Source organism: Manis javanica, chromosome 12 (assembly GCF_040802235.1).
Source record: "Manis javanica isolate MJ-LG chromosome 12, MJ_LKY, whole genome shotgun sequence".
NCBI lineage: Eukaryota > Metazoa > Chordata > Mammalia > Pholidota > Manidae > Manis > Manis javanica.
In genome coordinates this window covers 32,059,164-32,310,394 of record NC_133167.1, presented here as the reverse complement: position 1 = coordinate 32,310,394, position 251,231 = coordinate 32,059,164, and the positions used below count along the sequence as shown (strand labels likewise).

The 251,231-nt window shown below is 40.1% G+C and overlaps 3 protein-coding genes and 2 long non-coding RNA genes across 12 annotated transcripts; 3 read left to right on the top strand and 2 right to left on the bottom strand.

Annotated features, from left to right (window-relative positions):
• Positions 1–8,253: 8,253 nt before the first annotated feature.
• On the bottom strand, positions 8,254–90,224 carry ALS2 (alsin Rho guanine nucleotide exchange factor ALS2). 4 transcript variants are annotated; one of them, XM_037009179.2, is made up of 36 exons: positions 89,751–90,223; positions 87,442–87,574; positions 82,195–82,290; positions 67,014–67,094; positions 65,629–65,783; positions 61,944–62,881; positions 58,556–58,913; positions 55,217–55,385; positions 54,205–54,301; positions 51,209–51,286; positions 47,006–47,188; positions 45,200–45,371; positions 43,147–43,327; positions 40,789–40,854; positions 36,022–36,184; positions 33,662–33,793; positions 33,152–33,280; positions 32,703–32,773; positions 32,230–32,296; positions 31,155–31,357; positions 30,976–31,041; positions 29,833–29,931; positions 29,069–29,233; positions 27,852–27,963; positions 27,567–27,644; positions 22,767–22,900; positions 21,696–21,863; positions 18,197–18,314; positions 17,263–17,420; positions 14,473–14,595; positions 13,793–13,969; positions 12,900–12,945; positions 12,627–12,688; positions 11,936–12,085; positions 11,597–11,693; positions 8,254–9,581 (listed from the first exon to the last, which is right to left on the bottom strand). In XM_037009179.2, the coding sequence occupies exons 4-36, from the start codon at positions 67,031–67,033 to the stop codon at positions 9,543–9,545; spliced, it is 4,974 nt and encodes a 1,657-aa protein (XP_036865074.2). In that variant the 5' UTR covers positions 67,034–67,094; positions 82,195–82,290; positions 87,442–87,574; positions 89,751–90,223; the 3' UTR covers positions 8,254–9,542. The 4 variants fall into 4 exon arrangements, with proteins under 4 accessions (XP_036865074.2, XP_036865076.2, XP_036865073.2 ...); XM_037009181.2 differs by lacking the exon at positions 87,442–87,574 and having other exon boundaries at positions 21,696–21,860; positions 89,751–90,224; XM_037009178.2 differs by lacking the exon at positions 87,442–87,574.
• Positions 24,352–27,560, top strand: LOC108394291 (putative protein SSX6). Its single transcript, XM_017655734.3, has one exon. It carries the CDS (start codon positions 24,701–24,703, stop codon positions 25,289–25,291), a length of 591 nt encoding a protein of 196 aa, XP_017511223.1. The 5' UTR covers positions 24,352–24,700; the 3' UTR covers positions 25,292–27,560.
• A 29,936-nt stretch (positions 90,225–120,160) lies between the features above and the next one.
• Positions 120,161–193,514, top strand: CDK15 (cyclin dependent kinase 15). 5 transcript variants are annotated; one of them, XM_073218335.1, is made up of 14 exons: positions 120,161–120,407; positions 121,118–121,267; positions 121,470–121,564; positions 125,588–125,667; positions 135,332–135,426; positions 136,136–136,198; positions 143,513–143,636; positions 145,253–145,373; positions 156,388–156,481; positions 160,552–160,615; positions 174,189–174,237; positions 178,486–178,625; positions 188,565–188,707; positions 191,080–191,213. In XM_073218335.1, the coding sequence occupies exons 1-13, from the start codon at positions 120,285–120,287 to the stop codon at positions 188,672–188,674; spliced, it is 1,308 nt and encodes a 435-aa protein (XP_073074436.1). In that variant the 5' UTR covers positions 120,161–120,284; the 3' UTR covers positions 188,675–188,707; positions 191,080–191,213. The 5 variants fall into 5 exon arrangements, with proteins under 5 accessions (XP_073074436.1, XP_073074435.1, XP_073074434.1 ...); XM_073218334.1 differs by having other exon boundaries at positions 121,467–121,564; XM_073218333.1 differs by lacking the exon at positions 188,565–188,707 and having other exon boundaries at positions 191,080–193,514.
• On the bottom strand, positions 156,390–214,277 carry LOC140844992 (uncharacterized). The gene is made up of 3 exons (XR_012123609.1): positions 213,803–214,277; positions 163,231–163,306; positions 156,390–156,474 (listed from the first exon to the last, which is right to left on the bottom strand). It is a non-coding gene; the product is annotated as an uncharacterized lncRNA (long non-coding RNA).
• A 34,627-nt stretch (positions 214,278–248,904) lies between these two features.
• LOC140844754 (uncharacterized) lies at positions 248,905–251,142 on the top strand. The gene is made up of 3 exons (XR_012123244.1): positions 248,905–249,151; positions 249,491–249,578; positions 250,972–251,142. It is a non-coding gene; the product is annotated as an uncharacterized lncRNA (long non-coding RNA).
• The last annotated feature ends 89 nt before the right edge of the window (positions 251,143–251,231 follow it).

Below are 251,231 nucleotides of genomic sequence, written 5' to 3'. Positions count from 1 at the left end.
CTATCCGTGCAGAGATGGGGCACTAGAGACTGTAGATCCAGAGATGAATTCATCTTGAGGGAGCTTTACAGATAGACTATGATTTCTATAGTATTATTAAAAGAGGTTCTAATTAATCTATAGCCAACTGCAGAGCTACACAGAGAAGTAATTAATAGATTCTAAATGGATCATTTTGACTAAAGTTTCTCAGCCAGAAAGCATAAGCAGTAAATTTCATCCCCATAACTTAGGTGAATTCTAAAAACTGTGCTTCCCTAGTCATCCTCAGGTTCCTATGAGGAATTTGCTGGGGACTGAATTGTGTCCCTCCCAAATTGCAATGTTGAAGCCCTAACCTACAAAGTGATGGAGTCTGGAGATGGGACTTTTGGATGATAATTAGGTTTATATGGGCTCATGAGTGTGAAGCCCTCATGATGGTATTATCCCCCTTATAAGAGACACCAGGGCTTGCTCTCTCAGTCTGTCTGCCGTGAGAGGCACAATGAGGCTATTCAAGCCAGGAAGAGACCTCCCCAGAACCCAGCCATACCGGTATCCTGATCTCACTTCCAGCCTCCAGAACAATGACAAATGTCTGTTGTTTAAGCCACCCAATCCCTGGTATTACCCCAAGCTAAGGCAAAATCTGTAGAAGGAAGCCTCATAAAATGTGTTTCCCTCCTTCAGGGTAGTTAAGAAAACTGTTGCAACTTATTGTCCTCACAGCACTTATGGTGGCTTCACAATTCTCTGCATTAAACCTGCTCATTGACCGACTCAATGTGGGTCACGTCTACAGAGGGTCTGGAAAGTAGCCACCTTACTCATCCTGTTCACTGCTGATGCCTCTGCACCTATAACAGCAAGCAATCAGTATTCCAGTTGTTTTTGGGAAGGAGAAAAATGTGAGGCCAAGAGAAGGACGTAAAAGGCTGATACTTCCCCAAGGAGATAAAGAGCAGCTGGGACACCAGTCCTGAGGTGGGAGGCAGCCAGACTTGAGGCCTGTGCCCCTCTCTTCCTCTTCAGCCTGGGTGCATTGACTTCAACCTCTTTCCCTCCCAAACTTTGAAATTAGGCTGCCTGAGATCTTAAAGATAATTAAATGCAACCTTCATTTTACAGATAAGGAGTCTGACATTCAGTGATATTCAGTATAGTAAAATCAAGGGTTCCTCTTTTGTTGCCATAATTAGTACTGAAAGATGCTAGTATCTGGCAAAAGACTATGGTCTCTTCCTTGTCTTCCTTTTCATGACTTAGGGAGCAACTTTGTCAGTTGAAACTTACCTAATTTCTGATGTGTTGAGAACAAGAATTCTTGATTGAGGCTGCAAGTAACTAAATACCCAACCATATGCAATTCTGGACTCATTAAGTAACATAAGAAGGACAGCCAGTTCTTATCATTAACTTGGAAGTTCATTAGTGTTACTGACTCCTAAGGAATATGTCCTAAACACTAAAAATTATTTTCATGAACTTTTAAAAATGTAGTCATTACTATTAAATGTCATAACCCCTACCATATTATGTTCATTTTTCAAAATAATGTTTTCTATTAGACAAAGCCTAAAAAAGCACTTGAAAACTTACTGAGAAATTGCCCATACAAAAATGGCTGGCTTTCTCTGGGTCAAAATACTGTTGATTAGGACTAGGACATAAGCTTAGTTTTACTGAGTCTCCATGACAACTCATTAGTCCATTCCTAAGAAATACTTTCCTGGGAGGATTCCGGGAAAAAAGACGGCAGTGTAAGAAGGCAAGGCAAAAACCTCCTTCCCAAATCACATAGAACACAAAAACACAGCAAATTCAATTAAACCTGAAAACAACTTGAAGACTGCAGAACTGACTACATCTGGGGAAGAAGAGAAAACCCTATGAAAAGATAAAGTGGCAAAGCCAGGATCTGGTGGGACCCAAACCACCCCTCCACCCCAGCCCACAGGAGGAAGAGGAACAGAGTGGGGAGGAAATAGAAGCCCAGGACCCTGAACACCTTGCCTTGGAGATCTGCACCAGGAACGTGAGCCCACATTGCAGGATGCTGTGGTGATTGGTGGGGCTGAACAGACCGGCAGAACACTCAGGGAGGCTGAGAACAGGCACACTCTACGAATCCCCCACCAGCAAGAAAGAAAGCAGAGCAGGCAGTTTGAAAGACTTCGCAGAAGAGAGAGGGGTGCCAGAGGGGCAGTAGTGCACAGTACTCTCTGTTTAGGAGCAAGGTCAGGTGGACAAGACCTCCCCAACCTGCCCTCACCCCAGCAGGTTGGGAGAATTCTAGAGCTTCAGACGTTTCATCCCCCAAGCTGGCAACACAGCCGGGAGGGGAGGCTTCTCCCTGCAGGGCACAGCCTGCCTGCCGGCCAGCAGTAAAACAAAACTTTACTCATGGGTATGCAGAGGGAGACCCTCCCAGCTTTCTCAGCCACATTTTGGGGCAGCCACAGAACTGTGTGCAGGGGCCATCCCTAGGAGCTTTTTCGTCCTGGCAGGCACAAGTCCCTCTCCTGCAGCCCTTCCCCACCCCCCTATTGCTGTAGGCTGGGCAGAAGGCGGCTGAGCCCATTGCAGCTCCAGCAGCACAGCACAGCTCCTCCCTCTGCACACAGCCCACTTGACCTGGCAGTGGAGGCAGGCATTGCACCGGGAAGGCAGAGCTTCGTGGCCCTATTTTGGCTCAGCTGCATACTTACTGCAGAAGCCAACTCCAAATGCTCCTTCCTCCCTTAAAAAAGATTGAAATTGTATCAAGCAGCTTCTCAGACCACAATGCTATCAAACTAGAAATAAATTACACAAAGAAAATAAAAAAGCCTACAAACACATGGAGGCTTAACAACATGATTCTAAATAATCAATGGATCAATGACCAAATTAAAACAGAGATCAAGCAATATATGGAGACAAATGAAAACAACAACTCAACAGCCCAAAATTTGTGGGATGCAGCAAAGGCAGTTCTAAGAGGAAAATACATAGCAATACAGGCCTACTTTAAGAATAAAGAACAGTCCCAAATAAATAGTCTAAACTCACAATTTAACAAACTAGAAAAAGAAGAATGAATTAAATACAAGGGCAGTAGGAGGCATATAACAAAGATCAGAGCATAAGTAAATAAAATTGAGAAGAATAAAACAGTAGAAAGAATCATTGAAACCAGAACCTGGTTGAGAAAATAAACAAAATAGATAAGACCCTAGCCAGATTTACCAAGAAAAAGAGAATGTAGACACATAAACATAATCAGAAACAAAAAAGGAATAATCAGAATGGACATGACATAAATACAAAGAATTATTAGAGAATACTTTGAAACATTATATGCCAATAAATTCAATAACCTAGAATGGACAACTTTCTAGAAAAATAAAACCTTCCAAGACTGACCCAGGAAGAAACAGAAAATCTGAATAGACCAATTACCAGCAATAAAATTGAATTGGTAATCAAAAAACTACCTAAGAACAAGATACCTCAGGGGTCCAGAGGCTTCATGGCTGAATTTTATCAAACATTTAAAAAAGAGCTAATACCCATCCTCCTTAAAGTATTCTAAAAAGTAGGAGGGAATACTTCCAAACTCATTCTATGAGGCCAGCATCACTCTAATACCAAAACCAGGCAGACACCACAAAAAAACAAAATTACAGACCAACATCCCTGATGAACATAGACACAAAAATCCTCAACAAAATTATTAGCAAACTGAATTAAAAAATACAACAAAAACATCATCCATCATGACCAAGTGGGATTTATTCCAGGGATGCAAGGATGGTACAATATTTGAAAAATCCATCAACATCATACACTACATCAACAAAAAGAAAAGGACAAAACCCACATGAGCATTTTAATAGATGCTGAAAAAGCAGTTGATAACATTTAACCTCCATTCATGATAAAAGCTCTTTAACAAAATGGGTATAGAGGGGAAGTACTGCAACATAATAAGGGCCATATATGACAGAACTACAGCCAACATCATACTTAACAGCAAAAAGCTGAAATCTTTTCCTTTAAGATTGGTAACAAGACAAGGATGCCCACTCTCACCACTTTAATCAACACAGTACTGGGAAGTCCTAGCCATGGCAATCAGACAACACAAAGAAATAAAAGGCATCCAAATTGGTAAGGACATTAAAATGTCTCTGTTTGCAGATGACATATACATAGAAAACCCTAAAGACTCTACCAAGAAACTGTTAGAATAACTGACTTCAGCAAGGTTGAAGGATACAAAATTAATACACAGAAATTTGTTGCATTTCTATATACTAACAATGAATTAGCAGAAGGAGAAATCAGGAAACAACTCCAGTTATAACTGCACTAAAAAGAATAAAATATCTAGGAATAAACCTAACCAAGGAGGTGAATGACCTTGACTGAAACTACAAGACACTCATGAAATTAAAGAAGACACCAATAAATGGAAAGCTCTCCGATGCTCATGGATAGGAAGAATTCATATTGTCAAAAAGGCCATCCTGCCTAAAGCAATTTACAGATTCAATGCAACTTCCATGAAAATACCAACAGCATTATCAATAGTCCTAAAATTCATATGGAACCACAGAAGACCCCGAATAGTCAAAGCAACCCTGAAAAAGAAGAGAAAAGCTGGGGAGATTACGATCCCTGACTTCAAGCTCTACTACAAAGCCACAGTAATCAAAACAATTTGGTACTGGCTGGAGAACAAACCCATAAATCAATGGAACAGAATAGAGAGCCAGATATAAACGCACACATATATGGTTAATTAATATATGATAAAGGAGCCATGAATATACAACGTGTAAAAGGTTCTTCAACCACTGGTGTTGAAAAACTACATGTAAGAGAGTGAAACTGGATTACTGTCTGACTCCGTACACAAAAGTAAACTCAAAATGAAACCAAGACCTGAATGTAAGTTATGAAGACATAAAACTCCTAGAAGAGAACATAGGCAAAAGTCCCTTGAATATAAACATGAGCAACTTTTTCCTGAACATCTCTCTTTGGGCATGGAAACAAAATAAAAAATGAACAAGCGGGAATACATCAAACTAAAAAGCTTCTATACAGCAAAAGATACCATCAAAACAAAAAGGTATCCTACAGTGTGGGAGAATATATTTGTCAATGATTTATTTGTTAATATCCAAAATATAAAGAACTCATATGCCTCAACACCCAAAAAACAAGTAACATAATTAAAAATGGGTAGGGAACCTGGACAGTTTTCCAAAGAAGAAATACAAATGGCCAACAAGCACATGAAAAGATGCTCTACATCATCAATCATCAAGGAAACACAAATCAAAACACTGAGGTATCACCTCACACCAGGTAGGAAGGCCACTGTTCAAAAGACAAGAAATAACAAATGCTGGTGAGGATGCAGAGAAATGGGGACACTCATACATTGTTGGTGGGAATGTAAATTGATACCATCATTGTGGAAAGCATATGAAGGTTCCTCAAAATACTAAAATCAGAAATACCATTTGACCAAGTAATTCCACTCCTGGGTATTTACCCAAAGAAAACAAAATCCCTGATTTGAAAAGTCATATGCACCTCTACGTTTATCGCTGCACTATTTGCAATAGCCAAGATATGGAAGCAACCTTAGTGTCCATCAATTGATGAATGGATAAAGAATACACACAATGGAATATTATTTAGCCCTAAAAAGAAAAGAAATCCTGCCATTTGCAACAACTTCGATGGATCTAGAGAGTATTATAATCAGTGAAATATCAGGTGGAGAAAGGCAAATACCAAATGATTTCACTCATTTGTAGAGTATAAAAATAAAGCAAAGCAGAAGGAACTCAGACACCGAGGAAGGACTAACAGTTACCAAAGGGGACAGGTTGGGGAGGATAGGTGGAGAGAAGGGAATTAAGGGGCTATAATTCACAATCACAATATAGGTAGGACACTGGGACAGTAGTACAGCATGGAGAATACAATTTATGACTTTATTATAACATCTTACTACACTGATAGACAGTGACCACAATGAAGGGGGTGAGGTCTTGATAACTGGGGTGAATGGTAGGCCACTGTATTGTGTATGTGAAACCATCATGATTGTATACCAACAATACTTTAATAGAAAAAGTTTCCCAAAGCAAAATCTGCTCTTTCAAAAATCACAAAGCTCTCTATTTTGGATTACAATGAAACTAAACCATTTGAATTAGAGTACCCAACTTACCTTTAGCTTTTAACAACTGAACAGAAGGGCAGACATTCATAGACCTCTTCTGGCATATGAGGATCATTTGGCAGGGTCTCTTACCTGCAAGACTGCAAACATGCAATGTTGCTCTCATCCAGAGAAAAGCTTTAGCAGAAAAACACTAGTGGGCTATCAGCAGCCAAAGTCACCTCACTGTTCTAGATGAAATCTCTGCATATCCTCTTTGATTTAATCCACAGAAGCCTAACCCTGCCTAACCACTGAATTTTGTTCCTAAACCTCCCGTGACAAATCTTCTTAAGTATTCCTTACACAGGACAGTCTAATTTCTATCATTTTCAACTTCACTTTGGTATTTTTTCTCAAATTGTGAGAACACAGTTAACTCCAAAAAGACTAATATTTTTTGTTGACTATTTCAGGATAACAGACAGCGTACAACAGATAATAGCATCTTTATTTTAATAAAAGGAAAAACTGTAGAGACACCCAAGAGTAAGCTGACTTACTAATTATGGGTTTCCTCACATTATGTGAGAAAACAATGGAAGACTCTTCAGCCAATAATGAGGCCTAGAACAAAAACAGTTCCTTCTGGAAGGCCCCATACCAAGGGACCGTTCTGAACTTAACATTCCCAGTCTCTATCTCAGATTGCAGCTACTTCTTGAGAATTTTATTTTGCAGGGAGGGGGTCACTAGGAAGAATATTCGGAAGATGTCTAAGAATGAAAGAAAGGGTACTGCTGACAGCAATGCTAAGAATCAAAATCAAAAGGCAACTGTTAAGAGGTTTATCAACCATTTCATCCTAAATTTAACATGTGGCTTCCCTTTGCTCTCCACTGTAGGTGAAAACACAAGCTGGAAATGTGGTACATTTGTGACTGTTTTGAGCATAGTGTATCTATCTAAAGTGCTTAATTTTATTAAAAGTTTTCATTTTCAACTCACATATTACTTTATAAACTTTTAAGTATAACCCAGCTATGAAATGACATCTCTGGCTGCCATAGTCAGAAAGAGCACTGGAATTGGAGTAGGGATGTTCCAGCTTGGAGTCTTGGCTCTGAGAGTGAGCAAATCAGTTATTCCTTGTCTGCAACATTGATGGGGTTAATACCAGCTCAGAGGGCTGCTGTGAGCATTCATGATGCATGTGAAAGATCCTTGTAAGCTGCTGCTTGAGTGTTAGGTGTTCCTATTTATAGACATTGTCCTGGAGATTGTTTTTGCCCACCAAAAGAACTGAAAATTCTATTTAATTTAATATGCTATCTATAGAGTATAAACATAGTATGAAGAGTCTGAAGTAATGGGAGAATTCCATTCAAAACTCCAAAAAGATGAGTTATAACGTTTTCTTAGAATTGAGATGGCCTACCATCATTTGAGAATTTTGTGGTGGGTCTCAAGGTTTTTTTGTCCATTTCCACAATTATTCATGTTTCTCCCTTGTAAGGGGTCAAAGACATTCAGCAAAATTTGCCTTTCTGGCCAAATGTGAAATTTGTGTATGTTTATTCCAAAATCAAAATCCCTAATAGAAATGCAAAGTGTTTAACATTAACAAATCTCTAAGGGTTGGTCCCTTTCCAGTAATGGGCAGGCACATTCTGGTTGAAAGCAGCAGTGAAATGGAAAATCTTCTAGAGCAGACATCATGACCAGCAGATGATTAACTAATGCCTAATATTTCCAACTAGAATTTTAAGTCTTCATTCTTCCCCTCCCTGAAACTGTTTAGGAGAAAAAAAAAATAACCAGTAACTATCAAAATATACCTCTTATTCAAAGGAATAATAGGTTTCTTTTAAGACCTTTGTCCTTGGGTTATTAGGACCAGAAGGTTAATTTGTTCTTTGTCAGTAGAGGTCAGCTATCATCCTAAATTTGTTTATTTTAAAGAAAGAGATAGCTAAAATTCCAAAGGGACCTTAAGGCCAATGCAGAGGCATAGATTTCAGTGTGGGCAAACAAAATACTGAGCCTGGGTTTTAAATTTTTAGGTTGCTCTGTGTCATTTCTTTTGCAATCACAAAACCACCTCATAAAGATGAATGTCTTTTATTATGAAAGTTGCTGTTAAGACTACAGCCAACATTCCGAACAAGTATTTTAATAAACACTTGTCTTGACTATAAAGTAGAGCAGAAACCATGATCCTTTTCAAAACCGATTAATATCTGTTGATGCTAACATAAATCAGGAGGACACTCTTTATGGTCACAATGGTGTGCAGGAGACGAGATGAAGAGGAGCACCTATGTTATTCAAACAGCTACTAGTGTTACTTGTACAGTGTAAACCAACCACTTACAACAGGACATTTTAAAAAAAAAGGCAAAAAGCAAAACACTAAAGTGTTGAGGTGTCACAATATTTTTGAGATGGGAAAAGCCAAGGCCTGTTTCCTTTTTCTTCCCCTGTCAGTTCAGTGCAAGGTACAGGGAAGAACCACAACACTAGGTCAAGGATGGATGTAGTTCTTGCTTCCTTATTTCCCAGTCTTTAGTTCTGCTTCAAAACACAGCTGCATGCAAAAGCTCTCCAGGTTCTCCTTCACAGGCCGTGGAATACAGCATGTGCACGTGGATGGCTGAGGTCCCACAGTAGCTCAGAGTCAGTGTTTAATTCCAGTGTATTCACTCTGCAGCACTGTAGGGAATCTAAGAATAAAATCAGGAGGCAGAAGACTCCTGTTTGGATGTGTTCCATGTTTGGGGTCAGGGTATAAGAGTCACTGCATAGAACCTCTCCCATCATGAACACCCTGGTGGAAAAGCCTAGAAAAAGTTAAAACTGCAGTTTAAATTTCCTTTTCCCCCTCTCTTGGCAAAGAAGCATGATGCACACATGATTACAAGGAATTTAGGAAGGCATAGTGTGGCAATTGTAGTTTCAAGTACAATCTGCTTCTTGCAAAGGGGTCTGGGGTAACTGCAGGCAAAAACAGAAACTCAAAAATATTCATCAACTTCTTTAATATAAGAAGCTATATATACTGAGAATTTTTCTTACAACTTCATGTGACTGGCCATACTCTTTACTGTAGAAGGATATTAACTTTTTTCAAACAGTAGATATATGATATTTTGGGAAGTTAATATAAGCCAGGGACAGGTCTAATCTGATTTCTACCTCCTTTTCTATCCTTTCTTTAAACTCTATAGTGTTGTTTTCTGGGCTCAGGGCCATGATCACTCATAAGGCTCAGATATAACCACCAAAATAATACTACATCCTAATTTCAACACCATTCTTTTTTGCCACTACAAGAAGACGCCAGATGGTGCTAAAACTCTTCATAATTAATCCAGTTGTCAAGCTGTTGCGCAGCCTAGTTAAGCTTCTCACGCTGAATCTGGTAGTAACATGCCTGAAAAAAATTTCAAAGGTATTAAAAATTTATTTTGAAAGAAATTACATAAACACAACAATGCACATGGGACTAAAGAAAGGAAATCCCTTATTAATACTGATAGCCCAACAAAACGAGTTTCTCTCATTTTTCCCTGTTTTTTTCCAGTCCCCCTAAGCAATGTCTACTTTGCCTGCCTAGTTGTAATTAGCAGAGCCAAATGTCACACATTTTCCTCTAATTCTAAAACAAACTTTTTACAAGTTGTATAATATTCTTTATTATGTAGATACACTTTAATTTGATAACACACTGTTGACTGGACATTTAGAATATGCTGATCAGTATAAGGTACACAAACCACTGTAATCAGAATCACCAGGTATACTTGATAAATGTTAAGGTTTATCAAGGTTAAGATTAAGCATCATTCAGACCTCATAAGTCAGAATTTCCAGGAACGCATTTTTATGAAGCACACTCCCAGGTGATTCTCAAATATCCAGGTCTGGGAGTTACTCACACTACAAGAACACCTCAGCCAAGTAATTTATGTTCTCCATTCTTTAATTCCTTGGGATAAACCTCTAGGAGTAAGAATACTCAAACTCCATACACATTTTTTATGTTTATATCAATCTCAATAACAACTGTTTTTCAAATGGTTGACTGTTATTTAATCTGTTTTCAACAATGTGGGAGTAATTCTGATTTCACTGTAACCCCACCAGCACTGGGTATAATTTTAAAAGACTTGCTAACGTAGCAGGCACAAAATGGCACCTTGTTTACATCTGCAGTCCTATAATTTTCCAAGAGGTTGAGCACTTTCCCGCATATAAATGTATTAAATCAGTTTCTTTAAAAAGTGTCCAAACAAGTATCCAATAGTAGTATCTTTGGTGATATGTTTTCAGAGATGCTCTTCATATAACATAAATACTAATAATGTATGTCACTGGTGACCAATATTTTTCCAGTTCTCCTCCACCCTTTTCAGTTTATTTAATAGAAATGTTAATGGTATTTAAGTTGAAAAGTCTAAACAATTAACCCAAGCCAGAAACCTGACATTAAATCTTAGGTTTTTTTTCTCATTTTAATTTGCCTATCTTCCTTCTCTTCCTTTTCCTATTATTTAAATTCCAAAGTATCTGTAATTTGCTACATGAGTGACTCCATCTCCCTCCAAAAGTGCTAATAAGCTATCCCAATATTTTACTATTTGTTAAATAATTCCTTTCTGTTCATTTTTGTGTTTGATGTTTCCATTTTCATATGTGAAATTTTTAATACTGCCTATATTGACGGTACCCCTCTTGTGTAGGTATTTTTCTATTTCCATGACAATAATATATTACCTTAATTATTATAATTTTATAATATTTTACTAAGTGGCAGAGTAGGTCTATTCCCCCTCTCTTCAGAAGTGTTTTTTCCATTTTTTATTTGTTGTTCTTCCAATACGCTTATGAATTCTATCAAATTTCAAAAAGAAAAAAAAAATCAAAGTGGGGAAGTGAAATGACTTCTAATACTCACTAGAGAGTACCCAGGTCAGAGAACCTCACTGTAACCTGTTGGTTTCAGCAAATACCTGGGGAAGAAAGATTCAGCTCACACTTTTCATGTGTATACTGCCTTCTGTGTTTTATCTTAGTTCCATTAAATAGTCCTACTGTTGAATACTTGTTTGGACACTAAGAATCCTTTCTGTTTCTTTTCTAGAGTCGTGTTTATATAGAGGGTCTACGTTTATAAACATTTATAATGATTTGAAAGGTCAATTTGTAGGGAAGATTGGGTAATGAATAATTTCCCATTTAATATGGGAATAATGAAATGAAGAATGACTGGTTCTACTTTTCTTTAATATATTATCATATTTTAAAATACTAACAGTATTTGTGCTCTAAAGGCACTAAATGTTTGCATTAAACTTTTATATAAAGTGGTTAATGACAGATTTATAATGTGGTAAATGAAGGGCAGAGCTCGAGATTAAAAAAATACTAAATAATACCTCTACTTACCTTCAAGGTGGTGAACATTATACCTTGTTCCCCATGCTGAAGATATGGATCCATTAGATCCTCAATGAGGTGCACCTCAGAGCCTAAATTCCTAATCCTGCCCCAACGAGAAAAAGCTATTGAGTTATTTCTGCTTAAATGTACATCCTCCTTCTCATCTATTTGAGAGGAAATAAAAGAATAGCTCATCAGAAAGGTAATATCATAGTGGAACAGGTTAACAGAAATGGACTTTTTTCTAGTGGAAGAGCATATTCCTATCATCAGTTCAGAAAAAGCAAGAGACAGATTTGTCAAAATAATGAGTCATCAATGTTAAAGTCAGAAAAGACTGGTCACCTGGCCCGTAGCACCACATATAAGAAAACAGGAAACAGGTCATCCATGGACCACAAGAAGTCTTCCTGAAGTGATGCCAGGACACTCTGAGAGATCTCCTCAAAGGTCTGCTGGATGACTTTAAGTTTGTCTGATGGGGTAAATGTTGTGCTGTTGAAAAAAAAAAAGGCAAAAAGATATCCTATAATCTTCCTAGCGCCACTTTATGTTAATTGTTTGACAGGATATCCTCCTGGGACCCATGTGCTTTAAGCTGGACAAGTCAGGCACAATGAGTTGCCAGAATCCTATGGTTTTTTGAGAAAAGAAGCTTCCAACTATCTATGGTTCACATGGAAGAATTCACTAATTCACTAAATCATAGATCATCTCCTTTTACCCACATGGTACCTTATTTCCCTAATATATGCTCTTCTCTAAGAAGTATGGTTTATTTTCATTTGGCTGAAGATGTGATTATATAAATGCATTTCTGTGTAGGCTCTCTACCACTTCTGAAGTCCAAGGGCCTTGTAAAGTGAAAGGTAACCCAAATGTCTCAGAAGAGCCTTTCTGACCTCCAATCTGAGTCTGACAACATCTAGGAGTAGAGGGAGCACCTAGAGCTTAGGTAAAGATAATATTTCATTAATATCGTAACAGAGTAACCACTATTTTGATTTATGTGGTTTTTCAACAATTGAGAAATTACCTGATCTGCTGTAGACATTCTATGGCTGAGGAAAAACAAGCATCTTTTGTGGTTGGCAAAACCTGCAAAAAGAGCATCTGTGAAGGCCAAACAAGAAACCTACCTTTTGCAGTAACAATAAAAATAAATTCTACTGATCGCTCAGTGCAGGTCTTTGGTGTGCAGTATCAAGATAGCAAAAAATTTTCATTTTATTTCAGTAGACTAGTACTCAAGCATGAATTATTTACCAAAGAAAAACATATTTTCTGAGGAAATTAAAATCATCTATACCTTTTTACTCTCTCCAAGAATTGCCAAGGTCACTGGCCAAAATTTCCTACAATGGAAGCCATACATTGTTAATACAAGTTGTTACTTATGGTAGCTTAATTCTCATAAAAACAGTTGATGGCTAAATTGCCTGCCCGTCCCCATTTAAAATAACTATTCCACAGATAGGTTAAGTTTTAATAAACTTTCCAGAAGTAATTAAAGAGCTTCCATCATGTCCCTAAGAGATTTGTCATTCTATACTCCATTAACCCTACATATTATATACAGTGCCAAATATTGGCCAAAATATTGCCTTCACTCAGTTTTATCTCCCTTTTACTATTAAATTTATTCCACTGAAGATATTTACTTTCCAAGTAAGGCTTATTCACCTTTTTTTTGATAGCATAAATACATAATTATTGGCTGTGGAGTGATCAGCTTTATCTAACACTACACAGAAAGTATTACCACTTGGTATTCCCCTAGAATAACAAGAAACAATGCTGTATACAAAAAAGAGCACTTTAAAAGCTGTTAAATTAGAAATCCAATGGGGAGGGAGGTAAGAGATGAAAGAAAGGAAGAATGCCAAAGACCGAATATAATTAAATTTTTTTGAAAATGTGAATATATGTATTTTGCTTTAAAGAGCTACAAAAATATTAGGAAAACTCAAATTTCATGCACACACACACACACACAAAATAAAACACATACTCAGAAGAATAATCAACTTCATGCTCATCTCCAAAAATTCTCAGAAGATTAAATATCAATATTCTAAGATATGTAAGTGAATAAACTGCAAATCATGTATATAATTAGATATCAAAGTACTCAATTCCAGATAATACTGTTTACATTTTAAATTATAACCATTTGACTCTTCTCATAACTGCTGCAGTTACCTCTGCACCCCAAGGAAGCCCAGAAGAGCAGTATCAGGCTGCTTATTGAGTCGCAGGACACACTCCCAGTAAATGTCTTCCTCACGATCATTTTCCAGGGCATAGAGCATAAACAGTGGTGGGTAGAGCCGAGGTAGTAGCATAGGAAGCAGTAACCCAGAACTTGTTACCACATAACTATAAAACATTAGAGAGGGAGAAGCATTAATACTCAAATTGAATGCAGAATCAAAGTGTTTCCCCTTCTAGAAGCTGAAAGCAAAGATGGGCAATTTTGAATAAGAAAGCAATTGTAATATGACTCAGCTTTCATATATGGAGCTAACTTACCACCTCAGAGTTTTGTCTTAGACCAACTATGGGTTCTTTTCATTAACTCAAAATCTTACTAAAAACCCACTTGGTTTCCATTTGGAGAGTCATTTCTCTGTGCTGATTTTCTAGGTTGCCAGGTGTTAGAAGCTCAGCAGCCTCTATGCCCAGTCATCTGTAGGTGTCCTTTTGTGGGGTGTAGCCAATAGAACTTGAGAGCTAACAGGAACCTAGCCCAACCACATCACTTTGGAAATAAGGAAACTGAGGTACAGAGAAACTTTTCCTTGGCATTCTTTGAATAGGTTCATATGGTCCCTGCCTCCTTTCTTCACTTTCTTTCACTTTCTCCACCCCACTCCACTTACCCTGGCTCTGGTGATTCGGATCTGGAATCTGACTTCCCAGTGCAAAAGGATTTCCTTTCAGTTGGCAGAGGAGCAGAGAGAGGAATTGTGCTGCCCTCTTCAGGGAGCTCAGGAAATAAGAATCTAAGGAATAATAAAAAAATACACAGTATACTCCAGAGAGGCTAAAAAAGATAAACACATTTCCATTATTTAATCTATTTAAGGACCTGTGAAATCAGACTTTATATCAACTAAATATTTTAGTTCCTGAGATTCTTAACTGGTGCTTCTCACAGGATAAAATTAAGAGGGCAGCTGATGAGTACCACCAGTAGAAAATCTTCCTGTGTTATTAGACCAACTATGGATTTTTTGCTGTTCGGTTATTAAACAAAGAAGAATTCTGATCTACATGATACATGTTTTTCTTACTGGCAAAATCTCATCTGAAGTCAATTTGTATTGACTCTTTAAGCAGAGACCACTATTCTTAGAGTATAAACAGGTATCAGTGGAAACTACTTAAATGTCCAACTTCTAGAAAAAATGAAAACCCAATTAATGTAAAAATTTTTAATGTTTTTTAAAAAAGTCAAGCTGCTGAAAATTTCCAAATGATAAAGTTGCTAAGTTGTTGAAAGGCTTTTGTCTAGTTTTAAGTTGCCTTGATTTTATCTTTGACTTCTTAGATGCAAATGGTGGGCTCTACCATAAACAAGTTTCTTTATTTTTACAGACTTAAACCTCAACCCTTTAAGGAAGTTTGCAATCTTCCCTATTTTTATAGACCTTGCCCTTGCCCCTGCCTCTGCCCCTAATTTTACAGTTGGGAAACTAAAAACAGTCAGGAAACTTACCTTCATTATACCCATCTAGCTAATGTCAGAGCTGAAACACTCCCAGCCCAGTGGTCTTATAGATCACACTGCCCCCTCAAAACCTGCAATATTTCCAGATGTATTTATCAGTTTTGAGGCTAATAATATAAGGAGGTCTTCTGGGACAAATCATAAACATTTGTATAAACGAGACAGAGCAGGAAAATGGGACAAGGATCATGCCATTATAAAATCTACTTGCCGTGTGGAAAAGGACCAGCTTATTCTTTAACCTCATCTACATGCTTTCTTCCTCTTCTCCCAGCCCTTTAATCAATTAAGTAACTTTGGAACCAAAGTTACTAGTGTAAATGAACCCATGTGGATAAAGAATGCCGAGACCCAGACCAACACAGCCACCTAAACAACCCTGTTCTTAAGGCAAAACTTCAAAGGATTATTTGTATACATAACCTGTATACCTCATGTCTTATGTCGACCCCTACCCAAAAGGCCCAACAAAACCCCAAACCCTAAACCCTTAAGTATGCCTCCTCTTCGAGGTCATCTGCACTCCCATCTGACTGTGTACCGTCTTATACCAAATAAACTTTCTTGCTGCATAAGCTGACTGCACTTGTCTCTGAACTCTTCCCCATGATAAAGACCAGACCTCCACCTCTGGTCACTTTGCTATTTCATTCAGCTTTCTAGTCTTAACACAATCCTTTTCCCTCTCCCTGTTTTATTTCAGACTAGTAGAGAAGTGGAGGTTCTCAGAACATTAACTCACTCCATCCAGTGCTCTGTGCTTCCCCCAAATCCTGAGGTGGTAGGGGCTTAGTCTCCATGCCATGCAGATTCAAGCAGACACTGGATACCAGGTGACCCTGACTTTAGGAGTTAGCAAGGGCTTTGCCCCACGCCAAGCAGTTCAATGAACTACCCTTTCCTCTCTGTTTTTCCTTGCTCTCTGCTGCCTACGTGCCTGCTGACATTTGCTTCTACTCTTGCTTTAATGAATTCCTTCCTTACTTAACACTCATCCAACTGGTCAAGAACTCTTTCTCGATCAGAGTCAAGAATCCTCCCCTGTCCAGGTGGAGGTTTCACCTAGTACACAGAGTGATCTCCACAGATGCAGCTGCCTGACAGCATAATTATCTCTAGTATTTACTTGTTGCCTTAAAAGCTCAGTAAAATATCTTGAATTTTACAAGTTCCAGATTTGCTTGGTGCCTGAAATTCTCTTTCCAAAGATACTTCTTGGTTGCTTTCTCACCTTCTTTAGTCTCAGCTCAGACTTTACCTTATTATTCGGCTTCTTTGAAATTCTGTTTAAAATAGCAACCTCTTACCTCCAGCCCCATTCTTTCCCGTCACATTTATCATCATCTGACACACTATTTATTTTGTTTACTCTGCCCCCAGTAGAATGTATCCACATGAAAGTACACAGGCTTTTTTTTTTCCACGGATAAATTCCTCTGGGCCTAGAATGTGGCTAACACATGGAAGCACTCAATGAATGAACACATATACTGTCAAAGGACATGACCTGCACATTCATGGACAAAATGATGAAAGAACTTCTCTGTGGTTAGGTTTGAAAGACATGATTTTGCTTAGAGATTAAATCCAATTAAGACTACTATAATTCAGAACAGAATTAGAGTTTTAAAAAAACCCACAAATTTATTTTAGCTTTCTATTCTACTTAAAAAGTAAGAAAAGACATAAAGGAAACAAGTAATGGCTAAGGTTTATCTCTTTTAAGATTAAACCATAAACATGAGTAAAAACATGTTTTCATTATCTAATCTATTTAAGAATCTGTGGCATGAAACTATTTTCTTGATGAATAATTTCTGTGATAAAGAGAAACATTAATGATTCCTCATAAAGCTAATCTTAAGATTCAAGGGAAAGGTACCGAGGCATTAATATAAACTAGTAATCCACTGTAGGCTTCAACAAAAAGATCTCTTACCTCACCAGCTGGAAAATACGCTTAAGGTAGGACTTAATCTCCTTCACAGCCTCCTGCAATAACCGGCGGTTGGCTCCCACACCCACATATGTCATTCTATACACTGCAACCAGTGTCTCCACGAGCCTGCCCAAGGGGTGCAGGGGAGTGTCACAAGCCTGAGCAGGAAGGTATTCAACAAAGTTAGTCAATGTGCACTAAGAGCAGAAACAAACAGTTTCAAAAATGAGAAACAATTTTCAAAATGTTAGGAGTCAACTTTTAGACTAGGAAAATTCAAATACTTTAACTTTTCTCCAAGTGTTGAGTCTACCCAAATTACACAGGGGAGGGGTTGGTTCCCAATCTTAAAGAATCCTTTTACCATTTGGGGAAAATAGCTTTGGATATACCGACATAAAATAGGAAGGTTGTAACATACTTTAAACTTCACAAAAAAAATATAAAATGTTACCTTGGGGAAAAATAAATAATGACAGTTGATTATGCTCTGAAACAGTCCCTCCTCAGTTCCCTTGATTTCTCTTAATTTCTTCCTGCACCCCCATATCAATGCACATCATACTTTAAATTGTAGCTGATCTTACAGGGTTTGAGAGGGAAGTAAAGAGGACCTGGTCATGGGGTGAGGGCCACATGCTTTATTTATACAAGCTCTAGTTTGCTAATGTTATCAACAAAAAGCTATTTTAAACTCTGACCCTAGTTCTCAAAAACTCCCTTGAACACTTTACAAAACTGAAAAAGTTCAATCATCATAACAGGGCAGTCTTCATTTGGAAATGTGCTTTTAGTAGGCAGAGAACTAATAAAAGAAATACTCAGAAAACAAAAACAGGATAGGGTAACAATAAGCTGTGAGCAGATTTGAAGGATATACTGCGGTAGTTCAGTCATTAATTACAAGACCAGTGTAATTTTGACTCCTGTTTACCTTTATTAAATATTTCTTGATGTCATCATATTTCTCCACAGAGAAGGCACCAACATGCTGAGGAATAAATTCCAAACTCTCTAGTGTCTGAGTCTGTGAACGACTCAGTGTCTCTGGACTATAAAAGGGAAAAGAAAGCCTATTATGTATTTCACATCAAGAAAGAAAGATAATTGTAATGTACACATGAAACAGTCACTGTCTGAGGGTGAAATGGTATATCCAGCACAGTGTTTGGCCCAAATTGACTCCTGATTGGTAAATGACCTGCTGTTGGGTTTTACATAACAGTCATTCATAACTGCATTTAATGTTACTTCATGTCAACTACAATCAATTAATGCAGAGTATGCTTCTGCGGTGTTGGAAGATATGTAATGTTAGCTTCAAGAGAAAACTGGTAACAGACTTGTTAGTGACAAGAGAAAAATGGAATAGAAGGGAAAGGGAGCACTAAGAAGAAAGGACAACAAATGAAAGGGCAAAGGAAGAAATGAAAATGAGCTCAAGAAGTAAGGCGATAATGAGGACTCCACTATAGGTGGTGAGGTAAGCACAGAATGGGTAAAGGGAAGCTTTGAATGAAGAGGCTAAGATAAAACACATACTTAGTAATCAATTGAATTTTTGGTAAGGGCATTCTATTATTATATGACAACCAATTAGAAAATAGAAATGGTGCACAATCATTATTACTATCATACTATTTTAGATAAACAAGATCTTTGTGGCAACAACATGGTTTTATATAAAAGTTCATTCATTCTCATTCCTTGAGAACAACCCCGTAACCAAGGGAAACTAGAAAGCTGAAGTCTCAGCATCTACGCTGATGGGCTCTTATCAGTGAAGGCTGACTATCTGCATCACACGTAAGGCCAGTCCACAGCTCTAATCAATTCTGGGAATTTCCATTTCTTCTAACAGAAAAAGTAGAAGGTAAAAACCATAAACTTCATGAATGAAACACTATAATCAATCCCTATTTATCCCAAATACAGAAATAAACAAATCTCCCCACCAAAGCCCTATTCTGCAGAGATTTGTTAAATTCTTTAGGTCCAAAAACTAGGCACTATTTGTGGGAGTTACTGGCCACATGTAAGAATAAGGAAATATGAAGAAAGGCAGATAGAGAAAAGAAAAGCAGGAGAAAAGGAAAGGAGAGGAAAAAACAGAAGCTGAAAAAAAAATGGAGAAGTCCATCTGTAGATTTTCTTTCAGTGCCTCAGACCTGCTGCTTCGCTTTCTTCTGGCCTCCTCAGGATACAGATGACAAATAGCAGACATCCGAATCACTGGTTCCCTCATGTAATGCAGCATTTTTCTGCACTGGCTTTCAATATTTTCTCTTTCAATTTAAAACTGACATGCATGTCTGTTTTTTCTTCCAGGATGTGGTTTGCTCAGCTTCTTGCATCTGTAGCTTTATGTCTTTTGCCAAACTTGGGATATTTTCAATAATTATTCAAATATTTTTTCAGCTCTACAATTTTTCTCCTCTCTTTCTGAGATTCCAAAGACACAAATATTAGACTCTCCTGGTCCTTTTTTTCTTTTCCATGTTTTTTTCTCATTGTTATTCAATTTGGATAATTTCTACTCACCAATTTTCAAGTTCACTGACTCTTTGGCTCTCATCTCTATTCTGCTACTGAGCCTACCCAGTGATTTTATTTTGGTTATTTCATTTTTCAGTTCTAAATTTTGATTTGATTATTTTTTATATAGTTTTGATTTTAATATTTGTATCAAGGGTGCTTCTATTGACTGTTTTTCAGTCAAATAAGTTTAGATTTTTGTGCTTCTCTGATTGCCAAGAAACCTTGGTTTATATCATGGACATTTTTCAGGATTATGACACACTGGGTCTTGTTTATATCTTGTGGACAATGTTGACACACATAACAGTGTAAACACAGTAGGCTTAAACTATTTCTTTAGAAGAACCTGCTTGTGAATTTGGCCCTTGGCTGGGACCTGGAAACTAAGCTTCTAAAAAGTTGTCTATACTGATATGAAATATTACCTAACTGGTAAAGGTACTTTGCTGCCCAGAGACCATCCTAATAATGTGATTTATGGTGAACATCTGCTTTTCTTCTGAGACTCTGGAATTTTGGTAGATGCGAAGCACATATGACCAGTGCCTATATGACCAGTCCCAAGTAAAAACCCGAGGCACTGAATTTCTACTGGGTTTCCCAGGCAGAAACACCGTACATGTGTGACTACATTTTACTGCTGGGGGCAGAGTGGGCACTGTGACCCATCACAGAAGGGAAAGAACATGGGAAGTTTGCACCTGGATTCCTCCAGACTCTACCTATGTCTTCTTCCTTTATGAAATGGCTGTGGATCCTTACTGTGTGGCTAGAATAACTCACCTGTGAGTACGACTACATATTTGAGTCTTGTAAGCAGCTCTAGTGAGTCACTGCACATGTAAGTGATCTCAAGAACCTCTGAAACAGCTGATAGTTTTGTTTCAGCCTTCTGTGGGCTGTGGTCCTCATGCCAGTTTACTTTCTCAAAGGTTTTACAGTTCTACTGGGGTCAGTCTGTGAGTGTACAACTCACTGGTCAGTCTGGGCCCTGGTGGAAGTCCATCTGTTAGATCAGTTCTCAAAGTGTTTGAATGCTAATTAGGACCAAATCCATACTTGCGCAGGTCTAGGGTGAGCCCAGGAGCTCACAGACAACTCTAAAAGGTTGCTTCCCAGAGCTCCACTCTCTCCATTACCTCCCCAGAATTGTCGGATCCCTGCTGAGGTCCCCTAGTCAGACACTGCCCACTTCCATGAATGTGCCACATCTATGGCCATGTGGTGGGAGGATAGAGAAAGAGGCCAAAAAAGCACTGGGGTTTGGCTGTGACTCTTGGACCTGAGGATCCACCGAAAGGGGAAGAAGGTTTCACTCCCTCAGGAGTTTTGGCACTTGCAAACTTCCCGTTCCAGGCTGCTCTAACCAGTGCCATCGCCTTCCTGGCCACAGAAGTGCTGGGAGGCTGGAGCATGAAAAAAATGGGGAGAAAAGAGAGACAGAAAGCCCAGCATATTCCCTCCATTCTATCTGAACTTTAGGAGTCTCTTTTCCACACCTGGAGCCAGAAGCAGAGGGTGTTTTCTGAGACTGTCCACACGACAGCGCTTACTTCAATGTTTCAGGTTACAACTTCAGGCTGAAAGATACTGAAGTTAAAAACACCAGTAAACTTTTAACTGGTTTGGCGACACTCTGAATTCAATTGTTCTTCTGCAATACACTAGCTGATATTTATTTTTCAGTTGTTAAGTATTCTGAGTTTTGTAGCTGAGTTTGGTAGGACATAAAAGGACGTGTGTTTTATCCATCTTACCTAGAAACAGAAGTATATCACTGACTTTTAAATTATATTTTTATATTGTGGTAAATGTGTCAAGCCTTGACTACTTAATGCTTTTAAGTTTCATCTTCTTACCACACTCTGCCCTATGCTGGACAGGGATGTACTCACCTGTCTCTGTGTTGGCGCCGATTGGTGGTCAGGGCCACAGCAATATTGTCCCATGCTTTCCAAACTTCTCCTTGACCTGGGTTCTCACAGCCCAGCTGGTGCCAGCATTCATCAAACACTGCTTTCCACTTCTCATCAGCTGGCACAGTCAGGCTTCCTAGTTTCCTGCTAACAAAGTCACAGAAAGCTTTTATTAATCACATCTTTTATGCAAAAATCCTGAAGAATAGGAACTTTCTTAAATATAACTGGGAATGCTTCTCTGACAGAACTGCCTAGATGGACAGTGGTTCTATTTTAAAAACACAGGATGAGAATTTTAAAGGGATGGCTTTTAGCTACTTAATGTTTATCAGATGCTGAAGTGCATGAATTTTTAAGTATGAAGCACATTAGGACTGACTCTTTTGTTTTCTGCATTTCCACAGAATTGATTTTGTATAATTGGTTCCAATTAAAACAAAGACTCTTTCTATGCTTTACACATCTGATAATGAGAATTGTAAAATGAACTACATATTGGGCTCTAAAAATTCTCTAACAATAAACATGGTACAGAAAATATATCAAACTCCAATCAGACAAAGAATCTGAGATGCCACCAAAATGCAAAAACAAAGGTAAAGCTGGAAACAGTAAGGGAAACTAGATACATGTAAAAAAAAACCACTTAGACATTTAAATTTTGCCTTTTTTTCCATATATGTAGAATTTATTATTCCACTTGGTATATATACAGGTTTAGTCTTGTCAAAATCAAGTTGTATAGGGCTTCCATTTAAGAATGCTCTCTTTCAATCAATTTGGATACCTGAACCATTAACAGTAAGATTATTCCCATACACAGAACTTTTATATTAAACACCTATGCTCTAAGGCTACAATCTAAATCAAGACTACCGATTTTGCTATCTATAGTAGTGTCAGCTGGAAAGTCAAGGAGAGTTTTACACAAAGGTTAAAAAAAGACTTTGAAAAGTTGTTCTGCATTTAAAAGATTAACCAGTTTGATAAAAGCAAGACAACCCAAAACATTCAATAATTAATCCAGAATTAACCCTAGTTACTCACAAAACTTTGGGTCTGTCTTTATCACTTTCATACAGACTAGGCTTGAAGTAGGTTCCAGTGATTTTTATACCAGATCCCCATTCTCCACTAAAATAACCTTCAATGTAATCTCCATTTGGCATAGTCAGTATTCCCTAGGCAAAGTTAGAGAAAATTTAGAATTTAGAAGTATTTCCCACTAAAAAAATCAGGAGGAAAAAACACTAAATGGTTAACATTTTTCTTTTTAACTTACTCTTTACTGTCCCCCAATTTTTAAGAAAAAAAAGTATGTGTCTGTGCATGTGCAAAAAGAGTATATGAAAATAATGCATGGATAGGAGAAAAAAAATCATGGGAAAAATTGGTTAAATATTTCGAGCTGAATGAAATGAACACAAGTTATTCAAATTTATGGTCTGCTGCTAAAGCATTACCTAGAAGCGTATTTATAGTTATAAGTGCCTATATTAGAAAATAAGAAAGATAATCAGATCAGTAACTTAAAATTCCACTTTACAAATTAGAAAAAAGCAACCAAACAAGAACAAAAGAGATAATAAACATCAGAGCAGAAATCAGTGAGAGTAAGAAAAATAAAAATAAATGAAATGACAAGTTTTTCTTTAAAAAGATACACAAAACTGACAAATATTTAACTAGGAGAAATATTTAACAAGGAGAAAAAGAGAGGATATGCAACTACAAAATCAAGAATAAAACAGCATGTATTACACCAACTTTACATAAATTAAAAAGGTTAAGGGAATACTAAGAGAAATTTATGCCAACAAATTAGGTAACTAGATAACACAGAAAAATTCCCAGAAGAAACCAAATTACCAAAACTGACTCAAGAAGAAATGGAAAATCTGAACAGACCAATTAGAAGTAAGCAAACTGAATAACAAATGAGCCATATAATCATCTCAACAGACATGTTATCATGTTATTCAAAACCCATTCATGGTCAAAAATTCAACAAACTAGGAATGGAAAAGAATCATCTATATCTGATTATAAAAATGTTTAGCTAACTTAATGGGGAATGATTTAGTATAAAAATTATATATCTGATTAACTATAAAAAACATTTAATCATACTTAATGGTGAATGATTTAATGCTTTTCCCCCTAAAATAGGGAACAAGGCAAGGATGTCCACTCTTACCACTTCTATTCAACATTCTACTGGAGAGGCTAGCCAGTGCATTCAGACAAGAAATAAAAGCCTTCCAGACTGCAAAGGAAGAAGTAAAACTGTCTTTATTTGTAGACAATATGATCCTGTATGCAAGAAATACACACATACACACACACACACAAATAACAAAACAAAAAAACCCCTATAGAACAAATAAATAAGTTCAGCAAGGCTTCAGGATATAGAAATACAAAAATCAACTGTATTTTTTATGTAATAAAAATGAACAATCCAGGCTCCACCGCACCCCCAGCCCTCCACACCCATACCCCCACACCCCCTACACCTCCACCACCCCTACCTCTGCCCATCTCGCCTTCCTGCCTCCCCCTGCCAACCTTCCCTCCACACCTTCTCTCACTCCCCTCCTTCCATATCCACCCTGCCCTCCCCCAACCCCAACTACTAGTAAAACTGCACTCATTTCACTGCTTCCCCAGTAAGGATCTTTATATTTTTACTTCAGGATCAGCCAAATTCCACACAAACTACAAGCAACAGAAACCGGACCCCTCTCAAAGGCTTAAGGCTTCTTTGCTCATGTCCGCAGAAAACCTGTCGTTCTTCATACCTCCCCCAGAGACCTCCAGCCCTCTGTTGTCATCTGACTTCCCCCCATGTCCTCACTCAGACAGGTAAGCCCAGGATGGAGAAAAGTAGAACCTAATTCCAGGGCTTCAGGGATATTTCCAAATACTTCTCTAAGGAAGATGGGCAAAGCTGATATTAGGAGAAAATCACTTATTTATATATGAAGAGAAACTATGATGCCATGATTGGTCGAGGTCTCAGGGCCCCCCGCCACCTTTCATGTGTCCTAAAAACGAGAACCACAGAACCCTGTGGGTATGATTCTGATAAAGATCAGGCCTCGCAGAATGAAGATGAACCTCCTGAGGGGGCTTCCAATGTGCAAGTGATACAGAATCTGAAGGTGACGCCCAAGGAGCCAGCAGAGGAGAATCATGACTGGAATCCTATACCAGTGACTTCTGGCTCAGAGCAGGATGAGAAGCAGCTGTGCCTTCTGGAAGCCGCAAGTAACTCTGGTCAACAGAGTATGAAGACATCAAGTAAGAGGAAGCTTTTTGGGAACCCTTCTCTGGCTCCCCTGGCTATGTTCAAGTGTGTGGTCCAGGTGGGGGGATGGATCTTGGACAGGCCTGGGTCCAGGCTGGCTGAGGAGCTCACCAGAGTCACATACTTGAGTTGTCATCAGTATAAAAGCCACAGCACTATAGGATCCAAGAACCAGAAGGCTAATATCTGGGCCCACTGGCTGCGGGAAAGGAAGACCCTCATAGTGTATGAAGAGATCAGTGAGCCCGAGGAAGACTACTAACTCTCCTCAGGGATGTGAAAAGTGCCCAGGGTAAGAAGTAGAACCTGGTGGCTCTTCATGGATGAGCATGGCTGTGAACTCCTGCCCATCAGGTGTATAGCAAGTGAAAGAAAGAGTTAACAACAATGAAAAGTTAAGTACAATTTTTCTTAGTATGTGCCTTTCTGTTAATTATCAGAGTTTTGTTGATAAGTGAGATTTATACCTAATGCATATTTCTGTGTATCCACGTACCTGCCTTAGAAGACAAGTACTGTCAGGTATTCTGTGCAGAGAACAGCCCTGCCCTCCACCTCAGATGTGACTACTGAGGGAAGTCTGCTTTCAGCTGTTTTTCTCTGCATGTACACACACATACACGGTACCATTATGAGCATCTCCTGCCTACTTTTTTGCACTACATGTCCTGGAAAAGGCCTCCTCATCTTGTTTTCTATTCAGCAGGTGCTCCATGCTACAAAGCCCCATAATTTGTTTACTATGTATCAGTCACTGACATTTAATAAACAATGTTAATAAGCAAAAAAAAAAAAAATCCAAAAATTCAGAAAACAAATCTTTACAATAACATCAAAAAAATACTTAGAAATAAAGTCAACCAAAGATATATTAGAGATGCACATTGAAAGCTACAAAACATGGTTGACAGAAATTAAAGATGACCTAAATAAATGGAGACATTCCATGTTCATGGATTGAAAGATTCAGTCTTATTAAGATGCCAGTTTTTCCCCAAACTGTTCTACAGATTCAATACAATCACTATCAAAATCTCAGCAGGCTCTATGGCAGATTTTGATAAGCTACTCCTAAAATTTATATGGAAAGGCAAAGGATCCAGAATAGCCAAAATGATTAAGACTTATAGTTACTGATCACAACTCACTAGAAATCTACAGCAATCAACACAGTATGGTATTGGCATAGGGAGAGACATATTGAACAATGGAATATAATTCAGAGTCCAAAAAATAAACACACCTTATGGTTTATTTTTATTAATTTCAAAACAGGTGTTAAAGAAAATTCAATGGGAAAAGGTGCTGGGCAGTTGGATACCCATATGCAAAAAGATCAGTTTAGACATTTAACCCAGACCATACACAAAAGTTACCTCAGAATGAATCATATGCCAAAATATAATAGCTAAAACTATAAATCTTTTAGAAGAAAATCTTAGTAACCTTGAATTAGGCAAAAATTTCTAGATAAGACATCAAAAGCATGATTCATAAAATTGTTTTGATAAATTGGACTTCATTAAAATTAAAAACTTCTGTGCTTTAAAAGGTACTATAAGGAAAATAAAAAGACAAGCCACATAATGAAAAAAAAATTTGTGAATCCTGTATCTGATACAGGACTTGTTTCTGGAATATATAAAGAACCCCTACAATTCAGTAAGACTAGAAACAAGCAAATTTTTAAAATGTCAAAATATTTGAATAGACATTTCACCAAAGAAGATATATAAATTGTTAATAAGCACATGACAATATGCTCTGTTATTAGTCATTAGGGAAATGTAAGTTAAAAAAACTTCACACCCACAAGAATGGCAAAGAGAAAAACAGAATAAAAATTGCTGCCTAAAGTGTAAAGAAGTTAGAATCTTCATATGGTGATGATGAGAATGTAAAATAACACAGCCACTTGGGAAAACAGTTTGGTAGTTTCATAATAATGTTAAGCATCAATTTACCATACAACCCAGCATTGCACTCCTAGGTATCTACCCACGAGAAATGAAAACATATGTTTATACAAGAAGTTGTATTCAAAATTTTATAGCAGCATTATGCATAATAGTCTAAAGTTGGAAATCATTCAATGCCCATCAACTGGTGAAGGGATAACAAAATGTGGTTTTGGACCACTATTTAGCAATAAAAAGGAATGACACAATATGCTCAAAACATTATGCTAAGTGTAAAAAGCCACACAGAAGAGACTACATATTGTAGAATTCCATTTATATGAACGAACCTGAAAAAGGCAATCTACAGGATAATTATATGCATTAGGGGTTGTCTGGGGAATGGGGAATGGAAAGTGACTGCAAATGGGTAGGAAATGGTGCTAGAAATCTTTTTTGGATGATGGAAATGACAGAAAATTGGACTGTGGTGATGGTTGCACAACTGTGTATTTACTAAAAATTACTGAAAAGTACAATTAGAACAGGTGAATTTTATGGTATAGCTTTTTTAAAGGTCAATAAAAAAATCCATAAAAGATTATACTAGAGAGAGAAAGAAGAAAGTCAGTTTCCAACCTTTCCACTAAGAGTCCAGTCATCTGAAAATTCTCCCTCATAGATAGTATCATCTTCAGAAAGTAAAACCCCATTTCCCTAGGTGAAGAAACGAAACAAAAATCACAACACATAAAATGCAGAGTAACTTAACAGTACAGGCAGCCATATCCCCAAAGCTTTATATAACTTAAAAGACAAGAAAAACAAGACTAAGGTAGAACATTAACAAAATGACTATAAAGATAAAGACATTAAGAGTTTTAAAAAGTCAATAGTTAACTACATGCAAGTTATTTCACTCACCATCATTTTATTAAGGTGAAAGTTGCCTTCATAGTATAATCCAAACTGGGTAACTACCACACCATTCCCTTGACACACATCATCTTGCCACATTCCCATATACTTTTCCCCCCTGCATAGAAATGGAAAAGAAATGAAAAACCAATGATAATAAGGATGAGGCATAGAAAAAATAGTTATCACATGGGAGATACCAAGCATACCCTTAGTTTCATTTTTTTTAAGTGGTTAACTGTCTCCTCAAACATGGGATAATGTGATAGCAATAGACATCTTACTCAGAGTAATGCGCTCTCAAGAATGTAATATTGTAGTCTACCTGACATAGATACATATATTTTGTGCATATAAATAGATCTGTATTTATACTGTGTAAGTTCATATCCATGTATTTCCTTGATAACTTTACGTCACTGAAAAAGAGAATGCCAAGAATTCAACTCTGAATAATTTCATTCAAAATGCAATAGGCAGACTCAAACCTGTGTACAATTTATTCTTAAGCAAAAGTTTGCTAACTAAAAAAAAAAAAAGGGAAAGAGAAAGAAATGGGGTTTATCATAAAAGGCTTACTCTTCACCTACTTGAACTCAGAGAAATCTTACTAATCTCCACTAAAAAGAAAAAATGAGTACAAACTGCTTGTTGAATAATCATGGAATTTAGTAATAACAGCAGATTTTTAAAAATCCCACATTTAGACAGAAACACGAGGTGGAAAAGAGTATATATTAAGTCCAAAAGTAAATCAGGCCAAACCAAACAAATATGGAGGCAAAAGAACTACATTCTTTCCCAAGGTTTAGTTGACTAAATTTAACTAAGTTTGATTCCTGGGTTATTGACATGGTAACAAATCCCTAACCAACAGGAAGGCCTATACAGATAGGTGTTTAGATACTATCCTATGGTATTTACATACCCCCAGAGACTTTCCATAGACTTTTACTCCTATTATCTGTTGACTGTATTAAGGGTTTTCTTTATACAGTGTTAATTTTTAATGATCCTGATCTTTCAAAGAAGTAACCTATTGTTTGGTTCATAAGCAAAAGGATAAAATGATGCCTGACAAAGGCTTTGTCTTATTAAAAGTTTTCTCAATCCTGTCAAATTAAGACACTCAACCTTCATAAATTCATCACTGTTTTTGGAGAAGTACAGATAACCTTACCCTCTCACACTAAACTGAGATTAGGAGCAGAAGAATACTGTACCTAGTGATATCATCAAAGACACCATATCCTGCTTTCTTATCCATTACCCACTGGCCAATGAACATACTGGGAGAAGAGGAAGTCAGCTTTCCACTTCGCAGGAGACCATGACCATGACGCATGTTATCTTGAAAACAGCCTTCAAACACTTCGCCAGATGCGTAACTGTAGTTAGAAAGAATGGAGAAAGATCACAAGCACACTGGATTCTGATGCTCATTCTTCCAAAGTTTAGGAAATTCAAAATTATAATCAAGTCTCAACAGGTAGCTATATTTATTTGTTTATATGATTGTTTTTCACCAATAAAAAAAATCTGATTTCTGAATGACTGGGGATAAGAAGCTAAAGATTTTATGGGTGGTATTCTGTGTTAACATGGGAAAAATGTATTTAGTCTCTTAAGGGAAAATGAAATAATGAGTTATCTTGGAAAGAATGACAGGTTTTGCCCATATTAGAGTCACGTAATGTAAGATAAATTTACAGGCAAGACATTTAGGGGGCTCTATGAGAAAGTTATGATTTATGAGGTTTGTGTAGTTTTGTACAATATATAAGATTTTATGGCTTAAGAACAAATAAATATTTTCCTCTTGTGAGAGACATGAGGTTGATCTTTAGAACACTTTAGACCATTTCAGTCATAAGAAAAGTAAATAAACTTTACTCCTTGGGAACTCTGACTATTCATACCAAATTCAGGTTTACATGAATTCTTTGAAAAAACACCACCAGTCCAACAACCTTTCCAATGTTACTACCTATAGATTCCTTGACCACACATTCTTCCTTCTTTCCAATGGCCCACATAATGGTCTTCTTTGTTCAATGTTTTGTTTGGGATTCTGTATTCTCCATACCTGCAAAGGAGAATAAAAACATAAGAAGATCCATCTATGACATATTTACCTTTATATGTGTCATTTGCAAACATTTTAACAAGGAGAACCCAAAAAAAGATTGATCTCCAGGAAGAAAGGCTTAAATGGGGTCTTGGTTTAAGCTGTATCCACTACTTAAGCTTTTGGCAAGTCTTAGAAGAGTGGGACCTCAACTCCCCTACACAGAGAGATTAGGTGTTTTATCCCAAGTCTACTGAGAAACAGAAAACTGTGTCCTAGGCCCATCTCTGTTCCAATCAGCAGCACCATCTTCAGTAAGGCCACATACTATACAATAAGGGGGTGTAAGTCCACATACTATAAAATCAGATTATCTAAAGTCTCTTCTCACTCTAAAATTCTATTGAAAGGAGATTAAAAATATCATAAAAATCACACACAGAAAAAAATCACCTACCTAATTTATGTAACAGACTTTTTTATATAGTCAAATAAGTTACTTCTCTAACATGATACAAAATGCTTCACTGCTATAAATTTACTATGTAAATAATTATACAGGGTTAGGAAAGAAGCCATGACAAGCTTATACAAAAATAATGACATTTGAATGCCATTAGAATAATATGTCACTTAGAAGACCTTCCTTTTAGCATATCACAGAAATTAAAGATGACTTAAAACTACTGACAGGAAAATTTCTGCATCCTTTGCGTAAAGAGCACCACTATTGCAACAGTCTCACCACCAACATTACCAAAGTTTTCAGTCTTCACAACGGAGAAATGTATAGAAAACAGTCCCATCTGAATATATGGAAGGCTGTATAACTTGACATCACAAGGCTATCTAGGTTAAATGATTCTTTCTAGGTATCAAGACTGCATTCTAGATTCCTAGCTCTCTTCATGCTCACACATCTGCCTAATAAGCCCTAACACATTATATGCCTTTCTAAAATACAGAACAAAAATCTATTTGCTTTTGAAAGAACTGAACACAAAATAATATAATTTGTGATCAAAGTTGAATTCACTCTCATGTTCTACATAATTTTCTTACCCATCTTCCAAGCCATTCCTGAACATGCCAGAATACATCTTTCCATCTGGCCACTTTAAAACCCCTCTGGAATACATAAGCAAAGGATAATATACATGAATTAATGTTTCAGATAATCAACACCTATTCACTAACTGACTACCATCCCCTCCCCAGGCATACATCTTTAGCATTTTCACCTGCCATGAGGTTTCCCTGAAAGCCAGCGTCCATCATAGGTTGCATCCTTTAGGCGAGGATCCTTGTAGAAAGTGTATTTGGCACTGCGTGAAATGGGAGGTTCCTGTCTCTGAATACTGCTGCCACTTCCATAAGGTGGAAGATCAGACATCCCCCTCAAAGCCTGGTCCACAGCTTGGCTTATAGCCCGTAGCCACTTAGTCTAAAAGCAAAAAGTAAATGTCAATAAGCTTAAACCTAAGTGTCCATCAGTAGATGAATGGATAAAGAAGATGTGGTACATACACAGAATGGAATATTATTCAGACATAAAAAAAGAGAAATCCTGCCATTTGCAACAACCTGGGTGGATCCAGAGGGTATTATGCTCAATGAAATAAGCCAGGCAGACAAAGACAAATACCATGATTTCACTTACTTGTGGAATATAGAAACAAAGCAAAACAGAATGAACAAAACAGCAGCAGACTCACAGACACTGAAAAGAGACTAGAGGTTATCATGGGGGAGGGGTTGGGTTTGGTAGATGGAGAGGGTGAGAGGGATAAAGGGGCACAAAAATTCTCAATCATAATATAATTTGGTCATGGGGATGGTAGTACAGCATGGAGAATACAGTCAATGACATCTTTCTATGTTGACAGATAGTAAATGCACTAGAGGGAGTTAAGATTTAATGATATGGTAACTGTTGAACCATTGTGTTGTGTATATGAAACCAATAGATTGTATAACAACAATAAACCAATAAAAGACAAAAATAAGCTTAAGGCAACAACTCATCAAGCACTCATTAAATCATGCTAGCTTTCTTTGGTGTGAATAATTTCTCTGGTTCCTGATGCTTTTTATTAAGTAATGCTGATTGGCTCTTGGAATTCACTGCCATATGTTTAAAATTAAATCACATGAAAAGAGAACTAAAAAATCTATAGTCTTGGTCTAATGAAATTTTATCAGACATACTTATGGGTCATTAGCCAATCAGTAGCAATTTTTATCTCTTCTTTATTGCTGTAAGAGGCAGAAATTAGCAAGGCCAGACATTGGAAGAAAATACCACAATGGACTAACCTTTTCCTGGGGTGTTGATGAAATGAGCGTGAATTGCTCCTCAGGTGTAGTTATCTTTAAGCCATTCCTAAAATGTTCATAAGGATAAACACCAAGAGGTGTGACAACCTGTCATTACACTTTCAATCCTTAAATATAAAAAGCAACTTGTTTTTCTAAGAGGAGTGGAAGTCAGTTAAATGTAAATGCAGCCATACCTTGGGTTTGGCTCCCAAAGTGGCAGAAAGAAAGGACACAGAGTTCCTTTGCTCTGTGTTGAACAGTGAGGATGTGAGCAGTGGAGAAGCCCTCCCACCCCTTACCACGATCTTCACATGGTCTTCACAAGCAGGTCATTTTATTACCTACGTGTTGAGAGGGTGAGCCTCACTGTGCAGAACGGGGTGGCCTCCTGAGCTTTTGTCATGTCCAAGGAAACAACTTGGGTAACATAGGGAGACAATGAGAGTAGGGGGGAAAGAGGGCACACTTACACACCACCAACTTCTTCAGAAAGTGGCTCTGCCCATAACGTTGCCAAAGGGAAAACGTGGTGTGTGGAGAACTGAAACACAGAACATGAAAAAGGCACGCTGGAGATAGCTCATGTGGGCCCTGCAGTCCCTGTTGCACAACCCCTTCCAAACGGTTAAGTGCATGTGGGTGCCACCATCTCAGCCACATAGTCCCCGTAACATAGCTAAGCCAATGGCTCTCATCATCTCTACTGCAAGGACTCCTTTATGTGGCCGATTCTCATTTTCAAGGTGGAAACTTAAAAAGCTCCCCCAAATCTGACCCAAACCACGATGTAAGCTAAAGATTCTTTTACTCAATAGTTTCAGCAAAACCACAGTAATTTTTGACAAAAGATGATAATATCACTAATTAAATTAGTACTCTTCCTTTCAGGGCCTCTTTTAAGGTTAGGAATCTGGCCTACCTGGGCATGGACTAGGGCATCATTAAAGAGAATGAACCAGTTCACAGAAAATCTCCCCGCATGCTGTAAACATAGGGCTCGGTTACTGCTCTCACACAGCAGTCGACGTTCTGGCTTCCTCAAGGAATCCTGGAATTTATAACACAAAAATCAATCTAAATTATTTTAATATGCAAAGAGAAAATGAAAAGGTACATATCACATTTAGGGCACCGGTTAGTTTTAGCTTAGTTTGGTGTTAATAGATGGGATCCAAAAATTTCATAAACTCATCACTCTCAAAGATTAAAAAGAAGATAAGGAACAAACAAAAGTGAGACAAGTGTTTAGACAGGATTCCTAGAAATGAGAGTTGCTGTTTAGAGCATCCATTGCTATGGTCCTTAGACCATCCTTAGAATGGGATTATTAAAACATTATCATCATAAACAAGTAGAATGGAGAAAACGGTAACAGTTGTTATGAATATGCCTGCTATCTGCTGGAGTAATGACAATCGGCATGGTTTACCGTCATTTTTCCAGGAAAGGTCTTCCAGAAGCCCAGTGTGTACTCTGCTTCCTTCCTTTTCCTGCCGAGATGGAGAGCAAGAGACTCATAACAAGAACTGGAATCCTGCAGTTTCTGGTATTCTGGAGATGTCTGGAGGCCAATAATTCAGGAGGAAAAAAAAAGAATATCAAACAATTATCTAGAATCTGTAGCCTCAGTGTAGCTTAGATACTCAGTATTAAGTTTAGGAAGGAAATCCAACCTAAGAACAGACATGGTACACTAAGCGGAGCTGAGTAAAAAGATGACAGGTTCCAGAAAGTTCTACTACATACAGGTACATATAAAATAAAGGAACCACTCAAAAGGAGAGAGAAATAAACACTGGCAATTATCAGTGAAGGAGAGCAGCAGAAAACTCAGGAGAGGGCAGAAATTCTCAAATATTTTGGTCTTAGGATCCCTCTGTTTTGCTTATGTGGATATATCTATTGATATCTGCCATATTAGAAAATAAAGTTGAGATATTTAAAAATCTTTAATAATCACTTCAAATACATTAATATTTTAAGTAAAGAATAACTATATTTTCCCATACAAAAAAATGTTTAGTGAGAAATGTATTGTTTTTTTCAAATCTTGCTTATTATTTGGCTTAAAAGATGACAGCTGGATTTTCACTTCTGTTACTGTATTTAATCACCAACAATATGTTGTTTGGTCAAAATATATGAAGAAAATCTTGCTTTATAAAACTATATAGTTGGAAAAGAGAAGAGAATTTTAATAGCCAATTCACATAATTATAGATATTCTTTGAAACTAAACCAAAACTTGTTAAGTGGTAGTTTAATCTTAAAGGGTAGCTGAAGTGTGAAATCTGAAACTACATGAATTGAACTTTTTGTATGCTGTTCAGTCCACTGGTCTATCTTATACTTCCATAGATATTTTACCTACGCATGATTTTATAACACATGGATCAGACATTTGGAAAATATTGGCTGAGTTATGCAGACCTTCCAAATGTTGATACTTTACATACATTTATCAAAAATCACATTATCAAAAATCACACATTAATATTATCACCAATCTCAGCTGAAAAAGTTTTAGTATTGGGAAACAGCCAAGCTCATAATGACAGATATGTTTCCCCTGTTTTAATTTTTGCTTAAAAGTTCAGATTTAATCACTGGCAATAAATGACTGTCAATTCTTGAAGTGACAGGCTCATTTACTCATTTTTGAGAAAATATCTGCTGAATACTATATCTAAATAACCATAGTTTATCTGACAACTGTTCTTTTAAGTTAAAAAAAAAAGCAGCTTTCAATTGAAACAATCTCAGTCTTATGCTTTTCCTTTAAGAACATCCATACCTGGAATGCAGCAGTGCTGCTTAATGCATGCTCTTCCCAATTTATCACGTCAGTATTACAAAGATATATACCTCCTTGTGTGGTGATGGATGTAATGTGACTTACCATGGTGATCATTTCACAAATACATACATACATTGAATAGTTAGTTATGTTGTATACCTGAAACCAATATGTGTCAATTCTATCTTTAAAAATGAAAGATAAATACTAAAAATGGCTGAGGTTAAATAAAATTCTTAATTTTTACTGCTTCATCAAGAATATTCATAAGCAAAACTGATGTTTGTGTTTGTTTTTAAATTGCAAATGCGTGGCGGCCAAGAACACGGTGACTATGACTAGTTTGTTGTCACTGCCTTGCTTCATGCTAAGGAGCCAGCAATTTTACCCATCTTTGCTTCTGCACTGTTAGTGCAAATGATGCACAGTAGAAAAACAAATGTCTTACTAGTACTGTCCTGAAAATAGTTTGATCTTCTCTGTGAGGTCTATGAGAAAATTGTGTGAGAGGTCTTGGAACCTCTATGGACCAATCTTTGAGAACTAACCACAGAACTGGGTTTAATTGCTGTGCCATGTGGAGAGTGAGTGAAAAGTAAAGGATCACCCCTCATACTGATGAGTAATTGCTTTACATTCCACAATTCTTAGAGTTACTCAAATTCATTTTTAGCATTCATTTGAGAAATATTTAGTGATGGCTACTACCTACAGAAAATTCTACTGAGTGCAGGAATAAAAAATAAGTAGGGCACAATCTTTGTCTTCTGGGAGCCTATAACTAGGCAGAGAAGATAGAAAAAATAAAACATATCAGAAAAATGTAGTGGTTTTCTTAATAGGTTACCTATCAAAAGAGACAATATAGTAAAGTGGTTAAAAGAATAGACTCCGGAGCAAAAATGCTTGGATATGAATTCTAGCTTGACCAGTTCTCAGCTGTGCCTCAATTCTCTCCTCTATGTCCAAAAGGGATATATATGGGAGCTTACCACTTCAAAACAAGTAGCAAGCTTTAGCAAAACTTTTGCATAATTATGAAGTCGTCTGACTGGCAAAAAAAACAAAGAATTCAGTATTTCCATTAACTGGGTGTTATCATCATTCACTTCTGATAAATCTTGCAACAGTTCCTGGTTTTTATTTAGGAAATCACTAGAGGAAGAGAAAAAAGAAATCCAGTTAATCATTTTGGTATTGACAAAGTACATGATATTGAATAGAAATATTTCACTAGATACTGCCTTTTTCAGAAAGCTCATTTTAGGTAATATAAAAGTAGTAGAAGATGAATACAATCCCCATTCACCAGACATAATTAAAAGAATTTCCCTGCCTAAAAATGGGGCTTCTGAGTCTAAAAAGCAGCAAATAGGAGCAATAGTAACTATATAATATAGATGGTTAATCACAGACTTATGCCTGAAGTTCTAGGAAATGAATCATGCATCCCACAATTTCAGGGAATAACGGGAGACCAGCTGACATCATTACCTATTAATTTTCAAGCCAAGGGTAATGGCAATAAATGGCAAGACTAACTGCTCTAATAAGTTGTGCTGCACACAAATATTGGAGGAGAAACAAAGCTCTTTGCTCCAACAGGATTGGTATGGAATATTAAAATACTCCTAATTTCATCTTTTTTTCCTTCAATTGTTGATCACCAATTAAGAGTTTATTACCTGAGAGTAATACAATGCTATAGGTGCCAGACTATAATTAACAGGAAATAGTAAAGCAAATTATATGTGAAGATTTCAACGATGAGATGTTCGAAAGCATTTCAAACTGACACTAACATGCAGTTTTTATATCATTTTATATAAATGCATTAATTTTATTGCAAATTTTAATGGGGATCAGTAAACCAATGAGATTATGTTCACCAGACCAAAATACTTAAAAGATCTGTAAAGAAGTGAGTTAGTGAGACAGAATGATAATTATTGTCACTTACTGAGCAATAATTTTGAGCCAACTATTACCCAAAGTGCTTTACAAGCATTATACTACAATTCTTAGCTACAAGGCCTCCAATAAGATAATGTCACACAAGATTATAAAGCATGAATGAACAATTTATAATCCCTTAGAAAAGTATGGAATAGATGTTTAACTCATAAAGTATGAAATACTATCTTGGAATGGAAAAAGATGTAATAACTTTCAGAAACCCAGAAGTTTAATGGCACCCACTGGATTTTTTGTAATACAATTAAGAGATCTTAGATTGCCCTGGGAAACACGGCCCAGATTTTTATTTATATTTGGCTTCTGTGGACGTTCCTACTTGCTGCTCCATGTTCTGCTGCTGAGATCAGCTGAGGACATTCATTTAATCCTACCGAAGTGTTCTGCTTTGACCTGCTCCTGAATTAAGTAGTACATGGTGAATACATACTCTCTCTGACCACATTTCTTCTGGATGCTCAGTACTAGACCATAAATATTACAACTTGTGTGAACCCTATTACTTTTCAGGACTCACTCAGATGTCCTTACTTACAGACTTTCCCAAAAGAGCCCTCTATGCTTTCAGGAAACCTGAACCAGAAACTCTGTTTTGCTTATTTTCTCTTGGGAGTTTTTAATCTAATAGTGGGGATACTGTGTTTCCTCACATGGCTAGGTTTGCATAGGTAGAAACAACCCAGGTGTTCATCAACAGATGAATGGATAAACAAGATGTGGTACATACATACAATGGAATAGTATTCAGCCATACAATGGAATGAAATTTTGATATATGCTTGAAAACATATGTTTAGGAAAATTAGCTAGACACAGAAGGGCAAATATTGTATGATACCACTTACATGAGATACCGAGAATAGGCAAATTCATAGAGACAGGAAGTAGAATAGAGGTCACCAGGGGCTGGGTGGAGGGAGGAAGGGGAAGTTATTGCTTAATGGGTACAGAGTTTTTCCCTGGGGATGACAAAAAATAGTTTTGTGTACAGATAGTGGTGATAGTTTACACAATATGAGAATGTACTTAATGCCACAGAAGTGTACACTTAGGAATGGTTAAAATGGTACGTATATTATGTACATTATACCAGAATATTACCCGCCCCACCACCAGGAAAAAGTCCCGTATCATGATCAAACCACCAGGCTAGCTTGAGGTAAGCAGCTAAGTGATAAATCAGCTCAGTGAGCTTCAGCATTGTCATCCAAGATCCACTAAATGCCACTAACTACGCTCTAGAGGCTCTCAAACTGTTCTCTTTTAAAATGAATACTTTAAGACAATTTTAAATATTGACTTTATAAACAGAAGTTGAAAACAGATGCTATTACTGCCTTAAACCATGTAAAATCCTGGGGTTCATGAACCACTGCTTGGGAAATGCTGCCCAAATCCAGACTTAGTATATGCTTCCACAGCTCAGAAGCACCCAGTGTTCATTAAAGGTTTTCTGTCCAGTCCCTACTAAGAGCTTTCACTAATGTCATCTGCTTTAGCTGCTCTAACAAGGAGTCAGGTCAATCGCTGAGTACCGTGAACACAACTCTGAAATACAGAGGCAGGTTAGCAGTTAAGCATAATAAGATGCCAGGATCATTAACTGCCATGGTTCTTCAAGAAGCCCAGAAGCCCCCTCATTTAAATAGCCTCAAATCTTCACCTATTTCTGCATCCCCCTCTAATTAAACTTACTTTTCTGCAAGTATTACTATTTGCTAAAATTACTATTCCATTTTCTTTCTGCTTCATTTAATTACTGATTTAGCTTTCAGTCATTTTTTTCTATTTTCTTTGGCCAAGATTAAGCATTTCACAAACATTGGAGGTTAAATAAGTTTTTTTACTCATTATAATATACAGATATATAATAAATGTAAAATCAGAAATTATAACAAATTTAAACTTGTCATTAAAAATCAAAAGTTCTCAGATTGAAGAAATAAAGCAATAAATCCATTTCTTACAAGAAATATATAAAAACAGTACAATGCAGAAAGGTTGAAAGTAAAAGAATAGAAAGTGGTGTCACTATATTAATATTAAGCAAAATAGCAAGATCAAGAATCTTTAAATTACTACATGCATGAGATAAAAATATAACTCTTTAACCTGTCATTAAAAATGAAAACCAAACCCCTATATACTGGAAATGAATAAATATATGATATTAAAGAAGAAATCAAGATGGAAATCAGAAAAATATTTAGAACTGAGTGGTTATAAAAACAAAATGCATCAAAAAATTTAAGGTGTAGCTAAAGCAACACTTGTGGAGAAATTATAGCCTTAGATGAGTACATCAGAAAAATTAAAAGATTGAAAAATTAGTGAATTAAATGCTAAAGTCATAAAGTTGGAAGACATTAAGAGGTGAACACACAGAAAGTAGAAAGAAAAAGCAGAAAATAATTAAATAGAAAACCAAGAAAGGAAAAGATTAACTATAGCTTGATCTGTGTAAAGAGTAATAGAAAAGGGCAAACCACTGACAGGACTGACCAAGATAAAAAGATAAAAGGCTCAAATAAATAATAATTGGAATGAAAAAGTATGGTAGAACTCCAGTTACTATAGAGGTAAAAACATTTTAAGACAATGGTAGGAAGATTATGCTAATTTGAAAAACAAGGATGCAGTGAACGATTTCTGAGAAAAAATGCATAATTAAAGCAATAAGAAGAAATGAAGACCTGAACAGACCTATTCATTAAAGAAATGAAATTGGTAGTTAAAAAACTCCCTACAGGAAATATCCCCATGAAGGTCACACATTTTTTTAGATGAATTCTACCAAATCTTCAGTTTCCTCTCATGCCAACTATTCTATAAAACAGAAAGAGAAAGCTTCCCAACTTATTTTATAATTGTTAATGCAATCCTCTTATCAAAACCTGGCAAGTTCAAAAGAGAAGGAAAACCTCACTCACATAGATGCAAAAATCTTTAATATTAGCAAATTGAATCCAGCAACGTATTAAAAACTAATTATATAAAGACCACTGAATTTGCCTTGGCAACTAAAGAATATTAACACTTAAAAAAAATTAATTGCTCTTTTACTTTTAGGAATAGAAGAGAGCTTTTAACCCTACAAGTGATTTAAGTGAAAAACCTAAGGCAATCACCTTTAATGGTGAACTATTAAAACTATTCCTTTAAAATTAGAAATGAGATAAGGATATTGTTACTCTTTCTATCAGGATGTAAGAACAAAAGCAAACATAGCAAACGTTAACGCCTGTTAAATCTGGGTAGTGAGTACATGTTTGAGATTTTTACTATTAAAATGTAACTGAATTTTTAAACCTGCCTTTGTTGCTGGACAATACTTTTTGAGAAACCACACAATTTAGGATGATTAGCCTCAGGTTAAGGGGCTCTTATATTTATTACTTATCCAGAAGCTAAATGCAAAAAACTTTGTATTTGTATAACTTTTCTCTGTACCGTCACATATATTATTTGTTCCTCACAACCAGGGAGAGAACATTCCTGTTTATCAGACAGAAAATATTAGGCACAGTTTGGTGAAGAGAACTGTCCAGACTCTTAGGGATAGTAAGTGGTAGCTCTAAGAAGGACCCACATCTTGTGGCTTTTTCAATTCTATACTACTTCCAATAAATACTTGTCTTTTTTTAAATGTTAGTGAAAGTCTACATTTTGATTTGTTTGGCAAAATGACCCAGACAGAGCTTTTCTTGGACATTCAAAAATAAAGAACATTATAAAACATGATCTTTGGTTGTTAGAATGTAATTGGAAGGTATGTATTTGCTTACATGGCAGGCTTAGCAAGAAGCTGGAATCCTCCCATAACCAGGAAATTTGTAATAGATGTGCAATACCTTCAGCAAAAAAGAAAACACATGTACATTAGTGTCAAAATGTAAATTTGTTCTTCAGTTTTGGAATAAGCATCTGGAACAGGTACATCTAGATATCTCACCAATGAGTTTCAGAACTTTCATGATGTCAACATTCATAAACTGTAAAGGACTGAAGAGAAGGGCAAGTCACATGATAATTCACAATAATCGGGGGAAAAAAGCCATTTGAGTTAGATATTACTATACATTTTAGTTGTTACTATAACAGGACATTTTACAAACACCTTAAGTTAAACAGAAGATGCTAGAATTTACTTGGTAGATTTTTTACTTTGGTAACTTAACAAACTTGAAAAAATATCATTAAAATTTTGAATGTTTAATTAAAATTAAGTTTTCAGAAATAAACAACAGAGAAGAAAATATATATGTTACAAGAGCTTGAGTGAAAATGAAGCAGCTGGTGTTAGAAAATGTTCGCTAAGTATTTACCTACTGCTAGAGATTAAGTCTTGCTATACTGGTTTGAGATGTGTACATTTCTTCCACACTCCTGGGCTGGCAAATAGAATAATCAGTTGACTTTGGAAGAGAAGGCAAATTCTATTAAAAACAGTCCAAAGTATTGTACACTTAAAAATGGCCCTGCTGAAAGAACAAAGAAAAAAACTGAAGGAACAAAACAGCAGCAGACTCACAGAACCCAAGAATGGACTAACAGTTACTAAAGGGAAAGGGACTGCAGAGGATGGGTGGTAAGGGAGGGGATAAGGGGGAAAAAAAAGAGGGGGGACATTACTATTAGCAGACATAATGTGGGCGGGGGCATGGGGAGGGCTGTCCAACACAGAGAAGACAAGTAGTGATTCTATAGCATCTTACTATGCTGATGGACAATGACTATAGCAGGGTATGTGGGGGGGACTTGGTGATGGGGGCAATCTAGTAAACATAATGTTTCTCATGTAATCGTAGATTAATTACAAAGAAAAAAGGTCCTAATGATAAATTTTATGTGCATTTTACCACACTTAAAAAGTTTTTAAAAGGTTTATAAATCTAGACTTTTTCCTTGTCTCATCTATACAAATAAACTATTATGTTAAAAAAATAGCCCAAGGTCTCAAGACATAAGCATTTCCAAGCATAAGTTCTGAAGTATCAGGGAAGAGAAAGAAGTGAGACAGATTACAAGATGAATACAAGACAAAAAAGAAAAACTATACTAGTAAAAGCTAAAACCTTCACACAAAATCAGGGTTAAGAAAGTAAACTGGTATCAAATTATGTTATTTTTCATGTCTGAAAGATGATGAGTTTCTCTAATCGGGGTATTTTATCTCAGGCAATAGCTTTAAATATATTGTCTTGCTTAGAATTAAAACCACATACATCTATTTGCACATGCATGCATAAGTCTGAAATGAAATACACCAAGATTATTAACAATGACTATACAGTGGAATTATAGGCAACTTTAAATATCCTTTTTATTAATTTTATTTGTATAGTTTTCAATAATAAATTGAAAAATGACCCAAACCAAACACCAGCAGAATATGAGCTCCTTGAAGCAGGTGCTTTTCATTGGCTCCTGCTGTGGCTGCTGCCCTCTTGCAGCTCTGCACAGTGCCCGGCACTGAGTAAGTACTCAATATTTGTTGGATGGATGAGGTATGAATAAATAATGAAACCTACCCTTCAGATCAAGAGCATAACCTAATATACACTAAAGTAACAAATGATGACTTATGTCATAATGTCAAAGTACAAATTAAGAAAAAGTGAGAAACATTTTCAAATAGATTTGAGATATTTCACTTAAAAGAGTGAAATATTAAGGAAGTAGCTTCTTTACTTTAAAAATAGTTTGGTCTTTAAGCCCTCCATTTACACACAGTAAAAAGCAGACACTAGAACAGATCCATATTTACAATCAGCAGTTGGTCTCAAATTGGTTCAGTTACTTATTTCCTCAAATTTCAGTATAATTTAGTTAAGTAAGTAAAACTTCTCTAAAGAACCATTTATTACAGCACATTTTATGTGAAGTAAATACACTATCAATCATTCTGCTAGAATATAAAAGGAAATATGAGAATTCGATGTTTTTAAACCTTTTTTTTCCCATAGAGAAAACCAAAATTTGAGCAATGCGGAACTATAGTTGGCATAAGTTTAAAATACTGCTTTGCAATTTCTATTACCTTCTATCACTCTCCCTAACCTAGTCTCCTTTGATTAAGGAGCTGTTCTCCTTGGCAGAATAACCCTGCTGAGATTGAGTACGACATGGTACTGGATACTTGCTCTGTATAACTATCCAAGAAGAGACTTGCATGCTTCAAAATGACCAAACTCCTGGCTTCCTTTATCCCTTGAAGGAAGGTGCTCAGCGAGGCTCCATGCTGACCAATTAGGTAACACAGTTTGCTGAATCGGCTTGCCACCTCCTGCAACAGCTGGACTGTACTTGCAGTGCCCAAATTTTCTGTAACAAAATGAGGATGATGACAACATAACCTAAAGACTCATTATGTGAATACTTTTTTATGACCAAGATGATAAACTCCTTTTCTAAAAATACTTCCTGTACTGAAATATACTCTCATCTACAGAACACAAATAATTGCAGTGTTAAAGAAAGCAACTTCAGAGATCACAGAATCCAGTCACTTAAGGAACTTGTTAAAAACACATTCACAGGGACCCTAGGGACTCTGACTCAGTTGGCCAGGGTTAAGATCCAAGGATCAATGTATTAAAAAGATAACCTTTCCAGGTAATTCTGAAGACCAGGCAAATTTGAGAACCACTGAGCTAATACAACTCTCCTCTCATTTTTGAAGATAAGTAATTTGAAGCCAAGAGAAGGAAGTGAATGAGCCAATTTCACACAACTGGTTAGTGACAGCCAGCAATTAAACTTACTTCTATAGTTACATCTTAGTTAACAGTTTCAACTTTTTATACCGACTTCTGCTGTACTTGCTGCCTAGACAAGCCCAAACCTTCATTCAGTGCAGAGAAGGCAATCCAACAAGCAGATTGACTAGGTCACTCTGAACTTTACAGAGGGTGTAACGAAATTTAGCTTTTTCCCAGTCCAAAGTTCCTAACTTCTACGACTTCTCTCCAAGCAGTGAGGCTCATGAGCAGATAAGGTAAGACCAACACAGAAATCAGGAATAAGGACAAAGAAAGAGCATATTTCCCTCTCCTTTAAAGCTTCAATCCAGGAAGCTTCCAGCTGGGATTATTTTTTTTCCCTTGCCAAAGTCCTGGGGGTATTGGGCCCCCCTCCTGGAGGGGAATTTATACAATAGGTACTCTACAACATTTAAAAAAGCAGAACATATTGAAAACAAAAACAAAACAAATTCAGATAGTCCACAACTTACAAATGGACTGTGTTCAGAAAAGACTATAAATTGTTTTAAAAAATACATGTTTTCCCATTAAAAATGATGGGCTGACCCACACAAGCCAATGTCACCTTAATGTGGACAAACTGATGTATTAAGAAGGCAGAATTTATATAGTAGGGTATTGGTCCAAATTCTAGGTCCTAGCAGGGGGCCAAGGAATGTAGGACAGAGAAAGAGAAAGAAAAACCTCTCCTTCATTTTCTGAGTGCAAGGCCAAAACTAGAAAAATATTTGAAATTGGGGAAGTTTATCTTCAATAGCCCCCATCTATCTCTATTTTGCATGCCTTCCTAGCTTCCTAGAGACTCCAGGGTAACTAGTGAATCTGGACAGTAGCACCCCTTTTAGGACCATTATAATCCATTTTCCTTGTATTACCTCCTCACCTTCAATCCCTCTTTACAGCTAATCATGCCTAAGAAAAGCAATCAGATTTAATCAATTCATGGTAATGTGGGATAAGACCCTTGACTCTCTTAGTTTTCCACATTTTAAGAGACTACTTGTAAATCCGATGAATCTCTATTTGATATACTTCTACATACCACAATAAAGACAATAAAACTTCAAGAAATATAATGTACGATATCTTAGAATTAGTGGGGCCAGAAGTATTATTTGTAAGTCTAGCTCCTAGGATCAACTCTCTCAAAGTTGCTTCTCTTTCCCTGCCACAAATATTGTGAAAGTTCCATGTTCTACTTCCACAAGTAAAAGAAGCTCTGGGAGTGGTATGACGGGGCAAGAGCAGCTGCGCTGCTGACAAAGTGGAAACAGTTGGTAAGTGCTGACTGCCTGTGTACAAAAAGAGGGCAAGAGAAAGAAAGGAGTAAAGCACTAGCACAAAAAGGGTTTTTTGTGATATAGGAAAAATAGATAAAATGAGAGTCTTGATAACAGGGGGGTGGCATGTGGTTGTGGGGTGTTCTACTTACCCAAACTGAGAAGAGGCCTGAGAATCTGAGATTTGATATCACTTAGTTTTGAATAGAACCGCCTTTCTGTAGTAGCCAATTCATGGAGACTGGCAATATACCCCATAATGTTTTTGTCCACCAAGGCTAGATAGTTGTCTTTTCCTGCTGTCACTCTGCTTACATATCCAAGCTGAAACAGAAGAAAAAAGATAGAAATATAATTTACTAGCAGCAATTTGGACAATGAAGCTGGCTTGTATCAGCTGGTGAGAGCCAACTGGTAAATACTCAGGAATTTTACAAGTTAGTTATTAAACCACTGGTAGCAAAAAATTAGCAATGGTGAAATTACCAAAAAAACTGACAAACTACAGATCAGGGCTTAGTTTTCTTTGCTTTTTATTAGAGCTGCTTTACTAGTACATCATTGTTATATATGTATATCTGGCTCTAAACATAACTATATACATCTACACTCTTATTTATTGCCATAATACCTTCTATCTCATATTACATGTATGTAGAACCACAGATACCCTAAATAATCAATGATCCAAATGATACAGATACATGTCTCAGGACCCCTTTTTGCATGAAACAGGATAAATGAAAGAAGAGGATCTCTGTGCTGTATATCAAAATGTCAAGGGTCTAGGTTTTATTTCTTATAACATAAAAGGATTTTCTTTAAAAAGGACTTTGATTAGTTATCCATGACACCACCACACAGAAACTTCACTCTCTTTATTCACATATTCCTTTTAAACCAGGCAACCAAGCTGCAGACCCTGTGGACTATTAATATCCATGGTAACTAAAGACACACATACTAGAGCCTCATCCTTTTTAACAGCTTCACCATTTATCTGGACTGTGAAATCTTTTACGGGTAATGTGGAGCCAGGGCCAACAACTACAAAGAGTGAATTAGTATGTCTGGAATAACAGGCCACATGCAGGTCAGGAAGCAAACCCTGGCCAGTGTTGCCTCTAGCAAGGAAGATCTTGTCCCTATACATTCATAACTACATATTCAGCCAGAAAAACAACACAAAGGATAAAAAACAGCCCATGGAGTATATTATTCAATAAGAATAAGATATCTAAAAATGTATTAGCTTTGAGGGTTAATTTCCTTGCAGCATACCACTTTGAGGATATAAGTTACTTTAGTGGGGTGGGGGGGGAGCAGAAACAGGCCAAGGGTTGAAGTTTATGAGAAAGAGATAGGAGGTAGGAATGCAAAGAAATCCATATTAACAAATGAAAAAGGGAATAAACAGTAGTAAATAAAATGAAAGCTAAGAGAAGAGGAGTAGCAATGGGAAATATGGTACCACAGACCTGTCAGATCTATCAATAGCCTAGCTTGAGTCTGTAATTTTTCCTCTCTTTTTACAGTTAAAAACTCACCTATTCTATTTCTATTCCAATTCACCTCTGAGGGCTCCAAGAATCAGAAAACTTCATTCTAAAATGTGCTTTTTAATATTCCTACATGAGGGTATTAATTCAAAAAATGCTTATGAAGTATTTACTATGAGGATACAGCAGTAAATGAGAGACTAAAATCCCTACTCTTTGTAATCTTATAGTTAGAGAGGACAGACAATACACATAAGTAAATTATATACTGTATTAGATGGTGGTATGCACTGTGGAAAGAAATAAGCAGGAAAAGGAGAGAAGTGAAGGGTGATGGGAAGAGTTTGCATTGTTTCATACAGTAGTCAGAGATACTTAATAATAGGCATACATACAAATAACAACAGAAACGTGTGCTGTGTTACAGAATGTGGGCCTTAGGGTCTAATTCCTGTTCACCTTACTGCAGGAGAGAAGTACTGGAGTCTTAGTACCACTGTGATTCTCTGCAAGGCTGTCACCTTCTGTGGGGTCCTGTTGGCCACTGTAATATAACCCAGGTTGGAAGTCTTCTGTATCCACTAAAAACAGGGAATAATCCTGGCCTGCGGCTATACTCCAGACTCCATTTTCACTCTTTACCTGCAATGACAGCAAAATATTATCTGTCCAAGATGAAAGAATCAGATAGTAATTCAGATCTACTGGAAATGAAATGCTTAGTTACTTAAACAGGTGTGGTGCAAGGTCAGTTATATTTCAGAGAGCAAAACTTGGCCAAAAACATACCTAATCAATGGGGAACAGATGCAGGAGTGAAAAGGAATCCCTTGTTCAGTTTTTAAATTTAGAACTGGATTTTTTTTTCTTTTTAATTTTTTATTAAGGTATGATTGACATACACTCTTATGAAGGTTTCACATGAAAAAACAATGTGGTTACTACATTTACCCATATTATCAAGTCCCCACCCATACCCCAATGCAGGCACTGTCCATCAGTGCAGCAAGTTGCCAGAGATCCACTACGTCCCTTCTCTGTGATACACTGTTCTCCCCGTGATCCCCCACACCATGTGTACTAAACATAATACCCCTCAGTCCCCTTCTCCCTCCCTCCCCACCCACCCTCCCAAACCCTTCCCCTTTAGTAACCACTAGTTCATTCTTGGAGTCTCTGAGTCTGCTGCTGTTTTGTTACTTCAGTTTTGCTTCACTGTTATACTCCACATGAGGGATATTATTTGGCATTTGTCTTTCTCTGCCTGGCTTATTTCACTGAGCATAATGTCCTCCAGCTCCATCCATGTTGTTGCAAATGGTAGGATTTGTTTCTTTCTTATGGCTGAATAGTATTCCATTGTATATATGTACCACATCTTCTTTATCCATTCATCTACAGATGGACACTTAGTCGCTTCCATATCTTGACTATTGTAAAAAGTGCTGCGATAAACATAGGGGTCTTTTTTGACATATTCAAAAAGCATATGTCTTTTTGAATCTGAGAGGTTGTTTTCTTTGGGTATGTTCCAAGGAGTGGGATTCCAGGGTCAAATGGTATTTCTATTTTTAGTTTTTTGAGGAACCTCCATATTGCTTTTCACAATGGTTGAACTAGATTACATTCCCATCAGCAGTGTAGGAAGGTACCCCTTTCTCCGCATCCTTGCCAGTTCTTAGTCTTTTCGATGCTGGCCATCCTTACTGGTGTGAGGTGATATCTCATTGTGGTTTTAATTTGCATTTCCCTGATGATTAGTGATGTGGAGCATCTTTTCATCTGTCTGTTGGCCATCTGAATTTCTTCTTTGGAGAACTGTCTCTTCATATCCTCTGCCCATTTGTTAATCGGGTTATTTGCTTTTTGGGAGCTGAGGTGTGTAAGTTCTTTATATATTTTGGATGTTAACCCCTTGTCGGATATGTCATTTACAAATATATTCTCCCATACTGTAGGATGCCTTTTTGTTTTGTTGATGATGTCCTTTGCCATACATAAACTTTTTAGTTTGATGTAATCCCATGAGTTCATTTTTGCTTTTGTTTCCCTTTCTCAAGGAGATGGGTTCAGGAAGAAGTTCCTCATGCTTATATTCAGGAAATGTTTGCCTATGTTGTCTTCTAAGCGTTTTATGGTTTCATGACTTACATTCAAGTCTTTAATCCATTTCGAGTTTACTTTTGTGTATGGGGATAGACAATAATCCAGTTTCATTCTCTTGCATGTAGCTGTCCAGTTTTGTCAACACCAGCTGTTGAAGAGGCTGTCATTTCCCCATTGTATGCCCATGGTTCCTGTATCATATATTAATTCACCATATATGGTTGGGTTTATATCAGGACTCTCTAGTCTGTTCCATTGGTCTATGGGTCTTAGAACTGGATTGTTTTCATAGAAACCTACACAACTGGAATTTAAAAAAGAATTACTGTATATCTGATTTTCTCATTGTTTTTGAAGTTCTCACAGGACTTAGCCTATACTACAGTCAAGAGGTGCAGAGTCTTCTAGAGCCCTATTCTGACAGCTAGGACATACTTCGGTCCATTCACATTCAGCTGTGTGCTTAAAAATCAATATTAAAAAGAGAATTTAACAAGGCTAAATTCCATTGTAAACCCTTGGGTGCTACAGTTTAGTTTTCCCACTTGAAACTCACTATCTCTCTGATGTGACTTCACTGTGTCAACTCCCAGGATGCTGAAACAGGCAGGACCCTTTAGAAACCCATCTACATGGGTCACCTAGATCAGTGGTTCTCAACGAGTAGTCTCTGCAGCAGTAGCAATCACCTAGGAACACGTCAGAAATGCAGACTCTTAGGCCACAGTGCTACTGGGTGGTGGGACCCAGCATCTGCTTGAACAAACTCTCCAGGTGATTCTGATGTTTGTAGAAGTTTGATCACCATGGCCTTTAACCAGTGGCTTTCAAACCTTAGGATTCCACATAGTGATTCAGGGACCACCATGGAAAGCCAGGTATCACCCCCTTCATGCTTCAACTAAAGCAGTTCCAAATTTAATAGTTTATGTATGGTCTTATGCTTAAGATTTCATCTGAAGAAAAGTGTTGCTGGACCCAACCTCTGTACCCCAATCCATCTTCAGCTGTGACTCTTAGACTGAGAGGCAAAAAAACCTCTGCTCTGTGAGGTATGTGTCTAGACAGGTTCCAAATCCTAGGTTATTTTGTGTCCAGCATAGACACTGTCTTCTGAAATTCGGGCTATTCAAACAACTGACTGCCTATTAATTTTACAAAGAATGAATTAAAATTTTGGCACAAGGAGAGTCTTCTTAGTCTCTAATTAAAACTAATTCAGATCCCACTCTGCACTGACATTGATGTTTAATTCACAGGTTAATGAAAATGACTTTGCTTTTCTCAGTCCCCTCTCCCCCCAGAAAAAATCTTGTTTCTTAAATTTTTATATATACAGTGAAAGAGTAATGAAACTAGAACCTTGTAACAAACTATTCTCTCTCATCTGACTCCAAATGTTAAGTAAATAGTTGATTTCTGGGGTCTCCATGCTATATTACAAAACTTTCCTTAGTATGAATAAATGTGTTTTTGGTTCAAATAAACAAAATACAACATAATTTACCAAATCTTTTTATGTGTAAAATATTAGAAACTGAATATTTACCACTGCTATGTTTTATACTAAATATATTTAAGATTGGAGCTAGAAGTAATAACTGTTCCCTAATGTTTTATTTCTCTCCTTCCCTACAGGGAAGGAAAGGCAGATGTAAAAGTCTTACATAGTGATAGATGCACAGGGCACAATGAATACACGAATTATTGGAATATGTATTAACTGTAGCTTACATTTGAATCATGTTCCTGAAATTGAGGGGACTATTCTTTTTTAGTCTCTATTACTGTCAGTGGGGCATACATGTCTTAGGATAGAGGAAATACCAGAATCAAACCACAAACATATGAGCTCCATATTCCATTTTGTTAGGTTATCACCACACAAACTCCCTTCCCCTCCCTGCCAAACAAATCTTGCATAAAGAGTCAATACTATTGATGAAAATTTAGTATTTCTGCAGGATACTGAGGCAGGAAAAAAGATGAGAAACACTCCTCCAGAATTTTATCAAAAGGACTGGAAGCTACCAATCTCTAAATAGTATTACATTACAAAACTAACTTACACAATAGTGAAGGAAAATGTCTATACTTTTAGCTTCACTATAGAAAATGAAAAGGTTTACAAAATACTTTTACTACTGTGACTATGGTTAAAAATATAATGCCACCAAATAATGTTATGCAAAAGTCAACCTTGAGTGAGAAGTCAAAGAGTAGGCATTACTTGGTAATATAAAGCTCAGAAGTCAACATTTGTCTTAAAAGAAATAACTTTTTCATTTTAACTTAAAAAAATAAGACAAATGAGCTATGAAAGTCAATGTACAGTGGAAACTAAGAAGAAAAATAAACTAACACATTTAAAAAAAGAACATTTAGCTTGAAAACAAGTGACTTCATGGTTTAAAAAAATCTTGTTCAAGTACATCAAAATAAATTCAGGTTACAATTATAGAATTATGTTTTAAAACATGAAATGGAGAAATAAAAAGTGTTATAACAGAATTATGAAATAAGTCGCTATAAAAGCTATCAAGTTTTCGAAAGTACCTTTGCAAGACGAGGAACCGTTGTTGGAACGTCGGAATGCCCAAGTTGACCAAAGGCATTGCTACCCCATGAGTAAACCTGTTAGAAAGCCACAGGAAAGCAGGTAGCAGTTGTGAATCTGATTTTGCATGTTAATTCTGAATCTTTATAGTAGCATATAAATTAGTCTTTCTGCTTTCAAATATAACAGATAATAAGAAAGTTCATTTTTGAACAAGACCAGACATAAAGGGCAGAGTACAATAGGATGCCACAGTCCAAGGGATAATAACTTTTTTCAGGTGCTTACTACCTGCCAGGCATTGTTCTTAAGACCTTTTTTGCATTAATTAGTATTTAATTCTCATGATAATCTTTTTTTTTAAACAGATAAGGAAATGGGCCCATAAAAGTCAGATTTTTAAGTGGCAGAGCCCAGACTTAATCCCGGGAATTATCCTATATTGCCACTTACAAAGAAAATAAGATAAAAATATAAACAAAGATAAATAAGGTAAATGCTATAAAGAAAAAGTAATCATGATTCTTTACTCTGTAGGTAGGAGTACAATGGCATGACTAGAAAGCTTTTCACATGTGAAAAGTCATTGTAGGAGAAACACAAGTATGCTCCACTGCAGACAAAAGAAACTAGATCACAATGACTGTTTAACAAAAATAGTTTTGTTTATTCTGATTTATAATTTGTAATTCACAGTCACTATACAAAACTGTGACAGTACAAAGAAATGAAAAGGAAATGAAAGCCACTGATGAATCAATCACTTAGAAACAACTATTTGTTTTGGGAACACACACACACACACACACACACACACACACACACACACACACACACACACACACAGACACACACACGCTTCCATAAATTTTAATGCCTACTGGATATAATGTATACACAAAATGTAAAGTGCAATATGGGACTATACTATCAATAATGTTTTGTGACCTAATGTTTTTACTTAACACTATATGCTAACATTTTCCTATGTCAGTTAAGTACAGAGCTACAACATCATTTATATAGAATACCACTGTGGGTATATTTGATCAATTACCTAGTGAAGTAGGTATATTTATTAATTATTTCTAATTTTTAACATACAAATTATATGAAAAATCTTGGAATATACATATTTGTGTATCTATTTCCTTAGGATAAATTCCTATGCAAAGAATTCTGGATCAATGAATATGCACATTCAGATTTTTGATACACACTGACAAACTGTCTTTCAGCAAGGTCCAATTAAATGCTATCCTAGCTAATTTGATGAGAAAAAATTTACTGTTGTTTTAATTTAAATTTGTTCACTAAGTGGTTGACCATCTTTTCATTGCTGGACTTTCTATTTCTTCTTTTATGAATGGAACATAAATGTTCTTTGACAATTTTTCTTTATGTATTAGGAAGTAACATTTTGTCATATATGTCACATGATTTTCCTAGTTATATATTTTATTTTGTTTATGGTGTTTTTACTACTTAGAACTTGTTGAATTACTATGTAGGCAAACATATAATCTTTACTTTCTAATTTCTGGTTTTGATGCAGTGTCCTTTTCTATTTCTAAGGTTACTGAAAACAATCATTTGCTTTGATATATGCAAGGTTTTGTTTTTTAATGTCTACATCTTTAATCCACCCAGAGTAGAATATGTACAATTATCTTGATTTTCTTCTGCAAATAAGATGCCAGTAGTTCCAACAGTATTTAATGAATACTCAATCTTCTTTCCCCAACTGATTAGAGATTACAATTTTATCATATATCAAACTCTCATACATACTTGAGTCTATTTCTATACTTTTGTATACTTCCGTTTCACTGATTTGTTTGTAGTTTTACAATATATTTTATAAGGCTAATTCTTACACTTCCTTTCCATTCTTTTTCAGCATTTATGTGACTCACTTCCTATACCTATTCTCCTAGAATAGCTCTGGGATCATTTTATCAAGTTGTAAATATTATATTGAACTATTCTGGAAATTGTATGATTTTACAGTAGACTGATTTAGTGTCCTGGGGAGAAATGGCATTTTTGCAACACTGACTTCATCTAAAAATAACATCTCTCTCCCTTCACATCTATTTTCTTTAATGACCTAACAGAAGACTTCTTGAGTTTGTGTCATATGTGCTCTACACATTTCCTATTAAGAATATTTCTATTTCCTTAATACTTTGTTACAATTGTAAACAGTCAATTTTTTCCTCTAAGTATGTTGTTTTATTTTTATATATATAACAGAACTAGCAATTTTTATGTTTATCTTGTAATTGATCACCTTCTTAATCTCTCATTTTTAAAGCTTTTGGATGATTTATCATGGTAATAACAATAAATTATGCTTTTCTTTTCTGGCATTTATATTTATTTATACAGGCTATGTTAGTTTTTTGGCCAGCCTAGTATCTGAAATTTAAAATAAAATAAAATATTTAAAGGGCTTAGAATCTTTTATTGACTTTTCCCCAAAATATACAATGACTGATAAAGAATCATTAAATGAATATATTTAAGAATAATTTAAAAGAACTACTTTCCTTAGGGTTTACATATATGGGCAGTTTTAGCGATTCTGGAGATCACTTTCAGATTCCACATTTTAAAAGAGAAATGCCTTTTGTTTTCTTAGTGTCTTACAGATTTTCTTCAACAAAGAAGAAAAAAAATCACCAATCCCTGGAAAATTTTTAGTTCTATTTTTTCATGACAGCACATTCTAGAAAGTTTCTTTATCAGGTATATGGATGTTTAATCCAAACTCTATTACACTTGGAACTTTAGGCAAGTTACCTATTTTCTGGAACCCTCCCTTTCTTTATCTGTAAAATGGAAATAATACAATGCAATGTGAAACATTGGAAAGATCAGATGAGATATGGTATTGTTGCTTGATGCAAAGAAGATACTCAACAAATGATGGTGCAATTTTGTCATGTTGGCCTTCCATGAAATTAAGATCTGTTTTTAATAAGCTTCCTACCTGGGATTTCGCAGTAAGTGCAAGAGAATGGTAACCACCTGCCTCCAGATGGATTACTTCTTTACCATCCAGACATTTTATGCACAATGGTTGAAGCCTTAAAGAAAAACATATATACACACACAAACTCAAAGTAAGAAATATTCCAGCAAGAATCATGGCCTTTCTCAAATTTAGAGTAAGTGCTTTCAAGTAAAAAACAGACATTTCAAAAGAAAACATTAAAATAAAAATACTGGATATATGTTCAGTCTACTCTAGATATTTTAAGTAATTTGGGATGGTTTTAATCTTTTTCTATCAATGACCGAGTAGTCACCATAATTCAGAATTTGTTGAACATCATAAAACTACTAACTGATTCACTATGGCAGAGAGTAAGTCTACTTATGCCACAATGAAATAGAACCAGAGGGAAGTTTCTTTTTTAAGAAAAAAGTCTTCTTTTTCTTTTTTAATCCTGTAGTTAGCAGAGTAGAGACATTTATATTAACTGCCTGTTTTAATCATTCCACTCACACATCTTCACAAATACCTAATTTGTTAATATCACAAGAGTTATTCATAAATGACAGCTTTTTCTTGATCTACATGGATAGACATGGTTTACTATCACAGTTATAGTTAATTTGGCATCATCAGAGAAACACCTTTCAAGAAAAAATTTTTGGTGCTTTTTTTTAGTTAAAAATTTGAACCATTCAAGTATTCCAATGAAATACAATCTTATTCCAAACATACTTTTCTGTATTCCAAGATGGATATACATCGATGAAGAGATGAAAAGGTACACCATGGATATTTAAGTCCTTTATTGTTAGGAACAAATTCAAAACTGAGATGATAGGTTTTTTGGTTTTTCTTTTAATCATGATGTTGACCGTGTACAATAATCTGGAGCTAGAAGGAAACCAGATTTCCTCTATGAGGAAGTCGGGATTTAGAGACCTGTACAGGACAGAGATTAAGTTGTTTAAGCCAATTCCTAGTAGTAAATACAGGCAGCACTTACCTAGGCAGAACATCCCCATGCCCCAGCTGTCCTTCCTTCCCTTTCCCCCAAGTCCACACCTCTGTTCTCAGAGAAGGCAGGAGAGCATCTGCTTCTCCACTGTACGTAGGAGTCAGAACCACTGTCCGTGTTTTCACCCGCGCAGCTTTTCTTAAGAGCCTGGGGGAAACTGAAAACAAACCAGAGACAGGGTAAGGGAGTAGATGGGTGGATTTTGAGAACTGCTGATTTTCAAAGAAATACACTAACATGGTATTTGTGAAGCATATTCTATAGATTCTCTGCAAAAATGAGGATTTAACACTTAAAGGAGTTTGGTAAATGTTGCCTACAATACTCTCCTTCCTGCCCTATAGAGATTCACACATAATTAGCATGCTAAAGGCCCTGACAAGTCCTGCAATTAAAGGCCTTACAAAATTTTTTAAAATCCAGCCCCACTTCCAAACATTTGGCCACAGAATCCTTTTCTGTGTAACATTTGTTATTCAGGATGTCTACGTGACATCTTGTGGAACTTACATTCTAAAGAATATACTTAACAAATACTACACTAAAGTTGACAAATACTTCTCCCTTTTAAGTTAAAAGCTAAGGTCTAAGTTCAAATATAAACATTATAATAGAAGATTTAGATATAAAATTTAGAAGTTTAAATGGCACAAAAAAGACTATGAATGGGAAGTACTAGAAAGCTTTTGTATTTTTCTGGCCTATTTCAAATTATTTCACAGAGAACTTAATCTTTTAAAAAAGAAAGCTAACATCTTTCAGTGTTCAAAATTGTAACAAAGGCACGTAACACTATGTAAATCTTGCACACCAATTTGATGAAAGGCTATGTTTAGAAGAAAACCACCAAATGTCACTAAGTGTAGACCTAGTCATTAACTTGTAGACCACAAAAATGTGATCATCACTGGCTAAAATCAATCTTTTCAGGTGGGTGTACCATCCATTTGTGCATACAGAGACTTAAGTAAATCTTCTTAAAATGTCCTCAAAGATATATGCCAGATAATTTAAAGAGAGGGAAAAAGAGTACATGTAAAATTTTTCTACAGATACTTTAGATTACTAAGTAAAATTTAACCTAGGGAAATTAGTCTGTTAATGGGAATGCAGATTTCATATGGCCTAATGACATGACAAAAATCAATATTCCACACTGTCGTTCAAGGAGATCTCAAATACATTTATACTGAAAATGCTAAAAGACATTTCAGAATAAGAAAATGTTGGCACAAGATTCTCCTTGCAGGCTTAACAGAATTTATGGGCTTTCTTTATATACACACAGACACACACTCTCAAATTAATGAGGACTAAGGGTTTTATTTGTATTGATGAAAATCTAGTGACAACGAGAATTAGAATCATGATAACAGAAGCACTCAGTGGAACAAGGGTGCAATAAGTAAATAGAACAAATGTAGGAAATGAGTAGAGTAAGACAGGTTAAGTTTTAGTACAGTCTAGGACTCCTATGGTAAACGATAGCCCATGGGTCAAACAGAGCTGACTGCCTATTTTTTTTTTTTTTGGTATCATTAATCTACAATTACATGAGGAACATTATGTTTACTAGGCTCCTCCCTTCACCAAGTCCCCCCCACAACCCCCATTATAGTCACTGTCCATCAGCATAGTAAGATGCTGTGGAATCACTACTTGTCTTCCCTGTGTTGCACAGCCCTCCCCGTGCCTCCCCCCACATTATACATGCTAATCATAATGCCCCCTTTCTTTCCCCCCCCTCTTATCCCTCCCTTCCTACCCATTCTTCCCAGTCCCTTTCCCTTTGGTAACTGTTAGTCCATTCTTGAGTTCTGTGATTCTGCTGTTGTTTTGTTCCTTCAGTTTTTTCTTTGTTCTTATACTCCACATATGAGTGAAATCATTTGCTACTTGTCTTTCTCCACCTGGCTTATTTCACTGAGCATAATACCCTCTAGCTCCATCCATGTGGTTGCAAATGGTAGGATTTGTTTTCTTCTTATGGCTGAATAATACTCCATTGTGTATATGTACCACATCTTGATCCATTCATCTACTGATGGACACTTAGGTTGCTCCCATTTCTTGGCTATTGTAAATAGTGCTGCGATAACCATAGGGGTGCATCTGTCTTTTTCAAACTGGGCTGCTATATTCTTACGGTAAATTCCTGGAAGTGGAATTCCTGGGTCAAATGGTATTTCTATTTTGAGCTTTTTGAGGAACCTCCGTACTGCTTTCCACAATGGTTGAACTAATTTACATTCCCACCAGCAGTGTAGGAGGGTTCCCCTTTCTCCACAACCTCGCCAACATTTGTTGTTGTTTGTCTTTTGGATGGTGGCGATCCTTACTGGTGTGAGGTGATATCTCATTGTGGTTTTAATTTGCATTTCTCTGATGACAAGCGATGTGGAGCATCTTTTCATGTGCCTGTTGGCCATCTGAATCTCTTCTTTGGAGAACTGTCTGTTCAGTTCCTCTGCCCATTTTTTAATTGGATTATTTCTGATCGCCTTTTTTTGTAAATAAAGTTTTATTGGAATATAGTCTTGCTCATTTATTTATGTATGGTCTATGGCTATAACATAGTAGTTTTATACAGTGACCATATGGCCTACAAATCATAAAATATTTCTTTACTCTTTACAGACAAAGTTTGCCAACTCTTGGTCTAATCCAATGCTTCTCAAGCTTTAATGTGCACACTGGTCATCTGGAGATGCTGTTGTGTAATATATAGTGCACATTCTAATTCACTAAGTTAGGAGTAGAGCCTGAGATCCTACAATTCTAACAGATTCCCAGGTGCTGCTGTTGCTGGTCTGCAGAACACATTTTGAGAATCAGAAGTCTACATGACAGATTCCTGAACTGGTAGAGATATGTAGGAGAACCAACTGCATACTTAATATTCTCGGAATTGTATTAGTAGTGGTCTCAGAGAATAGTTTTCTCTTATTGAAGTCTAAAATTATCTCCACTTTCAGGTAATGCACAGTAATTCCTCACTTATCCAATGGCCACATCTGCAACTTCACCAATCTGGAGTGCAGGCCCCAATGAGGAAATAAGGAGGCTATTGCTACATTCCAAAACAATAAAATATTAGATTCATAAGCAGAGGCAGACATCATGAAAAAGGTTTTAAAGTCCTTTCTATAAAGCAGAGAATATGCAACTTTCTTTTAAAACTACCTAAATGACCAAAATTAAATACATTTTGACATTTCAATCCGTCAGCTTTAGCAATTAGGAAAGCTAACTTATCATAATATAGCATGTGATGTGAAGAGTATCCTGGATTCATCAAAAGTCAATTCAAACCTGGCTATTCCTTACCTTGTGACAACAATCCAGGGAGGGAGAGTCTTCGGCTTCCTCCCTCTGATTCTTCTTCTCTGATATCCACAAGACTTGAACTTTTCTTTCCTTGCATTGATTCCTGTTTAACCTGTTCTTCTCTGCTGTCTTTCAGGCCTTCTGGGCCTACGGAACTGCTGCCTGCCTGAGTTCCAGGTTCACAAGGGGCTATACTATAAAAGTTCATTACTTTTTTAAGAGACAAGGCCCCAGCTTCATATGTCGCAGCCACTCTCACACCAACAGCAGATGCACAAGAGACCACTAGACTGTTTAGGGCTGAGGTGCTTGTGGTTGGTGGGCTGTGAAGATTCGGAATTGCTTCTTCTACGAGAGGCTAAAATATACACAAATAAAAAGGCATATAAAAATGTAATTCCTTATACAACAAGCAATCAATAAAAAGAAAGTTTAACATCCCCATTTGCAAATATAAGACTCTAAAACAAGGTCTCATCTCCAATTGAAAGGCATCCCCTCTTGATCACAGATTAAACACAAGATAAAAAAATGAGTGCTCAAAATATAGCTCCTTACCAAAAGCATTCCTTTCGTTTTAGTGTTATTTTTTACGGTGTTTAGAAATAAATCCCAGTTGCTTTTATAAAATTAAGCATAGCAGAAGGGGAGAGGGAAGAAAGGTATAGAAAATATAGCATTTAATATAAAGTACACTGTGAAAGCCCTGGACAGAGAAGGTTGAAATGAAGTTTTATTATTGATCACTTTTTAGGAAAATTTACACAGATTGTTACTAAAAAATATATTTAGAATTATACTTTTAAAAAGGGGCTTTTCCTAAAAGATTTTATAAATGGAAATTTAGGCACAGCACACACAGGCAGAAAATAAGTTGTATCTCTGACCCATCAGCCCCCAAAATTATGTTAAGTTTAAAATCCTTCTACTGTCTCATCAATGAGTTATTTTCTATGACCCAGGGGCTATGTAAACTGAAGGATCACCTTTGCTCTTGCTAACATAGAGAGTAAATGTGACAGGTTAATAATTAACATTTAGAGCTGATATTCTAGTGTTATTCATAGTTGTATTAGAATGTCAAATTAAAGTTTCTAATCTTAATGAAAAATCAGTTGAAACTCTGAGCTGTCAAGCATCTTTGTTTATTAAAAAAGAAAGTCATTAGAAGTACCTACTAAACATACAAAAAGCTTTTAGCTTTTCAACATAGATAATGATGAAAAATTTGCTTCATATGCTACCCAAAGGCTCCAAAGGGTATACGTACATTCTATAATTTGTCCTGAATTGAAAAACAAAACAAAATAATTTTTTCACGCTGGCTTCTGATTTTCTTACAGAGAATAATTCCTGTTGCCTAGCACAGTGCCTAAATTGTAGTAGGTACTCAGTACATTTTGTTGAATTAAATACTAAATTCAGAGGATCTATTCCTGTGAAAGTGAGTCTTTAATTAAAATATTCAACAAAATGAGCAAATACCCCATATAAAACCAACAATAAATACAAAGCCTATTAATTCCTTGGTGATAGGGTTCTTATGATAACCTGTTCAGAAGAACTAAGGTCACTATTTTCATCCTTTGTTTACATTTAGGGGTGACTATTTTAGGGGGTTCTTATTAATAGAGGTAAGTCATAAAACTTCATTTTATATGAACTTTAAGCTGTTGTCCTGACTTTTCTACATAATTATATTTAATGATACATGAAATAAAACAAATATATATAACATGCAATTATGATGAAAGACATAATTTTAGGAATCCCAGTGAACTGATAATAAAATTCAGTAGTAAAATACATGCTTCATTGCCAAATAGTTTTTTTTCACAAAAATAAAATACTTTTAGCTGTATCTAGCCAGGCGATAAAACACCTGTCCTAAACTACATAAATTCCTAATGAATTAGCTGTATGATTGAGACACTATTCATAAAAATTGAAATAAATTTAGTATGAACACATAAGTCAAAATCAGCATAAGTAGTAAAAAAAATTACATATTTAACAAAGCCCAAAAGGAAAATGTAATTTCAATGATGATAATTTAATAGCCAAGTAAACTGTATACAATAAACTTTTACTTCAAATTTAAAAATCAGAGGAATGATTTTTAAAATGTCAAGCTTTTTTATCAGCATGTTCAAGGCCAGGGATTTTCTTTTCTTTTTTTTCTGGCTACCTTTTCAGCATTTTTTTCAATTTTTTTTTATTAAGGTATCATTGATATACAATCTTATAAAGGTTTCACATGAGCAACATTGTGGTTTCTACATTTACCCATATTATCAAGTCCCCACCCACCCTATTGCAGTCATTGTCCATCAGCGTAGTAAGATGCTATAGTCACTACATAGCTTCTCTGTGAAGTCTAGGGATTTTCTACATACATTTCTCTTAAATTATTATTTTCATTTCATTTAGAATTTTATAATACCTTTCTCCAAGCAGCTTTTTCATAATTAAAAAAAAAATCAAAAGCCACAAGATTCAATGAGTAAACTGTGAAACAGAAATGTTTCTACAAACACCTCTAAGCCATGTTCTCATTCTCACAGTGTAACAATAAAGAATCAAAAGGCTATGTGGTTTCAAAAACTTAAGAAAACACCACAGGATAGTTACTCTATGATTAGATGTTTTTGTTTTGTTTCATTTTCTTATTTTAGAGTTTTGGTAAAAGCAAAACCAAAAGGCTTACCCTAGGAATGAAAAACAGATTATCCATTTAAAACAATTTCTTTTAAGCAGGGAGACTCAATCTTTACTGTATGCTACTGGTAAACAGTCATTTTTAAGTTTTCAAAGTGAGAATAGTTTTAATAAGATGAAGAAAATATTAATCCTATTCCCACAGTGAAGCCCAGTAGGGACCACAGGTACAGCTGAAAAAAATTCAAACAATATAAAATGCCAGGAATTTTTAAAAATCTGCCATTAATTGAGGGATCAACTGCACAGCAACCTTTCCTGATAAAGAAGGAAAGGACTTTTCACTATGTAATTTGAAGAGTGGAACAAATACAGGTCAGAGGAATCTTTGTGAATATACGATTACATTAAATTAACCTATTCAGGGGCCACCACAATTCAGTACCTTAGCCATGGGGGGAAAGGAACTAGGAAACAAAACAGGGGTTTTGCTACTTATAAAACAAGCCCAGCAATCATCTTTCAACCTCAGAAAGGGCCAGAATTTGAACCTAAAGAGTGATTTTGAATTTATCCAGGTTTTTCTTATCCAGGATTGCATTATAAGATGGATTTATAGTCAAACTCTAAAAATTAAAAATGCTACCAAACTTTAAGCATTTTAAAGGTTCTAAAATTCGTATAGCTCCAACTCCAGAATGACCTTTACATTGTAAAATTTAGCATGTACCTGTGATGGCACTGGCTTTTCACCATTCTCAGAGTTTTCTCTTATTGAATGCTCTGACAGTTTCTGCACATATTCATTTGCTGTCTGAGTGTCAGGGTATGATGGTATAATTCTGGCAGAAGAAATTTCAGTTGTTTCCGTAGTGTCTTCTTGGGAGAAAATGGCACCACCACTTGCGGTCTGAACATTTCCAACATTTAGTTCAGTAACAACAGGAAGTTCATGTTCTACAAAAGTGCTCTCAAATACTTCTCCCTGGCTGTCCAGGGTTTCAGCGGAGGGGCTGACGGCAGTGCTGGCCTGGTGTTCTCCCTGGGATTCTGACAGCGTCACGCCTAATGGGCAACAATGACTGTCTGATATAATCACATGGTCTTCTTTGTCAGTCATAGTAATTAAGAGCTGGCTGCACTGGTTGCATCTTTCTGGGACTGGCTTCAGATCCTGGGACGGAAGGCACTGTACAAGTGCTAAGCTGTGGAATGAACCACAGGCAACTTGTAGTACTACCCGCCCAGCAAGATGTTCCACTTTTTGTGGCTTTGTCACTGGGAAGGTGGTGGTAATGAGACCCAACTGACAACCGGTACCCCATGCCCAAATTTCTCTGCTTATTGACAATGCCAGAGTGTGCTCCTCACCACATGCCAACTGCAAAATCCTGACTGCTAACAAAGGACTGGTCTCAGAATCAGAAATGCTGACAGGATTTGGTTCTGGGACATACTGCTGGTTAGCTACTGCACACTGGCCAGCCGAGTTCTCCCCCCACATGTACACCATGCCACTGTCTGTTACTGCTCCACAGTGGAAACTCCCTGTTGCCACAGTAACAACATATTGCCCAGCCAGGGCATTTTCTAGAAGGGGACTACTTGGACAAATCTCTGCTTGTTCACTTTTCCAGGAAAGAGTCCCAAAACTGTAGACCTCACCATCTAAAGGTTTAAAAAAAAAAAAGAAAAAAGAGAGAAAAAAGAAAAAGAAGAGAGTTAGAGTAGTAACTAGGAATTTTATCAGTGAACTTTTAGTTCCTTTTACATTAAACAAAACAGGATTTTTTATATTTCAAAAGCACAGCTATATTTGGTTCAAATGTATATATTATTCCAAATGTACATATCTTTTAATAACATATCTTAACATCCTGAAATATAGTGAGAACTTCTACAAATTGCAGGAGGCTACTTTTAAAGGAAGCGTACTGCTCCTTTCAGCCTTATCCTAGAAATTCCCAGCATCGATTCACTACTGACAGCTATCATCGTAGGCTACTACAGAAGTAGAGTCCAAGTGTTCAAAGACAAAATAACATTCATGATAAGATAAAATAAGCAGAAGATAAAACAGACATGTTTGATAACATCTAAACATTCACTACTACTAAGTCAGACCAGCAGAAAATAATGCAATGGCATAAAAATATCAGAGATTCATTTTGGCCAGAACTAAGAAATTAGCTTCATTACTCCAGGTTGGGCAGAAATCATGGTGATAATGAGATGTGTCTGTCTTCATGTTGTTTATCATATTACGTGTAATTTTAAAACGTTGTGTGTAATATCTATTGTGTACTAAATAACCTTCCCAAGGTGCCATTTCTTTAAAAAGCAAATCATCACAATAAACAAATGAAACTATGACTTGGCTAGTTTTAGAATGAAGGCTGACTGGGTAGCTTTAGAATTAAAAAAAAAAAGGCACCAACCAGTATGTTGGTACATAAGTGATGATGACCTGCCTGTGTCCAGTATTGTGGGAGTTGGGGGCATGTGCATATGATCTATACTAGCTAAAAAACTCAAATGGAACAACGACTTGGCCATGGATTTTGAAAAATATTGAACTAAGCTCACTACCCTTACTTTTCCATATGACCAGAGATCATTCATTTTTTTAATTAATGAAGAAACAAGAACTACTTTTTTTCTCCACAAAGCAGCAATTGAATGATTATGACAAAATACATACTTTAACTTTGGCCTTTATACATGGCAGATATATTTACATACTCAAATTAACTCACTACAACATCTGTGTGAGAAAGAACACAAATAATGGCTAGAGGGAAGATGAGAGTTTTTATTAGGGTATTTCTAGTTTGGATAGAGTACTGAGAAAATAAGCTCACTGGTTAAGATCTTTTAAATTTTTCTTCTCAAGTGATACAGCAATAAACACTTGCCACAGCTCACCAACTCTTGCAAATTGATGTTATTCCACTTGAGAGATCAATATTGAGAAGAAATGGATATTTAGACACACCTGCCTTTTTAAAAACTGGAGTACCTCAAGAATAGTGAATCAATGAAAGCTCTTTGTTGAATTATGAGCTAATGGTCAAACTGAGTAGACAAAGAAGCTTGAAAATTTCTAGCATTCAATTAGTACTATTTTCTCACCTGGAGAAGATAGCATTTGAGATCATTATGCAATTTCAAACTACACACTTGTATACATTCTTTGTAACTTTTACAGTTAAAATCAGGTCTCTGCTTAAATATGAATAATGACAGGCTATTTATGTATTTTTTTAAAGTTTTCCCTTGGTTGTTCCAGACTTTTAGGTATGATTTTCGATATTTAATTAAAAGATACCATGTTCATGAGACACCTAACTGAAGGACTAATAAAAGAACAATAACAGAGTCCATTTATATATGCTTTAGAACTGTACATTGTGAAGTACAGGGTGGGTATTGATGATAATTCCCATTTTTGAAATAACACTTTTTCCAAGTTCTGGCTTAACACAATAATAAATTATAATAATAAAGAGGTTAGAAAGAAATCCATGTTTACACAATAAAGCCACCAAGGTCAGATTTAAGCTTTGTTTCCTAGACTATCTTTCTGTAGTGCCTGCAAGAAAATTACCAAAGCATTATTGAATATTTAATAAATGCTTACAGAGTAGAAATTTATAAATTAGTGGAGTTGATGGCAGTCCTGGCTTAACTCAAATTTACCATGATGGAGTTGGTAAACTGTCAGCAAAAAGAAAGGCAACTCTCTATAGATTATAGCTTATGGTTCATCTGTTACAGATTTATACATTTTTAATATATTCTCATGAGCTGCTATTTATGCCTGAGAAAAACTGTACTGAGTCAATATAGCCAAGTAGCTTAAAAGGCAGGCTATGAAATCACTCTCTGGATTCCAATCCTGACTCTAACACTCTGTGTGCTTGAGTAAATTACTTAACCTCCCTGACCTTCAGCTTCCTCATCTGTGAAGTTGGGATAAAGCAGTAGCAACCTCATAAGGTGGTTGTGAAGACTCAATGAGATAATACATATAAAGTACTCAGTGCAGTGCCTGGCACACACAATTGTTTAACAAGCATTAGCTATTATTGGCATTAGTATCCTGGTACATTTAATGAACAAAGGGACAGCAAGAGCCTCTGAATAGGTTATCTTTCAAAAAAAGTTATTCATGTACTTGTTACTACAAAACGTAAAACTTGTAACTATCCCTTTTTATTCTATGGATGGTATATCTTAAATTTAAGAACTAATCTGACTTCAATAAAGAAAGCGAGAACATAGTTTGCAAATGAAGAGTATAGGCTCCAGCAGAGTTCATTCTCCTGAGTATCCAGTAACTCTTACCTGCTCTTATACACACAGGCACTTGTTAGAGTTTCAGTTAGTATTTGTTAAGCCATTCTTTTCAATACCTTCAGTCAGAAGGACTCCATGTTTCACTCCAAGGGCTGCTTGAAGAACAGTCTTTCCTCCCCAGCCTGGCAATCTCTCTGGTGATACAGAACAGGATCCTGCCTGCCAGACATGGACCAGGCCTCTTTCTTTGGACCCTTCTGCCTCTGATGAGCTACAAACATCAAGAAAAATAGCTCAATTGTTCTTGCAATTCAGAATTGTCACCTCTTGTTCTGAATACTTCCATGATCTCTATACCTTTTACAGCATACGGGTGGCTAGGTCAGACAGCTTAACTAGCACTTGTTTTATGCTTTGGGGATGACACAGCAGCAGAGCTAAAACAACTACATAAAAGGCTTGAGGATAATCTAAACCCACAAATTACTTACTTCTACCTAAGAAGCATATAAAACCTGGGCTATTTTTTGAAGCTTTATGATTTAATAGCATAAAATTTCAAGACACTAACTTCTCAATACATTAACTCCTTGCTTAGATATTGAAGTTATAGCATGTCCCAAATTGGAGTCTTATTTTAAAATTTTATTTTTTAATGTGGTAAAAAGAAGTATTTGATGAAAAAGGAGGAACAGGGACTCATATTTCACTGTACACTGAGTTTAAGCTCTATAGTTGGTACTTAAACTTTTAAGAATCAAATTTCTAACCAGTACCAGTAAAATCCTTCATGCTTTACTCATGTTCTACCAAAGAATTCTATGCATCTGATGACTCTGGTTCAAAGAAAACAAAACACAGAGCTGTATAAAAATGACCATATCCTAACTGCTGCCTCTTTTTTAAAAAGGAGCATATTAAAATACTCTAGGTTTCCTTCATACAAAGTTTTCCTATGTATTGCCATTGTGTTGCGTTTTTTTCATATTCTTTCCTCTAAAACACTGCTGCCAATATTTTAATGAGGACAGAATCAATTTTTGGTTTTCTTTTAAGTTACAATAACTGGAATTTCTCCACTTTTGCTAACTAATATTTCTCTAACCTGTAGCTAACCATGGTGTTATGGAAAGGAAGCACAAATTAAATCCTCCTTTTAAAAAATATCATCCATGACTAGTTTTCTAAGGATAAATTATTATAATTAATAAGGCTACTGCTGAAAACCTGAAATTATTTGTGAGAAAAAATGGCTTCAAAAGCTTTAAAATGATGAAGATTTTTGTGCCTTTTTATAAACGTAAGAAAGGAACTAGCAACAAAGATTATCATTAATCAGCTTTACTTTAATAGCTTTCTCTCTTCACCAATCAACATAGATGTCACTATTCCTACTTAATAACCATCAACAAGAAAATTAAACTGAAGAGAAGAGCCACACTTATGTGGAATTGTTTGTTGTGTTTTCCTAGAACAGGGGAGAAGGAATAAATGGTTTTACCTTCTCTTCTTTGAGTCCATCGGTCAGTGGGAGCACTCCATCACCAAATCATTTCCTCTTTGCAAAAGGTTATATAAAGACCTAAATAGCAAAAAACAGGTAAGCAAACAGCAATTAAAGAATTCTTTGCTATTTTATCCCTCAGATTTAAAGAAAAAAAAAAAGACAACCCTCTAACAAGTGCACATTCACTGGGTAATAAATATGCTATGCAACTATTTAAACTATTTCATATTCTGTCTGCCAAAGCCAAGTATGTAGACTGAGCCTGCCCACTGAGCTTATAAAAATGCCTGTTTACTGTCAAATGTAATGTCAAAGGAAGAAAAGACTACCTATGACTAAGCTGTACTTTATCAGGCAACATTTTTTTTCTTTTTATTATAAAGGAGGAAGTACAATCTGAAAACTCAATGTGTTAACTATTTCATACATGTTGCAGTTATTTTATAAATTTATAAAATTCTTCTAGAAGCACATGAGCATTAAAATACCAATTAAGTCAGAAAGAATTTCTAAAATTTCCTCAGTTTTACCAGACTCGGGTAGTTCTAATTCAGATTTTTCAGAAATGCACACACACACAAAAATCACATCATTAACATATGATTAACATAAATTTCCATTTTTTGGAACTATCATTATTTCCCCCAAATCAACCTTAAATCTAAACCATAATCTAAAGGGTTGGGAGAAAAAAGTTTGAATTTTAAAATAAAATCCACCATTTATATATACATATAGTATAGAAGAGCTACATAAAAATCATGGTTGAAATATGACCCATCAGTTCAGAAACTCAATGTTTAATAAGTAAGAGAAAAATATAAACAGAGATCCTATATGCATTTCAACTATAAAATTCAATTTTTACAGGCACCTAAACTCATGAAGATGAAGGCAAAGAGGTTTTATTTGTGTGAACCATAATATATATATATACTGGGGCCAAATTTATTATTTTTTCTGCAGAAGGATACAGCATGGTCACCATGCTCTGAAAACAGACCATACCAGCAGGAGTGACATAAGATCCATCTGTTTACTCCAGGTTGCCCGTGAATTCTTACCGTTTCCCATCTGTGTATCTGGAGGAAATTACTCTCTACCTAATACTTATTTTAGAAAGATTTTGAATCATTCAAAGGTGGGTGAAAAGTATTATGTAAACAAGATATATCTGAATAGATTTAATAAATGCTATTAATTTAATAAATGATTATTAAGTGGTACTATGCTTTGTGTGTAACAGTAATTAACTTTTAGTAAAATTCATGTACAGTTCATGGTGTACAGAGAAATTCTGAAGCCAGATCTAACCTGTCCTTATTTATCAGAGATCAAGGAATAACTTGATTCAAGTTAAATAATACTTGGAAACCAGAGAATTCTTCTGGGAGAGTGTGGAAGGGCACTTCACTTCAGGCAACAGATTCACTGAAGGTAAGCTGAATTTTGTCCTACTGCCTGACAATCAAAAATGTGGAGAATCTTCTGGTAAATTAAACAATCCACCTTTCTTCTTTAATGTCATATTTATGAATACAGTTTTCTTAAAGTGAATTTCATCTTAAGCCATATGGGTTCTCACCACCATTCGTTTTTTTCAAACCTAAATGGAATCAAAACTCAACAAACTGAAAACAGAAACAAAAATAAATCTTGATATACTCTTTGCAACTTTTTTTTTTTTTACTAACTATATATGGTAGGCAAATAATGTTCCCCAAAGACACCCATGTCCTAAAGCCCAGAACCTGTGAATATGCTGGGTGCCAAGGCAAAAGGGGATTAAGGTTGCTAATCAGCTGAATTTAAAATAGGAAGATTATCCTGGTTATCCAGGTGGACTCAACATAAGCACAAGTCCTTAGAGGTGGAAGAGGGAAGAAGAAGTCAAAGAAAGAAATGTGATGAAGGCAGGGTCTGAGAGATGCTATATTGCTGGCTTTGAAGACACGGGTCTGGGGTTGGGGGTTGGGAAGGTGGGGCATAAGCCAAAGAAAGAGGGTGACCTCTAGAAACTGGAAAAGGCAAGGAAGTGGATTCTCTCCTAGAGCGTCCAGAGAACACAGCACTGACACCTTGATTTCAGCTTAGTGAGACTTCTGTCAGACTCTTAATCTAAAGGACTGAACAATAAATGTGTTAGTTTAAGCCACAAAATTTGAAGTGGTTTGTTACAGTAGCAATGGAAAGCTAGCTAATATACTATTTCACCAACATCCTTCTATATCAATATTTATAGAGCTATCTCATTTCGTTTTAATGTGTTTGACTTCTTCCACAACGTATCTGCCTGAAACTCAAACAGAGCAATGAGAAAAAGAGATGACTGCTAAGGAACTTAACTAAAAAAGAATATTGCTGCTAAATGTGGGAAGCTTATGTTATAAAGTTTTATCTCACATACTTACATGTAAGTGGCATTAACCAAATCCATTTAATCTAACATTTTTTCTCAATTACGTACCCACACACAAAAAGTAAGCTGAAATTTTTTGTTTTTCTAATATTCTTATGACCCTTTCTCCAGGAAATCTGTAAGACCTGCCTCAACCATTCAAATAGCATTTAAATTTCCTTATGTTCTCTCATTGCTTCACATTTTTAATTGTTGCCTAATCATGGGGCTTCCTCTGGGGATATTTCTCCCTAGGAGAGACTTACGGTCCTTATTCTACATTCCTTTGGGGAACAGGATCCCTGAAATCTGCTTCTTTACTTCTGTTACAGTAACTTTTCCTTACAGTCTTTTTTTATATTAACTAACTCTGATAAAGAGCCGTGTGGTGTATAAATAATAAAAAAATTTGGGACTTTTCTTTTTCTTTTGTCTTGTGTGGCCTTTCCAGAGATTAATGACATCTGTAAAATGAGCAAAATTGACTCTAGCATCTCCTCCAGCTATTAAGTTCTATTAGCCACAGAAGTAGATTCATTTTAAAGTAAATCACCCTATACTTCAAATTATTATCTCCTTCACAGTGAAAAATGTAAAGCAATTAAACTCTCAGATGGCCCTTCAGAACAAAAGAAACCTTCAAGTTGACTCCACTTTTTAAACACCATGATCTGGGAGTGCCGTAAAAATAAATCTCATCTAGGTGTCCAAATTACTGCTAGAAAGAAAAGCTACAAACTACTTAGAGGTCCACAATGCCTTAACCAGACATCCAAAGTCCAAAGAACTCTGAAAACTTCAAGTTTTTAAATAACTCTTTTGGTGGGAAATCTAATCTGGTCTGAAACTCATCTGACAGAAAACCCGACCTGAACTAACTTGAGGCTTTTTTCCCCTTTTAGTGTGAATATTCATATATTTTGCTGCAAAATTTTAACAGGATTATGAAGTGGAACCTATTTTGCTGCAAATATTTAACAGGATTTTAGGGTGCAACCAAAGGTCTCCTGCGAAGTGTTACTCTAAAGATTTAAAAATTCTGGATTCAAAAACGTATCTTGCTGAAGTTGGAGCCAAGATGGCGGCTTGACTAGAGCAGTGGAAATCTCCTCCCAAAAACACATAGAGCTATGAAAATATAACAAAGAAAAATCTTCCTAAAATAGAGACCACAGGACACAGGACAACATCCAGACCACATCCACACCTGCAAGAACCCAGTGCCTTGCAAAGGGGGTAAGATACAAGCCCCGGCCCGGCGGGACCCGAGCGCCCCTCCCCCAGGCTCCCGGCAGGTGAAAAGAAACCGGAGCGGTTTTTTTTTTTTTTTGGCGAGTGCTTTTTGGAAGACTTAAAGGGACAGGGACCCCGTTCCTAGGGAGGCAGGGTGGTGGGACTGGTGAGCGGGTGCCTGGAACCGGCACTTGAGGACGGAGGAAATCGCGCGTCTTTCCCCTTTTTTTTTTCTCTTTTTGGCGAGTGCTTTTTGGAAGCCTTAAAGGGACAGGGACCCCGGTGCTAGGGAGGCAGGGCGGCGGGACTGGTGAGCAGGTGCCTGGGACCGGCGCCTGAGGACAAAGAATATCCCGCGTTTTTCCCTGCAGGACCGGTGGACGGGTGCCTGAGACCGGCACTTGAGGACGGAGGAAATCGCGCGTTTTTCCCCTTTGTTTTCCTCTTTTTGGAGAGTGCTTTTTGGAAGCCTTAAAGGGACAGGGACCCCGGTGCTAGGGAGGCAGGGCGGTGGGACTGGTGAGAGGGTGCCTGGGACAGGCGCCTGAGGACAAAGAATATCCCGCGTTTTTCCCTGCGGGACCGGTGGGCGGGTGCCTGAGACCAGCACCTGAGGACGGAGGAAATCCCGCGTTTTTCCCCCTTTTTTTTTCTCTTTTTGGCGAGTGCTTTTTGGAAGCCTTAAAGGGACAGGGACCCTGGTGCTAGGGAGGCAGGGCGGCGGGACTGGTGAGCGGGTGCCTGGGACCGGCGCCTGAGGACAAAGAATATCGCGCGTTATTCCCTGCGGGACCAGTGGGTGGGTGCTTTTTGGAAGCCTTGAAGGGACAGGAACCCTGGTGCTAGGAAGGCAGGGCAGCAGGACCAGTGAGCGGGTGCCTGGGACCGGGGCCTGAGGACAAAAAAAAAAATCAAGTGTTTTTTCCTTATTTTTTTATTTTTATTTTTTTTCTGTTCCCTCTCTCATTGTTGCTGTTGTTGTTTTGGTTTGGAGAGTGCTTTTTGGAAGTCCTAAAGGGGCAGGACAGGTCACTTAGACCAGAGGCAGGGAATCTGGGGATCTCTGGGCACTCTAACCCCCTGGGCAGCAGGGAGCACAGAGGCCCCTTACGGAGATAAATAGCCTCCCAGCCGCTCCCCCTCCAACGGGGCTCCACCATTTTGGAGGAGCAGCCCCAGCCAGGCAACGCCCACAGCAACAGCGGAGATAAACCCCATAGCAACCCGGCAGGAAGCAGAAGCCCTGTCTGCGCACAGCTGCCCAGCACAAGCCACTAGAGGTCGCTATTCTCCCAGGTGAGGAAGGCCACAAACCAACAAGAAGGGAAGCTCTTCCAGTGGTCACTTGTACCAGCTCTGAACACTATCTCTATCATAATGAAAAGACAAAACTACAGGCAGACAAAGATCACAGAGACAACACCTGAGAAGGAGACAGACCTAACCAGTCCTCCTGAAAAAGAATTCAAAATAAAAATCATGAACATGCTGACAGAGATGCAGAGAAAAATGCAAGAGCAATGGGATGAGATGCAGAGAAAAATGCAAGAGCAGTGGGATGAAGTCCGGACGGAGATCACAGATGTCAGGAAGGAGATCACAGAAGTGAAACAATCCCTGGAAGGATTTATAAGCAGAATAGATAAGATGCAAGAGGCCATTGAAGGAATAGAATCCAGAGAACAGGAACGTATAGAAGCTGACATAGAGAGAGATAAAAGGATCTCCAGGAATGAAACAACACTAAGAGAACTATGTGACCAAGCCAAAAGGAATAATATTTGTATTACAGGGATACCAGAAGAAGAAGAAAGAGGAAAAGGGATAGAAAGTCTCTTTGAAGAAATAATTGCTGAAAACTTCCCCAAACTGGGGGAGGAAATAATTGAACAGACCATGGAATTACACAGAACCCCCAACAGAAAGGATCCAAGGAGGACAACACCAAGACACATAATAATTAAAATGGCAAGGATCAAGGACAAGGAAAGAGTTTTAAAGGCAGCTAGAGAGAAAAAGGTCACCTATAAAGGAAAACCCATCAGGCTAACATCAGACTTCTCGACAGAAACCCTACAGGCCAGAAGAGAATGGCATGATATACTTAATGCAATGAAACAGAAGGGCCTTGAACCAAGGATACTGTATCCAGCACGACTATCATTTAAATATGATAGCGGGATTAAACAATTCCCAGACAAGCAAAAGCTGAGGGAATTTGCTTCCCACAAACCACCTCTACAGGGCATCCTACAGGGACTGCTCTAAATGGGAGCACCCCTAAAAAGAGCACAGAACAAAACACACAACATATGAAGAATGGAGGAGGAGGAATAAGAAGGAAGAGAAGAAAAGAATCTCCAGACGGTGTATATAACAGCTCAATAAGTGAGCTAAGTTAGGCAGTAAGATACTAAAGAAGCTAACCTTGAACCTTTGGTAACCACGAATCTAAAGTCTGCAATGGCAATAATTACATATCTCTCAATAGTCACCCTAAATGTAAATGGACTTAATGCACCAATCAAAAGATACAGAGTAATAGAATGGATAAAAAAGCAAGACCCATCTATATGCTGCTTACAAGAAACTCACCTTAAACCCAAAGATAAGCATAGACTAAAAGTCAAGGGATGGAAAAACATACGTCAGGCAAACAACACTGAGAAGAAAGCAGGGGTTGCAGTACTAATATCAGACAAAATAGACTTCAAAACAAAGAAAGTAACAAGAGATAAAGAAGGACACTACATAATGATAGAGGGCTCAGTCCAACAAGAGGATATAACCATTCTAAATATATATGCACCCAATACAGGAGCACCAGCATATGTGAAGCAAATACTAACAGAACTAAAGAGGGAAACAGACTGCAATGCATTCATTCTAGGAGACTTCAACACATCACTCACCCCGAAGGATAGATCCACCGGGCAGAAAATAAGTAAGGACACAGAGGCACAGAACAACACCCTAGAAAAGATGGACCTAATAGACATCTATAGAACTCTATATCCAAAAGCAACAGGATATACATTCTTCTTAAGTGCACATGGAACATTCTCCAGAATAGACCACATACTAGCTCACAAAAGGAGCCTCAGTAAACTCCAAAATATTGAAATTCTACCAACCAATTTTTCAGACCACAAAGGTATAAAAGTAGAAATAAATTCTACAAAGAAAACAAAAAGGCTCACAAACACATGGAGGCTTAACAACATGCTACTAAATAATCAATGGATCAATGAACAAATCAAAATAGAGGTCAAGGAATATATAGAAACAAATGACAACAACACTAAGCCCCAACTTCTGTGGGACGCAGCAAAAGCAGTCTTAAGAGGAAAGTATATAGCAATCCAGGCACACTTGAAGAAGGAAGAACAATCCCAAATGAATAGTCTAACATCACAATTATCAAAACTGGAAAAAGAAGAACAAATGAGGCCTAAAGTCAGCAGAAGGAGGGACATAATAAAGATCGGAGAAGAAATAAACAAAATTGAGAAGAATAAAACAATAGCAAAAATCAACGAAACCAAGAGCTGGTTCTTTGAGAAAATAAACAAAATATATAAGCCTCTAGCCCAACTTATTAAGAGAAAAAGAGAATCAACACAAATCAACATAATCAGAAATGAGAATGGAAAAATCACGACAGACTCCACAGAAATACAAAGAATTATTAAAGACTACTATGAAAAACTATATGCCAACAAGCTGGAAAACCTAGAAGAAATGGACAACTTCCTAGAAAAATACAACCTCCCAAGACTGACCAAGGAAGAAACACAAAAGTTAAACAAACCAATTACGAGCAAAGAAATTGAAACGGTAATCAAAAAACTACCCAAGAACAAAACCCCTGGGCCGGACGGATTTACCTCACAATTTTATCAGACACACAGAGAAGACATAATACCCATTCTCCTTAAAGTGTTCCAAAAAATAGAAGAAGAGGGAATACTCCCAAACTCATTCTATGAAGCCAACATCACCCTAATACCAAAACCAGGCAAAGACCCCACCAAAAAAGAAAATTACAGACCAATATCCCTGATGAATGTAGATGCAAAAATACTCAATAAAATATTAGCAAACAGAATTCAACAGTATATCAAAAGGATCATACACCATGACCAAGTAGGGTTCATCCCAGGGATGCAAGGATGGTACAACATTCGAAAATCCATCAACATCATCCACCACATCAACAAAAAGAAAGACAAAAACCACATCATCATCTCCATAGATGCTGAAAAAGCATTTGACAAAACTCAACATCCATTCATGATAAAAACTCTCAGCAAAATGGGAATAGAGGGCAAGTACCTCAACATAATAAAGGCCATATATGATAAACCCACAGCCAGCATTATACTGAACAGCGAGAAGCTGAAAGCATTTCCTCTGAGATCGGGAACCAGACAGGGATGCCCACTCTCCCCACTGTTATTTAACATAGTACTGGAGGTCCTAGCCACGGCAATCAGACAAAACAAAGAAATACAAGGAATCCAGATTGGTAAAGAAGAAGTTAAACTGTCACTATTTGCAGATGATATGATACTGTACATAAAAAACCCTAAAGACTCCACTCCAAAACTACTAGAACTGATATCGGAATACAGCAAAGTTGCAGGATACAAAATTAACACACAGAAATCTGTAGCTTTCCTATACACTAACAATGAATCAATAGAAAGAGAAGTCAGGAAAACAATTCCATTCACCAGTGCATCAAAAAGAATAAAATACCTAGGAATAAACCTAACCAAAGAAGTGAAAGGCTTATACTCTGAAAACTACAAGTCACTCTTAAGAGAAATTAAAGGGGATACTAATAAATGGAAACTCATCCCATGCTCATGGCTAGGAAGAATTAATATCGTCAAAATGGCCATCCTGCCCAAAGCAATATACAGATTTGATGCAATCCCTCTCAAATTACCAGCAACATTCTTCAATGAATTGGAACAAATAATTCAAAAATTCATATGGAAACACCAAAGACCCCGAATAGCCAAAGCAATCCTGAAAAAGAAGAATGAAGTAGGGGGGATCTCACTCCCCAACTTCAAGCTCTACTACAAAGCCATAGTAATCAAGACAATTTGGTACTGGCACAAGAACAGAGCCACAGACCAGTGGAACAGATTAGAGACTCCAGAAATTAACCCAAACATATATGGTCAATTAATATTTGATAAAGGAGTCATGGACATAAAATGGCAAAATGACAGTCTCTTCAACAGATGGTGCTGGCAAAACTGGACAGCTACATGTAGGAGAATGAAACTGGACCATTGTCTAACCCCATATACAAAGGTAAACTCAAAATGGATCAAAGACCTGAATGTAAGTCATGAAACCATTAAACTCTTGGAAAAAAACATAGGGAAAAACCTCTTAGACATAAACATGAGTGACCTCTTCTTGAACATATCTCCCCGGGCAAGGAAAACAACAGCAAAAATGAGCAAGTGGGACTACATTAAGTTGAAAAGCTTCTGTACAGCGAAAGACACCATCAATAGAACAAAAAGGAACCCTACAGTATGGGAGAATATATTTGAAAATGACAGATCCGATAAAGGCTTGACGTCCAGAATATATAAAGAGCTCACACGCCTCAACAAACAAAAAACAAATAACCCAATTAAAAAATGGGCAGAGGAACTGAACAGACAGTTCTCTAAAAAAGAAATACAGATGGCCAAGAGACACATGAAAAGATGCTCCACATCGCTAATTACCAGAGAAATGCAAATTAAAACTACAATGAGGTATCACCTCACACCAGTAAGGATAGCTGCCATCCAAAAGACAAACAACAACAAATGTTGGCGAGGCTGTGGAGAAAGGGGAACCCTCGTACACTGCTGGTGGGAATGTGAATTAGTTCAACCATTGTGGAAAGCAGTATGGAGGTTCATCAAAATGCTCAAAACAGACCTACCATTTGACCCAGGAATTCCACTCCTAGGAATTTACCCTAAGAACGCAGCAATCAAGTTTGAGAAAGACAGATGCACCCCTATGTTTATCGCAGCACTATTTACAATAGCCAAGAATTGGAAACAACCTAAATGTTCATCGGTAGATGAATGGATAAAGAAGATGTGGTACATATACACAATGGAATACTACTCAGCCATAAGAAGTGGAAAAATCCAACCATTTGCAGCAACATGGATGGAGCTGGAGAGTATTATGCTCAGTGAAATAAGCCAAGTGGAGAAAGAGAAATACCAAATGATTTCACTCATCTGAGGAGTATAAGAACAAAGGAAAAACTGAAGGAACAAAACAGCAGCGGAATTACAGAACCCAAAAATGGACTAACAGGTACCAAAGGGAAAGGAACTGGGGAGGATGGGTGGGCAGGGAGGGATAAGGGGGGGGGGAAGAAGAAGGGGGGTATTAAGATTAGCATGCATGGTGGGGAGGGAGAAAGGGGAGGGTGGGCTGCACAACACAGAGAGGACAAGTAGTGATTCTACAACATTTTGCTAAGCTGATGGACAGTAACCGTAATGTGGTTGTTAGGGGGGACCTGATATAGAGGAGAGCATAGTAAACATAGTATTCTTCATGTAAGTGTAGATTAAAAATTAAAAAAAAAAAAAAAGAAAGAAAGAAAGAAAGAAAAGGGGGATTACTCCTTGATAGGATAAAACTATTGGTAAATCAAAGATCAACGCATGCTTTAAATATTCTTAATGTTGATCACTTAAAGGGTATCAGATGATCAGCTATGGAGGTACTCTTTTCTAATAATATTCCTTTCTCTTAATAAAAAAAATAAAAGCAGTTACTGTGTGCTGACCTCCAATGAGTTCTGCACAGTGGTATAGAGGGCATGTCAAAGTGTGGGCAAAGGGTCTGTTTGTTTCTATGCAGAAGATCAAGGCCTAGCTTGGATACCCAGAAAATGAACTAAGATACGATATGAGGAGGAGCTTCCGGCATCAGCACTCTCTGGAGGACTTGTGCCGGGGGATGATCATCAAAAAGCCTCCACAGGGATCTGGGCGATGCTGCGGTCGTGGCTGCATCCACCCCACCGTTTCCTGGACTTGCCATTGGAATGAGGAGGGAGATGTCTAGGCTGGCATGTGCATACAGTGAGACAACGAATTTGACCGGATCTGTACTGTTGGAACTCAACCAGGAGTTGGGAGGGGTGCAAGTTGTAGCACTCCAAAATCTTATGACTATAGACTATCTACGGTCAAAAGAACATATGGGATGTGAACAGATCCCAGAAATGGGCTGCTTTAATTTGTCTGATTTCTCTCAGACTGTTCAAGTACAGTTGGACAATATCTATCATATCACAGACAAATTTTCACAAATGCCTAGGATGCCTAAATGGTTTTCTTGGCTTCACTGGAGATGGATGGTAATTATAGATTTGCTTTGTTTATGTCACTGTATTCCTATTATGTTAATATGTGTGTGCAAATTAGTTAGTAGTTTAAAACCTATACATACTTAAGGTACTCTACAAGAAGATATGTCAAAGAAATAATCAATCCTCCCATGTTTCCTTCCATATGCTACATCTGTAGCTTTTCTTCTTTCTTCCTAATTACAACCCTTAAATAGAATTCATGCCTCATATCAAATTTACCGAGTATCATAATTCCTCCAGGTGGTAAAGATACCTCAAGACAAGTGCTGGGCATAGAAGCCACAGGGCATAAATCTGCAAAGAAGTAAAAAGCTAACCTTTTCAAACAATATGGCTTCTCTCTCACTTACCAACTTTACATTTCCCTGTATGGCCCCGGAAGATGACTGGTTAGCCAGAGACGGGTAAGATTCCTCAAGGGAGGAACAACCTAAGACAGGCACAGTTGCAGGGGGGCCATCAGGTGAGAATTTGGGGATCAACAGAGGTGAGGCTCAGAACCTCACCCCCCTGCTTTGAGAGAAATCTTCTGCATCCGTGGATGTCTGCTGCCCTTGTCTAGCCTGGATTAATACTTAGTCCATAGGCACACACCTGATCATCTGATCATCTACATTTGCCCTCTTACAGCACTAAACTATGTTTTCTACCTTTATCTTGCATCTACCTACCACTTCAGCATTTTATTAAAAATAAAAGTAATAATAATAATAGAGGGAGAAATGTGGGATCAACATATAAATCAAGTACAAAAATCAAATGAATATTCATATTTGACCTGATTGTTTATAGGTCATAATGCGTGATCAAAACCGAAAGTTTCTGTGAGGAATGCCCTTGTACTGTTCACCATGTAAGAATTTATTCACTATGTAAGAATTCGTTCACCATGTAAGAACTTGTTCGTTATGCTTCAGAAGATTGGAGACTGACGAGAATTAGGCTTGAGATGGATTAATGATTGTATATTGAGCATTGACCCCCCTATACTGAATTTTATTGTTGATAACAACCATTTGACCAATAAATATGAGAGATGCCCTCTCAAAAAAAACAACAACAAAAAAAAAAAACGTATCTTGCTGAACAAAGATGCAAGAATCCTCAACAAAATATTAGCAAACTGAATTAAAAAACACATCAAAAGGATCATCCATCACAGCCAAGTGAGATTTATTCCAAGGATGCAAGGATGTTATAATATTCATAAATCTATCAATATCATACACCACATTAACAAAAAGGATAAAAACCATATGATCATCTCAATAGATACTGAAAAACCATTTGACAAAAATCAACATCCACTCATGATAAAACCATCGACAAAATGGGTACAGAGGGTATGTACCTCAACATAATAAAGGCCATATATGACAAATCCACAGCTAACATTATACTTAATCGCAAAAAGCTGAAAGCTTTTCCTCTAAGATCAGGAACAAGACAAAGATATTCACTCACCAGTTTTATTCAACATAGTACTGGAGGTCCTAACCACGGCGATCAGAAAGACAAACAGATAAAAGGCACCCAAATTGTTAAGGAAGAAATAAATCTGTTACTATTTGCAGATGACATGATATTATAGACAGAAAACCCTAAAGACTCTGTCAAGAAACTATTAGATCTAATAAGTGGATTCAGCAAGGTTGCAGGATACAAAATTAATACACAGAAATCTGTTGCATTCCTATATACTAACAAAGAACTAGCTAAAAGAGAAATTAGGAAAATAATTACATTTACAATTCCACCGGAAAGAATAAAATATCTAGGAATAAACCTAACCAATGAGGGAAAAGACTGTACTCTGAAAACTATAAGAGAGTCATGAGAGAAATTAAAGATGACAAAAATAAATGAAAATCTATCCCATGTTCATGGATAGGAAGACTTAGTATTGTCAAAATGATCCTGCCCAAAGAAATCTGTAGATTCAGTGCAATCCCTATCAAAATACCAATGGCATTTTTCAGTGAACTAGAGCAAATAATCCTAAAATTCATATGCAACTATGAAAGATCCCAAATGGCCAAAGAAATCCTGAGAAAGAAGAACAAAGTTGGGGGTATTACACTCCCTGATGTCAAGCTATACTATAAAGCTATGGTAATCAAAACAGGATGATACTGGCACAAGAACAGACCCATAGATCAATGGAACAGATTGAGAGCCCAGATATAAACCCACGCATATATGGTCAATTAATATACAATAAAGGAGCCATGAATATACAATGGGGAAAAGATAGCCTCTTCAATAACTGGTGTTGGGAAAACCGGACAGGTACATGCAAGAGAATAAAACTGGATTACTGTCTAACTCCATACACACAAGTAAACTTGAAATAGATCAAAGACCTGAATGAGAGACATGAAACCATAAAACTCTTAGAAGAAAACATAGGCAAAAATCTCTTGAACATAAGTATGAGAAATTTTTTCCTGGACAGATCTCCTCAGGCAAGGGAAACAAAGTCAAAAAGTGGGACTACATCAAACTAAAAAGCTTCTGTACAGCAAAGGACACCATCAGAACAAAAAGGCAATCTATGGTATGGGAGAATATATTTGTAAATGATTCATCCAATAAGGGGTTAACATCAAAAATATATATATAAGAACTCATACAACTCAACATCAAAAAAACAAATAAGCTGATTAGAGAATATGTGGAGGACCTGAAAAGATATTTCTCCAAATAAAAAATACACATGGCCAGCAGGCACATGAAAAGATGCTCCATGTCACTCATTAGCAGGGAAATGCAAATCAAAACCACAATGAGCTATCACCTCACACCATTAGAATGGTTACTATCCAAAAGACAAGAAATAACAAGTGTTGGCAAGTATATGGAGAAAAGGGAACCCTCCTACACTGTTGGTGGGAATACAACTGGTACAGCCATTGTGGAAAGCAGTATGGAGGTTCCTGAAAAAACTAAAGACGGAAATACCATTTGGCCCAGTAATTCCACTTCTAGGAATTTACCTGAAGAAAACAAAATCCCTGTTTTGAAAAGATATATGCCCCCCTATGTTTACTGCCACATTATTTACAATAACCAAGATATGGAAGCAACCTAAGTGTCCATCAAGAAATGAATGGATGAAGAAAATATGTTACATATGCAGAATGGAATATTATTCAGCCATAAAAAGAAAAGAAATCCTGCCACTTGCAACAATATACATGGACCTAGAGGGTATTATGCTAAGTGAAATAAGCCAGGCAGAGAAAGACAAATACCATATGATTTCACTTATTCGTGGAATATAAAAACAAAGCAAAACAGAATGAACAAAATAGCAGTAGACTCATAGACCCTGAGAAGTGAGTAGTGGTTACCATGGTGGAAAGGCTGGGGGGTAGGTGGGTAGGGAGGGTGAGGAAGAGAAAGGGGCACAGAAATTCTCAATCATAATGTAAGTTGGCCACAGGGATAGTAGCACAGCATGGAAAATATAGTCAATGATTCTGTTAACATCTTTCTATGTTGAAAGATCGTAACCACACTAGTGGGGATAAGGATTTAATAACATGGGTAACTTGAACCATTCTGTTTCATATTTGAAACCAATATAAGATTGTAAATCAATGAAAGTTCAATTAAGAGAAAAACAAATATAGGCCATAGTGGAACAGTATTAGCAATACTTGTAACTTGTCACCAATAAAACACAGATATATTCAACTTACAGTGCCAAGGTGACTCAGATTCTTGAAATATCATGTACATACATATACATCACTACTTTGAAATTACAGCAGATATTAGACCCATTGTGAGATCTTATTATTTATTATATTAATACAGAAACATAACAAAAAAAACAAAACAAAACATATCTTGCCTCAAGTGTCTCAAGAAAGAGACTAGGAACCTGTATTCCGAAATAACAAATTGCATTTTTGGTAGGGGTCCCCAACCTTTAACTATTTTATAGTTTATTTAGTTTATTTTATGTACTTTTAAAATCAACTTCATCTTGGGAGAGTACACTAGGAAGTCTCATTGCTTACGAGACATGCTATAGGTGCTTCAATGATTTATTTTACTGACAATGATTTACATTTGTTTCGTAAGTTTTAAGTTGACTTTACAGTAAACATACTCACCTAGTGTCCAAATTAATTCTCCCAGCAATATATCCTGCCAGCAAATACTCAGCTCAGTGGAGAAAGAAGGCCTGGGCTCTTTAATTTCATGTAAATCTGCCAATTTAGTGGAAGAGAAAGAGTTAAATAAATGACAGGTGGTTTGTCCTAGAACAACTAGGATTTGATGATATATTGACATTGGTGGGGGTAAAGGAGGAGGAGTCTCAAAAATGACCTCTAGATTCTGCCTTGAACAGCTGTGTACTGGTGGTACTATTTACTGAAATGGGGAAGAGTGTATGAGATAGGATTCTCAAGTGGAAGATATGATTCTGGTAAGATAAAGTTTTTTATGTTAAGTTAAAGATGCTTGTGAGAAATCCAAGAGTACATATCAATTGAGCGGCTGGCTATGAGTATGGAGTTCAGAAGAAAGGTATCAACTTTTGACATAAACTTGGAAAGGGATATGGATATTATCATTGGAGTGTGTATTAAGAGAAAAGAAAGGGACAGGATCAAGCTGTAAGGAGCTCCAGGACAAAGGCTAGACAGGATGAGGAATAAGCAAAGACCACTGAGGTGAGAAGTGGCCTGAGCAGTAGGAGAATCATGAGTCTGTGTGAATACATAAAAGCAAAGCAGAGTGTTTCCAGGAGGAGAGACTGGTCACCTAGGTCAAGGCGCTGAGGTCTCAGACGACAAGAATTGAGAAGTGTTCACTGGATATGCCAACACAGATTACACTGCTGGGTGTGGCCACAGTTTCAGTGGTGGGGTAGGGACTGAAAACCAGACTGGAGTAAGTTGACTGTAAATGGGAGGTGGGGACATGAAAATAAAGTTCATTTCTTTTGAGAAATATTATTGAAATGGCAAAAAGAGAAATGAAGCAGTAGCTGGTATGTGAAGATTAAGCGTGTGTTTTTGTGTGGGGGTGGGGGTGGGGTGATACAAACTAGTTCGTATGACAATGACATTAATCCTAGATACAAGATAGATGAGGACACAGGCAGAATCAATGTTCTGGACAAAGTGAAAGAGGATGGCATTCACAACACTTGTGGTGGGACTGATCTTTAACAAGAGGAAAGGTCTGCATTTTAAAAAGAAAGGAAACAGGTAGAGATACAGGCAGGATTACAGATGTGGTGGGAGGATAAGGATATGACAGATGCTGTAAATTACTAGGACTTTGAGGTACGTGCACTATGTATTCTAATTTCGTTACTGGCTCCATTCATTCAGTTTACTATTCTTGCCATATTCATACCTTTTTGTAAACTGCCTTACATCTTTTTAGGGACAGGGCAAAATATGTAAGATTTTTAAAATGTGGAACAGAAATGTGTTGGTAGACTATTATCCCAAATGCAAAGAGAAAGGAGATTTAAAAAAAAGAGGACAGAGAAAATTAAGTTATGTAGGATCCCATGTATACATCTCTACTAAAATTATTCTGACTAATGTCCTTTTGCCTTAATAATTCAGTGAAGGTAAATTTTCAAGTCATAAGTATACTAACTTTCAAATGCTTAAATTTCAACAACTAAAACCACATGTGTTTTTTTCATTTACTATGTTCCTTGTATGCTAGTCTAAAACTTACATGAAAGCAAAAAATACCTTATTCTCTATTCTATCCCAGCTGCTTAACATAGTCCTAACATATAATGCTCAGTAAGTAACTGTAGACAGATTAGGCCTATATAAATAGATGAGTTCCTGTCCCTAAAGAGTTTACACACTAGTATGTTCTGTCTTTTGGACTAGAATGATGGCTCTCTATAAAGTAGACAGTACCCACAAGGCATAAGAAAGCTAGCATGTTACACCAGCAAAGCCTGGCACTTTCAGTCTTATTCTCCTATCTCACTTACTGGTTTAAAATAGGTATAGTGATTAAAATAAGAGCAATAATTACAGTTACAAGAGTAATGATAATTAGTGATTAGAATGAAAAGACATTAAGATAGAGGCAATAAAAATAATAACAGGGGCAAATTGTATCAGAATGCCCTGAAAGGAATTTGAACATAGAATTAATCTGATACAAAATTACTACAGATTTCATGCAGTCATTTACACTTTCTTTTTGAAGTCTGAGTTGGTTGCATTTTATTACAATGTGGTAAATCAGAGTTTACACTGTGAATGTAGTAAACAATAATTTAAGACACTATGGTACTTTACACAGAGCAAATGCTAATATTTTCTTTTAGAAGCTCAATGTTTACAGATGGATTAAGTCAACTTTTGACTCAAACACCTGACTTAACAACTCATTCATACATGAACAATGCTACTTCCTGTCTATTCTGCCACCAAAGCCTCTACAAGCCCTGCTGCAGGCTGAGGAACACTCACCATGCACGGAAGCCCTTAACAAACAACTGTCACCAAAGGTTGGGCCCCTTCAGCTCCGGCACAGGCAGCATTGCCTGACACCTTTATGGGAATTGACTAGCTCCTTAAACATGGCCCAGAGTTCACGAAGTCTGTGTATTAATCCACTGAATAAAGTCAATGGGCTGGCCTAGAAAGTACTTGTTATGTATAATGTTGTTACTAATGGGATAAAGCATTTAATTCATTGATTCAAAATACATTAATTCCTAGAAGTTAAGTGACACACTCCTGTACCCATAGTAACCAGTAACAAGCTGGCAACATTTAAGTGAGTACTCAGTGGAGCCAGGCCTTGATCATAAGTTCCAACCCATTGACGTCCAAACGATCTCTTTCATTATAGTGCCTGTAATAAAAGTCACTATCAGACACATAAGACAGCATCTTCTCAAAATAGACTTTTTCTTTTCTTTTTTTTTATTAAGGTATTATTGATATACAATCTTATGAAGGTTTCACATGAGCAACATTGTGGTTACTACATTCACCCATATTATCAAGTCCCCACCCTACACCCCACTGCAGTCACTGTCCATCAGCATAGTAAGATGCTATACAGTCACTACTTGTCTTCTCTGTGCTATTACTGCCTTCCCTGTGACCCCCCCTACATTATGAATGCTAATCATAATACCCTATAACCCCCTTCTCCCTTCCTCCCCACCCACCCTCCCCACCCAGAATAGACTCTTATACATACTGGCTAACACTGAAGATGCTTTTATTTCATGTCACTTTGCATATGTTAGACAAACCCGGAAAGAATTACCTCTTTCTCCTTGGTACCTGAAGATAGCTTGGTGCAATCAGGGACACTAAGGCTTCACAATCTCTTTTTTATGGCCTGTTAATTTCACTCTGAAGAGTACTAAAACTGTACTCTTAGAACTATGAGAATCCTCTAAAATAGATATTATCCATGGTGGGAGGAGGTCAAACAGGGTGAAAAAAAGCCCAGCAATGCCCATTTAGCTCCTTTTTGTACCCACAGTGTACTTTAAAAATGCATTTTCCCAGGTCACTAAAATTCCTATGGAACATTTTGATAGATATTATACTTGCAACTGAATTTCAAATTCCCAGATACTGCAATAATTTGGGCCTGTTATTGCATGATACCATATAATTTCTGATACAAGTTGTTTATTCCTTTAATATTTTGCTATTCTTCTATTAAAATGGCTGTAATTTTTTAAAAAGACAATACTGCGGAAATACAGTTCAAAGTATATTGGCTTATTTTACCTGCTATATCTAGAGCTTAAGGTCATCATGGGACCACATAACCAAACATACGTGCCAAAAAATACTGCTATGGAAATACAAGTTTCACTTATTTTGAAAATGCTAGTAATAGGTATTCTTGATTAGGAATGAAAACATTGTTGAATTCATAAATTTAAATACTGAGGTTATATATTAGGGGTCAGCTATTAAATTTACTATTCATTCCTCAGCCTTTTAACATATTATCATCTTGTTTACTTAATACCTATAAAGAGAGATTTTCTTTGAGCAATAACTAGGACACTGCATTCACAACATAAACTCGGGTTTACCACGTTGTAATAAAATGTAACCAACTCAAATTTTAAAAGGTGTTAATGACCACATAATATCTGTGGTAATTTTGTATGAGTCACTCTACCCAAATCCTTTAAGGGCTTTCTGATACAATCTGCTCCCCCATACTTTGAAAGTTCACGATCAGTATGTGCCTGCATTTCCCAAGAGTCTCTAGAATTTCAAATCCCTTGGAGCCTTTTAAGAAGGATCTTTCTTCATCTTAAGAAAGGTATTTTCCTAGGAGCACAAGTCAAACACAAAGTAAAACTGACTAAACAATTGGTCTGTCACCTCTCCTTAGAAAAGCTTTATACAGTGGAGCTGCGCTGGCACATTCTTTTCCTATTGCAGGGAGAAAATAATTATTTTTTTCAGAATCAACCACCTTGAGACTAGAAAGTAAAATAAAGTATACTTGGGAGAGCTCTGACTATAAATAAAATTTTTATTTTCTATTTAGTAAGTTAAATAGAATATTAGAATAGAATTTAAAAATTTTTTTAAGTGCTAGTTTCACAAACTATCTTCATCATACGTAAATCTATAGAAAATAAACAGATAGTGAACAAATCCATGTACCTATCACTCACTTAAAACAGATACTAACATTTTCATATTTGCTTCAGCTCTCTTTAAAACAGAAGAAAAAGTTATACATAGATGTGAAAGAGTTCCATCCAAATTCTGCTCCACAGTCAGCCACTATTCCTAAAGTTAGTTAATATCCATGTACATTCTTACACTTTCATGTACTTTGATTACATTAATGTGAATCAATAAACAATGTATATTATTTTAAAACTCTACATAAATGCATCATACTGTATATATCCTTTAGCAACTTGTTTTTTTCACTCACTATTATGTACTTGGGATGGATCCATGGTGATAAACATAGATTTATGTTTATTCATTTTTATAGGAGACAGTATTTCTTGCATGAATAAAACCATAGTTTATCCATTTCCCTACTAAAGTACACCTGAATTGTTCTACTTTATTGCTATTTTAAGAGCTGCTATAATCACTTCTGTTAATGTTTGCTTGAGCAATTGCCCCTAGGTGAGAATTTGACTCAACAAAAATTTAGTCTGTGGAAAAAAAGATCCCTGGAATTATAGTTGGCCCACCCAAATGCCTTGTTCAGTCTAACGACCACCTTTCTAACAGGTAGGTCATGTGAACTGAAGAGCTGTATGATGATGAGGAAGAAAATATATTTAAATAATATGTGATAATAAGGGAAACATGAGTTGATCAATTTGTGGGATGAATGAGACTAAAGCTGACCTTTCTGAGCACAATTCGGCAGCAGCGAACTGAAACTATACAGCCAGTCTTCTCGTAGGACCAGTCTTTTTCTCATAGGAGTTGAGGGAACTGTACATTTTCTTCAAAAAAGAACTCTACAATAAGAGTAACTCTACAAGAGCCAGAAAAAGTACTCATTACCTTGCTGACTTAAATAGTTTTGCTCTACCCACATAGTAAGTTCAACTACTTTACCAACTGTTCAGCTGTTTAACCAATTGTGGGATGCAGGTGAACAGCAAGACATAATGCAGGAGATGGGGATAGGAAAATAAATGCACCACTAAAAAGACCAAGTCAGAGTTTGTTGCTATTTTATTTGTGATTACCATGCATTTTTTAATGACTAATAACCTACAAAATCTATTACTTTATGACTGATGAGAAGAGTTAAAAGAAAAAAAACTGGTGAAAAAAAAGAGACTTCCAGAAAAATCTATATCCATAACACAGGTGGAATATGTGGTAGGTTTCATTCTGCAAAGTTATAAAAAGAACCAAACGAATCAGAAGTCATTGAAATCCTCATGGCATTCTTTTTTGAAAGGGGCTCAACCTCATACTACATGAAAACAGGCCTTCTTTTACACCATATCGAAAATCACTACTCTTTCCTAGTTTTTCAACTCATATTAATACAGAATTATAGGAGAATATCACGTCAGTCATATTCTTTGGAAATAATTTTAGAATGTATCCAGCAATGCTGTATTAAACCCATGCTTTTCAAGAAAAGACAGATAAACAGTACTCTTTCCACTTAATCAAACAAAAACGTAAGTCAGATCTCAGTAAAGTTCTCAACATACCCTTGCTTTTTTACAGTTAAAAAGCCCAAAGGATAAATGTTTCAAATGACATCCTAAATTCTGAAAGCCTAAAATCTGGAGAAAAGGAATTCCAGTTCACACTACTTAAATTTATTTTAAAAATAAAAGGCTTATATAATGCCACTCAACTCTCCCCCTTCCCAGATGACCTGTTTGGTACTTCATTTTCTGCATACTTATCTGTACAAATATTAATATTGTGAAACAGCTTTGAACTTTTATTGCTATAACTATGATTTTTAATCTGCCAATATTACTTATAATTTTTGAACTATATCTAGTAATAAATTTAAACTATAGATTCCATCAGCATCTTTTCCACATTAAAATATCCTTATGGAATACCAAAATTACTGAAATCATATTTTCTCGAAGTTGATGAATCATAAAATTATCTATAAACTATCCCTAGATTTTAAAAAGTAAGTATAGTTCTTTTCTAAAAATATTCAGTTCCCTCTCCCACCAATTTTAGGAAAATAAAGTGTTAGTTTGGTTCATGAAAAAGTGGAAGAAGACATTAATAATTATAAAAATAGCTAATATGTATTGAATATTTACCATGTGCCAGACACTGTAATAAACATGATATATGCAAACCACTAAATGCAAAGGTACAATTATGAGGAAGGTATTTTTATCCCCAATTTGGCGATAAGGAAACCGAAGCAGGGAAGTTAAGTAACTTTCTTTCCCGCAGTCAAAAATCTAAGCGGATGTGACTCCAACTATGTCCAGATCAAAGCCTAGGCTTTTAAACATCATGCTTATGTTATTAAGACTAAAATATTGCAGTTTACTGCAAATGTAAAATTTTCACTGCTTTAAATACTCTGAGTATTCATTCACTCAAGGGTCAAGTGGTCACACCAAATCATTCCTATTTATGATAAACTTAAAAAATACTGGAGTAATAGGTTTGCTCAATTTGCATACCTGTTCATAACAAACATACATCACACAATTTTATTCTTTAAAGCCCTTTTAAGAACATTTACAGCCAACAACATATCTAAAAGGCAAAAGACTCAGGATCTGTACTTGTATTCAACAGTCATTTCCTTTTCCATCCTAAACCAAAATGAGAATATGCTTGGCTATGCTACTTTAGCCAGTGTGTTTCTCCTCCTCTCATCATCAAAGTCCTAAACAGTGGTACAACAGTTCTGCCAACCTACAGTTGCTTGTCTCCAAAGTAGCCCTAAAACTCAGAAGACCAACGCCAGTGTCAGAACATTTCCTCTTCTGGTAGCCCCTATATCATTTTCCTGTCTTGACTTCTCAAAAGAATTTAACCACCGTCTGATGGATCCCTTGACATGCCAAAAGACTTAGCTAAACTACTAATTCTTAATATCAAAGTCATTTTCTTTATTCCGCAAACGCCTTTCAAACCACTAAAACCCTCAGTCTACTCCAGACCTACATACTGGGGGCAAACCCACCTGGGCCACTTACCAAGGTTCGAGGCCGGAGATCCGGCTTTATCTGCTCAACGCTTATTCAATAATCGTCACGAATGAATGGGAGGAAGACATCGTGGGTGGAGGCGGGAAGGTGGGGGGCATGGAGGAATTTGGCGCGGCTGAGACCACTGCCGTGGCGCCCCGACTGGGAGGAAGGAATGCGGGCGAATGGGAGAACCCGAGGCCGGGAAGAGGTGGCCGCGACGGGCGCTCCTCCACCGGCAGGCGCCGTCGGGCGGACGGTGGCTTGGGAAGAGGCGGGTGCCGTCTCCGAGGGTCCTGCAGCGCGCTGCGCCTCTCTCCCGGACTCCGGCCTCCGCACACAGAAGGCCCGGGTCGGTCAGCCCTCCGAAGCCGAGGACTGACCCGGGAACCGGGCTCGCTCACCTGACGCTACACGGACAGCACCGCGGTCTGCATCCGGAGCGAGCCTGGCAGTCCGGCGCGTTCGAGAGATCAGCTGATTCACGGGGGGCGGGGCCCCAGGCCGGGGCGGGGCAGAGATGCTGAGATGCTGAGAGTGCGTGTGCGGGCGGGCGGGGATCGCTTCCGAAGTGGGTGGGATTAAATGCCGACGGCGTCTGGTAGGGATCAAAATTATCCAAGGGGCCCTCGTTACTGCGGTCAGCGCTCTCCGGAGTGCTGCCCCGCCCTTGGGATAGATTCGCAGTCGTGGGGCGCCCTTGGCAGTGACGCACCCGCGAGTTGCCGAGGCCTAATTACTCGAGCGCTGCCATGTGACAGATGTGGTGAGAGGGGTTGGGGGCTTGTTATCTTGTTGCCATCTCAAACTGCGAGAGTCAAAAGTATAAGTTCGCTGCTCCTTATAGTGAAAAGAGAAAAATATCAAACTGCTTCGACGGACTGCGTGCTAACGGTGGTCGCTTCTGCCCCCGTGAATGATGTAATCGCCAGGCGGTGCCAGTTGGCCCTAGTGTCCTCGCTGTTTTTACTACCTAGGTACAATCGCGAAGGATGGAGTGGGGTAGGAGGAAATGAATTAGCCTCTCCTGTGGTTCCCAGAGGTCTCCCCAATATGCAATCTGAGTAAAACCAGTTTGCTTGCCCAGCGCAGTTTGACGACAGTCTGCTGGCTACAGCCACAGCTCCACCCCGAGTCAGCTTTTTCCGGAGATTTACCGGAGCCTCTACTCGTGGGTGCAAACTCTGCTGCTAGGCAGTGTGCCATCCCTGGATCTGCAGACCTGTATTCAGACCATCGTGAGAGATGTGTAGTCAGCGTCTGAAGCTCCAGGGCATAAATGGTCTGTTTAAATGGTCTGTTCACACCCTCAGTTCACTTCCCTCCCTCATCCTCCATCCACTTGCAAAACCTTTATAGTCTGCAGCAGTTCAACAACCAAGCCCCCTCTTGCACCAGTGCTAGAAATCCATAACCCTAAGAATTGGCACAATTGCAAACCAAAAGGTGTCCAACTTCAGTTGCGACTTCCGTGCAGCCAGGCAGTCAAGCTTAAACCAGTCCTTAACACACTGCTGGTCAGAATTTCAGCTATTCCTGTCCCCTGCTATTAGAACCTACATGCTCTCCTTATTTCTTACTGAACTCTATGCATCAAGCCCATTTGGTGAAAACTAAAACTAAATAAAAAATAAAAAACGTTACCTCCTACATTTCTGAGGAAAACGAGACCACTAGGAATGGATTTCCTTAACTCCCAGCAGTCACTGTTTTAAAACCTACCTGCAGCCCCAGCCTTTCATTTCTTCTCTTTCTCCTTAGAAGAGGTGTTTGCCTTCTCAAGGTTAACCCCCCCCCCTGAACTCAGGATCCCTTCCAGTCCCCTTAGAGACTTTCCTCCATTATGTATCCCTTCTTTTTTGTATATTCTCGATCTCTACCTCTCTACACTTTTCAGTGTATACACCTGTTCCTGCCTGTCCCATCTTTATTTTCCCCCTGTCCTATTTTCTTTTGCAATCTGACCTCCCAATCTTCGTCATCCCAATCTGCAATCTCTGCTTTTTCAGGTCTACTAAAACCAGTAGTCATCTCTTAATTTTGGAATCTAATGATACAGTCTAGGAATGGAACCATGCAATGCAACCATTTAAAATAAAGAGGATAATTTATATGTATTGATATGGAACAATCTGAAAGTTGGGTTGTTAAAAGAAAAAAAGGTAGGTGCCGAATCATGTGTATTGTAGCCTATCACTTGTGTGTTATGTGTGTGTGTCTTTTCACAGGAGAAAGAGACTTGTGTGTATAGAGAGACAGAGTATAGAGAGAGTATATACCCTTGGCTTTGTATATGCATATATTGGGTCTGAAAGCATTAGTTGAAAGTTGACCATTGCTGGGGAAGAGAACTGGGAACAAAGTAGGAGAAAAACTCACTTTTCACTCCATGCCATGTTGTACTGTTTAACTTGTAACTTCACAATTATAGTTCGAATATATATATATATAATTTTACTTATTTTTATAACTTTTGAATGTGAAAAAAGTGTATAGTTTTCAGCCTTATCTTCCTTTCCCTCTCTTCTTTCTTGACTTCTGGGACACATACCTTCTGGGTATTTCTCCTACTCCTTCAGACTGTTCCTTTCCCTTTCAGACTCTTTCTTTCCCTTAAATTCATGGACTAAATAAATATTTATTGCATGCTTATTATATGCCAGGCACTGTTTTAGGCACTAAAGCCACAGGATAATTAATAAAACAAACAAGAGTCTCTCCTGTCCTGGAACTTGCACTCTGGTGGTCTGGAAGGTAGTCTCCACAGACTGGCAGAGTTGGCAGCCATCAACTCCTTCCTGTATGTATATAGTGCCACTCTTAACATCAAAAGACAGAGTCTATTTCTTCTTCCCCTGAATTATGGGCTAGCCTTGTGGGTTTTTTTTTTTAACTAATAGGATGTGGCAGAAATGAAGTTCTGGTGCTTCTGAATCAAAGCCTTAAGAAGAACTTTCAGCTTCCACATCCTCTTCTGAGAAGCCAGCTGCCATGCTCTAAAAGAAGCTTCTATACTACAGATTGATAAAAGACAATGTGAAGAGAGAGACCACACTGAAAAGCATTACGATGTCATAATGTGAGTGAAGCCTCTTGAGATCTTTCAAGCCAGTCCAGCTACTGGCTGAATGCAGCTAAGCTGAGTGATACTAGCCAGTGCCAGGTGGAGCAGAATACCCTGGTTAAGCCCTGTCTGAATTCCTGGCTGAAATTCCCAAGTTGTCATAAATTGTTTCTTTAAACCACTAAGTTTTGGGATGGTTGGTTATGGAGTGATAACTGACACAAGCGGGAAAAGTGGGAGATAATAAATAAATACTGAAAGGAAAGGAGCGACACACAGCAGCAATTCACCGGAGAAATCCGCTTTATTAGGGAAAGGTGCTGGGTTATATAGGAAGGGGCATGGGGTGATTGTGGTCTTACTTCTACGGGGCTGGTGGCTATTGGCTAGGTGCTGGGATTGGGAGTGGGGCGAGAGGTGATTGGGCTTCAGGTGGCGCCGGCGGGAACCGAGGACCCCCCCACCCCAAGAGAAGCCGGAAGTTCGCCATCTTACTGGTGGGGGCCCTTCATTCCCCCCTTTCTCCTCTATGGGTTTGTGGACGTTGCTTTCTCTCTGACTGCTTCCTGCTGAACGGGGGCGGAGAAGGGAGTGAGGGCTTGAGGATTGGGAGGAAAGGGTTGATAGGACTCCCCTCAGTAAGGATGAGTAGATGTGGACTTCTTCAGGTTGGAAATCAATGAAGGTTCCCTGTAACCATAGGTCGAGGACCTGTTGATTCTAATGGTGCCAAGAGGATATGGGTGTCAGGAGCCAGGCGTCTGCGGCCATTGTTTCCAGGAACAGTTTCCAGCGGAGAGAGGGGTCCATCTCAGCGTGTGGTGAGGAGGTTACATGAGGGTGAGGGATCTTCTGTGGCCAGAAGCTGATAGTTCCTGAGTAAAAGCTGGTTGAAAGCTTGACTAGAGATTTTTCCGACTTGGGATTTGATGAACTTTATTATACAGGGTAAGAAGAGACAGGCGAGAAGAATGATTATTATGGGGCCTGCAATGGGCCAGACCCAGGTAAGGAGGGGGTTTGTTAGTATTGAAGAGAATGGGTTGGAATTGGAAGCAGAGTGGAGGCTGGAGGCAAGGTCGGTGAGTTTGGTAATGTCAGTTTCTATAATGCCGGATTCGTTGATGTAATAGCAGCACTCTTCCCGAAGGAAGACGTAGGTGCCGCCCTTCTCAGCTGTAAGCAGATCTAAGGCCCACCGGTTTTGAAGGGTGACTTTAGCTAGCATAACCAGGAAGGAGTGGGAGAAAGGTATGGGATTGTCTTGGATTGTGCATAAAAGGGTGGGGGGTGGGTGGGTGGGGTTTAACAGGAAAATCTGTTTACTTCCTACCCCAACTATAGGAGTAATGGCAGGCGTGGTAGGGCCCCGGTATTCTCGCAAGACTGAGAAGGTGGCTCCTGTATCTAGGAGGAAGGAGATGGGGCGACCGTCTACTATTAAAGTAACCCTGGCCTCCTGTTTGGTGATGGAAATGGTCGGGCCCCCGGGCCCCATCAATCTTCTGCCAGCCCCACTACAGCGGGCTTAGGATGGGGGTTGTTTGTCCAGCCTCCCCTTCAGGTGGCTGGGCAATTAGACCCCCAGTGGCCCTTTTTGTGGCATCTGGGGCATGGGATAGTAGGAGATCTGGGGGAGAGGCACGCCCTTGACAATGTCGTTCTTGTCCACACTTGAAACAAGCTCTTGGGGGGGGCTTGTTTATAGAAGGGCGCCCAGGTTGTGGTTTTATCAGCTGGGCCAACATTTGGAAATTGGCCTGATCAGCCTTTTGTTTACAGCTTTCTTTCTCCTCCTCCCGGTTATGGAAGACTTTAAAGGCCACTGTTAGGTTCTCAGTCTGTGGGGTAGCGGGGCCCTGTTCTAACTTTTTGAGTTTAGCTTTAATGTTGGGGTAGCTTTGAGCTAGGAAGTATGTCATAAGGACATGTCTTCCGTCAGGTGTTTCTGGGTCAAGGCTGGTATACTGTAATAGGGCTTGAGTGAGTCTGTGTAAGCTATATCCTGGAGGGGGGGCGATAATTTTGGGAGGCCCTCGGGACCGAGTCTGAGGGGGCAAAGACGGAGGAGGCTCCTGGAACTTAGTTAGAGGGGGGCTGAAAGGCTCAGGCTCGATCTGTGGGAGGGGAGGGAAGTGAGGGGGATGGAGGAGGAGGGTGTGAGGTGGGGGAGTAGATGGTGGTGGAGGGAGGAGAGGAGGGGGAAAGGAGAGGAAGGGAGGCTTCTGCGGGGGTGGAGGCAGCAGCGGTGGTGGTAGAGGAAGGGGGAGGGGCTGTTGTAGGAGAAGAGGGGGAAGGGAGTGAACAGGAGGCTTCTGCGGGGGCTGCGGCTTGCAGGCTAGGAGAACTTGGGGGGTTGGGGGGGAGGAGGAGGCGGAAAGCTTCCATATAGGGAATCTCCTTCCATTTTTTCAGGCGCTGGCAGTAGTTAAAGAGATTGCGAGTGATGTTAGGATCAAGAGTTCCCCCTGCAGGCCATTGGTTGTTATTGTCTAGGGGGTATGTCGGCCAATCTTGGGAGCAGTATTTACGGAGAAGTTTTGGTTTTATATCAGGTGTCAGGGAGAGGGTGGCTAGATACTTGAGCAGGCATTCAAGAGGTGAATCTTTAGGGAGGGATGAGGAGGCTCCCATGGCTAAAGTACAGAGAAGGAGACAAACAGGGGAAGACGAACGGAGATCCTCGGACTGGAAGCAGATCGCAAGGAGACAAAGGGCGTCCCCGATGATCCTTGGTGGTTTGCGGAAACTCGTATATGAGTCGGAATTTCTTAGGAAGTTATGGGTCGTCACCCAGACTTCTCTAAGAAGGCAGAGTGCCGGAGTCACAAGGTACCTAGTACTAGGAATTTTCGGCAGACAGAACAGATTTTGGCGGACGGAACAGAAGGAGGAGGGGGGGAAAAAAGGGAGCGTTCTCATCTGCAAAGGAGTCACCTCGTTTATGGCTGTTGGAGGAGGGCCTGAGGGTTGGCTGCAGCCATGAAGGCCTGAGGTGGGGATTTATGGCTGTTGGAGGAGGGGCCTGAGGGTCCGCTGCAGCCGTGAAGGCCTGAGGCGGGGAGAGTTCCCTCCTCGTCCCCGAGTGTCAGGGCCTTGCCGGACGATCACGGTCAATGGCACTGTGATAGCTCGGGGGAGAGTGGCCCACCCGGTGGGGAAAACTTAGCTAAAGGCCAGAGTGGAGTGGTGAGTGTGACGAGCCAGTGCCGGAAAAAGAAGATGAGGGCAAGCTGCTGCTGGTGTCGGGGGGAAGACGGGGCCCAGTTGGGGTGTCCCGTCTCCTGGGTTTTGGCACCAATGAAAGGAAAGGAGCAACACACAGCAGCAATTCACCAGAGAAATCCACTTTATTAGGGAAAGGTGCTGGGTTATATAGGAAGGGGCATGGGGTGATTGTGGTGTTACTTCTACAGGGCTGGTGGCTATTGTCTAGGTGCTGGGATTGGGAGGGGGGCGAGAGGTGATTGGGCTTCAGGTGGCGCCGGCGGGAACCGAGGACCCTGAAGAGAAGCCGGAAGTTCGCCATCTTACTGGTGGGGGCCCTTCAAATACGATGGCACCTAGGGCTATAAAGAGGCAGAATAGTATAGTAGTAGCTAAAAGCACATGCTGGAGCCAGACATGGTAGGTTCAAATCTCACATCCAACACTTACTAGCTTTGTGACCTTGGCACAAGTTATATAACCTCTATGTACCTCTGTTTCTTCATCCATAAGAGGGATCAAATCAAATCACCTACTTTATAGACTGATGTGATGATTAAATATAAAGTGTTTAGAATAGTACCTGACACATAAGTGCTATATAAATGTTGCTTTTATGGACAATAAAGAAAGGTAAGGGAATAGACAGGAGGGAGTGTGATTTTATGTAAGGCAGTCAGGGAAAGCCTCTCTTCTAAGACATCAGGACAGAGATCTAAAAGTGACTTCTAGAGCCATGTAAATATCTGACACTCCAGGCAAAGGGATAAAGTAACCACAAAGGCTAAGAAGGCAAAGTGGGTAGAGCTGAATGAGAAGAAATTGAAAGGAAGGAGATAAGGTCAGATAGATAATGTTCCAGGTAGCAACAGATCCTTTAGGCCTCGAAAGGGCTCTGGGTTTATCTGAGTGATAGGGGCAAACATTGGAGGGACTTGAGAAGAGGATGTTACAACCGGCTTCTGTTTTAAAGAGATGCCTCTTCTGGTCTGCAGGGAGTGATCGGACTATAGAATTTTAAGAGTGGAAGCATGGAGATCAGTTAAGAGGCTATTGCGATAGCAGACACAGTCATGGTGTGGCCTAGAGTGGCAGTGGAAGGAAGGCGAAAAGGAGTTCAATTCCTGATGTATCTTGGAAATAGAATCTATAGCATTTGCTCATGGATTAGACATGAGCTTTGAGAGAAAGGGGAATTGAGGCCTGAGTTATTGGTAAAAATGTGCTGTCATTTATTGAGATGAGAAAGACTGGGGAAAAGTATGTTCAGGAAAATGGGAAGAAATACCAACTACTTATATTTGAACATGTTATAGTTTATATGGCTGTTATGGATCTGAATGGAGATGTCAGGTAGGCAGTTACACATAGGAGTCTTGTGTTGAAGGGTGTTAAAAAGAAAAACACAGGCTCAACATAGGGTCACTTTTGCTAGGCCAAGACACCAAACTGGGGCTAAATGCCTAACCTACTTGCAGAGTCAGCCTCTCCCTGGAGTGGAATTTTAAGCCAATCAACCTGGTTTTTCACATACTTAGTGAGGTCATTTGCATAAGACCCCCTGTTCTTCCTCCTAAGGGAGGGTGATCTTACCTTAAACAATCCCTGATCTTGTATTTTGCTAAAAAAAAAACCTCTTGCTCCACCTTCCTATAAAAACCTTCTATTTTGTGCACCTCCTGGGAGTATTTCTCTACTTGCTGATGAGGTTGGTTCCTGATTCATGAAATGCATAGTAAAGCCAATTAGATCTATAAATGTACTTGACTCTAGCCTTTTAGTCAGGGGAGAGATCAGGACAGGAAATATAACTTGGGAAGTTGTCCATAGAATAGAGAAGCAGTTTGAGGCCTGAGCCCTGGGACCCTCCTCTATTTGGAGATTGAGAAAGCGTGGAGAATCTAGATGAGAAAGCTGGTGGGGTCTCTGGAAAAATACTTGTGCTTGAGAAACAGAAAGAAGGCAAATATCTAGCAGAGTGTGTGTGAGACAGAAGAGTGGTAGAAAATGAGATTGTAGAAAAGATATGTAGGGGTTGGTGGTAGGCCAGAATATGCGTTTCTTTTGTATTATAAATGCAAGTGTTGAGGGAAGGAGAGACCTGATCTGATAATTGAAAGGGCAAGCTCCTGGATACTACCTCAGCCAATCAGGACCCGGGTCCTATTTGAGCCAATCAGGACCTGGATCCTATTTGAGCCAATCAAGACCCGGATCCTATTTTGGCCAATCGGGACCTGGATCCTATTTTCAGCCAATCAGAGCTTGGTCTCTCTCTCCCCTCCAGTTAGCAAGAAGTATACCCACCTCCCCTAGACGCTGCCAACTGACCAGAGCCACGACCTATAACCCCACCAACTACCCCCAAGCCCAGCCAATCAGCCAGAGCCACGACCCTCACCCCACAAACCGCCCTAGAAACCCATAAAACCTTTGTGTTTCCTGAAACTCTCTGGTACCTGGCCACTGCGTTGGCATGGGTATGAGATTGAGCTCGAGCTGGCTCCAGTAAAGGCTCTTTGCTTTTGCATCCGTGTTGGCTCCCTGGTGGTCTCCTGGGATTCGTAACTTCCAGCATAACAATAATGACTGAACAGATCACTGGAGAGTAAGAGTAGAAGCAGGGAGACCAAGTAGGAGGTATTGCATTAAGCCAGAAGAGAGAGAATGCCTTGTACTAGGATGATAGTGCAAGCTGGAACATTAGATTTGAGATATTCTCTGGAAATAGAATTGGCATGATATAGTAATGGATTAAATATGATATTTGATTTGTATGCTGCCTGGGTTTTTTTCTTGAGTAATGGACTAATGGGAATTCCATTTTTTAACTGGAAAAGAGTAAGAAGAAGAATCTTGGCATGGTTGAAGAGGTCTTTTTGGCATCCAAGTGGAAATGTCAATCTGGCAGTTGGTATTCTAGGGAGAAGTCAGGTCTGGAGACAAGAGTTGAGAGTTATTTGCACATAGGTGCTATTCAAAGCTAAAGGGACTTGATGAAATTACACGGTAGGAAGTGTTGATAAGGCTGGGACTGAGCACTGGGTTACCCAAACTTGGAAGTTGAGCAGAAGAGGAACCAGGGAAGATAATTGCAGAGGAGTCCCAAGAGAAATAGAGGGAAAAATGAGAAAGATGCCCACTTCACAGAAATCAGAGGCTTTCAAGAAGGGTGGTGAGATAAATGGTGTTGAATGTTGCTAAGCAGTACAGTCTGAGTAGATAAGATTAGATAAGTGGAATCTCTGGTGACTTGGCAACAAGTTCAGTGGAGCAGGAGACACAGGCTTTAGTAGGGGGAGTTAAATAGAGAACAGAGTAGAGGAAGTATAGACAACACCTTCAAGAAGTTTTGCTTTGAAATGGAATAAAAAACGGGAGCAGTAACTGGAGGGAGTGTGGTATAGAGCAGATACTGCAAACCAAAGCATTAAAAAAAAAAAGTTGATATGATAGCAAACCTAGATTTTCTATTGGAAAGAATCCGACCTTGCAAAGAAAAAAACAAAAGACGTCCACATATGTCTTTCTATGCTGCCACAGACTCAATGCTGTCAGCACACAATCTCAGTTGAATCTACTTTTAAATATGAACTCTTTTAGCATGGCATCTATCACACTAATTTGCAGACCTATATGTCTCTCTTGTTAGATTCTAAGCTCCCAGACAGTGTTCCTCTCATTCTTAAATTCTCTAGAGACTAGCTCAGTGCCTTGCACTTTAGTAATTGTTCAATAAAATTGTTTATTGAAATTGAGCAACTTAACAATTTGTTGAAAGGCAGTTCATTGATAAGAGACATAAATACTTGCCTCTTCTGCCAGCTACCCTGGCTGACATTAGGAAGTTCTTAACCTGTGACTGCTAATGGGAGGAATTGAGGAGTGATTTTCCTACTCTCCTATCCTTACAATTATAGAAGACAAGGTGGGCCTGAAGTGTAAAAGGATTGAAGGCAGTGGTTTACTGGCCCTAAACCATGGGTGAGTATGGTGTGTTGGAGAGGGTGTGTGATGCCATCTCTGGAAGATGATAATATTTGGTAATTTTAATAATACTGAAATACAATATATTTTATAATGTACTATTTGCAAAATGCTTCACAGGTTTATTTTATCCTGAAAACAATACCATGATAGGTATAGTTATTACTAAAATATAAATGAAGACACTGAAGCCCACTGAGTTATCTAAGTGAACCCAGATACTCTAAGTGGCAGAGGAACTCAAACCCAGGCCTCCAAATCAAGGTCTCCAAACTCCAAATCCTCAGTGTTTCTTCCTACTTCAACTTCCACTGGTTCAAGGGGTTGAATGGAGAGGTCAGGACTAAGGTAAAAAGTAGAGCTTAAAAAAGAGGTGATAAAGGATGTCAGGGAAGAAGTAATGGGGTCAATGAAGGCCCCTATTAGAAACAGTTAAGACTCATAGAGGGTAGAGTACAGGGATAGGCCTCAGGGCAGGGCCAGAATGAGCAATATGTTAGCATTGGTTCTAGGCTCCCATCCCATACATGTATGTGTATGTGTGTGTAATACATATATAAATGCTATTAATTCATTTAACAGCAGTTTACTAAGAATCTGAAAGGAGTATAAGATATAGTACATACCCTCAAAAGAATGTACTTGCCGACATGTTAAGGAAACAATAGAAATAGTGATTAGAATGCATGGTTCAGACAATCAGTCATCTAGGAGCTCAGCGTTGGGAGAAACTGGCATTTGGTGGGGAATCACAGAAGCAAGGAAAGGTGCAGGGCAGATATGGAAGCTTGGCTGGGACTTGACAGAGGGATAGGTACAGGGGAGGGATTAATATGTCGGATGAGAAATATGTGAAGGTTTAGTCAGCACACAGGGGAAGGTTTGTGAGGCTACTGGTATGAATATAATGAAGAGCAGGTGGATGACTGGGGAGTAGAGGCGGGCAGGCCAGGATCCAGTCAGGTAGTTAGAAGCCAAGCTGAGGAATTTAACCTTGATTCCATAGGGGTGGAATTCTTTGAGGATGTTTAATCAGAAGTGATCAAAGAGGATTTCTCAAAATATACCACAGGAAGATCTTCTGGGCTTTCAAAGTAATTGTAGTCTGAGTATCTTAGTCTATTTAACCATTAAAACAGAGGCTGTGTGTGTGTGTGTGTGTGTGTGTGTGTGTACACACACATGCTACACTTCTTATTCTTACTGAATTAGATTATATTTCTCTCCCAAGTTAAAAAGGGTAGTTAAAAACAACTTAGTCCTTTGTTTTAAGAAAATGGATGCTGAGATTCTAAGTGGCTGAAGATTTTAGGTAAGAGGCACCCAACTCTCACTGACATCTGGGAGAATTTTACTATGTGACTAAAGTTCATGCAAGAAATGACCAAAACAAGGAGCAGAGACCTGCTGATGACATACTGTAATTTGGTGGAGTAATTTAAATATAAATGCTTCTACTCATCTTATACCAGAAATAATTAATGGATTGAATGACTAATCATGAGATGTAGGTAACATATGCTAATTTGTTATTTTTAGAATGGAAGCACATGGCTTTATGAGAGTTGTTGAGACATATATCCATAAATCCTATATTATGACTTCTCAGTAACCATTAGAACAAGCATATTTTAGTAAAATGTATCTGTATTTAAATAAAATGCAGAAAATTAAATGACTATATCTGAGTTATTTTTATGTGTTATGTGTCTAATAATGTTACACTTCTCTCATTTTTTTCCTTGTATCAGTTTTGTTGACAATAAGTTCTACTGACATATCTTAGCATTCTGATCTTAAGCTGGTTTTTACAAGTCACTTTTTGTTTCCCTAAAACTAAACAGCAATAGTTTGGGCTCAAGGGCCGCTTTTTGTGTGTGTATTACAATGTATAACATGTAAGTTGTTATAAACATTTTTAAAAAGCATTTAGACCCCAACCTACAAAAAACAGTGTCTCAAAAATTTATTTGCATGTGAGTTGTTTGACACGTAGAACATGTTTTCCCATAGAAACAGAGATTATGGTTTAGTTTCTGAGCTAATATACAAATGTTATTATGATGCCATTCAAAGAATGTGGACTTACAATGAAAAATATAACTGAAAGCAATACTTTTGCACTACTTTGTAACTTAAAACCCTTGTTATTGAGTAATTTTTTATGAATGCTGGTACTTAAAGAAAAGCAGATTTTAAGGGGCAAGAATGCAGAGTTGGCTCTAAGTTGTGGAGCCTTGGGGCACAGAGGACAAGGGGTGTGTGAGTGGGAAGCAGAGCCCAGTCCAGCCACACTGGAGGCCAGGGCAACAGGGAAAATGTGCGCCCTTATACATACATGATCAAAATGTCCTCCCACATTTTGAACGAATCGGAAAAAGTTAGTAAAAGCCCTGCAGTTTGGAAAAACATCTACAAATAGAACCCCTGCTTGCTAATCGGTTTGCACACCACCATCTATCTGCCTTCATAAACTCGCCATGCTGGCAGCCAAGTGGCAGAAATCGGCTGGTTGGAAATGTTGCATTAAGATTATCATTGTGATTTGTCTTGACTACTGAGGGGTTTTTGGTGCTGCGTATGTGTCATTCCAACCTGGGCACTGGTGGGAAGCAGTGGGGAAGGACGGCACACAAGGGGCCCTCCAGGTAAAGTTTCCTTTCTTTCTCTCTTTTTGTCTCTGTCTCTCCCTCTCAACTCCTTCCTTCCTTTTTATTTTTTGAAGTTCATTTTTTAACTTTGAGTCCTCACCTCCATCAACTTGCCCTCTCTTACAGAATGAAGGCTGGGAGCTGGGGAGGGCACCATATTTCTGAGGGGAAAAGGTCTCATAAATTTGCTTTTTTCACATGCTGAATTTTTAAAAATGTGGTTAAACCCTCTGACGTTCAGAGCCTAGGGGCCACATCTGGTTTGCCCAGCCCTAGTAACCGCTAGGCTTATATATGTGACAAAGACAGTTGGAAGAAAAAGAAAAATTTATGAAGTGGTTGGAGAGAAGAAAAAAGATTTTTTTAAGGAATGTGTGTAAATTTGAGAGATTGCCTGACTGTGAGTGGCAAAGTCCAAAGAAAACGGGTGTGTGGTGGGAAGAGAGATTTGAGGTTTGGGAAGGATGTTTTCTTGAGGAAAAAGAAGTTGGGAGGGAAGTTGATTTGTCCAGTTCTCCATCCTGGCCACCGAGTGGTGCTGTCAGTACAAGGCTTGCTGCTTTCCAGAAGGAGGGACAGAAGGGGTTCAGGCATCCTGGGATGGAGTCTCAGGGTCTGCCACACAGCTTGGGGGATCAGAAATTTACAAGTAAGGTTTTAGTAAGTTGTGTTTATTTGTATTTATGTATGCACAATATATGTATATTTTAAAGTAATAGTAACTTGCAGGAGATGCTTTCAAACAGTTGTAAAAATACTGCTTTTAGTACTGTGGAGTATGCTACATTTCAGCATGGAAAAGGACCTGTTTCCTGGTAGGCCACTCTATTCTGACAGAGCAAGAAACTTTGAGGTGATGTTAAAGTAGATCATTGGAGCATTTTAATGTATTGCACAAAATTACCAATGACAACTCATATAAAGGTACCATTATTCTTTAGTCACTAGACTGAGCATTTCTGAAGTGGAGGAATTGTATGGACTGTGAGGGGCTACTTGAAAAAGATGCATGGAGCTGAAGACCACAGATGGAGGATGCTTTCCTTAGTCTCTGCTTTCAGGAATACATGTTTCCTGTCAGAGAGGAAGTTCTTTAAGTGGGTTAGGACACCATTCTGAGTACCAGGAAGCAAAGTTCCCTTCCATGTGCAAGGAAACAGCATGCTGAGATAAGGGACCCACCTGGATGCTCATTGTATGGAAACATGCTTCAGAGCATAGACTCTGGAGTCAGTACCTGTGGGTTTAATTCAGTTTTGACACACTCTAAGGAACTTTTGTCAATCTCCAGTTTTCTCATGTAAAGTTTGGAGAATAAATGTCTACATCACAGAATTAGATGAGATAATGTAACTGAAGTGCTTGGTTAGAACAGATAAGAAAATAGTAGCCGTATTAGGTGATAGGGCCTAAGTAAAGAGGGGAGGACTAAGCACAGGCATGGAAACTCTGGTATGACAGATTATCTCCCTATTCTTAAATTGTATCGAGAGAAATGGTCAAATAGGTTAAACATGGATTTAGAAGCTGTTCTGCCTTGTACAAATCTTGGTTCTACCACTTCTTACTTGTGTGGCCTCAGGAAAATTATTTAATACTTCTGACCACAGAATTGTTACGAGTAAATACAAGTAAACCAACCATGTGTCTGTCTTATTACTGTCACTTTTTTCCTACCTATAACAGACTTGGACTACATATGTGACAAGTTGCCTTACCATGGAACCTGATTATGCTGTATTTGCAACTCCATTCTTTATAAAATAACATTAATTTGCACTTTAAAAGATCATGCTATGTAGTGAAGGTGCTATGTTGAATTAAATATAAAACTGGTGTCCTCCATTCCAGTGGGCACCAAATCATCAGTTCAAGTCATTTCTGTAATTTTCCCTTAATACATTCAGACTCCAAAAATTAAAACAAACAAGCAATTATACAAATGTAAAGGACAACGAAGAAAACATCTGATCTGTAGAAACATCATTGTTTTGCTTATACTAGATATAGGAAGTCTTCTACTTTCCTTGCATCTACAGATTTCCCAAGGATTCCTACAATTTTAGGCAATGGGTCCTTTTTTGGTGTAGTGTTCAGTATAACTGCATGGTTTTACAAGCTAAGCCATTCTGACATAAGAACACCTTACAATTAGATTTCTTTACCTTTCTGTAAAATGTCTTTTTTAACCTGCCATTGCTTTCTAGTAGTTTTAGAATGTGGATCTACACCAATGGTATCACTCAGCATTTTGTCTGTAGTTAACAGTTTTCGTCTATAACAGGTAAACTATTCTTTCAAAAGTAAAGGCCAGGTTGTGGGAAGAACCTTAATAAGAGGTAGGAATCTGGTATTGGAGCCATGAGCACAGAATTTAAGCAAAAAACAGTAACTGGGGCATTTGGCATTTCTAAGCAGAAATTTTCAGGGCTCCAGAAATTGTTTTCTTAAATCAATAAGAACTTGCAAAATTTAGAAATGTGGTCATTGTGCTTCAGATATTTTCTCAATAAATCATCAGTTTTGAACCTTGCTCTTTTTTGAAGGCATTGGAAATAACTGGTACTTATGCCATCAACTTCATTGTGGAAACTAAGTACAAGTAAACAAATAACACATTAATATGCAATACTAATATAATGTAAATAAAGACCATAAATATATGTAAAGGAACAAGGGAGACCCAGATACCGTTTGCTTGCAGTTCTGCTTATTGTCAGAAGACAGCACTCTCAGCTCAAGTTGAAGTACTCCAGGAAGACAGAAGACATGTGATTTCAGAATTATACTCTCTTTTATTTGAACTGAAGGTGATATCACATGCCTCCTGATTAATGAACTAGAGTGGCTTACCTATTACTGATTCACCCTAAATATAAACTAACTTAAACCAAAGCCTACTAATTAATGAGAAAAGCAACCAAACTGAGATTTTTGTGCAAATACTATTAAGTGTCTCCTCATTAAATAAAATACAGGAAATGTGGTAATCTTTGGGGAACTTTATAAATATTTTGTACTATTTGCTAGTTTAATAACCTTGGGAAAGTTACTTAAACTCAATAGACTCAGATTGAGGGGATCATAATGGTACCTACTCATTGTCATGGTACCATTGGAGGGTCAGCATGGAGTCTGGCACAGAGAAGCACTGATAGAGTAGCCACTGCCATTATTATTATTATTATTATTATTACTATTACTGTACCTTTATCTAGAGCCTCTCCTATCCCCCCAACCCTAACCCTGGCTTTGTTAGAAGTAGACAGGAATATAAGGAAATAAATAATCAAAATGTACGGATTTCATTTTAATGTGTTTGTAGAAATATTGTTCTTTTTCTGCTTTCTTATTTAGAATATTCCTAAACACACAAAATGAACCTTTATACAGTGTGACCCAGGTTAAGTAATTATCGATATTTTTACTAATTTTGTTTTTTTATCTCCAGTCCAATGTTATTTTTCTGAAATATTTTAAAGCAAGGAAATGAAGTCATTTCACCTATAAACACTTCAGTATGCATCTCTAATGGTAGATTGCTCTAAAGGCATAATCACTATGCAAAATGAAAAATTCTGAAGATTATCTAGCACCATATTTAATTTTCCACACTTGTCTCAGAAATGTCATTCCACAGTGGCTATCATGGGATAAGGCATAGAGGAAATGGGGAGATGCTGGTCAGAGGGTACAAAGTTTCAGATATGCAGAATGAATAACTTCTAGACATCTAATGTACACTAGGGAGACTATAATTAACAATATTGTATATTGAAATTTGCTAGGAGAGTAGATTATAATTGTTCTCACACAAAAAATATTAGCTATGTGAGGTGATAGATATGTTAATACCTTGATTATGGTAAACATTTCACAATGTATACATCTATCAAGATGTCACCTTGTACACCTTAACTGTATACAATTTTTATTTGTCAATACCTCAGTAAAACTGAAGAAAAAGATATTTTACCCTAAAAGTTGATTTGTTCAATCCAAACAAGTCCTACATTATTGCATTTGTTTGTTGTGTCTCTTAACACTTTTTAGTTCTCTTTTTTTATGCTCTTGATTTGTTAAGAAATCAGGTTGTCTATTCTGATTAGGCTATTTGCTTTATTAGGGTATGATTTCTCTGTCCTCCATATTTCTTGGAATTTGGTATCAGATCTAGACACTGAATTAGATTCAGGTTAAATTCTTCTCTTTAGTCAAAAACACATCACAGGTGGTGCTATATTCTTTCTGTTGTATCACATTAGAAGGCACATGCTATCTGGATGTCTCAAATTTAGTGGAGCTAAAATTGACCACTGGACTCAGATGGTGTCAGCCTGACCCTTCAGTACAAAGTTCCTTATCAATCTCTCACCTAATGTTTTTAGCATCCATTTATGACTTGCTTAGTTCTGTTATTGCATTAGGGATTGCATAATAGTGAATTTTCTACTTCTATCATTTCTTCTGCTTTGATTAAGGAATTCTTCTATGAAGAATTTCTCCCTCATTGACTTTTTTTTTTTTTTTTGAGAGGGCATCTCTCATATTTATTGATCAAAAGGTTGTTAACAACAATAAAATTCAGTATAGGGGGGTCAATGCTCAATGTACAATCATTAATCCATCTCAAGCCTAATTCTCGTCAGTCTCCAATCTTCTGAAGCATAACGAACAAGTTCTTACATGGTGAACGAATTCTTACAGAGTGAATAAATTCTTACATGGTGAACAGTACAAGGGCAGTCATCACAGAAACTTTCGGTTTTGATCATGCAATATGACCTATAAACCATCAGGTCAAATATGAATATTCATTTGATTTTTGTACTTGATTTATATGTTGATCCCACATTTCTCCTATTATTATTATTATTTTTATTTTTAATAAAATGCTGAAGTGGTAGGTAGATGCAAGATAAAGGTAGAAAACATAGTTTAGTGCTGTAAGAAGGCAAATGTAGATGATCAGATGATCAGGTGTGTGCCTATGGACTAAGTATTAATCCAGGCTAGACAAGGGCAGCAAGACATCCACGGATGCAGAAGATTTCTCTCAAAGCAGGGGGGGTGAGGTTCTGAGCCTCACCTCTGTTGATCCCCAAATTCTCACCTGATGGCCCCCCTGCGACTGTGCCTGTCTTAGGTTGTTCCTCCCTTGAGGAATCTTACCCGTCTCTGGCTAACCAGTCATCTTCCGGGGCCATACAGGGAAATGTAAAGTTGGTAAGTGAGAGAGAAGCCATATTGTTTGCAAAGGTTAGCTTTTTACTTCTTTGCAGATTTATGCCCTGTGGCTTCTATGCCCAGCACTTGTCTCGAGGTATCTTTACCACCTGGAGGAATTATGATACTCGGTAAATTCGATATGAGGCACGAATTCTATTTAAAGTTTGTAATTAGGAAGGAAGAAGAAAAGCTATAGATGTAGCATATGAAGGAAACTTGGGAGGATTGATTATTTCTTTGACATATCTTCTTGTATAGTACCTTAAGTATGTATAGGTTTTAAACTACTAACTAATTTGCACACACATATTGACATAATAGGAATACGGTGACATAAACAAAGCAAATCTATAATTACCAGCCATCTCCAGTGAAGCCAAGAAAACCATTTAGGCACCCTAGGCATTTGTGAAAATTTATCTATGATATGATGGATATTTTCCAACTGTACTTGAACCATCAGACAAATTAAAGCAGCCCATTTCTGGGATCTGTTCACATCCCATATGTTCTTTTAACCATAGATAGTCTATAGTCATGAGATTTTGGGGTGCTACAACTTGCACCCCTCCCAACTCCTGGTTGAGTTCCAACAGTACAGATCCAGTCAAATTCGTTGTCTCACTGTATGCACATGCCAGCCTAGACATCTCCCTCCTCCTTCTCATGGCAAGTCCAGGAGATGGTGGGCTGGATGCAGCCACAACCGCAGCATCGTCCGGATCCCTGTGGAGGCTTTTTGATGATCATCCCCCGGCACGAGTCCTCCAGAGAGTGCTGATGCCGGAAGCTCCTCCTCATATCGTATCTTAGTTCATTTTCTGGGTATCCAAGCTAGGCCTTGATCTTCTGCGTAGAAACAAACAGACCCTTTGCCCACACTTTGACATGCCCTCTATACCACTGTGCAGAACTCATTGGAGGTCAGCACACAGTAACTGCTTTTTTTTTTTTTTTTTTAATTAAGAGAAAGGAATATTATCAGAAAAGAGTACCTCCATAGCTGATCATCTGACACCCTTTAAGTGATCAACATTAAGGATATTTAAAGCATGCGTTGATCTTTGATTTACCAATAGTTTTATCCTGTTAAGGAGTAATCCCCCTTTTCTTTCTTTCTTTCTTTTTTTTTTTTAAAATTTTTAATCTACACTTACCTGAAGAATACTATGTTTACTATGCTCTCCCCTATATCAGGTCCCCCCTAACAACCACATTACGGTTACTGTCCATCAGCTTAGCAAAATGTTGTAGAGTCACTACTTGTCCTCTCTGTGTTGTGCAGCCCACCCTCCCCTTGCTCCCTCCCCCCCATGCATGCTAATCTTAATACCCCCCTTCTTCTTCCCCCCCCTTATCCCTCCCTGCCCACCCATCCTCCCCAGTTCCTTTCCCTTTGGTACCTGTTAGTCCATTTTTGGGTTCTGTAATTCTGCTGCTGTTTTGTTCCTTCAGTTTTTCCTTTGTTCCTATACTCCTCAGATGAGTGAAATCATTTGGTATTTCTCTTTCTCCGCTTGGCTTATTTCACTGAGCATAATACTCTCCAGCTCCATCCATGTTGCTGCAAATGGTTGGATTTTTCCACTTCTTATGGCTGAGTAGTATTCCATTGTGTATATGTACCACATCTTCTTTATCCATTCATCTACAGATGGACATTTAGGTTGCTTCCAATTCTTGGCTATTGTAAATAGTGCTGCGATAAACATAGGAGTGCATCTGTCTTTCTCAAACTTGATTGCTGCGTTCTTAGGGTAAATTCCTAGGAGTGGAATTCCTGGGTCAAATGGTAGGTCTGTTTTGAGCATTTTGATGCACCTCCATACTGCTTTCCACAATGGTTGAACTAATTTACATTCCCACCAGCAGTGTAGGAGGGTTCCCCTTTCTCCACAGCCTCGCCAACATTTGTTGTTGTTTGTCTTTTGGATGGCAGCTATCCTTACTGGTGTGAGGTGATACCTCATTGTAGTTTTAATTTGCATTTCTCTGATAATTAGCGATGTGGAGCATCTTTTCATGTGTCTCTTGGCCATCTGTATTTCTTTTTTGGAGAACTGTCTGTTCAGTTCCTCTGCCCATTTTTTAATTGGGTTATTTGTTTTTTGTTTGTTGAGGCGTGTGAGCTCTTTATATATTCTGGACGTCAAGCCTTTATCAGATCTGTCATTTTCAAATATATTCTCCCATACTGTAGGGTTCCTTTTTGTTCTATTGATGGTGTCTTTCGCTGTACAGAAGCTTTTCAGCTTAATGTAGTCCCACTTGCTCATTTTTGCTGTTGTTTTCCTTGCCCGGGGAGATATGTTCAAGAAGAGATCACTCATGTTTATGTCTAAGAGGTTTTTGCCTATGTTTTTTTCCAAGAGTTTAATGGTTTCGTGACTTACATTCAGGTCTTTGATCCATTTTGAGTTTACCTTTGTATATGGGGTTAGACAATGGTCCAGTTTCATTCTCCTACATGTAGCTGTCCAGTTTTGCCAGCACCATCTGTTGAAGAGACTGTCATTTTGCCATTGTATGTCCATGGCTCCTTTATCAAATATTAATTGACCATATATGTTTGGGTTAATTTCTGGGGTCTCTAATCTGTTCCACTGGTCTGTGGCTCTGTTCTTGTGCCAGTACCAAATTGTCTTGATTACTATGGCTTTGTAGTAGAGCTTGAAGTTGGGGAGTGAGATCCCCCCTACTTTATTCTTCTTTTTCAGGATTGCTTTGGCTATTCGGGGTCTTTGGTGTTTCCATATGAATTTTTGAATTATTTGTTCCAATTCATTGAAGAATGTTGCTGGTAATTTGAGAGGGATTGCATCAAATTTGTATATTGCTTTTGGCAGGATGGCCATTTTGACGATATTAATTCTTCCTAGCCATGAGCATGGGATGAGTTTCCATTTATTAGTGTCCCCTTTAATTTCTCTTAAGAGTGACTTGTAGTTTTCAGAGTATAAGTCTTTCACTTCCTTGGTTAGGTTTATTCCTAGGTATTTTATTCTTTTTGATGCAATGGTGAATGGAATTGTTTTCCTGATTTCTCTTTCTATTGATTCGTTGTTAGTGTATAGGAAAGCTACAGATTTCTGTGTGTTGATTTTGTATCCTGCAACTTTGCTGTATTCCGATATCAGTTCTAGTAGTTTTGGAGTGGAGTCTTTAGGGTTTTTTATGTACAGTATCATATCATCTGCAAATAGTGACAGTTTAACTTCTTCTTTACCAATCTGGATTCCTTGTATTTCTTTGTTTTGTCTGATTGCCATGGCTAGGACCTCCAGTACTACATTGAATAACAGTGGGGAGAGTGGGCATCCCTGTCTGGTTCCCGATCTCAGTGGAAATGCTTTCAGCTTCTCGCTGTTCAGTATAATGCTGGCTGTGGGTTTATCATATATGGCCTTTATTATGTTGAGGTACTTGCCCTCTATTCCCATTTTGCTGAGAGTTTTTATCATGAATGGATGTTGAATTTTGTCAAATGCTTTTTCAGCATCTATGGAGATGATCATGTGGTTTTTGTCTTTCTTTTTGTTGATGTGGTGGATGATGTTGATGGATTTTCGAATGTTGTACCATCCTTGCATCCCTGGGATGAACCCCACTTGGTCATGGTGTATGATCCTTTTGATATACTGTTGAATTCTGTTTGCTAATATTTTATTGAGTATTTTTGCATCTACGTTCATCAGGGATATTGGTCTGTAATTTTCTTTTTTGGTGGGGTCTTTGCCTGGTTTTGGTATTAGGGTGATGTTGGCTTCATAGAATGAGTTTGGGAGTATTCCCTCTTCTTCTATTTTGTGGAACACTTTAAGGAGAATGGGTATTATGTCTTCTCTGTGTGTCTGATAAAATTCCGAGGTAAATCCGTCCGGCCCCGGGGTTTTGTTCTTGGGTAGTTTTTTGATTACTGTTTCAATTTCTTTGCTTGTAATTGGTTTGTTTAACTTTTGTGTTTCTTCCTTGGTCAGTCTTGGGAGGTTGTATTTTTCTAGGAAGTTGTCCATTTCTTCTAGGTTTTCCAGCTTGTTGGCATATAGGTTTTCATAGTAGTCTTTAATAATTCTTTGTATTTCTGTGGAGTCTGTCGTGATTTTTCCATTCTCATTTCTGATTATGTTGATTTGTGTTGACTCTCTTTTTCTCTTAATAAGTTGGGCTAGAGGCTTATCTATTTTGTTTATTTTCTCAAAGAACCAGCTCTTGGTTTCGTTGATTTTTGCTATTGTTTTATTCTTCTCAATTTTGTTTATTTCTTCTCTGATCTTTATTATGTCCCTCCTTCTGCTGACTTTAGGCCTCATTTGTTCTTCTTTTTCCAGTTTTAATAATTGTGATGTTAGACTATTCATTTGGGATTGTTCTTCCTTCTTCAAGTGTGCCTGGATTGCTATATACTTTCCTCTTAAGACTGCTTTCGCTGCATCCCACAGAAGTTGGGGCTTAGTGTTGTTGTTGTCATTTGTTTCTATATATTCCTTGATCTCTATTTTGATTTGTTCATTGATCCATTGATTATTTAGTAGCATGTTGTTAAGCCTCCATGTGTTTGTGAGCCTTTTTGTTTTCTTTGTAGAATTTATTTCTACTTTCATACCTTTGTGGTCTGAAAAATTGGTTGGTAGAATTTCAATATTGTGGAATTTACTGAGGCTCTTTTTGTGAGCTAGTATGTGGTCTATTCTAGAGAATGTTCCATGTGCACTTGAGAAGAATGTATATCCTGTTGCTTTTGGATGTAAAGTTCTATAGATGTCTATTAGGTCCATCTGTTCTAGTGTGTTGTTCAGTGCCTGTGTGTCTTTACTTATTTTCTGCCCGGTGGATCTATCCTTTGGGGTGAGTGGTGTGTTGAAGTCTCCTACAATGAATGCATTGCAGTCTATTTCCCTCTTTAGTTCTGTTAGTATTTGCTTCACATATGCTGGTGCTCCTGTATTGGGTGCATATATATTTAGAATGGTTATATCCTCTTGTTGGACTAAGCCCTTTATCATTATGTAGTGGCCTTCTTTATCTCTTGTTACTTTCTTTGTTTTGAAGTCTATTTTGTCTGATATTAGTACTGCAACCCCTGCTTTCTTCTCACTGTTGTTTGCCTGAAATATGTTTTTCCATCCCTTGACTTTTAGTCTATGCTTATCTTTGGGTTTAAGGTGAGTTTCTTGTAAGCAGCATATAGATAGGTCTTGCTTTTTTATCCATTCTATTACTCTATGTCTTTTGATTGGTGCATTAAGTCCATTTACATTTAGGGTGACTATTGAAAGATATGTACTTATTGCCATTGCAGGCTTTAGATTCGTGGTTACCAAAGGTTCAAGGTTAGCTTCTTTAGTATCTTACTGCCTAACTTAGCTCGCTTATTGAGCTGTTATATACACTGTCTGGAGAGTCTTTTCTTCTCTCCCTTCTTATTCCTCCTCCTCCCTTCTTCATATGTTGTGTGTTTTGTTCTGTGCTCTTTTTAGGGGTGCTCCCATCTAGAGCAGTCCCTGTAGGATGCCCTGTAGAGGTGGTTTGTGGGAAGCAAATTCCCTCAGCTTTTGCTTGTCTGGGAATTGTTTGATCCCACCATCATATTTAAATGATAGTCGTGCTGGATACAGTATCCTTGGTTCAAGGCCCTTCTGTTTCATTGCATTAAGTATATCATGCCATTCTCTTCTGGCCTGTAGGGTTTCTGTTGAGAAGTCTGATGTTAGCCTGATTGGTTTTCCTTTATAGGTGACCTTTTTCTCTCTAGCTGCCTTTAAAACTCTTTCCTTGTCCTTGATCCTTGCCATTTTAATTATTATGTGTCTTGGTGTTGTCCTCCTTGGATCCTTTCTGTTGGGGGTTCTGTATAATTCCATGGTCTGTTCGATTATTTCCTCCCCCAGTTTGGGGAAGTTTTCAGCAATTATTTCTTCAAAGACACTTTCTATCCCTTTTCCTCTTTCTTCCTCTTCTGGTATCCCTATAATACGAATGTTTTTCCTTTTGTATTGGTCACATATTTCTCTTAGTGTTGTTTCATTCCTGGAGATCCTTTTATCTCTCTCTATGTCAGCTTCTATACGTTCCTGTTCTCTGGCTTCTATTCCTTCAATGGCCTCTTGCATCTTATCCATTCTGCTTATAAATCCTTCCAGGGATTGTTTCACTTCTGTGATCTCTTTCCTGACATCTGTGATCTCCTTCCGGACTTCATCCCACTGCTCTTGCATTTTTCTCTGCATCTCATCCCACTGCTCTTGCATTTTTCTCTGCATCTCATCCCATTGCTCTTGCATTTTTTTCTGCATCTCTGTCAGCATGTTCATGATTTTTATTTTGAATTCTTTTTCAGGAGGACTAGTTAGGTCTGTCTCCTTCTCAGGTGTTGTCTCTGTGATCTTTGTCTGCCTGTAGTTTTGCCTTTTCATGGTGATAGAGATAGTCTGCAGAGCTGGTACAAGTGACCGCTGGAAGAGCTTCCCTTCTTGTTGGTTTGTAGCCTTTTCCTGGGAGAATAGCGACCTCTAGTGGCTTGTGCTGGGCAGCTGTGCGCAGACAGGGCTTCTGCTTCCTGCCCAGTTGCTTTGGGGTTTATCTCCACTGTTGCTGTGGGCTTGGCCTGGCTGGGGCTGTTCCTCCAAAATGGTGGAGCCCTGTTAGAGGGGGAGCAGCCAGGAGACTATTTATCTCCGTAAGGGGCCTCTGTGCTCCCTGCTGCCCAGGGGGTTAGAGTGCCCAGAGATCCCCAGATTCCCTGCTTCTGGTCTAAGTGACCTGTCCTGCCCCTTTAAGATTTCCAAAAAGCACTCTCCAAACCAAAACAACAGCAGCAACAATGAGAGAGGGAACAGAAAGGAAAAAAAAAGAAAAAACACGCGATTTTTTTTTTTTTTTCCTCAGGTGCCGGTCCCAGGCACCCGCGCACTGGTCCTGCTGCCCTGTCTCCCTAGCACCAGGGTCCCTGTCCTTTCAAGGCTTCCAAAAAGCACCCACCCACCGGTCCCGCAGGGAAGGAACGCTCAATATTCTTGGTCCTCAGGCACTGGTCCCACGCACCCGCTCACCAGTCCCGCCGCCCTGCCTCCCTAGCACCGGGGTCCCTGTCCCTTCAAGGCTTCCAAAAAGCACTTGGCAAAAAGAGAGAAAAAAAAAGGGGAAAAACGCGCGATTTCTTCCGTCCTCAGGTGCTGGTCTCAGGCACCCACCCACCGGTCCCACAGGGAAAAATGCGGGATATTCTTTGTCCTCAGGTGCCGGTCCCAGGCACCCGCTCACCAGTCCCGCCGCCCTGCCTCCCTAGCACCGGGGTCCCTGTCCCTTTTAGGCTTCCAAAAAGCACTCGCAGAAAAGAGAAAAAAAAAGGGGAAAAACGCGCGATTTCCTCTGTCCTCAAGTGCCGGTCTCAGGCACCCGCCCACCGGTCCCGCAGGGAAAAACGGGGGATATTCTTTGTCCTCAGGCGCCGGTCCCAGCCACCCGCTCACCAGTCCCGCCACCGTGCCTCCCTAGCACTGGGGTCCCCGTCCCTTCAAGGCTTCCAAAAAGCGCTTGCCAAAAAGAGAAAAAAAAAAAAGGGGAAAAACGCGCGACCTCCTCCGTCCTCAGGCACCGGTCTCAGGCACCCGCCCCCAGGTCTCGCAGGGAGAAACGCGGGATATTCTTTGTCCTCCGGCGCCGTTCCCAGGCACCTCCTCACCGGTCCCGCCACCCCGCCTCCCCAGCAACGGGGGCCCGTCCCTCTAAGGCTTCCAAAAAGCGCTCGCCAAAAAAAAAAAACTGCTCCGGTTTCTCTCCACCCGCCGGGAGCCGGGGGGAGGGGCGCTCGGGTCCCGCCGGGCTGGGGCTTGTATCTTACCCCCTTCACAAGGCGCTGGGTTCTTGCAGGTGTGGATGTGGTCTGGATGTTGTCCTGTGTCCTGTGGTCTCTATTTTAGGAAGATTTTTCTTTGTTATATTTTCATAGCTCTATGTGTTTTTGGGAGGAGATTTCCACTGCTCTACTCACGCCGCCATCTTGGCTCCCGCCAGCCCTCATTGACTTTTAATAACCCTAGAAAAGCAATTTGTAAAGGAAAGACAAAATATATTTGATTTCCCTCCTTTATTTATCAATATTCAGAGTAATGAGTTGGTGCATAGAAAATCTCCAAGTGACCATTTTGTTTAGAATTGATATAAAGTTAGGAATTTTACATATTTTGTGTATTTTAATCCATTGCAGTCTTCTTGATACTCAGATTGCCCCATCTTGAGCCAAATGGGAGTCCCTTCAAGTTGGCTTTTACGTGCTTTCAACATGACTCCCGTTGACTTAAGATAATCCTGGATATCTTTCTTGATAACTTCATACTTCAGACATTCAGCCACCATTTCTTGAAGCATGCTTGTTTTTTTGTTGTTGTTGTTTTTAAATGGATAACAGTACTTAGAGACCACAGATTTGAGTACCAGGCCTGCTCATTGCTATTCAGTTGTCATTGTTTCTAGATCTTTTTGGTTGATAGCATTTTTTAAGGGAAAAAATTATAAGTTCACATTGATATTTCCAAATTGAATTTAAGATACTGTAATTTTTACTTAGTTTCTTTGATTTGATATTTATGTCTATTTTCTCTTATGCAGGGAAATTTGGTTTCTAATGAGATTATCATAATTACTTGTTTAACCCCAAAATATGCCAGTAGTAGCTTCAAAATAATAATCATAATATTGCTACCATTAGCAAAACTACTGACTACTCTGATTTCCCCTCATTGCTTTACCACACTCCCAAACACACAAAAGCATTTTGCTTTTTTCACTTAAAATATTTTGATGATCATTGCATGTCATTATATAGAGATCTCATTTTTTATAACTATATGATATTACTCCATTGTGTGGATGTATTTGGATTTTTTTTGAGAAAAATTATTAAAATTTATTGAGAGATATTGAAAGAAGACCAAATAAATGGAGAGATACACAATGTGTGTGGCTAGGAAGACTCATTATTGAAAAGATAACCAATTTTCCCCACACTGATCAACAGATTCAATACAATTAAAAAAAGGTAATACACAAACAGGGAGAAGATATATATATATATATATATATATATATATATATATATGTTTAACTGACAAAGGGTTGGTATCCAGACTATATAAAGAAATCACACTAATCAATGAGAAAAAGATATGTAGTAAAGAGAAAAGTGGGCAAAAGACGTGAACAGATATTTCACAAAGAAACACATTCATATATGGAAAAAAAAACACTCAGTTTCATTAGTAACCAGGGAAATGCAAATTAAATCCACAGTCAGATACCACATAATCACCATCTGATTGGCAAATATAAAACATAGTCAGTACAAAACATGCCTGAAATGTGGAGCAATGACACTCAACCACTGCCGGTGGGAGTGTGAACTGTTACAAATGCTTTAGAAAACCGTTCAGCGTGACCAAGTAAAACCTGCTTCTTATAGCAGCAGTTTTCATATTTTTGGTCTCAGAACCTCCATACATCCTCAAAAATTACTGAGGACCTCAAAGAGCTATTCTTCATGTGGGTTATATTTATCAATACCATATTAGAAATTACCATATTAGACGTTAAAACAGACATTTTCAAACAAAAATGCACAAGTACACAGCAAGTGATTAGCTGTCAAAGTGATGACATCGTATACCTGGTATATATTTAAACTCATGAAAAAATGAAAGTGAAAAGGTCAAATAATGTCTTGGTATTCTTTATTAAAAATTTTTTTTTAAATTAAGGTATTGATATACACTCTAATGAAGGTTTTACATGAAAAACAATGTGGTTACTACATTTACCCGTGTTATTGTGTTCCCCCCCATACCCTACTGCAGTCACTGCCCATCAGTACAGTAAGATTCCACAGAATCACTATTTGCCTTCTTTGTGCTACACTGTCTTCCCCATGTTCCCCCCCGGATTATTTTTAATGATTCCAACAAACTTCATATTATTCCTCATAATATTAACTGCTGAATGCTTATGATGAACTACAAATTCTAGAAAGGTTATAATTAGGCCATAATTCCTAATAATCCAGCTAAATTTAATAAAGACAGAATACAAATGTTAGAAAAAGTGCAAATTCACAGCTAAACATAGTAGTTTGATACACACAATTGAGAAAGGAAAAATGACTCCAGAAATGTAAGGTGGGAGATGCTAACTGAAATTATCAATAACCTATAATTTTACTGCTAATTAAAAAATAGCTACCATTTGTCTTAACACAGGTTCCCTAGAAACAGAGCCTGCAACAAAAGCTTACATGCTACCTCTTAATTTTGAGGGGGAGGGGTCGTGTGCAATCCCAAGGAAGTAGAAGTGAGGGGCAAGAGGAAGTAAAGCAGAAAAGTAGGGGAAGCAGATCAAAGCATATTTCTGAGCTGGCCTCATCTCCACAATAAACATTGCTGGTTTCAAAATGTTGGAAGTGTACTCCATGGAACTTCGTGCACTTCTCTACGGGGTCACCTGGTTTTTGCGGGAAGTGGCTTGAGAAGCCAGAGCTTCTGTGGATCCATTCAGGCACAGGGGTCTCTCCCTGTCAGTCAGCTTCACCTGTGGGGGCCCTGTGGTCTATGACAGCAAGAGGAAGCAGTAACAGTGGCCATGCTTTAAGACAGCCCAGCGGGCTGCTGCCACTATGAAACTAACCAGGCTGCTGCGGTAAGTCTGGCCAACCTAGAGTGGCTCAAATGGTCTGATTCACAATTCAAATGAGATCACCTAAGTCTTCCATCCTTATTCAGAAATCTTTGTTAACAAAAATAGTTTGGACAGAGACCTAGAAAATATCTTAGGAAGTCATCAATATTTTTCCTTGACTTTAACCAATACCATAAATTATTTTATTTTTGAAAATTCTGAAGGATATTTTGCAGTTTCCCTCAGTAGTCCACCCAATATCTAAATATGCATTCTAAACCTTAAAAAAACCAGGTTATTCTATTTGAGCAATGCTTCACTTAGGTGAATAACCCCTAGGCTAATAAAAATGCCAGCCATTTAAAAATTCTAAAACTTATAATAATTAGAAGTTGATGAAAAACTCTCAATCCTAGTCTGATAAATAACTTTGTATGATGAAATTCACCATCTCCTTTTAGGAAGAAATCAGCACTTTTCATAAAATATTATAATTACATTATGATAATTTCTAATGGAATTAAATATTTTGAGAAAATAGCTTCTCTCACTCTCTGTTGATTGTTAAGTCAAAAGCTTAACAGTCTTTGACCAAATACTTTTTTCTGTATTACTGTGCCTAGTCACTATTTACTAAATTTCTTTGAGTGAATCTTTAGAATTGGCCTGTTTAAGATGTCCTGTGGCAATTTTGAAATAAAACTTTAATACATGCTTATAATTAAATTATCTGAAATGTGTTTATAACCATTATTAGGTTCAGGTGTCAAATATACACAAATACCATTGTGGATAACAGACATTAACTTATTTTTTCCCCTTAATGATAACAACTGTGTGTGTGTGTGTGTGTGTGTGTATCCTATATTCTATTTTACTCTTATTAGTACAATAACAAAATATAGTGGCAATAACAGAAGTCTATGAAAGAAAAAAGTACTGTTCAAAGACTGCAAACTAGCTGGAGCTAGTTCCTGATATATCATGTTATTAATGTAATAAACATTAATTATATTTATGAGGAAGGAAGAAGTCAGGGAGAGAGAAGGAGATAGATCATGCAAACTCCTCTCCACCACTGGGTAACTTGTTATTTGTACAGTAAGAACAACACAGGTGCTCACTAGATAGTTTTTGAATCGATGAATGAGTGAATACCCCTCTATTAGATAGACTATTAGGTATACTGTTGTTTGGAGGTGGAGAGATGGAGTAGGTATCTTTAACTTTCTTCCTCTTCAATGACTGTGGTTTCTTTGACTAGGAAAAGTTGGCTAGGTTGCAAATTTATTTTAAAGTCCGAAAACCAACAGGGTCTCAGATGAAAAGCAGGGAGAAAATACTTCTCAAGATGTCTACTTTAGTACCAGGGAAGCCTAATAAATATCATTATCATTTACCAGGTTAAGCAATATAAATTCATAAAAACTATGTATACCAACAGCACTAATGTGTGGCTGGGATAAGAACTTTCACTGTGCCAAATTTTATTCTGTCCAATATTTGCTGCCCTGTTTTCAGTTGTGCACATATTATTGCAGGCAGCTGCCTTTCCGATGTATAGTTTCTTGCACTGAGAAGGAAAAACTGCTGAAGTCATGAGGCTGCTCCAGCAGAGCCCTCATGTGAGCCATGTGAAAGCTCCAGCCTGGCTGACCTCTGGCAAAAAGGGAGTGAGCGAGGACAGGAGAGGCACAGGGGAAAAGGTTCAAGTGCTAGTTTTTTTCTTGAACCTACAAGATTATGGGTCAAGAGCTGTGTGCAAAGACTCTCCAGCCTGGATGCAGCTGCCATCGCTGTTGGGAGGGAGGCGATGCACACAGCTGTCAGAGGAGTGTGCCTGTGACCATGGAGTCTGCGATCGAGGTATTTGTATCCCAAGAGGAGCATCTTTCTCTATTGATGAACCACGGAGTTCAGAGACTCCCTTTCTGAAGCAGGGTCTGATTTTTCTGTGGTAGGTCTAAACCAATAATAAGAAAATTCTATTAAAGTCACAGAGAATTTATGGCTGTTGTTATCAAATTTGGGGATTTTCTTGTAAACCAGAAGGGGGAAAAAATCCTATGCTGTAGACTGCATAAAACTCACTTGACTTGAGGTAAAGTATTACTCTCTTGAAATCTCTGTGGTACCAAATTGCAGAACTGAGTCTTAAAAAAGCAAGCTGCAGTATCATATGCTATGGATTCAAAATTTCAGTAACTACCTCCTGGTTATTAACAATGCTATACTAGAACATTATTCCCCAGAAGAGATAAGAGGATATGGAAAAAAAAAAAAACAGCCTGAGTTAAACAAAAATTGGAAACCATCCATCAAAGAGATTTAGGTTAACCTAAATGTTAAAGAGAGATTTTTCAGTGAATAAAGAATGTAGTGTTTCTGCAGTTGATAGCATTATGGTCTTTTTAAGGGATCTGACTTTCAGGAAAGGACTTGCCCTTTGAGGGTGTAGGAAGCTTGAAAAACATTTGAAGAGTGAAAAGCAGTCAACTAAAGAAAAAATGGTTTATGCAAGCTGCCGAGTCTTGACTTTGCATGTATTTTATTCCTGTTCTTTCTTTTTCCTCCAGCTAACAGACCTAAAAGAAGCATCATGTTCCATGACTTCATTTCACCCCAGGGGACTTCAGGCTGCCCGTGCCCGGAAGTTCAAGAGTAAAAGGCCACGGAGTAACAGTGATTCTTTTCAGGAAGAAGATCTGAGGCAGAGTTTTCAGTGGGTGAGTGAGCAGCTGATGTTGATCAAGAAGAATTTAATGTGTGCTTGTCTAGGGAGGCTGGCTCTCACTTCCAGGGCACTGACTGAGCATATACACTCTGATAATGCTGCCTAATTTCTCTGGGGAAAAAAAAAGTCAACCCTAAAAAAAGTGCTCTTTCTTTCTTTTCCACCTCCTACCCCTCCCCACTCCCCTTAAGCAGAGGAAGAGCCTCCCTTTTGGGGCAGCCTCATCTTACTTGAACTTGGAGAAGCTGGGTGAAGGTTCTTATGCTACAGTTTACAAGGGGATTAGCAGGTGAGTGACTCATAGCTGGGAGAGATTTTAGAGATAATGATCCCGCCCCTCTGATTTGACTTTATAAAGCCAGGTGACACGTAGCTGAAGTTTGGGACCTGTGCAAGATATCATAGTCACTGGGGACAGACATGATGATTTAACAGCCTTGAAGAAAAATTAACTTTTCCTCCCCAGTTAAAATTAGTCCACTAAGATGTTTATCAGCTCTTCTCTTTTGTTCAATGCAAAGTAGGCTCTATCTACTACTGACCCAAAGAACGATTATTGCTCTTCATCTGGTGGGAAGAGCAGTTGGTAAGGTGTCTTTAAAGGGTTTTTCATCCCTCCCTTAAACAGATGTTTGCATGGCAACTGTGAGCTTACTCCTTCATTCTCCCACATTGCCATCAGGAAGAAACTGAAGCTGGTTTCTACAAAGTATGACATATGTGAAAACTGATCAATTCTTGGTTTTCTACACTTGCAAAATACACAGAAGAATGGCTGAAAAATAAAAAATAAACTGTTAATACAAAAGCCAAGTGCTCATTTTGGCACACAAACTCTGTTAAACGTATATGAAAAATCCATGAAATCCTCTGCCTTTTAGTCATGGTAGGAAAGACAGAACATCTGATTTAATTTGTTACTCCAGTGGAGAAAAATAATGGCTCAGTAGTGGTTAAATGTTAATTTAAAAATTTTTATATAAATACTATAGGACTAAATATTTATTATTTTGATCTTCATACTTGTTATTATTTTTACTTGTTAAAACAGGATTTTAGGGAAAATAGCATTTAAAATATGTATGTAGAAATAGGATTTAATTCACTTCCATAGACTGTATTAGAAACTGAGACTATTAAAGATTTTCTCCAAAGAACTCAGCCTAGTAACAGGATGCAAAATACATGAGAAATATTTGTCCAGGTGCACAGAGATATATGTATAAGTGTGTTTATTGCAGCAAAGTTTATAATAGAAAAAGTAAAATCTTGGTCACAAATATCCATTAATGGAGGACAGGCTTAATAGCCACCATACATTGAAATTGTGTGTAGCCATCTGAAGTATGAAGTAGATGAACTAATATGAAAAGATGTCCAGTATTTTAAGAGAAAAGAAGTTACAGAACAGTATGTACCCTGTGATCTCATTTAGAAAAAAAGCACTCAGATGTACTATACATGTATAAATATGTATGTGCACAGAGCAGTCTGGAAAAATACACACAGCTGTTAAAAGATACTTCTAGTGATTGAAACTGGGGTGAGGAAAGAAAGATCACTGACTTTTCACTTTATTACAGGCATTACATTTATAATTTAAAAACAAGCTAAAAAATATCATAGAAATAGATGCATTAAGTTAGATATCAGGCAAGAATGTCCATTATCCTTTATTGTTAAAGATTATCATAAATCTTATAGCTAATGCAGTGAGGAAAAAAAAGACTGAATATCATTTTTGTGGATTAAAGAATTACCTACCTAAGAACCCAAGAGGATCATCTAAGAAACCATTAGAAGTAGTAAGATAGAACAATAGGATGATCAGTTATAAAATTAAAATACACTTAGCAAAAGTTGTCTCATGTATTAGCAACAACCATTTAATAGAAAACGTAGTAGGGGAAACTACTCTCACAATAGCAACCACAAAAACTCATGAGCATCAAAAATGGGCAGGATTTATATAAAGCTTTACTAAAGGATGTGAAAGACTTGAAGAAAGAGCCAGACAGGCATTCATTCATTCTATTAATATTTATTAAGCACCTACTATGGCCCAAGTACTATTCTAGAGAACAAAGGAGACAAAATTCCTTGCTTTTATGGAATGGACATTCTGTTGGGAGTGAGACAGGCAATAAACAAACTAGTTAAACACTGAGTTTGTCAAAAGAGTGAAAAGCGATTTGGAAAAGAATAAAACTGGAAAGTGGCATATGGAGTGCCAGAGTGGGTGGTGGATTGCTGTCTTAAATAGAGCAGCGAAAGGGAATGCTTAAGCAGGGACTGACAAAGGTGAGGTGTTCTCTGCATGCTCGTGGACTGGGAGACAGCTTCCTGCAGAGGGAACAGCAAGCAGCAAATCCCCAACGCAGGGACAGGCCTGGCTTTGGAGGGAGGATGGAAGGGGACAAGACAGGGAGGAGTTGCAGTTGCAGTAAGGTAGCTGCTTGGGGTCTTGGAGAGCATTTGGGTTAGAAAATCAAATAGATGTCAGTGATTCTCTATGAGAGTTTCAATATATCCTAAATGTGTTCAAAAGCTACAATAATTAAAATAGTGCAGCACAAGCATAGAAAAGACAGATCAAAGAACTATGATTTTTAAAAGTCCAGGACAGTCACAAATTCAAGTATTAGTAAGAACCAATATATACTCATGGTGGCATGTCAAATCAGCTGGGAAAAGAAGACAGTCCAAGTCAGGGAGGGGAGATGATTGTTAGCAATATGGGAAAAGTAAGTATACAATATGAATTCCTCATAGATTAAGCAGAGAAATGAAAAAGAAAACATATAAGAACTAGCAGAATAGGTAAAGGACTTCTGTGTCACCTTTGGACTGGAAAGGTCTATCTGTATAGAACACTGAAGTCAGAACCCTTTGGGAAGATTGAAAGTGTCCCTGATACCCCAAGTATTCACATATATTCTAGCACATTGTATTGATACACCATAACTTTTAAAACTATTCCTCTAATGTTGGACATTTCAACTATTTCTTTCTCTCTTTTATTTTTCTGTTGTGACTATCACAGTGGAGGATATCTTTCATGTGTTTAGAATTTTAAAAATCTTTATTAAATAAGTTTATTGGGAAAAATTCCTGAATATGGTACTTTTATGGCTTTTCCTATGATTATCATGCTGCATTTCCCCCCAAATGTTACCAATTTACAATGCAACCCACAATAAATAGTACAATTTTATTGCAAAAAAAACCCAACCTAAAGAATTCCTAATAAACTCTGAGCTTTAGGCAATAAAAATGTATCAGTATTGGTTCATTAATTTTAACAAATGTGCTATACTAATGTAAAATATTAACAATAAAAGAAATTGGATGCGATGTATATGGAAACTCTCTGTACTATCTTCTCAATTTTTCTGTAAGTCAAAAACTGTTCTAAAAATGAAATCTTAAAAAAACGAAAACAAAAAATCCCTGCCCAGTGTTGGTGAGGTAGTGCTGGAAAAGGCAGCCAGTCTCATGGCCAGTAAATGGTGTGATGACTCTGTGGTGTGATTTAAAATTCCAATTTAAAAGCATTTGGAATTGGCTAAACACATTGTAGTATATTTATATTATTAAGTATCACATAGAATAAGAATGAATAAGAGAAAGTTAAATGGAGGAAAAACAGGTTATTAATAATATGATATGAATCCCACTGTATTAAAAATAACATACTTGTATTAAAATCTCTGTTCTTGGCACTTACCTTACATCAGTGAACACAAGAATAAGGGACCAGTAGGAGGAGTTGAAGAGAGAGAAAGACAGTTGGGCTTGGGCAGATCAGGTTGCACTTAGGAGGTGATTTAAGAAGTTGGCTTTTTCTCAGAGTGCAATGTGGAGATAACAGTGAGTTTTGAGCAGAGATGTGATTTGTTTTAATTTTCACTTAAAAAAGATGCCCCAGCCTATTCAGTTGAGAATAGTAGGCATAGAAGTATACAAGCAGGGAGACTTTTTAGAGGTCACAAAAATAATTCAGATGAAAAGTAAGGATGGCTCAAGTAAGTACACAAAGAGAAACAAAAGGAATAATGTACACCAGAATATTACGAGGATGGATGAGAGGGCGGTTCTGTGCTTTTCTGTATTCTCCAAATTTTCTCCAGTGAGTATATATCACTTGGCAAAGAGAAAAAAATTACTTTTAGAACTTTTATTTTGAGAAAATTGTAGATTCATATGCTGGAATGTATTAGGAAGGAAAGCTACTTTTTTAAAACTATCCTTAGTATAAATTGCTGCTATAAACCTCTCAATAAATGTGTGCCCTTTCCCTTGCTTCTTCTAGGATAAATGGACAGCTAGTGGCTTTAAAAGTCATCAGCATGAATGCAGAGGAAGGAGTCCCATTTACAGCTATTAGGGAAGGTAACCATTTTAGAGATTTCTGTTTGGAGTTGGCTAACCACATTGTAGTATATTTGTATGATAAAATATTATGTCATTATTAAACATCATGTAGTACAAGAGTGAATGAGAGAAAAAGTCAAATGGAGGAAAAACAGATTACTAATAATATGATACAAATTCCACTGTATTCAGAGATCTGTTTTAAGTCCTTGATTTGGTAACAGATTCATTAGTCTATCCATTTTTTCGATACTTCTACAAGTAATATGATAATTGCAATTTTATTCTTCATACCAGTTTTCCAACTATATTTACACTATGATTTCATTATTTTTTCTTGAGGAAATTAAGATGCAAAACTATTTTATTAGTTAACCAAGACTGAGAACTCAATAAGTATTTACAAAATATGATCTGTGCATTTGGTCTTATGCTAAGTGCTAAGGCTATTATCTGTATAATCCCAGAAAAATCCATATAAAAGAGAAAAGAAGTAATATAATCACACAAATTTCTCAGTTACCAATTTGCCTGAAAACAAGTTGTTTAGATAGTATTTGAAAAACAGCCTGGGGAGGCATGTATGTTGAATGTTGTCCCTATATTTTCTCTGTAACCTGGGCAATATTGCAAGCAGGTGAGGAATCTGGTGTCAGATGGACTTGGGGTTGAATCTTAGACTTATCAATTACTATTGATGTGACCATCAGTATATTACTTTATCAATTAAGACTCAGTTTATTGCAGAAAGAGGATAATAGTACCTATTTCATTGAGTTGTTACGAGGATTAAATGAAAATATACATATAGAGCGCTTATCACAGAGGCCATTTTCAGAGTTCTATAAATGTTGGCTGCTATTATTCATTGTTGTTCCTTTCCCTTAGTGATGACTTGTTCAACTTCAAGATAACTAATCATTTATAATATAAAAATCAAGAAGCCAATATAGTGAAAATAAATGCAATTTTTGACCTTTTAAATGAGCCATGTGAAATAAAATGATAGATTGCTATCCATTTCAGCAAAAACCCAGAGAAATGGCTCTTCCCTGGCCTTTCTTTCTGTCCTGTTAACAACTTCTTCTTCCCTTTTTCATGCAGCATGTATTATGTACAGAGCATATTGCTGGGTATTGTGAAGGATGAGAAGAAAAAGCCCTGATCTTAGCTTTTTACCAATTTCAGTCTTAACAGAGCAGATGATTCAAGTTACAAGTGTTACAATGGAGGTAAAAAGACATAAACTAAGATAACTAGAACCAATTAGTATTGGTGGTGTGGCTAGTGAAGTCAGTAGATTTTGAACTGAGCTTGGAAGGATGGGTTATGCAAACAGGCATGAAAAAAGTAATTCATCAAATGCGTTTATAACTGAATTTGATGCAATTTTCAAAAGTCTTTATGAACCCCTGGGAAATACATCAGTTTAAATTTGAGTAGGAGAGCCATTTAGCTGATGGGTTAGCTGGGGATTCATCCTGCTAAGGTCAGGTACATTCTGGAGGAAAGCATTGTTTTAAGTATTTAAAATAATAAAAGCTGCATTTACTAATGTACCTATTAGTGGTTCCCATGAAAGAATGATTAGATTTAGAAAGAGCTGTGTGGATAGGTTAAGAGTATTTCCGAACATGGTAGAAATCCCTAGGTCACCAGACATAAGGGGAGGGTCTCTAGGCCCAAGCTTGGCCCAATTTCATGGTGTCACTTTTGTGAGTTTGAGCTTGCCGATTGCTTCAGAACTGGCTCACTCAGATTTTGCCACAGATTTTTCAGGTTGACTTATGACTTTAATAGTGAAACCTTTTGCCAGTTTTGCTAACAGATGGTTCTCAGCGTGGTTCAGAAAAGCTGGATCTGTATTGTTCTGTACACTAAATGTTTCTTTTATTGCGTATTTACCAAGGAATTGCCTCTCTGTCACAGGTGTTTCCAATTACATTTAGTATTCAACTGTGGACTTTCTTGGTTTTATGGACTTACCTTACTGAATGCTGTACTTGTATAATATTAAAAACCACAAAAGGATTTTTTACACTTTGGGGGTTGTTAGGCATCCAATTTCCAACAATGAACGTTTCTGTTTCCACCAGTGTAAAAGTTGGAAACTCTTGTTAGAGGAGCCCTCTCCCCCAAGAAGATATGAGGCCTCATTTGAAAATTCTGGCACTGTCCCATTTTTCCTGTAAGAACTTTAAAGATGTGAGACCAGAGAGACAGGAGGTTAAATGAGAAGGGATGGAAAGCAAAGTAAGAACAGCTGGAGTTCATTAGTTAAAATTCAGGGTCACTAGCTCAAAAGGCAACCGAAAGCCATGTGCAGAAAAACTGAACAAGTAATGCAGGTTTCTTTAAAAAGACTTGAAGAAGGAATTACTTTTCCTGAACAGTTTGGCTGCTCTGATGGCCAAAGCTTTATCAATATATCAAAGAGAGACCAGCCTAAGATTTACTGAGTAGGATTTTACTACAGGTACAATCTCTTTCTATACAAGTAGAATACATGTGGTAATTTATTAATCTGGTCATTAGGCATGCTAAATTGACCTTAACATGCTGAGTCGCCTGAAGGTTCAGCACTGGGCAAGTCCACTCTGGATTCAGTGAGACCTAAAAATGACAATGGAAAGTTCTTGGGGGTAAAAGAGTTTATACCTAGTTTTCTGTTCAAGGTGGTAGGTAAAGCGTTAGAATCCTGTCCGTCTTAGGGCAAGTCTGCAGGCAGCAAGCTGGTCTCTGCCTCCGGGTCTCTCCGCTGCCTCGTAGCCCTGCAGCCCCAGAGCCCCAGGTGGAACTCTTTCTATAGACTCAGTGATAACATGTTGCCCACACGTGTGCAAGCATGCATCTGCGAGCATTGCATGTCCCCAGGGGGCAAGCAGACCAGGGTCAGGTGAGAATCCTGGCCATGGAACTTCCATTTTCTCTACACATGCAATATATCATGAAATTAGCAAAACTATGAACAAAAATAAGGGAAACATATCTAAATACAGGAGCCAGATACTTTTCATGTGCTACCTCTTCCAATCCTCTTAGCAAGCTTTGGAGATAGATATTGTTATTCTAGTATGTAGCTGTGATTCAACTCAAATCTCTGTGATTCAAAAATCCATACACTCTCTATGCATTCATTCTACAAATATTAATTGAACACCTACAATGGCCAAGCACTCTGCTGGCTGCTAGATATGCAGTAAGTAATGCAACCAACAAATAGGTTCCCTACTCTCATTGTTTACTAATTAAAAAGATTAGTTGCCTTCATAGCAACTTAGAAAATCTTTCATAACTTGCTTTTATTTGTATTTTAAGTGTTTATTTTACAACTAAGAGAAAACACTTTCACTAGAATAGGCTAACATTCTTAAATTTTATATAAGAACACACTCACAAGTTTTATTAAACGGTGTACCATTCTTAAAAATAAGCATTATTTTAAACAACTTTCTATAAAAATGGAAATGTTTGGTTTAAACCCAGGACTTTCAGCCTGTTAGCAGTATTTGTTTAGGAAGCAGTCATGTAACTTTTTTGAGGAATAGGCATCTGATACAGTTTCCCCCCACATTATCTTTTTTTTTTTAAATCCTTACATCAACTCTAGGAAGCAAAGTGTATTATTTTGTTGTACAGGATGAAAGATTACAAGCCTCAGAGAATTTAGGTAACTTGTCTGAGGACTCAGAGCTAATAGTCAGAGTTGTTAGGTATTAGATTCCATTCTATTCAATTCAAAATCCTTTCTACTTTATTATGATAAATTTAGAAATCCATAATTCAAGCATTTCTCTTTTAGCAACAGTAAAAATAAAAATAAAAATGTTTTTGATACATTTTGTATAAATGTTAAGCAAAATGCAGAACATTTTTAAAGAAAATAATATATAACATATAGTTATCAATTCTGATTCCATCATGTACCCATAATTACCTTGTTGAAATTGGAAACAATTTCAGCTGAGTCTCTTTTAAGATCATTCTCTAGTAAAAACATTGCAAAGTAATTATTTCCAGTCATATAGGAGAAAACTGAGCCAAAAATAGAAAAACGAAGCTCTCCAAGGTCACAGAATGAGGTAGAGGGTGCCTGTTAGAATTGCTGAGTCAATGGTTACCACAAATAGATCACAGCAGGCCTGGTTGACAAGCTGTCCTTTGAATGCAATCAATCACAGATACATCACATTTACATGTGCATGGTTACATTTTTATAAAACAAAATGAAGCCAAGGTGATAGTATGTGATCAGATTACAATTCCAAATATATGAGATGATACTTACCTAACATTTGTCTTAATATTTATCTAAGTTTATCTAGATAGTGTATTTTCTTGGAATGCATAACTTCACTCATTGATTTGATTTGTGACACTCAGGCCCGGGAGAATGTAACTATGGACTCTTTTTAATTCAATGCCCAATGGGGCTTTGGGGTGGGAATTCGCACCATTATTGACTCTTACATAAACTCATCACAACTGTGTGGTCTTCATTAATTCACAAGCACTTACTGAGCATCAAATGCCAAGATTGCGCTAGATGCCAGAGATGCAAAGACAGGGACAGGGATGATCCGTGCCCTTAAGGAGCATACAGCCTAGAGAGGGCTGTGACATGTGTCACTCATATATACATCTGTACCCTAGGACTCTGAGAGCCAGGTTTGCTCTTCCTTGTCATTGTCATCTTTTATATTTTCTTCTAAACTAAAGCAGAACAGAGCAGAGTAATATCAAAACACCATGACCCACTGCATTTGCAAAGCATCAATTTTCCTAAAACTTCACTAAACCACAATCCCAATGGCCTTAATAAAACCAAGAATATTCCCATACTGGAAGATGAAATGATAATTTTTTCTAAATTGTTAAATACCTTACGTATATGAGAATCAAATTAAATTCCATTTAATGTTCAACCAGTTGGTCATACTAAACACTTTTTGGACATTTAAAATAAAAAAAGAATTATTTTGCGTTTTAAAATGAGCTGAATAATGTTCATTTTGTGGGTCATTTTTCCTGATTACGTTGTTTTCTTCTGATTTTCTCTTTGGCTTTCTGGGTATTGTCATGATCATACCAAGTTAATATAGACAGAATTCTTACAACAATGCCTGGCAGGTGGCAAATGCTAATGAGCGTTAGCTATCGTCATCATCATCATTACCATCATCATTATAAAAGTATTTTGGAAGCACTGAAAGAAATTCCATTGTGATTCCATTTGTATGGAGTTTAAAGGCTCCTTAAATTTATCTGTGTGTTTTTTCTTTGAAAAAAAAAACACACAAGAATAAGCATACTTAGAACATGTGAATTATTAAAACAACAACTTTACAGGAATCAGAATGGTCCAATTTTAGGACCTTTCCCCTCTCAGTTGGTTCTTGCATCCCTCTGCTAATTTGCCTGCACACTATATCCTGCTTGTGAAGCTTATAAGGCAGCCTTAAAATTAGAAGAAAGACCTTTTCTTCCTGGGTGTGAAACGCACTCATCTAAGTCTGTAGGCATTTTAGATCCCACTGGCTGATGGACCAAGCAATATACCAATACCATTAGATAAATGCTTTAAACATCATTTGCTCTTTCATATAAACTCCATATTATTACTCATCTAAAGTCATGGTTTCCATATAAGTATTTCAATAATTCTAGGGTGTTAAAAAAGCAGTAGAAGACATGGCTGTAACACATACAACATTTACAGTCTAATAAGGAAGACAACTGAAATAAACAAGGAATAAAAGCATCTTCAGTCTATGCCAACCAGTTACAGGTTTAGAAATGATATTGGGCAATTACTATTGAACCACTAGCTCAATAATAAATATTTATTGAATGCTTATAGTATGCCAGACATTGTTCTCGATGCTGTAGATAGAGCATTAAGCAAAAAGAACCAAAGTGCTTGCTCTCAATAAAGTTTTATATTCTTTAGGATGGAGATAATAAACATATATATGTCAAGTATGCTAACTGCTATGGAGAAGAAAAAAGCAGGGTGCATGGGTAGAGGATCACTGGGGTGGGTCAGGGTTGGGGGATGCTATTTCATTGAGAGGGGCCAGAGAAATCCAGACTTTCTATGTATTATTTGAGCAGAGACCTGAAGGAAGCAAGGGAGGAGGCATTTAGGTAGCTGAGATGAGAGAAAACAGGCAGAGACAAGGGCAAGTGTAAGACCCGGGGAGGAAGTGTGTTTGAAAGTGTCCAAAGAACAGCCAAGGGGCCAGTGTGGCCAGAGCAAAGTGAGCTGACAAGGGCAGGGAGGTAACAGGGCTGGCAGGCCGGCAGAAGTCCTTTGGATCTTACTCTGAGTGAGATGAGAGACCACTGGAGGGTTTGGAGCCAGGAGAGGCATGCCCTGACCCCTGGTTGAGAAAGATCTCAGTGACTGGCTGTTCTGCAGAGAAGAGACTTTAGAAGGAAGAGAAGAAGATTAGCTAAGAGGTATTTGCAATAATTCAACCAAAACATGATGATGGCTTTGTCCAGGATGGTAGTAAAGAGGAATGTAAAAAGGGAGGATTCTGGACATGTTTTGAAGGTATTGGCAACAGATTTGCTGATGGACTGGATGAGAGTGTGAGAAAAAAAGTTGTGAGAAGTTGCCATGTAATATAGACTGATGAATCCTCACCAAATAGAGCAATGGTTTAGAAAGATTTCTTCGAAGAAATTGTGGATCAAAGGTAAGACAAAGTAATGCAAATATAAGTGAACAATAGAGAAATGGCAAAAATGACACTTTCCCTACTCCTATGAAACGGAAATTATCAAGAAACTATGTGAAATATTTATATATACTTTTAATAGTGAACCACATCTTGAGTAGATACTGTTCCTTGAGCTTTTTATAAAATTATAGTGTGATGCTATCATGACTAACAAAACATGCCACCATGGTTTTAAAAACAAGCTTAAAGAGTTTAAGTGGGACTAAAATTCTATTAAAAATAAATTTAAAGTATTTTAACAATACTCATAGCCTTAGCAATTTTAGTTGCCACACATATCCTTTCAAATCTAATTTTAGTGCATACTTTGTAGTGCGTGTGTGTGTGTGTGTGTCTGTGTGTAGGAGAGAAAAAATGAACATAATTTACAAATAAAAATACATATAAAATGCAAGCATTCTCAACTGACGGTCAGAAGTCATTATAATTATGGAAGGTGTTGAAAACTCTAGCAGAAACATGACAAACAAAATTTTAAGATATTAGTCTGGGAGTGGAGCTTTAGTGGGGTTCAAGGTGAAAGGGAGAAGCGTGAAGTTAACAGCTGGGATATTAATTCTAATTTGCAAGTGTGGGATGCTTTACATTTACCAAGCGTTCCTCCATGCATGGGATCTGGTTCCACTCTCATGCCACCCTGTGAAGTCAAATCAGAAAGTGTTAACTCTTTTTCATAAGGAATGAACTGAGGCTTGGGTTGACATACTCTGCTGAGCTCACTTGGATAGAAAGTGACGGGGCCAGGATTCATATTAGGGTTTCTGGCTCCACAGTCAGTTCTATTATGACACTTAATAAATATATTTGATAAATTAAGTGCTTAGTCTTTGTTGAGTGTTGTACTAGATAGTATGGGAGCATCTGAGAGGCAAAGTCACTCCCTCTGTTCTCATGTAGCCTTCAGTCTGGAACGAGGGATGTGAAATAGATGCCCTGTGAAACTGCTTTCACATTTACAAAGCAATATACTGGTTAAAGTGAAATAATAAATTTAGCTCCCAAGGATTCAGGGGGCAAAGAGTAGAGTATTAGTCATCAGAGCAAATCAGGGTTAACAGGTGTAACAGGGTCTCTTTGATGGTAAGAGGTTGCCAGCTGAACTGTCCTAAGAAGGAAATTTCACTGGCTCAGATCTGATTAACTACCAGCTATCAGGTCCCAGATGTGTCATCAGGAATCCAGCCTCTCCATCCCAACACTGTTTTTCTCTGCCTTAGTTTTATCCCCAGACATGCTTTCGCTAGGTGTTGGTAATCTGGCCACAGCAGTTCCTGGCTAAATCCTACAAGCTCAGCTCTCACAGTGGGTAAAAGAAAGTACTTCTTTCCTTATGGTACCAGCAAACTGGGGCTCTCCCAGGCTTGGATTTTGTGCCTGTCATTGAACCAATCACTGGCTAAGGGGTACTGTGCTCTGGTTAGTCAGACTGGGTCACATACCCAGTCTTGAGTAGGGGATGGGCTCAGCCCCACCAGAACAGCATGGACTGAGGAGGGAAAGGATTAGTTCCCCCGAGGAAAGCGGAGGCAGCACTACTAGAAGCGAGAATAGCTGCAGGGAGTTGGGGGGGCGGGGTGCAAACCAGCAGCAGATCATTACATCATTACAACAGGGTAAGATTCCTGAAGGAAGTAATTTTGTTCCAAAATTGAAAGGGAGTTTCTGATCTTTCGGAATTTTCTGGGCAAGAGTTGGTGCAGGAGATTCATGATATGCAAGCATACCCGGCAGAACATTGATTTCTTTTTTATTAAGGTATCATTGACATACAATCCTATGAAGGTTTCACAAGAGCAACATTGTGGTTACTACATTCCCCCCTATTATCAAGTCTCCACTACGTAACCCATTATAGTCACTGTCCATCAGTGTAGTAAGATGCTATAGAGTCACTACTTGTCTTCTCTGTGCTATACTGCCTTCCCCTTGGCACCCCCCTACATTATGTGTGCTAATCATAATGCCCCTTAATCCCCTTCTCCCACCCTTCCTGCCCACCATCCCCAGCGCCTGCCCTTTGGTAACTGCTAGTCCGTTCTTGGGTTCTGTGAGTCTGTTGCTGTTTTGTTGCAGAACATTGATTTGAGTTTTATACTTAACTTCTCCTGTCCTTCAAGTCTTAATGATTTCTTCATGCCAGAGCTGAGACTTATCATCTCCTTATTGGGCCTTTTTTTGTCTCCTAAAGGTAGGATCTTCCTATCTTGGAGCCTCTAATGAAAGCCTTTCAAACCCCTTCCAGCCACTTACTGGCCTTTTGCAGTGACTTCCTTTTAAGGATTACTTTAGTGACCTCAGCCCTCCCCACTCCCAATCCCCTGGGCACCCCAAGTTTGGCCCTGTCCCTTTTCAAGTTTTTATTTTCTCCTTTCAACAGAGGTTTGCAATTCTCCCTTTAAGAAACTCCCTCCATTCTCTATTACATTTCAACAATTCTTCATCCTATGTTCTTATCCCTGCCTTCCACTAATCACATCCATGGATCCTGATGACCCCCAGTGAGACTTTGAATTTCTAAGAATGGTCAGTGTTGCAAAGTCCAGTTCTAGGAAGCAGAACACACCATTTCCTGCTCCTCCAATGGCCTTTATCTCACCAGGCCTTCTCGCTCATATCTCTCAAGCAGAGATGGAACGATTCTGAGAGGAAAGCATTTGCAAAGTGCGCTGAGTGCTTTGATGAAATTGATTAGGTAAATGGAAACATATTTTTTGCAACTACTCTAGCCTGTAACAAAAATAAGTTTATGTAAATGCAATGACTCACCATTTGACAAATAATTTTATATATTATTTCACAACAAAATATTTTTTTCCAGCAGTAAAAAGCCAGAATGCTTGATTTGAAATGTTTAGAAACTAAATACTGCTATATCTTTAAAGAAGTACTTTCATTATCAATGACTGATTTAACATTTTATTTAATTTTTCTAGCTTCTCTCCTGAAGGGTTTGAAACATGCCAATATTGTGCTCCTGCATGACATAATCCACACCAAAGAGACACTTACATTCGTTTTTGAATACATGGTGAGTTGCCCCAACATTTTACAAGGGAAAAGCCTAGGCTTGTATAATGAATCTGTTAATATTTTATGGCATGATAAAACTTTCATTACAATGTGGAAAGTGTCATGGAAATTTTCTTTATTATGATTAGTAGAGCCTATTGTTCTTATGCTCATTCTTTAGTTCTGCTTCTTTACCTGCTGTATTTGCTGTCTTTTCCTCCTCACCAGCAATAATAACTAAGCACTTTGAGTTTGTCTCCTAAATTCAACTTTTGCACTTATTTTTTAATGTTTTTAATCACTATCTGAGCAGAACCCAACATTTTTCATTGACAATAAAGACATAAATCACACGGTTTTAAAAAATTGTATACAAGCTTACTAATGAATAACTCATTTTTGTGTTTTTGAAAGGAAAAACTATTCAAATGCTAGCAGAAATAAATCATGAAGTTGTGTACCTGTCTTGTCTCCAAAAAGAAAGATCCCTGTGTCATTAAGTTCACTGGCAGTCCTTTAAAATGAGCATCTTTCTAAGAGCAGTCAGTTAGAAACACACATTGTATTTGACCTTAGCAGTGAGGTCTCAAAAAACCTGGTTATGTGCCTTTTGAATCTTATTCCCAAATATTCTGAACTTTGTAATACCTCTGACAGTCAGGTCTCTGGTTAGCTTTGGGACACTGTCCAAGTACCACTAACATTGCTCTCTCTACCACTTTGTGTAGCACACAGACCTGGCCCAGTACATGTCTCAGCACCCAGGAGGGCTTCATCCTCACAATGTCAGGGTGAGTACGTGGAGGGTCAGGACTCTCCCTGGACTTGCCCACAGCAGGAGAATTTTGAAACAGACTGCCATCACAAAGCAAAGTCCCATGATACTAAATAAGGAGATGGACATAATTTGCATTCTAGAATAATTTTTTTTTAAATAAAGAGAGCTGACCCCTCAAGATATGGAGCAATATCTAGCCATTTTCTGGGCACTCATTGCCGTCATGCAAATGTGTCTTTAGAAGTATAAACCAATTAAAAAGAATTGCTTAAAAGGAAAGGAGTGAAGCTAGGCCTCCATCAAATACATACCTTCTTAATGGCAGACTACTGGTCTGTGATAAAGTTTGTGTCATACCTATAGTTCCCTACTAGCATTAGCAAACAGACTGCCTTTGTTAGATCTTAATCAGTTACCCTTTTACCTATTGTATCAGATCCTATTATATGTGGGACCAACTTCTGTTTTTTCAGTCATTGGAATAGAAATAATCAACTCTTAATTAGCTGTAATTCTACATCTGTTATGAATTTTAAAAACCACTTGTATTTAATACTTTTCATTCCTCAAGGTTTTATTGGTATTAATTAATTGATTGACCCTTAACACAACCATGTATTTATGATGTACTCATTCATTTAACTAATATTTACGCATTCATTCATCATTCAAGAAATATTTGTTGAGTACTTAGTACTATATTAACTTGTAAGGTTTCAATAATGAATATATTGTGTTTCTTGTTTCCAGTGAGCTTAATGCCCAGTAAGATATACGGGCTTAAATAGGTACTGAGAGCGAAGTGATAAGGGCTATGGCCATGTTGACTAAGAATACTATGAAAACTCATTGTAAGGGGAATTAATCAGGTCTTGGAAGCAAGGGGGAAAAGAAAGTGTGAGGACAGGAGTCAAGGAGAGTAAAACATTTGAAAAAAGCTAGTGGAGAATGGGAAACAGAACTCAGTAGGGAAACCACGAAGGAATGGCTAGTAGTGTGTTAAGGATTCTGGGGAGGATGAAAACCATTAAATTATCTTCATGATCAGTGGATTTCTTTTTTAATGGCAGTGCCTAGTAATTCTAACAGATAGGGAAAGTAGACAGCTGAATTGCTGCAGAGTTGGGGTTTTGCCAGACATGTGAGTGGAAAAGACAGTTGGGCAGAGAGTTGAGATTGTCAAGAGAGAGATTAGAGTGGTGGTCAGTGGCTTCTCAACTGAGTCTAATCTGAGGGAAGGAAGTGATGATAGGCAGGTTGCTGATAGGCAGAGAACAGAAGAGTCAAGGAACTAGAGGTGTTGATTAAATAGAGGAACAGTTGGGGAAAGAATAATAGTGGGAAAGATGGAACACTTTCAGGCTGGAGTGACTCTCACACCAGGCACCGTGCTAAATGCTTAAAAGGAGAAAGAGACATAGAAGACATGATACCTGCTCTCAAGGACTTACAACCAAAATCAGGAAATAAGAAATATACACCAATACCATTATAGGACATTTGAGGAAAATGCCAAGTAAGAAATAAGACCTAATATTGTAGATGTGCAAAGAAGGAAAAGATACCTTCTTACTTTAAGAAGTTTCATTAAGCCAGATCTTAAAAGAAACACTGCATTTCAAGAAGTTAGAATTAGGGGAAGATGTTACAGGAAGAAGGAATGTTTTCAGCAAAGGTACAGAGCAGCAAAGGAGAAGATGTGCTTAAGGAAGAGGATCCCAGAGCCCCAGACTGTTATGATTGGAGGGACCACCATGTCTTTCAGTCTTCAGGTTCTAACCCATTAGTGAGGTATGAAGTAAATTTGATTATTAGTAACCAGTACTTTAAAAACTGAAATGGAATGGATAAGAAAAGAATAGAAAATATTGGAGTATATTATACTTAGTAAGAATGTGTATTATTTTATACAAACTTTTGTTCTAGTTTAAACTCTACCTATATCTCTGTATGGAAGTGAATACTGCATACGTATATATTTCTTACTGTGAGTTGCAGGTTTAAAAAAAGTGTTAAAAACACTGGTCTGGTCTAATTTCCTTATTTTGCAGAATTAAAATCCAAGGTTTGAGGAGACAAATATTTTGCCTAAGGTAATGTGCATCTCTGGTCCTGTTGACTTGAAATATAGAACATATTAGTGAAATGGGGTACCAAAGTCTGGAGAAACAGATAAATAGATTGCATAGGCAGCTGAGAGCCTTACCTTCTGAGAGGTGAATTTTATTCCTTAGACAGTAGAGTCATTAAAGGGGTTTGAGTTGAGTTGAGAATGACATGATCAGAAGGAAATTTATGTGGTCTGTGGGATAGATTAAAGAGAGGAAGTTGGAGTCAGGGATTCTAGTTAGGAGCTTATTGATGTGGGCTAGCCCAGGGCTACTCAAACTTCAGGGAACAAACACATGACCTGGGGATCTGATTCAGTGAGTCTAGCGTGAGGTCTGAGCTTCAGGATTCTAATATGCTCCAAGGTGATAGAGATGCTGCCAGTTGGGGATCATACTTTGAGTAGCAAGGATCTAGGCAAAACGAATAAAGGCCTAAATGATGGTAGTGAAGGTACAAATGGAAAGGAATGTGAAAAATAGAAATGAAGGACAGGACAAGGTGACTAACTGGATATGAGCAGGGAAAGAATGAGGCCAAACATCACTGATTTTGAGTTTGATTGACTAGGAGAATTATAGCTCTATTAGCAGAAATGAAGGAGCAGACTTGGAGAGGAGGAAGAGGGTCCTGTTTGAGACATGATGAGCTTCTAGTTGAGGTGGGAACCCAAAGGGAAATGAGTAGCAGGCAACTGAAGGGGCGATTGGAGCCGGAAGGAAGATAGGATGTAGGTTTGAGGGTTATTGGCGCATGAGTTTGTAGTTGAAGACAAGAGAGTGGATAACAAGAGAGCAAATACATAAAGCCAAAAGGACTGGTGATAGGACTTTTGTCTTTATGGGATGAGAACAGGACAGCAAGGGACAAAGGGAAGCAGCTTTTAAGAATGTGGAGGATCCAGGAAAATACATTTTCACAAAAGTCAAGGGAAGAGACAGTTTCAGAGAGGGCATGGTCGAGAGGGTCGTAAGCACCAGGAATATAGTTGAAAGTCATATTTACCCGCAAGGGCTTTGTGGGTTTCTGAGGGATACCCTAATAAATAGAGGAATTTACTAAGGATAGATGGAAGCACAAAGGAAGAAGTTTTCCAGTCAATGCAGGTAGGAGTAGGGATGACTTCCTCATGGCAGGGGCAGCAGTGGAGAGTGCTGAGATGCTGAAGTGGACACGGTGAGTCCAAGAACCGAAAATGATTCAGTAAGGCTGGAGTTTAGAATTAACGGAGTCGGGTTAGAGATGAGCCTGGAGAGGTAAGTAGCAGCCAGAGTGTGAAGGGCCTGACTGTGTCATACTGCTCCATATGAGGAACCATTAAATGGTTTTAAACCCATAGATTATAAATTCAGTTTTTCTTTATGAAAGCTCACTCTGATGACACTGTGGTGCATAAATTGGAAAGAGGCAAGACTTTTTTTGAAATGTTACACTCCCCTGACCTCATTCTCTCCTTTTTTTTCTACCCCACCCTAGACTCTCATTTCTTTTAGTTATTCCCTAAGTGGGGATGTCTGTTAGGGGTCCAGCCTTGACAGTGAGGCCTGTCAGGATGTCAGTGGGGTAGATGTGAAATGATGACAGGAAAGTGGTTGTCTATGTGGTCAGCTACTGAGCCAGAATCGATGAGAGACTGAAGAGCCAGCAATAATTTTTCTAGTTTTGAGATGCTTGTAGATGGATGATGGTGCCATTTACTGAGATAGAGAAACAGAGAAATCTAAAATAGATTTTAGAGGGACATAGTTAAGTTTTGGACATACTGAGTTTGAGGTGATTATAGAATGTCCAGGTTAACTTTAGACTATATGGATCTAAAAGTTCAGGAAAGGGATCTGAGTTGGAGATAAAAATTTTGAAATATCAGTATACAGTTGTTAAGTGAAGCAATATCAGTGGATAAGGGAGAGTATAAGGTGATAAGAGAAGATCAAGGATGGAATATCAATATAGTAAAGATCAGTGGAAGCAGTGGAACCTATAAAAAAAAACCACAGCAGAGAGGTAATAGAAACATTAAGAGATGGTGTATCAAGGGGAGAGAGAGCTTCAGGAAGGAAGATGGCCAACAAAGCCAAACGCTGCAAAGAGAAGGCATGAAAGGCAGCCATTGGATTTCCATTGCGACAGGCTTCAGTGACCACAGTAAAAATATTATGAGTGAAGCAACCATGGCAGAAGTCATCTTACAGGGGGATGAATTTCACATTTTAGAGGACGAACAGTTCCATACAATGCCCCAGTGTGTGAACTGGAGTGAGGGGCTGAAGTGGATTTGGGAAATAGATCATCAGAGCCGAGGAGGGTAATTGGACTTGTTCTCATGGGCACTGATGTCAAGGAGGCGGCAGCTGTGGTTCAGGCATCCACATCCCAAGTGAATGATGGAGAGTGGTGGGAAGTGCTGTGGGTGACAGTGAAAAGGAGGATAGAGGGAGACAGAACTGGATGGCATGCAAGTCCAAGAGGCAGGGATCTTTGCTTGAGGAGCAGAGAAACAATAGCTTTGAAGTAATATTGGGGGTTTGGGAGGCAGCAGACCCCCATCTCACAGTGATTGAAGGTAAGACTAAGTTGTAGAAAAACTAGCATCCACTTGAGAATGCTGTGTGGGAGCAGCGAACTCGAGGTCTCACTTAAGGGAAGGAGCCAGAGGAAATGCATGAGTTTGGAATGTAGGGAGTTTTTAAACCAGGAGGAGTGAGGAGTGAGGAGTGAACCACAGAAAAGGTCTGGGAGAGGGAGGAACGGTGTATACTGGGATAAATGAGAAGCAGCACAGAGCAGTATGGAGATGAGCTTATGTGGAAAAAGGCACCATCAGAGAGGCTTCTACTGTGAGTAGTGGTCATGGAAGAGAGGTTGGGAATCAGAGTAAGGTTAGCCTGTATCGAGTTTCTAACAGAACAAGTCTCAGGGATCGCTGGTGAGTGGAAGGACTCAGGATTCCCTGCAGGAGTTGACTGACTGATCTGATTGTGTTTCTGAGGGACTCCTTCCCCAGGTGGCACTAGTCCAGAGGAATTATTTTTTTCCCAAGACCTTCACTGTATTGGAAACATGACTAACCCCTGGGGTTTGGGAAGCCTCTCTGGAAAGAGTCACCTATGATCTGGCTTGATGTTGCCTAAGAAAACATGCTCAGGTTGGGTTATATTAGTAGTGAAGCTTTGGCTGTATGAAGGAAGGATCCAGGTAGCAAAGCATTAAAGAATGAGTGGGTGGTGAGGTTAGTTAGCAGAGAGTGCAGTTTTGAGAAGTGTAGCTATGAAATATCATATGAAATACATTAATACCGCAGGGCTTTACCATTTACAAATGCTTGTAGACGTATGTGGAGCCAGGGAGGAAAGGAACTGAAAAGCAAGAATGGGGAGGTGGGTGTGACTAATTAGTGAGAACAGCTTCTACTCGGAATGTGAAAGCATTCAGCCTGGCCTGCTATAAAGCTCTGTCTCTGGCTCAGCCGGCAGATGCTTTCCTTCCCTGGCATGTTTTGATTTTCTGCCTTTTCTCCAGTTTCTCAGGATGGTGTAGTGGAGTCAGGCAGGTCCGACTTTGACTCTTTCTAGATGTGTTCTTAAAGTTTCCTTGAGCCCTGTTTTTCTCACCTGTGTATTGAAGACAAGCCTATCTTCCACCCAAGGTACTTTTGAGAATTGCAAAAGGTGCTATGCATTCAATAAATGTTTTTTTCTCTTTCTTTCTTCTATCCCTCACCTGTCACCTGTCACCATCTTTCTATCTTTTGTCCCTCTTTCCTTAGTACCTTCAGATTGAAAAATAAATTTTTAAGCACATATTATGACATCTTATCTTTTACCTGCAATTTTTAGTTGGTTCTTTATGTTGTCTTTCCCATGAACATTTATGCTTATAACCGACTGGAAAATTTAAATGTTGGTATAGGAATTTTCTGTTTTGGTAGCTTAGTGGTTTGATGAATGGTGAAGTGAATCGTGTGTGAATTGGAAGCACCAAGAAGAGAAAGCATTGGGAAAACTCATAGAGACAGCACATGTTTGAAGTGGGAGTCTCAAGAAATTGTTCACATTCTTTCACGGCTTGTGAAACCTGCTGTGGGCCTGCATGGAACCAACACGGCTGCAGTGGCTGTGCTGGGCAAACTCCCCAGGCTCCTGCTCTGGTCAGACCATGATGCTCATCAGCTTGGCTTCAAGGTCTTCACTGTCAGGTCCAGCACAGGCCACAACGCCTCTGAAGTGCCTGGTTTCCAAGGTGTGATGGAAAAAGTGGATTTATCCACACAGCTTTGCATCTGCTATTTTGCCTGCATTCTCAGAATGCTGGAGCGGGCCCTTCCTTTCTGAACTGCCATTACATGTTCTCAGTTGGCATAGGTCTTTGTAAACACTAACACTGGTGTTTGAATTCTCAACTGCCAGTGGCCCTGGGAGAGAGCAAAAGACTCTTGGAATACTAAGCATTCTTTTTTTCCCTTAAGCTTCTCTATTGGTGGGAACCTAATATCATCTCTGGTTTCTGTGCCTTATGACCACATGCAACATTTAAAAATTTGGACCCAGAATGTATTACCCCCCTTTCTTTCCTCTCTCTACTGTTTATTCCTTATTCCCTTTTGGTTTGGGGGGAGGATCCAATTTCTTTCCATCTCTCTCCCTCTTAATCTATACTGTATATTCCCTCAGTTTTCAACTTTGAACTTAAGACTTTAAAATAGGTTTAAAAAGATAATGGTTCCTTTATTTCCTAAAGCCACCTAAGAATATATTGCTCAGTCTGGTCTCCTTGTGTTATGTTTTTAAGGGGTTTCATATCAGAGACTCTGGAATACTTAAGAAGTTGTAAACCTTAGAATATCATTTCCAGGTCAACTTTGATCTTATATGCCAAGTTCATTGATGGGAAAGAAAAATTAAATCTTTCACATCTAAATCAGTAACTAGTGTTCCAAAGGAAAACTTCAAAGTCTCCCTTTAGATTTTTGAGGAAGGATAATTCCTTCAGTATCAAAGAAATGAGAGGTAAGGAAAAGCCAGAATCCCTTGATTTAGGACATGGTCTACTTACTTGACTTTCCTTGTCCTTTTTCCCCCTCTGAATGTAAAATCTTCATTTTTTTTGTCCCTCAAGGGACACTTGTACAATGTTCTTTCAGATGGCTGTTTCTGATTTAGAGGCAAAATCAACCCATAGTGGCCCAAATCTGCTTAGATAAAGTGTTCATTCCTTCCAGCTTTTCATGTTTCAACTTTTGCGGGGCCTGGCATACATCCACCACCACCATGTTCTTCACAGGGACCTGAAACCTCAGAACCTACTCATCAGTCAGCTGGGAGAGCTCAAACTGGCTGATTTTGGTGAGTCTCCCCTTGAGCCTCTTTCCAGGCTGTGAACAATGATAGTTTTGTGTGCAGACGTTTAAAGCATGGCTAATGCTGGCCTTTGAAAAGTGGAGGCCGGGAACGTGATGCTCTCTGTGAGGTGTCAAACAACCATATAGGAAGTGTGAGGCAAGAAACAGGGTGAGACTGGTAGCTGCTTAGGATTCCACCAAGCCCCAGTCTAGTCAGACACTACACCTTGGGCGCCTCTACTACTCTGTCACCATTTTTGATACAGAGACATTTGAAGAGTGAACTGTACCTAGTAGGTTTCCCTAAATCTAAGTGGATGTACAAATTCTGTCAGAACAGATCAAGGTCATCCCAGAAAGATAGGATATAGACATTAACACCATATTGTAGGATGGATTCCTGCTGAATGGAGGTTCCTGCTCACCCATGTATCTACAGAGGCATGACCATATGGGTACCCAAGGTTTTTATTCCCATCAAAATGGTGTGGATTTCTCCTGAGTACCACTGTATCTTTCCGTTTTAGCCTTAACATAATTTATGATCGTGCGCACACAGTGGGTTTGCATGGTGTGTTGTCTCCTTTACTAGGCTGTAGGCATTAGGAAGGCGGCCTGCGTCTGTTCTTGCTGATCATTGTTCCCTGTGTGCCTGGCACAGTAAGTGCTCAATCAATACTTGTTGAAAAAACTGGTTCTGTGCAAGCCAAGGAACCATTCTTTTCTGGCAGGTGTCACATGGTTCTCTAGTGGCAGTACTTTACTCTGAAACAAGAACTTCCATCTGGACATGTGAGCATTTAACTGACACTCATCTATCAATTCACCACAAAAGAGAACTCATCTATTGAGTGTTTTTTCCGGTTGTAGATCATGTGGTTCTATGAGATAAGTAGCTGACTGACATCAGAAGCCTCATTTTGCAAAGGAGCCCTTGAGAGTGACTTGTCTAAAGTTCCACCAAACTAATTCAGATCAGTAGTCCCCATCCTTCACTCCTGGGGATTCCTGGACTGTGAAAATGGAGGGTGACTGTATTAGCTGTGAACTGAGTTCCATTGTGCTACAGAGACCCACAATTACAGATGTGTAGACACCCTAGAAGCTTAACTTTCTCTTGCATAGCAGTCTGGCCTAAGTGGTCAGGGCTTGTATGGCGGCCCGGTGGTGTCCTGGCCCAGGCTTCCTCCATCACGGGGCCCCACCTCCCCTAGGTTATCACCCCTGCTGCATACTCAAGATGGTTGCCACCTCCTTCTCCTGACAGCCGGGAGGAAGGAGAAAAGGGAAGAATGCTTAATCCCTCCATAAAGGGCATGATCTAGAAGTTCACACATCATTTCTGTTCATATTGCAAAGGCAAGAATTTAGTCACCTCATTAAACTTAGGTGCCAGGAAGGCCACATCTAGCTCAAAGTAAGCCAAACTTTGAGAAATTCACTTGATGGAGAGGTACATAAAGATCAAGGTAGTTGAGTAGCTCTATTAGCAGCGCCTGAAACATGCTATTATTTTAATAAAATGTGTTTACTGGTCATACCCTCCTTGGTAGAATGCTTCACAGTGGCTCTTCAGGAAGTCCCAGGACAATGAATTCTGTACTTTTCCTCTTTGGTCAGGTCTTGCTCGGGCCAAGTCCATTCCCAGCCAGACCTACTCGTCAGAGGTAGTGACTCTGTGGTACCGCCCTCCTGATGCCTTGCTGGGAGCCACTGAATACTCCTCTGAACTGGACATATGGTAAGAGCTAGTGCCAAGAAAATGTGACTCATCCTCCTACCCATGAGGATTGCCTTATCATTTGTGTTGTTTTTAATAATAATCCTAATAATGGCAATCACATTTATCTATGGAAACATAAAGTGCTTTCAAATACATCATCTCATCTGACTTTTAAAATCATTCTGTGAGTTTTTACAGTTAAAGTAATCTTTTGAATCAGCTTTTTGCCATGCTTCTCCTCCTAATTCTTCTCTCCAATCCTTTGTCTTTTCCTCTTGTTCTTAGAGAAACACACATACACTTTTAAACTGCACACACACACACACAGACAACACATTGTTTGCACACTCATGATCATGCATGCCCACATACAGTTCAGAGCTTGGTGAAAAAAGTATAAAGACCAAGACTCAGTAGACCTGATTTTCCTGCCAATTCCATTTCTAATCAGTTACTGTGGATTTTGTTATCTGGAGATGTCCTGTAATGTCTCTGTGTCTCTGCTTCTTGGTTTTTAAAATGAGGGTAATAAACTCTTCTCGTGAGAGGTTAAATGGAATTGTAGTGCAAGTAGAGAACCAAGTAGATGCTATAAAGTAGAACCACATCACTGGGAAGGCTCTTGGATTAGTGGAGTGCAGTAGTGAATATGAGATCAATCATCCTCCTAGAGCAGTGGTGTTCTGTTACGTGAATCTTAGCTCTGGAAAAATCCAGTCATTTGGGGGCCACAGTTAGATGTGTGGTGGTTTTGTAGTCATAGCCACCTCTTCAAAGGTAGCAAAATGTGTGAACTTCATAATTGCTTGAAAGTTCTTATGTAAACATAAGGCCCTGTTTCTAAAAAATTAATAACAGATTAAAAAAATTAAAATTACCTAAGTGTCCATCAGTAAGTGAATGGATAAAGAAGATGTGGTACATATACACAATGGAATATTATTCAGCCATAAGAAGAAAACAAGTCCTACCATTTGCAACAACATGGATGGAGCTGGAGGACATTATGCTCAGTGAAATAAGCCAGGCAGAGAAAGACAAATATCAAATGATTTCCCTCATTTGTGGAGTATAACAACAAAGCAAAACTGAAGGAACAAAACAGCAGCAGACTCACAGACTCCAAGAAGAGACTAGCAGTTACCAAAGGGAAGGGGGTAGGGAGGATGGGTGTGGAGGGAGGGAGAAGGGAATTAAAGGACATTATGATTAGCACACATAATGTAGGGTGGTCACAGAGAAGGCTGTAGAGCACAGAGAAGACAAGTAATGACTCTATAGCATCTTACTATGCTGATGGACAGTGACTGCAATGGGATGTGGATAGGGGGGACTTGATAATATAGGTGAATGTAGTAACCACAGTGTTGCTCATGTGAATCTTTCATAAAATTGTATATCAATGATAACTGAATAAAAAAATAAATAAAAATAAAAGTAGATTCAGAGAAAAAAAATTAAAATTACAAGGCTAAACTAAGCTTTTGGATTTCCCAAAGAATTGAGAGAGGTTGCAGAAGTGTTCCTCCAATGTGTCTGGAGTCTTTGATTTCCCAGTACCCTGTGCCATGTCTAGAAATATCACTGCTAGTCAAAACCTTCCTGAAACTATCAGCTCTCATTGCTTGACCCTGTCACTTCAAAGGCCTATGGCAGGCTCTGGCTTTTTCAGCTCTTAATGATCACTTTCTAGCTGCGCTTCACAAATGAAACCTCTATTCACCACTTTTAAACTTTGTTTTATTATGGAACATTTAAACATTCAAAAAATGTGTAACATGTACATACATCAGTGGCTGTGCTGGCCCCTAGTGGGCAGAGGCCAGGGATGCTACTAACATCCCATAATGCACAGGGCAAACCCCCTCCCCTCCAGCAAAGATTTATCCAGCCCCAAATGTCAATAGTGTCAATATTGATAAATCTGATGTGATTAAGAAGCATCATAAAGTGAATTCCAAGAACCCATTACCCAATATAATAACCAGAACATAATCAACTAGAACATATCGATGTGTGCCCCTTTCTTGTCAAACTGTCCCTCCACCAGAGGAGCTTCTATCCTTAATTTTTTTTTCTTGTCATCATTCCTTCACCCCCCTAAAAAATAATATTTTTACATTTTTTAGGAAATCTGAAAAATACTGTTTAGTTTTACCTGCTTTAAAGTTTTTATAAAAATGATACTATAATATTTTCAGTTTTCTGTGATTTGCTTTTTTTTATTCAGTATGCTTGTAAGATTCATTCATGTTGATCTATGCAGCCACACTTTATTTCCTGTTGATGAGCCTTTCAATTATTTAGTTTGTTTTGTTTTGTTTGTTTTTGCTGTTATAAATATCCTTGGTACTTTACTGGTTTATAGGCATTTTATATTCTGGATACAAATCTCTTATCAGTTATGTGTGTTACGAGTAACCTCCCCCAGTTCATGGCTTCTGTTTTTGTATCTTTACATTGTCCTTTTGAATAATAGTTCTCAATTTTAATATTGCTGACCTTATCGATCTTTTCTGTTATGGTTAGTCCTTTTGTTTCTTGTTTAAAAAATCCTTTCTGCCCTGAGGTTGGAATGATATTTTCCAATGCATTCTTTTAAAAACTGTAAAGTTTTTCTTTTCTCTTTAAATCCTTACTATATTGGAAATCGACTTTTGCCTATGCCACCAATTGCCTCACCCTCATTTCTTCAGTACTCTGCCCTATCAGATCTCCCACATACCAAGTTTTCATAAATGCATAGGTTGGTTTCTGGGCTCTCTGTTCTGTTCCACTGTGGTCGATTTCTCTGTCCCTGTACCAATACCCCACTGTATTAATTTCTATAGCTTTATATAATACTACTTGATATCTGGCAGGATAAGTCTCCTCACTGACTTGATCTTCCTCAGGAGTGTCTTGGCTATTTTTTCCCTTTAACTTTTCATATAAATTTTAGATTTAGCGTTTCAAGTTTCATAAAAAATCCTAGTGGGCTTTGCATTGGAAGTCATAGAACACATTGAGGATAATTAACACCTTTGTAATAGTGTCTTTCAATTTTTTAGACAGGGTGTATCTCTTCATCTGTTTACTTGGTCTTTAATGCCTATTCGTAAAGTTTTAGTTTTCTCTCTAAGCTCTTACAGATCTAGAGCAAATGTCCTTGTAAGTCTATTTCTCTTATTTATTGTTTCTTTTGGTTCTTGAATATGGTATCTTTTTTCCATGCATGTTAGATTGTTTTCAACAGTGATATGATATGCTAATTTTCCTTAGAATTTTGTTTGTGGGAGATTTTTTTTTGAGGTCTTGAATGAGATGAGTTCCCTTGGAGAAGATTTGCATTTAATTTTGTTAGATGCATTTTTTAAAAAGAGAAATTTATTGTTGTATTTTATGTAAGTGTTGATCTACCACTCAGATCTTAGATTTCTCAATGTCATTCCCTACTAAAAAGAACTAGGACTTTTTGGAGAAATGGCCAATTCTCAGGCTGGGGCAGGGAAACTATGAGATAAGCCAGGGATACCTTCTTAAGCAGAACAATTTTTGTAAAATGATCAAAAAATGATGGGAGTATGTTAAAAGGGTATGGGAAACAGCTGGAAGAGATTCTCACTGGCCAAAGCTGGTACAATTTGAGCATCAAAGTAAATAATGAGAGTAATGGATTATAACGCACTGAATAAAGTAAGAACATGTAAGTTAATACTAAAGATAGATAGCTAAATGGACAGACAGATAAGAAGGGAAGCTCCCCCTTCCAGTAGAATGCCAACTAATACCTTGGGGAAGAAATGATAGAATTAGAAAACCACTCTTTTGTAATATAGTAATAATTGGTTCTAACAAGAATCATCAGTGCTAAACTAAAGAGGAAATGTGATGAGGACTAAGATATTTACATTGTTTCAAAGTACTTCTCCACAAATTACTAATTAATTACAAAGGAAGGAAATAGTAACTTTATAGTAGAGACACTCGGCAGGCACTGCCTTAACCAAGTGAGGAGAGTTAGTATTATCAATAATGGAATTAACTGACATCATGTGTCTCCTAATAGCATGCACTGAGAAGGATACAATATCAGTTATGTGGTTTTCCTGCAAAAAACAAAAAAGGAAAACCCCTGAATCAAATGATAAACTCACTTTGAGGGATATTCTACAATGTAACTAGCCTGTACTTTTTAAAAGGGTTGTAGGGGAGGAAAATTTTCCTTTATCCTCTTAGGTTTAGTGAATGGGCCTGTGAAATAAACTGACAAAAGACAGGTTAACAGGAGAAAAGCAGACCAATTTTATTTGATGTTAAAAATGTTATGTGACATGAGGTAGCTTCATGGAAAGAAGATAAAACCCCCAAAGGAGCAGCTAGGCTTGGAGGCTTTAATGGCATTCTGACAAAGGATGATAAACCTGTAAAGAAGTGACAAGGAAAGGAAAGGAGTTTCTGGACTCTTTAGGGGTGGTAAATTGTGGGAAGGTAAGTATATGGGGGACCCTAATGGTAAATAAGGGTAACTTAGCAAGGGTTATTTATGTAGATTCTTCTTGGTGCCATCTCTGTCTCTGCTAAGGTTGTCCACCTCTCCTCATATGGCAGGGTGAGGGGGGCATCTTCACAAGGGGAGCTTACACCATCTTTCAGGCAGATGGGGGAAGCAGAGAGCTTGTCCTGTGTTTTTGTTTTTGTTTTTGTTTTTTGTCAATTGTGTTCAGCCTGAACTAATCCTTATACCACAGTGATATATTTTGGGGTAGCATATTTTGATCCCCAATAGGGCCAAGGTTTTGAAAGACAAAGAAGGACTGAGGAAGCTTTCCAGATTAAAGGAGACTAGAGAGACTAAATGCAATGCATGGTCCTAGATTGGATCCTGGCTGAAATACTGCTCAAGAGCACTACGGAGACAAGAGCTGAAATTTAAATATGGACTATGGGTTAAATAGTAGTATTGGATAAATGTTAAATATCCTGATTTTGATAATTGCTCTGTTGTTATGTAAGAGAATGCTTTTGTTCTTAGAAAATACATATGGGAAGTACTTAGAGGTGAAGTCATATTTAGTAGGGGTGAAGTCATGATCTGCAACTTATTTTCCACTATTTCAGAAAAAAGTAGATAGATAGATAATAGGCATATAGATAATGATACTTAGATACAGAGAACATAATGAACTGAAACAGGCAAAACATTGGCAACTGGTGAATCTGTTTGAAGGGTATTAGAGAGTTCTTTCTACTACTATTCTTGCAACTTTACTGTAAGTTTGAAATTATTTCAAAATTAAAAATTACCTCCCCCCCCAAATTGAGAAAAACCTGGTGTTTCACCAAAGATAGTCTAAGAATCACTGGCTTAGAATGTGATCAGTGTTTGCAGTTATTTCTCATGTGTTTGTGAAGAATGTGTATCCCCAAACTGTTTGGTACACACTACAGGTTTTTATTTTTACCGTGTTCCAAATTTTGAGGTCGTTAATTGTGTCATCCAAATCTTCTGTATATCTCTTTTTGTCTTTCACCTAACCATGAAAAGTGTGTTGAAATTATTCACTGTATTGTTGATTTGTCATAACTTTATCCATTTTTTGCATTGTATACTTTGAAGCTATTTTCATTAAGTGCAAATAAACTTCAAACTGTTCATTATTCTTTCATGTACCTTAGATCTTACTTTTGGAATAATTTTCCTGTCTTTTGAAGTAAATCTTCTAGAATTTTATTTAGTGTAGGCCTATTGGTGGCAAACTGTTTTTGTGTCTTAAACTCTCATGGTCGAAAGGTGCTCTTGCCAGGAGGTAATAAAATTGATGGTTATTTATTTTTTTGCCAGAACTTTGGAGAGATCATTGCCCTGCTTTGTGTTCTGTTGGTGTTGTGAAGTTCACTTTTAGCCTAATTATGGAGAAGTTTGCTTTAGCCTACTGTCTTTCTTTTTGCAGGTGATCTCTCATTTTATTTGGGTGTTTGAAAGATTTTAAAAAAAAATTTTTTATCATGGATCTTTCACTATCAAGTGTCTAGTGTGGATTTCTCTTTATATACCTTGCTTGGTATATATGGTGCATCTTCCAATGATGAACTGTCTTTCATCAGTCCTTTTCTTTTTGAATGTTGTCTCTCTTCCATTCTCTTTTCTCGACTCCAGTGAAAGATTATTAGACCATATCTTTCTATTACTCACAGTTCATATCCTCTCCTTTATAGTTTCTGTCTCCTTAACTTTCTCTACTGCATTCTGGGTAATTCTTTCAGCTCACTTACCAGTTGTTTAAGTCTTTCTTAAACTATGTATTCCTTACCTCTTTACTGTATATACAAAAATGTATGTTATTTCATTGATAAGTGTTTCATAAATTTAGTGATGAAGAATAACACTTACAAAATGAAAATTCAGTTGTAAGTTAAAATTATTGTCATTACTCTTATTTATTCTATTGTTACTGTTATTTGCCCAGTAAAACTCAAGAAGTAATGTAGAAATAGAACAATAGGCATCTTCCTTGAGCTTACTGTATTTGCTCATTCTACGTAATTGTTAGGCCTTAGGTGTTTATATTGAGATTCCACTTCCCATTTTTTTTCTTTTCAGAGTGGTAAGAGGGGAAGTGCATAGGGAGAAGATTCCAATTGACAAAGGAGAAAAAGGGGGGGAATCCTATCTTGCAACCCCATAGGGCACCAACTGAATGCCTTTAGAGGAGGCATATGACTGTGGGTGAGCATTAGAGCCTTTGTCTTAAAGAAAATAATTATAACATACAGTGCAAGAGCCTCTTGTTCACAATGAGCCCTGGAAGCCACAGGTCAGCAGAAGGACCGGAAGCAGATTATGGCAAATAAACAAGTAGGACATACTGGTTATTCACAGGACTTCCAGCCAGCATTCTCTAATCTCCCAACATCTTTTCTTCTCTCTTTATGTAATATGCCTGAACTTAAAAGATTCCATTAACTACTTCAGTGAGGAAAACTCCTGTTAGGATTTTTTAGGATGATTTTTAGGATGATTACATTGTTTTTTTGTTTTTGTTTTTGCTTTCACTTTTTTGTACTATATTTAAAAGTTACCACTTTCATCATTTTCAGATGCACAATTCAGCAGCATTGAGTGCATTCACATTGCTGTGCAGCCAAAACCACCATCCATCTCCAAAATGGGTCATCATCTTTAACTGAAACTCTATACCCATTAAACCATTACTTCCTATTACTCCCCTCAACCCCTGTCAACCCTTATTCTACTTTCTGTATCTATAAATTTGACTATTCTCACGTAAGTGGAATCATACAATATTTGTCCTTCCATGTCTGGTTTATTTCACTTAGCATAATGCTTTCAGGGCTCATCCATGTTGTGGTAAACTGGGTTTTAAAGAAGGATTCATTTTGACACACAAAGTCCTCTAGTCAAAACTGACCTCAGGCATCTGCGGGTTTTAAGACTAAGGAAAGTTGTCCCTGCCTGAGAGACTGCAGATTTCTTGCTACAAACTTCCAAATGTAAAGAGCAGCCCAAGGGAAAGGAAACAGAAATGTCATGTCACTGCCATGTATTATATTGTTCTGAATTAATTTCAACAGTAAAAAATGAAATACTGATTCATTTTTTCCAACAACACTTTTATATGCTTCCTACACCTCTGGAAAACCTAAAACTCGTGAGATGGTTTATTTCCCCAGAGATGGCCTCAGGAATTTGAGGAATATTTTTCTCTCTATAAAAGAATTTGTTCATGCTTAGAATAGAGAAAAGGTTAGGAAGATAGCCAGAAAAAGCAGAAAACATGTAAGCTGTTACCTCTAACTTAACTGAAGAACCACAGTTGAAGCAGTAAAATGACAGTTGGAGCAATAAAATGACCCCGTGTGTCTCTGCTTTCTGAAAGGTTCACAGTTTGATTCCACCTTTTTTTCCCCTGCATGTGAAGTTCCTCTTCATCTACATGGGCTGCCCCAAGGGTATCTCCACAGAGCAAAAATTGTCTGAGAAGCCTAACGATAAGCAGGGTGAGAAGAGCCAGAGGAATGAAGATTTAAGAACAAAACAGAGAAATAAAAAGAAATAGAATCTGGTTCCCTATTTAGACCTGAATGTTCAGGATATTTTCAGTGTTTGCTTAAGGCTAGTCTGAGGTGGGCAAAATAGATGATAGCCACACAACTTGGGTAAGAAGTAAATCAAAAGTATGAAAGCCATACAAACTTGTATAAGAAGTAAATAAAAAAATAAAAGTTTTGAAGAACAAATTTAAAAATAGAACGATGAATTGTATAGTTTTTAAAGAACAATGCTTACACCTAGAAAATATCTTTCATCTTTCAAACTTAAGGTGCACGGACTTATTTTCTTGCCAATGCATTGATATTTACGGTATTTATGGATATTCCAGAAACTGTAGTAGAATCGACTTAGGAATTGTTTATCTATGTTCTAAGTTCATCCATGCCACACAGGTGCACGCGCACACATACATGACATGTATATATAAAAATACATAACCTTAGACTCTAGATTTGTTCAGTGAGAAAGATTTTAACCTGCCCCCAACTGAAGCTTAAAAAGAAAGGCTCAAGAGAATGCCTATAAGGCACCAACCATATAAATACAAAGGAGAATTTCAACCAAGTAATATCATTTTATTATGTAACACAAACATCTTTTGTTACTTTGTTGTTCTTGCATAATGGCCTTAATATCCAGCTTTCTCCAATATATTTTACATAATTTTGTACACCATCCTGGTGTACTAGAAGGTAAAGGTCATTAAGAAATTGTGTAAAAAGGACATCTTGGTTCCCCACAGCCACTAATAAGAAAAAACATGAAAAGACAACAAGCTTTTTCTAAGCACTGAATGCCTTCTGAGGGGAAGGGAAAAAGGGGACTACAGGTTTAAACCTAGCTGTGATTCTGATTCTGAATCCTACTGATGATGCCCTGGGGCCTTCTAGTGGGTGGAGACCATTCGAGGACATTCACCGACTCAGTATCTAGCAACTGGGATGCTTTTTAAACATTTGACAGTTTTCCATTACTTTGATTCTCCTCCATATGTTGTTTAATTTATACCTTTTATATTTGTTGCTTGAAAGAAACAAAAAAAAAAGATGGATATTTAACTACAAACTAATGAGGAGCCTGGAAATGACAAGAATTTTAAAAATTCCCTTCAGCTATTCACCAGATTCTTAAATTATATTTGTCTGATCAAAATTCTTGTATCTTGTTTCTCTTGTACATGAAAAATCAGTGAAAAGTAAATCTGGTGGCCATTACATCCAAATTGGCTCTTTTGAAATTGGGGATAAAAACAACCTGATGTTTCAGGGAGGAAAAAAAACTGCTTGAAAAACTTAGGCCATCTTTCATTTATATATATATATATACATATACACACACACACAAAATTCTAAGAATAAGCTAGTTGATTATTATAAATGCAAACCAAATATTAGGTTATAAAAACAGGTTTTGTCTCTTTTGACATGAGATACAGCTAAATTTCAATCTTTAAAAAAACTATTTATTCTCTTCCCAAATAAGACACAAGATGAAAATTATCCTTAAACTTGTTTATCAAGAAATCTTTCTCCTACACAATTTAAAGTAAATTAAATAGTATGTATCTACAATCAGATAGGAAAAGTAAAAACTTATCATGTGTAGCAAATACATGAGTAATATTAATACCATATTTAAAATGAACTTGATAATAAATCTTTAATAATATGATGATCTATAATAAAATATTTTTCTTAAATATCTGTCTTTGTCTGCCACACAAAAAAATGTCAAGTTGATTAAGGCAATTTGCAAAATCATGTATTATGGTGAAAGGGATTTGGAGTCAAGTGCTGAACCATGGGGATAATCTCTGTAATCAGTCACCTGCACCATTTTTATCACTCAAAGACTTATAAGAATAAAAATGTGCATTATTAGCAAAATAAATCTTACTCCTTCCTGGGAATTCCTTACTACTGGAAATTACTCTCCAGTTTGACTAGATAGGAAAGAAAATTTATATTTCACCCAATTTGATCTATCTTAAGAAGCACATTCTCTGTTAAATCAGGATGGATCTTACAATAGCCATCAGCCAGGTGGCAACTGTGACTATAGTCACCATTGCACATGTGTAAACATCAAACATGCCAGCATCAACAGTTGCAGAATGGGTGGCAGCAACTTGGAAGAAAGTTTTGAAGACAGGAAAGCTTTTTTTTCCTTCTTCTTCTTTTTTTTAACCCCTAGGAACCAATGGCTGTGGAGAGGGAGTGAATCAGATATGTTTGGCAACATTCTTTAAGCAAGAGTAAAAAGTAGACTAACTCTACATAATTGCAAGGTCAGCTTAGGAGCCCAATACCAATGGCTCTCAGTTTTTTTATGGATTACTTTAAGAAATGCTGCATCATCAAACTCTTTATATATAGGACAGTAGTGGATAAACACAGGCATCAGAGTCTGAGTCAAATGCTCCATGCAGACAAGTTTTAGGAGTACCTAAACCAATTTATTTCACTTCATGTTCTGTTTTTTGCATGTGCAAGTGTGATATATGATAAAATAATCTAAGTGTATGACAACCATTTCAAGAAGTATAAAAGAAACATTCTGATCATGTCATAGTTAAACTTGGAGGGTTTTTTTCATTTCTTAATAGTACATACAATAATGGTGCCTTTTACAGTGATAGCATCTAGATTCAGAAAAAAGGAGTATTCAATTTGGAGATTCAGTACTTCCCCCTCTTCCCATAAAATGGATAGTTAATGAACTTGAATGAGCTAAAATGCTTGCTATCTATCTTGTGTTCCTAAGTGCTGGTTGCATTCCATTTTAACAAAAAGCTGCAGGCTGTTCTTATTTTTGTTGGACATAGAGACTTTTTTTCCTCATGTAGGAAAAAAAAAAGCATGTAGCCCCTATTTAACTGTCCCCAAAGTTTTTCTTGGGAGGAGGTATGCTAGTAGTTCAGTTCCATATGTATGGTTTCCTTGAAAGTGTTCGGTTGACTCTTGTTTCCTTTGCTAGGGGTGCAGGCTGCATCTTTATTGAAATGTTCCAGGGTCAGCCTTTGTTTCCTGGAGTTTCTGACATCCTTGAACAGCTGGAGAAGATCTGGGAGGTAAGAGAAGAATTCCCCTTAAGGAGAAGAAATGTCTGCATTTTGAGCTTTGACTCAAATTTGCCTTAGAGGTGGACGAAGCAATCCATCTGCGCTGAGATATTAAGGTTACTGACACTGTGGTATTTGTCACACGCATAAGCACCTTGGGAATGAGTGGTTAGGAACCCCCCTGGTGTCCTTTAACAGCCCTTGAATCCACCTGCTCCCCATCATTATTGCCTCAAAGCTCCCAGGGCAATTTCTGCCCTTACTACTCAAGCACAATCCTGCCCTGCCACCCCCAGCTCAAATTCACCCATGTATTTGGTCCTGGATCTTTGTCAGCTGAAGAGAAGACACTGTATTTTCATAGAACCCTAATAAAACAAAGACTTACCATGTTAGTGTGAGAGAAGTATACTATTTATCATGACCCAAAACCAGTTCCTAAGGGGTCAAGGTGCTTTTGTGTGTGTGGTTCCATTTTTTCATTAGTCATCCCTACCTCATTTGCACCATGTTGTGTTTCCTTTTTATGTGTCTTCTAGCTTCCATGCCATGTACTATAGTCATCTGTATATTTCCCCCCTTTTTATAGAGGTTTTGTTTTATTGTGGTGAATTATACGTAAAATTTACCATTCTAACCATTCTTAAGTGTACAGTTCATAGGTACTAAATACATTCACAGTTGCGAAACCATCAACATCGTCCATTTTCAGACCTTTTTCATCATCCCAAACAGAAGCTCTGTACCCACTAAATAATCACCCCCATCTTCCCTTCTACCAGACCCTACCTTTCATTTACTTCCTGTCTCTCTGACTTTGCCTATTCCAGTTATCTTGTACTAGTGGAATCATACAGCATTTGTCCTCTGTGTCTGGTTTATTTTACTGAGCATAATATTTTCAAGGTTCACCATGTTTTAGCATGTGTCAGTGTCTTAAACTGAGGGGTTTTATCACTGCTTATCCTGGTCCTGTTCCCTCTCAAGTTTGCTTGCTTCAAGCAGGCATCTGGAGCATCCTTGCTGACAGTCACTGATATGGGTGTCTTGGGAAATATTGCCAGAGTGGGGTTTTGTGTGCAGGGGAGGAAACTTGTCTTTTCTCGAACTCCTCTATCTTGATTTAGTAGCCCCAACAGGTAGAAATCACAGTTTTGTTATCACATCTACGTTTGCACGCTCTAGAGGACAATGTGAGAAAGTCACCACATTCAGCTGTGTGTTGTCTACTATGGCTCAAGCAATTAGAAATTTAAACTTTAAAATAGCTCCTGAATTTGCATTTTATTAAATGTGGTCTACACAGATGAGAATAGGAAAGCTATTTTGGGTTCTGTAACATTTGATGTAGGAATTGCTTCTTTCAAAGCAACTGGTCCATTCTAATCTCCCAACCTTTAACCACAAGGTTCCTCCACATTTATCCTGAAATCTCACTTTTAGAAATAAAGATAACAATGAGAAGTCCTGAATCTTTATTTTACCATTTTTCTGGAATGCCTCTGTGTGTGTGTTTGTGTGTGTGTCTGTGTATGTGTGTGTTTATATCTGAATATCTGTTACCTGTTTCTGATCAATTTTTTAGAAATTTAGTTCTTTCAATAAGTGTTTTTAGCAAATAATCCTCAATACAGTTTTAATACCAGAATAAAATAAACTATGCAGTCTTTAAGTCCATTAATCAAAATGCTTTCAGTTTCCATTCCAACAAAGGCAGAAAACAGCCCCAGCAGCCCACTGTGGTTTCAAACATAGGACTCACTAGCTGCTTTTTAAGAGCCATCAGGGAGAGAGTAAATCAACAATTTTTGGTTTTCAGTTTCCCAGACAGTGAAATGGAGATTTAGTGATTTTCTCAAGTGCAAATGAACTCAGTAACTTTCAAATAGGGGCTGAGCATCAAATTTCCAAGTAAAGAGTATTGAATTTTTGTTCAAACTTTTACAACCCCAAGCTTAAAGCTTTCAGCATAATATTAAAAAACTTTTGGTATCCATCTTGTTGGCTTTAATTAAACATAATACAAAATAACTAACAATTCTGGTAACTTCCACCTTAGAGAAAATATGATTGTGGTGATTATTTATTTCTTTGATTGCTTTCTCTTCACTAGCTTTGCTTTTTCTCATTGTGCTTTTGCCAGCCAACAGAAGCATATGGGTAAATGGGAATCCCACCCACAGGCTCATCCGTGCAAATACATAAAATGGGAGGTTCAAAACAAAGAATTAACTTCCCATCCTTTGGCCTTCTCCCACAAGAGAAGAATTCGTCCAGTTGGTTTTTCAAAATGGATTCCAGGATCCCTAGTGTTCCCTCAGGTTCAGGGTAGTTGATAGGAAAAGCCTATAATCCTCTCCATAGCTTTTCAGTTTGTTTAGAGAATGGATCAAAGAAAGATTTTACTGGGTGGCACAATTTTTTCTTCTATGAGGGAAAATAGCACTTTGGTGTTTCTTGTTCGAGGACAAGCTCAACAGGCGCCACAAAGTGTACCTCTCAGCAAGGGTAGATAGTAAGATTCTGGATTCCCCATTGATTATTGTCTTTCATTGTTGGTGTTTGACTTCCAGTTGTAACAATTGGACTGGCATCTATATCCAGCATTTTACAAATAGATATACTAGATTTTTTTCTACAAGAGATACCTCTAAAAAGAGTTATATTGAGAATGCTTCTAAGAAGAGTTACATTATAGTGGTGTAATGAAAGCTACCAGTATTTTACTAATATTTCAAAAAACAAGGTTATTCTAGCTTCCACTTAGAACTGACACTGGGATGGTATGGTTATCTTAAAAGAATGGTAAGATGATGCCTACCAGAGAACTCACAGTAACAGCATTATCCAAAATCTGACTTCATCCAAAATTTTGACTTTATACTCCCGAAGACTTTTATTTTCATAGTAATTAGAAACTAGAGCTTCAGTTTGGTAATCCAAAGCATAAATAAGCTCTTTTTCAAGGGATATTGTTACTATTACAACCCACCAGTTAAAAACCAAATACCATATTCCAAGCTGCTGAACCACAGAGAAAATGAACAGATGAGATGAATTTGGTAGAAAGGACTAGCTAGGTTTGGAATCATATTTAGTCAACATTCCACTGCCTAAAGGTCAGCAATCTGAATCCTTTCTAATTTGAGCACATTGGGAAACAGCTGAGTGCCCATGCTGAGGCATAATTTAAGCTAAATGTCTCCTGTTGAGAGATATACATACATACATACGTACATATATTTATTTATTATACAGTCACACACACACACACACACACACACACACATATATATATATATCATCCTGTGCATATATTTGATGCAAGGCAAAAAGACACTCAGTCACTCCTGCCTCTTTATATCCCCAGCTCCCAAAGTAGCATCTAATACATGGTGCTCATGTAATAGATATTTAATGGTGAGACTAACTTCAAACAAAGCTGTATGATCGCCTCAGAATAACAAGTGAGTTAGTGAAAACACAGTCTCAGGACCTATAATACAGCTCACCAAACAGAAGCAATAGGATATTTAGAAGTATGAAAGAAGAGATTAATTTTAAGAATTGGCTCATACAGTTGTAGAGGTGAGACATGCTATCTGCAAGCAGGAGACCCCAGAAAGCTGGTAGTATAATTCAGTTGGAGGCTCTGATGTTCAAAAGCAGAAGATGGATGTCCAAGCTCCAGTAGAGAGAGAGAATTTGCCCTTCCTCTGCCTTTGTGTTCTGTTGGGGCTCTCAACCTGTTGGATGATACCTGCCCACATTAGTGAGGGTGGATTTCTTTACTCAGTCTACTGATTCAAATGCTAATCTCTTCCAGAAACACCCTCACAGAGACTCCCAGAAATAATGTTTTATCAGCTATCTGGGCCTCCCTTAGTAGGCCCAGTAGACACATAAAATTAACCATCACAGAACCATACAAATACACTATAGTTTTGCCCAAGAAACTACAATAAAGTTTCTTTCTCGTGTTTATCAGCTGGCATAATGGGATGTATAGCAATTTTTTCCCTCTTCCTGCCTAACCTGTCCATGTCTCCCCCTTCACCTTTGTCTTTGGCTTCGTATAGGTGTTGGGAGTCCCTACAGAGGATACCTGGCCTGGAGTTTCCCAGCTACCTAATTACAATCCAGGTAATATTGATTTGAGCTTCTGAATGATTTGAGAATTAGCAATGTGAGAGTATTGTTCACACAAACAGTGTCCTTTTATTGTTAACAGTGAAGATAGGTCTAGATGAATTTTTAGATTTGAATATTCCTTGACTAATCGTTTTACAAGGACACTGAAATAGTAGCTGAGGTTAGGTCAGTTCTCCAATTCTGTAAAACACAAGTAGCAAGCTGAATAAGAACTTGAAATGACTATTACTGTGGGTTCCATGTCCGTTTCCAAATACACAGTGGCTCAAAAGAGCAACTCAAAAGGTGGCCTCAATTTTGAGCCCCATGACTATTCTTGACTTTATTTGCTAAACTCTCGTACCTCATAAAGTAAAAAAAGAAAGCTAATGCCACAGAGGAGAAGTAGAGGCTCACTAGGCCTAGGACAGTCTAGGTGTGATGTCTCTAGATTATACAAAAGAGTACCTGTTATCTCTAGACCTAACACTTGGCCATTTTCTGTCACACAGTTGGTCCTCCAAGACTGGCTCCTAGAGGTGGATCTGGAAGTGTTGGAAATAGTGCCCAAGGGGAAAGTCTTTGCAAAATGGTCCCAAGGCCATATTAGACAGATCTGATTAGTCACTTCAAGGACATTGAGACAGAAGGGAGAGGACAGGCAATGAAGTACAGGATGAAAGGCTGTATCAGAGGCTAGAGAAGCAAAGCTGGACTCTTGCTGGCAGAATTTAAGGGGAGGTAGCTATGTACAAGAAGAACAAAATTAGGGGGAATATGGCCCAAGTCAGATTTTCTAGTCTTTATATTCTTAAATTATCTCATTACTAAAAATAGATTTTCTCTAAATTGTTCTCATTACAAACTTTGGTCTGAGATTATTCTGGAAGGGTTTCATGAGAGGAAGAAATTGTAGGGAAATTAAAAGGGCAATTAAAGGAAACAAAAGACACAGGAGGCTGGGGATACTTTTTCTTTTCTCTTGATTCTAATACTTTTACTCAAACAGCTCTACATAAGGATCAGGCAGCTTGAACTGACCAGGACTATGGAAACCCTACAGCAAGCTAAAGACTAACTGTAATGTCATTTCTGCTGCTTTGTAAATGACCATATGCATTGCTAAATGGCCAGAAGATTCACCATTTCTATTTTGTTCAAGTTTGACACCTGAGAAAAATGCCACTTTGTGGCCACAGGGCATGGAATGGTGCTTTTCCCTTTAGCCTGAGATAGGGGAAAAAACCCTGCTTCTTGAAGAGACCATGGTCCAGTCTACAATAGGTCCTATTTCCAATTGTCATGGCTTCTAGGAGAGCCTGGTTCTCATCTTTTCCTATCCTACCTTATACCTCTTCCTACCCATTCTCTCCAGATGAAAATGAGACCTCTCAGCTTTGTAACATGGTTGCAAGCAGAAGTTTAGGGTCACAGATGGTTATAGAAGACAATTTGGATGATGTCAAAACAAAGCTGCCCTGGTGAGCGTATACTGTTCCCTGAAACTTCAAACATTTGGGTTTCAAGTTGGTTCAGGCAAATAAACAGTGATCATACAGAATGCCATGGTGAGAACAATCATGATAGAAACTTGTCCAGAATGCTTCCCTGCCAGATGTGTACTAAATAAGATAACTGGGTTCCAATAAAACAGTGAGAAATATGTTGCATTTCTCATTTTGCTGTTGCTTCAAAGTAATGTGCAATTTTTTATTTATGAAGAGAATTCTCCAGGCCTAACATCAATAGGATTCACAGTCTGTATTGTTTTTCTAGTGAGAAATCAATTTAATTCAAATAAGTCAACAATTTTTGAGCACCTACCATCTTTCAGGTGCTGTGTTATGTGCTGGTTTGCACAGATGTATGGTACACTCTGGAGTCTCTAAGAGCGTGGGTTTGTATTAATTCATCCCACTCTCTCACCAGTCCTCCTCATTAGATGGGGTGGACAGAGTCTCATTTGTGAGCCCTGCTTGGATGGCTTGGGCAGTGTGTAGGTGTGGGCCAGGCTGAGTATAACCTTAGGTGTTTTAACCTTAGGTGTCTAACCTTGCATTTGTAAATCTTGACAGTCCAGTGTATCTTGGACATGGGTTAGTACTTTGGTAGCTTAATCATAAGGACTGTTTTTAAAAGGCCATCTGAATAAATAAATAAACAGGCCATCCACATCTGTGTTCCAGGAACACCCGTATGTGAATCAGGAAGCCCCTGTGAGCCCCCTCCCCGGGAACCCCATACCCAAGCTGCTGCACTGTTTCCACACACTTGAGCTCCAATAATTCAGGGAACAGAAGAGGAGACAGGGGCCAAAAAAGTGTCATAAAGGAGTACTGTTAACATCATTCTGGATGAAATTCCCATTCCTTTCCTTTTCATTCTAAGTAGTAGTAAGGGCCCCCAAACTTTGAATTCAGTCATACAGCAATTTTGAGGCAGCCGGAGAACTCAGAACTTGGGAGAACCATCCAGTGTCCATCTAGGCCCACTCTGCCCTTCCCAGAGCTTGTCTGCACTATGTCTAGGAGGACAACAGTTTCTGTTTGTACAGGTTTAAAACAAAAAATTAAAAAAACACAACATCTTGTGTAGACCCAGCTGGACAAGTTTCTCTGACTAGTTACCTGTTCTCTTGGGATGCCGATGAGCAGGGTTGAAGGTATTCTAGCCATAAATTCAGACGCTTGTGCCTGATTAAATCTGGGCAAGGGAAGAGAGGTGTATAATTTTAGACACTGGCCTGCCTTTCTTTCTTTTTCTTTTCTCCCTCCCTCCCTTCCTCCTTTCCTTCCTTCCTGCTTTCCTTCCTTCCTTTCACCTCCCCATTTTAAGCAAGCTGGCTGAGAACTCTGTCCTCCACTTCAAAGGGCCAGTTGTCTTATTTTGATGTGGGCAGATTGAGAAGTAGGCTTTAAAGTAGGCTTTTTTTGTTTCATCTTTTCTCCTGGGATAGCTTTCAGAGCACTATCTCCCCATGTCAGTGAAGGGCTCCGACGAGCACGGGTTCCCAGGCTCTCAGCAGATCATTCCCTAACAGGAATATAAAAGTGAAATATTAAAAACCCTGGAACGTGAACTCCATCTGCGGAGCAGCCAGTGGCCTGCCTGGTTGCACCATGGGAAAAAAGATCTCCTTGAAAAAACGAGGGAGGAGAAAAAAAGTGCTTTGAGTAAGAGTTTTACAGGTTTAGTAGAGCATAGTAACATCCCCTCAAAGAAGTGGGTGTTGCTCTGTGACCCCCCAAAATGCTCCTCCTTTGACTCAGCCGCCAGAACGCTCACCCTCCCCTGGCAACACACCCCCTTTTCACATGCTAACTGAGATGCCTGTGATTGGCTGAACAATAAACTGGTCACACTTGCTAAAGGCCTGCCATCTTTCACACAATTAGCCAAGACACATTAATCAAACTAGCCGTGAACTGGGGCTGTGCTGGACTCCAGCAGTGGGGGAGGGGAGACGTTTTGGTGATCTTTAGTAAGAGTCCACAGGAAGCAATCTTAAAGAATGGCATGCTAGACGGGATTCCACTATGACAAAATCCAAAAAGGTTTACAGCCCCAGCTGATGCCTTACCTGGGATGTCCTGGGTTTGTGGCAGAGAGGATTCTAGAAACTTGAAGGAAACAGGTTAGTGATCTTGGCTAAAATCTGCTAATACAAGGCAGTAGTGTGCATTTAAAGGACAGACGCTTGTAGACATTTTTACAAATTCCCTCAGCCCTCTTAGCTTCCTCTCCTGCCTCCAAGAAAATGCACTCAAGAGTCCTTCCCTTTTGAGCTCACACCCTTTGGGTCCAACTGGAACCACCAGGAATAAAGCGTATAAAAGAAGTAGAGAACCATTTAGAATCAATGAAGAGAAGTATTGACTGCAAGGTGTTGGTCCTAAACTAAGCATTTGGATGACTTGAAACATAGTTAATTTTGAGAGGGAAAAAACAAGTTAACATTTGTACTTTCAGTGGTAATATCTTTTGACTTTTCTTTTCCAAATTCCCTTCAAATAGATTTTCCAATGGCAATATAGAGCTAATAAGATCGTACCTTTGAGACCAGTTTGCTACAGAATCATGTAAAGCTTTTAAGAGAATCAACCAAATATTTAGACATTTCTCAGCTAAAGTAAACGGAGGCCTGACTCCTCTGGAGGTTGTCCAGTCACCATTTCATTAGATGCAAAGATCCTGTGATAAAGAAAAACTTCTTTTTCTGCCCACATGATTGCAGCCCAGTTGTGGTTTTTAATGTGCCACTGATTGTTTCATCCGACTCAGTTTGCTCCACTGAAAGGGTCTGTCCTAGCTGTTTGCTTCCTTAAACACGGTTTATGAAAGCCCTCATGCTGTGTGAGCTCAAATCCCAGCATTAATGTACTGCTGGGTTCATTTCACCACACTCAAAAGCACTGAGTTTAAATCCCTCTCAATTCCATTCGAGGCACCAGAAGACTTTATCCTTCTCCACTAATGGTTCCAAGTTTACATCTAGATACTGGGGGTCAAGGACAGGAGAGGATTTAGAAATAACAGTGCATGACATTAGTCAATGCATTTGCCAAATTGGCAATTAGTTCCTGAAGTGCGTGCAAAGCATTTTACTCCTGTCTCTTTGATGCTTGTTCCCATTGAGAAGGGACTGGAGTCCACAGAGGCCTCCAAACTTTTAAAGAAATATCTGCTGAAAATCATGCCTGATCTGTGACATGAGCTCAGCTGCAGGGAGGCATCCGGGATTATCCTGGAGCTTTCAGCCCCAGAAAAGAACACTGCACATGGAAAGATTTTTCCACTGTAGGAACTTAGTGAAAATCAAACGGCAGGAAAGCAATCCTGAAAGCCCTGCAGGAACCCAGAATCAGTCGTACTATAAAACATAGGCAGAGGGACCCTGCTGACGCCCAGTTAGTTTCAGTTCGCCTGCTTTTTCAGCCTTTGACCACCAGGTGGAAGCAAGAAATAACAGGGACAGAGTACTGACATCCGACGGCATTATATCCTAGCTATGTAGCCTTACTCCTGGAATGTTTTATTTTGACCTGAAATCCAGTGTGAGAGCTCCCCTTCGTCTGACACCACTGTGGGACAGGTGACGATTATAACCCTAAACGATCCTTGTCCCTGTCGGACTGGTAAAGAGCTACCAGGCTTTGGGCTCAAAGGAGTTCTGAGCGTGTCTGTATTTGCTGTGAACACGGTGTAAGATGTGCATCAGCATCAGCTCTGTCATGTGAGCTGTTAGCTGAGGGAGTTATTCAAAGGGCTGAACTAAGGGGAAAGATACTAATAAGAAAAGTTTTAAATCATCAGCTCCTTATGGAATGGCAAGTGCAAACTCCACGTTGTACTACCTGGGGCACTTTGAGGAAATTACTGATTTCCAAATTCCCTAATCTGCAAAACAGGAACAATCTTATCATTTAAAAAGTGTTACCTATGTGCTAGGCATAGGACGTACACAATTGTACCAGGGTCCATGCTGGTGGGAGGGGCACAATTTTACACAGGAGGAAACAGGCTTTCTCCCAGGTCCACATAGAGATAGTGCCCAGATGATGCTGGGTCATTTGCATCCCAACTGTGTTCTCCTTGCATGGACCATGTTGTGCCCCTCTGTCTCATTTTGCAGGGCAGCTCTGAGAAATAAAGGTAATTGTTGAATGTCACCTTCCATGGTGCCTAACTTGTAGGTGCTCAATGAAAGTCAGTTCCCATTCTGTTTTACACAGCGTGAATGTTCACTCAGCTGCCCAGTGAAGGTGCCAGGGCTCAGACACAATGTGTTTGAGGATTCTTGGCTTTCCTCTAGCTGTCAAGCATCCCTCTGAGCGCCAGAACTGACTTCTGTTTTTGCTTGCTTGGGCCTAAACCTTGCCTGAATTCACACTCCCTAAAAGCTGACCCTCAGTTTTCAAACTTCTACCTAAGTCAGTTTGAGCTGTTAAGGCTGCCCTTTCTGGTGAAGGCTCCACTCTGCTCCCCTTACTTGAACTGCTGTGAGATACCTGCCCACTGTGGATATGGGAGAATGCTTATTTTCGGCACGCTTCATAATGGGTATCTGGGAAGCGCTACTAGATCACAGAGGCATTATTGCTGTCACTGTTGATTTCACCCGAAAGCATGGTATGGTGGAAAGAGGGCTGAAGTTCTCTGCAGAGCAAACTTGACAACATCTTATATTTCTAGTGTATTACACATGCCCTGTAAATGGTGCATTATTGTCAATAAATATTTGTGAAATGAAATTAGAGGACAGGAGTTCTTGGATTCTAGTGCCAATTGCACACTCTGGGACTCTAACAATCCTTGTCCTGCGTGCTGTGCCAAGAAAGTACATGTAAGTTATTATTAACCTTATTACCGAATAATAATAACTACTGTTTACTGAGCACTAACTGTGAGGTAGGCATTTACATACATGATTTTACTTTGATCCACAGGAGCCCTATCAATAGATGCAATGTTATCATCCCTACTTGATAAATGAGAGAGGAGAGGCTTAGGGAGGTGTCTTGCCCAGAGTCACCTAGCCAGGAAAGGGTGACCCAGAACCTGTTGGACTCCAAGGTGGTGCTCATGGCAGTATTCCACTTTACCTTCCACTATTAGAGGGCAAATATGATGATTTAACAATTAAAATAATGCCCGAGACTGGGGATCAGCTAATAACCCTTTCTAAGTCTGTTTCCAAATGATTATGTCCATCCACCTAGACTTGATTTTAGAATCTGTAAGCCTGGCAACATGTTTCTGGAATGTAATATGAGTGGCGTCTCTACCCTGGGATTCCACCAGCCCTCCCTTACTAATGAAGCTACCAGCGTTCACTGAATCTGTGAACTCTGAGTGGGCTCATTACTGTCGCACTTCTGCAAGGCTGCAGAAAGCTCCTGAGGAGTTACTCGTAACATCTTTATTAACGCATCCCCCAAATCAGTCAGTGAAATTCATTTAGATACACAGCCCACTTTGATCTTCATTAATAGTTTTTCCTACTTTCTACATTTATTTTTAGTTTCCTTATCTTTAATTTATTTGGTGGCGATTACCTAGTTTTTTTGAGGGTGATTAGATGATCCTAAAGCAGTTAAGATTAGGAAAAATTGCAAATGAATGAAAACAGGTAAAAAAAATTCTTTAATTTAATTTAATTAAAAAAATTTTTTTGCCATGTTTCTTCCCAGTTCAAGAAAAGGAGCCATAAGATTCCAAATATCATGGAACTGGCTTAAAACAGAGGCTCCTTCCCCACCCTCATGGCCAGTGCCCTGTTCTATCCATTTCTGTAAGCCATCGAGCAGGATATGTGTGTAAGTGGGCTTTCTTGAGTTACTTTTCCATTTTAAGTATAAGGCTTAGTAAATTTATTTCATTTTTATTTTTCACAAACTTACAAATTTTTTGCTCATTCAACAAATATTTATTGAATGCTGGGTGCCAGGAACTGGGAGAATCAAGAATAAATAAAGCAGTGATACCTGTCTTCAAGGTATACAGTCTATAGGGGAAAAAATAAACAATACAATGTGAAAAGTATTATAACAGCATCCCCTGGGTACCTCTAGGAAAACTAGGAAATAGGCTTCCTTAGTCTGGGAAATGTAAGGAATTGGTCTCAAAGATGACTAAGTGGACTTTCTCCAGGTGAGCAAGAGCATAAGGACATTTCAGACAAAGGAATGTGATACAGAGGATGCGAAAAGCGGTTATATTTAGTACTATAGCAAGCAGGTAAATTGCTCAAGGAAGCTGAAGTGTTGGCTTGGTGGTGGGATTTTGCTGGAGATTAACCTAAAAGGGCAGACAGGGACCAGAAGGAGACAAGAGGTGCTTTGTAAGCATCCTAAAGATTTGGATTTCAACGATAAACAAAGAGAAGGCATTGGATGATTTGTGGCAGGGAAGTGATGTAGTAGGATTTAAATTTGCAAATTGCGTAGGAGACCATATGCAGAATTAAACTGGCAGTGGTTGAGACCAGAAGCAATGTGACAATGCTCTTGATTGTGGAAGACAAAAAGAAGTCCCAACTGGAGCAGTGGCAATGGATAGGGAATGGAGGCAACAAATCTAAAAGGCATCTAGGAGGTAGAATCAAGGGAAGGTTGTAACTGATTGGACTTGTACTGTGAAGGAAAAACCTATTTCCAGGGGGTGAGGGAACGATAGCACCATTCTCTGGCACAGGAAAGAAAAAGGAGGAGGGACAGGTTTGTGGGGAAAGTAATTAGAGTATAAGGTTTGAATGTTTTGAGGTTAAGGTATCTTCAGGACTACCAAAAGGAGATAACTGAAAAACAATTCTAAATATAAGGCTGTGCTTTGGAACCACACTTACTAGGGTGAGCACTTAATAATGTGGGCCACTGTTGAATCATTATGTTGTTCACCTGAAACTAATTAATATAGTCTATCAACTATCCATTAATAGAAAAAGAGAAAGAAAAAAGGAAATACAAACTTGTGATTACAAGTATTCAATCAAGAAATACAAAAATTGGAAGTCATCTGATGTAAGTGGTATTTAAAGCCGCAGGTGTGAATTCAATTGCCCGAGGGTCAATAGAACACTATGAGAGAACCCTGGGGGACTAGTACTAAAGGGTCAGGCAGAGGGAAAGAGGTCTTGGGAAGCTGAGAAGGAAAAGCCATTGGGCTGGAGAGGACCAGAAAATAATACTGATCATAATACCATGGAAATCATAGGATCATAAGCTAATACCATGTTTGTGTATTCCCAGTGCTGAGCAAATGTGGTAGCCTTTAAACATTTGTAGAGACTGCAGGGGAGTGGTCAAATGATGCATCATTAAGTCTCATAAACACCCAATGATCTGATCAAGTTATAGCCCAACGTCATTTGTGGGGGTGGACAGATATTAGGCACCATGCTGCCCCTGGGGGACGGGAGGCTCCTGATTATGACCTCTCCCTTCACTCTCTCGCAAGGCCTGGCCTCCCCTTCCTCTACAGAGACCGTTACTTTAAGAACAAGCTTCCAAAGATGGAATAATTTCTTAAACCCAAAGGAAGTTTTGATGCAGGATTAGAAAAGTGGTAAGTTACAAAGATGCATTGGAGAGCCAGGCTCCAGTGCCAAGGAGTGTGGCCCATGGGCACCTCCTACTTTATTTAGCCTCCTGATGATGACACCCAGACAGGAGTCTAAAGCCTGGTAAAGTGCAAAGCACAAGAAGAGCCAGTTTTAGACTCCTTGAGCCAAAGGCTCAGGAAGCAAGCAGCTATGGGGGTGTGAGTGTATGCATTTGGGGTGGGAGTGTGACAGAGGTAGGAGGAGAGCCACAAATTTTTGCAATGAAGTTTTAAAGTTACTGCCTGAGATAGTGAAATAAGGCTAACAACATTATCAACTATTTAAATATATGGTATCTCAAGAATGCATTGTATTCAGGAAATTCCAGAAGTGTAGTTCAGTGGACCACACTATAAGATAACCTCAGGGTGATTGTGGTAAGACCATAGTAACTAGAAAATGTTTTACCTTGAGCTAAGACTCAAAATGGTCCTGGTAATGTATCAATCAGCCAACAAAGCTCTGTTGACTTGAATCAGCTGTGAAATGAGCTTTCTTAGCATTTATGAAAGAATGCATTATTTTACTATAGTAGCAACAGTTCTGCCTTCATTTGGGTCTTACTCAAATATTAGGAAATCGAAATATTCAGCTTCTTAAGTTTCCTTTCATGATTCGCTTTGCTTTCCCTGCCTCTAATTCCAATTGAACTCAAATGAGAACTCTTAAAAGAACTGCAGATGGAGAAGATGGAGAAAAGTCTGGTCTAAAGATTTACATCCCCTTTGGAATTTAGCTACTTAGAAACATATTATTTTAGAGGGTACTAAAGCCAGAGAAAAAGACTGCTCTTGAAACAGTGCTGTGTAAAAATGCCTATCTGCCTGTGGCTCACTCTTTCATTGATCGCTTGCAGCTTATACTGGGAAAAATCAATGGAAAAGAGGCAGGGTCATTCAGCATCAGGTTACCTGCACGAGAGCGGGAGGGCAGGCCACAGAAGGGCTTTGGGCCCTGTTTGCTTCATAACAGCAACCTGACGGTGTCCTGGACGCATCCGTTCCTCTACCTCAGCTGATGGAGCTAAGAAATAGATGTGGGAAGAGAGTCGGGCACAGTCTATGCAAGTCATGGAACTTCAAGTTCAGTGTTGTTAAATTAACATTGTCTCCTGGGCAACTCTTACAGGTCATCCTTTGCTGGGAGATTTTATTAAGGACTGATTTTTCCCTTGTCAGGCTTCCTCTTTCACATCGTTGAAAAACATTTATGTGTGCATCAGACCCTACGTTCCACCATTTTTATAGGCATTGATTAATTGAACTTCCACAACAAGCCTGCTTGAGGAGATGAGCCTGACAGAAGTGTGTGGGAGTTGCTGGTGAGGGGTCCACCCTGCCCCCTTGCTCAGCCAGCCCCCTCTGCCTCAGCTGGTGCCACACTAGAGACGTGAAGACCACTGAAAACAATAATAACAGCACAACACAGGACCGATGCTGGGCCCTCCTCAGGCTCATGAGTCAGACGCTGTTGGGTGAGCCAGGGCCCCCCTTTGGTTCAGAACTCTCCTGGTTGATGCTAGTTCACAGCTTGGCTTGAGAACCACTGTTAGGCCATGCTACCTCTCCAAAATGAGAGGTCAATATCAGAAAAAGAAAAAGAAAAAGGAACAGGACTAATAGTGAGCCCTAACTGCACACCAAGTGCTGAATCTTATCTGATTCTCCAAAGTAACTGGATAAAGAATTCCCATTTTACAAATTTGGAAACTTCTGAGTTACTTAACCAGAGAGGTTAAGTAATTTTCCCCAGATCCCAGAGCGCAGCAGCAGCAGAAAGGAAGATTTGAGCCCAGGCTTGTATTCATGTTACTACATCACATAGCTAAGAACATGCCTCTGGCCTATGCTGAAAACTCAAAAGACATCAAGCCAGTCTTGTAAGAACTCAAGCATGGAGTATGTTAGAGTTTCAGTAGAATGAAAGCAAGTTATGGAGGGTTTCCAAGGAGAGCAAGGCAGCAGAAATGCCTGAGAGGAGAGAGAAAATTAAGTACATCAGATGAGAGAGCTGCAGAAATAAAAGAGACCCAGGGTAAGGAAATACTTACATTATCTTTACTATGCTAATTCTCCCAACCCTAGGCGGTAGGAACTATAATATCCCTCTTCTGCAGATGGAAAAACTGAGGCCCGGTGAGGTTACACAAAACCCTCAGATTACACAGCTGGTAAGTGGCACAGTGTGGATACAAAACCCAGGTCCAGCGTTCTAACCTCACACAGTTTACAATGCCCATCACTTTGAAAGGATGAAGAAGAAGAAGATCAAGTAGGATTTATTTTGTTTAATGCTCTGAGGAAGGCACTTTGCATTCATCTTCTCACTGAATCAATGAATTCAGTGAATCACTTCATCCTTGTGAGGCAAATACACTCTCTTTATCTGGGTTAAGGAAACAGGCTGACCATGATTAAAGTATTTTCCTTAAGGCCTCAGTGAACGTGGAGCAGCAGTTTCAAACGCTAGATTCAGTGTTCAAATATTAAGTCAGCTAATTCTGAAACCATGTTCCCCTGAAATGGCATTCAAGTTAGAAACAATATTAAAATACTGAAGGCCAAAAACCGCAGTGTGTAGAGCTTCACGATAGGAAAAACAAAACATGGGAGAACATTGAAACAGATTTCATTAGGTTGATTGTAAATTGGGGTATGACTAAATGAGGAAATATTTTAATTTTGTTTGACCAGGTAAGAACTGTAAATAGGCAGCAGAAAGTGATTTGGAAATAAACATTCTAAACCAGTGCCAGCTATTCTTATCTTTACTGGTTATTTGAATTTAGGCACAATCATCTGAAGAGAGAGTAAACAGCCTGTATATACAAGTGCTTGCCTTAGCGCCCACCTGGGACTATAAAATGCTAACAGATTGGTGCACATTCGATTACATCTGACCTTGAAAACACAGTTTAAATCATCTTCTTTGAACACTCCTTTCACTCTACAACTCTTAAAATGTAAGTTCCACTTTAATTGAACTCACTTTTGAAGTTAGAAAATAGTATGTGCTTTTTTAATAAAAATTAAGTTAAAAAAAATAAGCATAGAAGGAAAAAGGGTAAGCCCCTATAGTCCTTACCACTCTCAGGTGAGCAGCCTTTCAGGTCTTTTTCTGTGCACATACAGGCATGCATATGTCAGTATTATCAAAATAATTTTTAGCCCAACTATGATTAAATTTTTTGTTCAATAAATGGTCCTGGCGTCTTCCATTTCTATAGGAGACAGAAGGTCTTTTAAAAACAAAACAATTAGATTTCAGGCCAATGAAAAGTATAGCACAGAAACGTCATTTTAAATGAGAGTTGAAATACTCTTTTCTGTTTGGAGTGGGAAATAGAAGGATTTGATATGGAGAATCACATTACATTCCCTGTAACTCCTCTTATCGCCCTAATATAGAGTAAGCATTTAATTAGTGTATTTTGAATGAATGAGAAATTGTCCCCTTTGACGGTGGTTTTAATGTGGGTTAAATAGTGTAAATACAAAGATAATGGAAACACAAGTATTCACATGTAAATGTTAGAATGCTCCAAGGAAAATTACAATCTTAATATCACCCATTTGGATTATTCAAGCCAGAATTCACTTCCGTCTTTTACTTGAAGTGACATATTAAATTAGTCCCATTACTTTTTACCACTTTTGAATCTTTGAGATTCTACCTCATCATTCATCACATGACTTTGTGTGTGTGCATGTGTGTGTACAAAGGTACACTTTGTTCTCTCAAATGAATTTTAAGCTCTGCAAGGGTGGGGAGGATTTTTTCTTCTTTTTTTTTCACTTCTTTTGTATTCTCCCTAGCACTTGGTACATGATCTGCACATACTAGATCTTAAATAAACATTTGCTGACTTTACTGAATATTGTGACTGTATTAGTTAGCTAGGGCTGCTGTAACAAAGTACTACTAACTGGGTGGTGGCTTAAACCACAGAAGTGCATTGTCTCACAGTTCTGGAGGCTAGATCTGAAATTGAGGTATTTGCAGAATAGTTCCTTCCAAGGGCTCGGAGGGAAGGATATGTTCCAGGTCTTCTTTTTCCTTGGTTTGGGGATGGCTGTCTTCTCCCTGTGTCTTTTCACATAGTCTTCCCTTATACATGTCTATCTTCGTATCCAAATTTTCTCTTTTTACAAGGACACCAGCCATATTGGATTAGGTCCTTCTTTATGACTTCATCTATTAATTAATTATATCTGCAACCACCCTATTTCCATTTAAGGTCGAATTCTGAGGTATTTTTAGGTCTTTGACATATGAATTTGGGGAGACACAATTCAACCCATACCAGTGACCCCCACAGAATGATAAAAATCCAGAGTGAGAAGAGGCCTTAAACACCATTTAGTTTCTGAATTCTCTCTTACCCCTAGGCAAGAAGAAGACTTAGGGTTTTAATATTTTAATATTTTTGGCAACAGAATTTTAGGGCTGTTTTTGTTTTTTAATGTGTCTATGTGTGCTTTCCAGAATGGTTCCCACTGCCTAAGCCTCAGAGCCTTCAGAACGTCTGCAGCAGGTGAGCACCACCTTGGAAAGCTTATGTTTCAGCAAGGTTGAAGGGATGTTTTCCTGGACCTTAGTCCTGAACATTCAGATCCTGAGCACCCTAACTTGGGGGCCCTAAGGCCCAGGAAGATCCCCAGGGACAGCCAGGCACCTGTGAGTCTGCGAATTTTTCTCTATGAACCATTTTACTTTCAGTGAGATTGGTCATTAAAATTGTTTGTGCTCCTCAACCATGCCCAAGGCCCTGAGAATGAGGGATGCTGGCCTGTAAGAAAACCTAGTGGGTTTATTATTCTCCAACACAGAGAAACCACATAACATCATTGAGTGGCTATTGGGGGTGGGGGGGACGACTTGATTCATGGAGGTCATGCTTTCCCAGGCCCTCTCTATGCAGTCTCGGCTCAGACCAGCGCAGACTTTTATTACCAGCTTTCAACAAATCCCTAGTTTCTTTTACAAAGTAAAACAGATAATAGAGACATTCCCGGAATAGTTAGCTAACTAAGCTGTGCCAGGCAACCTCAGGGCTAAGAAGAACTCAGTGTTTTCGGACAATGACCAATTACAATAACCAGTATTATTTGATCTGAGAGTAATTAGTTGAGGCTCTGTTCTTTTTGCTTCAATGAGGAGGCAAAAAGGGCAGTGAGGAAAACATCAGAGACAGGGGAAACGAGCTCAAATGTCAAAGGAAAACATGCTCTCGCAGGTGGGGAGAAGGGGACAAGATCCTCACTGAACATTTGGATGTTGTTCTTCTCTGAAAGTATAATAGGGTTTAACTCCACCAAATTGTTTGATTTTTCCATATTTAACTGTTCACGTGCCTTAAAAAGCCTCCATGTAGAGTGCTATCTGAACACAAAGAGTAGAATAGCTTGGGACAGAGCACTGTGATGATAGAACTTTAACCGATAATATTTGAATAAAGAGCACTATGGACTGCCGAGGGCTCTCCTGTTGGGAGGGATGGGTTCCCTCCAGACATCCATACACTCCACTCTGATTTTCAAGCGCTCTGTATCACCCAAAACTCCCCGTTCTGGAGAGAGGTTCGGGGAACTGCTGTTCATCATTGCATTCAAGATAGGCAAACTTTCTCTTGCCAGTGGAGTCAGGTGCCCTAACCCCTGGCTAGAGATATTCAGAATTTCGTGCCTCCCTGTGGCTTTCTCCCATTTCACTACTGGCTCCCAAAATAAATGGTGATTCCCACAGCCACCTACTACGCTGCAGCTGTTGGCCCTGTCGCACGGCGGAAGGAAGTGCCCCAAGTGCCCCCCTGCTACCCTACCAGTCCTTCCTTCTAGGCCGAGGAGGACTTGGATTCACTGAATATCCCTCTGGCTTTTCCAACTACACACAATACCCACCACCCCTGCCCATTGCCTTGCTCCCAGCAACACCTTTGCCTTAGCTCAGACATCTGGCTTCTCTTTGCTCAGATCCTCAAAGCAAGGAATAATGTCTAGAGATGTGCTGTCTAATACAATAGCCACCAGCCACATGTGGCTATTTAAATTTAAATTAATTAAAAGTAACTTTAAAATTTTGGTGCTCAATTGCACTCGCTGCATTTCAAGGGCTCAATAGCTACATGAGGTCATGGCTACCATATTGGACAGGGCAGAAAAAGAATATCTTTGAGATCATTGGAGTTCTGTTGGACAGCACTGATCTAGATTATCACATGAGAAAATCCTTGGCTTGGAGGAGGGCTTTGTTGTTGAAAGAGGACTAAAGTTCAGTGTGATGTTTCCTACGTGCCTAGCAGGGTGCTGTGTATGTTACTGCTTTTATTCCTCACAAATCTGATTCCCATTTCAAAGAGGAGGGAACTGAAGCTCAAAGATGTTAAGTACCTTGGCCAAAGTCATCAAGCTAACTAAGTGGTGGGGCCAGGAATCATCAGCTACACAAGTCTCTGTGGCCTTGTCAGTTGTGTCAGGTTGAACATGTGGTGAGTAAAGAACAGCGAAGGTGTCTCTGGCTTTTCTACAAGATGCCTGCAAAGTGCAGAGGACCCCTGCACAGGCTGTAAGAGCATTGCAAAGCTCTGCCTGGGGTTTGATGGTGACCTGATTCACAGGAGCCTGGTGAAGGCACACTCACTTGTTAGATTGATTGGAAAATTATAGGACAGTTTCTTTGATGCCGTTTCTTCCTAGTGTTGGATATATTTATTAGTGTGGGTGTCTGCTTTACCATGTCCTAAAGTGGAAGCATTAAAAAAGTACCCACTCTCCTGGAACAACAAAATGTCCTTACTGAAAAAACCGATGATATTTGAATAAAGTCTGCAGCATAGTTAATAGTATTGTACCGATATTAATTGCTTAGCTTTGATACATTTACTATGGCTATGTAAAATGTTAACATTAGGGGAAGCTGGTGGAAGATAACTCTCTGTATTACTCCTACATCTCTTCTTACAGCCTAAAATTACTCCAAAATAAAAACAAATTGAAAATACAAGTGTCTGCTCAGTACCTGCTCTTTTTATCTTCCTATGGATCTGGGAGAAAATGACAAAGACCCCAGATGAACTAACAGCGGCCAGCCTTGCACTGCAGAGAAAGCCCTTCCACTGTCCAGGCCGCTGGCAGCAAGGGCAGGCCTGCTGGAGCAACACCAGGCTTCACAGGCCCTGAAGACTGTTATTTGGGCAGGGAACCCTGGATGGAGAAAATATGTGCCAGCTCTTCTTCAGGCCAAAAGCTAATGAGCAGGCCTCCAGCTGGGGTTCCCTTCTCCTCTGACTAACCTGGAAATTGGCAAGGGCCAGGGATTTGCAAATTTCTTCTCTGTCATATGTCTATGAGGCAGTTACTCCTGAGTTTGAAGGTAAAGCTATGTGTTTGTAGAAACAGTTTGCTGTCATGGGAATCAGATACCTGAAAGTGTTTTACGTTAATCTTATGCAAAAATTAGGCAAATTAGAACTCTGGGCCAGACTCCAGCAACCCTGCATCATGGCCCTGGGAGGGGCATCAGGGTGGTACTTACATTTGACATTAAATAGGCCCATCAATTTTTGCTTAGTTGGGGATTTGCATGGCCATGAAACTTAATTCTGAATGTCGGATATCAGTCCTGTTGTTAAATGCCCCTGAATTCTGTGGTTTTTCATCATGTGGCTTTCCACTTGTAAACTGTCTTTGGCTCTAAACATGGGTGTACTTAAATGATTGGCACTAGATTAACGAAGACTTTCAAACATTATAAGAAAATACGACCCATGAAGACCCACAAGGACTGCAGGATCAGCCCCTGCCTCCCTCCCCAGCTTCATATCTGGCCCCTCACCCCCTCTTTGTCCCAGACCAGCCAGCAGGCCTGTCTTCCCCTCTTTAAATTCATTTTTTTCTCCCCCCCCACCTCAGCTTCCCCTGGCCTACTTCCTTACCTTTCAGGTCAAATGCCACCGTCTGAGGGAGGCCTTCCCTGACCAGCTCCTCTCACTCTAAGTCAGATATCTGGGTCTTTTTCTTCACAACTATACTCATGCATTTATATGATAATTTGATTGTCTGACTTCTCTACTAGACTTCACTGCCAGAAGGCAGAGTCTTGCTTGTACTTCCCAGAGCCAACCACCTACTAACACATGGTAGTTGCCCAGCTAATGCATCTGCTCATCTCCAAATTTATAATTCAATAGGAGGTCAACTTAAGGATTTGTCCTCCCTGTAATTTGAGCAATTACCTCTCTTCCTATGCTCTATCTCAGGGGGACCCAAGAGAGCTTCTCAGATAATAACCCTGAGGGCTGAGCTTCAGAAATGCTGTAAATAAGGGTGTTTTCCACCCATGCTTCACCCTCCAGTATCCCTCTCCTCCTCTTCCCCTTTGAGGGTTTTATGCTTGCAGCCCTTGAAGCATATTTCCAGTCAGGCTTTTCTGCTTGGTGGGGGCTGCTGTATCCCTAAGGAAGAATCCTTAGTTATGTATTTTTGCTTCTATAATTATAATTGTGGGTCCTTTATGTATCCATGATGTCTGGAGACATGGTGGGGGGAAAGGGAACTGAATGATAGAATGCTGAGATTTTCCCCTTCATCTCAGTAACAGGATAGGTTAGAGTTTCAGTGCAGAGGTTGTATTTCCACTTGCCATCAACTTTACTAATCCTAGAAAAATTCTTTTTGCAACACTCCTCTAGTCATCTCTTTTTCTTTACTCTTCTTCTTTCCCCTTAATTTTTCAGAAGGGAGGCCTCTGGAGAAACTCTGTTTTTTCTCTCCCACTTTGCTAGGTTGGGCAGGGTTCCTGAAGCTGAAGACCTCGCCTCCCAAATGCTGAAAGGCTTTCCTAGAGACCGTGTCTCTGCTCAGGAAGCCCTGGTCCACAATTACTTCAGTGCCCTGCCATCTCAGCTGCACCAACTTCCTGATGGTGAGTGATGGACTATGTGTGTGTGTGAGCACGTGTGTGTGTGCACACGCATGCACGTACACATTTAAGTCTCTGTGTCTAAGCATTTTCTCTGAGCACCGGAGAATCATAGACTTTGCAACCAACCAGAAGTGAGCTTAGATGTCAGTTTACCTGGCAGAAGCAAGATGGGACCCAACCTTGCCTGAGTTTTGTATGATATTCTCCGGAACTGGAAAGCTCTGGTGGGTTGAGGTGTCACAGACCTCATTGTAATGATCCCAGCATTTCACATGTACATGCTTACACATAGAAATTGAATGAGATGAAAGTTGCCTCTGAGTTGTTTGCTTTTGCTAGCATCTGCCTGGAGAAGCAGAACCAAAGTTCCTAACAACCCCCTTCTCTCTTTGCAAGGAGTGCAAGATGATAGGTGACAGGGATACATCACGAGAGGAGAGCTGGGCCTGTCCTGATGGGTAATCTGATGCTGCCGAAGGAAGTACCAGGTGGCATGCCGGGCGGCAGTGGGGGCATCCTCCCAGGCTGGACACCCACGGGAAGTACAAGTTACCCTGAGATGGGCTTTTCTGCCTGGGCCCAAAGTCATTCTCCAATCTGAAATACGCTGAGGGGTCACGTGGCTGGAGTGCCCCTCATGTTTCTCAGAGTGGCAGGAAGGGCTGATGGAGGATATGGGCAGTGTGATTGGGGCCCAGCTGTTTAGGCAGATTGTTCTTAGGTGGGGTTTATGTCAAATATCCACTATTCAACTGAAGACAGTTTTTAGAAGCCCTAAGCCAGAGATAAGAAATCTAACAAGGAAGGTCTAGGGGCTCAGTCAGAGAAGAGGGCATTCAGAGGGCATGTGGCTGGTGAGGGTGGGGACTGGTCAGGAGCTGCTGCCCCAGAGGCTTAGACACACAGTCTGACCAAAGACTGCAGGGTTTGCAGACATAGCCCCGCTGTCTCCAGGACATTGTCCTGCAGCAGTCCAAAGCTCTTTGTCTGGGACATCTTGAGGCATTTTATTATTAAAGTGAGTCATTTAGGATCTCCAAAAATAACTACAATCATACAACTCGGGTTAATGTCTTACTTAACCCTCTAAGAAGAGTCAGTTATCAGTATTTATTAAGTTGCCTTTAAGTGTCAAGAACACATTAAGTGCCATAAAAATTGAGGAGAAAAAAAGAAACTTGTCGTTGACCTCAAGGATCCTAAGGAGTGGGAGGAAAAGAGGGTGAGGAAGAGGAAACAGGGCACCCTCATATACATATTAGCACAAATCACATCTAAACAGCTGAAGTCTGTGCATAATCAGCTGCAGATGTTCAGTGAATATGTGTGTGCTAAAGGCAATTCTTTGGAGAACTAGAATAACTCAAGTGAGATGGACTGGACTGGAGGTGAATCTGGAGTGGAATTTGGAAGGAGGGGAGGGACATAGTTTGGCATATGGCTGGAATAAAAGACATTCTAGGCAACCCACAATTCTTACTCCCATGCTGCTACCTCACCCCTGACTTAGTCCTCCTCTGCCCTCCACTTTCCACCTGATTCCCAATTCTCTCATCCCAGTCTGAGCTCCTAGATCCTCCTGCTTAGCTTCCTTCTCTCAGGCTCAAGACCTCTACCTACCACTTCCAGCAAGTATACACACCTGGGGGTGCACACGCACACACACGCACACACACACACACACGCGCGCGCACGCACACACACACACACACACACACACACACACACACACACTGCCTCTCTCCATTTCCCTCCTGGCCCTCCTCCAGGATCTATTAGTCTACATACTGAGACCCACTGGGGACCTTTTTGGGGGGCACCCGCTTTTGCCTGACGAGGAATAATTAGGAAGAAATGGCCACTGTCCAACCAATGTGTTGTGAGAAGCTTGGGTTTGATTCTGCCTGGCCGTCCAAAGCACAGGCACCAACAGAGGGGCTCTGCAGTGTGTCTCTGCGTGTGTGGTGGTCGGGTGGGGAAGTGTGCTCATGCTCATGTGCGGGTGTGACAGAGAGGCCCATCTGTATTCCTTCTCTGTTCACCCAGCCACAGAGCCAAATCTACTTTGACACTTTTAGAAAAATGAAAAGATGGAATCTTGCAGGAGCCTGCCTGCACTGGGGTGGGGGGGGGGGAAGATGAGGGGTGCTCACAGCAGGAGGGAAGTTGACTTTTCTTTATACATATAGGGGTTTTTCCATGCAGAGTTTAAATTATGCCTGATAAAAGGACTTTCGTGGATGTTTCAGTTCTTTCAAATTCTCCTGGCTTCCTCCCAATTAAATGAGGTTTGTCAAAGCCACAGGGCTCTGCTGCTGCCTCGGCCGACAAGCACTTCCTGCAGCGACATCTCGAATCCCCAAGGGAGAAGATGAAAGGGCCAGCGCCAAGAGACAGGGAGGGCGATACTGGGTGTGTGTGCATATGCGCGCATAAGGGAAGGGGTGCAGAAATGGGTTCAGAAACAGACCGACAGATAGGACGAGTCGACAGGGAAGGCAAAGCTACCAGGAAAATTGGAAAGAAAAATAGAGGAAGAGAGAAAAGCAGTGAGGACCAGTTTGTGTACCTTGATGACAGGGCCCTCACCAAGGACACATTTGCTGAGGGATGCAGGCCCTTGGCCTGGCAGTGACAACCTGCTTTTTCACTGCTCATAGCAATGAACCTGTATTAAGAGTCTCCTTTGCAGGCAGGGAGCACCAGCCTCTGGTTATCACAGTTCCCATCCTGTAGGGACATAGAATCTCCATCCCCAGGGTGGGCTGCCCCAGGCATAAGAATCGTGAAAAAATAAGACATGCTCCTGTGAGGAGTTAATAAAGAGCATTTCTCTACCATAATTATGCAAGAGGTCCTGCTCTCTGGTGGCATTTCAGTATGGAATCATTTAGGAGCTTATATTTATATCCTATTATTCTGGTTTTATTCTGCTTGCAGGATAACAAAGTTGTCACTTTAAAGTGTATTCTGTTCTCCCTTTGGTCTGGAAGATGCTAGCTCTTATTGCCTGCCCTCTGAAGGAGACAATTTAAGCATGAAACCTGTGGCTGGGAAATATGTGAAGAGTGCAAGGACAGCCTCAGTCCCAGTGGAAGAAGGGCAGAGAAATTCCCCACAAAATGCAAGAATTGCTTCCATCCATCCATGTCTAATTTTCACGAGGCTGAGAATCCTAACAATACTTTCTCTAGGTTGTGGCAGTAATCTTATGGCCAGAGGAAATTGGGGGGTTACTTGCCATGAAAATCCAAGGATTCCAGGATTAGTTCCCTTTTGGAGAGTACTCCTAAGTGGAAAGCATGAATATTAGAATGGCAAGCATGTGGGAACTTTTGCCAAGCGCTGATGTTTTCCCATATTGCCTCTTCAACACCTGAAGAAACATTTGTTGAGGGAGAAATTATTGGTAGTCTCTCTCAAAACACGCCCAACAGCAAGCTAATTGCTTTTGCAGATGGCCAGGGAGCCGTTCTTCCCGCTCCGTCACTGGCTTCTGGCCACACTTGTGGTCCTCAGGGCTGAGACAGCAGTGAAGGATGTCAGCTGGGGCAGCTCGGACCTAAAATTAGGCCCTTGGCAACTCTCTAATCTTAGCTGCAGGTTCACCTTCTGCATTTAGTTCCCTTTGCCCTCAGCTTGAACTTGGGCTCTGGAAGAGGAATGCTGCGCAATGATTTGGGGGGTGGGGGGAGTAGAAAAGCATTGAGCTGCCCCTTCTAGAAGCTGGCTCCACCCGGTTCTTGCAGGGAGCCTTCCAAATCTTATCCTTGGGAAGTTAAGACTGATTTTGGAACCTGGCCATTTTGAACCACAGACACTGATCTGCAAAAGTATTTTTTTATCTGGGGCAGTAAATGCCATGTTATTTAAGAGTCTGGTCCTTAAGCCCCAGTCCTTGATCGTCAGGACATCAAAGGCTGCCTCTCTCTGTGGGTTGGTCACATTTTGCTTTCCAAATCTGTGGCTTGAGTCCCTTCCATTCCTTCCTGGACTAAATGCCCCTTTTCCTTTAAAACAGGTTTCAGCATCTTAGGAAAAAAATCCTAAAACTTAAAAGCTTGCAATTGCTTCACAACCAATTTTGTGAAAACAATTTACCAGAGCCCTTCTTGTCAACATATACTTTCATATTTGTAGGGATGGAGGAAGGCGTGGCCTTTGCCCCTACTCTCTCTCACAGCACTCTAATATCTATGCTGTGGAAGTTCTTCAGCAGGACTTATTCATATGCACCATTAAAATATGACTAACCTATTGTTTTGCTCCAATAAAAAATCTTTAGGCCTTCTTTGAATATTATCTTTTTAATGTATTTGAAGGTCCCTCAATACCACTTTTTCAAATCTCCCTTCTCTAGGCTGAATTCCTTTGACCTTCACCTCCCCCCAGACATAGATGCCATTTGTCTCACTTTTTAATCATTTTGTTTCATTATCCTATTCCGAACCTTTGCCAATTATTTGGCTTATCTTTGAGTCTATGGTCCCAGGGTAAACTCAGTTTTTTAGTATTGTGGGTGAATTATGTTCCAGTTCATTCAGCTGAGAGTCTATTAAGTGTAATATTGAGGGATACTAAAATGAATTAGTCATGGACCCTGTCCGCAAAGAGCTTATAGTCTTTAAGGAAATGAGACAAATATATAAACACAGCTACAGATCAGGTATGAAGTGCTCTGGGTGGTCAGAGGAGGTGAGGTTAATTCCACCCAGGATCTAGGATGGCTTTGTAAGTGGGTCTCAAGAGACAATGGGATCGGGCTCTTTGGGGAGGGAGGACACCCAGGGAGAGGAATGTCATCCTCCTCAATCTGCCTGACATTGTTGGGAAGGTGTCTTCTTTTAATAGTGGCACAATCCTGACTCATGTTCCATCCTAGTTTTTACTACTCCTTTTTATTTGTATACCTTCTTGCAACAATTTAAATACTATTTAACATGTTTTAGTGAAATGTAGCACTTTGTATGCTAATGATTTCAAATCTATTCTGTTTATTACTTTTATTGCCTAATCTTTGCAGAATTTAACCAGATTATTTTGTCGTGCTAGAGGCCAGGTTTCAGGAGTTGGGGATGGTGGGGAAGAGAACAAGGAGAATCTGAGATGGTCTCTTGACTTTATTCTGCATCTAAGAGTTTGTAACCTAACTCAGACACTCTTTCTACCTTTTAAACCCTCCATTAATAAGGACTGAGGCAAGTTAGGGAGTGTCCTACATAACACTCTTCACCTTCTGTGCTCAAAGTTGTCCTTAATCCATTCCAATACATTGGTAAGATGTTGGGTTGAGACCTGGCATATGGTGTTGGATAGAGTTGTGTTGCTGGAAGTTGGGTAAACCAAGTCCCTCAGCCCCACAGACCCTTTACACTGGTTAAATTTGTTAGTATTATGGGCTGAAAAAGTCTCCAAGTAAAGATAAACCCCTCAGGAAAAGGAGACACTTTGAGTGGGAAAGGATTGAGGTGTACTATTACAATATATTCATTTTATAAATGAGTCCCTGACACCCAGGAAGCAATAACAGTGGCTGCCATTTACTGGGTATCTATGTGCTTTACATAAACTCTTATTCAATCTACATACTAGCTGGTGATGCTGGAGTTATTAGCCTCATATTACATATTAGAAAACTGGAACTGAGAGAGGCTAGGGAAATCGCTCAAAGTCATACAGCTAGTAAGTGGAAGAGCTAAGATTTGACTTCAAGTCAGTCTCCCAAGCCAATCTTCCCACTCCTCGCTGCTGCTTGCTAACATTCACGTGGGAATTTAGCAGCAAAATGAGGATTAGAACCAAGATCTTGACTCCCAGTCCTGTGACCGTTCCACTGTCTCATGCTCTATGTTTATTTAAAAGCCTTCCTGGGAAAGATTCCACATGTTCTCAGGTAACATGTTTAGTATCTCACAATTAAGAGGGCTTAAGTTTATGTTTAATAGAGACTCATACCCCTGACTTCTTCCTTAATCTGCAATGTCATCGTGTTTCTGTTCTTTTTTTAAAAAAATATACAGTCACCCTTGGGTTTTAAGATTTCTTAATTGTGGTTATTTTTTTGTTTTGCTATAATCCAATTTTATAAGAAAAATCTCAGGAATCCAGTGGAAAATTGGGCAAAGGCATAAAATAACAATTTATAAAAGAGGAAACAAAAGGAGTATACCAACACATGGAATAAATAATTTTACCAGTGATTAAATATATACAATAACTGTTAATTATTTTTTCCCTCAACCTAATGACTCCCAGTGCTGGTGAGGTTGTGGTAATATGATTCTGATAATGGCTTAAATTGGGGCAACCTTTACAAAGCATTATACCATACATATCAGGAACCATAAAAATGGGCATAACCTTCAACCCTATACTTTGGTTCCTGGAAAGCATCCAAAGAAACAATTGAACAGAAAAAATATATATAAACTAAAAATAAAAGAAACTATCTAAATATTCAACACTAGAGAACTAATTGGACAAATTGTAGTATATTGACTCAACATACAGTATTATGTGACCATTTAAAATGATAATTCACAGGAATGTGTGGTAATATGGAAATGCTTATGCTGTGACATGAACTAAGGGAAAGTAGGATACATAACTGAATATTATAATGTACCTGTGAAAATGTATTATGCATATCAAAAAAACTGAAAAGCAGTGTATAAAAATAAAGTGCTCTTCTCATTTAGGCGCTTTGTGGGTAATTTTTTTCCATTTTCAAAGTTTTCTTTAATGTTGATGTTATATTGCCTTTATTGTTTATTTGAAAGCATAGGCTAAGACAGGAGTCTTACAGGGAGATTGTACAGGGAGTTCAAGCTCTGGATTGAGAGTTGAAAGACCTGCATTTTCTTCTTTTTTTTCCCCCAATGTAGCATGCATTATTGGCTTTTACAAACCTGACTTAGTCAATCTACATAATGGGTTAGCACTCTTTTCCTTTACCCTAGATTGACAGAATGTTTATTTTATTAAGCTTTTAATTCACTAAATGCAAGGGTTCTTATAAATGCAGTCCTGGGAGAATGTGGTGGGAGGGAGAGGAAAAGATAAATAGGCACTAATTAATTTTAAAAGGAAAGATCATCGGCTTTAATCGGAAATGCATATGTTCTGTGCCCCTAGTTAGCGTTTTAAGTGCACTCCAAGTTAGTTAGCAACCTCAACTTAAAGCGCTGTGTGATCCTTTGGGCTTTGAAGATATGAAGCCTATATACATACACATGAGCTAAAATTACCACATAGTCATGAGGCTGTGTGCACTCTGAATAATTAAACGCACTAAGCAACTCCAGCTGATGGATTGATGATGTGTAAGAGTAGGGCAAAACCACGTGACAAGGCAAATTACAAGACATTTTGAAATGATGGTTTAATTTCCAAGCTTTCTTTTCAACTTGCGCTTTCTCCTTTAGCCATTACAGGCAAGTAAACTGAGATTTGATTATCTTGTTTCCTGTGAAAGGTTATTTACCTCCTCAATCCCATTAAGTCACTTTCTGCACTCCAGTGCACTGAGCCTTCACCAGGTTATCAGCCCAGGAAGAGTAAATGGAGACACCAGGATCAGATTTCTAAAGGAAGGAAAGTTAAAGCAAAGTTTGAAAGGGGTGACAGCCAACAGCCAGGAGCTTAGGAACTCAATTAGACTGAAAGACAACTATCTCATTATCTCGGTCTGAAATAATCTAAATACATAAGAATCTAAAAGTTTTAAATAAACTTGTCCTACTGACTGTCTAGATGACTGAATTTCCCTTCTCAAAAAATTTTAAACAACCACTTTCGTATTTATTTATTCTGAGCGCGATGCAGCTGTGATAATTACGTTGTCAGATTCAGTAAGCTAATGAGGAGTCCTCCGAATGGAAGGGTTTGCATTTGTGAGTTTGCTGCAGGAGAATAGCTCTGCTGCTTTTTTCCTTCTTTCTTTTCCTTTCCTTTATTTTTTCCCTCTTGTTTCCATTTTCTTTTTTTATGAGTTGGGAAGGAGAGTTGGGCAGCCCATGGCCACACTGGGATCCCTTTGATTAACTGGTTGCCTTCCCAGCCCTGTTATGCCAGGTAATGTTTCTCTTTCCCCTTCTGTCTCTCTTCTTTCTTCTTCCCTCTCTTTTCCTCCACCTCCAACTCCTCCTCTTTCTTCCTCTCCCTCTCTACCCCCCTTCCCCTTCCCTCCTTGCTTTTGAGGAGCTACTGCTTTTGAGGGGCAACAAAGCCTCAGGGAAATCTTCATGCCACTGTCCCCAAGGAAAGAGGACACTTCTCCCTGAGGGAAGTTCCCAGCTGGTTTGGACTCACTTGATTTGAGAGTAATCTGTACTGTTCACATATTGTGTGTTTTAGCTGTAGACTGGTTGTGCTACTACATGAGCTAAAAGAAAGTAGAATAGAAAAATGCCTTTTATAATGTAGCTGCAAAGATGCACTATGGATATCAACAGAACATGCTGTCTCCCTTTCCAGCCTAGCAAATATGTAATTCCAAACTGAAAGAGTCAGGGCCACAGATTACTCCTGGCATGCAAGGCAGAAGTCCAGGCCAAGGGAGGCAGAGCCCGCATTGCAGGTTTATTTTTTCCCTTTGGGTGTGAGCAGCTTCTAGCAAATAGGATTACTAAGGCATTTTATGCTCTCAGTGCATCAAAGCTGGAAGCTTCTCTTCTTGTTAAATTGTAGAATATTTAGAGCAACCCAGGTTGTGCAGATTGTGAGCCTTGAAAAACCAATACCCAAGTGGTAGGATGCCCTGAGCAGGTTTTGTGGATGTGCTTTGGTGACAATGTGGCTGTTGCTGTTTTTCTCAGATAGTATCTATGCTGATGCTTGTAACAATGGCTACTCGTTATTAAAAATATATTGTGTATCAGGAACAACCTAAGATGTTTTGCATGTATTATCTTCCTTAAACTTAGAGCAATCTGTCAGGAAGCCCCATCTCCATTTTGCAGATAAACCCCTTAAAATGTGAACTTTTAGAGGTCTTGGCTCATAATTTTAACACAGTAAGCATTCAGGAATAACACACACTTAACAAACACAGGCATTTATAAAAATGCAAACTGCCAGCATTCTGAACTAAATAAATACATAAATCAGAGGGTGAAGGTAGTGTGTGTGTGTGTGTGTGTGTGTGTGTGTGTGTGTGTGTGTATTATATATACTCTATATATAATATATATTTCAAAAATTGTTTTTTTTAACAAAAGTGGCACATTAGAGTCTATCTAAATAGATGTCTAATGTACCTAATGTAACAGGATTTGAAACTTTCCAGAATATCTAACCCAGTGTTATGCTCATTGCCTATCACCGCTGGGACTAATATCTAGACTCAGCTTGATATTAATTCCCTTCACCATCTGGTTCCAACCCATTTTTCCAAATGTATCTTCTTGCTCTAACGCTGCAAGACAGCGTGCAATTCTTTCCAACACTTTCCTCCCTCTGTGCCTCTGCTCATTCCAGCTCCTCAGGAATGTCCTCCCTGGAAGGCCTTGGCTATTGAGAGCACAGTCATTCTTCAAAGCTCAATGGGCACTTGTCCATGCTTGTCCCATGCTTGCTGGTAGTTAGGAAAGGGGCTGTCATAATTCTTTTGTTTGCACCTCACTTTTGGCCCTTTTTTTTATTAATGTGTATGTGTCTCCCAGTTCTGTTCCTAATTTTGCCTTTTCACCTAGCATAATGCTTTTCCCAAGTATTTGTTTGGTAAATATGCAGTGAATTGTATTCAATGGGAAGCCCTTGACAATTATTAGTAGATTCAGTAAAGTGAGTTATCCATGAGTCAGTATAAATTACTGGTGGATAAGTCTGGCTCATGTTTTGATGTCTCTTCAGGTGACAAATATTACAACAGACAAAAAGTACACTGTGAAAGATCCCAGGAAATAATGTGTTGGTGCATTTCTCTTTTCCTCCCTGCAGAGGAATCTTTGTTTACAGTTTCAGGAGTGAGGTTAAAGCCAGAAATGTGTGACCTCTTGGCCTCCTACCAGAAAGAACACCACCCAGCCCAGTTTAGCAAATGCTGGTGAAAAGAAAGGGGGATATCCCCAAGAGTCTTCCAGGTAAGCAGTCCCAACAGTGAGGCTCCAATGGACAGGATTGAAAGTTGATCACTGCCAGGTGGAGAGGGCATTGTTCATGGATTCAGAGCACCTCTGTTCTGTGTCTGGCTCTCCATTCCCACTCTGGGACAGGTGGCCTCGCTTCTTCAGGATGTGAAAGGAGGATGATAATGAGCATTCCCTGTCTCTCCCACTCCCAGAGGAGAGGTAAGACTCTTAAGACTTACAGGTCATCATAAGGCCTTCAGCGGACACATGTGCACACTGGCATATTGCATTCCCTTAACTACATAGTTCACTCTGTTAACTGATAGGACAAAATCAGAGGCCAGGGTAACCAACCATCCCCATCTGCTCAAGACAAGGAGTCCTGGGCTGTGGGACGTTCAGTGCTAGAACAGACACAGTCCTGGGTAAACCACAGGAGTGCAAATTACCAGCTGGCCTGCCCCCAAGTGGCACAGAAGACCTGGTTGAGAGTCTGGCCCCACTCAAGAGAAGGTCTTAGAGGCCTATGAGAATCCAGTCATCACGGCCGCAGTCTTCTTAGGCTACTTCTCGTACACCTTCCACACAGGTGATTACAGGTAGTGGGCTCATTCAGTGTGGGTTCTGGGAACCACTGGGGTCTGATGGGGAGGCAGGAGCCATCCTCAGGTGTCATGGCACAGCTGCTCTCCGGAGCCTCCTCAGTCAGGCCAGGGCAGCCCGCCTTCTGAGGTAATCTTGAGGCGGAAGGAGTGCTGGGGAGGATTTTCCCAGAGCTACCATGCCCGTGAGGAGTTTTGCTGGTAGACACAGGAGCCAAGTGGGACAACTCCACCATAGTATAGGCATCCCTTTATGTGACAGGAGCACCTCCCATACTGGGCCGTCCAAGGTGGGTAAAGGGAACAGTAATCTAGAGAGAAGAATCAAGGTGGGACCCATGCACAGAGCCAGCCAGCCAACCCGGCTACATGCCAAGCAAGCCACAGGCATGAGACTGATTTGGCCACCCACTTGGCAACCATAGCTAGGCCTTGCTTCATAACAGAACCTTTTGGGCCTAGATGGTAACCAGTGATATACTCCCACCCCCACCCCCGTGCCAACATCATTCATATGGCAGGATTCAGCTCTTTGCAACTCTCTAGGATCTCTCTTTGGCTGTTGTTATTTAAAGGCATGTACATATCAAGGATATCTGCCTTCTGGACCTTTTAAGAGCGTTTTATTTTGAAATTTGGAAAGATAAGAGAAATTTAGAATTATACCTATGGAATTATGTATTTAGAATTACAATAGGCAATACAATAATATGCTATTTCCCAAGCAAAATATTTTCTAGAGCAGAAATTTTACTGTGTAATTATGTCAATCAAACCCATTAGTTAAGAGAATAGGATGTGCTTTAGCTACATCCTATAAAGTGAAGGACTTGGCCTTCATAAAATTTTCAAAGACATTGATGGAAATGGTCCCAGATGATGATGCTTCCATAAGCATTATTATTATTGTTGTTGTTTTACTAAGCAACCAGAAGGGAGGGAGATAACCATAACTTTCTGATCTACAGTGACTTCCCATAAAAAAATCATTGCTTGCAGATGTAAATTGGTCACAAAAGAAAATCAATTAAATGCAGCATGTCAAACTCAGTGCCTATGCCATCAGTTGGAGAAGGGAGGAGGCAGATTTAGCCTCTTGGAGCAATCTTATGCTATCCCTCAGCCCTTGGTACTAATGTAAGGAGATAAAACGCATGGAAGAACCGCAATAGGGAAAAGCTCTAGCAATTAAACTGTTTAATAAATGGCTTGGGATCAGCAAAATCTGGGAGTGCTGGAGTTAAAAAGACTAAAAGTGATAATCACAAGGACACTTGGGGCCTGTAAATTTTTTCCACTAAATTGAATTTATGTTAAAATATTCATTTTTCAGGAGATTCAAAATGTAAATTGGAATATCAGGGCTTGTAACTGGCAGCAATGCCTCAAAATTAAGACTTTTAAAGATCTTCAAAGTGTCAGTTTCAGGCATGGAAAAAATGTATACTAATGTCTATGATAAAGAAATAGAGGGCAAGTAAAATGTGCTGGGTACAGACCAAGTGCCAGACAGTTTGCACAAACGATTTCAAAACTTGGCGTGTTTTGAACTGTGGGGTATGGTGAGGAACAACTGTAGTTTGTACATGGAAGATAGATTTTGACTATTTTAACAGTTTTTAGTTCTTATTATCAGGGATAAGATGCTGCCTCTTATAATTTATTATCACTTTTTCTATCAATATACATAATTCCATCAGCAACTTTGCAGTAATATTTAGCATGTTTTAATCTGTACATTATTCATTATTTTGATTTAGTTTATTCTTCATTCACTTCCAGGTCTCGTTACTGCTGTTTCTGCTTTGATTTGCTTCAGCTTACTAAGAAGCTTCAAGTCGAACTCCACACTGGACCAGGAGTGTTATACTATCACCTGTGTCCTGGCATACTTTAAACATGATGTCTGGGGCAATGGTACATAATACTTGCAGAAAAAGCAATGAAAGGTTATTGCTATTGTCATCTGCCTTGAATTTAACAATGACGGGCTCAACAATTAGACATAGACTGAAATACTCTGGACTTCTGAATAATTTCATCCATTTTATTATTTGACAGCAAGATCCCTGGGCCAGAAGGGCAACAGGACAGATGGGAGACTGACAATTGAAAGAATGTAGAGGCAGAGCTGATGCTTACAGAGGCCTGTCACTCCTGCATCCGCGTATGATTTTCCCCCAACAAAAGGACTTCTGTGGCATGGAGAGGATTAGTCTAAAGTTTGGAAAAGTCTCCAGGGAAGATGGTTTCTTGGATAAAGTTGTCAATGAAAGGACTCACTTAAGACTCTTCGTTACGATTTCCTAGGGGGCATTTCTGCCTTCACTAACTACTCCACCGCAGCCAGATTTTAAGCATTTGGATTGAATTGCAGGTTTGAATTAAATTTCAGGCTGTCTGCTTCTCCTGAATCCTAATTGTCCATGATGACAGCAAAAGTGATGAGGAATCTAAGCTCTGATTTGATAGTGGAGATACTGAATAGACAGATAATAGCAAGTCTTCCCAAAGATGTAATTTAAGCCCTGTTGCATTATCAGGCACACATGTGTGTGCACACATGTAACCCTCAAGTGAAATGAGAGATCTGTCTTGGCTAACACATGTATCATTTTTTCTACAATGACTACTAAAACAAACCAGGGAAATGCAAGTTACTTTGTCTAAGGATCGTCTCCTCAGGAAATGTAGTAGCCTAGAAACTAGAGACCTCTATACAGCCTTTAGAAGAACAAGGAGGGACTAAATAAGAATTTTAAAAAATAGTACCTGTTCACTCGAAGTCTGAAGTCTGAGATGGAAGCAGGAAAAATGCATTCAGGGGGTCCAAAGAAATCTACCTTAGTGATTAGATTTTTGTGATTTTAATATGACATTTGACAAAGCCTGTCCACATACACCTGAAAGATGAAACTATAGGGGCTGGATGATGGGGCAGATGTGCTCAAAGACTGGTGGTTATTCAACTAAGAGAGAGGCTAATAGAGGCTAGTGTGATACAAGGTTCAGCCTTGACTCCCATTCTGGTCAAATGTTTTCATTCATCACTTGAATAAAATCAGAGAAGGTGCACAATTTACTCATACATCTCTTTGAAGCAGGTACTATTATTATTATTATATTACTTCCATTTTACAAAAGTAGAAACTGAGGCTCTGAGTAGTTCAATAAGTCCTCCAGAGCAGTACGCCAGAGTTAAGGTGCATATTTGAGGTTTGGCCATTTCCAATGTCTGTGATCTTTTCAATAATCACATACCCATCAAATCACATACACAAGTCTTGAAGAGGCTGCCGATGGTTAGCACTGGATCATGGTTCAAAGCACTGAGATCTTGCTAAAAGCTAATATGTACCACTACTTACCTATTAGAATGACCAAATTCCAGAACACTGACAACACCAAATTGCTGGGAGAAATATGGAACAAGAGGAACAAACTCTCATTCATTGCTGGTGGGAATGCAAAATAGTACAGCCACTTTGGAAGACAGTTTGGTGGTTTCTTACAAAACTAAACGTACCCTTAGGATAGATCCAACGACTACATCTCTTGGTGTTTATCCAAAGGAGTTGAAGACTTGTGTCCACACAAAAAGCCTTATTTTATAGCAGCTTTATTTATAATCACCAAAACTTGGAAAAAACTAAGATGTCCTTCAGTAGATGAATGGATAAATAAACTGTGGTACTTCCAGACAGTGAAATATTATTCAAAGCTTAAAAGAAAAATGGAGGCATGAAGAAACTTAAATGAATATTACTAAGTGAAGGGAGCCAATCTGAAAAGGTTATATACTATGTGATTTCAACTATGTCACTCTTGAAAAGGCAAAACTATGGAGACAGTAAAAATGTCAGTGGTTGCCAGGGGTTGCTGTAAGGTAGGGATGAGTAGATGGAGCACAGGAGATTTTTAGAACAATGAAACTGTATACAATATAATGGTAGATACACAGCATTATAAATTTGTCCAAGCCCATAGAATATACAATAATATGAATGAATCCCAGTGTAAACTGTGGACTTTGGATGATAACGATGTGTCAATGTAGGTTCATTGATTGTAACAAATGTACCGCTCTGGTGGGGGGGTGTGGATAAGGGGGAGGCTGTGCATGTTTAGGGCTGGAGCATAAGGAAAATCTCTTTAATTTCTGCTAAATATTGCTGTGACCCTAAAACTGCTTTAAAAATACAGTCTATTACAGTGACTGCAATGTCGTGTTTGTTGGGGGGGGGGATTTGATAATATGGGTGAATGTTGTAACCACACGTTGCTCATGTGAAACCTTCATAGGATTGTATATCAATGATACCTTAATAAAAAAATAGTCTATTAAAAACAAAAAAAGCTAATGAGCAACAAGCCAAATGAACATTTATTCCTATCAAATTTCATCTGATTTAAATTCTTACACTTGAGGCTTAAAATGTCAACAAGGTAAGTGAGGCTGTTACCTAGTGGAAATTGGCACTTTGAAGTACAATACGAATTAATAGTACTTCTGGCTGCCCACAAAAAGTACTGCTAATATTTTTAGATGATATAAGTGAAAGAATAGGATGATGTCCCAGAAAAGGGAAATGGTTTTTTCTCTACTGAACAGGTCACATCTAAATTATTGTTAAGTTTAATTCTACCCATCACACTTTAAAAGAAACATCATATTAAAGTAAGTGTGTATTGTGCATCTGTTAGTATACAGATCTAATCCTGTTTAATCCTCTAAACAAGACTAAGAAGCAGGTGTAATTATTCTTGGTTTTACAGAGAAGAACACAGAATGTTGAAGTAGCTGGGATTTGATGCTCAGACTCTGTCCCCAAAGTCCGTGCTCTCGCTGCCCCTAGACCCAACTCTGTGCTGTGTGCTCTGGAGGGCACCCAGGAGAAGAGAGGGCATGGAGATGAGGCGCAAGGAGGAACAGCCCGATGAGGAAACCCAGGGTGATGTTCTTGTGTAGGCAGACACCTGACTTTTAAAAACACAATTTTTGTTTAATTTGGTGTGTTAGTTATTTTAGTGATGCTTACTTATTCAGTCACTAGTGCTATTCACCTAATATTTCCGTCTCCTTGATTGGACAGCACTTCCTGGCCCTACAGTGTGCACACAGGGCTGTATGATTAGTGACGGTCAATGAATTGTGAATGGAATGTGTCACTGCTGAGCCAGGACTTCATTTGATTGTTAGTGCAAGAGGCTCCAGATCTCTGTTTTTCCCTCTGTTACAGTGACCAGAGCATTCAAGATAGTTCCAGAATGAGGAGAGGTGGAACAGAGTCCCCACATGATATTTGATGAATGTACAGTGTAAAAGAGAAATAAAACTGTGTTTGGAGACACTAACATTTTGGGGTTATTTGTTACTGCAGTATGGCCTAGCTTGTCTTGACTAGTACTGGGCCACATAAAACACAGACGTGCTCTATCCAACATGGTAGTTATTAGCTGTGTGTGACTGTTCAGTTTAATTAAGTTAAAAATTCAGTTCCTCAGTCACACTAACTGCCTTTCATGAGCTCAATAGTCATGTGTGGCTAGTGGCTACCATAAGGCATAATGTGGATATAGAACATTTCCATTATTGCAGAAAGTTTTGTTGAACAGTGCTGATACAGAGAGCTAAGATTTTTATGAGAGTTGGAAATATCTTCTAACATTTTTTGATATTTTTAAGTGCACACTAATACCACCTTGGAGTTATCCTTGAAAAGTTCTGCCTTTTTAAAATGAAATCTCTGGGAGCATCCAGTGGAGGTTACCTTCCAGAAGGAAAGAAATCTCCCTGAGCAGTTACATTTCTTAGAACCAAAGCATTCAGAAGGTCTCTTCCTGAAGGTTACATTGACACAGAAGATTGACAACTTTTTGTTACTCTTGAAACCTTTCACAAATGAATTCCCAGAGCAGTTTTATTTTAGTCTATCCTCTCTGAACCTATTCATATTTTCTACTTCTAACTCCTTTCTATCCCTAAGTAGTTTAGTAGGCATCTGGTATAAGCTCTGAGGTGCTCGGTAATGAATTCACCCAAATTTGTTAGCATCCTTGTAAACACTTGCTTCTATTGTAAGACCTGTCACTAGATATTACAAGAAAATCTTCTGGGAGCCCAAAATAGAATCAAGAAATAAAATAATACTTCCTGTCTATTCATTAATTCATTCAGCAAATGCCTGGACACTAGAAATAAAAAATCGAAGTTCCCCCGAGGATCTTAGAGTCTAATGGGAGGTACGTGGGAATAAATATAAGATCCAATGGCACCATATCAGTCTGCCTGATGTACAGAGATGACAGTTAGTCTTTGTCTTGAAGTGAGAGTTTGCCAGGCAGGCAATCGAGAGGGTGAAGAAAGGATCGTCCTGTGTGAGGGAAATACAAAGCAGATAGGATGTTTTGGCTGTAGGGAATTGAAATCCTCAGTTCAATGGCTTAATTCATGAGGATTTCATTTCACATAAGAAGTCCAGAAATAGGTGGTTCCAGCATTGATTAATTTGATGGGTCAGTGACATCAACCACCCGGGTTTCTTCCGGCTCTCTCCACTGCATCTTCCGTGTCTTCCGCTGCCTTAACTCCCAGGTCGGTTCCCCTCATGGCCACAAGATGCCCCTGGGTGACAGCCCCAGGCATCAAATGCAGGTAGGACAGTGTCCAATTGGAAAAGAGTGTATAGCTCCCTGTGTGCTGCTTTTTCAAAGAAAGCACAGTGCTCCCCACATTTAGTGATCGGATGTCACATATCCACTCCTAAACTACTAGCAAGGGAAATCAGATGTCTGTTTTAGAATGGTCAGGATTTACTCCTGATGTGAAGCTGGGATCATCTTTCCCGAGGGGCAAATTCCTGAATATTCAGTTTGCTTCTGAATGAGGAAGAAGTGGGGAATGACTGTTGGACAGGCATCCGGTAGAATCTGCACAGCAGCTAATTGACCATGCGGCCTGGGAGTGCAGGGAGTGGGGCTGGGGGTGAAGAATGGCTATGAGCTTTCCCGCCTGGGGGCCTGGGTGACTTGTTATTTCGTTTATAGTCAGATGATCAGTTTGGGAGACAAGGTTACCAGCTCATTTCTAAGCATCTTGAGTTTTGGGTGTACATTGGACATTTGCAACAGCTGACCTGGGACCAGGCAGTGAGGACTGGCTGTATGTAGGCACCACCTACATACCAATGTCCTTGAAGTCCCAAAGGTGTGACTGCTCAAGAGAACATATACAAAAAGGAGAGGCACAGGGTGGGAGAAGCAAGAATCAGCAAAGGAGACAAAGCATGAGCGGCTAGGAATTGGTGGTTTGGAGACGTGGGCAGAAAACTAGAGTCATTCTGGGTGATAAAAGTTAAGAACAGTGTTCCCCCAGAGAAAAATGTCAGGAGGGTGGCAGACCATGGATTTTGGGCGGTGCTGGTCACTGGTTGCTCTAAGTGAACAATCTCTATGCAAGGTGGTCATAGAGAAATACGATGAATTAACAAGAGCAAGGTAAGGAAGGAGAAGCAGGGAATGTCTTTCAGAAACCGTCACCAAAGGGTGGAAAAGATGGAGTGCTGGCTTCCACAGAGTGTGGAAGGACTGAGAGGGCTCTGGTTTTGTGTAGCACAGGAAAGATCTGTGCACTGTTACAGACTGAAGGAGAAAGAATAGGTCAGAGGAATCCATGGAGAGTCTAAACACACTAGGCATGCTCCCTCCTTGGGCTTCTGCATGGCCCTTCCCTCTGCCTGGAGCCCTCTCTCTCCACACAGCCAACTCCTTCACCCACTCCCAGCCTGCGCTCCAAAGCCACCTGTCACCTTTGTAAAATGGAGATAATAAGAGTATCTATCTCATGGAGCCGCTTGTGAGGACTAAATGAGTTAGTACATTCAAAGTATTTTAAACAGTGCCTGGAAGATAGTAAGCACTATAAAACATAGCTAGTAGTAGTGGGGTGGGGGGACTGCAAGGGGGTAGTTATATGGGGGTTGTAGTAGACATAGTAACATGGAAGAAAAAGGGACCAGGGAAATTAAAGGAGCCAAAGCCACAGGGTTCTAGGCAGCCAGGTAAGGCAGGAGTCCAGGAGGACAATAAGAAGCCAAAGTGAAGAGTTAAATTGGGGTTTGGAATGAAGCTGGGGGAAGAAGGGCAGTAACACCTGGTTCTGGTTGGTTGTGACCGTGGTTCACCATGCTGAACCCGGCTGGTTAGCATTGCAGGCGCTTTTCTAACAAAGTGAACTTGGGTTTTTTATTAACCTCCTGCTCTAGGAAGCATTCAAAAATGAATATTCATGTTTTAAACTATAGGTATTTTTCTCTCCAAATTCTAATTCCTGCAAACTTGTATGCAATATAATAATGGCGCTGGTTTTTCTGTCCTCTCTGAGATATTTTTGTCTTTTTTCAGTTTTGTAATTTATTATGTTTAAACAAATTTATTATGTTTGAAGAAAGATCTAGGGGTTTCAAAGCAGGAAATGCAAAAGGGCAGGCTAATGGCACTAACAGAGCCCACTGCAATGGCCCCGATGGGTCATGCACGTCTGGAAAAGACAATTCCCCAAAAGGATGGCTGGGGAAGGCGGATAAAAGACCTAAGCTGGGTCATGTGACAGGTGTCACTTGAGTAACGGTATTGGGGCCAAAGATAAAAGCCCACTCCTTCTGGTCACATGATACAGCTTCATTACGCTCCCAGCAGGGGGTTACAGAGTCTGGATGCCATTTTTACTTATTTATTTATTTGTGTTTTTCCCCCCTTATTCTGTGATAATGAGAAAATGTTTAAACTCCCATCCCTGTGTTTAAGCATTTCTCCCTGCTGACAGCAGCGGGATACCCCTTGATCAACTGTCAGATTGGAAAGTGCAATTTTTCTGGAAGGTAAACAGCATGTTAGCTGGTGAGAAATAATTTTCTGTTTATTGGTAGCTGTTAGTCCAGGAGTGATGGAGCTCTGTGACAGCACTTGTCAACTGAGGAATAAGAAGCAAGTTTGGAAATACCTTTAAGATAAGCTCTGACAGTAGGGCCTTACTATTTTTTCATAGGAATATACTCTAAAAAAGTTAAAATGGGCAAAAAAAACTTTTCCTGTGTTACCAGCTCCTGGAGAGCCTTCTAGCAAAACTGACAGAATGAGGGGCCAGCTCATAGAATGCTGGAGTTGGAAGGTCCTTGTCAATAACTAAATCCAATCTCCCTGTTTACCACTGGGGAAATTGAGGCTCAGTCAAATGTCTTGGACCTTCTCACAAAATAAGAGGAAAACATAATACCTATCAATATGATACACAAATAAAGGTTATATTTGCTTTTCAGAGTCATGTGTAAAAACAAAGAGAAAAAAGTGGACAAAGTTTAAACATTTAACCTTCATATACTTAACAACCAGGCTTAATGGCTTATGTATAATGTGGACTTTTTTGCAGAGTGACTAAAAAGACATCATCCGAGTCTTTTGTGGATTAAACACACTGTCTTCAGAAAAAGATGGCTTCAATAGTAGTATATATTCTCAAGCTATGTATGTTCATTGTCCATTTCTATCTTCAATTAGGCTAAACCTGAAGTCCTGATTTGTCCCAGAATTTGCCTCACTTCTTGCTGACAGCTACAAAATCATTTCCAACTGTCAACTAGGTGCCTTCACCTAGCTGTTTCCAACAAATACGTCAAGTCCTCCATGTCCACCTTCTCCCCAATATCATAAACAAAGCAAAAAGGTCTTCTCCTTTGCCTTTCTGAATAAACAGCATCAGCATCCACCTATTATTTGCCTGACCCCCACGGTCCCTACCTCCACAATACCTTCCAGTCTGTTTTCTCCTCGCCATCTTCACAGCCAGGCTACAGGCCTGTGGTTCAAAGTGAGGTCCCTATACCAAGAGGATCAGTGTCACCTGGGAAATGGTGGGAAATGCACATTCTCAGGCCCCATACCAGACTTGCTGATTCGGAAGCTGAGAGTTGGGGCTCAGCAAATCTGCATTTTAACAAGCCTTCCAGGTGATTCTGATTCACTAATGTTTGAGGACCACTGACCCGGTGATATTCACCTGGCGCCCAGTGGTCCCCTAACTGGCTTCCAAGCCACCAATTCTTTCTTTTCAGTGGTATTCTCTCCACATGAGTGGTTCTCAACCTTGGCTGCACACTGGAGTCATCTGGAGAGTTTATTAAAAACACCAGTGCCTGGGTCCCAATCCCAAGAATTCTTGTGTAATTGATCTGGGGTACAGCATTAGGCATCAGGACTTTTGAAAGCTCCCCGTGTCATGCAGCCAGGGCTAATAATCTCTGCTCCACACTGAAACCAGGGCTATCTTGTTAAAAGACAATCAGATGATGTCACTGTCCCTCCTAGGAAAATCTCCATCAGTCATAGGATAATTCTGAATGGGGCTCTTCAACGTGGCCCTGGCTGACCTCTCCAGCTGGCTCCATCATCCTCAGGTCTCACTTGCTTCCCCTACAATAGCCACATGGAATTGCTTATCATTCTGCAAATGCAGTATTCTATTCATATCCCCAGACTTGTGCACTTACGATTTCTTCTGCCTGGAACGTCCTTCCTTCCACCTGGTGAATTCCTATTCATCCTTCAAGACTCAACTCAAAGGTCACCTTGCCTGACTGCTTCAGCCTACAGTTAATTGCTCTCTCCTCTGGGATCCCAGAGCATTCTGTTGCTATTACATCAGAGTATTGGTTCCATTTCATAGTAATTATTAGTTGATACTTCTCTCTCCTTCACCAAAACTGACTGCAGCAGGAGCAGGTCAGATGCATGCTTAGCTGTTTAACTTTATCCCCAGTATCTAGTGTAGGTTGCACATTGAGAAGAAAGTCAATGAACGTTGGTTAAGTGAATGAATTAAAACATAATCAGCAGCACTTACTGCCTTCCACTGAGATGCAGTCATGGTGTCATTCTGCTTTTCTTTCCAGAAAGTAAAGCCCATATAACTTGTATTATGTATATGATGAGGAGTCAGCCAGACTTAGATTCTGTCACTTACTAGCCTTCATTTCCTAATTTCTGAAACAGCATCAATAATACTTACTTTGTAGAGTACAAGGATTCATGTATAACACCCAGCAGCATGCTTGACACAGAGTAGGCACTAAATAAATTAAAGTTTGTATTATAATAAGTAAAACTGACTGAAAACAAAGAAAACTGAACTGAGCAGCACATCTGTTTATACATCTGTCTCCGCTTCAGAGCGTGAGCCCCTGACAGGCAGAAACTGTCTTATTTATCTGCATGTTCCCTGGGGCTGAGAGCCCAGTAGGCATTCATTAATTAATTCAGTCACTCACTCAACACCATTTATTAAGCTAATGAATGAAATGAATAATATTTGGATTCAAATGACGGCTTGCTGTTTGGGGACATAGACAGACTCACACATTTCCCCATGTTACAAAACAGAATCACAGTTGGCAGCTGGAAGGTATCTTAGAGATCATCTTTAAAGCTCCTTATTTACAGGTGAGGAAATGGAGATAACCAACCAGGGAGGCCATTGTAATTCCAATATTTAATGAAGACTGTTCTGGGTCACAGATTGATGCTAACCAAATAGGAACACAGGTCCATGTTTGTAAAAGCTGGCCTAACACTGACTTGTTGAGTGAACAATACTAGACTACAGAATCTGACTTTTCATGTGGTGAGAAACTGGGAGGTTGAGAAGAATTTAACGGGAAAAGAATCACTGGTGGCAATTTGTATTTTAGCTGATATAATCCCACAAATAAGCCTCTTTTTAAAAAAACAATTGTCTCAATAGATGTGTCCTTTCTTAATGTCACTATGTGAGAAAGCACTATTTGTGTGTGTGTGTGTGTGTGTTGGGGGGAGTCCCAGGCATGAGGGGGGTCAGCAGGCAGCCCCCACCCCAGATAACAAGCTGTTCACCAGGAACACGTGTTAGGAAAAGTGCTTGATCAGAGAGTCAACTTGCGGAACGTGTAGGGACACTAAGTGCTTTTGTCTGTCACCTCTTCCACCCCCACTTGGAATTCAGCTACAATCTGATGCAAACACTTTGCCCACTTGCAGAAGAATTTCCCACTATCAGTAAGGCTGTTTTCATACTTAGGTTATCACCAAAGGCTTTCAGAACAGCTGTTCTGTCTCCTCCCTGGGAGGCATGTGTATCTCCAGGGTAAGGGAATATGGGACCAAAAGCTACTCTGTGCAGAAATGTCTGTTAATTGAGATTTTCATTCACATTTAATTTCAGCCTATTTCCCAAGCACCGACTCTGTCCTCTTCATTTGTCTCACATGAGAGTATAGAAAACTTGGAATGGGTCGTGACAGATAAGTGAGTGAGCTGGGTTTCAAGCGCAAACCCAGCCCATGTGGTTCCCAAGTCTGAGCTTGAACCCCTACTCACGCTGTCCTCATGTCACTATAAAAAGGACCAACAGGCCTTCATACACAAAGGTTAAAGGTGCCAGTTTAGGAGTCAGGGTGCCTGGGTTTGAATCTTGACTCTCAGCTTTATAGCTGAATAATTCTGGGCAAGCATCATGTGCTTATTTAACCTCATTGGGCCTCAATTTTCTCATCGGTAAAAATGTGTCTAATAATAGTACCTCTCTCTAAGGGGGTTATTGTGAGACTTGAAAGGGTCTGACCCACCAAGGGTGTTCAATAAGTGATAGCTTTACCTACTAGTATTACCAAATCACCAAAAATACAATCAACATTACAGATTTGCTCCCAGCTAGGGAATGGGCATGTGTGTTTGTGTGTGCACAATGCATCAATGAGAAGAAACAATAGCAACTATTTACTGAGGACCTGATTTGTGCCATGCAGTAAACTAGGTGCTTTATGTACATGACCTTGTGTCTTACATACATGACCTTATGCATTCCTTGTAGTCATCCTCCAAGGTAGTTAATATTAGTGTCCTCCTATTTAGATGAAGAAAATGAAGCTCAGAGAGGTTGTGACTTGCTTGAGATAACACAGCTAAAACATGATGGAGCTAAACTCTGGTTCCAAGACTGATTCCAGAACATGTGCTTCTATCACTAAGATACAATGTCTCTCCAAAGTAATAAACCTTAAAAAAAATTCCAAAAGTCATTACCTTCAACTGTATAAAATCTAAGAAATTGCTTTGAAAGGTGCCAACTTATCCCATCAATGCTGCCATTGTTCTTATTCTTTGGCCCCTCAGAACCATCCACAACCCTCACAAGAAAACCAGTTTCATTCAATTATATCAGCCTCATCTTTTAATCTAAAATGGTATTGCTTAACTTGATTATTCACCTTATTCCCCAGACTTTGATCTAAATGAATTTTGGCTGTTGTTAAAAATCAAATCCACCTTTAAAGGATAAGTATTTGGCCCATGAAGATACCCCAAAGAATGCACTTAAGTGTCTAAAAAGAAACAATCCAGAGTGTTTTAACAGTATCTTTGGAGTAAGTGATTTGTCTTCCAAGGAGACCGCTTTGAAGGGGAGACTCATGTGGGATGCATAACCTCTGGTATGTTTATTTAAAACATACCTTAAATTTCCTTATATATATATATATATATATATATATATATATATATATATATATATATTCACAAGTTACTTGCCTGAAAGCCCCAGACATTCAACTCTGCTAAGGCAGAGGAAATTCATCAGATCACTGAATCCTTTTCAATTGTGTCATGCCTGGACTTTTAAAGCTTTATTCAATGGATTATAGACATGAGCAAAAGGGCTCACTGAGGAAAGGCCAGGGACCGCCCCACGCATACACCTCGGATCTGCAAGGCTGACCCCAAGCCAGAGATGGCAGCTAGTGGCTAGAGAGAGAGTCTTGGGCTCTGAAGAGATAAATGTGAATGTTGGACAGTGTTTTTATAGGAAGTCAGCAATCCTCTAATTCACAGGGAGCTGCCCTCAAGTTAAATGCCTCCCAACTGCTAGAAACTTGGTATTGCATCTGATCCCAGGCAGTGCAGGGTAACTTTTGACAATATTTCTCCATGTGCCTCTTATGTGGCCTGCCATTTGATAATCAATTTAATGTTAGACGTATGGGACTGCTGTTCTCAGTCTCCACTAGTCAGGGTGGCTAGCCCAGCCCAAAGACAGTCTAATGGGTTAGTCATGACATCAGACTCTACTGAAATCCCTTCTTTCAAATTTACTCAAAGCACAGCCCATCTACTTTTTGCAGTAGCATAACTTTGGTTTCTTTAAGCTCTTTGTCACTATTAGTTTTGCCTACACTGCTGCCCAGGTCCTCCCAAAGCCCACTCCACCCCCTCATCACACTGTGCTCTCCACATGTTCGCCACCTGAAATTCCCCAGATGGCAAAATGTATACAACATTCTAATTGTACAAGTAAGTCTGTCTTCACTTACTTCAGCCTGGTTCCCATTTGTCTTATCAGTTAAATGGTAAAACTTTGATTTGTGTGGTAGGCAGAAGAATGCCCCCCCCCCCAAATGTCTACATCCTAATCCAGGAACCTGTGAATATGTACCATTACCTGGCAAAGCGGAATTAAAGTTGCAAGTAGAATTAGGTTGCTAACTGGCTGACTTTAAAACAGGGAGATTATCCTGGATCACCCAAAGTTAATGTTATCACAAGGTCCTTAAAGATACAAGTCAGAGGCAGAGGAGGTCAGAGTGCAGTGATACAGAACTGGACCCACTACTGCTGGCTCTGAGATGGAAGAAGCCACTAGCCAAGGAGTATGGGCAGCTTCTAGAAGCTAGAAAGGGCAAGAAAACAGATTCTCCCCTACAGCCTCCAAAATGGAATGCAGTCCTGCTGGGACCTTCATTTTGGCCCCGTGAGACCCATTTCAGTCTGATGAATGACAGAATTTAAGATAACAAACTGTGATGTCTTAAGCCATTAAATTTATTATATGATTTGTTACAGAAGCAATAGGAAACAAATACAGTTTGCTAGTATCTAAAATCAGAAAATACAACTCACTCACATTTTTTTTGCCTATCACTTTCAAAAAAATATCCAAATCTCAAGAAAAGCTTCAATAAACCATTTACTTTTAAGCAAGATCTTAGATTGGGTTATCTTGAAACAGACTCTGGCATGGAAAGTTGGGGGCCACAGGTTTATTGGGGAGAGCTCTTGGGGGATGCACCTGTAAGAAGTGAGGACCCAGCAGAGGGTGATGCTGGCCTCAATGCAGCAGCATCTTAGGCCCTAGTTGATAGTACAGGCAACTCTGGAGCTAGGGCAGCCCTTCAGAATTGTCCCAAATTAAGGCAATGATGCTGAACTTCTGTAGCCACATCATCCCGTCTGGGAGGGAATTACGGCCTTGGACCAGGCAGTTCCTGGTAGCCCTAGGAACACAGCTATGAGTCATCAACAGCTGCCATTCCCAACTGCTGGGGGACAAGTGGGTTGGCCCTGGGAGGGGACCTGGGAAGGCACTATAATATTTGATGCAAGCAATCAGTATTTCTAGGGTATATCAGATCTACTGAGAACTGAGATCTGTCTATATTCCATCTTGTCTTGATACAACGGATATGAAGAACTCTTATTTGTCTGGTGCTTTTATGTAGCAAATACTATGCATCAGGATTTTACACTCATCATCTCTAACTCTACCAAAGTAACTACCAATTTGTTCCACTCTACAGAGGAGAACACTAAGGCTCAGAGGCTCAGACTGGTCAACTAACTCGTCCCAGGCTATCCACACAAGTGGCAGAACCAGATTTTGACATCAAAGTCAGCCCACTTAATTCCCAGTCTGCCACAGAATCACATGGAGTAAGTCCTCAGAAGGCAAATTAATGCTTAGAAACATCAATCTGACACCACAAGATTCTTGGCCCTCAAAAAATATAAGATATGATTGCTATACTCTGCTTCCTAAATAGGAAAAGGGGTCCTAAGACCAATTGATTAAGGTCATAAACAGTTGAAATGACCTTCTGGTGGCCCAGAGGGTGGGGTAGATCAAGGTTTGTGCTACATCCTGTCAATCCAAGTTAATTATATTTTTGCCTCACATTGTACATGGTGAATCAGGTCATAATTTTTACATATGCCTCCATGCTCTCTTTCCAAACAGAAGCTCCTAGGGGAAATGCATCAGGATGGTCTACCTTTTCTTGTACAGCCCTTAGCACTGCGATGACATAGGATAGCATATAATAAATAGCATTTGATGATTTCTTCCCTTACACTCATGGCCAGACCCCAGCTAACAGCCTATAACACAGTATCGTTCAGTGTAGCACTCTCTCCTGAGGGTTCTGTCTAGAAAACATGGTGCTCTGAAAAACACTGCAAAAGCTCCTATTTAATGAGGATCCTGGTGTCCCATGATGGATGCTGTACAGTCACAGACTGGCTCAGGGGTTCATAGCCATGTGAGCCCATTAACAGTGTCTGGTTCTGGGGTAACATACTTCAGATCCTGGAGAGGAGAAGGTGGTCACCGGAGTGCAAAAGTGAAAGCGTTTATTATAAATAACACTGAGTGACCTGGAGTAAACACAGCTGTGCCCCTGTGGTGTCTTGTCAGTGGTGCTCCCTTAGTAGATTAAAGAAATCCATGTTTTATGGGGCCATCATTTATTCTGTATATACACCACAGAAGGCTGCTTTTCCATCAGACCTTGCTTGCTACATGGAAGGTTTCAGGTCCTGGGATTATATGAAGCCAAGAGATGCTTCGCTAAAACACGTATTGTTGCTGGTTCTAATATTTTCAAAGGTGATGAGGATCAGTTCTTATTGGTTCCTACATGATTTACACAGCATTTCTGGCTCTGCTGTGACTTGTAGCTGCCTTACTGATTGCTTGCAGACTCTCCCTGTGCACCCTCTGGCACCCTCCCCTGCATCTGGGGTGGGTGGATGGAATGAGCATGAGACTTTATCTAGGAAGTTTTGGGGCCTGACTCTGTCATCAACTAGCTGTGGGGATTGGGGCTATTTTTTTTAACTCACTGAGCCTTATTTTTCTCATCCTTAAGTGGAGACAATGAGCTCTGTTTTCTGATTGTGCTGAGTTGGATCTCAGTCCCCAAATGAGGGGTCAGAGTCGAAAGGGAGTAGCAGTACAGAGTAAATTGCTGGGGGAAAAAAATAGAATATAGGTCAACATTATTATGTTTGTATAATATTATATTATTATATACATATTAATAAATATAAATACTTAAGCATATAAATTAAAAATCACACAAGGTTTGTTTATAGAGATATTATATATGTATATGTGCCTATACATGTATACATAAAGCCCTCATGTGATTTCACATGTACACAATGAGGACAGCAGTATACACATAATTTATACTACGCTTGTATTGGGGTGAGCTTCCAGGGCCACAGCATGGGCACCACTGGACTTGTGTTGTAGTCGTGGTGGTAAACCAACGGCCACATGGTGGTTTTCTCACAAGACTTCCATCCCTTCTCCAACCACTTCCTCCCCATTGGTCAGAATTAGATGTAGAGAAACTGTGCCTTTTGTTGTTCTACCTTCTACAAACTGAGATGATTAAGAATTTTCCTCAACATTTAAGAAGGTTATCCTGAGTCATCCTAATTAGCATGTGTGTCTACATTCTATACAAGTGGGTGTTTTTAGAAAAAGCTTTCACTAGAATGAAACCAAACTCTTAAAGTTTCTGTTTATATAGGAACTTGGCTGCCTCTCCTCCATTCCAAAAGAAAATAACAACATATAACCTACTAAAATAATGCAGTTTTGCTGTCACAAGCTCAGGGCCACTGAATGTTTTTACATTCACTTCTGTGCCGAGGGCCCACTATGCGTCAGGCATGTTGGTAGGCCCTGGGAATTTATAAATCTCTGGGTCATCAGCCCCTGAGGTGCTCACAGGGACACCGGGGAGATGTAAAAGCCAACAGAGCATGTGTCAAGTGATGAAATTTGTACAGAGTTATGGGCACAAGTAACCTACCTGGGAATCCAGAGAAGGTTTCCCAGAGGCCTTAGCTTCCTAAGGAGTGGGCTGAATTTTGCCAGATAAGAAAGAGTGGATAGGAGCACAGCACACAGGACAGAAAGAACCAAATCATGAAGGCATGGAGGTGTGGAATTGCACAAGAGGACTAGACAGCAGAGCACACCATTCTGAATGACCAGAGAATAGAGGGTGTTAGGGGAGGTGTCAGGAGATGACTTAGCAAGGTAGGCAGCGGCATTTTCTGAAGAGTTGTACCTATTTTGACTTTACCTTATAAGCTTGAAGGCTTGTAAGTAGGAGACAAGTATGATCGTGCAGTGGGGTACCCCACTGAGGACTAAACATATATTTTTCCTTTTTTCATCAGCAAATTAAAGGCTTTGGGGATGGACTGAGACACATGAGTTAAATCTTTAAAAATCAGATCAGTATTTAGTTGTGTTAATTACCAGAAGATCATAGGGCACTGTAGGATATTATTTTATTATCACTACCAGGGCACACACTTATGCAAACACACAAACACAATACCACTTTAACTTGCCACATTAAGATTTGCTTAAAACTGGAATGTATTCATTTCATTAAAATTTTTTCTTAAATATAATGGCTTTGTTTTTAACACCTCTCTTGAGATTCACACACTATAGTCACATACTGTACAATTCACTCATTTAAGGTGAACAATTCAATGACTTTTGGTATATCCACAGAGCTGTGCAAACATCACCACAATCAATTTTAGAATATTTTCATCACCCAAAAAAGAAATCTCATGGCCCTTTGTCATCACCTCCTAATACCCATAGCCCTTAGCCCTAGGCAACAACTAATTTATTTTCGCTCTTTATAGATTTGCCTATTCTGGACATTCATATAAATAAAATAATATAATCTGTGGTCTTTTCTGATTGGCCTTTTCCCTTAGTATGCTTTCAAGTTTCATTCATGGATATATCAGTACCTCATTCTTTGTTGTGGCTGAATAATATCATGTGGATATAGCACATTTTATTTATCCTTTCATCAGTTGGTGGATATTTTGGTTGTTTCTACTTTTTGACTATTATGAACAATGCTACTATGACCACTGACATACAAGTTTTCATTGGATATATGTTTATATTTCTCTTGGGTGTATACCTAGGAGTAGAATTGCCGGGTCTTATGTTATTTCTATGCTTAACCTTTTGAGGAATTGCTGGACTCTTTTTCAAATCAGTGGTACCATTTCGCATTCCCACCACCAATGAATAGGAAACTATTCATTTCACCGTCAAATTCTCATTAGCTCTAAAGGAATTCCCCTTGCATAGGAGGACTGGCTCCTGGCCCTTAATCCTGAGGGAAGCAATAGGAAGTGTTTGCCACAGCTGCCTTTGCTTTCCGCCCTGCTGGGAATTGATTTTAGAGTATACAGGCCACCCCCTTTGTATCAGGCAGACTCCACCTCTGGGACAGTTGGAATGGAATGCTTGTTTCTTAGGAGTGTTTTGAGGAAGAAAATTCTTTGTGATCCTTGGAATGGAATAGCATAGTTTTATGGAGTCTGTTGATGGTGGTTGCCACAACAAAATGAATAGCTGTAATAGCTAAAATTATTGAACATTAGCCTTGGAAGGGACAGTAAAGGGACCACCCAGGCTAGGCATGGTAAATAAGCCCAGCACACAAGGGCTTCAGTTGTAGGTGTGTGGGATTATGGAGTTGTGTCCAGGCTCAGGAAAAGGGCTGGGATTGATTAGCAATGCCTGCCCTGGTGACAGAGGCCAGCAGTGGTGGCACATAAGCTACCTATTTGCTTTCCCTGATTGAAGCCAGCTACAGTACAGCAGAGGCTGCAGCCAGGGTCACACAGCTGGTTAATGACAGGGTCGGAACAAGAATCAGTTCAATGTCTTTCGTCTGCACCAGACTGTCCCCAGTTCTGAAAAGTGCCTCCTAAAGGCACTCATTTAGGGACAGGAATGGGGTTACCAGGTCAGCAGGTCAGTTTCTATCGTGCTATGTTCAGACGATTCTCACCAATGCCTGTGGGAATTACTCCATCAGGGTAACTAGTTAATGATTATAAAGGCTTGGCAAATGCTAACTAATAAAGAGGGGCCATTCCCACCTCCTGAACCCCCATATCTCCAGCGCTCATGTGGAACGCCCTTTGAAGTGCACAAACTTGATGCGTTTGTACACAGGGAATGTTGAGGGGGATGGGTTTGGACCAAAGAAAATAAGTTAAACCCCTTCTGGTGTGAGAAGGAAGGACTGTGTGTGTGCTTTCCACTTGAACAAAGAGAAAAGGAGCTCCATGTCTAGTCCATAGATATCAAACCCAACGGTCATTTGGGAGGAGAAAAGTGATTTTTCTAAAGGGGAGAAATGAATATTGACTAAAAAAGATAGCCATTTTTTAAATCCTCAAATCCACTTGGATTTCATTAGGATATAAAATATGCCTTAGTTTCTCCTTTTCCACTCTATTAAGGAATTAAATTACATACCAACAAAACATTACAAAGAAAACTCAAAGGCCTTTTGTAACTCCTATCTTTTCTTTCTTCCTAAATGGTATTGTATAAAAATAGTATGAAATAACATGAAAATGATCACTGTTTTCCTTCTGTCTCCCTCCTTTTTCTTTTTTCCTCCCAGCCATCACTCGAGCACCTACTCTATGCCCTGCATTATGTCAGGATGCAAGGAGTGAGCCGTGTTCCTGAGCCTGAGGAGCTCAGCAGGGCCTGGGCTGTTCCCTGCCCGGGGCACAGCCACAGGCTCTCCCACAGCCTGAGGAGGAGGAAGAGACAACGGCCTCCAGGGAAAGGGGAAGGTCAGGAAGGCTCCCAAGAACAAGTAGGTGGTCAGTGGGCAGAGAAGTGAGAGAAAGCATTGCATAGTCAGGATGCACAAAGGCATGGAAGGCTTCTAGAACTGCAAAAAGTTGAAAATACTGGAGCCAAAGGTGGACATGGAGGAGGGGCAGTAGAGGAGCAGCAGGAGGTGAAACTGGGAGAAGGAACTTCTTTTCCGAGGTCTCTGGGGGTGAACCTGACTCCATACCCCTTCTGTGGAAAAAAAATCATCAAATTCTCAAAACTCAATGCATGCAGACAGGGTGTGTGGGTGTGCATGTGCGTGAAAGAGAGAAACCACATTTTATTTATCCATTGATTTTTTGATGGACATTTGAGTTGTTTTTACTTTGGGGCTATTATGAATAACACTGGTATGAACATTTAGGTACAAGTTTTCAAGTGTCCATATATTTTCATTTCTTTGGAGTATAGACATATGACTAGAATTGCTGGGTCATATGGTAACTCCGTTTGACATCTGAGGAACTGCCAGACTGTTTTCCTGGTTACCTTTTAAAATCTGAATTAAAAGGTAACTTTAAGCCTTCAAAATATATGACTTTCTGCTAACAATTGTACATAGCAAACTGTGCTTCTCAAAGACTCTATGTTTATTATCATCAAATGACAAAACTAAAACAATACAGTGATAAGTTTGATGTCCTTAATTCAAGGGGAAAAAAATCCATGGATTTGGGGAGAACAGGGCCCCACAGGCAGTGGAGCATCTTCCCAAGGGATTTTGGGCAAGAGTGAATTTCACAGTATATGAGAGGTGACAAGAGGCAATGTGGAAACAGCACAATTGGCCAGGAGGCTGGGGATTTCCTTATAAGGCTAGCAGGTCCTATTTTCTAGGGTAAGCTAAGCCAGCTAAAGCTGAGCTGGAGGATCACGATTGCTGTTACTGTTCCTGGACAGTGAGGTGATTCCTGTTAACTAGGCTGATGTAGGTTTAAATTTGTGACAGGGGCTGGGCCCTGGGAGGCCTCCATTGTGTGGGTCCCAAAACCAATTAATCATTATATAAGCAGGGCAGCTTTTTATCCCTGCAGTTCAGGACTGAAACAGCCTAGGACTCAGGGAGCCAGGGTCACAGGGGTCTAGGTCTAAAGGGACCTCCATCCTCCCAGAGGAACCCCAGGCTGGTGCCTCAGACTCACGGAGAAGTAGCTCCCTTCCTGCCTGGCCTAAAACCTTTCCTTGATTTTATACAGAGGTACTGACTTTCCTCAATGCTCACATTACGTCCTCCCTCCCCCTAGACATTGACACATGTCTATGGGATCAATTAGGTTGAAAGCAAAGGCCTAGATAATTCTGGGGCTTCTCTATTCCTGTAACAATCCAGGGATGTGAAATATACAGCAAGTGAGACCCTCATCAGGCCCAGAAGATCTGGGCAATATATCCTTGACTGGTAGGGTTCCAAGAGCCCAAATTGGAGGGGACAGTGGAATGAAAAAGATGTCATCAAGCCAGGCAGCAAGGCTGCAGTGGCAAAAGGCTGATCCTGCATAGTTGATTGCCCACCTACTACGTGCCAGGTGCTCTAGGTACAGCACCTCATTTATGCCCATTTTTACAGAGGAGGAAACCAGGAGTGCAGAGATGGGAAACCAAGAGCTCGGTTGCCCCACAGCAGTAGAAGGCAAAACTGAACTGAAGACAGTGGGTCTGAGTCCCCAGATTGGCTCAGAACTCAGCCACCCTCCCTGTGATCTGGAGCATGGAGACTGGACCAGGAGTGAGGGCTTGGCTCCATTAGCCCAAGCTTCCATTCACCTTCATTCAGTGGCCTTAAGGCACCAGCTCCTGGCCCTACCCAGCAGAGCGGCTGTCACTGCTATTTTGGAGGCAATCATATAATTTTAATGACTTGCAAAATCTCCCCATGAGAAGGGAGGAAGAGTTGAAATTATGGTCAAGCAATTTGCATTGCGAATCAAGTTATCCTCCCTCCTGCTCTCCAAGAATATGCAGAAATAAATGCCTCCTAATGAACCCTGGGGGGCTGAGGCTTTGATATGAAATCTGCTGCAGGGGTAAAGAGTTCCAGGCGGACTGAGACCCAGCATGAAGTTGGAGCTGGAGGGCCAGGGCCATCCCCTTCAGAGGGAGGGAGAAAGGAAATTGGATTATCTTGCTAGCAGTTGGTGTTTTTCTCTCTCTCTTAGAACCATAGATGAGAGCCACCATCCTTCAGATGGGGGGAATTCAATTTAGCCCTATTTAACCAGCCAGCTTCTCACTCCACTCCTACCTCCCAACCCTGGCCTCACTCACTAGCCCTCAAGCTCCTTCCAGACTCCCTGGGCCTTCATAGACCAAGAGCCCAAAGCCTTTGACTTTTCCAAAACTAAAGAAGATCTATCTCTTCAAGATAGATAGATGATAGACAGATAGGTAGAGACAGACAACCTCTCTCTCTGAAGCCAGATAGCCTTAGGTTCTGGTGCCCACCAGGAAAATACCACCCCTCCTGCCTGCCCCGCTGCCTCCAGGCTCCGTGTTTATTCAGCACAGTGAGGTGTGTGTGTAAGCAAGTGCGTGCTTGCAGGAATGAGCCCTGTGGGGGCTGGCCTGTGAGCCAAGTGGTGTGGGTCTGAGGGCATGTGGATGTGGTATTTGTGTGGGCTGGAGAGTGTGGTAATGATGGTTTGCATGGACTTGTGAAAGAGAAGAGGTGGGGAGGCCCGTTCACAGCCTGGGCTGGGGAGATCACAGGGATGGGCACACGCCCAGCCTGGACAAAGGCGAACTGCAGAAGATCTGAGCTCTGTGTCGGCTCCGCCTCTCTGCTGCCTCCTGGCCCTAAAATTCCCTGGAACTGCAAACACATCCTCCTGATGAAGATTTCTCATCTTTTGCTGCTGGCCCTGCCTGAGAGGAAGCCTAGAAGCCAAGCAAGCCCCTGGTGGGAAATGAGGACTTGCACCGTGGGGCAGGGCCTCTCAGTGGCTAAGACAGATGGTGTGTCCATCAAAACTGCTTTCAAAGCCCAAGTCCACCCATCAGAAAGAATAAAACAATTTGTTCTAGCCCCATATTTCCTCATCTGGAAAACAGGGCTAGTAAAGGACCAGCCTCTGAATTTTGGTAAACATTCATGTGCTAATAAATGTGAGTTATTATTAGGGTTAAAGGGTTGTTGGTAACTGCTCAGCACTTTAGGATCTCATTATTGCAACTGGGCTTGGGATAAGATGATTCAACCGTTGTAAGATGTTCTGAACAGCAGGCAGAGGCCTGTGGGTTAGGGCTATATATACCCAAGAGAATAACTAACTTAACCTATGGTACAAGGAAGCTCTCTTCTGGTAAGGGTGATTTCAGGATTTGCTTGTTGGTGATGGCCCAGTGTACATATGTTTAGGGAATTTCTGAAAAAAAGAGGTTGGAGGGGAGTCTGTTATAGATTAAAATGAGACAGAAGAGTCATAATCAAATATGACTGGGAACATTGGCTAGATTCTGGTTTAAATAAATCAAATATTTAAACATTATAGCATGATCAAGAAAATTTGAACACTGAATGGGTTATTAGATAATATTAAGGAATTGTTAATATTTTTAGATGTGACCATGGTATTGTGGTTATGTTAAAAGACCTGATAGGCTTTATCTCTTAGAAAAATACTGAAATGAGTGAAATGATAAAATGTTTTGGATTTAGTTTAAACTTACCTAGCTGGGTGTTCTCAGCTGCCGCGGTGGAGCCACCGGTCTGCAACGCCGGCGTCGCCTCCAGCTCTCCAAGCTCCAGCCAAAGAAGACGGTAAGTAAAGAGGTCTCTGTGCCATGGCTCATACAACAGACTGCCTGCAAGTGACCCGTAGTAAGGCACGAAGGAAGCAACTAGCTGTAAAAGCCACTCTCAAAAGTGTGCCCTCTACTGGACGGGTGGAGAAACCGCATCGTTACAGGCCCAGTACTGTGGCACTCAGTGAAATGAGACGTTATCGGAAGTTCATTGAACTTCTGAATCTCAAACTTCCCTTCCTGTGAGAAATTGCTCAGGATTTCAAAACAGATCTGCACTGCCAGAGTGCAACTGTTGGCACTTTGCAGGAGGCAAGTGAGGCCTGTCTGGTTGGCTGTACTGAAGACACCAACCTGTATGCTCTCCATGCCAAACGTGTAACAACTATGCCAGAAGACATCCAGCCAGCATGCCGCACACGTGGAGAACATGCTTCAGAATCTGCTATACTGGGAAACATTTTGTTCTTTAAATAAAAAATTATCTTCTTCCTATTATTGGTCATTCTGAACGTTAGATATGTTTTTTTTCCATGGGATCAAAAGGTACTTAAGTATAAGATTGCAAGTGGAAAAATAGAGAACAGAAATCAGGTATTGGCAGTTTTTCCATTTTCATTTATGTGTGAATTTTTAATATAAATGTGGGAACATGAAGCATTAACGCAAATCAAAATGTTGCAGTGAACAAGTTTCAGCAGTTCAACTTTATAGCAATTATAAATAAGCCTGTTAAATTTTTCTGGACAATGCCAGTATTTGGATGTTTTTTAAAACAAGAATCATGTCTTATTGATGACAACAAAATGGTGTTTGTAGCATTTTTATCATAGATTCCATCCACTCCCTATACTTTTCTGAGTTATCCTATATGCAAGTACATGTTTTTAATGTTGTCTGTCTTCTGTGCTGTTCCTGTAAGTTTGCTTTTAAAATACATTAAACTATTTAAAAAAATAAAATAATCTAGCTGGTGGGGGCAGTTTGGAAAGCAGAAAGAAGCAGATAAAGCAAGACTGGCAAGGTGATAGTTCAAGGGGCACCATTATATTACTTTCTCTAATTTTGTGTGTTTGAACATTGCCAAAATTAAAATATTAAGAAAAAAAAAGAAGCCTCCTCTGGAGCTGCTACTTGGAAGTGGCTTCTACCCTCCCACAATGTCTGCAGGACAAGATGACTGAGTCAGGCCCTTGGACCAATGGGGAGGGGCCTGACTGAGCAGTGCTTTCTAAGCCCTATAAATCAACCAGCACAGCTGAAGCCATTTAGTAGGAAGCTTGTTAATCAGAAAAATCTGTTTTAAATGGGTCATTTTATTGGGAAGAGGGAACCAGAGGATGATGGAGAACAGGGCTGCCCTGGCAATGAGAAGGTTTTCAACTGGTGCCAAGCTCTCCCTCACAGGCAAGGATTGGATTGCATTAACTCTATCACCACCTCAAACCTTTTCCAGGAGGGTGGTGAGCCCCAGGTAGCAGCAACAAGACAGGGGGGATGGGCCTGGAGAATGTGCAGGGGACCGTGCTGTTGGATTGTGCCTCCCCTTAGGTGTGGGCCTTCATTCCCGGGAGGCCCCCAACCTAGGGTGTAGCATAGACGCTCACGCCCCACCAGGGCAGAAAGGGGAAAGAGAGAGCAGTCAACGTGGAAGGAAGGTTTTAGTAGAGAAACCTGAGCCAAAGAGGGAAGTGGCCTCCTGAAGAAGTAGGACTTTGAAGGGGAATCTACTGGAAAAGCCCCAGAAGGACCCTGAGAAATAATCAAGGCAAGGATGCTTGTGGTTAAATCGCACTGGAAAGTGGTTTGCGATGATAGGTGCCCTGGTGGGTCATGTGACTTGGATTGCTCAGCCCAAGGGGCTGCAAAGGCCCCCGCACCTGAGTTTAGGGGCTCTCAGGTAACAGGCCAAGGCGGGAGGTCCGGTGAGAACTATGAACTCAGCTCTCTCTCTCTTTAGTTTGTCAGTGAGCCAGGGCTGCTGCAGGCGTCTGGGGAAGAGCCCTGAATTAGGAGTCAAAAACCCAAATTCCAGTACCAGTTTTGCCATTTCCTAGTGGTAAAACTTTGGGCAATCACTCCCTTGGACTCTCAGCTTCTCAGCCTCAGTTTCCCTATTGGCCAGTGCCTGCTTCATAGGGTTGCTGTAAGGTCTTTTACAGTGAAAAGTGTGCAGGATTTGGAGACAAGGTGCCACGAAGGCCCAAGCACAGGCTTCAGCAACTATACGCTGTGCACCTTAAAACGGGACAGGCCTCTGAGCCTCCATTCCCTCTGAAACATAGGAGAGGAATACCAGCTTAGCGTGAAGTCATAAAGAGAGAAGGAAAGTAATTGGCTAGGCCAGGTAAACACCCAGTAATGTTAGCAATTAGCGATAACGGTATAAGAATATAAATGAGGTTAACTGTGGGGCGTCACTAAGCATGACACGCAGCAGGCAATAGGGATGAGAGAAGGAAGCTCAGATCCTCCCAGACTTCCGCATCTCTGCCTTCCCCTTGCGTACTTTGTTTTCCTCTTTTCACATGGAGCCCAGAACTGCCTGGTTGAGGCAGCACCCTTCTGCTGTGGCATGCAGTAGACTTGGTGGTGTCCACCAGAGCAGTAAGGCAGCTGGCTGGTTGAGATCTTTCTCCACAGGGGGAGTGTGTGCAGAGCCTGTTTCAATGGCATGATCCCAGGTGTAGTAGAAGAGATAGGGAGCTTAGAAGTTGGAAAACAAAGGCAGAATGTTGTTTTTAATCTTGAGTTTAACTGGGCAGCTTGGAAAAAATCTTCAACATGAACAGTGATTTGTAGGCCAAAAATCTTAGCAAAAAAAAGGTCTTATTTGTATTATTAATACTCAGGGTGTATATGGATCTTTAAGTAAGGGTGTGCAGAGAGTCATCTTTTCAGAGTGGTTACTGACACTTGTGGTTACCTTGTGGTTACTAAGGAGACAGTTGTGACACTTCTCTTGCTAAATTAAACCTCATCCACTTCACCCACGTTTGTTCTTGGCCCCCATCCCACAGTGACACCCCTCCCTGCCAAGGCCTACGACCTGGCTGGTCCCCAGCCCTCCCACGGAGCAGGAGGTGACCCCAGCCGGTTCGAGGGCTGTTTTCCTTCTGTCTGCCCCACTGGTCCCCTGATGGTAGACGCCTAGGGTGTGAAGCCGCACACCTACAAAGTTGGCCTTCTGGTTTGGGAGGCCTCAAGAGGAAACCAACAGTCCCTCCGTTTCCTGTGGATGAAGGATTATGTGATTGAAGCGAATCGCGCCCTCATTCCTCTTTCCAAGTCACACACACCCAGCCCAGCGGCTGAGAGTTTACGAGCAAGTGACATCAAATCACGGCTGGGCTGAGACCCCAGAATTTAAAAATAGGTATTTGGACTTCCAGATGCTTGTTTGCCTCCTTCCGGCTCCATCTGCACACTCCCTCCCTTCTTGTGCCTTCTCAGGAGGGAGGGTCTCGGGCTGGCATCAGCTCCCAAGTACAAAAAAGGTTAAGTCCTCTTTGCGGGGATTCTACCACCCACTTAGTTTCTTGCTGCTGTGTTCCTATTGCTTTTCTTCCACTTTCTCTCTCACAGGCTGATTACAAACTCATTGAGTTTGAAGGGGTTTGTGTCACAACAGCTCTGCCACTGCCAGCTGGGCACCAGGCATGGCCTACGCAGCCCGTTGGTGTGATGAGCGCAGGCCAGGGGGCCTCACGGGACCAGAGTGCTTTTACATGGAGATGAGCTGCCTCTTGGCTCCCCCTGTAACTAATCACCACTGTTACTGAAATATTACTACTTCTATTACAACCACTAATGCCCCAAATGAGGAACAGGCGGTTTGGGGTAACATCAAACACAGGACGGTCACTTCTTATTTGGGATCTCCCAGACCACCCAGAGTACATCTGGGGAACCCCAGTGTGCTTGTAGGGTCAGGTCGCTGCCTCTGTTAGAGGAGCTGGAACAGTGCTGGGATCTGCCTGTCTCCTGTTCAAACCAGGGCTTCCCTGATGAAGGTTTTGGGGTACAGAATCTGAAAAAGAGTACTTCCAAGGGAGTGCAAAGAGCATGGGCCTTGGGTTCACCCAGCCTGAGTATGAGTCTCAGCTTCACCCCTTCCTCACTGTGTGACCTTGGACCATTACTTGTGCTCTCTGACTCGTTTCCTCATCAAGAATACCCAGGGTTGTTATGAGTGCTCAGAGTGACAGAGACACGTGGTTTGCACAGTGCCTGGAACCCAGGGAGGGCTCCAGATGAAAGCTATTCCAGTTATGTTGATCTTGGTGTCTGATGCTCTTCGCAGAGCCGCACCCACCCCCCAAACACACACACGATTAATGAAGTAACTGGTTTATGATTTACATTTCCCTCCCCACCGGCCCTAGGTCCTGGGAAACCAGATGGAGATCATAGTAATAACAACAACCAGCATTTCCCTTTCTGCTTTATAAGGCGCAAACACCGCACTCTGCTATTTAATCCTCAGGGTTTATAAGGTGCAAACACTGCACTCTATGCTATTTAATCCTCAGAACCGCTTTGTGGGGTGTATGTGTATCCTTGGGGTTTTTTTGGAAGAGAAAGCTAAGGCTCAGAGGGGTTAAGAGAGTTACCCAGGGTCTCACAATTTACAAATGGCAGATCTGGGACTGAAATTCAGTGTTTCTTTCTCCCACTCCAAACTCCCCGTTGCCTAGCACCCTGCCCACACAGGGAGGTAAACACTTTCAATCCCTCAAACACCGTTACCACCACCTGACCCAGAGCTATCTGCTAGAGAATTACCTTACTTATTATGACAGTGGGGAAAGAGCTGTCCATGAGTTACCTGCCCCAGATAAAATATTTCCATTTGAATGGGGTTTTTCTGTTAACTAGGCCTCAACTCAAAGAATCTACTGTAATGGGGGTTTTCAGGTCTTGTGAGGTGAGTTACATTAACCCCCTGGGCAATTGCCTTTTCCTTATATATAGAAGACTCTACACACACACTGGGCTGTGGCCATGGGAGATAAATGGAGATATTGCACAACTGCCCAGCTGCTGGTAATCTGTAACTCAGCAGGGCAGAGCCCAAGACTTATCTACATCTTCTCACCCAGCTAGACTCAGCCACCGAGCCAGTTTAACCTTAAGGGACAGATCTGAGGGAATTCTGAGCTTTTCAATGACATCCACATCTCCTTTGATCTTAACAACACCGTGTGAGGTTGTTTGAGGTAGGTGCTATTTTCCCTCCCATAGATGAGGACTCTGAGAGATTCAGAAGGCTGAAAACTAGGGTGCCCAAGGTCCCAGGCCAGCATGAAGCAGTGTCCAGACCAGTCTGGCCCTTTCAGATTGATGATTCCTCACCTCCTTCCTAAAGACCCTGCACTCCCTGTGTGTTTAGGGAATGGAGGTAGGCCCTGGACAACCCTGGCTCTGCAGATGGAACAGTGAATCACAGAGAATGGTTAAAACCCAGAGACCTCCCTGTCCACTGCCACACTGCACAGGGGTGTGGACCCTGCAACTCCACCATGATGTGGGTTTGGAGAGGTGCCAGGGGCAACTCCCTCCCCAAATGGAAGCAGTGAGGAGTAAGCCCTAGTTATCTCTGTAGGTGGAAGAGGAGGTCAGGGGTGGGCCTAGTCATGCCTCCAAGAATGTGAAGGGTTAACTGTGTCTGTCAATTTCTCTAGGACAGGGCAAGAAACTGGGAGTTTAAGTCATAGCAGGAAAATTCAGGATAGTCAATAAAGGGAACTTTCAAACCATGAAGGCCATGAGAAGTTGAACCAGATTCATAGGAAAGAGAGGAAACCACTGTTTTGGAGAGCTGTAGGAAATAGGTTAGCTGCTGGGCTAGGGGGCACAGCCAGCATGGAGATGAGGACACTGAAGTCCGGGATTACTAGATTTCCTTTTGAGCCTTGTGGCTAAAAATGGCTAGAAAACACCATATAAACAGAAAGTGTAACTACACTTATTTTTAATTGAATAATCATTGCTTCCAATTTGGGATGATTTCAGCAATGCTTCTTCCGTCTTGTATTTCTATTTTGGCTCTCTGAGGGAAATTTGAAGTTTCCTAGCAATTTATCATTTTAACCACAGTTTTCCTGAGGCAGTAACTTTATATGGGAAAGCAGTTCACTCTGAATCTTGAATTTTTTCCTGTGGCATAATTTGCCATCACACTGAACACACATGTCATTATCTCATAAGCTCATAATTGCTGAGTCCTCTAACCCTAACGTCTCCAGAATTGGTGGTTCTCCTTCAAAGGACACGTCATTGCAATACCAGTACAGAATTCAGGTTTGCCTCTATGACAGGTAGAGAAGTTTAAAAAAAAAAAGGAAATTACCCCCAGGAAATAGAGACAGAAAGGATGCTCTTTGACCCTGAACCTTGCTGATTTCTTCCTCTTGGATTGGAAGGTCTTATTCTGCATATTTGCAGATAAGGGTGCTGACCTGTACCCAGAGGACATGTGCTCAACAGCTTTTCATAGACAGCAGAAATTTATTTCTCATAGTTCTGGGGGTTGGAAATTGCAAGATCAAGGCACCAGAAGATTTGTTGTCTGGTGAGGCCTGCTTCCTGGTTCATGGATGGCTGTTCTTCTCACTATGTCCTCACTGGTGGAAGGGCAGGGAGTTCTCTGGTCTCTTTACAAGAGCACTAACCCGATCACGAGGGCTCCACCATCATGACCCAATCCTGGAGCACTCTTGTCCCCTCTCTCTTGTGTTTAGGAGATGGCTCTCAGAGAAACAAGGCAAGTCTGGGGGACCAAATCACCAGCCTGCAGAGCTAAACCTGTGGCCTTATTTCACCCTGAGTTAGCCAGACAGCATGAACAATCCATAAACTGATTGAATCACCCATCCACACTATAGTACAGAATAAGAGCAGTGCTTCGCAACCTTTCCCATATGGTGGCACACACAGACGATAATACAAGATAATGATCACACACAAATAGTAATCTGGTGAAGTTATTTGCAACTAGGTGGCTCCAGCCATTCGGGTATTGCCTGGACACCCTGTGGCTGAAAGGCCAATATTTAGTGCCACCTGCTGGGAGGCTCCCGAGTTAAGCAAATGGTTAGCGCAGAGGGGTGCTGGGTGGGAGAGTGCTCTAGACTTAGATGGCTTGGATTTGTGTCCCAGATCAGTCACATACTATGACTCTATTTAATCTCTCCTTGCCTCAATTTTCTCACAGATGTCATGGGGCTATTTTAAGAATTAAATGAGTTAACCCTATACAGTGCATAGAAGAGTGTCTGGCATGGAGCAAGCCCCGGATAAATGGTGACCGCTGCCCTGACTGCTGTATTGACTGCAGAGACAAGCTAGCAGGGAGTATCATGCTCCAAATGCAGTTAGAAACTGTCATCAGGTGATGCATTGCTGTCCCTAACCCTGTGCCTTTTCTCTTCTTGTCTCTCACCTCTTCTCTCTCCCCATCTCTAAGGTGGCTGTGGATGCCCAGGAGGTATCAGTAAAAGAGGAAAGCATTGACCTAGCAGAAGGAAATTCATATCCCAATCCTGGTTCTCCCACCCACTAGTAGGATCCTGCTGGGTAAGTCCCCTCACTTCTTGGAGCCTCGAATTCCTCACAGATTGAGGGACCGTGGTTGCCCAGATGACTGCAGAGGTCTCTTTCTGCCCTGATATGTCACAGCTGTTTTGAGGTGAAGTACATGGTGTGGTATGAGGGGTGCATGGTGGCTGCTTTCTAAACCTACAGTAGTCATATCCATGATGATTAACACAAAACAAGTTAATGTTTCTTAGGAATCAAAACATCCAACATATCCACACCTGCAGTAAGAAGATAACTTTAATTTGCCCATGTTGCCCTCCCATTACATAAATTCTAAACTGGAGCTCTTTACCTCAAGAATGAATATGTGTGTATGTTTCCTAGGTAACATCCTGTTAGCTTCATTATTCAAAGCTCTTGAAAATAACAAAGCTGCATTTTTTTTTCAAAAATAGTAATTCAGACATTTCACTTGGGTCTCATACCCAATTAATCTGAATTAGTAAAGCATGTTCATTTTTGCTCAGATGAGAACATTGGATAAATACACAGAGACATATTCATCCATGGGAAATACATAAAAAATGTCATTTCCCAGCATCTGGGATTAGTCTTTCCTGTCTTCTTCTTGCTATTAATAATTCATATTTTTGCCCAAAATTTACTCTGAAATAACAGCCCGAGCAACATTTCAATTTAATCCCAATCCTGACAAGAACAATCTCCCATCTTCAGGCTTTGAGGAGAATTTTTCTCTCCCATTGTCTTTCTTGCTTCCTCTGGAGAGGATGGTCCTCTGAAGCCATTTCTCACCTCCCGCAAACCAGCTGTGCTGCTCTTGCAAAGTCCCGCCAGAATGTCATAGCAAAGCAGAGCTGGGGCAGAGCTGTGTGGCCTGAAGAGTTTGGGAGAACAAAGCTCAGGGCCTTGCGGATCCACTTTATTTCACTGACATAAATGCCCTTTCTCCATGATGCCCAGCCCAGGCCTGTGTGAGAGGACTTTCCTGGAGTTTGGAAACCTGCCACAGGCTCAAAACACTGTCAGTCCCACCCAGTGCATAGGACGATGTCTTCGAAGCTTTGACAGAGCTCTGACCTGCCTCAGTATGGATGAGCTGGATGTCTGGAACAGAGCCATGTCCAAAGAGGGCATCCTCAGAGCTGTACCAGGGCCAGCCGCAGTGGCATTCATGAACTTGCATCCTAGAAGAGGAGAAGAGGGGCACGGTGAATGTGGCAAGGACTTTCAGTGCCTGCTGCCTTTGACAAACAGTGATGGTTAGCAGAATGATTCACCAACAAAGAAAACACAACCCACTGGCAGCCACAGAGCCCTTGAGAAATGTACTTTGTTTCCCCCGTGGCACAGTCCTTGCCAATGCAGAGAGAATCAGGCTGCTGCGTGAGACCTGGCCTTCCCCATGGCTGGGGTCCTGTGGGAGGCTGAATAACGGCCCCCAGAGAAATCCAGATCTGACCCCTGGAACTTGTGAGTGTGAACTTATATGGCAAAAGCAACTTAATTTAATGTGATTAAATTAAGGCTCCTGAGATGGAGAGATTATCCTGGGTCATGGGCCCTAAATGTAACCACAAGTGTGCTTATAAGACAGAGGTGGAAGGAGATTTGACAACAGACAAGAAGGGGAGATTTGACAACAGACAAGAAGGGGAGATGAAGACAAGCAGAGATGATCGGACTGATGCTCTTTGAAAATGGAGGAAGGGGCCAGAGGCTGAAGAGTAAAGCAGCCTCGAGAGACTGAAAAAGGCCACAAACCACATTCTCCTCTAGAGGAACAAGCCCTGCTAACACCAGCTTCGGCCCAGCGAAACTCATCTCAGACTACTGGCCTCCTGTATACACCAGAGGAATATAAATTCAGGTTTTAAGCCACCAGGTTTCTGGTAATTTGCGTCCACAGCAATAGGAGACTCAAAAAGTTCCCAACTGTAGGGGACGCCCCAGCTGCAGGGCCTCCTTTGATGGCAGGGAGACCCCTGAGAGACCAAAAAAGAGTGCAGGGAACCCCTGGGCAGACATTCCCACAGCCTGAACACGTGCACCTGTGACCGACACAGGGTATGCTGGCAGGAATGCTGGAGGGAGATTGACATTATTGAGCACCTACTATGTGCTTCACTGTTCATGTATTACCTTATTTAGCCCTCACAGCAATCTTGTAAAGTAGAAGCTAGCATGTCATTTTCTGATGAAGACATTAAGCTCAGAGACTTCAGGTCATTTGCCCCAAAGATACAGTGTCGGTCAGCAGCAGTCCCCAGACACATTTACTTGGGCCTTTCCCCTTCCCTGCCCTGCGTACCCCATCCTTGGGGAGCCTCCAAAGCAAAAGACTGGGAAGGCCATTGCTATGGCTATAGTTCCAAGGAGTTCATTCATTCTTCACCAAAGACTTTGCCAGCATCTCCCAAGTGTCAGGAACTACACTGTGGGAAAGAAGTGACTTTCTGCCATAGGTCACTTACAAGCCAGGAACAGACTTTTACAAGACAAGTTATGTTGGCATTGTCCTCTGAATAGTCCCACCCACCACCCCAGGCAAGGACAACTGGCACAGAGGATCGTGCATAGTCCACATGTGAATTATCTTATTTTACCAAGAAGAACCTAAAGCTTGGCCTTCTTGGTGACTTGTCTAAACAGAGGGAAGAGCAGCTGAGATTCTTTGTGCCAAAGAAGAGGCCACTGGTTTGCAGTCAGATAGTTTTCCTGGAGGTGTGTGTAAGTTTGCACTGGGCCCCAACACTCCCTGCACACCGAGGCTGAGTGGGGGTCAATGCTTGACCAGTTTAGGGGGTATAGACTATGGCCTGCAACAGTTCTGTGAAACTTGATCCAGAGGTTAGCCTGGACTGACTTCTATTGTATCAGTTTCTATGAGAAGCAAGAACAGGTCCTAAAGCTTGCACCTATACCAGCTGCGACAGACAGGCACTGCTGGGTTTTAACTGGGTGTCCCCCACTTTACGTCCTCTCCCAGCAATGATGCTGATTTTGTGTCTCATTCGGACTTCTGTTGTTTGCTGTTTCATATAGGAAGCTTTCAGCTGCAAATAAGAGGAAATCCAGTCTAAACTGGCTCAATTAATTGAGGTGTTTTATTTGCTCCATTTAACTGAAAAATCTAGAAGTAGGAGTGCCTTCTAGGGAGACCTGTTCTAGTGCCTTAAATAATGCAACCTGGCCTTTTTTCTGTCTATTTCTCAACTTCATTTTCTCATCAGACTCTACCCACATAACATTCTCTTGTAATAACCCCCAAGGTGCTGCCAGTACCCAAAAGTGAGTCTCGTTGGCCTTGATGGGCAGGCTAGGATGATGTTCCTAACTGGAAGCCAATCAAGACGGCCAAGAGAAAGGTAATATGCTGATGGTTTTGAGCAGACCACATGCTCCTTAGTTAACATTGGGGTGGAGGCACTTAGGAGCACACAGCTGAGAAGGGGAGGAAGGGTGATTCCCCCTAGGAAACTGGGGATGTTATTAAGGAGAGGAAGGGGAGAATGGCTAGATACTGGGGAGCCAACCAAAGGGTATCAATGAAATGTTTACAAAACAGATAGGGTTTTGTTATTGTTTTGATCTCAAAAGAACAAATTTTGTACCCTTCTTATACTTCCTTGGAGTGAATATTCTTGCAAGGGCTTCCTTAATTGGGTACTTAGGGTATCACATACTCCTTAACACTCCAATGAACAGATCTCTTCTTCATTAAGGCGGCAGGGCTTTGAGATGTCAGCTCTTCCCTCCATTCCCTCTGTGTTCCCCTAAGAGAAGCAGTGTTGAAATGTTGCCCTTGATAAATCACAGACCAATGATCTCGTTTGTGGATTATCAGGATTCCTCCTTTTTCTTCCCACATCCTGCTTGCCGTTTAGCCATCGCCCTGCTCATTAACAAGCCTCCTTGAAAAGATAGGGTTAAAAAAAAAGGAAATAGAACTCCAGGTCAGCCAGTTTAGTTCCTTACCAACCCTGGTGAAATTTTTGAGGAGGAAGTTGAAAAGAAATGATGACAAGATTATCTTGAATTTCCATGATCTTTGATGACTCCTTCCCCACGCTCTTTCCACCCCTACCCCCATCTTCCTTAGAATGACTGAAAACAGCTGAATTCCCCAGAAAGGAACTTTCCTTAGACATTTCAAATGGTTCCATTCTTGTTCTCATTTCCCCAGTATCTCAATAAATAAACTTAAAAAAAATAAATCAAGACCGTTGTTTTTTGAGACCTGTTGAAAGAGTAACTTGTCAACCCCCACTGCCCAAGTTGAGAATTCACACTGGCCGTCTCTGTTTTCCAATGAATAGGCATCAAATAAGCACAATAGCCCTTACTAAATTAAGTAAATAAAGTGAAGGGGGTGGGGGGCTAGATGGTACCCCCCCAGCAAGCTCCTTCACTAAGCATCTGACCAGTATTTCTATCCACCACCCATAAATCCTGATTCCTCCTAACTCTGGTAGGCTGCACAGGAACTGGTGATGCCCTCCTAGGTTTTTGGTCTCCTTACCAGAATTTAAACAAAAAGGAAAGGATATCTTCTCTATTCTTTAAAGAACTTCTTTTCCCAATATTTAAAACCAAGGCCATTTCCCTTTGGAAATGTGTCTTTCTCCTGACCACACCCAGTGGAACAGAGACTTCCAATTCAACTACTAGATGGGAGCAGTGACAGTAGTTATTAGAAAGATCTAGTTCCTTCATGCCGTAATGTGAGAATAATGTGAGAAGAGGCTTTAGGTTCAGTAATGAAATGGGAATGTTTTCAAATCCAAGACACCAGTTCTACATTCAGCCTATAAATCTTTGTAGAAGGTAGGGGACTGGGGACTTCTCTTACTCTGTTTGTGCTGCAACTTAAAAAAATAGACTTGGTGTTTATAAACAACAGAAATTTATTTCTCCCAGTGCTGGAGATTGGGAAGTTAAAGATCAAGGCACAGAAGATTTGGTGTCTGGCAAGGGCCTGCTTCCTGGTTCATGACTGACTGACTCTTCTTTCCATTATGTCCTCATTGGTGGAAGGGAAAGGGAGTTCTCTGGGGTCTCTTTACAAGAGCACTAAACCCATCATGAGGGCTCGGCCCTCATGACCTAATCACTTCTCCAAAGCCCCACTTCCAAATACCATCACAGTGAGGATTAGATTTCAATATAGGAATTTTGCTGGGCACCTGCACATTCAGTCCATAGCAGTCCTGGCACTTCCTGTCACTAGCAATATGGCTTGGTCCAAGTGATCTGCACATTTATAGGCAGAGAGTTAACACATTGACAGTCTCCCAGCAAGCAGCCTATGCCCTTGGCTAAGTTAGTGATGACTGTTACAGTGACAGCATGATGCAGTGCTGGCCTCACAAACAGAAGAAACTGGACTCCAGATCCACCTTTGCACCCAGCCCTGTGGCCAATGGAGAGAAGGAACAGCCTCTCTGGGCCTTAGTTTTCTCATCTGGAAATGTGAACTTCAATAAACCACACAGGCTGTTCTGAGGGTCAAATGCACTAATGCCCATAGATGTGTGCAAACTACACCCAAATATGGATAAGGACGACCATGACACATGGGTCCACGCCTTCCTTCTCATGGCCACAAACGGTAAGTGAATAAGCTTGGGAGGAGGGCACAGCCCACACTGGAGCACCCACGCTGCCTTCCCTCATGAGGATAACCGGGCCCATGGAGAACCATTTGTTTCTCTGCTCAAACATGCTTGACCTCACAGCTGCCTGTACCCCCACAGAGGGGCAGGCCATCTCCCCACTGCCCATCACCAACAGTTCCTTCTGCTGACTGAGGGCTTATAACATCTGCCTTTGGCTGCATGATTTCACTTGCTCCTTCTCCTCACTACTGCCCTAATAATCAGCACCAGGACTATGTAAAGCACTTTTCATGTGCAACATTATGTAATCCATATTTGCAGGTGACAGTATAATAATTGTTACCTAATTTTTACGTGGGAAGAATCTGAGGTCCAAAAAAGGTTAGCGACTGTAACTTTCTCAAGGTCACATGGCTAATAGGAGACAGAGACAGGGCCAGGTTGCAAAACTACCAGGGCCTGCCTGGCTCTCTGAGTTCTCTAATCATTGAACTTTACTGCCTTTCCATTGCCTTTGCCCGGGCGGCAGGGAGGGGCCCCAGAAAGCCCAAGGGGGGCCCGTCAGGCCTACCTTTCTGGGCCCTAAAGAAAGGCTGGAGCTCCCTTCCTGGACCCTGGTGCCTCCTCCTCAGGATGGCTGGTCCTTTAAGACCCCCTGTTTCACGCAGGACCTCTGATGAGAAGCCACTGCCCTGTCCCGCCCAACAGGCTCACAAATGAATGGGCACCCAGGGAGCGAAGGGATCCTTCCATTGAGCAGGGCTCAGGAACCTGAGGACGGATTGCCCTGCATGCAGCTTGTTAGAGGCTGTGCTGGCAGGCAAGGAGAGCAGCAATAGAATCAGCCAATTAAGCAGCCAATGGTGCTGAACTAAACGTGACCTCGTACTTAATTGTGGATGTTGTTTCTCAGCAGTTCCTCACCGATCTGGGGTTAGGGAACAGAATAGGATGGTAAGGGGAAGGTGAGCAGCAAGAGGAGGGTCCTATTTGTTGGGACAGTCTGCTCACGACTCCTCTTTCTTTCTTAAGGGGACAGTAGCGTCACGGATTCAGTGATGTCCAGCACAGGAGAGTGAGGGAGGGGTGGCCAGTCTCTTGGCTGTAGCCCAGGGGTGGCAGGCAGATGACAAAGGAACAAGGCCTTGTCAGTTGAAACATTTCCAAATAGCCAGAGACCCAGACTCAGGGCCACATCTAATGGGGCCAGGGGACGATGCCAGAGGCAGGAGCTATGCTTTACAGAGAGCTCACACACAAATGGAAAACTGCTGTTGCCTCTCTCCACATGTCATCAGCCTGGTGATTAGGGAGCCCCTTGGTCCCCTCCATACTTTTTCAGTAAAGTACCTGGAGCACCACGTTCAATGTGTGAAACTGAGAGCAGTGGGGTTGGGGGCTCCGATGGGGGGCAGGTGATCATGTCTACACACCTAGTTAGGAGCAGCTAATCTGGCTGCTTTCCTAATGCCTCTGTGGCAGCTAGAGAGGTGTGCTGTCAGGTCTCCCCTCAAGAAACAACCTGCCATCCAGCTGCAAGGAGTTCAGTGAGCTGATAGCCTGTACCTTCAGGCCCCACCTCAGCTCTGTGGCTGTTCGTCCCTGGGAGCCCCCAGCCAGTGAGCATGGAGGGTACTAGCACCCGGCTGCCTCCGCTGGTGTGGGGCTGCTCTCCTGGGCAGACTCAGCTCCAGAGCCCCTGCTCGGAGTGACCCTGTGGGGTCTGCACTGTTCTGAAGCTCTCCCTACCCAGTGCTGCTCCCTCACCCTCTGATCTTCCATCGGCATTACCCGCCTATGAGTCTGTCCAGGCTGTCACAACCAAGCACCACAGGCTGGGGGCTTCAACAACAACAGATACTTGTTTTCTGACAGATCTGCAAGTTAGAAGTCCAACATAGAGGTGCCCTGAGGTTTGATTTCTGGTTAGGGTCCTCTCCCTGGCTTACAGACGGCCGCCTTCTTACTTTGTGTTCACATGGCTTTTCCTCTGTGCACATGGAGAGAATTTCTCTTCTTACAAGGGCTAGTCCTATAGGATCAGGGCCCCATCTATATGACTTCATTAACCTTAATTACCTCCTTGAAGTCCCTGTCTTCAAACACAGTTATACTGGAGTCTTGGGCTTCAACATAAGCATCCCCAAACTTGAGATATTCTAGTCAATAAGGGGGAAGATGTTACAGGCTGGAGAAAGCTTTTTATCTCCCAAATGTGAGATTCTGCATTTACAGAATCTCCTGACAAAGCATAGACATTGATTGAGTGCCTCCATGAGTACAGTGCCAAAGATAAGAGGTGTGTAGCCCTTCCGGGGAGCAGACAGTCCATTTGGAGTGGGGTCATAACAGGGCACCAGAGGTACAATGGGCAAGTGAACCCAGAGAAGGAAGAGATTAACTCAGCTTGGGAGAACTCCAAAGGACTTCTTAATACAGCCAGCACCGGGGTTTGGCCTTGGAAGGCAGGTAGGGTTGGGTATTATAAGCAGAAGAAGGGCAGAGATCTAGAGTTGGGAAAATTCAGAAGGATTCAAAGCATGGATGGTGTTCTCAAGACAAGACTAGAATGAAAGGGTGTGTTTAGATAATGAGGGATTTCGGATGCTCAGATATTTAGATCTTATTCTGTTGGTGTGGGGGAGCTACAAAGAGATGCTGCCATAGAAGTAATGTGATCAGATCAGGATTTTAAAAGTATAGATTCTTGGCAGGACAAAAATGCAGAGATTGGAGGTGGGTAGAACAATTAAAGACCATTCTAACAGCGAAATCAAGAATGATAAGGGCCTGACTAGATCAAAGAAGTGGCCATAGTAAAGAGGGATAAGACTGGAGACTTACTGTGGAGGAGAGAATGCCCCACAAGATTGGACATGGGGCGAGGGGAAACGGAGAAGATGTGGGGTCATGAGTCTAAGGGACCTACATAAGGACCTTGGAGCGGGGTTGGACCAAGGAGGAAGAGAATGGGTAGAGACACACCAAGGCTGAGAGGAAAGCAGTCAGACATGGAGCTCTGGAGTCTAGCGGAACGGCGAGATTGGAGATTCAATTCTGGAAGTCATTCCCACTGCCATCATCACACTGCCAGTTCATGTGCTGAAAAAGAGAGAAAGTGAAAAGTATAGAGGACCCGAGACCACATCTCAGGACAGCTTCCACCTACTGGAGCACGTGTCCTGGGAATAACAGCTACGATGTCATCAGAGTGTGGTGGGCAGAAAGCTCTGGAAAGAGTGCCAGGTACAAGGGGATGGTCACAACGTCCGTGCTGTAGAGAGGTGACATCATGAGGGATAGGGACACAGGCTCTAGAGAGACTGTCAAGGGGAGACCACCGGGTCTGCAGAGGGGGTGGCCTTGGAGAGAGGTGTCACAGCAGAGCTGCAGGGAGACAATAGCCTCGCTGGGCTAAGGCTTGAGCCACACGCAGGGAGAGGAGGGCGAGAGTGCTCACCCCTCTTTTGGGTCATTTGTTGAAGGGCAAAAGGAGAGAAGGCAGTCTACGTTCATGTAGTAACAAGGCCCAAAGAGCTGTTAATCTAAGAACATAAAATTATTAGCATGTTTTATTTGAAAATAATTTCAAAAGTGCAGAAAAGTTGCAAGAATATAAACTGGACATAGAATATCTATCTTTTTACTTAAATTTACCTGTTGTTAACATTTTGCCCATTTGTTTCATCATTTGCTCTCTCTCTCATATATATATGTATATCTATGTTTACATAGATATACATGTACATATAACATATATATGTAAAATATATTTCTGAATCTTTTAACAGTAATTACATGTATCATGGCCCTTTACCCAGAAATATATCAGTGTGGATTTACTAAGAACAAGAATATTCACTTAACATAACCACAGTGTATTATTAATGTCAGTAAATTTAACACTGAAAAAATCCTTTTTTCAACTGACCCAGTAATGTCCTTTAGGGTGTTTCCCCCCTAAACTGAGGTAAGTGTATAAGCTGCCTTTCTTCCTGAATTCTCAGTGGCTGTAGGCCCTGGGAGTGGGTAGGATCTCCTCCATTAGCAGCCACTTAAGCCATGTATCACTTGCCAAGGGCCCTAGTTTCTGAGAATGCAGGCAGGATATGGGTCTACCTAGGAGGCGAAGAGGGTCAATGGCAGAACTGTGTAGTAGTAAGTTAGGCTGGTCTTCTGTCTGCTGAACTCCTGGCCTGTGTGTTAGAATTCCTTTTCACTTCCCTGCTCAGTTTTACAAAAGAATAAGCATTTTGTCAGTCTTCTAAGGCTTGTTCAGCAGAGTAAACAGTTCTTTGCATTGGCTCTGTATTCTCTTTGGGCAAAGGATGCATTTCTGAGTCTACATTAATATACCCATGTCGATGATAATGGATCCTTCCTGGAATCCAAAGCCTCTCTAGGACTTTATTATTTGCTTAATGAGCACCCGCCTTTCTTGGGTGATGGCACGTTTCCTCATTTCCCCACAGTCCCTTGCCTGTGAAGGATATGCACAGTTTTCATCCTTTCTGAGGCTGCTTAATTCCTGAACTGGCTATTTCTAACTTTGAGACAGAATAGACTTGGTACTTCATGAACTATAAACACAAAAATCAATCTGAGAAGGTGGTACTAACAGGTGTTTCTGACGTGAATACTTTTAGTAGGATTATTTGGCAACAGAAATTTGTTCTTAGTACCTGTCTTTGTGGATCTTGGCAGTCCCTGAGTTTCACGCTGGTATTCTTCTTTTTACCACATGAAAATTACATATCCCGCTGTATTTCCTTTATTGTGTTGGCTGCTGTAAATCCAGAGCTACATCTAGTACTCAGTTACAATGAATATATTAGCATAGTTTTTTCTTATTTTATATCTCCATTTACCAATAAGAACATATTTTGTTTCTCATATGTTTTCATCTATATATTAGATATATCCATTTACTATATCTCTGTGGATCTCTATGTATAACTATCTTCATATGATTTTATTGTATATCTATCCTCAACATTAAACATCCTAAAATCATTTTTGGAAGCAAATGGCGTATGCCTAGTAAATATATCGTTCCTTACAGGACACTTATTCTGGCCATTTTTTCTACCTATTCCACACATAAAAGCAAGTCCAAGACATTTTCCCTCTGCCTCAACTACCTCTCCCGGTCCCGCCTATAAATGGCCTTGCCGCAGAAAGGGATTTGGTTTGGGGCAGGAGCTCTTGGTTAAAATAGGAACTTTTCTCCTTGGTTGCATCCTGAGGACTTGTGTTTATGTAACTTCTTCTGGGGAATTCTAGTCTTAGCTGACAGAAGCCAGAGGTAATGTTGGCCCTGAGGGGCACAGCCTTCCAAGCTGATTTCTGTAAGAGAGACTGAGGGAAAGCCTGGCCTTGGAGGGGGCAGTGCTCCCCCAGTCACACAGAGGAAGAAGAGGGTGGGAGGGCAGCATCTCCTCACGGGCGACCCTTCTCTGTACGGTGTGGACTCCTAACTGACTATGGCTCAGGCCCAAAAAGTGTGACCAAGAATCTTGGTCACACAAAAAGTGTGACAGGCAGGTCTATGAGGAACTTTCAAGGTGTGTCCCCTGTGACAGAGAAAACATGGCAAGGAAGATACTTTCTCTGGTGGTTGATTCTAGAACAAAGTCTACACTGGCTTTCTGTATGTTTCTAAGAGAAACCAGAGAAGTTATAAAATAGCTACATAGGTGGAGTCATTTCTGCCTGTGTCCACTACAGAAAACAGTACTAACCATAGCCAACACTTGGCCAGACTGTGCAGTGCCAGGTCCTGTTCCAAGCACTTGCACATGCTCATACACACACACACACACACACACACACACACACACACACACACACACACACATCAGCCATGAGATAAGTATATTATTATTATCCTCATTTTACAGGTGAGGAAACTGAAACTCAGAGAGGGTATAAAATTTGCCCAAGGTTACATAGCTAGTAAGATGGTAGAGATGGCTCTTGTACCCCATAAGTCTGGCTTCTGAGTATGTATTTCCTACCCCTCTACTCTACTTGTCCAATGGCCAGCACACAACTTTCAGACAGCCCTGGTCCCTTGCAAGCCATAGGAAACAGAGTTCCTGAGTTCCAAGGAGGGTCTAATATTGGTCTCAAGCCCCTGAGAATTCCGGAGAAAACTTGTTCACTCGAACTGCACTAGCCCATTTTCTTATTCATGGGACAGAGATAGTGTACAGAGATCCGGTCTAAAATCTAGTTTTAAGACTCTTTTGAAGAATTACAGAACCAACACTCTTCAAACTTCTAGAGGAAGGTGAGAATTTAGATCACTCATTCATCCAAAACACGTAATTAGGGGCCCACTACACGCCATGTGCTTTGCTGTGTTCTAGAGAGATGATAAAGAGGCCTCAGGGGCCCCTGCCTTCAGGACATTGGGGTAGTGAGGTAGAGAGGTAAGGATGGTTCACCAGATAGGGGAAGGCCTGAGCTGGGGCCCCCATCCTGCTATTAACCTGCTGTATGACCTCACCTAAGCCCTATGACCTCAGTTTTCAATGGCTATAGAGTAAGGGGGCTATAGAGTAAGAGTAATATCTGAAAAGAGCTTCTGGCTCTAAAGTTTGATTCTAATGGTAGTTCCTCTTAATGTTTTAGACTAACGTTTATGAACATCTCCTGTACCAAACATCGAGATAGGCTTTGTCACATGCAGCTCTAATTTTTCAACAGGTGTCAAAGACAAATGGCATCAACAATTAAGAAGATGATTCAGGCTAATGCAATGGGGGAAACTTTCATTAATGAGGAATGTATCAAAGAAAAGGAAGGGGCTTGAGGTTTTACAGGGGCAGGTGCATAAGTGAGTCAGCCCCACGGCTTATGGGAGTCACGTGAGAGGATTAACTCAAGATATTCAATGGCAGACAGGGTAAGCCTTTGCAGTTACCATTTCTGGAACACAAAGGCGGGGAGGGATTTCTTAGCCGTCTCTGTTTCCCAGGAACATAGGGCTTAGGGCCACATACTTCTGTGACGCACAAATATATTACCAACGGGTACCTAAAACCTCAATGTAAACATGGAAAATCTTCCCAAAGTATCTGTTTTTACTTGAAATGATGGGGGCATTATCATTATTTTATATAAAACAAACACTTGAAGAATGAAAATACCTATGATTTTAAAGGTTCAATCTTGAAGAGATTTCATCCTTGAAAGGATCCTTGGGCTACTCAAGTAGGGCCCTCTGTCCCTCTCAACCTTTTGGGGTACTTCTCAAGAAAAGTTTGAGAAGATGCTAATCATTTATTCTCTTACTGAATTCTCACAGCTCTGATAATACATATGTTTTTTATCAAAGCCTCATGGAGTGATGTTGTTTATCTTTTCTGTCATGTTTTGTTTCTTCAGGTGCCTCCATAACTGTCATTTTTCCAAATTCAGAATTTTTTAAATGACAAACTTTTTATTTAGGAAACATTGCAAAGATAGTACAGAGAGTTCCTGTATGCCCTCCACCTACATGCCCATTTCTGCTAATGTTACATCTTACAAAACCATGGTACATTGTTCAAAATGGATAAAATTAACATTGGCCATTACTATTAACTAAACTACAGACTTGATTTAAATCCCACCAGTTTTTCCACTAATGTCCTTATACTTTTCTAGTATCCAATCCACAATTCCACACTGCACTTAACATAAATGTCTTTTAATTGACTGGAAGGGACTTTTATGAGGCCTACTAAGTGCCAGGCATCACCCTATGTCTTGGGGAGTCAGTGAAATCAATAGTCTTGGGTTTATGAGCACATAAAGGACACTGTAGGGGAAGTGGCTTATTGTCTGCCCTGTGCTATACAGACGTGAGAATTTTTTATTACCAAGGACTGTGTGTTTGGATCTGAAACCATTTGGCAATTAAGCGTGCCAGCTCTGGTATAAACTCTAGTCATCAACTAATGGGACCTCAGCTCTGGAGGTGGTTGGGTTCCTTAACCCCTGCCCAGCAACTCTGGGCAGCATTTCTGAGCCCATAACATGACCTCTATCAGTCTCTGTGTTGGGCTGGCCTCGGGAACCCAGTGGTGAAAGGTTAGCACCTTTGAAATCAGATAAAGGGCGTCAAGCCACAGCTGTGTTTGTTTTATAAATTAAAGGGCAAATCATTAAAATGATTGTTTTCCTGAAAATAAAGAGATTAAACAGGTCTGCCTCCCTCCTCTTTTTCCAGTTTGTCTCCAGAGGACTTGTGTTAAAGAGCAAAGAATTATCTCTGTTTCCATCTTGGGGACTGGGCTGGGCCCCATAACAATTATAATCTCTTATCTGAACCCGCCTGGAGGCAAGGGGGCCACTGAAGCAGAGTTCTTTCCAGTATTAACTGCCCTTCACAAGGATACAGGAGAATAACTTAGCCTGTTCCTTTAATGTTGAGTGGGGTTGGGGTGGGGGTCAAGGTGATTCTCAAACTCCCCTATTAAGTACTTTCTCCTTAACTGTCTTCTGTGGAAAGTTTAGTGTGTGTTGAGAATGTAAGATTTTTAATACATAACAGGGGAAAAATAGGATAAAATAAGCATGTGAGAAGTACTTGGAAAATCACCTGACACATTAGTTATCATTATTCTACTGAAGAAGCCAAGGAGAAACATTTGTACTTAATCTGGAAGGCAGTGGAGAGGCTTCAGGGGTTTTTAGGAAGATGAAATGGTTGAACCGGAATGGTGGTCCTCAAGGAGCTTGCAAATTAGTTAAGTCTTCAGTCGTGGACACATAACAAGACACAAAGTAGTGAACATAGGCAGTATAAGAACATAGTTAGGCAAAGTCACTTTGCCAGCATTCCCCAGCCACCAGCAACTGGGTGAGGAACTCAGTAGGAGCAGGGAGATGGTTCCCCTGCCTTTCCTTCTGTGACATTTGATCCCCTCCCTGCGGCCTATATTATTTGAGGCAGAACTTCCCTTTCCCCTAAAATGAGCTCAAGCTGGGCTATTTCTGTTTCCCACCGGTATTTGCAGGTTTGAGCCACTCTGGCTGTGGCAAAGGCTTCAGGTGGGGATTCAGAACAAGAGCAGAGCAGGTGCCTCTCTGGGCTTAAGAGTGTGGGTGGGCAGTAGCAGCTGAGGAGTACGCTATAGTACTGCACCCCTGGAAGATAACACCTCCATAGTTCACCTGAAGGCAGTAGCCACCTGGGCAATTGGTTGGTTTGAGCTGAGCATTTGACAGTTGTTTGCTTGCTTTGTGCTTTTTAAAAAATATCAGCTTTATTGAGGTGTAGTTGACCAAACTGTAAGATATTTAAAGCATACATTGTGGCCATTGGATATACGTATACATTGTGAAAGGGTTTTCCCATATCTAATTAACTAATACATTCACCACCTCACATATTTATCTTTTTTAGATGAGATCATTTAAGTTCTATTCTCAGCAAATTTCAACTATACAATGTTGTCATTGTATAGTTGTATATATATTGTTATCATTGTATATATATATATATATATATATATAAAATATTATCAACTACAGTCACCATGTTTTATATTAGATACTCATGTTAACTTTTTTTGGAATGAAAAATATCATCCATACAAAAGAATAGTGAGAATAATACTACCTAATACAATCAACCCCCATATACCCCTCAACCAGATTCAATAATGATCAGGATTTTGTCACATTTGCTTTATCCCTTTTTCCTTTCCCCCTCTACTAAAATATTTTATTTGAAGCAAATCCAAGATAGCATGTCATTTTAGCCCTACACACTTTAATACACATCTCCAAAAGAAAGACATTTCTTCCACAACCACAACACTATTACCATGTTCAACCAGATAAATGATTGGGTATCTTGAATATTAAGCCTCTCTTTCTGACTCTAAGAAACCATACCGCAGGATTAGAATCAGGGCCCCCTTACCCTGATTAGAATTGGGAAAAGCCCCTTGACCCCAATGCTGTTTGATGGGGAAGAAATCCTAGCCACAAACTCATTCTCCAAGTCTCAGTCCAGAATCTTTGCCTGCTTTTGCAGAATGGACATTTCCCTGCAACATCAGCCATGTGGGTCTTGCACAGACATGGGTGTTCTTCTATCCCTCACCCTAAAAGCCCCTAAAACAAGAGCTTAGGCTTTCAGCTACAGGAGTGTTTTCAAACTATAGAGGGTACCTGAATCATCTGGGAGACTTGTTGAAATACAATTCTGGGCCCCACCCCCAGAGCTGCCAACACAGTAGATCTGGGGCAGGCCTGAGAATTTACATTGCTAACATGTTCCCAGATGATGAGGATTTTGCTAGTCCAGGGACCACACTTGGAGAGTCACTGAACAACAGTAAACCACATAAATGGATCCGGAGCCTGCACTGCAGCCCTCCATGGCCTGCCCGCCTGCAGGTTCAGCAGCACCTCATGCTGGGGGCCATCTGTGTGCAGACAGGATCCCTGCATCACCCTAGAGCTGTTCTCACTGCTGACATACCAGGCCTCGATACATCAGGTCCCGTTAATTGGGTTTCTGCTGCCTTGGTACCCAGTAACTGGGGCCCAGCCTTGGTCTGCCATGACTGCGCTCCTTAACCGGAACTCCGACCAGAATTCCCATCCTCCAGTCTGAGTCTCCTTCAGTTGGGTGACCTCACAGCAGGCCCTGGACTTGTCCCAGGGCTTGGCTCCTTTCTCCTGTCCCTGCCAGGCAGGACAGTGGCTCTCCAGATCAGGAAACTAACCCCAGCTGCACTTAGTCCACTTCTCAGAACAGCTCTTGTCCTGAAATAAGTAATGCTGGGCCCGTCTCCCTCATCTCTCAGAGGGGTGGCTCTTGGGGCCCAGACCCCTTTCTACACCAAATCCACTGTTGGCTGGCCAACAGCCAAACTTACAAGCCCATTAATCTCCAGAGGAGGCCCTGTGGATGAAAACTGTGAAAGGAGGTGTGAGGGTTCCACCCTGGAAACTGAGATCGGCGGGTCCAGCCAGCCAGCCAGCAAACATCCACCCAGGGCCCACAGGACCAGGCACTGCTCTAGACACTGGGAGTGCCACAGAGAAAACAAGGGGACAGAATCTCTGTCCTCGTGGATGTTACATTCTGATGGAGGAGACAGATAATAAACAAATAAATAAGTGAAAATATATAGCAACTGTGTAAAATGTGGGTGATTATGAGATTAATGGCACATCAGGGTGAACCTGCTGCTGAGGACAGGAACCAGTTATCAATCAAATTTTCCCTTTGCTCAAGTTAAAGCAAAGTGGGTGTGCTGTTAAAGAGCTTCACTGTATATTAAATAACGTTAACAAGAAAATGCAAAGAAAAAAATAATAAAGCAAGGCAAGAAGATATAAAATGCTAGGGGCCGGGCGTAGTTAAAACTTTAAATAGCTTGGTTTATATAATAAGTAGAATTCTTCAGTAAGAAAGTGTTCTGGGGGTGGGGGCATAGCTCCTCCCATATGTGTACAGAGAAACCCAGAAACACTGAGGAGTCGGAAGAGGCAAATGTAAAGGTGAGGAGAGGGAGTGTTTCTGAAGAGACACCAGCAAGGGTTCGGCCTGGAAGGGACCAAAAACAGATCCTCTGACATCCCTTCCGAGAAGGAAGGGGACATTGCAGACAGGTGGAAGAAGCCGGGAGATGACTCAGAGTTGAGGAGAAGCAGTGTGTTCTCAGAGGATACTTTTTCTTGGCCATGTCTTAGAAGAGCAAGAGTTAAGTTGAGCCAGAGAGAAAGGCCTGAGGAATGGAAAGGGTGAAGACCTGTGAGAAGGAAGGGTGATTTGTCTTTGGGGAAAGGTCCCTGGACTCCCCCTCAGACCTCAGATGCGGTGTTACCCTCAGATGCCCGAGGGAAACCAGCAGGAGACAGCCCTGGCGAGCCCCCAGGGAGGCTGGCCCAGAGCTGGCTGTGGAGAAGGACAGGCTGGAAAGGGTGGCAGCCAGGAACTGTGGGCCATCCCGCCCCCTTTGTCTCTCCAAAGATGTGTGGGAGGCAGCGAGTGCCAGAGGTTTGCTCAACTCCCGAGCAGCTCCCCTGTTTCTGTTTATTCTTCTTCCTCTAATGATATGATGAGCTCATGGTCCCCAGAGGTGCCAGGAATGAATTAGGCATTCAGCTCACTTCAGCATTAGCAGAAACCATGGAGTGTCCTGCAGCAGGTAGGTCTCAGCCTGGAGAGAGTGGCACCATACCTCACGTCCATGTGCTCCTTGCCCTCCAGGAATCAACAGCCAGCAATGCCAGCTCCAGCCCTGATGGCCAAGCAATGGGAGGGGTCACAGCCACTGGGAGGGAGAGTACAGGTAGGCTGCTCAGACCACCAGGGAACAAAATGTTCCACTCCCAGTTGGAAGAAAATAATCCAATAGATGCATTTCCTCTTTCTTCTTTACTATTCTTGCTTGCTCTGACAGAGTCACAGACACTCCAAGGAGAAATTCTTTTCGACTACCTGTTCCTTTTCTGTCTCAGCCCCTCCACCTCTGCTAACTGCGTGTGTATGAACCCCCACCCCCACCCCACACAAATCCTCATTCCTCAACAGCTGTGCCTAATCTCCCACTTGCTTTCTTAGGGGGTCTCTTAACTCCCCACCTTTCCAGGGTACCCTTTGGAAACCCCCTCCGTTATCCATTCGTTTGGAACTTTTCCTTCACTTTAACCCAAACCTGCTCTCACCAGTCAGCATCTTGCCCCACCTCCTCCCAGAGTCCTCAACACAAACAGGAAGGAAGAGCAAGTCAGGTCTGTGCCATTTGGTCCAGCCAGTCAAGTCCTATCATCTGGTCATGTCACCTTCTTCAGGTCCCTGCCACTTTCTAGTTCACATTTTCCCTCTTTTCCCTGTTATCTTTGGTGACCTCAGCCTTCCTGACAATGACCTGTCCCATGCCCTGACCACCCTCTTCTGTGCCCTCCTCCACCCTGATGACCTTTGTTCCACAATATGGTGGCCACAGCTGGACCACATTACATGGTTCTGCCTCTCCCCGCTCAAGACCTCTAGTGTGGTGCTGTCTCTCTCCAGCCGAGGCCTCCTCACAGAACGATATTCCACCTCCTCGCCCCTCCTAAACCAGTTCTTTGTCCTCATCGGGTCCTCTCGCTCCTTGTTCCATTATAACTCACACAGTCTAATATCCCTCTATGGGTAAAATTGTAATATTTCCAGAATCTCTTGCCTGGCTTTAGTTCATCTGCGTATCAATAGGTGTTGCCAAGGTGTGGAGACAGTAGTCCATCTATATGTCAGTAGATAATTACAAAGGCATGCAAGGGTTTATTCTGGAGTGGAGAGGTTGGATGGAGCTTTCTTCTGCTGCAGCTGGGTCGAGAGACGGGACTACTGCTTGTAAGAAATAAACAGGCTTCTTAACCTTTATTTCTCCCTTTGACTGATTTCAGTTTCAGAGGTATTTTGCCCCAGGAATTTCCCCCTGGAGTTACACCCTCTTTGGTTTACATTTTCAGCACACACACACACATACACATGCAGACTTCTCTGAGCTTGCCATGCCTTCTCTCCTGGTCTCCTTCCTCCCTACCACTTAGCACTGCTGAACTAGAAAAAAGAAAGGATCTCTATACAAAATTACCTTCTCTTCCAAAATGATAAAAAATGCATTGGACACTGACTATAGGCTAGATACTGTACAGCGCTAAGCACTTTGTGAGGATTGTCTAATTTAATCCTCACCATAACCCACAAGGTAAGTACTGTTATCACCTCCACTTTACATATAAATAATCTCAAAGCACAGAAAAGGAAATGAACTTGCCTAAGGTCATGCAATCTGACACAGGATTCAAACCCAGAATCCACTATACTTTACTGCCACCAACCAACTCTAACTCCCAAGTTACACAGAACAGGTTTTAGTTTCAGTAGGATTTTAATGGCAGTGTTCTTGTACCCAGAAAATTCTTGTGACTTATTCTAACCTGTTTAGTGCTTCATACAGTGGAGGAACTCAATAAAGATATGTTGAAAGTATTTAAATTACAAAAAATGTGATTTGTGCATAAAATTTAAGATATTCAAGTTCGTGAAGTGAGCTCCAAAAGTGAGATAGCTGAAAAGAGGGAAGCTTAGATGGAAGAATAAACATGCACATTTGAGAAAAAAGTTTTTTTGTTCTACTCAAATTATCACATTTTATCAAAATGTTATTGACATTGTGTTCTCTCCTGATTCAGACACACATTTCTAGTGGTTGATACATTTACATCCATTAAGAAAAATCAATGCTTGGAACAGACAGCCTTGCAAATATTATCAGAAATTTCTTAAACTCAAATTCTTAATGTGATCCCAGAGAATGTCACATTTTCTGTATCTAAGACCTGATCCCTGGAACAAGACAGCCAGTGATAAAGAAACCCACTTTCAACATAAGCATACAAATACAGGCTTTGGTGCTGAGGCAAAGGATATCTGAGAACAGTGTTGGGATCTTGATGGCTTGTGGTTTCCCCGGCAGTCATCATTCTCAGTCACTATGAGGAACGGTAGCATAATGACATGTAGAAGCTGTAACATCAGGCTGCAAAAGACTCTTGACCACTGCCTGCAAGATAGGCTTTGAGTTGGCAAAGTACACCCACGTCTACACCTTAGCATTCTCTTTCAAGCTAATTCTTTTAACATCAAGGTAATTACTATCAAACAACAGCTGCTCCCAGCCAGGCAGGTGCCCAGTGTGGCAGATTCCTGGCACATCTCTCCGAATTGGTCAAAGGCAACAATAAAAGCAAAATAAAAAGAAAACAAACAAGAAACCTTCCAAGATATTCTAAGGGTAAACACATGAAATACGGGAGCTGGTTTCAGAGGTAGCTTAGGAGCAGTCCTCTGTGAATACACCGAGTCAGGGTAAGACACATCAGAGCACAAGTACCGGGCAATGAGGAGAATGGGCCACCTACACAGCAGACAGAGACTCACATTCCAGAGACTGTGGCAGCTGCAACTTCGGTGAAACTTGCCAAGCCCAGACTGGCTTCATTGATCATTTAAGAAGAGATACCATTTAGGAGTCAAGTATCTGGAGGCAATTAACTAATAGTAACTCAGTGGGCCACTATAAGCATGTCTGCTTGGCAATCGGCAAATTCTTCCTAGAAGGGTGGTGGCAGAGAACACATAGAAAATAAGGTGGAAGCTACAGAGGGTGTGGGGACACTGGCGTTCCCATTATTTACCAGGAAGTATAGATGCCACACATTTTGGGCAAGAATCAGGCAGAAAGTATTAACTTAAAATGCACATGTCCTGGGTAGCAGCAGTCGCCTCTGGGAAATCTACTCTATAGAAATGAAGGCACCCAGGAAAGTAGTCATGTGTGCAAAGGCTACTCACCTGTGTTGTGTGCCCAGGTCAGAGAAGGGAGACCATCTGAAGGTCTCTCAGCACATGACTGATCGAATGTGTCATGGGCATCTGCTGGTTGCCAATTCATCCCCATCTGTCCCCTTCCTTGTAACAGAAACTTGATTTCCTTAGGTAGTCATTCCCCAGGAAAGGAGACTTGGAGCCCCAGCTCCAGGGGAAAACCTGTATTAGTCTGAAATGATGTAGATTCAAAATCTATGATTCCACTCTAATCCTACCACTCCTAAGCTGTATGAACGGAATGCTGCTTTATCTACCTGAGTTCTGTTTTCTCATCTGCAAAATGCTTATCCCACACTTGCCCTGCCTCCATGGTAAGGTTTCCTTTTTTTTTCACTCTATTTATTTTTGTTTTTTTATTAAGGTATCATTGATATACACTCTTATGAAGGTTTCACATGAAAAACATTGTGGTTACTACGTTCACCCATATTATCAAGTCCCCCAACCCCCCACTGAAGTCACTCTCCATTAGTGTAGTAAGATGTCACAGTCACCACTTTTCTTCTCTGTGCTGCACTGTCTTCCCCATGACCCCCACATGCCATGTGTACCAATCATAATACCCCTCAATCCCCTTCTCCCTCCCTCCCCATCTGCCCTCCCCCACTCCTTCCCTTTGGTAACCACTCGTCCCTTCTTGGAGTCTGTGAGTCTGCTGCTGTTTTGTTCCTTCAGTTCTGCTTCATTGGTATACTCCACAATGAGGGAAATCATTTGTTGCTTGTCTTTCTCCTCCTGGCTTATTTCACTGAGCATAATACCCTCCAGCTCCATCCATGTTGTTGCAAATGGTAGAATTTGTTTTCTTCTTATGGCTGAAGAGTATTCCATTGTGTATATGTACCACATCTTCTTTATCCATTCATCTACTGATGTATACTTAGGTTGCTTCCATATCTTGGCTATTGTAAATAGTGCTGCAATAAACATAGGGGTGCATATGTCTTTTTGAATCTGAGATCTTGTTTTCTTTGGGTAAATTCCTAGGAGTGGAATTCCTGGGTCAATTTCTATTTTTATTTTTTTGAGGAACTTCCATATTGCTTTTCACATTCCTACCAGCATTGTAGGAGGGTCCCCCTTTCTCTACATGGTAAGGTTTTTAAGTGAGATAATATAAAAGCATTTTGCAAACTTCCAAGCATTCTACCAATTAAATGACTATAGATTTCAGAAAAGTCTGCCACTGTATGTGCATGTTAACTGTATGTCTTTGTTAACTTCCAGGCCTACAGTCACATGCTCTTCAACCCTGCAGAGTCCCTGCACATAGACTGAGTTGCAGCTAGCCAAGTGTCTGAGCCATGCCCACTAACTGCTGGTCTTTTACCACGTGGGGCTCCAGCCAATACTTTGATTAACTTCTAACCAAAAAAATGATGACGCCTGTAGGACCTAGCTGCTCTCACTGGGATTTCTCTCAGGTTCTCTTGCTCGTGATTCATTCCTAAAATATTCCCTTCACAGCCATCATCTTTCCAAAGAATAACACTGAAGATTTGCTTTCCAGAGCCCAGCCATCTCCATACTCATGACCACAGACATTGATTGGATGTGAAGGATCCAAACATTTACTAGATTTTCTCCGTTTAGCACCTTCTTCCCATCATATCCTTTCCCTCCTCACACTTCTTGGATTTTCTCCATTTCTCGACACTGATTCTCTTGCCCACACACTGCCCTGTGCTCCACTGGGTTTCTCTGAACACTCAGTTTATCTGAAACACAGTTTCTCATTCTTGTGTGTAGAAAAACTGCTGCTTCCCTGATGAGGTAGGAATGAGCAAAATTTGCTCCCAACACGGCTGTTTTGTTTTGTGTTTTCCAAGATGTCACTCTGGTGTGTGTGTGTGTGTGTGTGTGTGTGTGTGTGTGTGTGTGTGTGTGTGTGTGTATGCACACATGCATGCATCTGTTTGTAAAGGACAAGGGTCTAGGTCACTTGGGGATGAGCTGGTGTAATAAGTTTATGGAACCAAACTTCCAAACTTAACCCATTTGGTTTTAATGAAGTTGTTTTCTCCTGAGAGAAGCTTTGAGGCCATGACAGAGGAACAACATATGGGGGAACAAGTGGAGAGGAGAAGGGGCTCCCAGGGGACCTGGACAGACCACAGAGATAGCCCAGGGTTGGAGGGAAGCAGTCATGTAGCAGGGAGCCCCCAGGTTGCCATTTGGCGCTGGTAGGTGGGGCCTCAGGTCCCACGTCCACTGCCTGGCTTCACAATCCCTCCACAGCCCAAGGCAGAGGACCCACAGAGAAATGTCACAGAGGGCCCCTGGATGGTAGTTAGACCTGGATTTGAATTGTGACCCTGCCCTCTACTGTAACCTTGGGAAAGTCCCCTCTCTGGGCCCCAGTGGCCTCCTCTGTGAAGAGGAAATGATAATGAGGAAAAAAAATGCATATGAAGGCCCTTGTTTGAGGTGCCTGCATGGACCTGGGAAGGAAGGGTTTGTGGTAGAGTAAGAGAAGCTCATTCTGCCCTCAGGGAGGAAACAAGTCCCATTATGGGAGAAGCAAGCAGGCCCCACATGGTGTGTGCTGGCTGCGGCCCCAAGGTGAAAGCTGGCTCCGGACGAGCCCTGCCCTAACACAGATTGGCTCTCGTCTTGTCAGACTGCAGTCTAACTCTCTGAGGCTAGGTCTGCCTTTTTCCCTGGATGGGCAGTTATTTCTTTTTTTAAGAAAGGCATTTGTTGCTGGGTATGCATATAAACAAGAGTAAACCATTTGTCTCCATCCTCTTTACAGACATGGGCCAGCTTGATCCAGTCCCCTCAACACCTGCCCTACATTACCTGAGGATTTACACGGCACCCCACAGGGAGAACTGGGCCCTCATCCACATGCTGACACCAGTTGCATGACCACAGACAGGTCACTTTCTCATGTTTACTCACATGACATAAGACATTGGAACCAGGAGATGTCTACAGTTTCTTCTATCCATCCCTCTAATGATTCAGGCCCTCGGCAATAAGCCTTGATCTTACCTCCCAATACTGAGCTCCTCTCCCAGACCTGTTCTTCCCATGGAGCTCCAGCTCACTGTGAGGTGCTCTGAAATCCCGGAGTCCCAAGGCCACAGCCACTACAGGAGGAAGACGCTATGAGCTGGGCTGACTTCCCAGAAACTCTGTGGACAGCGGCAGGGCCAGCCTGGTGCCCAGGGTAGGAAGGGATCCACCCTCCCCACCCCAACTTGCCCCGTCTGGGCTCCTCCACCTCTCTGCCCAAGGATTGGCTCTTGGTGGCCTCCAGGTGGACCAAGAGGCCCCTCCCTGCACACCCAGTTCCTCATTGCCTGCAGATGGGTCCCCACATAATGGTAGTTGTGAGTGTGCCCTGAGGGCAAGGTGACCATGTATTCTAGAGAGAAAGAAACACCCTCAACCATGCCTCCCGGAGGAGGGGCCAGGCTAGGACCATCGTGCTCCTGCTGGCTCCATTATAAACAGGTCCGCAGGGACAAAGAGGTCAGGTTCCATGATGCAAGTCCATATGTCCCACTGAAATTCGCCACAGGCCTCACTGTAGCCCAGTCTCAGAAAGTATCAGCCTGTACCCACTGTGAGCACATGACACAGGCCGGGCTGGGAACCAGAGCAAGTGGGGCAGGAGGGACCTTGGCATCACCCCCTCTTTTAGGGCTACAAAACCCTTAGCAGCAGGGCAGATACTGGTGGGGGCAAGGAAATGAGATGAGCACAGCGTCTTCATGAATCACAAGGCCAGGGGGAAAAGACACTGTCCCTCCGTCGTGTGCTGACAGCTAAACCACCCCATCCACCGCTCCTCAGCTGGTCCCCCAACCTGGGCCTCGGTCTGCGGCCCCCTTCCCTCCAGTAGTCAGCATTGTTCAGGGAATCTCTTCCTTTTGTTTTTCCATCCATTTGTGCTTTGGCTCATTTGTTTTCCATTCTTGGGAGCAATACATCTGCTCTTGGGCCCCACCATGTCTTTCTCCCCTCAGTTCCTAGACAAGATGCTTGGACAGGTCCATTGTCTTAACAGGGGCCAACGCACGGTATTTAGTAAAAGTTGTGTTTTAAAAAGAAAAACCACTGGGGATTCCATTTTCTATCCATGGTAACTTCTGGGAAGTTTGGGATTGCTGCTGCATGGCCTGGCCTTTGTCCTCCTGTCTTCGGGCTTTGGCATAGCCCAGCTCCACAGAGACCTGGGGGAAATTCCTGTGATGCCAAGACAATGGGCAGAGCCCTTCCTTGTTCTTTTCTGCCATCTGGAGAGTTGTAAAGGCATTATAAAATTACACTCTGTTGATAGAATGAAGGGAAAAGGAGTTGGGGTCTTTCCACTGCCCTGTGGACAGACAGCCCTTCATGGATGTTCCATAGAAGTGGGTCAGAGGAAAAAGAAAAAAGTTAGTGGGTTCAGGGCTGTGTGCCCAGATGGACCTGCATACTGGAGGAGCAGATTCTGGCAAGAAGAGGTGTTGCAGAGACCTGGCCTGAAGTCTCAGAAAAGACCCATATTGTACAGCATTTTGTCAGTGTGCTAGCAGACTCTGCTTTGGGTACACCAAAGAAATGGCTGCTGCTGGCATCATTATGGGAGCAATTATCCCAATTATTAACACACCACCAACTGTGGGAGTGGAGGGCGTGTCCAGCCCCATCCATTACTCTTAGCTTCAGGTTTGCATTTCCCCATGGTGAAGGAGGCCTCTCAGTTATCCACAAAACCATAAAGACAACTGATAGCCTCTCTCATCTCCAGCAGAAAGCTGCGCAGAATTATTGACAGAAGAAGCATGGCTGAGGAAGTGATTGCAAGAGTCTTAAGGGTTGGTTCTTCAGGAATAAAAGAAAGTAAGTCCAGAAAGTAAAGAAAAATAATAGCTCAAAGGAGAAATATTCTTTTTCCAAGCCTTGGGTTTCCAAGCAAAGTATGTTACAGGTAAGAAAAGTGTTTCCAGGCCAAGTTTTAGGGTAGCATAGAAAGGGTCAGACTCCCCACACTCCATCAGCATGGGGCTTATCATGTGGATGTAAGTGTATATACCCATGCACACACACACACCTCTGTTCTAGCCCCAGCGTCTGTGCAGCGGTCAGGAAATGCCGCCTGCCCTGCTGATCTGTAGGGAGACCGTGTCAATGAGCCAGACTACACAAAGGTATCTCTTCAACATGGCGGAGACTCAGCACTCTTGGCAGAAACCCTTGGCAGGGGCAGGAAATCTCAGCAGGGCGGCTTGTTTCCACTCATCAAACACCAGTAGCTTTCACTGAGAGCAACAGAAAATGGGAGAAATGTGTCCAGTCGCATCCGGGCTATGTGTCAGCACTTTTCCAAGGCAGAGTTAGTTGGATTCTAGCTTTCAAGAAAAGGTCGTTTCACTCTTGTTCTGCCCCGCAGTACCAGCCAAGGAAACAGCTGGCCACGAACGCAGTTTTCCTGCCAGTACCTGTGGGGCAACCTGAGAGAGTCAGTTACTAAGAAACAGAAGCTACCGACAGATCTCCCCTTCGCCCTGCTCATCACAGAGCTCCCAATTACTTGGAAAAATGGCCCAGGAACAAATTATTTGGGCCTCTCTTGTACCTTTTCTATGACCATCTCCCCTGCAACAGCTTCCTGTCGGTCTCACTTTTGTTGGTCCCACCAAAGGCTGGATGAGGAGGGAGGAAGCCATTTGTAGGCCCTGCGCGTCAATATGGTCTGCACCTGCTCAGCAGTTCCAAAAGGGAAAACTTAGTGAATAAGGAGAGACAATCTATGAATTATCCGCAGATCAGGTATTTGGGGAGCCCATGCATCCCCCAACAAGTAGTTGTCATAACCAAGAACCCACAACTGCCTCCCTGACAAGAGACACCCACGACTCCCTTCCTTGGGGCATAACTTCCTGACCAGACTAGGGAGAGGGAAACAGACTTGCGCGTTCCACACTGGGATCCTCTCCTGTAGGCCCCCTTCAGACACCCGGCAGCAGAAAAGGACTTGTTTGATTATGAAACCCCACACTCTCCAAAGGGCTGCCTTGAAAAGTCAGAACTCTGGAGAAGTGTGAATTTAAACAGATTGCCAATAAAGGCAGTCTCTGCAACCTGAAGTCAAAGAGTGATCGTACAGCGAATGTCAAGACAAGTGATTCAGGACGGTGGTGCAGGCCCTGCTTTATGAATTAATATTTGTTTGCTTTATGCATTTTACTCTTTTTATTGAGGTAGAATATATCCACTAAAGTGCACAGCTCTTAAGTAGACAGCTTGATGAACTTTTACAGATGCATGCCCTTCTAAGTGAACATCAAGCTCCAGAAGGAACTACTCTTCTGACTTCCGTCACCATAGATAATTCTGGCTGTCCTAGGACTCCACATAAGTGAAGTCAGTACATACTCTGACGCATCTGGCTTCACTCACTCTATATTTGCCTGGGACACAGGCTCGTGTGGTTGAATGGAGGGCTACTTTGGTCTTACTGTTCAGTTGCAGTCAGCTGTATGAAAATCCTCACTCAGCTTTAGTCCCTTCTGGCGTGAGTGAGAGAGCGCAGCACATGCTTGGAGCCTCTGCTAAGCAAACCAGAGATGGGGGTCAGAATCCAGGTGTGGGGAAGAGGAAGCGAAAGGAGATGGCTGCCTGCAGAGCCCCCAGGAAGTAAGGAGGGGAGCCAGCCCTGCTGTCCTGGGCCATTTGTCCCGGGCGCTCCTGCTGAGCAGGGAGGTAAGGCTCAGGCCAGTCTGTCAGCCATCCCCCTACCCGCCTCCACCCCCTCAAACATTGACTGCTCCTGGGCCTTCAGTCCCCTCCCCAGCTCTCGGAGGACAGAGGGGAAGCCAGGGCCCCAGAGACTGCTCCACAAACCAGTGTGAGGAGAGGCCCTTTATTTTATTTATTTCCCTCTGGCTGACTAGCCAAACCAGTCGAGCATGACAACAGTCTGCCCGTTAGTGCCGAGTGCCAGCCCCAAGCATCTGTTTCTGTTTCCCGTGGGTGGGGGTGGGAGCTCACTCCGGCTCCTCTCCACTTTTCCCTCTTAATCACAATCATTTGTTTTAACAGGACTGCAGACGACTGTGGCTACAAAATCCAGGCAGCGCCTGTGCAGAGCCGGTGAGCACTGGCCTTTCCCAGACGCCCCTCAGCCTTGGTGAGATCAGCAGCCTGCTCTGCCATTATCCTCTCCCTTGCTTGTTCTGCAGAGCCTCTGGCTACTTTTAGAATTTCCCCACTGCCTGATGTGGCCTCCAGATTTCTGACCACTCCTCCTCTAGTTTCAAAAACAAATGCCAGGACCTAGTTTACATATGGCCAGTGCCACCAAGGTCTGAAGACCAAAGAATTGTTTGCAGAGGGCCTGGCAGAGCTGCTTTGGAAAGGAGAAAGCACTGCGGGTGTGGACTCTCTGAGTGAGTCCTGATGGTATAAAAGCAGAAGGGAGCTTCCGAAAATGTGAAAGGGGCTGACTGCCAAGGAACAGAGCTGTCCTCAGCCACCCTTGGGCACCCACTGTATGTGCCCTTTTGCTCTCTAAGCCTAAGGGTCCTGGATGACCACCTGTCACCCCCCTCCCCCAAGCCCCCACTAAACTCCAAGATTTCAGGCTGGTCCCCTTATCACTACCACAGAGTCTGACTCCAGACCCTGCCTCTAAGTGTCTTTCTGAGTCTCTACCCAGCATCCCCTCTGCTCACACACTTTGCACATAGGCCAAAGCTTTACCCTTGACCTCAACCTTTCCATTCATCCAGAGGTGGAGTTGTTACTAGTGACTCACACTGATGAGCTCAAGAATGGTTATGGCACTTGGATTCACAGGACCAGAGGCTGTCCTAACTCTGATGCTCACTATCCAGGTGACCTTGGGCTCAGCCCCTATGCTAAGCCTCGGTTTTTACATCTGTGAAATGGCGTTATGGATCCCAGCCTACTCCACAGAATTGTTGCTTAAAGTAATGCAAATACACGCTTGTTGTAAATGATTTGAACTGTAGCTTTGTGGAATTTAGGTGTGTGAGGATGAATCTGTGTCAGTCTCAGTTGCTGATTTCTTCTATACTGGATCCAGACCTTCTGCCTGTTCAGTTCCCTCCTTCATTGGGAACTTTGGGCATAAAAGACATTCCCTGACTATCCAGGAATAATAGTCAAGTTCCCAGGCATCAGGCACTGTGCCAAGCAGCCAAGCGGTTATATTCTCATCTCACTTAAACCTCATGAAAATTCTTTGAGGTATTATTAATCCTGTTGTATCTCAGAGGAAACTGAGGCCCAGAGAGGCTAAGCAACTTACTTAACATCAAATAGGCACAGAGCAGAGGAGCCAAGATTGAATATTAGAGAAACTTTTTTCAATCACAAGGTTCTACTGCTATTATGGGCTGAAATGTGTGCCCCACAACCAAACTTTATGTTGAAGTCCTAATCCCCAGTGCCTCAGAATGTAACTGTATTTGAAGATAGGGTTTTAAAGTGGTAATTAAGTTAAAGTAAGTCCATTAGGGTAGACCCTAATCCACTCTGATGTGTGTCTTTATAAAAAGTGGGAGAGGCACCAGGAATGTGCATGCATAGAGAAATAAACCACCTGAGAACACAGGAGAAGACGGCCATCTACAAGACAGACAGAGAGGCCTTTGGGAGAAATCAGACCTGCAGACACCTTGATATTGGACTTCCAGTCTCCAGAACTATGAGAAAATAAATTTCTGTTGTTTAAGCCACCCAGTCTGTGGTATTTTGTTATGACAGCCCTAGCAAACTAAAACAATTGCCAACTGCCTTCTTTTGAAATTGGCCCAAA

What these genes read in the sequence shown, in the direction of transcription:
- LOC108394291 (XM_017655734.3), top strand. Translation starts at nt 24,701, where the DNA reads ATGAAGAGAAACTATGATGCCATGATTGGTCGAGGTCTCAGGGCCCCC.
- CDK15 (XM_073218332.1), top strand. Translation starts at nt 120,285, where the DNA reads ATGGGTCAAGAGCTGTGTGCAAAGACTCTCCAGCCTGGATGCAGCTGC. An exon ending in ATTTACAGCTATTAGGGAAG is followed by an intron (nt 125,668 to 135,331) that starts GTAACCATTTTA and finishes TAATTTTTCTAG; the next exon opens with CTTCTCTCCTGAAGGGTTTG. An exon ending in CTTCAGAACGTCTGCAGCAG is followed by an intron (nt 174,238 to 178,485) that starts GTGAGCACCACC and finishes CCACTTTGCTAG; the next exon opens with GTTGGGCAGGGTTCCTGAAG.
- ALS2 (XM_037009180.2), bottom strand. Translation starts at nt 67,033, where the DNA reads ATGGACTCAAAGAAGAGAAG. An exon ending in TGGAGTCCTTCTGACTGAAG is followed by an intron (nt 62,882 to 65,628) that starts GTATTGAAAAGA and finishes TTAAACCTTTAG; the next exon opens with ATGGTGAGGTCTACAGTTTT. An exon ending in CCCTGGATTGTTGTCACAAG is followed by an intron (nt 55,386 to 58,555) that starts GTAAGGAATAGC and finishes GTTTGTTTTCAG; the next exon opens with TTTCCCCCAGGCTCTTAAGA.